Source organism: Malania oleifera, chromosome 6, assembly GCF_029873635.1.
Source record: "Malania oleifera isolate guangnan ecotype guangnan chromosome 6, ASM2987363v1, whole genome shotgun sequence".
Taxonomy (NCBI): Eukaryota; Viridiplantae; Streptophyta; class Magnoliopsida; order Santalales; family Ximeniaceae; genus Malania; species Malania oleifera.
The window spans coordinates 26047864-26336221 of NC_080422.1; the positions used below are offsets into that span (position 1 = coordinate 26047864).

General features: G+C 35.8%; 6 protein-coding genes and 1 long non-coding RNA gene across 13 annotated transcripts; 5 read left to right on the plus strand and 2 right to left on the minus strand.

The window, feature by feature from the left end:
• Window positions 1–9060: 9060 nt before the first annotated feature.
• LOC131158516 (uncharacterized) lies at window positions 9061–9651 on the plus strand. Its single transcript, XM_058113385.1, has one exon. It carries the CDS (start codon window positions 9061–9063, stop codon window positions 9649–9651), a length of 591 nt encoding a protein of 196 aa, XP_057969368.1.
• Window positions 9652–62857: 53206 nt separating this feature from the next.
• LOC131157630 (signal recognition particle subunit SRP54 2) lies at window positions 62858–100327 on the plus strand. Its single transcript, XM_058111931.1, has 9 exons — window positions 62858–63235; window positions 66792–66891; window positions 84507–84666; window positions 93431–93575; window positions 93657–93805; window positions 96930–97030; window positions 97153–97310; window positions 99415–99529; window positions 99704–100327. The coding sequence occupies exons 1-9, from the start codon at window positions 63005–63007 to the stop codon at window positions 100030–100032; spliced, it is 1488 nt and encodes a 495-aa protein (XP_057967914.1). The 5' UTR covers window positions 62858–63004; the 3' UTR covers window positions 100033–100327.
• Window positions 100328–103376: 3049 nt separating this feature from the next.
• On the minus strand, window positions 103377–171867 carry LOC131157631 (PX domain-containing protein EREX). Its single transcript, XM_058111932.1, is given in 11 exon segments — window positions 103377–103643; window positions 103645–103872; window positions 127644–127862; window positions 128506–128748; window positions 128848–129012; window positions 130516–131306; window positions 131479–131587; window positions 143936–144022; window positions 144203–144301; window positions 149081–149191; window positions 171380–171867. Coding segments are annotated over 11 exon segments (2301 nt in total). The 5' UTR covers window positions 171593–171867; the 3' UTR covers window positions 103377–103607.
• LOC131157632 (uncharacterized) lies at window positions 103469–126987 on the plus strand. Its single transcript, XR_009137303.1, has 3 exons — window positions 103469–103895; window positions 123387–123843; window positions 126787–126987. It is a non-coding gene; the product is annotated as an uncharacterized LOC131157632 (long non-coding RNA).
• Window positions 171868–219305: 47438 nt separating the features above from the next.
• LOC131158517 (uncharacterized) lies at window positions 219306–219880 on the minus strand. The gene is made up of 2 exons (XM_058113386.1): window positions 219845–219880; window positions 219306–219788 (listed from the first exon to the last, which is right to left on the minus strand). The coding sequence occupies exons 1-2, from the start codon at window positions 219878–219880 to the stop codon at window positions 219306–219308; spliced, it is 519 nt and encodes a 172-aa protein (XP_057969369.1).
• Window positions 219881–274951: 55071 nt separating this feature from the next.
• Window positions 274952–283090, plus strand: LOC131158293 (zinc finger BED domain-containing protein DAYSLEEPER-like). Of its 7 annotated transcripts, none has more exons than XM_058113060.1 (2): window positions 274952–275129; window positions 280738–283090. In XM_058113060.1, exon 2 carries the CDS (start codon window positions 280760–280762, stop codon window positions 282770–282772), a length of 2013 nt encoding a protein of 670 aa, XP_057969043.1. In that variant the 5' UTR covers window positions 274952–275129; window positions 280738–280759; the 3' UTR covers window positions 282773–283090. The 7 variants fall into 7 exon arrangements, with proteins under 7 accessions (XP_057969043.1, XP_057969041.1, XP_057969040.1 ...); XM_058113058.1 differs by having other exon boundaries at window positions 274960–275134; XM_058113057.1 differs by having other exon boundaries at window positions 274961–275178; window positions 280734–283090.
• Window positions 283091–284211: 1121 nt separating this feature from the next.
• Window positions 284212–287534, plus strand: LOC131158418 (putative pentatricopeptide repeat-containing protein At3g15930). Its single transcript, XM_058113272.1, has one exon. The coding sequence runs from the start codon at window positions 284534–284536 to the stop codon at window positions 286781–286783; it is 2250 nt and encodes a 749-aa protein (XP_057969255.1). The 5' UTR covers window positions 284212–284533; the 3' UTR covers window positions 286784–287534.
• The last annotated feature ends 824 nt before the right edge of the window (window positions 287535–288358 follow it).

The following is a 288358-nucleotide window of genomic DNA, read 5'->3' on the forward strand; positions in this document are numbered from 1 at the left end:
TATCCAGTCTCATCCTCTTTTTCTTCTATTAAGGCTGCACCCCAATAATAGTCACTAGTGTCAGTCTGTAAGATTCTCTTGCCTTTGTTAGGAATCTGAAGTGGTGGCAATTTCATAGCCATTTCTTTGAATGATTTTTCCACCTCTGTATGCTTGGATTCCCAAGGGGGCATATCTTTCTTTTTCAAAAGTGGTGTTATGTAGATTGCCATCTTTGGGACAAAGTCTACCATATAATTGACTATACTACGGATTTTTTGTAATTACTTCATCATCATCTAGTTGTTTGGAAAGGTATTGAGTTGTGTAGCAATATATGGCTACAACTCATACTTTCCTTAGCTAATCGTGATCCCAAGAAAATTGATAGCTTCAACACCAATTATCATCTTTCTTTCTTTTTTTTCTAGCAGTATGATTCCATGGTGTGCAACAATTTCCATGAATTTATTTAAGAGCTTTGCGTGGGATGTTGTATCCTTTGAAAATAGTAGGTATCATCAATGTAAATCAAGGCATGATGGAGAATGGGCTAGAAGATCTTAATTATCGCCCTTTGGAAGATGGACGAGGACACTTTTAAGTCTAAATGGCAAGACAGTCCATTGGTAATGGAAATTGGGTATGCAAAAGGTTGTCTTAGTCCTATCATCTGGATGGATGTCAAATTGCCAGAAATCGGCTTTCAAGTCAAATTTTGAGAAGATCCCGATTTGGTAATGGGAATTTGTCATTAGTAAGAAAATGGTTGAGGTGCTAGTAATTGATGTCAAGTCTGAGTTTTTCTCGAGATTATTCAACCCTATTGTTGACATAGAAAGCTTCATAAGCCCATTATGACTTGGACATTGGCTCAATAAGCTCTTCTTCTTGTAGTTGGGTCATTCATTTCCTTGTGACTTGCCTTGGTTAGGTTGATATCTTCATTCTTCTTGAAGGAAAGGCTGACAAAGAACTCCGAATTCTTCCATAATGGTTTTAGATATTTCTTTAAAAATTCATTGTGGCTGTTTGCACAGTTTACCTGAATTAATCAAGCCTCAATCTCCTCCAAAGACTAAGTGATTTGAAAGAGACTAGGGCTCTTGGTCCATTGTAATAGATATGATCTGAACTTTAAACCTTATTTTGTCCATTGGACCTTGTTTAAGTGTTGAATGATGTCGAATCCAATGAGGAGATCCTTGTTTGGAAGGTTTGATTAAAGGAATGTAACCTTGATTAAGAATTCTAGATGAAGCTTAATATAGATTGGTACACTCTTTAATATGACATGAAAATGTTCTCTATTTGCCACTTTGAAACCTCCATTACATGGCTTCCATTTATGTTTCGGAAGAATGCTTGGCTTTAGGAAGCTACATGTCGCTCCTGTGTCAAAGAATGCAATAACTTTGATTGACCTCGAGTACTTGTTAGTTAATACTCAAACTGAAGCAGAGGATGAAACATAATCTGTTAATTTAGGTGTAATCCCAAGAGGGGGGTGAATTGGGTATTTAAAAATATTTTGGTATTTCAATCCTCAATTGAAAACCCAACCAAACATCCACAAATTTGGATATACACCGATTTCAGTATTATACAACTAAATTGATTTAATTAGTGAATATCTCAATTAATTCAGTATTACCCAATTATTCTCACGTATTTTAGATATTCATATATATATATATATATATATATATATATATCAATATTTAAAACATGCACAGTAAATATAATATGAATATAGGTGTGGAAATATAAAAGAGATAGAGAGAGAGCACAAACACCGAATTTTAATGAGGTTCGGCCAAACCCGGCCTATGTCCTCGCCTTGGAAAAAACCCCCAAGGATTTTACTAATCTGCTCCTTAAACTTGGGCAAAGTTTTCCGTTACAAACCCGCTGCTTACAAGAGGTACAACTTCTTCCTACTCTGCTGCTTATAAGAGGCACAGCTTCCTCCCACTCCGCTGCTTACAAAAGGCATAACTTCCTCCTTCCTGGTTCACAATTCGGACCGTCAATACAATAGATTGATAAAATTCCTGAAAACTCAGATACTTTTATACAAGCTAATGAGTACAATAAAATTCCTAAAACACATTTATAGGACATAACTTGAAGCACAATAAATGTATGTAATGATTTCAATAATAATCAAATATATGATCCTTGTATATAAAAATTTGTATGATGAGTTTTCTCAAATATCAACACCTAATGCAATATATCTCCAAAAATTGATTTTTCAAATAATATGTGTTGGAGATATAGGGTTTTCTCAAATAACGTTAGGCACGAATAAAAAAAATTAAATCTTTGAATAAAAATAATATCAAGAATGTTTCAAGGATTTAAAGTCCTAGAATGAATTTCTCCCACAAGATTTTTCAAACAAAAATATGAAACTTAGGGTCCTTGCTCTCTTAATAAAATATTAAATGAAAATATGAGAGAAGAAAAACTTTTACAATGAAGATTAAATGCCCAAATATAAAACCTTGTATTCCAAATCTCAAAATCAAACGTGCTAGCAAGATGTGTGCGTGAATCCCCTTTGTGAAGCTGAGAGAATGCCCAAAAGATGTATGAATGTGATAGAGTGTTGGCAAGGAAGCAAAAGTTCTCAAAAGTATGCTAAAAGTGATCTCTTCTTGTCTTGTTATGTTCTCCTAGGGTTTTGGGAGTGTTTAAACATGTATTCTCAGCATTGGATCATTTAAAATAAACTATTTACGTCAGTGTCCGCGTTGAACCGCCGTTTTGTGCTAGGAACTCATCGACGAGAGCACACGTTCGTCGACGAATGCTTAACACTCGTTCATCGACAGGACCATGAATTCGTCAGCGAGAGACCTGTCTAAAATTTTGAGCTCTCGGTATTTCCTCGTCAACAAGAACAAAGTGTTCATCATCGAGTGGCCATATGAATTCGTCGACGAGGCCATGGGGTTCGTCGACGAGGCCTTTAAAATTTGCGTCTAAAATTCATTCAACCTAGAACTAATGTAAATGAATCTTTCATGAAATGGATGAATCCTAAAGTCAGTTTAAGGTATATTTGAGCTTCCAATTATATCTTATGAAATATGTAAATACAAGTGAGACTAAACACACATTACAACTGAAAATTCGAGGTGTCTTCATCCTTTTGCTCTTTTAATTTAATGGAGTATGCTAGGTCGTATGTGCTTCAAATTCCTCATGGCTTTCATAGCATTCGTATCATCCGTGCGTGCTAAATGATGATCCTACTAAAAGACTCAATGCACAAATAAGATAATTATGTTTTGTCATTATCAAAACGAGATTGGACTCAAAAAGTCAACATAATCTCCTTTTTTGAACTATGCTGATAATGATTCTTGGATAAAATAGAGGTTGTGAACTTCTTCTTCTGTGGATGCGATCGAGTAGCACTCATTGTTTATAGGTTGTACATGAGTACATTCTAGACATGGATCAACCTGGTAGATCTTAAACTCTTCATTGATCTTCTTCATCCGAAGAGTCTAAAGGATCAACCTGTTCACATTGCTGGAAAACAAGTATGGAATCTTCATTGTTTTTCGTCATCAATAAAGAATACAGATTCAATGTCATTGTTTGAGTCCCAATTAGAGACTTTATGCAACATCTAAATCAATTTAATTCTTTTTCGTCTTTGAGGGTACCTCTTTGCATAAAGTACCTTTTGATTGCGTATATAACATTGATGGTCCTTTAACTCTCTCTTATGCCTTTCTCAAATATTTCTAGCATTTCTCCTTGTGCTTCAGTCTTCTGGGTTTTCTAGGAAGATAAACATCCTCACGTTCTTCCATAGGATAGGAGCACTGCTTGTTTCCTTTGCATTTTCTGAGGAGATCATTCCTTTTGCATTCTTTTGTTATCTTCATGCTTGCTTTCTGGACTCTCTTATACATGTCATACTTTCTGCAGAGTGTATACAGATTTGTAAGTCTTTTTCCACTCATTTGAAGTTCTCGGAGACTTCCTCTCTTAGTGGATCTGTTAAGATAAGCTTGCTTGAGGTTGATATCATCTGATCCTCAGAAAGTGTAATATCTTTTTAAAATAAGATTATAAAGCTTCTCTAGATATTTCATTTTAAGTGAGCAACATTTAATCTTTATATATTCTTCTCTATCTTAGGTAACATAGTCCTCCCAAGCACCATAGGACTCTTTTATGGTTGTGGATATGAAAACATCAAGATTCGACACTTTCGATATATGCAACTGCATGTAATCTCTAAGGTTTATCCACCAGATTCTCAATCTTCCTAGAAATTTAGAAACAACCTTTCCAATGACCTCTTTGAGGGTAATCCCTTCTTTCATCTATTTTGTTGTGCACCAGGCATGGAACTCAAAGATCTTATTCCTCCACTGATTTGGAGGAATTCCTTCCAATGCAATGGTTGGTCCATTTCCATTTAAGCTACTCGAACCTTGCGTGGGAATAAAAGATGAGGTATTTTCTATGAGATTAATGTTGTCATCAATCCCTTCGTCATTTGTGGGACTATCGTATTCCGACCTGTGGGGGGATGGCTGGGTCATTATCGTAGATCTTGGAGGTTTAATGTTTTCCTCAGATGAATCATCATCTATTATGATGGCAAGTGTTAATCTTGGTGCTTCATCTAGATGTACAGGATCAGCCATCTCAGCAAGAAGTTTGGAGATAGGGTTTTCTTTTTCCAAAACCCCAATTTGTGGCTCTCGATCTAGATCACTTGATTCTCCAAATTTTTCTTATCATTATTGTTTTAAGCAATGGAGGCTGCCGTTGATTCAACCCTCTAGGTTTGAGTTGGCTTTTGAGTGTGCTGCCTCTTTTGGAGATGGAGAAAAGAGTCACTGCCTCTGAAGGATGCCTGCATTGATGTAGGATGATACATTAGTTGAGGAGAGCTGAAAGCCAAAGTGGATGGAGGAACTAAAGGATCAATCCTCGCCTGTCTATGTTGCTGCTACTAGCTTTTCTTGAGATAATATATTTGAGCCTTGAGGAGCTGCATTTATGCTTCTTTCTTTTTTAAAGTATGAGAGAATGCTGATGTGTGCTCGATCATTTGCATCAATTCCTCATGCAATCTTTGGATTTGATTCTAACATTTATCGATGAGGATGTTGTTTTCAACCTATCAAAGCCATGACAGCTTAAAGACTCCTTTGGAGCCTCCATCACTCCTTTAGTGATGGATCTCTTTGCTCACATTAGATGTTATTGTTCCAAACCCAGTATGCTTTATGGTTGCCATATCTTATGTGGATCCTCCACATCAAAACAATGATGAACAAAACCAAACTAAAAGTTTCATTCCAAGCATCCCTTTTCTTTTGAAGTCATTATAGAATAAGACCTAAGGTGCCCTTGACCCGTTTGAAGGTCATGGAAGGCTGTTTTTGGTCGGATAGAGCTAGCTTCTCTAGTGATTGACAGGGAACAAGAATACTTTGATTGATTCTGTGTTTTATTTTACAAGTTAGGAAAGAGATCTGTTCATTCATAGGTTGTGAGAGGAGGTTTTGAACGTGTCAATTAAGAAGTCGTGTCTTCTATAACCATGACGACTCCATCCCCATTAACTCTTCTCCCAGATCTTCATCCTCGTTGAGCTTAGATTGTCTTGATTATATGCATAAAGTAGATTATGTATCAGAAGATGGACTTGTCCCTCAAACCAAAAATCCTCAAATAACAAAATCATACTATATCTACGACAAAACCAAATATCCTTTAAATCTTTTGAAGAAAATCATTAGTAAAAGAGTTGTGCCGAGAGGCATTAAAGAAGTCATCGAGGCTTCTCCCTTCGATTCTCACCAACTCTTGGCAACTGAAGCAGAATAGTTCGTTGCCCTAAAGTTCTCCCTATAACTTTCTCGAAAGTATCTCAACTAAGGATTTACCCATATCCATGTTGGTGTAGTCAAACTGTACCTTACCTTTTATAGGAGGAAAGGCCTTCCAGTTTGCTCTAAAATTGCTCTCCTTGATTCAAAGTTTTGTAAATACGAGCATGCTTGCATTGCCACTATGCATACGACGTTCAATGTAGGGACGGTCAGTTTCATGATCTTCCCCAACTTTTGCTTACACTTATTTGATCCCAATATGAGAATTGCTATCAAAGTCTAAATCCAGATTGTTGGAGCGCCCTAGAAGTCTAATTCCGTAACAACTACTCTCCGCCATCAAATGGTTTATAGATTTCAGAACCACTCCTTTGATCTGGCAACCCCTTGGGAAAATCATGATGCTCTCCTTGTTAATTATGATACTACTCTTGTCCCGAGCCACATCCATATCCCGAGGCAACTACCTAGAGAAGAGCTATTAAAACTCCTCCCGGACTCTTGGGTGACCAAGTAAAAGCAATTGCATTAGACCCGTAAGCTAGTTATCCTCCATGACCCAGTTTATAAAGCCATAAAGAATGGTGACGTTCTCATCTCCTTCGCAAAGGACTAGGAATCCTCAGCAAGTTCATCCTCTCAGCATGTCTTTCCCACCAAGATGATCCAACCATCGACACTTCTGAAGATCGGAAGATCATGATCAAACCGCTAGCCACTTCCATTGACTTGAATGATCCACCATCTCTGGGATCTCAGGTCCCAATCCCATATTTCAAAGGAGATGGTTTTTCAGTTTACCAACCCATGACCAGATTCAGCCATAAGTGGTTTGACATTAACTGTACCTGTGATGAATACCTTAATAATCCAGTGTACGAGTTGTCTGATGAAGAAGAAGTTAGAGGTAAGAAAAAGAAGAAGAACTCCCAAAACAAACTTAAAAAGAGATATGAAGATGGAGATCCAAAAGTTAGTTTGTTGGGAGAACCATCAAGGAAATTTGACTACTATTTCAAATATGAAGGAAAAAAGACAAAAGATGATGATCTTCCCTAAATTAACATGCTAAGACCTTCAAACTAAACTTTTATGGTAATTTTCCACCATTATAGTACGAAGATGTGAGATCTCGAACAAAGCATTCCTGGAAGATCAGAGATCCAATTGCCGTCAACCTAAACGGATATACTAAACAGATGTCTCCAGTGAAGGCAACTCTCAATTGGCAGTTAGAGAATGTCTTGACTCGGAATAGAATGCTACAACAAATTGTGGATAACCAGAGCGATTTGGCCAACAAGGTTGAAAACAAGTCAAGCGTCCCTGCATTCAACTTTGTTTATATAGTGGCAATGCAAGCATGCTTGCATTTTCAGCCTTAAAATGAAAATGCAATGATAAAAATGAGATGTTCAATTTGTATTTAGGAGCATAAATTTTAAACTTTTGATTTAAGTTTGCATGAATTAAATAAAACTTATTAAAATTTACACAAATTCAAGTTTAATAACTAATATCTAAACTCCCAAAAGTAAACTAAAAATGATTTGTGACATGTATAAAATTTTAAGATGTTATTCAATAATTTCACAAAAGAAAAATAATTTAGGAAAATATATACTTACATCTCTGAATTATACCATGTACTACAAAATGTCCAATTGTTCTTTTAAATTTGCAGTTCCATTAAATTTTTTCACTATTTTACCTATAATAAGGACAAAATATCTAAAGCATACGTCAATTAATTAAGCTTAAATTCCAACAAGTTTTCTTTCATGTTTTCCTCTATTCTTTCCACTATATCACATATAAATGACTTGCAAAAAAAAAAGAGCAATGAAGAAGATAGTTAAGATACATAAAGAACTTTTTAAGAATAGAAGGCAATAGAAATATTCTCTTGATTTTCCATCTACAATTAAAAAATTTATACTGAAGTACCACAACAACAATGAGAACTAGAACACCTTAAGAGAATCAATAACCCTAGCAAGTGATTTTTCTGGTTGTGTGGGTTGTTCCAAGCATGTGGGGTAAGTACTCCCATAAAACAACTTAGGTAGATAGAGAGAATAAGAAATCTGTTACTAAACATTACATCTCCAGGAGGCAAAAAAATGCCCCAGTCGTTTTTTTTCTCAATCCATCTTTTGCTGCTCTTTAAGGCTTGCAAACTGAATTCCTACGGTGTCCAGACTAATCTTGCGCAACAAATCAGATTTTGACAGATTAGGGGTCCCTAGATTGCTTCTTTTTCTTTTTTTTCTCGTCTCCTTTGCATTTATTCAATTAGGAAACTTGTTTCTTGAATTTTAGAAAACGAACAAGAATGTGCTGTTCTTTAACCGAAAAAAAAAAAACAAAGGGTAAATACAGATATTTATTATGTCAAAACATCAACATTTGCATCCACGGTGAAGGCAGAATTTGGGGAAAAGGTGGCGAAGCTAGAGATTTCTGAAAATGTTCACGATAAATGAATGAGTTAGGGCTTCAATGAGGGAAATATGGTGCATACCTTTCAATGGTCGGGGTAGAGAGAAGAAAACCTGAGCAGATTGATTTTTCCCTTGGTGTTCCCTTTCAATGGCCAGAGATGGAGAATTGCTCATGGCATGAGAAGCAAACCTCAAAGGAGCGTCATTTCGTCTTCCATGGATATAGAGCAGTTCTTCTTCGACAAAGATGGGCAGAGCAAGTAGAGCTTTGGTGCGTGTGTTCTTTCTTTGGAGCAAATACAATAGCTTTAGGTTTGTGAATTTGGGCGGGAAAATTAAAGCAAGAATTGAGGGTTCAAGATGACGTCATTTTGACATTCTAATTTCCATAACAAATTTGGCGAGATTTTTATGGCCCTAAGCAAAAACTATACTAAAATACTATCCATATTAGTGATTTAAAATAACCACTTGTAAGAAATCACTAGCATAGGACCAATTTCTTATATATATTTTTGAACGACGTCGGTTTAAGCCCTAAACACATTTCAACAAAAAGTTGAAATATCAGAACGTACAAAATCTACAAAATCAGCTATCAACGAACATAACTACCTTCTCCAGTTTTCTTCTATACGCCTCTCTTCCACTCTTTATTTTTAATTTGAGGTTTCTTGCTTCAACTCGATCTTCCCAACATTCTTCTTCTTCTCCAATCTTCTTCTTCTTCTTCAATTCTTGATTATTTACACTACAGAGCCATGGAGAGGAAAAGCTTCGCCCTGGAGCTCCGGTTCAACCCCATGCTGGACTTGCGTGTCTTCAACGCCCGGGAAATCATCATCCCCGATTTCGGCTTCTTGTCCGCCGCCGCCCGTCCGGCCACCGTCACGCCCCACATAACCCTCCTCTCCGGCAACTACCAGGGGCCCACCCTCGCCGCCGTCGTCCGCCACTTCACCGACCGCCCCAAAACTTACATCTCCCTCTCCTTCTCCGCTGTCCACGTCTTCTCTAACGAACTACTCGACCACCAGAACTTCGTCGCCGCCCTCGCCGCCGCCCCCTCCCCCCACCTCCTCAACTTCCACTCCGACCTCTGCAAAGCCCTTCGGCAGGCCGGCCTCCCCGTCGCCCACGAGTTCCTGCCGGGCATGTGGCTGCCGCACTGCCCGCTGGAGGAGCAGTTGCCGGATTTAATGGTGCCGGACGTGCTAGACAGGGCGCGCCGGCTACTCCGTTTGCCGATCTCCGGCCTATCTCTGAAGATGACGATGGTGGAGCTCTTGCCTCACCGATATGACCTCCACGAATTTGGTTTCTGGGAAGCCGCCGATCCTCCACATGCTTAGGTAATTTATCAACTGAAAGCCCCGCACCAATGCATCCATCTGATTCCAGTTTTTCTGTTCTTCAAAAAAATTTAAAAATTATTTTATAAGAAATTTTCTGTCATGATTAGTTGTATTAAGTTAATCTTTTACTCAAAAAATTTTACATTATTCGTGAAAATCTTTTCGTAACATTAATTTCTTACGACCAGAATTTTCCACTTAATTCAATTTCTTTTTTGAAATTCAAGAACCCTTTAAAGCTTAAAAAAATAGGATATATAATAAAGTGATGAATAATTTTTAATTTTATCTATTTTAAACAAAGTAGAAGGAAAAGAATGGAAATTATTACATAATCTATTTATAATCGATAGAAGGGATAAAAATAGGATATATAATAAAGTGATGAATAATTTTTAATTTTATCTATTTTATAATATTTTTATTTTATTTTATTCATATTTTCAATAAAATTTCACTCTTGATAGATAGAAAATTGATTTTCATTATTTTCTTTCTTTTCTAGTTTCTCTTTCATAAAATTCTTAATTCAAGCGGTACATAGTGTATATACCTTTAGTTATGAAAACATTTACATTTATATTCACCTTTTCGGATTTGGTGTCTACCCATAATGTTCAAAGTGGCGCGACGGTGGCTGGAGTTTTCGAGTTATAAAAAAAAATCATTATTGCTTAAATTTTGCAAATTAAAAATAAAAAAATAAAAAATATTTTCAGGAGGGCCACAACTGAAAATTCCCTACGGTGCACCGTTTGATATGTAGGAATGAAATGGTATCGAATTTTTAACTTAACCTTTCATATTTTTTATTTTTTATTTTTCCTACTCTGCATTCACATTGACTCTTTTGTGTTCGTTTGGTTGATTAATTATTTAATTAATGCACGTATATATCTTTGCAGGAAACATTGATTAGCAGTAGGAGCAGGAGATGCATGGAGCAGGAATTTTCGTCAATTGCCGAACTGAATTGTGCATCAATCGATCATTCTTTTCTATTAATTTGTAACGCACTGAATTAATGAAACTCTGATAATAGAGAGAAGTTCCTATATAATTGCACGCACAGCATATATTAAAATGCATGCATGCTGTACGTGGTGATCTTCTCATCTGGTCATCATCTACTTTCTACACTCTGTAAATAATATATGGTTATATGTTTTTGTTGTTGCTCTCAAAAATCAATTAGTTTTTTATTGAACGGTCTGACTAATAGGACCCGGGGTATACTCTAGGAATTACTTCGATGTCTAAGTTAGGGAATGGTAGGCTCAAGTTGTAATAGTAAGTGAAAAGTGAGTGAAGATGAGATTCTTAACTCCTCCTGAGATCCCCTTTTTATAGTGGCAAAACTATATAAGATAAATTGTATAAATCAAGATAAATTGCAATAATCAAGCCTCATAACAAGCACCACCATATATCTCATAGTGACTAAAACATTCCACATGTAGTATCATTTACTTTTACAAATAGAGAGTGATTATTTTGTAAAATAGTGTGAATTAGATCAATAGAAAAATTTTCTCCTTCCTTCTATGTTTTTATCATGGTATCATAGCAACTCCTTCTTCGGGATCTCTAAACGCTTTAGCAAACACCATGGCTGCACCACCCAAACCAAACTCCATCCCAACTAATCACTGATCTCATTTCACCATATTTCCAAACTGTTGTCAACAATCTTGGAGCAACCTTGGTTCTAGAAGTACTCCTCACCAGCGAGACAATTATCGCGGCCTCATGGCGACCTTCCATGCATATGGCTCTCAACGCCAAAAATAAACTTGTTTTTCTCGATGACACTAACAAAACCTACATATCCTTCCTCTACTACACTGTGGGAGAGGTGCTGCAACATGGTCCTTTCACAGTTGCTAAATTACGTCTACAAATCTCTTAGGCAAAGCTTAATCTATTGTCAGAATCCCTCTGAATTATGGAAAGAATTAGATCACCAATTCTCTCAAAGCAATCACCCACGATTATATCCCTTCAAGCACAATCTCATTAATCTCCATCAAGATTCCGTGACTGTTATAGCCTACTACAACACCATCAAGGGGCTTTGGGATGAATTGCAGACTCTATATGAACCTAAATCTTGCACATGCAGTGCTCGAGAAAATGCCTCAGTAAGAGAAAACACAAAAAAATTATTCCAATTTCTTATAGAGCTCAACAATTCTATCAACAACATCAGGAGCCAAATTCTTGCTATGGATCCCCTACCCTCCATCGCCAAAGCCTATGCTACTGTTCATCAAGAGGAGACCTAGCGCCATATTCATCTCCCACTCCTACCCACACCTAACAATACTGCTATGACTGTTACTTGTTCTTCCCATCAGACCCCCAATAGAGCAAGAAACGGAAAAAAAAAAAAAGTGTAAAATGCAGCAAAGAAGGTCACTTGATTGAGAGCTGCTATGAAATAATTGGGTACCCAGCCTACTCAAACACCTCTGAGCCTAAATAGAAGACCACCGCTATACCACTGTCCCCCTGTCTTAGCCAACGCGGTCTCTTGGGTGTCTTCTCCTTCCACTGCAAATTAATTTGATCCCTGGCCTCTCTGCTGAGCAACATCACCAATTGATGGGACTTATTTAGCCAAGTCATGCTGATGATTTTTCTAGTATCTCTAGCATTTTATCTTTCACTGCTTCAATGCCTAATCTACCTTGGGTTATTGTCACGGATGCTTCAACGCATGTGGCCTCTGTGAAATTTTTGCCACATGCTACTCATATCACAACTTACTCACATTTCTTACACATAGGGGTCACAACTCAATTCACTCACATAGGCAATCTTCAATTATCAACCTCCTTCAATTCCAACTCACTAATGTATTGTTTGTCCCTGGTTTTAAATACAATTTTATTTCTGTCAGCCAGCTTACTAAAGCCTCATCTTGTCTTGCTTTTTTTACTCCCTCTCTTTGTATTTTTTAGGACCAACACATGAGGAAGCTGATTGGAATGGGTAAGGAACGTGGAGGTCTCTATCACCTTCGAGCCCCGAGCCTCATTGCTCTTCTCATTGATTCTATTGTTAACCCGTTGTGGCATTTTTCATTTAGGTCATTTATCCCTTCCTTGTACTCCAAAATATTTTTTCTCATTTGAATATAGATGCTCATTGTGATACTTGTATGCATGTTAAAAATACTCACTTACCTTTTTCATACATGCATGCATCCATACATATATACATACATGCATAAGTATGCATATCTGATGTCATGCATGCATGCATTCATGCACATAATCCCGTGCATATATATATATATACATCTTCACCCACTCACATATGCATGCACAGACACCGCCATCCATTAACACAGACACACACACACCTAAAACACACTCACATACACACACCATGCACACATTGCATGCACACTGAACAAAGCATTGGGCTAGAAAGAATAACAAAGAAAAAATAAGGAGAGAGAAAGAGAGAGAGAGAGAGAGAGAGAGAGAGAGAGAGAGAGGAACACCCCCGCTCGGCCTGCCCCTCATGAGCTTTTATAAAGAAGAGAGGATAAATAAGAAAATAGAGGATAAAGAAATAAAGAAAAAAGATAAAATAAATAGAAAAGAGAAAAAATGAAATAAAAAAAAAATTGGCTGTGTGGTAAGGGTGAGGGTGATGGAAGAGTGATGAGAGTGGGAATGGAGTGTCGCCAGGGCACGGGAGGCAATAGGGGGGAGAGAGAGAGAGAGAGAGAAAAGAGAAAAAATAAAAGGGGGGTGGAGGAGGGCCCCTCTGACATTAATGCTAGTGAGAAATTATATAAGGGACCTCCCCCTCCACGTGTTCGTACGTCTGTTTCCTAAATTATATAATTATTGAACGTGGGTCCTCCTATGATATTAACGAATGTATGATCAATTTGTCACATGTCTAACATTTAAAATATAGGCACTCGAACACGTGGAGGAGGAGGTCCCCTGTATAATTTTCCAATGCCAAGAGCTGTCGGCCACACGTGTGGGGGAAGTAAGATGAAGAATACGAGAAAACAAAGCCAAAATCGTATGCATGAATAGCAATTGTTTGATGCATGTGCATATATATTCTAGTTGATGCATGGTAGATAGAATGGTGAGATTCTCAAGAACAAAAGGAAAAGAGAGGAAAATATTATATGCCCTATATATAGATGATGAAAAGGATGAAAAAAAAAATAGAGTATGTAATAAATTAATGAACAAATTTCTATTTTAAATGTCATAATATTTTTTAATATTTTCTATCCAAAATTTAAACAAGTTTAAATTCTCATTACAAAAAATTAGGGTATTAGTGAAGGATCAAATCTGTCACGAATACTTATAAATTCGTCATTAATACTATTAGTGACGAATTTATAAGTATTAGTCAAGGTTTTAAATTAGTTGATATATCTGTCGTTACTACTAATTATTAGTGACGAATTTTAAATTCGTCACTAATAATATAGTATTAGTGACGGATTATAGCCGTCATTAAAACCCTAATACCGTCACTATAAATTTTATATTGGCTCTACTCAAATTCGTCACTAATAGTAAGGTAACAATGACAAATTACAAATTCGTTACTAATAGTACAGTATTAGTGAATGTATAAAATTCGTCACTAATAGTAGGGTATTAGTGACAAATTTGTAATTCGTCACTAATAGTGCAGTATTAGTGAAAGATTTAAATTCATCACTAATACCCTACTATTAGTGACGAATTTTAATCATTCACTAATAATTAAAAAAAATTAATATTTTTTTTTTTATCATCAATGCCTGTAAAAATCTATAATTACATTTTCACATAAATAACCTGAAACCATAATTACTACAAAATTCATAAATTATTCAAAATTTCGAATTCAAATACAAATTCAATTAAAATAAAGAAATAACATTTGTTCAGATGAGAAAAAAATATTTCAAAAAATTCAAAATTCAAATACAAATACATTATACCAATTCAAGTTAAAATACAGAAATTCCATTGTTCAAATAACAATAAAAATTATAAAGAAATAATCAAAAGTTGCATTCGACGACTATAGTGCATGCATGGCATCGTACTAATATTATGATAGCCGCGAACCCTGCAAATTAAGAATCATAAAAAAAAAAAAAAATTAGTATACAAATGGAGAGCATAATGGAGAGTTGGCGCTCAGTATAATCAAGAAGAAAAATATAGAGATTGCATCGTACAATAATTTTCAACCCTAAACGAATAACTGGAATGAATGTGAATGATGTACGTATGAATATATATAGTTGCGTGCATCAAACCACACAAGCAAACACTTTAACTCGTTCTCAAAACAGAATATCTCTAGTGGTGGAAATATGATAATGTTTATCCATAGTTAAAAGCAAATGATATCTCATGTATGTTAATAGATGCAAATTTAGGGCTTAATGGAATAACTTTTCGTTTAATTTTCACTCATCCTTTCAAAAATATTTTAACATTCATTTTATCATATTATCTTTGTACAAGGTTTTTTTTTTTTTTTTTTTTTTTTAAAAATTTTAACGAAATTTCGGCAGCATGTCGTCTGTAAATTGGACATTTCCCCATAAAACATGTACCTGAAACATGGTTATTTTCACAAAATAAAATATTTCAAGTATGCAACAACCTAAATCCACTACCAGCATGCAATTCACAATATACTGCATCAGTCACGCAGTTGGCGTTCAACACAAGCATGTATTCCAGTAGTTCAATATACAATTCATATAACATAATACCATCCATCAAGAAAATATTACCAAGAAAAATTTAAAACATAATTCAACTAACCTTGAACCTCATCAACAAAGTTGTATCCTCTTCTAGGCATAAATCACCCTAACCTCTAATTCCACAAATTGCTTCTTCCAAGCCTCAACCCTCGCCTTCGCGAGAACTCAGAATCGTTTAACTTATTCTTCACATAAGCAACAGCCTCCTTCTCACCTTCACGAGAACTCCTCGAAGGCCCCAATAACATCTCGCATCCCTCCTTCCTTCTCTTTTCCCTATAGCTCGTTACTCTGTTGTCCTCTCACAAATGAATGATCGTCTCTTTAGCGTCTTTGTATTTTTTTCTCCAAGTCTTCCAATTGATCTTCAAGCAAGGGTTTACTGAGTGTCGGCTCTCCATTCTGCTCTCCATTCATGAGTGAACTTCACCAGAAGAACATATACAATCGGAGAGCAAAATGGAGAGCTGGCACTCAGTAAACCCTTGCTTGAAAATCAATTGGAATGCTTGGATAAAAAGTACAAAGACACTAAAGAGATGATCATTTGTTTGCGAGAGGATAATAGAGTAATGAGCTATAGGGAAAAAAGGAGGAATGAGGGATGCGAGAGGTTATTGCGGCCTTTAAGGAGTTCTCATGAAGGTGATAAGGCTTGCGAGAGCTGAGGCGAGGGTTGAGGCTCAAAAGAAGCTGTTTGTGTAATTAGAGGCTAGGGTGATTTTTTTGAGTGGCAACTGGCGAGTGGGTGATTTGTTTAAACCCCTTTTTGGTGAAGGGACTAGGCAGCCGAACGAAAGGCCCAATCAACTAATTTAATTTATGTCTGAAAGATATAAGTGGTAGAAAACAACCAAAAAGAAGATATAAGTAAGCTTTGAAACACTATGATCTCTTTAAATATATATACACACATATACATACATCCATAGATACATACATACATATATACATATAAATATACACACACATAAATATATATATACATATACATAGATTAAGATTGAATGATTTCCCATCAATAACATGTGATGGGTGATGACTAACGACCTTACTAGCTTAAGTGTGGGTTATGAGCGAAACTTTCAAAGTTAGGATTAGAACTCAACCATTACAAGAATATTTTAGTATAAATCCACGAAGCCGATCAACATCATAGTAACTTATAAATGGGACCCTTACTACCATTGTTCCACCTTCAACCAAGTTGACATGGCTTTAACAGCTAAAGAATGCACTCCTTTACTATCTTTCTGATTAAAGATGCCTCAAAAAGTATCCAAAGCTAGTGTCGTTTGTTTTTCCGGGAATATGTAGATTAGGATTTGGAGATTGAGAATGGTGAGATTGTCCTACCCATGGGATTGTAGCCTTTTGCAACTCCTTCATCATGTGGCTGGTCTGAGGAAGCATATGAATCTAATTGGGGAGTTGGAGATTTTGAATAGTGAGTTTGTCCAATTTGTAGTTATTGTAAAGGAGGTAAGTAATATTTTTTTTTTAAGGTTGGATTTTGAGGAAAATTGCTTTAGGCCTACGAAGAAAAGGTTTGGAATGGAATTTTCTTTTTGAGAAGCTAAGTGGTGGTTAGAGAGCACTATTGTAGCTGCAAAGGTATAGGAGTGTATCTTTGAGTAGGAGAGATGAAGCTCCTGGACCTAATGGGTTTGCGATGGACTTTATCCTAAGTTGGTAAAGTGTCAAGGATGTTATACGAACGTTTTGTCCCTTCTGCCAGAGTTTCATGCTAATGATGATGTAGCCAAGAGTCCTACTTTTATAAGTGCCTAAGAAGGATGGATATATAAAGTAATTTCAGACCTACTGGTTTTGTGACTACTGTTGACAAGATTTTGACTAAGGTTTTCTAGTTTTGTCCAGAAGGTTGCTTCTCAAGCATTCTTGATGCAGCTTGAGTTGTGCATGAAGTTGTTACTTAGATTGTGAGAAGGCTTGTGATAGATTGAGTTGGGGTTTCTTAAATTTAGTTATGGACATAAAAAGCTTTGGTTATAGATTGAGGAAATGGATTATGGTTTGTTTTTCTTCTGTTCAATGATAGTGGTGGAATCCTGGTTTACATCTTTCATTTTCTTCATGGTAGTATGTTATTTCATTTTTTGTTCATTTTGGTGGTAAATGTCTTAATTAGAGTGTTAATTAGGTGTGAGGCTTGTGGTCTTGTGGAAGGTTTGTTGCTTGGTAAGAATGAAGTCTGTTTCTCATGTACACTTTGCTAATGATTTTTAGAAGATTTTAAGATTGCCTTTTGTAGTTTGTCGGAGATTTTTGAGCATGTCTTTGGTCCTTAGGATTTAATTTGCTAACTTGAGTTTGACTAGAAAAGTTTTCAATATATAGGAGGTTTCGAGTTGTGATTCTTTACTAGGTTTTAATGTTCATAAGTGGCTAAGTTACAGTGTTCATAAGATTTATTTGGGAGGAGATTAAGAAAGCGTTTGGAATTTAATAAATTTTTGATAGCATGTCGTCTGTAAATAGAACATTTTCCAAACCTGCAAATCATAAAAGTCCTTCCTAGGTTTAGCTAAGCCAACAACAGTAGTACACAACCTAAGGTCTGTCTACGCATATATGATATTGCAGAAAAGATAAATCAAGTCATAACAGCTCAATACAGTTCCAGTACCTCCAAACAAATAAGAATAGTTTCAAAAAGGAAAACCAAAATAAACTCCAAGAAATTGTCTCTAAGGTTTATAGACCTAGCTATACTAGATGGAGCTGAGCTCCTCTAACTATTCGATGATTATGCTATGATGAAATTTAATATTCAATTAGTTTTTACTCATCCTTTCAAAAATATTTTATCATTTATTTTAACATAATCATCTTTGTAAAAGGTTTTAATTTGGGTGAAAAATCTACCAAAATTTTGGCAGCATGTCGTCTGTAAATTGGACGTTTTTCCATAAAACTTGTACCTGATAAGTTCAAATAAGCAATTTATGATTCAGTTTAAGGCACACGAGAACCTATTTCCACTACCAGCATGCAATTCACATCCACTACATCTGCCATGCAGGAGGCATTCTAGACTACGCATGCAATCAAGTAGCACAATTAAATAAGTAGCAGAACTACCAGTGTCAAGTCAATCTAGTATATTCACAACCCGACACAATTCAACATATATATGAATAGAATCAAGTAAGCAAGTATTCCCTTTCAAGTATGCAACATTCTATAAAGGATTTTCACTTATCCTTTCAAAAACAGTTTTAGCAAAATCATTTCTGATTTCATTTTTGAGAAAGTTTTAACAAAATTTCGGTAGCATGCTGACTGTAATTTGAACAATTTTCCAAAAAAAAATTGACCTGAAAAGGGGTTCATATATATATATAGAAGAGCATGCAAGAATCCTAGATTCACTACCAGCATGCAATACACAAATCTACATCAGCCATGCAGATGACATTTATACTACCAGTATCAAGTCAATCTAGGATATTCACAACCTGACACAATTCAGCATATATATGAATAGAATCAAACAAACAAGTATTCCCTTTCAAGCATGCAACATTTTATAAAGGATTTTCACTCATCATTTCAAAAACAGTTTTAGTAAAATCATTTCTGATTTCATTTTTGAGAAAGTTTGAACAAAATTCAACATATATATGAATAGAATCAAACAAGCACATACGTGCACATTTTTAGAATGTATATTACCTGATGGCAAGGCATGTGTACAACACCTTGAGATTCAACCTAAAATACCAAATCCCAACTCCCAAGACTAATGCATTACAAGATGAGGCTTATGCGTTTATATAGAAGGCATGCCTTTTGTGTGTCTTTAATTGAGACATATGCTTTTTGGGTGTGTGACTCTCAAGTTAGATTTGGCTAAAAAATTTAACTCCATGATTATATAAAAGGAATGTCCATGAGTTGAATTGTATAACTTTTGTTCCTCAACTTTTTCAAAATAATTGAAAGCTATATCTTAGATCTTGAAAATAATTTGAGCTTTGTAATGCTATAGCTATCTCATCATGATGTATGCAAAGAATTCAAGTTAGCAATTTTTTAGTTGCAACAAGTAGTTTGGAAATTATATTTGATTTTTTTATATATTTGTGTTTTTTAAAATTTTATTTATTTGTAAAAATATGTAATTTACTTACATATTTTTATCTAAAACAAAATTCTCAAAAGACTTATGTCCCAATGCCTTAAGGCTTATACCTTGCCTCTTAAGACATCTCGCCTTCGGCCTTCACTTTTTAAAACTTTGGTTAAAATAAAAAAATAAAAGCAAAACATGCTTCTGGATGGATTAGAGCAATCCCTCTCCAAGTGATACCCCACACTCAATCACTCCTTCAATAGGTTAGAGCAATCCCTCTCCAAGTGATACCCCATGCTTGGTTGCAATGATCCAATAGCCCTGAACCATCAAGAACTATAAGAAACAAGAAACAATCTCTGTGTACAATAGCACGCTCACATAGAGTAGGTTAGTACAACAATCAACACAAAATATACTTCAATGTAAATTCAATATAAAGAAATTGAAGCTCAATGAAATTCTATCACCGGATTAATCTTCCTTTGATCGAAAGATTCAAACTTTAAAGCACAATTTCGTGTGAGATGATAAGCAAGAACTCAGTTGAGTAAGCAGCAAGATGTGTGTAAGAAAGCCTCTAAGAGTTGAAAGCACTTGAGAGTATAGATTGCTAAAAATATTTCTTGGTGATTAAAATCTTTGTCTTGGGGGCTATATATAGAGTTTAAAAAGTTAATTCCTTGTTCCCTAAGTTTACTTGGAGTGTTGCTCAAGTTTGCAAAAATTTTGGAGCCCAAGAAACCAATTTTTGAAACTTTCCTATTAGCAATTTTTAAAAATCTCTCGAGTGGCAGTCGCCTGTCATGCATGGTCAAGCTCCTGTCTCAGTTAAATTTGAAAGTTAGAACACTGGCAGTCACCTCAGTTGACAAGGCAGGTGCCTGTCTGGTTATCATGAGGTGCATGTCACCTTTTGGTCTGCCAATCTTAAAAACATAAAAAGAGTCAGTCGCCTGTGGGTTTTTGGTCAAGCGCCTGAGGCTTTCAAAACACTTGTTTTTTAAGATTTTGACTTTGAAAACTCTTTCTTTTGAGACCCTCATAATTTATAACTTTGAAAATTATATTTCAAGATCTTTTAAAAATAGTTTCTAGGATTTTAATTTTTTCTTAAAAGAGCTTCAATCCTTTTTATATTGAGTTTTACTTGAAGTACTCACATAAAACTTCCTTAAGACTCTAAATCTTTCAACTCTTGGAGTCTTCATGTATGTCCTTACTTTGAGTCCTTTCTTGAGTTGTCAACATACTTTGAGCTTCCATGATATTTGACAAACTTTAAGCTTTCATGGTATTTGTCAATCTTAGAGCTTTGTCATCCTTCGAGCCGAGCTTTGCTTGAACTACTTGTTTGTATGTTTTCATTGTACTCTTGTGATTACTTGATCTTGAGCTTTACTTAAACTTAAACTTGAGCTTTAAATACCTTTTACCTGAAGATTAGTACTCACAACTCAAACATGTTAAATAACATTTTATTTGTTATCATCAAAACAGGATTAATAAGCCATGTTAGGCCAACATATGCTTTTATAGCCTTGTGTATATCAGAGATATGTTATGAGCACGATACCGGGGCCATAGGTGGAGAGAGGTGCAACCACACGTCTTAGTTAGAGGGTGGATATGGAAAGGCAATTGGTGACCTAGGTAAAATACTCCCTGATGCAGTAATTCCGGGGCTCCATCCGATGCAGTAATCCTAGATGACTGTACCCGGGTAGCATCTCCGGGCAAGGGTAGGCACCATCATACTACTATAGAGATTGACTTAGCTATAGTTGGTCGAATATATGCTAGGTCCCGCCTTTGGGCTGCACAACCCGTCATGGGAGATGTATGTTATGTATGTTTAGTGGCACTCTAGGCCCACCTAGAGGATCGGGGCGCTACATCTTTAGTGAAGTTGAATGGCTAAAATAATTGCACTAGGTTTCAATCTAAAGAAAACTCATATTTCAAAAGAAACCTGCGCACGAGCAATTAAATCTGAAAGCCATTTCGTGCCTCTCACGTATTAAAGTTCATAAGAAAAGAGGCAAAAACTGGCTTTTGACCCCAAAAAATATTGTTTTTGACTTTTTGGTCCTCTAAGCCCAAGCTTCCAAAGCCAAGTTCAAGTCATTGAAAATCTTAATAACACTTGGCTAAGAATTTGAAGAATTGAACAGGCATAAGACAGTAATTGTGCACTGCTCAGGGGGAGCACTTATCTTTCATGACTATATAAATTAAAATGCTTTCATTTTTTTATGTGCATATATCATTTATACCTAAATGTTCATGTGAATACTGCAATGAATTTATAACTATCCTCTGTGGTTTATTGATAATGCTATCTTTAATGGATAATTTATATTTTTGTATCATTTGTTGATTGAATTACTGTTATGCATGCTTGTATGGAACGCCAACGCATGACTGATGCAGTATATTGTATATTGTGTGCTGATAGTGGATATAGGTTCTCATGTGCCTTGAACTAAATTACAAATTACTTGTTTGAACCTACCAGGTATAGGTTTTATGGGAAAATGTTCGATTTACAGACGGCATGCTACCGAAATTTTAATAGAAATTTTCCCAAAATAAAATCTTGTACATAAATGATTATGATAAAATTAATGTTAAAATCTTTTTGAAAGGATGAATGAAAATTAAAAATTTTGAATTTCATCATTACATAATCATCATCGAATATTTAGAGAATCTAAGCACCATCCCTAAAGAAAGAACATAAATGACTTACATGCATCATTTCGCTTTTTGAAATATTAAGGCTCTTCTGAAAAACCTTGAACATTATATCTAGTACTTAAAGCTTAATGATCTAATATGGACTGTTCTTGGTTTATGAACATTAAATCATGCCTTAATGCATACTTTCCAATGCATGTGTGAGTTGTAGGAATGGTTATACTGGTTGCATAATAGAGTAAATTAATCTTTATCCAGTATATTCATTTTAATAGAATTAAAGTAATTGCTTATACTACTAAGCATAGTGAAGTTAGTCTTTAACTAGTATAAGCAGTTTATTTCATCTAAGATAAGATTCAAAACGATGGGGGGAGCATACAAAATTAAAAGTCTTATCATATCATGTTCACCCACACTTTTAGCTTAGATTTGTTTTGAGATCACTGTGGCACGTGCTTAATTGTATTTTTTATTGAATATTTTTAAATGAAAATATATTACTTTGCCACAAATTGTTTGTTTTAACCATATGATCTTACTTTTGATTGTTAATTTTTTGGATTCTTATGGCTGTGTTTTCTGGTCATAAGTTGTTTTGTGCTTAAATATTCACCAGAAAAATTCTGCTTGCATGTGCTTTAAGTTAAAGTTTCCTTTTCAGCAAGCACCCCCCAACACTTCTTGAAAATATCATAAAGGGGATATATATATATATATATTTACACATATATATTTATTTACATATATCTTATTATTTGGCAAGAAATGATTTTATATGTGACATATTTTTTTCTTGCTTATATGCCTAAATGCTATATCTTTAAAATAGTTTTTATGCCCAAGATACTATATGATAAAAGGGGGATATTTTTTTTTCTGCACTAAAATGATAGAAAGAGGGGAATGTTTTTCAAAAAAGGGAGTTCTCTTTTGCTAAGTTTGTTTTAAATGACCAATTTTTTATACTTATCCATTTTTGTTGTTGCCAAAAGGGGGAGAACTTTTATGAGTAAAATGTTTGACCAAAAGGGGTAATTTTTTTATGGACACAAGGTAATTATCTGAGTCGTATGCATGTCTGTATTTGTGCCTTATTGCTAAAACTGAATGACATAGGGTAATTATCTGAGTCGCATGCATATCTGTATCTGTGCCTTATTGCTAAAACTAAATGCAAATTTTTTGAGCTGTCTTATTTCGTTAATATGCGTGTGTCATATTGTTTAAATTTTATTTATACATATTCTTAAGGGGAGTCTTTTCAGGCTTATTCTATTTTACTCTGATGCATTTGTCATCATCAAAAAGGGGGAGATTGTTAAATTTTTGAGTCTGGTCCCTGGTTTTGATTACGACAAACAATAAGTTACTTATGTGTGTATTCAGTGCTTGAAGCAAACTTAATACTTTAGCGCACACATAAGGAAGAGATGGAAGTCAGGAGGAACATAAAGACCATATCATCTGACGTATTCTAAGCAAGTCACAAGAGTAAAGAAGATTGAAGACATTTAAATATCATTTGTATTGCATTTTTTTTTTTTTATATTTGGTCTGTAATAATACATAGGATTCATGATGTGAATGATAAGCTCAGATGACCATAGATTGATTGTAGGAAATCGAACAAAGGGCATAAACTAACCCTAGGACACAATACCCTTAATCTAAAATACTATAACTTATTCACAAGGGTTTCAAAAAGAATTTAGGGTCAAAATTGGGGCAAGAATGACTTCGCTCGACCGATGCCAAGTTTTTGGGCTTAATTAAAAGGCTCGGTCGACTGACCATCGCAAGGTCATTTAACCTTGGTCGACCGAACTGAGAAAGTTGACCAAAGTCAAAGCTTCGGTCGACCGAACCCTTGGCAGTATAAATGTCTCGGTCGACCGAACTAACCAAAAGTCAACATGTTGACTTCACTCAGTCGACAGTTTTGAAATGAACGTGCCTTCCACGGTCGACTGAACTGACACGTGTTTGAACCCCAACAACTTGGTCAATCGAACCATTAGTTCAAAACTGTCTTGGTCAATCGAACCATTAGTTCAAAACTGCCTTGGTCAATCGAACCTTAGAAAATGGTCAACTGAACTTGCCTTGGTTGATCGAACTTCAAACGTGTTCACAATCGCCCTAAGACGGTCAACTAAATACTTTGTTGAAAATTACCATAGTCGACCGAACATAGTAATATGGTCAATTGAATCCTGAATATGGTCGACCGAACCTCTCGGGTTGGTCAATTTTTTACCATAGGTAAACGAGGTTAATTTTAATTAAACATCATTAATCTTTCTCTAAAATGACCTCCGTATCCCCAACAGTCATATTTTCACCGAAGTCTATATATCCCCTTTCATAACTCAAAATTAGCAAGATGATTAGTTAGAAAATCCTCTAAAATTTCTATATCGTATTTTCATCTTCCTAAGCTAGTTTTTCATCCTCTCTTTGTTATTTATTCAAAAAATCATTTTCAAGAGAGTATTCTTTGTCTTGGGCATTTTATTTTTTACAAATTACATTGCTTATTCTCTTATATCACATTTTTTTTTAAATCATTATCTTGAGAGTAAATCCTAAGTTTTCTCCATACATTTTCATTGATAAACATCTTTGGAGAAAAAAAAATATTTCTTGCTTGTGAATCTTGCACATCCATTGCAAGATTCAAAGGCTCACTTTCTTGTGCTTGGAAAAATATTTTTGAGCCATAAACCCTAGATTCTCCAACACTTTATTTAGAAAAAATATTTTTGGAGGGATTTCTTATTTGGGTTAAAATCTTTGAGCACTTATCATAAACATCTTTATACAAAGGTTATTTTATGAGAAAATCACCATACTCACATTGAACTTATTTTCATATCATATGTGAGTGCATATTGAGCTTATTGGTGTGCACATCAGCTTGTTTTAGAAGCAATTTATTTGTACACAAATATTTTATTGGTTGTATTCCCGACTTGTGGTCAGAAGAGGGAGACTTGCCCTGTGAAAAGTCTTGGACTAGTTCAGACCCGGTTAGGAGAAATAGGTACACCATCCTATTAAGGTGTTGTATTAGGTGCCACTCCACCCATTAAGCGAGCAATAATGGAATCCTCTTACTTGTGAGCTTGAGGCAGGGACGTAGGCAGTATTGGTCGAACGCTGATAACATATTTGGTGTGACTTTTATTTTTTCACAATTTATTTTCTGCACCTGCATGTTATTATTTATTGCTCTGATAGTTTTTACTAATATGCATTGAATGATTGATAATACTGAGATTGGTTTATTAGGTTAAATATTTGCTTAGTAGTTCATCTGTGTTATTAGGGAATGCTTAGACAACCCTAGGTTGTGTTATCCTGCTATTGGTTAGTTGACTCGAGAAAGAATTTTTTAAATACCCAATTCACCCCCCTCTTGGGAATACACCAATTCCAACACTAAGGACACTAGATTCGAAATTATTAGTTATTTGGATGCTGAATACGCAGGATGTAAAATTGATATAAAAAATACAAGTGGTACATGTCGCTTTCTAGGACGATCCCTAGTATCTTGGTTTTCCAAGAAACAAAACTTCGTAGCCTAATCAACCACTAAAACTGAATATGTAGTAGTAGGGAGTTGTTGTGCACAAACCTTGTATATGAAACAACAATTAAAAGACTTTAACTTAGAATACTCAGCTATTTCAATTAAGTGTGATAATACAAGTCAATAAACATCTCTAAAAATCCAATATCACACTCAAGAACTAAACACATTGACATAAGATGTCATTCTCTTAGAGATCACATACAAAAAGAAGATACGCTACTTAAGTTCATAAATACAAACGACCAATGGGCTGACATATTCACAAAACTCCTTCCAGAAGAAAGATTTATATCAATTAGAAGAGAACTTGGTCTATTACACAATAGGGAAGTGGTTTAGAAAGAATACAAGAGGAGAAAAGAAGAAAAATTAAAATTCTTGGGAATTCAGATGACTGAGTCAGTTTTCCCAATCAACAGACATGACTCTGTGTGCTGAATTTCATTTTTTTTTTTTTTTGTCAGTCAAACGACTGACTTATGAGATCCAATCAATTGGATCATCGGGGTTTATAATTTTTTTAGCATGAAACCCTAAATTTTGTCTTTCTAGTCAACTGGACTCTGCTCCTCCACTCACCCGAAACCTCCTTTTTCCATTCCCCTTATCTCTAAAACTGAAATTCTTCCATCAAACAAGTAAAGATCATCTTCCCACATTCTCTCCTTCGAATTTCTAGGGTTTCTACCAAGATTCATTCATCAATATGCCACGAACCAAACAAGCTGCAAATCGAGGTTCTGCCTCCAGCCAACAAGAAGATGATAACCTTGATCAATAGCTTGTTACTCCTTAAGCTAAACAAAGATATCAGCTTCATCTTCGAGCAACGGATCCTTTACTTGGCAAGATTATTGACACAGCTTTTTTTTAGGACGATTTTCCAATGGAAAAACCTTGTGGTCTTTCAAGCAAAGCGTCTATACCCTAATCTTGTTAAGATTTTCTATGCCAACATGACTCAAAATCAAACGGCACTCACCACTGAAGTACGAGGCCATAGAATTTTGTTAATCCCTCAAACCTTGGCCCCCATTCTTCATATTGATTGAGGTGAGTTTGAGTGTCCTCCATTTTCACGCACTTGGATCATGGATCAAGGATTCACTCCAAAATAATTTTTACCTTTAATTATGGTAGAAGCACCGAAAGAATTTAGGACTCCTCCTAAGTATATTCAGCTGACCCTTCAAGCAAAATCCTTCAGAAAATCATTACATATAACATCACACCTCAAGTTGGATCACATGATTATTTGTCATATGTAGATTGTTTCATCATGTGGTGTCTTTTGAAAGGAAAGAAGCTTGACTTGTCCAACCTGGTTTTGTAATGGATGTGGACAAGGTTGGAAGCACGAAGGGTTACTCTTCCATATGGAGGCATTCTTAATGCTTTGTTTTCTCGTCTAAGTATCATCAATCCAATTGAGTTGTTCATCAAAAGAACTCGATTTGATCTTTTCAACTCTACAACTCTAAAACAGATGGGCTATGCAAAGTATGAACAAGGTTGGTTTCTGAGAGGAAGAAGACCACCTAGACCAACTCTTGAACAAGCTCCACCTCTTGACCAGCAGCCCGTGTAACAACTTGAACCGTAATATGTGGATTAAGTATTCAAAAAATGGTAAAGTGGTAATTTGGACAAGTTTTGTCGACGAACTCTGGCTTCGTCAATGAAGTCCCTATTGTTTACGATGACGAAATTCAGTGTCTCACCGATGAGGAGATCCCGAGGAATTTTGGAAAATATGGAACCTCGGGCTCGTCGATGAGGCCACCACTTCATCGACGAAGGTAATGGCAGACTCATTGACGAGGACGCCAATTCATCGACGAGGGCGGCCGAGTCAAAAGGCTATAAATATCCAAATGGGTTGCTTTGGATCTAAGTAATCTCAAATATCCTCTCCCTCTCTCTCTATAGAACTTGTAGATCTCTCTCTCTCTAGATTTCTTTGTCGTTCATCGTCTAATTCATAAATCCAACGTTACTGCGAGGATCAGGGAAGGATTCTCTAGGTTTCTAGTGAATCAGAATCTCGTTTCGAGTAGTTCGGGTTTCAAACTAAACTCGAGGTAAGACTCGGTTTCCCTTTCTTATTCGAAATATGTGTAGTAGTGTGAGTTGTAAGCATGTATTGTGCTGTGGTTTGTAGGTTTTGGAGTCTCGGTTCGTATTTTTGGGGCCCGTAGAGTTCGTAGTTGGAATTCGGGTTAAGGTAAGGGGATTCAGTTTATATTAGTTACTTTTCGAAATCGGGATCGGTAAGCTTGTAGGCTACGATCGTATGTATGTTTTGGTATCTTATTTGGAGAAATCTATCGAGTAAAAATACGGGATTTTTGGGTTACAATTTTTGAGAAATTTGGGGATTTCGGGTATCATCTCTACTTTATTTAGAAAACCGTTTGTTTTGTTTAAACTGTATTATTAAGATGATTGTTATCCATATTTGTATAAAACTGTATACTTGAATTAGAAAATGATATGATTTGTCGTAAACCAAATAAGTGTGGAATGTATGGTTGTATGTAATTGTTCCAAGTATTTTGTAAAACAGCTATGTAGCGGCTGATTACCGTACGCTAATGAGTATAAAAACATGAGTTTCAAAATGATTCCAGGTTTTGTGAAATCGGCTAGTAGCAGCTAATTACCATATGCCAAAACAGTTATGTGGCGGTTAATTACCGTATGCTACGCCATGTACCAGTGTCAAAATCGTGGGCAAGAGTGTCCAAATCTATATCCGAGGGTGTGAAATATCACCTGTGTGTTTCGGCTGGTCACTGAGGGGTGTGAGCTATACTGTATTGGCAACGTAATCACTGTGAAGCTTCGGGTTTCATAGAGTAGTTGCGTATTAGTGTGAGCTACACCGTATTGGCAACGTAATCGCTATAAAGCTTTGGGTTTCATAGAGTAGTTGCGCATTAAATTGACGATATTGACCGTATGTTTGGGTATCGTATGTACTGGAATGGATTTGTGAAAATACTAGAACTGTATGGAAATGTTTTTGAACTGTATGGAACTATATGGAAATGTTTTTGAATTGTATCATATTGTATGGTGCTATGTTTTACATAAAATAACACTGGTATGTCACACACTGATATAACCTGCTTTCTTCCTTACTGAGAGGTGTCTCACCTCGAATGTACGTACAAATGTTTTCAGGTCCTTCAGGTAGCTGTAATTAGCATGCTATCATCCGGAAGCGAGGGTGTCGTTTAGCTACTTTTGGTGCCTGATTAGGTACAAGTTTTGTAACTGAGTTATCGTGATGGTTTTTGTAGACACCCAGTTGTAATTATGGGAAGGTATATCCTAACTTTGTATAGACTCTAGTATGGCATTGTACATGTATAGAAAAACTGTATTTCGTTATGTATTTGATGAGTATGAATGTGTATATTTATGTTTTACGGGCATCCGTGTACCCCATGGGGTCGGACCCTCATTTAGTATAGTATCATGTATGTTTTAATTGATATAGAGACAGGTTAGGTTATTATAATCACACCTGAGACTCATCTGTGGGTTCGGGGCGTGACAGCCTGCCCGAACCACAGTTTGATGCTCCTACATGGTTCATACCATTCCATCATTAGTTCACCACTTTCAGTAGTGAGGTACACTTAGGTTTTCAATTTCTTAAGGAAAGTCATTCCTCCCTTCAATCTGGTATTTCCACCATTGATTAGAGACTTAGCCATTTAGAGCAATATTAGGCTAGTTCCTCACGTTATCCTAGTGATGATGCTTCTGAAGAGGAATATGAGGAAGAGAAAGATGAAAGAGATGATGAAGTCAGAGCATCATTAGTTGTTTTGTGGTGTCTCTCTTTCTATATGTATTCAATTTATCTATGTTTCAGATTGTGTTTTAGTTTGTTTTTTATATGTATCTCAAGTTTTACTATGTACACCTATGCTTTTCTATAAATATCATCTTGTGTATATGACTTTGTGTCTACCTTAGACTTTGATTGCTATTTATTTTCTCTTTTTGATTAATGTCAAAAGGGGGAAAAAATATTAAGCAAAAGTAAGCATAAAGTTGCAATGTAACATTGAGATGATTGAAAGGGATATATGTTAAAATATGATGAAATATTAATATATGAAATATGATGCATATAAGCTTTTGCAATATGAACTTACATAAAACTGAAGAAGTTGATATTATTGAATGATTATTGTACTTTCTAAACAATGTTAAAAATATGCTTATTGTAAGGGGGAGCCTTTCAAGGTTCACTCATATTTTGCTCCTTATTTGTCATCATCAAAAAAGAGGATATTGTTGGCCTAACATGACTTACTAATCTTGTTTTGATGATAACAAATCAAAGGTTATTTAATATGTTTTCTTGTGAGTAAAAATACTTCAGGAAACTAGTGTTTCAAGCTCCAGTTCAAGTGTAAGAACTCGAACCATAGTATGTGGATTAAATATTCAAAAGAAGGGTAAAGTGGAAATTTGGGCAAGCTTCGTCGACGAAGTCCCTTTTGTTCTCGGTGATGAAATTCAGTGTCTCGTAGACGAGGAGATCCCGAGGGATTTTGGAAAATCTAGAATCTCAGGCTCGTCGACGAAGGTAATGGTAGACTCGTCGACGAGAACGGCAATTCATCGATGAATCCACCTAAGTCAAAGGGCTATAAATATCCAAATGAGTCGCTTCCAAGATAAGTTAGCTTAAAAATCTCTCCCTCTCTCTCTAGAACTCGAAGCTCTCTCTCTCTCTCTCTCTCTCTTTTGATTTCTTTGCCGTTCGTCACCTGATTCTTAAATTGGACATTACTGCGAGGATCAAGGAAGGATTCTCTACGTTTCTAGCAGATCGGAACCTCGTTTTGAGTAGTTTCGGGTTTCAGAAAAAATTCAAGGCAAGGCTCAGTTTTCCTTTCTAATTCAAAATATGTGTAGTAGTATGAGTTGTAAGCATGTATTGTACTGTGGTTTGTAGGTTTTGGAGCCTCGGTTCGTAGTTTTGGGGCCCGTAGAGTTCATAGTTGGAATTCGGGTTAAGGTAAGGGGATTCGATTTATATTAGTTACTTTTTGAAATCGAGATCGGTAAGCTTGTAAGCTACGATCGTATGTATGTTTTGGTATCTTATTTGGGGAAATCTATTGGGTAAAAATATGTGATTTTCATGTTACAATTTTTGAGAAATTTGGGGATTTCGGGTATCATCTCTACTTTGTTCGGAAAATCGTTTGTTTTGTTTAAATTGTATTATTGAGATGACTATTATCCATATTTGTATAAACTGTATCCTTGAATTGGAAAATGATATGATTTGCCATAAACCAAATAAGTGTAGAATGTAAGGTTGTATGTAATTGTTTCAGGTATTTTGTAAAACAGCTATGTGGCGGCTAATTACCGTACACTGATGAGCATAGGAATGTGAGTTCCAAAATGATTTCAGGTTTTGTAAAATTGGCTAGGGGCGGCTAATTACCGTACGCCGAAATAGCTATGTGGCGACTAATTACCGTACGTTGTGCCATGTATCGATGTCAAAACCGTGGGCGAGAGTGTCCAACTCTATATCCGAGGGTGTGAAATATCACTTGTATCCCAGCTAGTCACCGAGGGGTGTGAGCTACACTATAATGACAATGTAATCGCTGTGAAGCTTTGGGTTTCATGGAGTAGTTGCATATTAGTGTGAGTTACATTGTATTGGCAACGTAATCGCTGTGAAGCTTCGAGTTTCATAGAATAGTTGTGTATTAGTGCGACGACACTGACCATATGTTTGGGTATCGTATGTACTAGAATGGGTTTGTGAAAATACTGGAACTGTATGGAAATGTTTTTAAACTATATCATATTGTATGGTGTTATGTTTTACGTAAAATAACATTAGTATGCCACACACTGATATAACCTGCTTTCTTCCTTACTGAGAGGTGTCTCACCCCAAATGTACGTACAAATATTTTCAGGTCCTTCAGGTAGCCGTAATTAGCATCCGAGCATTTGGAAGCGGGGATGTCATTAGCTGCTGTTAGTGCCTGTTTAGGTACGAGTTTTTGTAACCAGGTGGTCGTGATGGTTTTTGTAGACACCTGGGGTATGTTTTGTAATTATGGGTTTGTATATCCTAGTGTTGTATAGACTTTGGTATGGTATGTTATATGGATATATGAAACATTTTCTGCTGCGTATTGGATGAGTATGGATGTATGTGTATGTGTATAGGGCATCTGTATACCCCATGGGGTTGGACCCTCTTATTGTATTGTATCATATATGTTTTAATTGATATAGAGACAGGTTAGGTTAGTATTCTCACACCCGGGACCCATCTACTGGTTCGGGGCGTGACAGCTTGGTATCAGAGCTAACCAGGTTACTAGGTCTTGTAGATTTGGTTAGGTGCATTAATGTGTACATACCAGAGTATAGGATGTAGGAAATGGGTAGTGTAGGTCGAGGATTGTGTTGTTTCTAGACGAGGACTCATTGGAGGTGTTCTATGTCCTTCCTGGAATGACGATTTCAGAAAGATCACGGTAAACCATTAATGGATTCGTGTCAGTGTGACGGTACAGGCCTAGACCCATGGGATTGGTAGTTAACATGATTAGGTGTTTGATTGTGTTAACTGTGTACGATATAGGAATTCTAATCGATTCCTATTGTTTTCATAATGGAGCCCAAGGATAATAACTTAGAGAGTGGCTCTGAGAAGACGACAAACGATGAGTCTCCTTCTGTGTCTTGTGGTTTGGCAAGACAGGTTATCCGAGAGATCGGACGGAGTGTTAGGAGACGTGAATGCTCTCCTACTCATCGAAAGGTTCACATGCATGCACCCTTTGACATTTATGGGAGGACCTGAACCGATTGTGGTGGAGGACTAGGTTGAGAAGACCGAGAGGATTTTGGAAGTCCTCCACTGCACTGATAGGCAGAAGGTCTTGTACACTACCTTCTAGCTGAATGGGGAGGCAGGGCGTTGGTGGACTGCGGTGAGTCTGCTTGAGAGGCAGAGGGCTGGTCCATCTAGTATAACGTGGGGCTGCTTCAAGGAGGTATTTTTCGAGAGATACTTCCTGGTCTCCACTCGAGATGCGAAGGCCGATGAGTTCTCGGGCCTGACGTAGGGAACTCTGACGGTGCAGGCCGCCAGATTTATTGAGTTATCTCGGTTTGCACCGTACTTGGTTCCTAACGAGTACAAGAAGGCTCAAAGGTTTGAGAGGGGTCTGAGGAAGACATCTGCTGTCTTGTGGGGATGTTGCAGATCCTTGAGTTCTCTATTTTGGTGGATAAAGCCACCATAGTTGAGACCGACCTTCGGGGACATGAGGTGGTGCAGGATCGGGGGAAGAGGCCGGTATCTTCTAGTTCTCAAAGTGGTCCTCGACAGGGACAGTGGAAGAAGAAGAAGAAGAACTACAGTTCAGGTTATCGGCAGAATACCAAGCGACAGAGTCATCATAGGGATCCATCCTCCGCACCATGCGCCAAGTGCCGTAAAAGGCACGATGGCGAATGTCAGCTATTCTAGGAAAATTGCTACAACTGTAGCAAGCCGAGCCATATGTCACGGTGCTATTTGGCACCAAGGAGAGATATGTCTGCACAGAAACACAACTGTGGGAGTAATCTGATGCCTCGGGGAAACTACCAGGCAACGACAACTCCGGCGAGGGTATATTCACTAACTCCAGTGGATGCGGAACACACTGGGAACGTGGTGATAGGTACCATGTTACTGTTTTTGAATAAAGTTGTTGTTTTATTTGATTCAGGAGCAACCCATTCGTTTACATCTGCTAATTTTGTGAAGTTATGTGAGGTTGAAACCCAAGCTATGGATGACAGATTGTCTGTGGCTACGCTGACTGGGAGTGTAACAATCTGTAGTAAGATGTTAGGAAATTGCCTAGTTGTAATTCAGGGGAGACTGCTACCGGCGAATCTTATAGTATATGACATGTCTGGTTTTGATGTCATACTGGGGATAGATTGGCTATTCTCCAATTTTGCAGTGATTGATTGTTGTAGGAAGGTAGTAATGTTCAGACCTCTTGGGGAGCGGGAGTTTGAGTTCATAGGATCGTGTGTGCGTTCGATGCCACAGATTCTATCAGCATTACAAGCGAGGAGGCTACTCTTGGACAAATGTCAGGGATACCTAGCTTGTGTGAAGGAACCACCGCGTGATGAGTTGAGGCTTGAGGATATTCGAGTGGTCAATGAGTTTCTGGATGTGTTTCTTGAAGATTTACCCAATTTACCTTCGGTTCATGAGGTAGAGTTTGCGATAGAGTTGCTGCTGGGCAAGGCATCGATCTTTAAAGCTCCGTACCGGATGGCTCCAACAGAACTTCGAGAGTTAAAGGAGCAGTTACAGGAACTACTGGACCAGGGTTTTATTCGACCAAGTGTTTCGCCCTAGGGGGCTCCAGTTTTGTTTGTGAAGAAGAAAGACGGGTCGATGCGTATGTGCATTGATTACCGTGAGATCAACAAAGTGACAGCGAAGAACCGTTACCAGTTACCACGTATAGATGATCTCTTTGACCAGTTGCAGGGAATGCAGGTTTTTTTGAAGATCGACCTACGGTCAGGGTATCATCAGGTGAGGGTTAGATCTGAGGATGTAGCGAAAACTACTTTTCGAACCAGATACGGCCACTATGAGTTCTTGGTTATGCCGTTCGGGTTTACCAATGCTCCGGCGGTGTTCATAGATCTGATGAACAGGGTTTTCCATGAGTACCTAAACCAATTCGTAGTGGTGTTTATCGATGACATTTTGGTATACTCAAGGAGTCCGGAAGAGCATGAAAACCACCTGAGGTTGGTACTACAGATTCTGCGAGAGAGGAAGCTGTATGCTAAGCTGAAAAAGTGTGAGTTCTAGTTGTATCAGGTCGCATTCTTAGGTCATGTGGTGTCTAAGGGCGGTATCTCAGTTGATCCTAGCAAGATTGAAGTTGTGGTCGACTGGATGAGATTGAAGAGTGTGCAGGAGGTTCGAAATTTTCTAGGACTGGCGGGTTACTACCGTCAATTCGTGAAGGGTTTCACGGTGTTGAAGTTTGACTGGACTAATGATTGTGAGCAGTGCTTTCTTGAGTTGAAGCACCTGCTGGTTACTGTTCTAGTATTGACCATTCCTTTAGGGGATGGCGATTTTGTGATATATAACAACGTGTCCCTGAAGGGTTTGGGATGTGTGCTTATGCAACAGGGTAAGGTAGTAACTTATGCTTCTTGGCAGCTTAAGGAGTATGAGAAGAATTACCCTACGCATAATCTAGAATTAGCTGTTATTGTTTATGCATTGAAGATCTGGCGACACTACCTGTACGGTGTTCAGTGTGAGATTTTTACTAACCACAAAAGCCTCAGGTACTTTTTCACATAGAAGGAGCTGAATATAAGGCAAAGGCGGTGGTTAGAGTTGATCAAGGATTACGATTGCATGATCAGTTATCACCCAGGGAAAGCTAATATGGTAGCTGACGCATTGAGTCGGAAGTCAGAGCATGCAGTAGTATCTGCAATTGTAGCTCAGCATCATGTCAGACGAGATCTGGAAAGCCTTGACGTGGAGTTGGTGTTTGGTGATCATCAGGCTTTCATTGCTAGCTTGGTGATCCAGCTGACCTTGTTTGAGCATATTAAAGCCACACAGGCTAATGATGCGGAGTTAGTTCATATTGTGGACATAGTGCAGTAGGGATTGGTTGGGGATTTTAACATCTCTGACAGAGTTGTGTTGAGGTTTGGGACTAGGTTGTGTGTTCCAAAGGACGATGAGATAAGAAGGACGATTCTGGAGGAACCGCTTCGTTCTTTGTATATGGTACATCTGGGTAGTACGAAGATGTATCGGGATTTGCATGAGTCCTTTTGGTGGAGCAGTATGAAGAGAGATATTGGCCAATTCATGGAGCAGTGTCTGACGTGTCAGCAAGTGAAAGCTAAACATCAGAGACCGGCAGGGCCGTTGCAACCTTTGCCTATTCTGGTGTGGAAATGGGAGCACATTTCCATGGACTTTGTTACCGAATTATCGTCAGCCCTTCACAGGCAGAATTCTATTTGGGTAATCGTGGACAGGTTGACAAAATCTGCTCACTTTGTACCACGAAGGTTAGCTACCCTTTGAGTAGGCTAACGGACCTGTATGTGCATGAAATAGTGAGAATGCACGAAGTACCGATGTCCATTGTTTCATATCAAGATCTGAGGTTTACTTCTCGATTCTGGAAGAGCTTGCACGAAGCATTGGAGATGAAGCTTACTTTCAATACGACGTTCCACCCCTAGACTGATGGACAATCGGAGAGGACGATACAGATCTTGGAGGATATGTTTCGGGCTTGTGTATTAGACTTCGGTGGTAGTTGGATCTAGTTTCTGCCACTAATGGAGTTTGCCTATAACAACAGCTTCTATGCTAGTATTAGGATGGCACTGTTCGAGGCTTTGTATGGTTGGAGGTGTCGATCTCCTATATATTGGGATGAGGTCGGTGAACGTCAGGTTTTAGGATCTGAACTTGTGCAGCAAGTGTCTGAGAAGGTGGGTTTGATCCGAGAGAGGATTAGATCGGCTCAAAGTCGGCAGAAGAGTTATGTAGATGTTCGTCGCCGTGAGTTGAAATTCAAGGTGGGGGGTAAGGTATTCCTTAGAATCACTCCAATGAAGGGAGTGATGAGATTCGGGAAGAAGGGCGAGTTGAGCCCGACGTATATCAAACCGTTTGATATTCTTGAACGAGTGGGTCCAGTAGTTTACCGGATTGCACTTCCCTTTGCGCTCTCGAGGATCCAAGATGTATTTCGCGTATCCATATTGAGGAAGTACGTGTCGGATCCGCCGCATGTTATCAATTACGAGTCTTTGGGACTTGGGGATACTTTGGCATACAACGAAGTACCTATTCAGATTTTGGACTAGAAGGTTCAAAAGTTGCGTACCAAGGAAATACCATTAGTAAAGGTATTGTGGTGGAATCATGCGATTAAGGAAGTTTCTTGGGAATTGGAGGCAGAAATACGCCGGAAGTATCCATAATTGTTCTGAGTAGTAGTCTTGATAGCAGAGTCGGTATGGGTATGTATGTATGTAGTACTCTATTATCATAGTAGTATTGTGTGGTTAGTCTCTAGGAGAGTCTTGTAGTATTGTGAGCTCCCGAGACCGTGTATGTATGTAACCACGGTATTCCTCCGCCATAAGTGAGGGAATGTATGTATGTATGTATGTATGTATCATAATGGGGTTGCAGGTAAATGGCCGCCGGTTCTTCTTGAAGTATGTATGTATTGTAACGTGCCTGCATATAAATGGCCGCCAGTTCTTCTTAGAGTATGTATGTATTGTAACGGGGCTACATATAAATAGCCACCGATTCTTCTTAAAGTATGTATGTATTGTAATGGGGCTGCGTATAAATGGCCATCGGATCTTCTTATAGTATTTATGTATTGTAACGAGGCTGCATATAAATGGCCGCTAGTTCTTCTTAGCGTATGTATGTATTGTGACCGGCCTGCGTATAAATGGTCGCCAATTTATCTTAGAGTGTGTATGTATTTGGTAGTATGAATGTGTTCGTAATGAGAGATTGCAAATTTCGAGGACGAAATTTTTGTAAGGAGGGGAGGTTGTAAGAACCTGAATCGTAATATGTGGATTAAATATTGGAAAGAAGGGTAATGTGGAAATTTAGGCAAGCTTCGTCGACGAAGTCCCTTTTGTTCTTGGTGACGAAATTCAGTGTCTCATCGACGAGAAGATCCTGAGGAATTTTGGAAAATTTGGGACCTCGAGCTCGATGACAAAGCCATCGTCTCGTTGACGAAGGTAATCGCGGACTCATCGACGAGAACGCCAATTCGTCGATGAATCCACCCGAGTCAAAGGGCTATAAATATACAAATGAGTTGCTTCCAAGATAAGTTAGCTTAAAAATCTCTCCCTCTTTCTCTAGAACTCGAAGCTCTCTCTCTCTCTCTCTTGATTTCTTCATCGTTCGTCGCCTAATTCATAAATTGGATGTTACTGCAAGGATCAGGGAAGGATTCTCTACGTTTCTAGCGGATCAAAATCTCGCTTTGAGGAGTTTCGGGTTTCAGGCCAAAATCAAGGTAAGGCTCGGTTTTCCTTTCTGATTCGAAATATGTGTAGTAGTATGAGTTGTAAGCATGTATTGTACTGTGGTTTGTAGGTTTTGGAGCCTCGGTTCGTAGTTTTGGGGACCGTAGAGTTCGTAGTTGGAATTCGGGTTAAGGTGAGGGGATTCAGTTTATATTAGTTACTTTTTGAAATCAGGATCGGTAAGCTTGTAGGCTACGATTATATGTATGTTTTGGTATCTTATTTGGGGAAATCTATTGGGTAAAAATATGGGATTTTCGGGTTACAATTTTTGAGAAATTTGGGGATTTCGGATATCATCTCTACTTTGTTTGGAAAATCGTTTGTTTTGTTTAAATTGTATTATTGAGATGATTGTTATCCATATTTGTATAAACTGTCTACTTGAATTGGAAAACAATATGATTTACCATAAACCAAATAAGTGTGAAATGTATGGTTATATGTAATTGTTCCAAGTATTTTGTAAAACAGTTATGTGTCGGCTAATTACCGTACGCTGATGAGTATAGGAACGTGAGTTCCAAAATGATTTCAGGTTTTGTCAAATTGGCTAGCAGTGGCTAATTACCATACGCCGAAACAACTATGTGCGGCTAATTATCGTACAATGTGCCATGTACCGGTGTCAAAACTGTGGGCGAGAGTGTCCGACTCTATATTCGAGGGTGTGAAATATCACTTGTATCTCGGCTGGTCACCAAGGGGTGTGAGCTACACTGTAATGGCAATCTAATCGTTGTGAAGCTTTGGGTTTCATGGAGTAGTTGCGTATTAGTGTGAGTTACATCGTATTGGCAACGTAATCATTGTGAAGTTTCGAGTTTCATAGAGTAGTTGCGTATTAGTATGACGACATTGACCGTATGTTTGGGTATCGTATGTACTAGAATGGGTTTGTGAAAATACAGGAACTGTATGGAAATGTTTTTGAACTGTATCGTATTATATAGTATTATGTTTTACGTAAAATAACACTGACATGCCACATACTGATATAACCTGCTTTCTTCCTTACTGAGAGGTGTCTCACCCCGAATGTACGTACAAATGTTTTCAGGTCCTTTAGGTGGCCGTAATTAGCATCCTAGCATTTGGAAGCGGGGGTGTCGTTAGATGCTATTAGTGCCTGTTTAGGTACGAGTTTTTGCAACTGGGTGGTCGTGATGGTTTTTGTAGACACCCGAGGTATCTTTTGTAATTATGGGTTTGTATATCCTAGTATTGTATAGACTCTGGTATGGTATGTTATATGGATAAATGAAACATTTTCCGCTGTGTATTGGATGAGTATGGATGTATATGTGTATGTGTATAGGGCATCTGTATACCCCACGGGGTCGAACGCTCTTATTGTATTGTATCACGTATGTTTTAATTGATATAGAGACTGATTAGGTTACTATTCTCACACTCGGGACCCATCTACGGGTTCGGGGCATGACATCGAGCATAAGCAAAGCTTATTACAAGACTTCATGTGAAAGGAATATGAAAGCTCAAAGAATATGAGAGCATGAATACCAAATAGGAATTGATGAAAGCTTAGAGATTTGAAGCTCAAAGACAAAAATGACTCAACAAATAACAAACATTATGACTCCAAAGCTTAGAATGCGTTTAAAGTCTTAAGAGAGTCTCTACGTAAGCACTTCATTCAAATGATGATTTAATTAGGTTTGAAGCTCATTAGGAAATTTATTGACTTAGAGACCATGTTTTGAAAAACCCCAAAAAATTCTTTTCAAAAGTCATAAAATATTTTGATTTTGGGATTGTGGAAACCAAAAAGGGAGTACGTTGGTCGATCAACATAAATTGCAGAAATCATAAGGGAGTATGTTGATTGGTTAACACACAAGACTTATTAATTGAAAGTTTATTTAAAATTTGAGTTTTTGGAAGAGTGTTTGAAATTTACATTGTGTTTCATATTGTGAAATCAAGTTCACTAATACAGGGATTTTATCAGCTACATACTTAAACTCTACTTTGAGTTACTTAAGTGTTGAATCTTTGAAGCATTGTTGAATTCATCCTATATTGTGAATTATTTTGGTTGGATTGAATTAAATTACTGAAAGGGATATTCAAATAAATTTCCGCTGAACTTGTGATTGAAAATCAACTTTGTATGTGCATTTGCTGAAACCAAAAAGAGTTAAGAAAGAGTAAATTAAAAAGGGTTTAAAGAAATTTTTTAATCTCAATTCACCCCCCCCCCTCTTAGGAATACACCTTCCTTTTCAGTTCAAACCTGCAACATTGAATGAAAAAAGTAAATAGTTTTCCTATTTATGATATGAAATTGCCCAAAGAGAGAAGTAAATAACTAATTCTTATAATTTTCATCATTTCATGCATTGTATATAGTAGTTGATATCTTCAAGATGAAATCAGATGTGTCATAAAAAAATACTTTATAGGTATGAAAAATATATATACTTTATAGGTATGAAAAATATATAGATGAATAGCTTAAACTCAAATTATGTTTAGTTTGTGGAATAATTATTTTCTAAAATAAGATGGAATATAATGTAAATCTAATTATTTATATAACCTTTGTGCATTATGTTAACTTTTTGAGTCCTATACCGTTTTGATAATGACAAATCACAACATCTCATTTGTGCATTAAGTGAATGAATAGGTTTAAGTTTCAGAAAGCACAAATGACTGATGCAAAATGGAAGCCATGAAGCACTTAAATGTGCACATATCTTGGCACATTCCATGGAAATCTAAAGAGCAAAGCTTGAAGACTTGTATTTTTCAGTTGTAATGTACTTAGGTTTCAATTGTGCATGCATATATCATTTAATTTGATGTAAAGCTCTTATATGACCTTAGATTGATTTTAGGAACTCATGTTTTCAAAGAGACCTTTTTATTAAAAGTGATAAACAAATAAAAAAGGTTTGAAATGAGTTTGAACTTCAAAACGGCTGAAAATCTCAAATATTTTATAAAGGGGTTCAGTCGACTAGATCATCAGGCCCGATCGACCGAACCTGAAAATGACTGAAACTCAATTTTATTAAGGGGTTCAGTCAACCGGACCATCAGCCCAATCGACTGAGGTTAAGAAATGGTTGAAACTTAGTTTTCTTAAGGGGTTCAGTCAATCGAATCATCAACCTGGTCAACCGAAGTTCATGCGCATATGATCCGGCAGAGCGGATCATCAGCCCAGTCGATCGAATCACACTAATTTGGAAAATCACCTTAGGTTGGTCGACCAAACCTCAATTTAGTTGATCGGATCTCTTGGGTTCAGGTATTTCTAGGCTTCAAACGGTCAAAAATTTTGAAATATAATAATATTTTAATACCTAATAGTCATATAACAATCATATATTGCTTTTGGCTATAAATACCAAGCTAAATCACTTGGAGAAGGTTAGTAATCCATCTTGAGAGCATATTTGAATATTCTTTGATTCTTGAGCTTATTTGAAACTCATTTTGAACATCATTTTCAAATTTCTCCTACTCTTGTTTTGAAAATACTTTTGGAGAAAATATTTTGAGGTATTCTTGAAAAGCTTTGAACATATTTTACACTCACATTTATTACATCAAAGCTATCTTACTTTTGATATTTCAAAAGTTTATTTTGAAAAAATCATTTCCATACTCTATTAAGTTTCATATTTCAAATCATTTGAGAGTGTATTAGAAAAGAATTTTCATTGAACTAATTAGCTCTTAAAGGAGCATTCATTGTACACAAAAACTTATTTCCATTCATTTCTTTGTGGTTTGGGTTTTGAACTGTGCCAAGTGATGGTATATCACTTGGAGAGGTATATCCACCTATAAGGAGGGATTTGCGGTTTGAACCGTACCAAATGAGGGTATATCACTTGGGGAGGCTTCTCCGCCTATAAGGAGGGATTGTCATGGCAGCTCCACCTTGATTTAAAGAAGCAAGATAGTAGAAATCCTCAGGTGATTTTCTTGAGGCAAGAACGTAGGCGAGTATAGCTGAATCTTGAAATGACAGTGCCATTCTCTTTATCCCTACACTCTTTAAATATTCGCACATGTATGTTTACATTTATATTGTTGTGATTATTGTACATGCTTTAAAATTACATCTGATATTGATTGGAAATCAGCTAAATAGTAGCCAAAATTTTTAAATACTCAATTCACCCCCCCTCCCCCTCTTAGGATAACACCAATCCTTACACATTACCTAAAATGTTACATGAAAACCTAATAAATGACCACTTGACATAAAAATTTTTTTGATTGGCTACACATTAAGGAATGACATCGCCCAAGTAACGCTTAAAAGCTTGGCCACACCCATAATTCAAGCATATTTGATACCTCAAACTCAACAAGCCAAATATTGCCTAGGGAAAATTTGTATCCAAGCATTGCAATTATTGAAACCAATTAAGATTTTCTTATACAATTGCATTGATATCTAAGAGAGCATATAGATAAGGTTAAGGTTTTTTACCCATTTATACAATTGAAATTTTTGAAATCTCAAGCGAGGTTCTTCAGATTTTTGAAACCTTCGAAAATTGTTTTTTTTTTTTTTTGTCAAATCTTAAAGAAGGTTAATGTCTTTTACCCATTTATTCAGTTGCAACATCCATTGCAAAATTCAATTCTTTCATCTTTTAAAAGATATGTGTACAATATATAAGAGGACTATTGACCAATTAGTGTACATAATCTTGTCATCTCTAGGATTGGTCTTACGTAAGAAGGTTTGAAAACCACCACACTTCTAAAGTGGTAAGTGTTGTGTATTTATATTAAGTTAAAGATTGTATTGAATAATTACATATCAATTCCTTATTAATTATGGAATAGACAAAAGGAAAGTATATACACAATATCCTCCTAGAATTAAGGCAAAGAATCCTTAATATCTTCAAAACCCCCTGCAAGCTAAGCATTGGATTGGAGCGAACGTGAAGCTTAGATCGGAAGAAGTCATAGATAGGTCTGGAAACACTTTTGGTGAAGATGTCGGCAACTTGCAAATGAGAATGCACATACTGGGTGTGAAGCTCACCAGCGAGAATAAGTTCACGAGGAAAGTGGTAGTGTAGCTCAACATGCTTGAACCGCTTGTGGGAAACGGGATGGGAACTAAAGAAGATTGCACTCTTGTTGTTACAAAGTAAAGTAGGTTGCTGTGGAAGAGGAACTTTGAGATCACGAAGGAGAAACGTAAGCCAAAGAATTTCGGTAGTAGTGAGAGCCAAGACAAAATACTCAGATTCACAACTGGAGCTATAAACAGTAGGTTATTTCTTGGCACTCCAAGACACCAAATTTTTTCCAAGATAAATACAATAATCAGAGGTAGAGTGATGAGTATCAGGGCATCCTGCCCAGTTTGCATCGAAATAAGCAACTAAAGCACCAGGAGCAGTAGATGGATGAAAAGTGAGGCCAAAATGCAGTGTGCCCCTTAATATAGCGAAAAATACGTTTGACGACGAGGAAATGATCTTCAGTCTGAGAATGTAGAAATTGACTAACATAGTTGACAAAATGAGAAATATCATGACGTGTGATAGTTAGGTACTGAAGAGCACCAACTAAATATCTATAAAGCATGGAATCCAAAAACAGAGGACCATTAGTTGACAAGTGCTGGGAAGCAACCATTGAGATGTGGACTGGTCTCCTATCAAGTAACTAAGCTCGCACAAGAAGGTTTTGTGCATATTTCAGCTGACTGATAAGAAGACCATCGATGGTGGATGTAGCTTCAAGGCAAAGGAAGTAACTGAGAGAACCCAAGTATTTAGTAGCAAACTCAGAATTGAGTTTGCAAGTAAAATTGTCAATAAAAGAGGAGTTATTGCCTGTAATAATGATGTCATCAACATAGAGAAGCAAATAAATCATGTCAAACTACTTATGAAAAACAAAGACTGATGTGTCTACACGACTACAATAAAAACAAAGTTGAGTAAGAAAAGAGTTGAGACACTGAAACCATGCATGAGGGGCTTGCTTTAAGCTATATAGTGCTTTCTTCAATCGACAAACAGGATTGGGGAAGCGAGGGTCAATATACCTAGGAGGCTGTTCCATATAAACATGTTCAGTGAGATGGTTGTTGAGAAACACGTTTTTGACATCAAGTTAGCGAAGAGGCCATTTGTTTGTCATAGAAAGAGAGGAGAACAACATGGACAATTGTAGCCTTGATGACAAGACTAAAGGTGTTAGTGTAGTCAAGACCAAGTACCTGCATGCAGCCCTTGGTAACAACACGTGTTTTAATTAAGACGTTCAATAGATCCATCGGGTAAGTATTTGGTTCGAAATACACATTTGTAACCCACAATGTTGGTGTTGACAAGTCGAGGAACCAAAATCCAAGTACGATTATTTTGTAGGGCTTAAACTTCTTCATCCATGGCGAAAAGCCAAGTAGGATTCTTAGCAGTGGATTTGAAGCCTTTTGGCTTAGTGGATGCAAGAAGAGCAGAAAGAAGTCCAAAGGATTTCACAAGGCCGATACGTGCTAGGTGACACGTCTTAAAAATGTTGGCTTTGGCTTGCATAAGCATAGGATGTGAGCCCAATGAGGCAGTTGCAATAGGAGTGCAGGTAATGATAAGCAACTCAATGTAGGCTCAGAAGGAGCTGGTCGAAGATCCGAGTGCGGAAAAGATGGACCTGTTTGAGAATTATTTGCCTACAAAGATTCATCCACTAAATTAGAACAAAAAATACTCGTGGTGGATCCGAATTGAGGAATATATTGAGAAGATGGTGCAGAAGAAGGTAGGGGCATGACTGTATGGGGAAGATTGGGTTCCATAAATTTGGAGATGTGGAGGGAGGATAAAAGTTGAGCCTGGGAAGTGTGTTGGAAGAGAAATTGGTTCTCATAAAATTGGGCATGTCGGGTGATATAAAGTCTAGAGGTGGTGGGGTCAAGACAAAGAAACCCTTTGTAAGACGAACTGTAACCTATAAAAATGCAACGAATGCTAAGAGGGGAAAATTTGTTGGTCATGTAATCACATAAACAAAGATAAACACAACAACCAAAGGGATGAAAGTTTGCATAATTATGAGAGGAACCATACAGAAGCTTAAAAGGGAACTTATCTCTAAGAAGTGGTTTGAGCAAACAATTGATGATGTAACCCAGCAGTGTTGAGCTTTAGAGGCATGACCATGGCAATCATACCATTTTTTGCATCGATCCGTATAATGACCTTCCATGTGGTATATTTGACAACTTGGGGAACGTCGTTTAGAGGAGAAGCGCTCTTGTCCTCGTCCATAGCCACCAGTGCGGCCTTGCTGAGTGCAGGAGAAATTTAACCTTGGGTTCAACTTCATAAGGTGGCAATAGGCAGCAGTGAACACCACAGTGGGTGGGGCAGCAGGTTCCAATTATTTTTGAAAGAACTCAAAGCTCTTGGCTTTGGGCACCAAGTCGAAAAAACATGGTAACGAAATAAGAGCCATTTGTGTCGTGGAAAAACTCAAGAATACCGAGCCAAGACCTCAGAGGAACCAGTGTACCTTGTCTATGTCATCAACGAGTCATCCGATTGCATGAAGTTGAGCATAAGAATCTTTGAAGGCTCGATCCTACTCCGAAACAGACTTGGTGCCAAGTTTTATCAGTTGCAAATTATCCTTGAGACGGATTTCGCGGGCCTTGAAGCAATGGACGAAGGTGTTCTCTAAGGTAACCTAGACCCCGCGTGAAGTGGAGAGACCCATGACTTCAACCATGGCCTCCTCAGTGAGGGAGGACAAGAGATGGCTAAGGAGACTTTTGTATGTATTTTTCCATGCCACATGTTTGATGTTTGGCATCTGAGAATCTGCAGGGTCATAACGGGGTGGGGACCCAAGAGTTTCATCCACATGATCAATCAGTCCTTAGCTCTTTAAGAGAAGAAGCAATTGGCTTTTCCATAGGAGATAGTTGGAAGAGAAGAGTTTGATTATAACCATGTGGATGAGGGTGTTGAAAAGAAGAATAGTGGAGGAGGTTTCGGTAGTCATGGGTGGCGAGTGCAAGGCTCTGGGAAATAGCTACAGTAGTGGCAACTCAGAGGAGAAGAGATTAGGGTTGCTAGGAGGGGGAGATGGGTGGGGTTGCGACAACGACGCCTAATAAGAAATTTGGTTGGATCGTTTAGGCTTTGATACCATGAGAAGGTTTGAAAACCACTACACTTCTAAAGTGGTGAGTGTTGTGCATTTATATCAAGTTAAAGATTACATTGAATAATTACATATAAATTCCCTATTAATTAGGGGATAGATAAAAGGAAAGTATATACACAATATCCTCCTAGAATTAAGGCAGAAAATCCTCAATATCTTCAATACTATGCATAGCAACTATGCATGCATGACAATGAGTTCTTTTTTACTTTTACTTCTTATGTTTTGTAAAATATTAAATATTGTTTGAATGTTTTGGTGCCAAAAGTTGTTTTATGATTCACTTAAGGTATTGGTTATATGTCATCAATCACATTAAATGCATGGTTATCAAATTAATCTAGGACTAATTTTAACAAATTTTTTTTTCTAAAATAAATATTATTGTAATACAATATTTGAAAATAAAATTACCTATTGCGAGGTGGAAAAACTCATATAAAAATCAAGGCTTCTTACAAGTTGTCAAAAAAAGGTTGATGCAGTAGTCGTAAAGAAGACTAAGCAAGCAAAATCTACACAGAGTTTAAACTCATCTTTATCGACAATGGCGGAACTCTAATGAGGGTGGTCTAAGAAGGAAAGTTTTTGGGAGGGGGAAAGCTTGACATACAAACCAAATCTCACAAACCATCTTGCAAGATTTTAGGCACATTATTTTTTTAGAATAAAATTTTAAATAATATTATTTTAAAATATTTTTGTTAAAATAATATTAATTTTGCAAAAAAAACTCAATTTCAAGCACTCCCTCCTTCTATGCATACATCATCATAGTCTCATATGTATGATAAATCTTATGGCCAAAACTCAAAACATGCATAATGCGAAGACATCAAGTTTGAATCGTGGGAAGGTTAGTAAAAAATATGGTATGGGAGATGGGTTACTACACGTTACATATATGGCAATTGATTAATTGGAATGGAGATGAAATGTTACCAAATTCAACATTTTATTTTATTTTATTTTATTTTTATCCATTTAGATGCTCTTTCCATTCCATTATCGCCACATTTCATTATTCTTGCTCCTTATTTGGTTTGCGGAATGAAATTGGAGCAGCAAAGGAATCGAGCGAGATATAGATTCAAGGTAGCATTGAAATTACTATTGAAATACAATTATTACATTTGGTTAGTAAAATAGGATGACTGTAGGAATTTAGTTTCAATTTTTTTCCCAATATTTGGCATTTTTCAATGGCTTCAACAAGCAAGTTAGGAATGATTCTAATAGGGCATTAAGTGAAAAAGATTAATAGTTTCCTATTTTTTTTTCTTTTTAAAAAATTTGATTTAGAGGGTTAGAATTGACTACTCGGTAATGTAATAAAATCCATTTTCTTCAAGAATTTCAATATGAAAGAAACATACAATATTTCTGCTATTGTACAAAAATGTCTTGAGAAAGAAAAAAAAATTAATTCTTGATATTTCCATGATTGCATGCACAACAAAGATCTTGAGTTTTTTTACGCGCTTCTTGCATATTTTACACTATGTATACAGACGCACACACTCATGAAAAAAAAATATATATTGTCTCACTTCATTGCTAAAAATCTATCATTGAAAATCTTTTTAGGTGAATTTGCAAGTTCATCATAAAGAATTACTTTTCAAGGATGAAAATATCTACATTCTAAGTATGCAATTGAACAATCTGAACTTTACTTAGGTTCACAACATATTTACCCTTTGAAATAAGAGGAAATATAATGTGAATGTAATTGCTTATGTGATTTTTGTGTACTTCCATAAAATGTTATATGAATGATTGATAATCGATCACTTGGTTTTAAGAAGGTTTTGATTGGCTACACATAAAGAAATGAACCTGTTTAACTATCATCTAAAAGTTTGAAGTGTCCAATTCAACTAGTCAAATGTTTCCTAGAGAAAAATTGTATCCATGCATTACAATTACTGGAACCAAGTATGATTTGGCTGCAAAAATTAAGTTGTTGTCTGTTAAGGACTATAAATTGCAACTAATAGAATAAAGTAGAGATTGCATTGAACTTTATAGAAGGTTGGAAAATTAAGAATCAAAACTTGAAACATGGGGTTTAAATTTGTAATTATGGAAAAATATTTAGGATTTTGCTATCCAAGGAAAGTGTATGTCTTTAATTAGTAAAGAAAGAGAATATTACCATAAATAAGAAAAATAGTCCCTTTTCATTGCTAAAAAATGCCATTAGGGGTGCAAAATGGGTCAAAATCCGAGTCACCCATCTGTTTAGATTGGGTTTGGGTTTGGGAGGAGGTGACCCATTCATAACGTGTCAACCTAAACTTGACTTTTTTAATAAACAATTTAGACGGGTTTGGGTCAGGTACTCGTCGGGTGACCTGTTTGCATTTTATTTTATTTTTTGTTTTTTGTTTTTGGGCCCTTTGACCTTTGGGCCGCTTACTTTTAGGTTGTTTTTTTTAAGTGTTATTTTTTTATGAAAAAAAAAGTAAGTTAATTTTGATGAAATATTAAAGAAAAAATTAAAATAATTAATTTTTTATTTTTGAATAAGTGTCTAGTAGTACTCGTTTATTAAACAGGTGTGCTTAGGTTTATAAATTAGTCACTCGTTAATAAATGGGTCAACCCAAACCCGAACTTGTTTAACCTCCACCAATTTGTGACCCGCCTAAACTTGACCCGTCAACCCGTTTTGCCACCCCTAAGTGTCATCGAAGATCTTTCAAGACGAAAGTATGAGTTCATCAATAAAAAATAAAAAATTAGAGATGAAATATCTACATTCTAAGTAAATGAACAACTTAAACTTAGGTTACTTAAGTTCATAACATATTTACTCTTTGAAATAAGGTGGAATATAATGTGAATGTAATTGTTTGCGTAATCTTTGAGAACCTTCCTAAAATGTTACATGAAAGCATGGACCACTTAGCATCAAGAAGGTGTTGATTGGCTACACATAAAGATGAGTAGCATCTAACTAATACTTAAAAGTTCAACCATAATTCAAACAGATTGCCCTTTTTAAAAAAGTGTGGAATTGCTCCAATATATAAATAAGGGCCTAGATTAGCCCTTTTAAATTTCCTTTTAAAAGGGATTCTTTGGGTTTTATCAAATAAACTCCATATATTTTTTTTTACTTCTAATCATTTTTCATTTTATATTTAAATAATTGTGTTTGATTTTCCACTTTCTTGAATTTCAAAATGTCTTTTTTTCCTACCTAAAAAAATTCCAAAAGATATAAAAACTTGAAAATGGCCAACTTGGGCTACACTCTAAGATGATATTTCTCTTCCAAAACATGAATCACTCTCTCTCTCTCTCTCTCTCTCTCTCTCTCTCTCTCTCTCTAAGGAATTATGGTTTTCTCATATTCCACACAACACTCTCAATTCCCCCAAAAAAGAAAAAAGAGAAAGCATATTAAAAATTTGGTATCCACATAAAATTAAAAGGAAAGAAGAAGTAAAAAGAATCTATAAGGAAAATTCACACAAAAAAAAAAAAAATGCAAAACCCATTACCAATCCACCTAAGGCGATTCCTATTCCTTGATATGGAATGTTTTCCCCATTGAGAACCACAAGAAGTCCTTTATGGTAGCCTATGACTGCCACGTGGCAATTATGGCAGTTGCTACATCTCTCTCTCCCCTCCAAGTAGGCAGTCCTTGCTAAAGGATAGGACCGTCCATAGAAGCAAAAAAATAAATACAAAACATGGAAAGGTATATTTGAAATAACTGGTACAACTAGAAAAGCATACAAACCCTCATAGGTTAGTACCCTAGGACAGAATGTGGATAGGAGTAAAGTAGCACACACATGAATGACATAAGGGAATGAGAGCTGAAGTTTATGGCTAAGGGGTGGATTTGGGAATATAAGAAACCATGTGGTGCACTGTAGGTGCAAGATTAAGCACATGACACATTGATTTAAGAGAGTAAACATGACACTCCACAGGTGAGGGAAAGAGCTTTGGTACACACTAATTTTGGTGCCAAGCATATGCCCCTTAACATGCTTAAACCATATGACAAAACATAATGTTGCACCTTACAAAATCCCTAATAGCTTGTAAAATACCTCCTATGACCCCATATAGAAGGGGGTTAGAAGAAGAATCCCCCCATAAGTCATCCTTCTTTCCCTTGTGACCTCATTAGTTCTAATTTCGAAAATTCTACTATTATTGCCTCTCAAGTACTAGAATCCTCTTATGAAGAATCTTTCGTTCTCCTTAGTCCTTACTAATTAAGACTAATTCATTCACATCTTTATGGTCTCAGAGGATTACAAAAAGAATTCCATTACCATCTCTAGTGGGTATTCTAATTTTTACATATGGAAACACCTAGAGATTAAGGCGTAAATTAGGTATGCGCCCACAACTCCCTGTCAATTTTAATGGTTCATTATGGTATGACTTTGTTTAAGGTGTTCTATGACTACGATTGTGAGTATGAACAATGGAAGTAGCATGAACGTACACACACACACACACACACACACACACACACACACGCTTGTGATTAAATATAGGTGGCAAATTGAACTACATGTGATGCCATGAATGGTTATCTATTTTGTTCGTTAAATGTGAAACAGTTGATTCAATTCAAGCATGCAGTGTTTTTTTGGACAAATCCTAATTGTAGTAGGAACAAAAGTTTTCTTGTAATAATGATTTGTATCGAGTTATGCATATGAAAAATCTTGTGTATATTATGGCATAATAGGAAATAGTTTCGAATTTGGAGGTTACAACATGCCAAAGTTGATATGGATTGTGATTTTCATAATTGGACTTGATAGAGCATATAATAGGTGTATGATTTGAAATCCTCTAACCAAAACCAATTTGATTTTCAACTGTTATGTAATTAATAATTCAATTTTTCTCCTAAAAGCTTTAGTTTAAATTTCCACAAGGAGGAAGATAGAGTATGCACAATTAAGCCCCAAGGTTTGGATTTTAGGATCCAAATTTCAGCCCACTCGACTCATTTTCAATATCCATTTGAATTTGGGTTGACTTGAGCATGAATTAGATTATAGTCAACTTGACCTGAATGTGAAGACTCATTTAAAAGTGGGCTATCCTAATTAGTGAAGTAGACCTGAGACCCATCTACATATAGGCTGAGCATATTAAGAAGTGAATCTAACCCATTTTTTGAACAATTTAAATTTTGGTTAATCCATTTTATGGATTGGTTTGACTCATCCTCAATTGTATATAACTTGTTTATTTGGTTAGGACAGACAATAAAAGAAAAAAAGGAAAGTCTAAGATATGTTCACCCAAAGTGCCTTAAACGGAAGTCAAAATGACATTGACAAGGCTTAAAAGCCACATGCATAGGATACCTTAAAGCATTAGAAGCTAGAGGAACATAAAGATCTAAGCCTAGACCAAACTCCCAAAACTTGGACTTGGCCTGCAGACCCTAAGATCACACAGCATACCTATAGATTTGGATAACATATCCAATCTTAGAAAACCTAAACTAAATAGAGCCTAAACAATATCATCTTCTAATGATGAAGAGAGATGGAATAGACTTGGAGAGAGAGAGAGAGAGAGGACTCTTCAAATATTAAGAAAGTTTGAGCAATGGTGTAATAATCAGGAAAAAAATTAATTAATTAAAATTATTAATAAATTAATTAGTTAAACATTATTAAATTAATGTATTAAATAAACAAAATAAAAAGAAATAGTATAAAAAAATTAATTAAGAGTAATTAGTAATTAATTAATTATTATTAAATTGAATTAATTTAGTTAAATAAAATGGTGATTATATATATATATATATATATATATATATATAATATAATATAATATAATATTGTTAACATATATAACAAAGTAAAAGAAGGAGAAAAAGAAATGAAAGCATCTTCAGGAAGTTGAAAGCTTCCTAAAACAGACGTCTCTCCTTCTCTCTCTGTCTCTCCGCCGTCTCCATCTCCGCCTTTCTCTCTCTCCCCCATTTCATTGGTCTAACAAGCGCCAATCAGGAAATGGAAGGTGTTGTTGGATTTCTAACTCCGTCACCGACATTTCTACTGGAGCGGATTTGTCGTGGAAGCAGTGTAGGCACCATTCTTGGGGTAAGATAATTTTTTCCTAATTTCTCAATTTCTTGTTAAATCTGTCGTTAAATCGACAATCAGGCACCATCACAAGGTCTTAGTTGTGATCGTCGTTATTTTGACATGAGTAAATTTCCAATTGGAGTTTTCTAGGCCCCACTCTAAAACAAGAGTGAGATTTGGGAAATTTGGAAAATTGGTTATATTTGAGGGTATAACTGTTTGTTTGGTATTTAAGGGCCTATGAAATATTAAAATAGTATTTTATTTAGGATTAATTTAATGAAATTAGGATTTTTGATTTAGGGTCCGGGTGAGCGCTGCAGGTATTTTTCGGGATCCCTGTTGGCGTAGTTCAAAAAATCAGGTAAGGAGAAATTATATATTAAAGCAAATTTTATGAAATTAAAGCTAATAAATTATGTTATAATATATGTATGTTTTGGTGTGAATTGTTAAAATGTCAACCATGTAAAACTATGATGATGTTTTGGTGTGAATTATTAAAATGTCAACCATGTAAAACTATGATTTCTGAGCTTAGGATCACTTATTTAGTTATGTATTTGTGGAAATGAACTGGAAAAAAAAAGTGGAAGGAATTTTCTGGATAATTATGTAAGAAATGGAAATTGTATTTTCAATAATTAAATGCTAAATGTGGGTTGTCTTATTTTACAAGAATATGTATGAATTTTGACTGTTAAATTGTGTGGCATGAGATTCTGTGCAAATATATGTTAAATGTATGAGATGCAGGTTAAGTAAGTAAAGTATTGAGAATAAAATATGAAATGGACTATGTTACTTGTGTATGTTAAATGCAACCATGTAAACGTAAGATAGCTGAAAGATAGTCATGTTAGTAGATTCTAGCACACTTCTGTGTAGACTAATTGATTATGACAGTTGAAAGGAGTTGTAGACTAATTGATGATGGCTAAAGACCAGCTGTAGTACGAAGGAAATGAAATGAAAATGTTATGCAATGACAATGAAATGACAATAGAATGAAAATGACAAATGTAAACGATGTAATGTAGAAGATCACATAAAGTGAAATGCAATGCATTGTTTAAGCTATGAACATAAACAAAAAAGTATGATTGATTAATGACAAAGAGAATAATGTATTATGATATCAGAAGTACCTATGTACGTAGAACACACTATGATTAGGCGAGGCGTACTCTTCGCTTGAGGGCTTGCTGAGAAAGGCGAGTGTGCTAGTAGCTTCAGATGTGGCAGTAGCTGCATAACTTACTAGGGCAGAGGGAACCTACTTGTATGGACGGGTAGATTTCCCTATCCTTGAGGTCTTCGCTAGTAAACCTTTGTTTGAACTGTGTGAGTACGAGATCAATCTAACATTAGAGGGCATACTGAGTAAGGTGAGTGCCCTGATATGCTTCAGTAGTGACCTTCGGGTTGCCAAATGTATCAGAACAGAGGGGTGTTGTAACGCCCCGAACCCTTAAACCCGAGTCCGGCGCGTTATACTTGATTATATCCTGATAAACCATAATCCATAATATACGCAGCGGAAAACATAACCATAGTCTCCATATAACGTAATACCAGAGTTTACTAATTCTAACTACCAACCATAATAAATTAATCATTCATCAGTATTCAAATATATACATGTCTCCAGAACATTATTCACTAATACCAGTAAGTTTCACAACTATCCTTTCATAACTGACTTAAAACATAAAGACATAAAACATAAAATATACATATCAGAATTAGCATAAAAATATACCATTTTTCTTATATCTTCAAATAAAATGTTATAAAATCTTGAGCTCTCAAAGCTTGATCTCGAGGAACTCCTGAAAAAGATAATTTCATATTCGGGTGAGACACATCTCAGTAAGGGAAGAAACAATATATTAAACTCAGCGTGTGGCCATCATGAGATTATAAATATCATTTTATAATATTTGCAAATCATTAACATAATACTGAAAGTCATTTTCTGATCCTAAACAAACACATGCAAATGTTTAACCCACAAGATTACCCGAGGATAGGGGTGATTACCCGCCTAGACAAGTAGCACCCTTCTACTCTAATACATTTAGCAACCCGAAGGTCACAATTTAAGCATACCAGGGCACTCACCTTACTCAGTAAGCCCTCAAATGTTAGATTGATCTCGTACTCACGCATTCAACAATAATTTATCGGCAAAGGCCCTAAGGATAGGGAAATCTACCCGCCCATACAAGTAGGTTCCTTCTGCCCTAGTACGTTATGCGGCTACTGCCACATCTGTAGCTACCAGTGCACTCGCCTTACTCAACAAGCCCTCAGGTAAAAGGTACGCCTCGCCCAATCGTAACATGTTCTACGTACATACATACTTCTAATACATCATTCTTTTCTATCATTATACATTCATGCACATTCATTCTGTTTATAACTTAATTTTACATTTCGTTTCACTTTAAGTGACTCTTTCCCATTTACATCATTTACCTTTGTCATTTCATTTCATTGTCATTTCATCGTCATTTCATTGCATAACATTTCATTTCATTACTTCGTACTACAACTGGTCTTTAATCATCATCATTTAGTCTACGTAAAAACATGCTAGATCTGCTAACACAACTCCTTTTAGCTGTCATCAGTTAGTTTACACAGAAGTGTACTAGATCTGCTAACATGGCTGTCTTTCAACTATCTTACATTTACATGATTGCATTTAACATACACAGGCAACATTGTCCATATCGTATTTTATTTTCATTGCTTTACTTACTTAGCTTGCATCTCATACATTTAACATACAGTTGTACAGAATCTCATGCCACACAATTTAGCAATAAAATTCATACACTGTCTGTAAAATAAGCCAACCAACATTTAATGTTTATATACTGAAAATACCTTTCATTTCTTACTTAATTATCCTGAAAATATTTCCCACTTTCATCAGTTCATTTTCGCATATACATATCTAATAAACAACCCTAAACTCGAAAAAAAATATAATTTAAATAGTTGGCATTTTACCCATACTGAAGCATATACACGTACATATAACACAATTTATTTTTTCATTAAATTCATAAAAATTCCGATTTAATATATATTTTCCCCTTACATGATTTCTTGAACTACGCCAACAGAGATCCTGAAAAATACCTGTGGCGCTCACCCGGACCCTGAATCAAAAATTCCTAACTCCAATAAAATATTCCTGAATAAAATATTATTTAAATATTTTCTAGGGCCATAATTCTTGAATAAATAAATATACCCTTAAATTTAGCCAAATTGCCAAATTTTCCAAATCCCACTCTTACTTTGGAGTAGGGTCTAGAAAACCCCAATTAAAAATTTATTCACGTCAAAATAACAGCAACGACGACTAGGACCCCGTGGTGGTGCCTGATTGTCGATTCAACAGAAGATTTAACCAAAAATTAAGAAATTAGGGAAAATATACCTTTTCCCAGGAGTGGTGCCTACGCCGCTCCCACGACAAATTCGCTCCAGTAGAAATGTCGGTGGCGGAGTTAGGAACCCAATGACACTTTCCGTTTCCCGATTGGTTGAGTATTCATCGAGAAATGAGGGGAGAGAGAGAGAGAGGTGGAGACGGAGGAGTGGATGGACGAGCAGGAGACAGAGAAGAAGATTGAACCAGGCGCAGACTCTGAGAAGATCCTGAGAGGTAAGATTGAATTGGATTTCAAATTGAATTCCAATTCATTTAATTCTATCTTTACATTATTTTATATTATATTTATATATATACTTATTACTTTAATCATATATATATATACCCATCACATAATTTATTTAATTAATTTAATTAAATAAAGTTTAATTAATTTATTAATTCAATTAAATAATATTTAATTAATTAATAATTAATTTAATTTAATTTAAATTTACTATTATTTTTTTTTTCATACTATTTCTTTTACTTGTTTATTTAATACATTAATTTAATAATATTTAACTGATTAACTAATCAATAATTACTTTTTTTTTTAATCTTTAATTTTTTTTTTTTTCGGGTTATTACAAGTGTTACTTGTATGCGCGGGTAATCACCCCTATACTTGGGTAATCTCGTGGGTTAAACCTTTGCATGTGATTGGTAGATTCAGAAAATGATTTCAATATTATATTAATGATTTGCAAATGATATTAAAATGATATTTATATACCTCATATTAGTCACACACTATTTTAATATATTATTTCTTCCCTTACTGAAATGTGTCTCACCCGAATATGAATTCATCTTTTTCAGAACCTCTTCAAAATCGAGCTTAGAGAGCTCAAGGTTTTGTAGCATTTTTGGGAAGTAGAAAGAGAAAAGGGTATATTTTTATGTTGATTTTTAGATGTATAAATTTATGTTTTTTTGTTCTATGTGTTTGAGTTTTTTGATATAGGAATGGTTGTGAATACTGGATGTTTTTGGAGATATTTATATATGTTGAATATAGGTGGATGATTAATTTATTATGGTTAGTAGATAGAGATAGTAAACTCTGGTATTATATTTGTGGAGTTTATATTTATGTTTTCCGCTGCGTATTGATTTGTGGATTATCAGGTAAATGGATAGATTAGTAGCACTCCGGGCCCACGTAGGGGGTCGGGGCATTACAATGGTCAATAATGGTGGTGCTACCTATGATTACTTGTTTTTTACACGGATCGTATAAATATTAGTTTACTTTTTTATTCTTTGGGTATGATAATGCTATTGTCAACAAAAGGAGTATAATTCTATGGTTAGATTAATGTTTCCTAGCTCTTCTAATAGTGTTCATAAATAAATAAAAATTCAATAACTATTATTGTGTTTAGCCTATTTGCCCTCCTTGCTAAAATGCATTGCCTATGGAAGTGTAATTAATGAATTGTATTGATTTATAGCTTGCAGTTTGAATTTTATTTACTTCCATGTTTGGTCATTGCTTATGCTTTCTTTCTATTTGATGGTTGTTAATTTGTCCATGTTGTCAAAATGTGATTTACTTTCTACATAGTAGTTTAATTTGCTTACTACAACTAGCATCATACGCCCCTTGGGAATTCCAATTTTACAAGCATAGAATAAAGGAGAACGAGGGCGCCTAAACCTATAGCATATGGGATGCCTAAGATGAATAAGGTGTTGTAAAATTTCTTATCTAAGATGTAATAATACTTTCATGTGGTTAGAACCAACTTAGAGAAGGTGAAAGTGTAACGCCCCGAACCCTTAAACCTTGGTCCTGTGCGTTATACCTGATAAAATCCTGATAGACCATAAATCAATATATACGTAGCGGAAAACATAAACATAATCTCCATAAATATAATACCAGAGTTTACTATTTCTACCTATAATCCATATTAACCATTCATCCACCTATATTCACAAATCTACATACCTCCAAAAACTCAATCCACAAAACCAATATTTACAATCATTTTTTTCTCAGCAGACTTAAAACATAAAAACACAGACTTAAACTTTATACAACCCAACAGTATTATCAAAATGTACCTTTTCTTTTTATAATCCTAAAAAATGTCATAAACCCTCGAGCTCTTTAAGCCCAACTTCAAGGATGTCCTAAAAAAAAATATTCATATTCGGGTGAGACACATCTCAGTAAGGGAAGAAACAATATATTAAAACAGCGTGTGACTAACATGAGGTTTATAAATATTATTTTAATAACATTTACAAAACGTTATCATAAATACTGAAATCATTCTCTGAGCCTAACCAAACACATGCAAAAGATTTAACCCACGAGATTACCCAAGGATAGGGGTGATTGCCCGTCCATACAAGTAACACCCCTCTGCTCTGATACATTTGGCAACCCGAAGGTCACTACTGAAGCGTATCAGGGCACTCACCATATTTAGTGAGCCCTCTAATGTTAGATTGATCTCGTACTCACACAGTTCAAACAAAGGTTTACCAGCGAAGACCTCAAGGATAGGGAAATCTACCCGCCCATACAAGTAGGTTCCCTCTGCCCTAATACGTTATGTAGCTACTGCCACATTTGAAGTTGCTAGCGCACTCGCCTTTCTCAGCAAGTCCTTAGGCGAAGAGTACGCCCCGCCCAATCGTAATATGTTCTACGAGCATAGATACTTCTAATGTCATAATACATTATTCTTTCTGTCATTATTTAACCATTCACATTTGTTCATGTTCATAGCTTAAACATTGCATTGCATTTAACTTTAAATGACTCTTTCCTATTTATATCATTCACATGTCATATTTCATTCCATTGTCATTTCATTGCATTGTCATTTCATTCCATTTTCATTTCATTCATTCATACTACAATCGCTCTTTAGTTGTCATCAGTTAGTCCATATAGAAATGAGGTAGAATCTACTAATACAACTCCTTTTATCTGTCATCAGTTAGTCCACATAAAAATGCGCTAGAATCTACTAACACGACTTTCAACTGTCATACATTTACATGGTCGCATTAACATACACAAGCAACATAGTTCATTTCATATTTTATTTTCAATGCATTACTTGTTAACTTGCATCTCACACATATAGTGTAACAACCCGAAAAATAATGATATTTAAATAATATAAAGAAAGGGAAATGGAAGCCAAAAACAGAAAGAGGCAATCGACCGCGTTCGTCGATGACGTTGCATTTTGGAAAGGAAAATCCCGAGAAATTTTTCAACTCCTCATCGACGAATACAGGGGACTTGTCGACGAGGGTATAATAGGAGCTCGTCGACGAGGACAGGATTCGTCAATGAGAAAATACTGAGGGAGGTTTTGGGGCAACCTGAAATTCGTCGACGAGGGAGGAAGTTCATCGATGAACCCAGGGCTATTAATTGCCAAAACCAAGATTTTTAGCAGAATTTTGGCGTAAGAAACCTCCATTTTCTCTCTTTACGCCCCTCTCCCCTTCCTTCTTCGATTTTGGGCCCATTTTACGCCGGATCGACGATCTAAAGCCACCACGACGCTCATGGTGAAATTCTCTGCAAATCTGCTAGAGCTGATCATTAGTGGAGTTGGTTTGGATTTCTTCCCAATCTCAGGGTAAGACATTTTATTCAGTATTTGTCTTTTCCTCAATTATAAGAAATATAATACATAAAGAAATACTGATGTTTTGTTTTGGAGGATTTGATTTTCAGGGTGTTGAGTGGAGAACTCTGTGAGTATAGGGTTAGAATTTAGTAGGGGCTTTTCAAAATTAAGGTAAGGGAAATATACTATGCTAGAAATTGTTATAATGTTAATAGAGATTTTACACATATGTATATACTAGCTTATTACCTGGTTCTACAGAATATGAGTTTTAAATGCTTGTGTGGCTTGAGTGGATATTTATGTGACGAAGAACTTATATAGTTTTTACAGTGTATCATACTATACTAAATACACAGTTATAGATAGTATATACAGTTTATATAGTTTTTCCAGTATATGGAACTACACAAAATATATAGATATAGTTATTTATTCACAGAGATTATACAGAAAGATATGCATGTATATATAGCTTTTATACAAATCGATTCATAAAACAGATATATATATATATATATATATATATATATACATACATATACATGTATACAGTTTTACTCAGAACAATATATATTACAGCTTTATACAGAACAGTATTTATAGTGTTCATAATATGTCATGTTTCCTATTACCATAACATATAGAGTATACAAATAGAGTATATAGACAGAGAATAAAAACGGATATACAAAGATGGCATCAAGATGCTACAGATACAGTATATAGAGATTATAGTATTTACAGCACAGAAAGATAGTGTTATGGTAATTTTGGAAACATGAAGGAAAGAGTAAAAGAGTATATATATATATATATAGTGTCAGATCCCTGAGGAAAGATTACAGACAGATACAGATAAAAATACAGAGCACGGTACCGTTAATAGATACAGATAGAGTGCAACCACATATCTCAAATAGTGTGTGGGTACCGTCGATCGTGCTCGGAGACTATGCAGCTCCCCAGTTTGCTGGGTGGAGGGGGCCGATTTGATGAGATAGTAGCCAGTCCCGAGCCTAGGAGTAGATGCAGTTTGGCCGGGTTGAGGTAGTGTAGAGTATATTGACTTATCTGGAGGGTCGACCAGATTAAGTCCCGCCTACGGGCCGCACAACCCTGTCATGAGGGGTCAAATCATGACATACAGAGTTCTAGGGATAAAACACAGTTATGTATATGTATACAACTTTATAGTATATGATAAGTATAGTATGATATTAGTAGTATGAAAAGTAGAAAACACATATGATCCAGTTATATTTTAAATTGTAAAAAGGAAGATATGCTTTACAAATTTATTATTGTATTACAGTTCAATTGTTATTTAAAAAGTATTCTTAACTTATTTGCCACACATTAGTAATAGCATATTTCCACTTACTGAGCGTCGACTCACCCCACGACTTTAACATTTTTCAGGTGAGCCAGCTGGGCAAGTAGATCAGGCTCGCATATATATATATATATATATATATATATATATATATATATATATATATGGTTATGTGATTTGTGTTCCGTTGTTTAGGTATGGATATAGATATATAGATAAAAAAAAAAATATAATATTGAGAAGTTTTGAGGGTGTTACATATAACGTACATTTGTACAGAGCTTACATTTACTCATGCTACACAATTTACCAATAAAATTCATACATATTCCTTGTAAAATAAGTCAACCCATATTTAGCATTTAAATACTGAAAATATAATTTCCATTTCTTACATAATTTTTCAGAAAATACCTTTCACTTTCATCAGTCCATTTTCACATATATAAAGCTAAATAAGCGGACCTAGGCTCAGAAAACATAATTTACATGGTTGACATTTTTAAACTCATCCCAAAAACATATACATAAGTATAACATAAATCATTATCTTTATATCACAAAACCTGATTTAATATATAATTTCTCCTTACCTGACTTTTGAACTACGCCGACAGGATTCTCGAATCGATACCCGCAGCATTCACTTGGACCCTGAATCAAAACCCTAGTTTAATTAAATAAATCTCAACCGACCCAAATCTTAAGAAAAATACTTATTTAATACTCTCTAGGCTCCAGATAACAATATTCGTTAAGAAAATTCTCAAAAGAACTCACTCACCCTGATTTTGGGATGTTTTTCAAACCTCTCAAACGAACAATCAGCTCCAGTAGCCTTGCAGGGAGCAATCCTACGAACCTCGTGGTGGTTCCGGATCGTCAAACCGGGTCAAATCCAGCCCGAAATCAAAGAGAGAAGGTTGAGGATCCATTTTTTTAGAGAGAGAGAGAAAGAGAGTAAAATTCTGGAGGTTCTTGCTGAAAATGAAAGAAATTCTATTTATAGGCAAGGCTTTGTCGACGAGCCAATGAAGAGACTTCGTCAACAAGAAAATACATTCGTCGACAAAATTTAGAGTTTGAAATTACTCTCTCGGGATTCCTTCGTCGACGGGGGATTGGAGTTCATCCACGATCTCTAGAAGGTCACTCATTGACGAAGACAAAACATTCGTCGATGAGGCCTGCTGTTCCTTTCCCTAAAATCTTTCCTTTTTCCTTATTATCTGTTAATTCATTTTATTTATTATACTTCCTAATTATTTTAATAGTTTTAATTTCCGGATCATTACAGAAAGTATTTATAGCTACAATGTATTCTAGTAGAGACATTAAGTTGTAGCGATGTAACAAGTACAATGGAATTTATAACTCTTGGTATATGATTAATACTTAGACAAACTTAAAGAGATAACTCAAGGTCTAATCTTTTTTTTTTTTTTTTCTTGAGAATGTTGAGTATGATGCTTAGCGCAAACTACAAGTTCTTAAGCACACTATAATAGAAAGGGAATAAGTGAAACAATTATTAACTTTAATGTTGGATATTCAAGACATGTTAGAGAAGGAAAAAGTGTTTTATTTCCTTGAAGGTTTGAAATTGTGGGCAAAGGTTTAACAAGGAGTTCGAGAGTTGCCTATTGCACATGTTGCTAGGAATTCTTGATGACTATGCTGGAAAGAATTCCTTCATGCCTAAGGAGAGTACTCGTTAAGTGAAAACAACAACCTTTAGAGTAAACTTAAAAGTGGGGAGCCAATACCAAAACATTAACTTCAAAGTATGCATCCTCATCTCAGTCTTACTCGAAATTCAATAAGAAAATGAAAAATTTCATGCTCCTTATAATGAGCCCCTCCCCTCACAATGTTGTTGATTGCCCTCACAAGCTAATGCTCAATGTCTTACTAGCTTTGATTGAAGAAGGGTATAGAAACAAGATGAGGATAAGGAGAAAACTAATTGAAGAGACACACAAAACTCTTCTTTTAAGTATATTTTTAAATAAATAATTATTAATTTTCAGTTTTTAATTTTTAATTTTTATTTTTAATTTTTTTTAATTTTAATTTTCATAATTTTTGATAATGATCGCAAACAATCTCTTATTTTATAGGGAGTTATAAAAAAAATCATTTTCAATATTGACCCGACCCATCTCGAACATACCCACCCATTCAGCGTCCTGCCGGGTTCGAATGGCGTGTCGGGTGCCATTAGGCCACTCTCGCCGCCTGAAAGCTCCCACTCATCTTAGAATCGCAATCTCTCTTCTCGATACGGGGTTTTGCAGAGAAGAATAGCGGTCAGCGGTGATCCTCCTTCCATTGATCGACCAGATAGGCTGCGAAGATGGTGTTGGCACAGCTCGGGGGGAGCATCTCGCGTGCTCTCCAGCAGATGAGCAATGCGACCATCATCGACGAAAAGGTCCTCAACGAATGCCTCAACGAGATCACCCGCGCCCTCCTCCAAGCCGATGTGCAGTTCAAGCTCGTCCGCGATATGCAGACCAATATCAAGAAGATCGTCAATCTCGATGATCTCGCCGCTGGCCACAACAAGCGCAAGATCATTCAACAGGTATGCTTGATTCCGTTGCTAATTGCTCGTCTATGACCCCTTTGGTTGGTGAGAACATGTAGGAAAACGAAAACAATTTTTCTCCTAGCAACCAGACGGAGCGTTAAATTTTTAATTCCTTGAAACATTGTTTGAATAACGCTGACACGATTATTTGGCTCAATTAGTAGATAATTCGCGTCTTTCAGGAATTAAATTTCTTCGCCCCCCACCCTCCCCCGGGTGGGGGGTGGGATTTGAATCCTGGATCTCCGACACCTCGCCTCAATCCTTTGCCCCCTGAAGCAGACCCAAGGGCGAAAAATTCGTAAATTTCTGATGGAAACAAAATTTCTTCCTCAAAGCTAACAGGAAATAAAATCATAAAATTCCGCCCCTGGCTTAAGTCTAAAATACTCATTAAAAATGGCAAATCCTTATATTTTCTTTCTTGGTAAATTTAATGGGATTTAGGTCTCCATCAAACGGAGACTAACAAAACAAGAGTGAAGGCGACAGAAGCTTATTAACAGTGCCCTAAGCAACACCTCTTCGCTGGAACTTTTGCATTTTGACGTTTGTTAGTGATTATTTTTAAGATTTTCAGGTATCTAATATATTTTGATGCTTGAAAGCCTCAAGAAAATTCGACATGTTTTGACACAAATATAATTTGCGATAGTTCAAAAAATTATTATCATCTTAACATCTACTATGATTACTGGTTCTGGAATTCAAATTGGATTTTTGCAATTAAATTAAACTGTTAAAGTTCAAAAATCATTTATAAAATGTAAGGAGAAAAAATCAATAAGTAAAAGGCTTAGCATCCAATATCACAGGGAAAATATAAAGATCAATCCCTGTGAAATGAGAAATGTTTGATAGTGGAGGCCCATTTATCCATTTTTTGAAAAAAACAAAAATGAAATAGTGTAGGTTCTAAGTAACTCATTTATAATTGGTAAGACTACAAGAGTAGTTGTAGTAGAAGATGCCATGTGGGAGGACCCTGGCCTATGTAAATAGAAGTATGCTAGTATGCAAAATCTAAAATAGCAAACGAGCTAATTGTAGAAGGACAAATCACCCAACTTACATACTCAGAAATATCTTCCTTCAATTTAAACGTGGAAAGCTTATGGTGCTTAAGCTCATTGGTTTCTCTTCATCCAGAGTCCAGATGTTCCCTACAATGCTTCGGGTATTGATTTCCAAGGTCATCCTGTTGCCCCTGTTTGCACACCCTGTTCTCCAAATGAGAAGTTTTATGGAATCATCCGCAAAAAATGGTCCACACTTTCTCTAGATATTAGGCAATTTAGTAAGAGATTATCCATTTCTTCATCTCTGGTTTTGTATATGTGGCACCTATTCCCCACAATGTAGCCTCTCTTATATTGTCAGGAGTAAGAAATAAAGACTCTCCACAGTACTTTCCATGCAAAAATGTCACTACAAAGGATCTTTGGGATACTAGATAGCCTCTCAAAGTAAGGAAGGAAGGAAGAAATGTCCTCCTATTTGATAAGCACATTCATGTCTTCCAGTGTGAAGTCCCCCTGAGGATTTCCCTGCAAAATGACATATCCTTTGCTCTCCTAAATGATGATCACATGTAGCATCTCAAAAAACATGTTTGCCTCCTCCATACCCCAGTCTTGAAGTACTCTTTTAATTCTAGGCATCCATTTAGCTATGTTCTCTTAATTCCATCTAGCGTCCTTTTTCCTTGTAATTTTGAAGATTTGGGGGATTTTCTCCTTAAAGATCTCTCGCCGCACCAAACATCATGACAAAACATCACATCTTTTTCTGATCACCCCTCATTATACCTTTCATCCATTTCCTAATGTCCACTTCGTATGATAACCGGAACAACTTGTTGACAACCCATTGTTATCTTCCCCAAACTTTGTAACCACCCAAATCTTTACAGGGACTCCTCAACCCAGCTAATGGTCAAAATGCAGGCGTCATTGAATTTTTTAGATTTCTGATCTGCAGTGATTCCTATCTCATTGGTTTCTTTACAAACTATCCTGCAATCAGCAAATGGTAATTTATTTATCTCCTCTCTCTCCATAGGAAATCTTCAAATCTCTCACCATCTTCTCCAACCTCTTAGCAGCAGAGGCCAGTATGGTGAAAATTGACATGAAGTGAGATATCAAGATTTAAAAGGGTTCCAATCGGCGTGATATCGCAGAAATACAGTTTCACTTCCAACTTGTCAACCACAAAACATAAGCTCTCCAACTCCCCTCGGCACTAGCCTAACAGCAAGGTCTCAAGGGTAAGCCCAAGTACTTAACTGGTAAAAATACCCCTTACAATTTAGATTCTTAGCCAATTCTACCACTTCTTGCTTATCATTTACTGGAATCAACTTGTTCCTTTCAATTTTGATTCTTAGGCCTGAGATCATCTTGAAAGCATTAGCATACTCATCTACTACAATGGTTGGTTATCCTTAGCCCCTCCAAAAATGATATTTCCTTTGGCAAACAAGAAGTGAGAAATAAGAAGTGAATTCCTCCCTGATTCTCTTATTGAAACATTTCAGAAAAGCTCACTTCAGTTTCCCTTTCCAGTGCTTGACTCAAAATCACCATCACTAATACGGAAAGCAAGGTCTGCATGGGTCTTGCTGCCTTAAAGACTCCACCTCTCCCTCCTCCGGATGTCTTTCTATGCAAACAAGTAAATCAGGGCAAGAGCTGATCCACGAAGATACTTCTTTACCTTTGAATGTTTCATTGAATGCCCTCCCATGAAATATTCATCTTCCCAGCAATCATTTCCGATATTGTCCATCACCCCTGGAATACTCGCAGAGAATCTTCTCTCTTCCTTGATCACGAGGAGCAGGATGTAGTACCCTACCCTGCTGGCCAACTTTAGTGCAGCCGCTTTTCTGTTCCTGCTGCTAAGTTGCTCATCCACTTTTGATGCTTCTTCTAAAGGCTTCCAGACTTGATCTAATTCACTTCCATAAAAAGTCAGCATTTAGACCTTCCCTCCAGGCTGGGGCTTTTCAATCAGTCTCAAGCTTTGATGATCCTGTAGCCTTCATTGATGAGATCAGAAATTTTCTTTTCAAGCTGGAAGAAATTCTTGCGTGATGGCCTGTCCTTTGTGAACATTTAGTTTCGTCTGAGTTTAATAATGCACACTGGGCTGCAGCTCCCTCAATTATTATTATTTTCCCTTTTGGGGGAGGGGGGTGGCAGCAACCATTCTGGCCGAATATCCGATCATTATTGAACATATGGTTGTTTCTTCAGGGTGATACATGTCTAAAATAGTTTGTTTTAATTTTTAATCTAAATATATTTGTTTATTTACTTTCTGGTTCCATTCATTTTCTCAATTGATTTGGACCTTTATACTGAAAATTTGTTTTGGCAGTACATGGGTTCATTTTGTTAGAGGCTCTTTGTTCCACTGCTAGAAGAATGCACTTTTCTTTAATTCCTTTTAAGACATTCTTGATATTCCTAGACCATTGATCTATCCATTGTTTTACATTGCGGTCTGTTTGGCTTCTTTTTTAAGAGGTTTACTTTGCTTCTAGGCCATATTTAATGAACTCTGTAAAATGTTGGATCCTGGGAAGCCTTCTTTCACTCCAAAGAAAGCAAAAACAAGTGTAATCATGTTCGTTGGTTTACAAGGTAAGCTGGTTTTTTTCACGTGATTATTCTCTTTTTAAATCTAGTTATATCTTCTTGTATTGCTATGTCATATCTAAGTGGCATGTTTTGCGTTAGTAGACATGATGTCTTTGCTATTGATTGCATGCATTGACTAAATCGGAGCTTTGCATATGTTGAATGAAGTCATCAATCTATAATAGTATCTATTTTCCCTATTTTTTAAAGCTTCTGTTTCTTTTGCAAAAATTGACCTTCAAGAACATATTTACCATGTGTGCAAACAAATTGTGGTTTGGAAATAAGTTCACTTGGCAATGCAAAGGAATGTCTGGCACTGTTCAATTTCATTTCCAATGCTAGATAACATTAGTACACAGGGGGCTTTTGTAGGCTTGCAATGCTTGGAGGGTAAGAAACCAATTTTAGAAGCCTAAAACTCGAATACTACTTTGCTAGTATCTTAAAAATATTGCCCAAACAAAATACCATAAATAAAAAAGAAAATATAATTAATTTATGAGCTTGTTTCGTCAATTGGTCAGTGGGAAAGATTCCTAGTGAAACAAAGAATGAGTTTTGCTTTAGCCATAGAGAGTTTTTTTCTTGATTTTTGCTTGACCAATTGAGATGTCTTTTCTCATGATTGTAAATTCTCTTTATCTAATGAAATTATTTTTTTATTTTATTTTATTTTTTTTTTTTGCATTACATGTTAAATTGTGGAGAATGAATGATTTCTGGTTCTTTATCCAAAGTACATAAAAGTAACTTCGGTAGCATTTTAGAAAAACTTTCTATCATGAAAATACCTTCGCCTAATGCACTTGATGTACAAAATCTTTTCATGCACAACTAATCCCAAGCCTATGTAAAGGAGGAGGGTTTGTGTTAGGTTGTTGACAGCCAGCATAAAACTCGTCAGATATAAGATCTTCATGATATGAATCCTTTTTGATAATTCATTGGGGCAGCCCTACAAGTGATGCGTTGATCTTCCACCACTTGGGTGTAGTGAAAAATGGGTGGGTGGGCTAGGTTGTTGCCCTGAAGGGATGTGCTGTGTTGGTGCGTAGGTACTATGTCAAATATGTGAGGGTTCATGCATCATTTTAGATGCTGGCGGGTAAAGAAGTTAGTTCAAGGGGCTAGGATTAGATTAACAAGTTGGAACAGGGATTTTGGGTAAAAGTATGGAGATAGTTGACACAATGATTAGAAGAAAAATTAATGTAATTTTCGTTCAAGAAACTAAGTGGCTAGGGGAGAAAGCTAGAGAAATTGAAAAATCACGATTTAAACTTTGGTACATTGGAAAAGAAAAATAGAAAAATGGGGTAGGAAACATCGTAAACAAAAAAAAAGATAGTGTTCTAGATGTAAAAGAGTAGGGGATAGAACGATAGAAATTAGGACAAGTGATAATAAAAGTCATTAGTGCTTTTGCACCGCAAATAGGTTTGATAGACAGCCTTGAAAGACAATTTGGGGAAGATTTGGATAGTATTATGCAAGAGGTATTAGGGAGGAAAATATGGATAGTATTATACAAGAGGTATTTGGGATTGAGAAAATATTCATAGGAGCTTATTTATATTGACACATTGGTAGGGCAATGAGCATTATGAGAGGATACATGGAGGACATTGATACGGAGATAAAAATGGTTCCAATGATATGATCTTAGAGTTCACCATTGTGATCTTTTTACGATGAATACATGCTTTAGAAAGAGAGCACTTAATAAACTTTGAGTGGACAAAATAAAAGTCAAATAGATTTTTTCTTAACTAGAAGGGTAGTTTGTTTATCATACAAGGATTGCATAGTTATCCTAGGTGAAAGTTTAATTACACAACATAGAGTTTTAGTATGAAATATATGTGTTAAAAAATGGTAGAGAAAAGGCAAATTAAATCAGTGCAAGAGAACTAGGTGGTTGAACCTATATGGAGAAAATAGAATAAAATTTAGAGATAAAATGATTGAAGATGGTGACTGGATAATAGGGGATGATTTATGTGCAAACACTCTTTGGACTTTGCAGTAGGATAGCAAGTGAAATTAAAAAATTGAGAAAGAGATTTTAGGTGAATCTAAAGGAAGATTCTTGGCTATTAAAGAAATTTGGTGGTGTGATCAAGATGTCCAAAAAGCCGTAAAGATGAAGTGAATTTGGTCTAGAACATGGCAAAAATATAAAGAGGCAAGAAAAATGTAGAAAGGTCATTAGTGAAGCTAAAACAGAGTGTATAATAATTTATATTCTGGATTAGACACAAAAGAAGGGGAAAAAGACATATTTAAACTTGCTGGAGCTAGAGAAAGAAAGAGCAAGCAGTTAGGGAATGTAAAATATAAATAAATGAGGATGATAGTGTCTTGGTTAAAGAAGAAGATATTAAAGAAAGATGGCAAAGTAACTTTAATAAGCTAATTAATGAAAACCAAGTAAAGGCTTAAACCTTGAATTGACAAATGAGGAAACGACTAAAAAAATGTGAGATTTATTCGCAAAATTAGGGCTGATGATGTTAAGTTTGCATTAGAAAAGATGAAAAATGGAAAAGATATAGGATCATATGACATTCCAATTGAAGTTTGGAACTGCCCAGTGATAAGAGTGTGTTTGGTTTGATGGCTAGGTGTCACGGTCCGGCCCTTTTCACACCGTTTTGAAGGGCCGTGCGGCGCTAGCTAAAGCACTCTTGCTTAACTAGCCAACCTATCGTTTACCAACATTCATCCACAAAGCACTTTCATTAACATTCATTCAGATAGCAGCGGAAATAGTGATCAATTCATGAAAGTCGTGGTAACCAAGCAATAAACATTGAAGCAAACGTAATTCATTAACAAATCCTCCGTTGACATGTTGTACTTAGCGAGGGAGGCAAGTAGGCTAAGCACGTTGACAATTACTTTTACGATGACTGATGAACACTCACCCTCCCCTAAAGAGGTTTTTATGTAATTATTATCCTGGCACTAGGGAACATCAAAGTGACGGAGGAGTCATACTGCCTTATTTGGCTTACAAAGACTCTACTAGCAAAAAATAACCCTACAGTAGTATTTACATGATGGAAACCCATCCTAAACACACGAGATAAGCGGTCACAGGCAAGTATAATGCCCTGAACAAGCTTAGCTCGTGACATTCTCCCACACTTATGCGGTCGACGTCCTCGTAGACTTTTGGCGATAGGTACACTTCAACTTTGTCCACGAATGGCTTCAAATCTTCCGCAAAAATCCAGCTGATTTCTTTGTCATCAAGGCACTTCCACTTCACTAGGAACTTCTGCTGCTTCTTCCTTGGAGATATGAACTTTCTATCTGTAAGGATCTCTTCAACTTCATGTCTGTCAAGTTGCACTGTCTTCAACTCTGCGCTGTTTGACTAACTTCTGCTCAGGTTGTTGGTGTTCGCGTTGAATGGCTTTAGGCAGCTGACATGAAACTGCGGTCTTCTCTCCTGATCTGCCCACTTCTTCATTTGCTTAGAAGCTTTCTCCAGATAGGCTTGGGCAAAGTCTGCATTCTGTCTCCCTTCACTGGTGAAGATGTACACCCTAGGACTCTTTCGTCTGTATGGCTCACCCACTGTGTGAGGTAATAGCGGCAGCTGGCCTGTAACAAGCTCAAAAGGGCTTTTGTTGGTTGTTGAGCGCCTTTGGGCATTGCCACAGAACGGAGCCACATCAAGTAGTTGCACGCCATTCTTCTGGTTGTCGTTGACAAAATGGCACAAGTACTCATCTAGCAGCTCTCTGAATCTCTTCATCTGTACGTCTGTCTGTCGATGATAACTCGAAGAGATGTCAAGGTGTGACCTGAATATCCTGAAAAACTCTGTTAAGAAGTTGTCAGTGAACGTTAAATCTTGGTCACAAATAATAACTTGGGGAACACCCCAATATCTCACAATAGTCACAAGGAACAATTGTGTCGTCCCCTCTGCCGAACAGTACTTTGGTGCGGTCATGAAAGTACTATACTTCTTCCACTCCCCCTTGTCTTGTTGGCAAGTGAGACAAGTTTTGGTATAATCAACCACATCATCCCGCATGTGCGGCCAATAATACCTCCCCAGTAGTCCTGTCATTGGAGTCATTCTCTGTGAATACCCCTCAATGAACTTCCTGCAGCATTTAGTAAGGCCAAGAAAGGAACGCAACTCCTTCACTGTCGTGGGGATCTTCCATTCTTGAATCATCCTTAACTTCTCCATACCCCTCCGGATACGACCTTGTTCAACGACTTGATCAAGGAATTTGTTGCTTCGCTGAGCGAAAGAGAAATTCTCCTTCTTCACATTCAAACTATTTCCCCTTAGCCTGTTGAACACCTTTCGTAGATGCCCTTCATGTTTCCTCTGAAACAACATAGATACTCCCGTTTTGGAAGGGCGAACACATCCTGCTTCCAATTCATCAAGCTGTTTCCCCAACTCTACTATCTCTCGAGGCGCAATCCGACATGGCCCTTTAGCAGGTGGTTTCACTCCTGATAACAACTCGATCTCTTGCTCCACAGTCTGTCGTGAAGGCAAATTTTGAGACAGCTTATCCGGCAACACCTCCTTATCCTCATCCAACACCGCTTGGATGGTCGTAGGCTCCAGCTCTTGGCCTACTTCTTTGTCTACCACCACCGTGGCTAGACGTGTCTGCTCACCCTTACTCAATGCTTCATTGAGTTGTATGGCTGAAAGGGACTTCCGGTTGTCTCCTTTTGTTGCAACGACTTGCACCATGCACGAGTGATCTCCCATCAGACACAGGGAACCAGTCGAAGGCATCAGCACTGCCTTTGTCCCCATTAGGAACTCCATTCCTAGAATGACAGGATAGTCATCCAATGGCACCGCTGTGAAATTCGCATGACCTTCCCACTGTCCAAGCTTTATAGCCACTTGCTTGGCTACTCTCAGAGTAGGCTGGGCTACAGAGTTAACTGCTTTCATGCGTCCTGTATCCTTCTCTAAGGATAAGTTGAGTCTCCCTGCTTCCAACTGCGAAACAAAATTATGAGTAGCCCCCATATCCACCATATCGCGAGTACTCTTCCCATTTATCCTCAAGTCCACAAACATTAACCCTTTTGCTCGTGTAACTTTCAGTGTTTTTGCCTGCTTTTCCAATGCGTTCACTAGCCGCACTGAACCCACCCTTGGGGCATCATCCTCTTCCCCATCGTCTTCCACTGCCTGTTCTGCAATGGAAGCTTGTAAAGCATTAAGTGATGCTTTGTGAGGGCACTCAAAAACTCTATGAGGATCTCGACATAAGAAACACTCAATTTTACCCTTTCCCTTGGGTGTGTTGAACCCTTGAGGCGACGAAGCTTCCTATGAGGTTGATGATTTAGAGTCGGCTCCCCCACTCTTGGGTTTGCCATTCTTGAAAGACTTTCCACTGTTTCCCTCTCCGCCAAACCGTTTGGACGAAGCGGTATCATCACCAGCGTAGTCAGTCAAGCGTTTTGCAGCCGCTTGTGCAGTTGACAAGTCTTGAACTCTTTGCCTATGAAGTTCAGTTCCTGCCCATGGTTTCATCCCCTCAAGAAAATAGAACAACTTGTCCTTCTCCGACATATCCCGAATATCCAACATTAAAGCAGAAAATTGTTTCACATGTTCGCTGATTGACCCCGTATGCTTGAGATCTCTCAGTTTTCTCCTTGCATTATATTCAACGTTCTCAGGAAAGAATTGGGCCTTGAGCTCTCTCTTCAAGTCTGCCTAACTATCAATTACACAGTTTCCATTTTCAATTTCCTTGTACTTGGTACAACACCACAGTTTGGCATCACCAACCAAGTACATGGTTGCAGTATCGACCTTTGCCTGTTCTGAGGCCATTCTCACAACGCGAAAATATTGCTCCACATCAAACAAGAAGTTCTCTAACTCCTTGGCATCTTGGGCACCCCCATACGTCCTGGTTTCTGGCACCTTGGTCTTGCTAACTCCCGGAGTGTTGGAGTTCCCCATAGCAAGAACCATCACATTCATCTTTGCATCCAGATCTGCCATCCGGGCCTGCAAAGCTTCCACTGTGTGGCGAAAGTCCTCTGACAAATCGCCTAGCAAACCTGTTTGATGTTTTTGTGATCCCATCACCTCATCAACAAGTTCTCTCATTTGGGCCACCTCCGCGGCCATAGTGTTGGTTGTTGTCTCAACCTGTGCTTCCAGCACGTTGATCCTCTCAGTAGTGTTTGGTGCCATGGTCACTTACCAAAGCTTCCCAAATCCAACAACTAAGGCAATCGAATTCACGTAGCAACTCAACCTTGGGCTCTCACCAAGTGTCACCGACTTGGCTCTGATACCAAATGTCACGGTCCGCCTCTTTTCACACTGTTGTGAAGGGCCGTGCGACGCTAGCTAAAGCACTCTTGCTTAACTAGCCATCGTTTACCAACATTCATCCACAAAGCACTTTCATTAACATTCATTTAGATAGCAGCGGAAATAGTAATCAATTCATGAAAGTCGTGGCAACCAAGCAGTAAACATTGAAGCAAACGTAATTCATTAACAAATCCTCCGTTGACATGTTGTACTTAGCAAGGGAGGCAAGTAGGCTAAGCACGTTGACAATTACTAGTGAGTTTTACAATGACTGATGAATACTCACCCTCCCCTAAAGAGGTTTTTATGTAATTATCATCCTGACACTAGGAAACATCAAAGTGACCGAGGAGTCATACTGCCTTATTTGGCTTACAAAGACTCTACTAGTAGAAAATAACCCTACAGTAGTATTTACATGATGGAAACCCATCCTAAACACACGAGATAAGCGGTCACAGGCAAGCATAATGCCCTAAACAAGCTTAGCTCGTGACACTAGGCAAGGTAGGGTACTCTAAGAACTCTTAGTCTATGTTTTGTAACATACCTGCAGGATTGGACTGGCCAAGAAGAGGATTTCTAGCCCTTTTATATGGGATTGGGCTCGCTGGTCTCCCACATTGACCAGCCTAGGCTAAGCAACAAAATTATTATGATGCCCCATACTCTCTCTTTGTCTATGCTGAAACTGTGTCTGCTGAACGTGGCAATCATCATTGTGAGGCTCTGCAATTCAGACACATCCTTTGTACTGTGATGATGGAGGATGTCATGGCGCATAGGCACAGTGGTGGTGCCACAGCCTAGGTGTCGGTTGCCATATTTGAGGACTGATCACCTTCACATATACACTTATCAGCTATCACTCTTCAAGATCTCCTTAGCATGCCATCTCCTTAGCCTGCCATGCTCACTTTCTCATATTGTTCTCACGTCTAATCTTTTGTTCCAATCATTATATTTTCTTTCCTAAAATTTTGGCTGAATGGGTCATTGGATGCTTGATGTATTTTGGAACAACTTCTTTGCAATTGATTTTTCCCCCAAACTGAAATATATTTTGGATGAATCAGCAGTATTGTGGGTTCTAGCGAAAAAAAAGGGAGTGTGCAGTAGGTTATTTATGTCCTTAAGGAAATGCATGATAGAGTAATGAATCGTGTTAGAACTATGCGTAGAGAGTCTAGGAAATTTGATATTGGTTTGCGAGAAATGAGGAATTAGCATATCACACCCACACCCACAACAACAGGTGGCTTGGTTCACCATTTAATGGAACATACCAAAAGATATAAAATTAGGGAAAGTCACCTCTCTAAAGATACTGAAAACTCATCACTTTGGAGACACAGAATTGATAAATTTCACCACTTACAAAGGAGATATAACTGAAGAGAAATAAGGCAAAGGGCAAAGTCTTAAATTTTCAATAAAAAAATACTCTCTAAATCTGCTAATACATGTCTTTAGATTCAAATATATCACACAGAACACTTCAAAATTAGCTACTCAATTTCCATTGTGTGCTCCTCCATAGAGAGATATCTTTGCTTGAAGTTGCAAAATCCTAGAAAACTTTTTTACCTATACTATTTTGGCAAGAATCTCCTTTTCAGCTCCCTTTTCATTTTCTCCCATGGCTTGGTCTTGCTTCTTCCTTCAAGAGACCTTTGCTTCTTGAGATCTTCCCGTTGTAAGGAAACTTATTTTTTGAGTTTTACATCAACTAGCTTTACTATGCATTTGTCTGAGTACTACTTTAAATTGAAGACCCTCCCAACTATTTTTAAAAAAAATTTAAACCGATGCATAACGTCCGTTATAGACCTTGCATGATGGTATTGGAGGCTACCTAGAATGTTATGGGGCGGTGTCTCAATGGTACTCCAATTCACAATTGTAACAGTTTTTTGATTGGCAAAGGGAAATATTATTAATTGAAGGATGAAGACATCAAAGGGATGCCACCCAAGTATAACAGAAACAACAAAAGACTTCACAACCCTCGCTGTAAGGTGTTAAGGAAATCAAGGATTACAAAAACGTCTCTTACAACCTGCTCACTTTGCCAACTAGAAATCATAGTTATCCAACGGTCATACTGTAATGGCCGTTATGAATTGTTATGGGTTGTTCCAATGCTAGAATGGCTGTGAATGACTAAAACAAGTTTTGAGTCTTTTTTCTGTATTTTCCCCTCTTATTCCTTTATTGAAGCTTAGAAGCCAATTTTAAGTTGGGTTATTTAGTTGGTGATTCTTTTTATTTTTTTATTTTTATTTTTATAAAAAAACTCATTTTTGGGTTTATTTTCCTTGACATTTAGTATATATTTTTTAAATCACTATCATTCAAATAAACCCAACTTTTTATCATGAAATTACGTATTTTTGAATTCTAAGTTCTTTCAATTCTATTTTTTTTTTTTTTCTGTTTTCTTAGACCTAGTTTGGAGACTATGATATGTTCTATTTTATGCAATTTTGTTCTTGTTTAATATATTAACATCCTATATTTTGGTTTTTGGATAACAAAACTTCCATTAAAGACTAAAAGGGTACAAAATATGGCATTCTATATTTTTTATTTCTTTATATTTATGCTTTCTTCTCTCCCCCCCCCCCCCCCCCAAGCATATATTTATGATTTCTTAGTTTGAATTTCACTTCTAATCAATAAAGTAGTGGAAAGTAGCAAATGCATGCTTCTTCTCCCCAACATCCAACACTTGTAATGTAAGTTATATTTAAAGTGATTAAAATTTACTAAATATCATTTGAAGCATTAGGAAGATTCTAGGATCAAAAAATGTAAACCTATATGTTTTTAAGAAGTTTGCTAATGCAAAAAATGAATTCACGGACATGGTGTCCGTTACCCATTATGTAGCGTTTGTGAGGCCTTGGTTGCCATTGCTTGAACCGTTACTATGCTTGGGAATTGTTAAATTTTGATAGGAAGGATGACAATTCTCCAGAAACAATAGCCGTTGTTGTCATTCATCACACATTAGGCCATTTCTCTGGCTATTTCCTTGGACCTTTCTCTTTGCTTTTTGGTGCTTGCAAGCTTCCACCTGTTCAAAGGTGCGCTCTGTGACTGGTTCACAAGCTTTTCTTTGTTTTTTTGGTGCTCGCAAGCTCGCTCCTGTTCGTAGCTGCCCTCTGCATTGGGCTCTAATTTGCAATCTTTTTTCTTTTTCCCTGGTGTTTGCAAGCTCCTCTAGTTCAAATTGGCCTCTGGTTGTTTGCCGGAAGGCTTTTTCTGTCGTAGACCTTTCACTCTTTTGAAGGTTAGGCTCTTTTTGTTTATTGACTGCCTTGATGAGATGCCGAGGGATGGGAAGCGTATTGTGGTGGTCAAGGGGAAGTCCTTTGATCTGGTCATTGAAGGGGGAAGTTCCGATTTCCTTAGAATCATGGAATACTGCAGGGGAAGAAGGATCTCCATCTTCCTAGAGATGGAAGAGTTAAGATGGTTCCTTGCTTCTTGAATCTTGGGAGGAATTTTGGCTTTGAAAAAAGCCATACCCTAGGCAACTTCTTGGTTTTGTGGAACAAGGAACAAGGAACAAGGATAGAACCCTTACTTTGCAGCTGAACTCGAACAAATGTGGCAACTACCTTGCCCTTATGGAGACCAACAGTGGTGGTTGGAGAACCATTGTATTTCTTGAGTGGCATGAATCCAAGGGATGGATGAGGAATTGAGGATCTCCTTGGCAGCTGAATTGGGCCGCCATATTTTTCCTCCCACCAAGAAAGGTTTAACATCTTCAGTCATTCAGAAGGTGGAGAAGAAGCCTACTGCCTCCCTAGTGGATATGAAATAGATCAGCTCCCTTGTGCCTTTGCCCTCATTGTGGTAAGCCTTTGAATCTATTGCTGAGTTGTGGCTTGACACCCAACTCACAAGTGGTGGGGAAGTCAATTAATTTCTTGCGATCCTTCGCGAGTGTTGTGGGGGAGAAGAGGTGTGCTGCAGATGACTTTTTCAATTTCCCTAAGCAGGATAAAGGCAGACCCAAAGGTTTTGTCTCATTTGAGGATGTCAGGGTGGGCCTTAATGTGGGCCTTGGGGCTACAAAATATGGGGATTTTTTTTGGCCTTGCAACGTCACTTGACTACTCGAATTCCCAATCTAGGTCTTTTTCTCCCTTTAAGATGCATGACGGTCCTTTTGAAGCTGCTAAAAAGTTAGTCCACTTTTGGAAGGTTGTCCCCCCTTAGGATTTCCCCTCACAGGCGGCTGCAACTCAAGACGAGGCTGTTCTGGAACAGGAACCCATAAATCTCAAACTGATGCTGAAAGACGAGCCCTTGTTCCAGCCCCTAGTACTAGCTGTGTCAATTCCAACTTTGAAGATTTGATTGGTAGTCCCAATTTTGATACTTTGAATGGCTTGGACTCAAACAACACTTACTTCAAGAATCAGGTATTTGTTTGGGTTCTTCGGAAGTTGAAATTGGGAAGCAAAACCGTAGGTGTGTCCTTTGAAGGGTTTGAGGACAGAGCCTTACAATTGTTTGAGGATATTGAAAGAAAGAGAAGAGAGGAGATGGAAGTAATCATAGAAAACCATTGAGCAGTAACAAAAAGTTGGATACGAATAGGGAATTAAAGTGCTTGGAATGCACAATGAACTATGGAAAAATAGGAGGATGCTCAGTAATGGTAGAGGCTGGCAATAATTGGAGCCCTTTGTTAAATCATGTTAGGGAAAATCATTTCCTGAAATGTGAGGGGTCTTAATGACAAATCCAAGAGGAGTCTAATTAAGTCCATTAAGGATTGGAGGGGCAATGTCGTGTGCTTGCAAGAAACTAAGGTGGAGACAGTGGAGCAGCTCCTAATCAAAGACTTTGGGGGCCATGTCGCTTGTGATTGGATATCCCTTAGAGCAGTAGGCAACTTAGGGGGTATTCTTGTCTCGTGGAGGCCTAGTGTTGTCAAATTATTGGACCACTTCATTAATTCCTTCTCAGCCTCTTGTTTGTTCAAAAGCATAAATAATAACTTCTAGGGGATTTTCACAGAGGTTTACGACCTAGGTGAAGGACCCCACGGTCTCTTTTTTGGATAAGCTCTTTCAAGATTGGGAGTAGATGGGATGCTGCTTGGATCATTAGAGGTGATTTCAACTTGATTGTTTATCCTACACGAAAGAAGTGGGTGCAATCTTTAAAGCAGTAGCAGAAGAGAATTCCTTGACTTTTATCAACAATGCCCTTATTGATCTCCCTCTCATTGGTGGCAACTTCACTTTGTCCAACTCTAGGGAGTCGCATTCCTTTTCAAGGATTGATAGGTTCCTAGTTTTGGTAGAATTGGATCGTTTCTTTCTCACGTGATTCGGAGTCTATTTCGTAGGCCCATCTCAGATCACTTCCTCGTCCCTTGACATTAGGGAATTAAATGGGGGTGAACCCCCTTTCACTTTGAGAATATGTGGTTAAAGCATGATGGCTTTGGGAAGGTAGTGAAAACTTGCTAGTCCTCTTTTCAGGTCATGGGAAAGACTAGTTTTGTGCTTATTAAAAATTGAAAGGAGTAAAAGAAAAGCGGGAACAACAACACCTTTGGGAATGTCCAAATGAAGAAGATTGTTGTCCTTAATGGCATCAAAGAACTTGATGAACAGGAGATAATTCGTCTTGATGGTGAATAGAGAGCCAAAAGAGCTATGCTTGAGAAGGAATTGAATGAGGTTATTAATGTTGAAGAAATATCTTGGAGGCAGAAATCCAGAGCTTTATGGCTTAAGGAGGGGGACCATAATACAAAACTCTTTCATCAAACAACAAACACTCACCGTTAAGGTAACACCTTATCCAACTTGAAATTGGGGAAATCACCTTAACTGGGGAAGAGGATTTTAGGAAAGGTATTTGTGATTTTTATAAAGACCTTCACTTTGGACTTGAGACTTGGAGACCTATAGTGGATGACATCGATTCTAGATCTTTTAGTTCATTCAAGTAGAAGTCCTCCAAGCTATTAAAAATTGCAATAGGGATAATGCGCCTAGACCTGATTGTTTCTCCTTGGTTTGTTTTTTTTTTGGTTTTTTTTTTAATTTTTATTTTTAAAAGGGCTAATTGGAGCTTTCTCAGGCACGACATTGTAACATGCTTGAGCAGTTTCATAGATTAGGAAAATTCGTCAGTTGCATCAATACCATCTTTGTCACTCTTGTTTTGAAGAAAGTTGGGGCTATTAACGTCAAGGATTTCCACCCTATTAGCTTGGTGGGAAACATTTATTAAACCATTGCCAAAGTCCAAGCCAAGAGATTCAAGAAAGCAATATTGGAAGTCATTGGTCAGTTTCAGCATGCTTTTGTGGCTGGAAGACAGATTATGGATGCTGTCCTTATTGCTAATGAGGTGGTGGATGCCTATCTGAAGGAAGGAAAAAGGGTAATAGTGTGCAAATTGGATATGGAGAAAGCATTTGATCATATCAATTGGAACTTCCTTCTTCATCTCATTCTCCTCGGGAAAACGGGCTTTGGGGAGCTTTGGTGCAAATGGATTGCTCAATGCATCAAAACTCCAAGCTTCTTAGTGCTCATAAATGATTGCCCTTATGATTTTTTTTGCTCCTCAAGAGGCTCGTGAGAAGGAGATCCCTTGTCCCCTTTAATGATTATTTTGGTTATGGAGGTGCTTAGCCTCATGTTGATGAAAGCTACTAAAGGAGGGCCTTTAGAAGTTTTTCAACTCCTTTTCGTAGATGATAATATCATTTTTTGTGAAGATGATCCCCTTATACATCCTCAACCTCTGATGAATTTTGTTAGGGTTTGAGGTAGTATTAGGCTTGAAAGTGAACCTTGGTAAGAGTGCGTTTATTCCAATTGGATAGAACACGAGGGGGACCTTCCTTGCTGGTATTTTGGGTTGCATTCTCATTAATTACCTCGATCTCCCCCTCGAAGCCAAATTCAAAGACAAAGGAGTTTGGGTCCCTATTATTGAGAAGTTTGAAAGGAGATTGGCAGGATGTAAAAGAAATTTCTTATCAAAAGGAGACGGACTCACCTTCATTAGGAGCACTTTGATGATACTTCTAGCGTATTTCATGTCCCCCCTTCCCTTACTGACTTCAGTTGCTAGGAGATTGGAGGGGATTTAGAGAAGATTTCTTTGGTGAAGCTTAGGGAAGGAGTTTAAATATCATCTTGTTAGATGGGGGGTGGTTAAACAACCCATTTGTTTGAGAGGTTTGGGGCTGAAACTCCTCACTTTCAATAAAGCCTTCCTTGAGGAGTGGTTATGGAGGTCCATGAAGGAGAGGGACTGCTTTTGGTGGGATATAATTTTTTCGAAAAATGGGCTTGACCATGATGGGTGGACAACACGCAATAGTAGGGGACCCAATGGAGTGGGAGTTTGGAAATAAATAAGGAAAGGATGGGTGATTTTTTCCAATTTGTAACATTTCAAATGGGAAATGGGGCCAATGTGTACTTTTGGCATGACATGTGGTGTGAGAATTGTAATCTTAGAGCTGTCTTTCCTTCCATCCACAACTTGGCTCGTACAAAAATGCCCTTATCAGCCATCATCTCCAAATCATTGATTATGGAAATTTTTGGAATATTCCTTTTATTACGATTGTGGCAGATTGGGATTTTTATGCACACTCTGAATTTTACGGATTTCTTTATAATTTCCATTACCAAAACATGCCCAACGAACCAAATGGGCTTTGGACAAAAATGGTGTTTTCACTGTTTAATCTTTTTACAAGAAGCTCGCCTCGATGGGAATAAATTGCAACAACTCCCCTTACATATGGAGGACCACAGCCCTTTCCATGGTTGCTTTTGACAATCTGCAGAAAAGAGGGCTTACAATCACAAATAGGTCTTTCTAAGCCCTAGACAACCACATTTTTCTCCACTGCCCCTAGACAAGGAACTTGTGGAATTTGGTTCTATCTTTGACTGGACAGGAATGGGTTACAGCAAATTTAGTTGGAGAGGAGATGAAGGCTTGGAAAGGCATCAGAGCCACTTAGGAGAAGTGGAAGGCTTTGAACCTCATCCCTCTTGCCATCTTTTGGTGTGCTTGGAAAAAACAAAATAAGAGAGCCTTCAGAGATACAAATACTCTGCTTCATATTTGCGAAGAGTAGTGGATTGCTGTTGTTTCCAACTGGCTTAGTGGGCAAATTGTTAATGATCATAATGTAATCCTTGATGTTTGTGACACTCTGCAGACTGGTTGATGTTTTGTACCATGGGTTGGCATCAATATAAATTTCTCTTCACTGATAAAAAGAAAAAGAAAAAGAAAAGAACTCAAAACTGTTACTTAAAACTATTGTCTCAAAAGTCAACAGTTTGAAGCCAAGCTATGAAATAACTAGGTTGCATTCTTCCTTCAAGTTCTGGAAATTTTCGATTCTTTCCCTTGTGGTGATGAGAAGAAGAGTCATCACTTCACTTGAGACATGATCTAGAACATGATTGAAAGGATTAACGTCATTATCATCATTGATGGAACCATTTTCCAAACTATTTTCATCACCAACACGATCCTCATAATGTTCAACATGTTGTTGGAGTATCTGGCTTTTCCTTCTCATTTTATCCATTTCAAAATCATGAATATCTCTACTATGTTGCTCTTGCACATATTGACCATGAGTAGCCATGAGAACTGCATTCTGATACCAATTGACACCAAGTTGCTAGAAATGAGGAACTAGCATCACACCCACACACGCACAATTGGTTGCTTTGCTTACATCTCAATGAAATCCACCAAAGACATACAAAACCAAGAAGACTCACCACTTTAGAGATACGAAGCTTAAGGTATGAAGTTCACCACTCACAAAGGAGATACAAACCTGAAGAGAAACAACACAGAGGCCGAAGTCTCCTGTTTTCATTAAAAACACTCGAAATCTGCTAATAAATGCCTTCAGGTTCAACGATGTCACTTTTCGACATTAGTTGCTCAAATTCCACTACATACTCCTCCATATAGGTAGATCTCTTTGCCTAAGTTATGAAATAATTTTCTTGCCTGCAATGTTCAGCTCCCTTTTTATTTTTCTCTCATGACTTTATCTTGCTTCTTTATTTATTTATTTATTTATTTTTTAATGAAAAAAATGATTTATTAAGAAGAAGAAGAAGAAGAGGTGCTTTCTTTTATAGCAACAACAAGGAGCATGAGTAATCCTCCTTACGAAATACAAAACAAAATCAAGATAAATAAAAAAAGAACGCAGCCAACCGATCATACTGTAAATCAGAAACGACAACTCTTTGAAACACCTAGCTGCAAAAACCCACAAAGACGCCAAATACTGAATTCTATCCCAAAGCATTACTGGAGACATTTGTTTCCATCCTTATATCTTCTTCACCGCAAAAATACGAGCATTCTGCTCTAACCAAATCCACCACAAAGCTGCAAAAATTGTCCTCCTCCACAATACCAAAGCATCTTTATTCCTTCCAAAACCTAAAAAAATTGATAAGCTGACAAATATTTCACCGATTCTGGATACACCCATGACCCAACTCTCTCCAAATAAACCAAAATGGTTGTTCCATACCCTCCAAGAAAAGGAGGCAATGCAAAAAAAGGTGAGAAGCAGATTCTGGATTAGATCTTGTTTCTTCCTTGATGAGATCTTTGCTTCTTGAGTCTTTCTCACCTTAAAGAAGCATATTTTTTTGAGTTTTAAAGTAACTGGCTTCACTTTGCATTTGTTCAAGCACTACTAGAAATCGAAGACCCTCTCAACAATTTGAAACCAATCAACGAAATCGTTAGATTGCACTCTTCCTTCAAATTCTGGATATCAATTTTCACATCAAAATCTCTAGAAAACTTTCAATCACAATAAGTGTACATCAAGGATTTGCTTTGATCCTTTATCTTTTTGCATTCATGATAGATGAACAAACTTAGAGTATCCAAAATGAGGTTCCGTGATGTATGTTGTTTGTGAATGATATTGTCTTGATTGATGAAATTAGGGGTGGAATGGAACCTAAGTTAGAATTGTGGAGAGAAGCTTTAGAATCTAGAGATTTTAGGATAAGTAGAAATAAGACAAAAGTATATGAAATGCAATTTCATTCATGGTAGGAGGAATATTGGAGAAAAGATTAAATTGATGGTCACTAAATTAATAGCCCTAGTATATTTTGATAGCTTGTATCCATTATGTAAGTTGAAAGAGAAATTGAAGAAGCTGTATACATAGAGTTACAGCAGGTTGAGTAAAATGAATTAAGTGTTTCGGGCATGTTGCAGTTGTGTTTTATGGGACAACTAGAATACCAGCTATGGTATATTGATTAGAATGTTAGGCAACTAAGAAACAGCGTATTCGAAGAATAGAAGTTGTTGAAATGAGAATGTTAAAGTGGATGAGTGATATAATGGTAAAAGATCAATTAAGGAATGAATTAAGAAATGAACATATCTGCGATAATTTAGGCATAGCATGAGAAAAGGCAAGGGAGGGACCGCTTAGATGGTTTGGTCTTCTACAATGTGAGCCAGATAGTGCAGTAGTGAGGAGTGAGCTAGTTACCTTCAGTGGCAACAGAAGTGGTAAAGGGTAAACCTAAACTAATTTGGAGTGAGATAGTGAAAAAGGATTTAACAGCCGTCAAATTGTCATAGGAAATTGTCCATGTGTAATGTAGCCGACCCCACCTAGTGGGGCTTAAGGCATCTTGGTTGTGATCTTCTGAAAGGCACACAGAGCCTAAGTCATGGATTTTCCTAAAGATTTGTTTATTAATAAGTTTTGGCATTTTGATTTGGCAAAGATAGTAGGGTTCTTTGACAAAGTGCTATATTGGTGGCAGTTTGAATATTTGTTGTACAGAAATGCTAGAATTTTCTAGGATGTTACTTCCATATTCAGCTATTATTTGGAAGATGATGTTTTATGCTTTATTTGGTCTTCCATATCAAGAGATTTAAAGAAATTGGAAGGTTGGCTTTGTTAGTTTTTATTAGAAAGATGATGTTTTATGCTTCATTTGGTATTCCATGTCAAGAGATTTAAAGGTTTGCACTGATATTCAATGAAATTGGAAGGCTTGGCTTTGTTAGTTTTTATTTGTTTTTATTCGTGTTTCTTGGTTTATTTCCTTAATAAATTTCACTTTCTATAAAAAAGAGTCCAAGTTTGCTGCATTTTTGCCTTTTTAATGTTTCTTTATTTTTTTAATGCACTTTGTGATTTTGATTTGTTCAATGCTTATCCATTTATCAAACATGACAGGGTCTGGCAAAACCACAACGTGTACAAAATATGCATACTATCATCAGAAGAAGGGTTGGAAACCTGCACTGGTGTGTGCAGATACATTCAGAGCTGGTGCTTTTGACCAGCTAAAGCAAAATGCCACTAAAGCTAAGATTCCTTTCTATGGAAGGTACTCCTTTTTTTTCCTTACCTGTTCTTTTGGCTGCATTATTTATTTTCATTCTGCTGGTTATTATGTCTTCCTATACACTACTTGTTCTCCTTATAAAATCTCTTCCTTCTCAATAAAAAATGTCTTCCTGTGCTATACACTATTTGAATCTTCATAAGTCATGTTGATTGAGAATGGTGTAAGTTTTGATCCCGCAAGTTGTTAATTGTGGTTTGGAAATAGGTGTAACATAGACCGGAGGAGGTTGTGTAGTCACATGGAGCTGTGTTTTGAGTTTGAGGTCTTCTTTTGATCTTTTATCATTTTTTTAAAAAGGAGGTAATAGTAGGGAGAGTTCCATGATAAGCAGTCATATATTTGACCAAGTGACTAAGTGAGGAACCTTTGTGCAGGATATAAAGGAAAACCGAGTAAATGCATCTAAAACTTTAAATTCTGGGATATTCCTAAATCATGCCTTTGACAGTTCTCTTGAAGATGTTTTCCTAGCAGCTTTATTCAAGAGTAGGGGTGTCAATGTTTACACATTCCCATCCTAAATAAAATGCGGGTGTGTGAACATTTTTATTTAAATGTGTGATAAATGGGTCACTCATTTTAACTCAGTAACTAAATGGGTTGAAATGGGCTCAAGCCACCACCCATTTTCAAATCAAGGGATGCTTCCAATGATCAGGGATGGGTTAACTCTTAGTTCCATTTTAGCTCATGTTTGACTCCTTGTTTTATGGGGACTTTAAACTGCTGAAATTTTGGTTTTTTCCCTCTCTTTCATTAGAAGTTCAGAATTTGTGGTAATTGCACTGGATTTTTGCAATTGTTACTTGACTGAATTTTTTGTCCACAGTATGGGTAGCTGGGTTCCTTTCTATTTATTTATTTATTTTTGCTTTGGGAGACCCTGCCTTTTGCAAGTTGCAATCGATTCCAATATCTTAACTGCAAGAATTGTTCTTGCTTAGTTTTATACTAGTAACATGCACTTTGGTGTCTTTTTATTATCAATATGATTTTGTTTTGGAAGACGAGTGTTTTACATGGACCTGCCTGCCAGTAGAAAAATGTGAAACATCTTCAGTTTAAAGTTAGAGGGGTAAATGGGTCAAACCCATATTTAAATGAGTAGGGTCATAAATGAGTCAAATCATTTCATATAAATAGGTCATAAATGGGTAACAGGTCATTGATGACACAAGCCATTTTTGACCCATACCTGTGCATTCAATCTCTATTCAAGACGCAACCATCTTCCCAGTGGCGTCCATTCTTCCCAAAACACATGCGTGACTGAGACAACATTATTTCTCCAATCAAGCAACCATTTACTGCTCTATGGTCTATGCGCTTAGTTTCACTATTGTGGACAATATAATGGGCTAAAGTGGTTGTTTCTGTATTTTCATAATATAAGCTAATTTTTTCATAATATATGTAAAAGTATGAATTATTAAATCGTTTTATGGACAAAAATACCTTTATCTTTTAAAAATATGTCGATATATTCTAAAGATAATGAAATTCTGCCAAATATATATTGTATATAAAATTATGGATAGCATAAATCATTTTGTGGACACAAATATCTCATCTTGTAAAAGTAGGAGAAACTACTTCTAAAATTAATGAAGTTCAACCAAATTTTTATATATTTATTTGTTTATTTCTGATTAAGAGAAACTTTTGTTATCTAGGCATGAGATGCCAACCTGAGGTGCAGAAACTCAGTCCATGTTGAAGAGTGTTACAAACATAAAGAATTACGTTATGATCATTCACAATTTGCCCATTTCGCTGGGTTGAAACACCAGTAATCCACAACTCTTTGCAAATCTGAAGCGAAGTAATTGAATCTTCCCACCCCCCACGGTTTTTTCAATAACAAAAGAAGAGATTCGATCAATAAGAGGAGAATTTCCAAAAAGGAGAAAAAGACTTCTCCAGCCAAAATTCTGGAGAATCCAGAAAAAATAAACTAATAAAACAAAAAATGAAAAAAAAAAACCCTAAAATTCAGAGTCTGAACCTCCAAAAAATTAACTCCCTTAAAGCAACCAAACCCAACAGATCATAAAAGATCCAGCTAATGAACGTTCTCCCAAGCCAGCTGCCAATTCAATTTCCTCCCTGGAAAAATCCATTATGCTCCAACTATAATCCGCACAACACTGTAAAAACACCATATTTCCAAAGTGCAACCCTCTCCTTCTACCAAACCCCTCTATTGAAATAATTCTCCCGTCAAAATTCTGGAGAAACCCAGAAAAAATAAACTAATAAAACAAAAAACTAAAAAAAAAAAAAAAAAGTTCAGAGAATGAGATTCCTCCATTCTCGCTGAATCTCCAAAATGAACTTCGCTAAAGCAACCGAACCCAACACACCATAAAGAAGCCTTGTAATGAACCTTCTCCGAAGCCAGCTGCCAATTCAGTTTCCTCCCTGAAAAAATCCATTATGCTCCAACTATAATCCCCAAAACACTGCAAAAATACTGCATTTCCAAAGTGAAACCCTCTGCTTCTTTCTACCAAACCCCTCAAATGAAATAGAATACTATTATTCCAATGTCGGGCAGACCAAAGATTCTGCCATCACACAAATAAATTATTCCAGATTCTCCAAGCACGACAAAGTGTAAAAATAGATGAGATACTGTTTCAGAATTCAAATAGCATAGCAGGCAAGAATCCAGAGATAAGGCCTTGAAAGGTCTCCTGATCCACAGTTATTATTAGTGTTGATTGTATTTAGCACTATCAACCATATGAAAGCCTTAACTTTTGGGGAAGCTTTTGCCTTCCAAATAAATAAATAAAGGGAAACACAGGAATTGTAACGGGTCAAAAATTCAAAAAAAGATTTACATGAACACACTCCCGAATGATCTCAAACCCATGAAGAAAGATGACAGTTGTTCAATAACAACAACGATGAAAGTTCCAACAGTTCTCTATTGTTAAGGGATCTTCTGAAATGAAAAATGAAACCAGAGGGCTACCCGAGTCAACCAAAAAGGAAGAAATAATACTATCTTGCCCTGAGCTCAAGATGTGGCTAAAATATCATTCCCCAACCACGGATCTTTCCAAAATTGAATCTGAGAGCCGATCCCCGCAACAAATTTAATGTGAGGCGTAAACAAGGGATAAATTTGAGAAATTGATGTCCGTGGGCTCTCCGATAAACATCACAAACTAATATTGGTACCCCACCCATTCTCACCGACCCCATACTTGCTTCTAATCACCCTATGCCAAGGGGAGTGATCTTCTAGGGGATAATCACTTACCTAAAAGGGCAATGTTTTTAGACACCAAATTTTTTAGACCCAACCTTCGCTCCAATTTAGACCTACCATCCCACCTTGCTAAATAATCCCTAAAACCCCCAACTCCGGACCACAAGAAATTTCTCATGATTTTCTCAATCTTCTTGGCAATTCTGACTAGATCCTAAAAACAACAAATAATATAGTGGGATACTAGTAAGCACGTCTAGATGACGGTGATTCTTCCCCCAAAGGAAAAAAGAGCCTCCTTCCAAATGTCAAGCCTCTCAGCCACTCTCTCCACTATCAGATTCCAAAGTTCCGCACATCTAGGATTGCCCCCCAACAGGACCCTTAGATAAGTCACAGGCCACTCCAATATACCACACCCGACAACAGATGACCGCTCCCTAACTCGATCAGCAGGCACTTTAATAGGACAATGTCCACCACAAATACTCCTAATGATCCATTGATCAATCATCTCCAGTTTCGTTTCCTGAATAAGGATAATGCCCATGGAGTACTTAGATAACACTTCCTTTATGGACTCCTTTTCCTAACTCCCCCTAAACCACTCATATTCAAGCTGATAATCTTCATAATATAACATGCTTACCACCCTTATAATTAATCTTTTACTCCTTTCTTTCCATGCACACAAAAAGATGGTGGGAGGAATGAGATTGAAAGCCCAATGCTTCTCCTTGGTGGCTCTAATGCCTTTCCAACCCCAAATCTCCGCATTTAAGGAATTTGCAGTATCCCACTGATATCAATCAAGGACAGAGCCATGTTCTGTAGATTTCTTGTCCAGGGGAAGTGGAGAAGGATGTGGTTGACTGGTTCTGCATCAGCCATACAAAGAAAACATCTATTGGTTACTGTTAGCTCCCTTTTCTGCAGATTGTTTATTGTTAGAATTATTCCATGTGTAGACTCCTAAACAAAATAGGTGACCTTTGAACAGTCTGCTGTCTTCCAAATATGATTCCATGGGGAGTGCTGCAATTTATTCCCATAATAGAGAGCTTCTTGTAGAAAGATCTGCTCGTGAATACACCATTTTGTCCAAAGCCCATTTTGGATCATTGGGAATGTGGTACTAGAAATTATTGAGATTGTTGTAAAAGTCAAAGAGTGCATGCACTTCCCAATCTGCCACTTTCCTAGTAAAAGGAATATTCCATAAAATCCCCTGATCTGAGATTTGGAGATGATGGTTGATGAGGCATCCTTGTCAGTGTTGTCACAAGCCAAATTGTAGATGGAAGGAAGGATAGCTCTAAAGTTCCTGTTGTCATGATTCATGCCAACCATGATGCCAAAAATTAATGTTGGCTTCATTTCTCACTTGAAATCTCACATAGACAAAATTTTTATACCATTCAAATAAACAATAATAAATATTGATAATAAAATAATATATTTAGAAGTGCCGTTTAGATTACAAAAGTTTAATCTACTTTGTATTAGAAAAAATTCACTAATAACCTTAACAAAAAGGAGCATAGACATTAGTTGACAAGTAACAATTTAAAATATTTAAATGCATATTTAATTATTGATATTTAAAAATATTGTGCATAAAAATGTTAAATTCTACATATAGAATATAGATCCCTTTCTATATATACATTGTTGACATATGATTAAGTGAAAGATGTATTGTCACAAACATGCCAAAAAAAATCATTTAGAAAATAATGCTTTCGATATTCATCATGCATAATATATTAAATATAATATTATGTAATTTTATTTAGTATGCCCTTCTTGTGTCATTTCTTGTATTTTATGATTTATTTTGTCCTTGTATCACTATTGTGTATCATGGCAGTACCCTGTGTACATGTCCATGCTCATGCCCATGCATATATTTTATTGAAAACTAAGGTGTAGTCCCAAGAGGGGGGGTGAATTGGATTTAAAAATTTTCTATTAATTCTTTTCAAGAACCCTTAGCTTCCTTTTATTGTTTTAATGAATTCTTTACTTCTTGTTGATTTATTAAAATAATAAATACTTAAAAACAAAATTCAATCCACAACCAACAAAATAGTTAACCAATCAATCAACCAATCAATTTTCCAATCATCCACAATATTCAAACTAAGATAGAAGATTCAACTTGTGCTTGTTTGCAGCCCTGTAGTTAATGAATTTGCTTTCTTAAAATGAGGTGCAATATAAAATCCAATACTCTTTCCAAAATCTTAGACATTAAATAAACTTTCAGTTTAAAGAGTCTTTGAGTGTTTCACCAATCAACGTACTCCCTTATGGTTTCCGCAAATAATGGATCAACCAACGTACTCCCTTTCGGTTTCCGCAATTCCAAAAACAAATTAAGCTTAAGTTTACTTAATGTCAAATCCATGTAGTGTTTATGATTAAGGAATTTAAAACATCCACGCAGTTCGTATATGTTGTAAGTAAAGAGAGTAAGGGAAAGAGAGAGTGAGACCACGGTTTTTACGAGATTGAGCTTATACCCAGCCTACATCCTCACCTTTGGCAAACCACCAATGGATTCACTAAAACCAGTTCCTTTGTCGGGTGGAATAACACCGTTTACACACTCCTTCAGTAGGCTAAAGCCATCCTCTCCAAACGATATACTCTCGTTCGGTCACTCCTTCAATTAGGTTAGAGTAGCACCTCTCTAAGCGATTATCCCTCGCTTAGCGAACGATCTAACAATCCTGAAATCGTCACAATCTATGAGAGATACAATAAATAGATGTGTACAAAGAGTGCTCTCACAAAGAGCTGATTAGTACAATTGAAAACTAATATACTTCAATTCAAAATATCAATATGAAACGCAATTGAAGTTCACAAGAGATTTCACCAAGTTTTCCTTCTAGATGAGAATCAACAATTCAGAAACACAGAGAAGGATTGATCAGTTGCTTCCAAAAAAAATCTCAGCAATTCAGATGTGCAAAGATGAGAGTATGAGAGCTTTTAAGAGTATGAGAGTTTCAACTTTGAGAATTGATTTTCAATTGCTTGGTGTAATTTAATTTGCAAAACCATGTATTTATAGAGTGAGTTTTCTTGTCTCCCAAGTTACTTGGAGTGTCTCCCAAGTTTTTATAACATTTGGATTTAAAAAACTAATTTTTAGAATTTTTCCGTTAAAGTTCAAAATTTAAATTTTCGTAGGGTCAATTGGCTGACTAGGTGACTGGGTGGGTGTTTATACAGGGTCAGTTGGCTGGACAGGCGATTGAGACCTTTCTGTCTCCAAAAGATTAATTCTGTTAACTGGTCAGTCGGCTGACTGAACGCATGTCATTTTGGTCAGTTGGCTGACCAGACAATTTGCTGAGGTGCTGACAGCTTCGACCCCGCTTCAGTATTTTGATCATAACTTTTTCTATGTAACTCTAATTTTGACGTTCTTGGTGTCAAAATAAAGGTAAGAGAAAATCCTACAACTTCCATGTTGAACACTTTTTGAAATAATGAGTTTATGATAGAGAAAAATGCTCATCAATGTGGATGTAGAAAAATTAACAGAATTTGGAAAAATCCTGTTTTAGTGCTTTTAATTTCAAAAACAATTTTAATCTTTTTGAAATAACTTATGACCTTATAAAAACATTTTCCAAGTATTTTAAAAGGTATCTAGGTCCAAGTAATTTTCCTAAGAGCTTCTTGTATCCATATTGAAATCGAATGAAGTACTTACAAAAAGACTTCCTAGATTTTTTGACATTCTTAAACACTTAAGTTTTCATGCTTTGTCTTGGCCCTTTCTTCAAGCTTTAATATCAAGTTCATCCTCTCATAGTTGTCAAGCTTTAATATATCATCCATGCCTTTAAGTATTCTTTAAGCTTCATATGATAATGTTCCTTTGGAATATAAGCTTCAATTGATCCTTGTGAATACTTGACCTTGCTTTCACATATGTGAGATCTGAAATATCATGACTCAACCAAATATGTTAAGTTCCACTTGTTTGTTAGCATCAAAATAGGATGTTAAGCCTTGTAAGGCCAACATTTATAATCATAAAGAAAATATAAATTTTTTGTGAATGAATTTGAATATTCATACACTAATTTATAAATGTAATTATAATAATCAAAATCAATTTATTTAAAATAAATTTAAATTGCATTATAAAATATTTAAATGCAATTCATGATTATCCACTTGCAATGCACATGATGTATTTACCATTATAAGTTAGAACACAATCTGTGGTGGAATCTTAGTGAAGCAGTCTCATCCTTCGCTCTCTTCTCTATTTGATGGTTAATTTTTTATTTTTTATATATAAAACTCAGTACCATTTGAAGATTTCTGAGCAAAACAATCAAAATTATGGGAAAAAAAAAAAACACCAGACTAACTTGATAGGAACTAATGAAAGATTAGGCTAACAGTGAAATTTATAATTTCATTACAATAGAACTGTTGAAGGACTGCAGTTTTCGGAAGCCATTTCACAAGTCAGTTTTCACCACGCAAGGTTGAATAATGTGGAACATGTAGATGATGTGAATTTTTCATGGGTGACTATTAGGTTGCTTTAAGGTGGTTTATAACTTCAAGGTAATCTTGAACTGGTCATTCATTCTCAAATGGTCTTTTAGCCATGCAAATATTAATGTGAACTCAATTAACTTGGTTCATTTTTTAATATGTTAATATCTTGGTTTTCTTTAGACCTGAAGTGCTAAGGTGATCATCAAGCCAAGAAAATGGAAAATCATCTTCAAAATAATATTGAGTTTGGCTTTTTTTACCACAAGAAGGATCGCTTATTTGGGAAAAAAAAAATCTCTTGTAGAATCACCAATGAGTCTTGAGAGACAAATTGAAAAATTAGAGGTGAACTACTCATCATGGGAGAGAGAGCACTTATTTGGAGAGTCAAATTCATGTTGATTTTGATTAACCATTTACGGCTTGTCATTTTCTTGCTCATGGCACAACGGGAAGAATGATGAAGATAAGAGGGTTTATCAAGAAGTGTAGAGTGATGCACCAATGTTACCTAGAACATGATGTTTTGGTTTGTAGAATAGGAAAAGGATCATGGCTGGGCATGTGCTCCGAAATTTCATACCCTATGGCGTTCTTCCATATTCTATGAAGATCGTTTAATGGCGTTTGAATATATTTAAAGGGGGGATGTTGAGGTGTTTATGAATTTAAAAGAGATTTTCACTGGTGAAGCAGATGAACAATGACTCTAGGGAAAATTGCTATCTGATAACATTATATTTTTTTCCCCTTAATAATGATATAATATTTGGTTGAAAATTCAATATATTATGGAAAAAAAAATGTACCATCTTTCAGAAGGTTTGTACGAATTTGCAATTTGTTTAGACTGTGGATGTGCTCAGAAACAAACATTTCTGTTTGTACTGCTTTGTATGTTTAAATCTTTCATTAATGTTCTGCACACCAAAGCTAGGTGTGCTTTTTGCTCTTTAGAGAAAAGAAAGTTCATTTTTCCATGTACGGCTACACAGAGTCAGATCCTGTGAAAATTGCTGTTGAAGGTGTGGAAAGGTTTAAGAAGGAAAGCTGTGATCTTATAATTGTTGACACCAGTGGTCGCCACAAACAAGAAGCTGCACTCTTTGAAGAAATGCGTCACGTTTCAGAAGCAACGGTATAGTGCTGGCATTCCATCCTCCATCTATGCTGTCATTGGTGTTTTTGGGTGCTAATCCCTTTTTATTGTATATTCCAGAAACCAGATCTTGTTATATTTGTTATGGACAGCAGTATTGGTCAGGCTGCATTTGACCAAGCTCAAGCCTTCAAGCAAAGTGTTTCGGTTGGAGCTGTTATTGTTACCAAAATGGATGGTCATGCAAAGGGAGGTGGTGCCCTTAGTGCATAAGTGTTCATGCTATGCTTATGGTCTTCATTTCAATGCTTCCTATCGGATCCATGAATATTGCTTTTGATTTTATACTGTTATCTGCTGAAATTTAGAATTGCTTCTCTATGTTTTGATATCTGGAATTGATTATGTTGTATTTTATGTATAGTTTCGCTTTGATCCTGTAAATCGTATTATTTTATAGATTATTCATGCATTTCTTCTGGTGCTGGAGCAAACTATAGATGCATTCATGCATAATTTTGAGTTTTTGTTGATTAAAAAATGGCATGAGTCAGATTGAGTTAGTCCTTGGTAAGTGTGAGGCCTTATTAATTTTACATGTTTGTCAAAGAATAATAGCATTATCTTTGTAGATATTTGTACTGCAAGAGAGATTTGAGGTTGATACCTTTTATTTATCTATAGATGCGTATGAGAGTGAATAGTTTGCAATGCAGAACATTGCATTCTTTTACATTCATATATGCACAGGCTAGCCCCCTATTAAATATTTTCCAGTTCTGTAACTTGCCCATATATATTACTATTACCAGCTGTAGTACTTAGTGATTCATGGCCATTTCTTCATGCAGATAATGCTTTACACAGTATAATAATTTTCTGCTCCTCCCAACATTTTATATTTTCTTCCATGGAGCCTTAGAAAACATTAAATTTTATTTTATTTCTATATCACATAGTCAAATCAAGATTTGAATCGTGAATTGAAATCCTAATTTCATGAATTGAGAGTTGAGAATAGAGAATCGAGAATTGAATCGAATTGTAAGATTTGGTACATAATTTGAAAAATCAATTTCAAATGACTCACATATATGTACGAGTAGTAAAATAGTAAAATGCATTGAAATTTCAAGTAATGTGAATCATCCATTTCAATAATTAGAATGGCGCTTGCATATGAAGCAAATTTTGTAGGTCTAAATCCTACCGTGATCTATTTAACTCATGCATATATTGATATAAGAGGAAAACTAGCCACATAAACAAGACATACCATTATCTAACCATTCCACTTCTATCAAGTATGACGTTAAGCTATGAAACCATAACATGTGTTATGTGACTCAAAACTAAAGCACTAAATCTAAGAGTTCAAGATACACCAAGAAGTGAGATAAGGACCTGTGAAAATTTCTTTTTGAAAAATTGAAATTCATTTTTATGGTGTAAGTTTACATGGTTAACAATAAAAAATTCATGCGTATGCTTTCTTTATAAAAAAATAAGAAGAGGAATCAATAAAAATTGAATGAAATGGTTTTTAATGGAATGAATCAATAAACAACAATAAAAATTTGAATTTTAGGGTGTTTAATAAAAAACATAAACAAAATTTATACTAAAATTTAATAACTAATGAAAAAAAAAAATTTTAAATCCTGAGTGGAGACCAAAAGCAACCCATGTAGTTGACTTAGGTTTTCTTCTCAAGACTGGTTTCCTTCTTTAATTCTGGTTTTCTTTTAATCTTATCTAACGGCAGAAAAGAAAGGTGCAAAATAAGAGGGACACGTACTTATTTTATGTAAATAGCAAATAATAGGCCACCATGAGAAAGAAAAAAGTTTAAAAATCTTTAAGTTGGGTTTTAGAGGAGTTTGCATCCGAATCTAACAATTTGTGCAATTAGATTCAATTCACCAGGTGAATTGTGTGGTTCACCTCAACTCACTGCCTAGCGATTCTCCCATGCGATTTGGACTGATTTATACCATTCTCATATGAACCGTATGATTCGAATCGAGAATCATATGATTCTAACGACTATACTATATCGTAAAAAAAACAAATTAGGGCCGTATGATTTGAATTGAGAATCATATGATTCTAATGACTATACTATATCATTAAAGAGACAAATTTTCCTAATTTGTTTCTGTTTGGGGAATATAACCAAGCAGGTTGACAGTATTCTATTTTTGGTTTTTGTTTCTGATTTTAGTGTTTTTTCTTGGTTTTCATTTTTTTTAAGTTTTTGACAAAGATACCAAGTAACCCCTTAGTTCTCTAACTTCTTCATTCAGAAAAAAGTTATATTTGAGCATGAACTTCCATTCCCCTTCCCCCCCCCCCCCCCCCTTCATTTCTACAGAGAACTCTTTCCAAATTTTCCAAAATGGTGAAAAATTTCCTGTTGCTGAATGTGTCCTTGTCCAGTTCTTGGTTTTTTTTTTGGGGGGGGGGGATGCCAGAATTCTGTATCCTGGTCTTTTATCCTGTACTGAATTTTTTGACATATGGCTTTTGTATAGCCCAAGGGGGAGCCTTGGCACAATGGTAGAGTTGTCGGTGTTGTGACCTGGGAGTAGCCAACTATAGACCATTGTGGTATGCCCCTTTCCCATACCTTACAAACGTGGGAACTTTGTGCACCGGGCTGCCCTTTTTTACTTTAGTACAGCCCAAACATGTTTTCGTGCCTAGTGCCCTTTAACGCAGATGTGTGGAAGTGAAGAATATACCCTTATCATGAAACATAACATCTCCAATGATGACCACAGCTACTTATTAACACTTAAAACATGATTTAACGATATATTGTGACTATTAATGATGTTACCTGTATGTTGATGGAGTTGCCTTAAAATCCCCCCATCCCCCCGTCTTTATTTATTTTATTTTTTGTGCATGGCTAAGAGAGAACTGATGGGGTTGTCTGAGGGTCATGTAGAATTCCATATTTTGAAGTACGGTGGCATTGTAAACTTCTTAGTACATTGTTTAGCATATTGCATGAAAAAAGTTCTGGTTGTTTCTTGTTATGATGAGACCTAAAGATGACCTACAATGTATTTTGGAAAAATGATTCAAAAATAAGGTGATGAAAAAAAAAATTCTTTATGTAAGGTTGTTTTGTTTTTACAAAAAAAATAAGAAGAAAAATGAAGATGTTTTAAAATGTAAATTCCTTTCTATTGGTGTCCTGAAAATCTTTTGAGAAATGTTTTTTAATTTTTTTTTAAAAGAAAGAAATTTCAAAGAAATTATGCATTAAGGAATTTTGTAGCTTCCAAAAATTAGCTGAGTCTAGTGATTTATTAGGAGCTAAAAACAATAACTGCTCTTTAATAAGGTTTTACTAATTTTTTTTTTTTTTTTTGGCGTATGCAGTGTTGCAGCAACAAAGAGTCCTGTCATATTTATTGGAACTGGAGAGCATATGGACGAGTTTGAAGTTTTTGATGTTAAACCATTTGTTAGCCGTCTCCTGGGTGTGCATTTTCTTTTAGCCTTCACTCTTACTATGTTTGATGTTCTAAACCCTAGTTGACACTTGACATTGGATGGTATGTTACATGCATTGGATTTTTTTTTCTTCTTTTCTTTTCAACAGGCATGGGTGACTGGTCTGGTTTCATGGACAAAATTCATGAAGTTGTTCCCATGGATCAACAGCCTGAGCTTCTTCAAAAGCTTACCGAAGGGAACTTTACCCTAAGAATCATGTATGAGCAATTTCAGAACATACTTAGAATGGGTCCAATTGGCCAGGTTTGCTAATTAAGTCTTTACCTTTGTGAAAAAATTATGAATAGCGTGCTTTTATTATCTTATATTTGTCAACCTATATTTTCTCAGTGATGTTGGCATTTAGGCACAATAATCGCAACCTCTTGTTTGTGTCACTGTCAATGGAACAGATGTCTATATAAATTTCTATTAGCTTGATTTCTTCACTTGCACGACAATATTCTTGGAAAAGTTCTGTGAAAATTTCCACTCATCATGATCTTAATATTGTTATATTTATGCTCCATACGATTGTTAGATTATCACTTTACCTAAAAGTTTAATCTGTTAGGTTGTGGGCCAACAATGTATATCAAGCTTTAACACTCCCCCGCACGTGCAGCTCGACAGCATGTGGAGAGATACACACATGATAGATAACACCCATTATAGGGAATATAATAATTTTTTAAACCACTATACAATAAATTTGGGCAACAAGACTAGAACCCAGGACCTCTTGGTATCTTGCTCTGGTATCATGTTAGATTAGTACCTTACCTAAAAGCTAAGTTATTAGGTTGTAGGCCAACATTGTATATCTAGCTTTAACAACTAGAAATGTTTTAATTCATTTTTTTTTTAATATTGCTTTTTCCAACAATATTGTGTACTGTTATGGCATTATAAACTAGCCACTGCGTTGGCAATTTTTTTAGGTTGTTATAAGGCTTGAGAGTCTTCGCATTATTTAAGACTGTTGAAAAAAGTAATTTTGGTTTGAAATTGGCTTCACAGCTGACTAGTTAGATTGATATGATGTAAAAGCTCTCTAACACTCTGATCTGCCTGTCAAAAAACTTCTTGTGAAATTGAAAATGGCATGAAAGTCAATAATGGAGTTACTGAGGCATAGAGACAATGAATTCAGGTGGGCACATGCAATTATGATATAGGATGTTTAGGGTTAGCATAAAGGCAGTTATGTCTGTTGATTATTCATGAGCAGTAGATTGGTTCTTATTTTTCGGATTATGTCTGCCTCATAAAGGGGATATGATGGGAATTGATAAATTTTTGTATGCAAGCCCAAGGGATGGCATTAATGATGAGGTAGACCAACTTGCAGTGTATCTTGGTATTCATCAAGTATTATTTAGATTAGGCATTTGGTTGATTCAATTGGTGCAGCTGGCCGAGCTGGTTGGCTCAAGTTATGCCAGGCAGTAAGTTTACACAGCTGCAAACATTAAAATTGAGAGGGCACAAAACCAGCTCTTGCCTGCTGGAGTTTTGAGCAGAGTAAGATTGATAGTGCTGCACATTATAAGCAATTTAAACTCTGATTACTTTATAAAAGCTCCTTACAAAAGGACATGTCATAAGTAGCCATAGTAATCCTCTATTTGTTGTATGGACTGTATATATGGGGTGTAAAATTCCTAGCCTTTTTGCTTCCCTCAATTTACGAGGTCAATATATGGCTTAAAAAAGTTTTATTGCTTTTATCTTCTTGGTTTTAAGTACTTGAGCTCTTGTTCCTGCTGTATTGGCCGAATATATGGTATACTTCTGAAAAACATTCTCCCTCCTTTATACTTAATGTCTAGATAACATGTCCGCACAAAGGCCAGTCCTTGATTTATTAGGAAGGTGCTGTAGTGGTGGTCACATACCCTGGTTTGGTGCTGTCTGGGGGTCCAAAGTGCTCGTCCACATTGGAGTTCTGGGTCAGCACAAAAAAGGGAAAAAGAAAAAAGAAAATCTAGATAGCATGTCCAGTTGTTTGTCTTCTAATTATTGTTTGATACTTCAATTGCAATAATCTCAAGCAAACCATGATCTAATACTGGAGCTCATGCACTTGCTGTAGGGGTTTGAATAGATGGGGGATCTCAACTTTGGTTATGAGCTGGCTGGAGTCAAAAAAGAAATATTATTTCTTCTCTTATTCTTTGTGCCTTGGAATTTCTAAATGGCCTGTTTTTGAGTTGCTTTTTATCTATTTTTTGATAGATATACACTCTTTTTGGATATTCCTCTCTCTCTCTCTCTCTCTCTCTCTCTCTCTCTCATGCGAGTGTACGTACATGTGGAGGGGCTCAATTTTTTTCATTTACTAATTTACTTTGTTGTTCCTATGTAGGTATTTTCAATGCTTCCAGGATTCAGTGCAGAGTTGATGCCTAAAGGTCGTGAGAAGGAAAGTCAGGAAAAGATCAAGCGATACATGACCATGATGGATTCAATGACAAATGAAGGCATGTCACTGGGGAACTACTTCCAACTTAACTAAAATACAATGTTTCATTACTCAATAGTTGAATGTTATTTCCTGTACTTCCTGCATACTTAGCCACACTACTGGGGAATTACTTGCAGCTTAACCAAAATGCGATGTTCCATTACTCAATAGCTTTGCTAATATGTTGCAGAGTTGGATAGTTCCAAACCAAAGCTCATGAATGAATCACGTATGATGCAAATAGCATGGGGATCGGGCCATCATATTAGAGATGTAATGGAGATGATGGAAGAGTACAAGCGCCTTGCAAAGATTTGGAGCAAGATGAAGGGGTTGAAGATTCCGAAGAAGGGCGAAATGAGTGCTCTATCATGCAATATGAATGCTCAGCATATGAGTAAAGTTCTGCCTCCACAGATGCTGAAGCAGATCGGTGGCATGGGTGGTTTACAAAACTTAATGAAACAGATGGGCTCTGCCAAAGACATGATGGGAATGTTTGGAGGTGGCGACAAGTAGTTTCTGGATGGCTGCTGCTGCGAAGTTCAAATTCTTGACCAAATCATGTAACCCTGTCATGGCAGGATGATAATTCATCCAAGCTTCTGGAGTTGGGCTAATTTAACCAGCTGCTCTGCTGGGGTTGGTTCTTAAGAGGGGCATGCATTCCCGATCTTGTAACATTATAGGCTGGTTGTAGTTTTTTTATATGAAAAAAATTGTACGTATTCAATTGAGAGAATTATGCGTGGAACAAATTGTGGATTTTGATGTTAGAGTTTTAGATATGGAGTGAAAGATCATTTATTTTTCATGAGTTGCAGGAGCAGGCATATTGTGTGGAATGGGTAAAATAATTGACTGGGAGTATGATGCTTATAGTGCCCTATTTGGTAACATAAGACTCAGCCTTGCATAGACTTGAACTTTATATGCCCCAACAGGAAAAACTGATTTAGGTGCAGAAATAAGAGTGGAATGCCTCTCTCCCTCTCTGGGGTTTAGGGTTTTGTTTGTGCTCCCCATTTTATTTTGTAGTCATTAGTATACTGTCAAGATGTCCGCGACACTGCAGCGTTGTGCCCTTGGAGAACTCAAGTTTCAGACCTAAATAGTCCCCCTTATGTCTAATAACTTACTAAGATAAATGTTTGAATTCAAAATAATTCGGAAATATTTCTTCTTTTGAGTATATTTTAACGAATGAAGCCTAAATAACTCATGCACAACATTTAATTTACGAGAGCAAATTATGGGAACCCAAGCTGCATCCTAGAAAACAAAATTGCTCCTAATCTCTTGGATATGAGATACCATTTATAACATATAAAAAAGTAACCTGCAGCCATGTAGATTTTTAAGAACTAATATACAATATGAAGGGAAGCAAATATAAATAAATATAATATTTTTCCTAGTAAGAATAATAACACTTGTCAACTTTAGAGATAACCCAACTTCGGAAGGGTTTAAATACAAAATAACAATATGCAAGCAGAGTAACATCAGAAGGGCTTTTATTTTAGACGACGCAGCAAAGGATTAAACATAAATATCACATTTCTTTATACCTTATGCTAGCATCATTGGTTGTTTAACAAATGAAAATAAAATTTAAAAAGCAATATTGTTTCATCTCATTTCATAAAAAAATTAAAAATTCAAAACTATACTAGGTGCCGATTTGTCAAGGGTCACAGATGGTATAAGCCAGTGGTAGCAATTATCATCCATACTCCTTTACCCATCCAGACTCGTATAAATAAAAGTATTAGGATACACCCATATAATATGGGTCATAAATGGGTTACCCATTTAAATCTAGTTATTAAATGTGTTGGATGGATGTACCTGTTTAACCTATCCATTCATTTAAATTTTCAACCTTATTAATTATAATAATTACTCTATTTAATTTATTACATTTAAGAATATACTATGAGTAACTAATATTATAATTTGAATTTCTATGTGTGCAAATAATTTAGTGTTATTCGGTTAGAATATTTATATAATTATATACATAATTTTACTTGATTTTCAAACTAATTAATATGCATGTGTATTCGTAATTGCATAATTTGTTTGGTTTAGATGTGCTCGTAATTATGTAGGTATGTGATTATAGTACTATTTGTACTTATCATTTGTAATCAAATTATATAATTACTTCATCAATATTTTAATTCAAAAATGTATATATAATTATGTAATTATATCATACATAATTTGATTTAATTTTATTTTTAAAACCAATATATATGCATGCATGTAGTACTTTGCATATTAGATGTATTCATAATTTTATATGAATGCAATTATATTAATTGTTGATACACCTATCATTTAAAATTAAACTACATAATTAATTAATACAGCTATTCAAAAAATTTATGTACACAATTTTGTAATTATGAACAATTCGTATAAATATATCACCAATTACACAATTATAAATGTATGCAATAAGCATGCACGTAATTACATGGTTCAGTTTAGATATGTCTATAATTATGTAGTTATGCAATTATAGTATTAATTATACCTATCATTTGAAAGTAAATAACTTAATTACTTTATTAATACTATAATTTGAAAAAATTTTGTACCTAATTTTGTGACATTGGGCAATTCAATTCAAACTGTACGTAATTACACAATTATACATGTAAATAATTGGTTTGGTTTGATTATTTAAACCACCTAATATGCATGCATGTACATAATTAAATAATTTGTTTGATTTAGATTTATTTGTAGCAATGTAAATCATTATAATTATAGTATCAATTACACATATCATTTGAAATTAAACTACATACATTATTACATAGTTAATAGTACTATCTGAAAATCTATATACATAATTTTGTAATTATGGACATAAATATGTACATAATTAACTACACAATTATATATGTACATAATTGGTTTGGTTCATATTTCTAAACTAATTGATAAACATGCATGCACATAATCATGTAATTGGCTCCATTTAGATATGTTCATAATTATGTAAATATATAATTTTAGTATTGATTACATATATCATTTGAAATTAAACACAACTGTATAGTCAATATTATAATTTGAAAATATATAGATATAATTTTATAATTGTAAACATTTCTTCGCCAATATATACATAATGATGCAATTATATATATACCTAATATGTAATTGGTTTAGTTTAGATATTTCCATAATTATATATATAGTTATAGTACTGGTAACATATAATTTGACATTAATATTCATAATTGTGTTAATTCTATAGTTCGAATATCTATTTTCATAATTTTATATATATTGATAATTTGATTCAAATATGCAAGTAATTATGTAATTATACTTACTTTTACTTGTGTATGTAATTATGACATTATAAATGTACACAATTAAATATGCATGCACATGTACGTAATTTGTTAATTAAGATATGCCCATAATTATATAAATATGTACATAATCACATTATTGACTACAAGTACCTTTGAAATTACACTATATAATTAATTACGCATGCATGTAATTGGTTTAGTTTAAATATTTCTGTCATATACATGCATGCATGTAATTTAGTACATATTTTTTAATCGAGTAAAATGACAGAAAGACAAAACAATGATAGTATTTTAACATAGTTATAAGTTTTATCCGATATTCAATAATAAATTCCGTATGCTTATGAATCAAATATTTTATATAAATGGATTATAAATAGGTAAACGAATCGTAAATATGCCAACCTAATTTGACCATATCCCATATTAATCCATACCCACCCATTTAACAAATTTAGTGTGAGCTAAACATATTAAAATAGAAAAGGAAAACATTTGCCCAAGGAAAAAGAAAAAGCAAAGGAAAAGTCGATTTGAATCGACTATTAGGCATTTGGCTCCGTTAGTAGTTTTCCCCATCCTCATATCAATTATCCATAACAGTGGAGCATATTATACAACGATGCTGTACAAGCAGTGATCTATATACAGAACCCGAAAACCAAGATGCCAACAGCTGCACATCCTGGGATCATGGAAGTTTCCTCGCCATAATCTTAGAAACAGATACAATTTTGCACCACTATCACGTCAGTGTTCCAAGAACTTGCTCAGAACAGTTTTTTTTTAAAGGGATTTCATCTTCCTCGTCATCTTTCTCGGACATTGCAGGTGTATGCAACGCACAACGTATAACAGAGTTGATCTGTTTTCTCAAGGTGGCATTGTCAATAAAAATATCAGTGAGCATTTTTCTCAGCTGATCATCTGTTGTCCTTGCATCATCGCCGGCTATAGCTTGACTTCTGTCTGCTGCTGTAATGGAACTTTCAACATCTTGTGCGAGGAGCTGGGCCTGCTCAAATGTATGAACCTCAGGTAAAACAACTCAGTTGGGAAACACTTTGCGTAAAAAAAAGAAGCATAAATCAATTAAATCAAATCCTACACCATTCACTCTCTAAATTACAGAATCCAAGTTCATGACTTGGAATGGTTTGGTTTGCTCATGAAAAAAGGAGGCCCACAAACTATTTAGGGTGGATGAAGCAATGTTTGCTTTGACCTGTATGGAAAGGGTGTATATAGGAGAGCAACCGGCGGAAATTATTGTCCTGAAAATTGTGGGGTCATATTTTCTTGAGGACAATAGTCTGTTTGTGTGTAATGCTTCATCAGTAACATGCTCAAAATTTCTCATACTTTCTGGACCCAGAAGCATACTCATGATTTCCTGGTGTATATTTAAGCATTGGAGTGCTCATTTAGTACGTTCTTGACATATTTGGACCCTCCCTCAACTGTTCACATATTCTAGAACTTTGGAGAGACTGCAGATGATAGCAAAAAGAATTAAAGCACAATAGTTAAAATGAAGAACTGCTTTTGCAATCTTATGTGATCACAAAATACTGATCAAGTAGAAGAAAATTTTATGAGGATGGATATAAAGTTGGTCATAATAAATCAATAATGGCCAATTAACCAAAAAAAATATGGTGAAAATAAACGAAACTAAAAACAAATATATTCAAGCAAATAAGCAAACAATAGAATAGAAGAATAAGTAGTGATTGCATGTGCGCGAGGTTAAAGGGGGCAGCAACCTAAAATGAGATGACAGAAAACCAACCAACCAAATAAGATTAATTCAACCATAAGAAATGGATGCTAATATATGCACAATAAAAACAAACAAATTGATTAAGGCAAAAAGTTTTTCCAACCAAATCTTATAAAAAGGAAAAGAAAAGAATAGAATAGAAAAGGAAAACAAAGAAAAGAAAAAAAAGAGGGGAGGATAAGACATGTTGCTTCAGAAAACAAAACATAACAAAAATAAAAAAGACAAAACTAGTAAAATAGTAATGCTTTCCAATCCTGCTGACCATGAGCCCAAGAAACAACCCTAAAATTGAAGTATTGAAAACCATAAGAAGCCTAAAAACCACCCTAAATTTAGAGGCCGATTCTTGAAAATCCATAAACACCAAGGCATCTCCAAAGAATCTTCTCTTCTATCCTCTAAACTCCTTTAGAAAACCAAAACAATACAAATCTTTTCCAAAGTTGTTAGACAAACCCACTACTCTGGGGAAAAAGCCAAAAAAAATTATTTCACTCTAGGAAATTGTGCAATGCAAAAAATGGTGGGCGGTATTCTCATTACAAACACATAGCACTCATGCGTGTGCACACACACATATCTAGAGGGAAGACAGGAAAATCTAAAATATATGGACCATGAAAGAAAAGATCCAAGAGAATGTAATTTGATTATGGAAATGACCTTGTTTCAATATGTGACATCATGCGCACAAGCATATCTAGAGGCAAAACAGGACAACAAAAGATAGGACCAAGCGGAAAAGAAAAGATAAAAGAGAATGTAAATAATTGAGGAAATGGCTTTACATCAATTTGCCTGGCATTAAAAAATATATATATCATGCACCTGGTCTGTGAAATTTTTTGTTGGGCACTGACCTAAAAGCGCTTTTGCTATTATAGCATCATTTTTTGTTATTCTTCAGTTTTGTTGAAGGTGTTTTGCTCGTTTCGTAACTTACTTTTCAGTTCTAAATTCGATTTGCTCACATTCCAACAAGTTTTGTAAATGAAAGAATACAAAGGAAGACAGAGGCATGAAAGGGAATTTGGAGAACCCAAAGTCAATTTATTGTTATTGTTATTGTTCTTTGTTCTTGTTATTGTTAAGATTTGATTAAAATGAATAACCTAACCTAAAGATAGATCTTTCCTATAATACAAATTATATACATTATAATGACAATAATACACTTACTATCTCTCACTAATTAACATACTAACACACTCAATAATAATAATAATACTAAAATACATATAACCACTAACACTCCCCCCTCAAGCTAGAGCATAAATGTCATATGCTCCTAGCTTGTTACAAATGAATTTAACATGAACACCCCCTAGTGCTTTGGAAAACAAATCAGCAAGTTGCATGTTTGATTTCACGTAAATGATTGTAATGAGCTTCTGCACAAGTTTCTCCCAAACGAAGTGGTAATCAACTTCAATGTGCTTCATCCGCTCATGGAAGACTAGGTTGGACGCAATATGAAGAGCAACTTGATTATCAACTTCATAGGCTGAGAATGCGAAAAACCCAATTCTTCCAACATGTTCTCCAACTAGATAGGTTCACAAGTAGTGTGAACCATAGCTTTATAGTCTGATTCAGCACTTAACCTTGCCACCACAATTTGTTTCTTACTCTTCCAAGAAACCAAATTACCACCAACCAAGATACAGTACCCAGTCGTGGATCTCCGATCAAAAGGTGATCCAGCCCAATCTACATCTATATATCCATGGATATAAGCGATACCCTGATCATGATATAAAAGACCTCTCTCAAGTGCACCTTTGAGATATCTAAAGATGTAAATTATTGTGTCCCAATGACTTGTCCGTAGATAATCTAGAAATTGACTCACAACACTTGTTGCAAAAGATATATGGCTGAGTAACTTTGAGATAATTCAACTTTCTAACAAGTCTCCGGTATTGTCTAGGATTAGATAGCAAATCATCCATATCTGGCATTAACTTGTTAAGATCCATGGGTGTATCAACCAGTTTAGATCCCAACAAGCCAGTTTCATCCAACAGATCAACAACATACTTCCTTTGTGACACTAACAGTTCCAATATGAGATCAAGATACTTCTAGACCCAAGAAGTATTTCAATGGTACCAAATCTTTGGTTTGAAACTTAGTCCGTAGAAAAAGTTTGAGACTCTGATGTAATAACAGTATCATCCACATAACAACAAGAAGGATCTTACTTGATGAGGTACGATGATAAAACACGGAATGATCCACAACACACCATCGAAGACCAAACTCGAGTACTATAGTACTGAAACAACCAAACCATGCTCTGGGATACTATTTTAAACCATATAAAGCCTTCTTGAGCTGACACACTAATCCTGACTCCTCCTAAGCAACAAACCCAGTTGGTTGCTCCTTATAAACCTCCTCTTCAAGGTCAACATGCAAGAAGCCATTTTTCACATCTAGTTGATGTAGGGGCTCGTGACAAGTAGTAGCCAAGGAGATTAAACGTATTGATGTAAGTTTAGCAACCCCTAGAAAAAGTATAAGAATAATCTAGACCATACACTTGAAGGCATCCCTTAGGAACAAAACAAACCTTTAGACAAACCATAGAACTAGGGTTGACTTTCACAGTGTAAACTTAGCGACAACCAACCACAAACTTGTTAGGAGGAAGAGGTACCAAGTTCCAAGTACCATTGTCATGTAAAGCATCCATCACTTCAACCATAACATCCCTCCACCTAGATAGGCTAAGGCTTTTGAAACAGATTTAGGAAGGGTAGTGGATGATAGAGCAATAACAAAAAAATAATGGGAGGATGATAAGGAGTCATAAGAAACATAGTTGGAATGGGGTGTTGAGTACATGTGCGTTTACCTTTCCGAACAGCAATAGGAGGATCAACATCATGTGTCACGGGCTAAATATTTCACATCTTTGTGAAGCACTGTGTGGCCCTAGCTAAAGCACTTTTGTTTAACTAGCCAGCCTAGCTTTTACCACGATTCACCAACAAAACACTTTCATTGTCATTCAAGCAAGTATAAGTGGAAGTAGTAAGCAACTTATGAAAGCAATGACACGTAAGTAGTAAACACTGAGGCAACATAACTCATTAATCAACACCTCCGTTAACAATGTGTGTCTAGTGAGGGAGGCAAGTAGACTTAAACATGTTTACAATAGCTAGTGAGTTTTACAAGTTAACGAACACTCACCCTCCACTAAGTAGTTTTCTATGCTATTGTCACTCTGGCACTAGGAAACATCAATATGACCGAGGAGTCATGCTCCTATTTTTAGTCTAAGGAAAAACTATCTCTGAAAAATAACCTTACACTAGTATTTGCATAATGGAAACCCATTCCAAACACACGAAACAAGCGGTCACAAGCAAGCATAATGCCCTAAACAAGCTTGGCTCGTGATGCTATCCCACTTATATGATCGACATCCTTGTAGACTTTGACACTAGGTACTCTTTAACTTTATCCACAAATAATTGTATCTCTTTTGTAGAAATCCAACTGATTTCTTCATCGCCAAGGCTTTGCCATTTCACTAAGAACTCCTATTGCTTCTTCTTTGAGGATGTGAACTCTTTGTCTGCAAGGATGTCTTCAACTTCTCGTCGGTCAAGTTGCACTGTCTTCACTTATGCTATAGTTGATTGACTTCTTGGATCTTTAGTGTCGGCGTTGAACGACATGAGGCAACTAATGTGAAATATGGGATGCACTTTCAGCCAAGCGGGACGATCAATTCTGTAAGAGGCCCTCCTGAATTTGGCCAAGATGGAGACTAGTCTTTCATAATTATGAAGTAGTCTCCTATCTCATCCTCGTAGTGACCTGATTTGTTCGAGATTGAGCTTAACAAGCACCAATTCACCTACATTGAAGTGTTGCGGTCTTCTCCCCTGATCTGCCCATTTCTTCATCCGCTTTGAAGCTTTCTCCAAGTAGGCTCGGGCGATCTCCGCATTCTATCTCCATTCTTTGGTGAAGATGTATGCTTTGGGACTCTTTCCTCTGTACGGATCGTCCACTGTGTGAGGTAACAGTGGCTACTAGCCTGTAATGTGCTCAAAAGGACTCTTGTTGGTTGTTGAGATTTTTTGGGCATTGAAACAGAACTACTGAACCACATCAAGTAGTTGCACCTAATTCTTCTGGTTGGCGTTGACGAAATGGTGGAAGTACTCTTATAGTAGCCCATTCAATCTCTTCGTCTGTCCATCTGTATATGGATGATAACTTGAAGAGATGTCAAGATATGAATCGAGGATTCTAAAAAGTTCTATTCAGAAATTGCCAGTGAATCATGAGTCATGGTCACTGACAATATCTTGGGGAGCTTCACAATATTCTTGAAGAATATTGGGAGCATGGAGTTCGAGCCCAGATTTGACGTTGTAAGGAACTTTACTAAGATTTTCTATGGCATATTGTCCAAATATAGGGCGATACTGCACTTGGGAGGTAGGGGTTTGAGCCCTAGATTGTATGGAGTTTTACAAAGTTAAATTTGTATAGGACACTGCCCAAATATAGGGCTTCAATTACATGCTTCCAAATGCAAGGTTATTGGAGATCAAGCTATTACTCAGCAGTAACCATGCTTCAATGGTCGTATTTAAGGGTTGCTCCTCAACTCTTTGTAGGCAACTTTATGTTGAAATGCCTTGTGTGCTTGCATTATTCAAAGTTTGTTTTGACAATCTCCAGAACACTAAGGGTTTGTTTGGATCAAGGATTTTATTTGGGTAAAGGAAAGGAAAATCAGAAGAAAATTCATTCTCTCTCTATATCAAATACTATTTAAAATGAAAAATTGTTTCAATATCGTTAAATTGAGAAAAATCAAATTTTAATTACATATAAAATTAATTTTTTGTTCATTGATTTGGTATATTTTTTATTTTCTTTTCCACTTTCTTTGATAACCAAATATATAAAAGTAGAATCCTTCGCATTTCCCTTTCCTTAATATTTTTCAAGTTCCAAACGCGGCCTAAAAGTGTATTTTAACTTGTCATATTATTTGTTTTAATAATTCAAGTTTGCATGAAAATAATTTTTAAAATTCCCTATAGACGCCCTATAGACACTTTGTGTTGAACCTATAGACACACTATATTGTATCCATAGATCCTTTGTGTTGAATCTATTTACTCTTTATAGACGATGTTAATGAATATATTGCATACTATCGAATTATCAACAGACACTATGAATGGTTATTTAGTCACTTTTAGTATTATTTTAATGTGATAAGAGTTAATTAGTGTGAGTAAGGGTATTATGGTCATTGGGATTGTGCTTGACATATATTATAAACAAAGGGAGAGACCAATCATTGAAGTTAGGTCTTCCGTTTTACCCAATTATAATCAATATGGTATCAGAGCAATATTTTGAGACCTACACCCTAATTGTTACAACCACCATCAAAACAGAAGCCTAACGCCCGAAATCCGTTGCATGTCTACCATTGTAGAAGATTTTCCAGCAACACTATAGCCCTCAAAAACAGCCAGCCACTGCTGAAGTCAGACCAGTTGCTAGAAATTTCCTGGGTGACACTGCCAGTTCAGGAACACAAAATCTACAATAGATTTTGCAAAAACAGCACCACTCAACCAAAAACACAGACGATCTACCCCCCACTGAAATCCCACCTCTAGACAGTGCCCCCCCCCCCTCCTGCATCCTCACATGCCGACCCTATGCGCCAGGGTGTGAAGACATTTTCAGGCATATTTTTGGCATGGATTCATCCATCAGCACTCGAATCACTCTATAAACATATGATGAAGTTTTTTGTCCAGATATCACCTTTTTAAATTGCTAATGCGCAGCACCAGAGGAATGGCTGGTTGATGCTTCCCAAAGCTGTTTGTCAATGGTTATTGAGTTTATTGGGTCTGCCAAACAGAAGAATTTGCTGTGTTTTTTATTCAATGCTCTAATTCCTTCAATAGACCAATATATCAAGCTGTTGGGTATGTGTTTTGCTCAAAGATCCAATTTTCTACCATGCACTCATGATAATCCGTTAGTCATTGTTCATTGTTAGTAAAGGCCATTGGTGACTCTCTTGGAGCAGTGGCAGTGTTCATAAGCTGTTTTTGTGAGGATGTGGCAGTGTCATATAAGTTTGTTGGTGATTTGCCCATGGTAGTTTCGGTGGTTCACCTTGTTTGTGGCGCTCCAATTGTTTCAGTGCTGTGTGTTGATTCCTTGGGGCTGTGTCTTAGTTTCTTGGTGCTGTGGCAGCCTTGTACTGATTTATTCGTGACTCGTTCATGGTGGGTCACCTTGTTTGTGGTTGATCCAATTGTGCTAGAAATTAATCTTGTTATCATTGGTCTATGTTTGTGAGTGTTGAGATGGAGTTTGCAAATCCCAAAAGTAAGGTTCCCTCAATAGTCACTTGTTTGAGTGAACCATGTACTGTGACTATAACAAAGGAGGCGTATTCAGGGTTTCTATAGTATCAATAGTCTCAACAAGCATCTTATTACATTGCATCTTTTGCCTAGAAAAGTGATACAACAGTCTGTATGCTCCTTCCATCTCTTTTTCTTCTGTTTTGTACATTCCTAAAACCCCTTTCAATCTCATGTCAGTTAGTAAGCTTACAAAGTCACTAAATTGTTCTGTCACTTTATTTCCTGATTATATGGTTATTTAGGATTTGAAAATGAAGAAGACAATTGGCACAAAACATAAGGCTTGTGGGCTATTTTGAGCCGCTTTCTCCCCTCATTGCCTGCATAGTTGCAGCTACACCAGTTCAAATCCATTGTCACTTTGGTCATCCGTCCTTGGACAAGTTGAAACAGCTACTTCCTACATTGAATTCTACATCTAATCTTGAGTGTGTGTCTAGTCAATTCGAAAAACAACATCGTATTCCCTTTGCTTTCCGGGTCGACAAACAAGAGGTTAGTCCTTCCATGCTAGTCCATTCCAATGTTTGGGGTCATAGTCGTGTTGCATTGAAGTTAGGGTTCAGTACTTTGTTACATTTATTGATGACATGGTTGTATTTAATAAAAGGTCTTTTTGAATTGTTCAATATCTTTTGTGCTTTCTATTCTCAAATAAAAACTCAATTTGATATGCCAATCAAAATACTTTGTAGTGGTAATGCTAAGGAGTACTTCAGTACCCAATTCACTACCTATATGACTAATTTTGGTAGGATCCATCAGTACTTTTGTGCCCACACTCCACAACAAAATGGAGCTGAAAAGGGGAAAATAGACAAATCACTTGTATCCGATTGTACCAAATAAATGTCACTAAAGTGTTTTGGAGTGATGTTGTGCTTTCAGCTTGCTCCCTCATCAATAAAATGTCATCCTCTATCCCTAGTGGTAAAATCCCACATTTAGTTATCTTGCCTAAGGTTCCTTTTTTCTCCCTTTCTCGTATATTTGGTTGTCCTTTGTCCATCAGTTATTACTCTAATTCCTTGAGTTTTGTTGACCTTGATGAGTCCTTTCCTCCGCCTTGCCTTCTAGATCCCGACCTATTATCTGTGCCCAATCCTCCTACATCTTCATCCATTTTGAGTCCTTCTCGTCCCTTGGATCATTCCAATTTGTAAGTATTCACATGGCAAGTCAAGGAAGGAGAGCCTCCTCTAGTTTCTACTATTGCGCCTCTACTTACCTCATCAGATGATCTTATTTCCCATGATGTTGATCCTCCTATAGCTGTTGGGAAGGTAAATGCACTTGCACCCAACATCCAATCTCTAATTTTGTCTTTTATAATTTTTTGTCACCCTCGTATTATTGTTTCATTAATACTCTGTCTTCTGTTGCTATTCCAAAATTTATTTCTAAAGCCCTATCCCATTCTGGGTGGAGGATTGCAATGGTTGAAGAGATGTGTGTGCTGTATGATAATGATACTTGGGATTTGGTGCCTCTTCCTCCTGATAAGTTTGTGGTTGGTTGTCGTTCAGGGTACAACACGAAAGGAAATCTTGATGGTTCTATAGCTCGTTTGAAGGCTCACCTTGTTCCTAAGGGATATACTCAGCTATACAGTTTGGATTACTCAGACACATTCTCTCTAGTTGCTAAACTTGCCTTAGTACGTTTTTTCATCTCTTTAGCTACTACTTGTCATTGGCCTCTACATCAGTTTGATGTGAAGAATGCTTTTCCAGATGGTGATCTTCATGTGGAGGTCTATATGAAGCAATCATCTCGGTTTATTGCTCATGGGGAGTCAGGCTCAGTGCATCAACTTAAGAAATCATTATATAGATTAAAACAATTTCTCAGAGAATGGTTTGGCTGATCTAGTGTTGCAATACTTGATTTTGGCCTCCAATAGTATGCAATATATCACTCTTTATTTTATCAACATAATCCATCTGACAAGATTTTGCTTATTCTATATGTGGATAACATTTTGATTAGTAGTGACAATGATTGAAGCATTCATGACCTAAAGCTTTTCCTACAGAGTAAGTTTCAAACCAAGGACGTGGGACCATTGAAGTACTTCTTGAGTGTACAAGTATTGAGATCTTGTACCAGAGCCATCTTGTCACAAAGGAAGTATGTTCTTGATCTTTTAGATAAGACGAGGATATTGGGATCCAAACCTGTTGATACACCCATGCATCCTGATAGTAAGTTAATGTCAGACATGGTGTTTTTACCTAATCGAGGACAGTACCAGAGACTAGTTGGAAAGTTGAATTATCTCATAGTAACTCCACCGAATATATCCTTCGCAACAAGTGTTGTGAGTCATTTTCTCGATTTCCATAGAACAAGTCACTAGAATGCCATAATTTGCATTTTGAGATATCTCAAAGGTGCACCAAGGGGATGTCTTTTATATCAAGATCGGTGTCACACTTATTTTCAGGACTATACATATACAGATTGGGCTAGTTGGCTTCTGACCAAAGATCCACAACTAGGTACTATATCATTGTTGGTGGTAATTTTCTATCTAGGGAAAGTAAGAAAAAAACTATGGTGGCCAGGTCAAGTGCTGAGTAAGAGTGTAGGGTTATGGTGCACAATACATGTGAACTTGTTTGGTTGAATAACTTGTTGATAGAACTAAGTTTTCCACATTCTTAGCCTATGGAGTTGATGTGTGATAATCAAGTTGCCATTCATATTGCCTCCACCCCGGTCTTTCATGAGCGTACAAAGCACATTGAAGTTGATTGCCACTTTTTTCAGGAGAAACTTGTTCAAAAGCTTATTACAATCAGTCATGTGAAATCTGAGTTTCAGCTTGTTAATTTGTTCACTAAAGCCTTGGGAGGTGCTCCTGTAAAATTCATTTGTAACAAGATATATATGCTCCAAATTGAGGGGGAATATTAATGGTTATTTAGTCATTTAGTATTATTATTATTATTATGTGTTAGAGTTGTGTTAGTAAGTTTAAGTTAGTAGGGTATTATGGTCATTGATATTGTACTTGAGATATGTTATAAATAGAGGGAGAGACCTATCATTGAGGTAGTCTTCCATTTTACCCAATTATATTCAACGGACACGTCATACTCTATAGATCCAAAATACCCACAATTGATGGAATAAGTGAATCTGTTGCATATTAAACATAAATGTGTCATACTCTTTATAGATGCAAAATACTTTCTCTATACAAAGAAAATCAGTTTGTTGCATACTCCCCAATAGACGCATCATGCTTTCTACAGATGCAAGATAATCTCTGATCTATAGACATAGTTATGAATCTGTGGAATTGCTTATAGACGCCTATTTTGCATTTGTAGTCCAGAATTTTATAAAATGTTATAGTACTCGTTGAAATTTGAATTGTTTTAGTTCCTACTCCATTCTTTATACAAATTTGGGTGGGTTTGGATCATTTGAACGCATTATACTTGATTTTGATGAAGAATATATATGGTTATTATTTCCTACCCAAAATGAGAATATCTTGAAGCTTTTGTTAATTGCTTCTTTGACATTATTTTGTCCAAATTATACTTGCTGCTTTGTTCTTTAAAATATACATACATGCATACATACTTATGTGTGTGTATACTGTGGAAAAATCGTGTATAATTAGTTAGCTATTTTAGGATATTCTTTTAATAACAGATTGTATCCTTAGAATTAGGCCTATACAGCCAAGTTTCTTATTCTGTTAGGGTGTCCATAAATCATGGGATTTGATTTATTAATTTACTTTTTAGGAATGCTAGGATTGTTGTATATATTCACATGTAATGTTCAGATCAATACATAACTCTTTTCAATTTTCGACATGGTATCAGAGCCAAATTAGGCTCCTTAGGGTTTCAATTTTTTTTCAGCCTTCATTGCTGGTTTCTTCCCGTCTTTGTAGACCTCTGTTCTACTCTATTTTTTGAGCTCATGCACCTCTGTTTCTGCCAAACAAGGCTTGTTTCATCAAAGCCTTAAAAACTTCTGTTTGCCTTCATTGCCAATTTTTCTCTTCTGTGGGTTTCACTTTTGCCCAGTCGTCATCATCATTTCTGCTTCCGGCCGACATCATCATTGATTAGCTGATTGTTCAAGCCTTCAAGATGTCAAAAATTGCGGAGACTACTACTACATCCTAATTAGAAGAGGTAATCCAACCCCAACAAGCAGGAAGTTGCAGACTATTCATGCCTCCTACAGGTTAGATGGAAAGAACTACCTTAAGTGGTCTTAACTCATTCGCACAGTGTTGAAAGGAAAGGGAAAGATTAGCCATCTCACGGGTACAGATACTAAACCAGGGGATCCTAAGTTTGAAGCATGAAATGAAGAAGACTCTTTGATCATGGCGTGGTTGTGGAATTCCATGATTCCAGAAATGAGTGACACATGCATGTTTTTGGCTGCTGTAAAGGACATCTAGGATGCGATTCAGCAAACCTATTACAAAGCTAATGATGCAGCACAAGTGTACGAGGTCAAGGTAAAAACTATGGTTGCAAAACAAGGGAATAAAACAGTCACTGAATATGCAAATCAACTGAAATCCTTGTGGCAGGAATTGGATCACTACCAGGTGATAAAAACAAAATATCCCGATGATGCAGCGGTTCTAAAGGCCTTTATTGAACAAGATAGGGTGTATGATTTTCTGGTTGGACTTAATCTAGAATTTGATCAAGTGAGGATACAGATTCTTGGGAAGACGGAGGTTCCAAGCTTTAACGAAGTAGTGGCTATAATCCAAAGTGAAGAAAGTAGAAGAGGGTTGATGCTTAAACCACAAATCACTGATAGTTCGGCCATGGTGGCTAGTGGTAACAATAAATCAGCCGCAAACATGGAGAGAGGAGCAACACTTGAAGGAGAAAAAGGTGGCCAGCCGAAAACCCAAAATCGTGATGGATTATAGTGCACTTACTGCAAGAAGTCTCGTCACACCCGTGAAAAATGCTAGAAACTTCATAGAAAGCCTCCAAGCCGAGAATGGGGCCAAAAAGGAGGACAACCACGGAACAATGGACAAGTCCACATTGCTGCAGGACCACAAGGTGAATCGACATCGCAGGAGCTAAGTAGTTTCAACCAAGAAGAGATTGAAAGGCTGAGATCACTTATCAACAGTCTTGGAAAACCTGAAGGATCTCCAAGTACTTGTTCTTTGGCATATTCAGGTGAGCTTCCATCTTCTATTGGATTAAATGTCTCAGATAAAACCTTTACCAACTCCTGGGTCATGGACTCAGGAGCAACCGATCATATGACTTATTTATCCAATATTTTTTCAACCTATACTCCATGCCCAAGCAGTAGGAAAATAGCCACAGTAGATGGATCCTTGACCACTGTAGCTAGTTTTGGGGATGTGAAAATAAGACCATCAGTAACTTTGAAAAATGTCCTTCATGTTCCTAAATTGTCCACAAATCTGGTCTCTATACATAAACTCGCTCAAGATTTATGTTGTAATGTGATTTTTGATAGTAGTAATTGTATATTTCCGGACAAGGTTTCAAGGAAGATGATCGGACATGCTAGGGAAAGGAATAGCCTCTACTATCTTGAAACACCAACTCAGTTGCACATGACCAAGGATAGATTATCTTCTTCCTTTATGTCAGAGTTTTTCTTATCCAATAAAGAAAAAATTTTACTTCATCATTGCTGACTTGGACATCCATTGTTTAGGGTTATTAAAGTTATGTTTCCTTCCTTGTTTAAGGATTTAGATGTTGAAAACTTTTAGTGTGAGGTATGTGAACTTGCTAAACACAAGCGTATACCTTTTCCAATTAGTTACAAAAGATGCTCAATTCCTTTATATTTTATTCACAGTGATATTTGGGGTCCATCTACTGTTTCTAATGTTTCTGGGCCAAGATAGTTTGTTTCTTTCATTGATGAGTGCACTTGTGTTACTTGGATTTTCCTGCTAAAAGATAAGTCTGATGTTAGTATTGTGTTCCCAAATTTCTATTCCATGATCAAAAACCAATTTGGGGTCAATATCAAAAGGTTTAGGTTAGATAATGCCAGGGACTATTTCAATCAAATTCTTACCCCATATTTTCACATAGAAGGAATAGTACATGAGTCATCTTGTGTCAATGCCCCACAGCAAAATGGGGTAGCAGAGAGGAAAAATGGCCATCTCCTTGAAAAAACCAAAGCTTTGTTGTTTCAAAAAAATGTGTCTAAGGTTTTTTGGGGGGAAGCAGTTCTGTTAGCCACTCATTTGATAAATCGTTTGCCTTCAAGAGTCTTGGGTTTCAAGAGTCCTATGGACATACTTTCCACATTCTACCCAAACCTAACCACTACAAACAACCTTGTTCCTAGGATTTTTGGGTGTGTGTCATTTGTCCATGTTCATAGTCACAACAGGGGGAAATTAGATCCGAGGGCTCTAAAATATGTCTTTGTTGGCTATTCTTCGACTCAAAAAGGATATAAGTGTTACCACCCTCCGTCCAAGAAATTCTATGTCTCGGTGGATGTTATGTTCAATGAACAAGAGTCTTATTTCACTAATCCTTATCTTCAGGGGGAGAATTCAACTAGGGAAGATAAGGAAGATTTTTTGCTTGATTTGCCATCAATTCCTATGTCTAAAACCTCGAACCCTATACCTGTACCTCCTTGTTCATCTTGTTCCAATCATGTACCTGAGAGTTCTTCTAAACCTATGCCGAAAACACCAAATGAACCCAAAGAAAAGACCGATTTCTACTCCTAGAAATACTATATTTGACAAGGTGTTCACAAGAAGGAAGATGGCTGTTCTTGAACCAATGCAGGTCCAAGAGTCCAACTCAGATCGTTTGAATGAGGTAACAATTGTCAACCATCCATTGCAAGATGAAACTGAATCTCACGTTCATAATGATGACCAGGACCTTCCAATTGCCATTAGGAAAGGAACTCAAAAATGCACAAAGCAACCATTGTACCCTCTTGCACATTTTTTGTCGTTTAAGAATTTTTCACCATCCCATAGAGCCTTTCTTGTAAGCCTAAATACCATCACCATTCCTACCACATTATTTGAGGCTTTGTCCAATGGAAAATGGAGACAAGCTATGAATGTGGAGATGCAGGTGTTGGAAAAGAACAAGACTTGGGAGTTGGTGAAGTTACCGGCAGGAAAGAAACCGGTGGGCTGTAAGTGGGTATATACGATCAAGTATAGGGCAGATGGGTCAATTGAGAGATACAAGGTGCGGTTGGTAGCCAAGGGGTATACTCAAACCTATGGGATTGATTATTTAGAGACCTTTGCTCCTATTGCAAAGATGAACACGGTTAGAGTATTATTATCACTAGCAGCTAATTATGGTTGGGAGTTGCAACAATTTGATGTCAAGCATGCCTTCTTACATGGGGAACTAGAGGAAGAGATTTATATGCAGGTTCCCCTGGGATATGGGAAGAATTTGGCTGCTCACACTAAGTGTGAATTGAAAAAGGCATTGTATGGCCTTAAGCAATCACCACGAGCATGGTTTGGGAGATTTGCAAGAGTTATGTTGGCTATGGGATACAAATAAAGTCAAGGGGATCACACATTGTTCATTAAACACTTTCCTTCAGGGGGAGTTACAGTCCTTCTAGTGTATGTTGATGACATAATAGTGACAGGAGATGATGCTAAGGAGAAACAGGTCTTAAGTCAATATTAGGCTAAAGAGTTTGAGATTAAAGCGTTAGGGAGATTGAAGTATTTTCTCGGGATTGAGGTTGCTCACTCTAGGCAGGGAATTTTTATCTCTCAACAGAAGTATGTCACAAATCTTCTCAAGGAAACTGACAAGACAGCATGCAAACCAGCAAGTACTCCCACGGATTCTAATCTTAAACTTGGAAAAGCTGAGGAGGATGTCGCAATAGACAAAGAAATATATCAAAGCCTAGTAGGAAGACTCATTTATTTGTCTCACACACGACTAGATATAGCATACGCAGTAAGTGTGATTAGTCAGTTTATGCATAGCCCGAAGGAAGTTCATTTACAAGCAGCCCATAGAGTACTACAGTATCTCAAGGGAACACCAGAAAAAGGTATCATGTTCAGAAGAAATGGAGGATTGGTACTTGAGGCATACACTGATGCTGATTATGCTGGATCAATTGTTGATAGAAAATCAACCTCAAGATATTGCACCTTTCTCGGTGGCAATCTTGTGACAAGAAGAAGTAAAAAACAAAGTGTGGTAGCTCAGTCGAGTGCAGAGGCTGAATTCTGGGCAATGGCTCAAGGTGTGTGTGAATTACTTTGGCTGAAGATCATCCTTGAAGATTTGAAGATTAAGTGGGATGGCCCTATGAGAAAAGTTGGAGAGTGGATTGATTTGTACACTTTACGTGTCTACACATGGTCAAGTTGCTGATATCCTTACCAAAGGGTTGAGTAGCTCTGTTTTCCAAACTATTGTTTCCAAGCTGGGAATGAAGAATACCTATTCACCAGCTTGAGGGGGAGTGTGGGAAAACCGTGTATAATTAGTTAGCTATTTTAGGATATTCTTTTAATAACAGATTGTATCCTTAGAATTAGGCCTATACAGCTAAGTTTCCTATTTTGTTAGGGTGTCCCATAAATCATGGGATTTGATTTATTAATTTACTTTTTAGGAATGCTAGGATTGTTGTATATATTCATATGCAATGTTCAGATCAATACATAACTCTTTTCAATTTTCGACATATATATATATATATCTTGAAAAGCTTGGAAGAAATTCAAATAAAAGGCTCTTGAAATTATGCACTCATACTGTCCACGAGCAGCATGCGCTGTCCCTTTGAATTTCCAAAGCTCCATATTTTTGGATTTAAATTAGCTTGATGCATTAGTTGTGGTAGTTGGCAGCCCCAACATCCTTTAATGCTTGAGTTTCTCTATAAATACAGGTTGTGTTCATGTGCTAGAACTAAGAGAAAAGATGTAAGGAAAGAGAGAAGAAGAAGCCACACGACTTTTAGCTTAATTATGTTCATAGCCATGCTGAAAAAAAAAATTTGTTCATATCTGTAAGCTGTCCTATGTTTTGTCAAGACCTGAAAAGAGTTTTTCTTTCAGAAGAAAAGAAAGATAACTTGAGAGCTTTTCATTGTCAATCCATGCTGAATTTGTGACGGGATAAACCAGGAGCTCATTCTGATTTCTTTTTCAAAAGGAGAGTTGTGTTGAATTTATTCTTAAAGAATCTGAAAGCTTCTGCACAATCCCATGCTCTGATTTCTTATTTTGTTTAGAATTTTATTGTGCTGTAACTCTAGTACTATTTTCTGTATTCATATAGACTGAAAGCTTTGCTTTCTCATATTTCACCAAGTCCTTGAGGATTTATTTTGGTGAAAAAGAAAAGGCTTTGAGAGTAGTGTTGTATTTTTATTTATCTATAGCTCTCAAGTGTGAACGATCTCTGTATCCAATTGGGTTTCCACCCATTGTTTGGACAGGTAGTCTAAGTGCTTTCTAGCCCGAGTGGGTCTTAGACCCAAAGTTGGGACAGGTTGTTCAAAGATCTTTCTAGCAAAAGTATTGGTAAATTTTTATTCACCCCCCTCCCCAAAAAATTTGGTGCCCATCCATAGAAAGCACTAATTCTTTTGCTGCAGGACAATCAGCTTTTAGAGTTCCTTTGTTTGATGGCATTAACTACACATACTACAAGGCATGTATAAAGATACAACAACAACAACAACAAAACCAAACCTTAAGTCCCACTAGGTGGGGTTGACTATATGAATCATTTTTTGTCAATTTGTGCGATCATGGACCATTTCTTTTGACATATTCAGAGCTATTAAATCCTTACTCACTATCTTCTTCCAAGTTATTTTAGATCTACCCCGACCCCTTCTACTACCCCCCATAGTAACTAACTCATTATTCCTCACTGGCGCATTATGTGGCCTACGTTGCAAGTTTTCATACCATCTTAGTCATCCCTCCCTTATCTTCTATAGGAGCTACACCTAACTTACCACGAATATGTTCATTCCTTAGTTTAGTTTATCTTTCATAGTTATACCAATCATCCATCTAAGTATATTCTCATCTCAACAAACTTTTTGGATATTCTGTTTCTTCGTCGCCCAACATTCTGATCCATATAGCATAGCTGGTCTTATGGCCGTCCTATAAAACATCCCTTTTAATTTTAAGGGTATTCTACAATCACAAAACAAACTTGAAGCACTTCTCCATTTTACCCAACCTGATTTAACTCTATGCATTACATCAACTTCAACTTCTCCTTCAGCTTGCAAAATAGATCCAAGTTATCGAAATCTACAAGTGCTATTTATTTCTTCATCATCAAGTTTTAACTTTATCACTAATATCCTTCCTACCATTACTGAAATTACATTTCATATATTCTGCCTTATTTCTACTTATCCTAAAGCCTCTAGATTCCTCCCTTATCTTGTCTTCTATAGGAGCTATGCCTAACTTACCGCGAAGATGTTCATTCCTTAAGTTATCTTTCAGTGTTATATCACTCATCCATCTAAGCATTCTCATCTCGACAACTCTTACTTTTTGAATATTCTTTTTCTTCGTCACCCAACATTCTGATCCATATAGCATAGTTGGTCATATAGCCATCCTATAAAACTTCCCTTTTAATTTTAAGGGTATTCTACGATCACAAAGCAGACTTGAAGCACTTGTCCATTTTACCCAACTTGATTTAAATCTATGCATTACATCATCTTCAACTTCTCCTTCAGCTTGCATAATAGATCTAGAGTATCGAAATCTACAAGTGCTATTTATTTCTTCATCATCAAGTTTAACTTTGTCACTAATATTCCTCCTACCATTACTGAAATTATATTTTATATATTCTGTCTTATTTCTACTTATCCTAAAGCCTCTAGATTCCAAAGCTTCTCTCCATAATTTTAACTCAGCCTCTACTCCGTCCCAATTTTCATCAATTAATACAATGTTTGCAAACAACATACACTATGGAACCTCATTTTGAATACTCTTAGTCAGTTGGTCCATCACTAAAGTAAAAAGATAAGGGCTCAAAGTAGATCCTTGATTTACACCTATGGTGATCGGAAATTCTTTAGTTTCTCCATCTATAGTCCTTACACTAGTCATTACTCCATCGTACTTTGTACATATCCGTAATGACCTCAGTATACCTGCTACATATACCCTTTTTTTCTAAAATCCACCATAAAACTTCCCTAGGTATCCTATCATATGCTTTCTCTAGGTCAATAAATACCATATACAAGTCGCACTTCTTTTTCCTAAACTTTTCCATTAATCTTCTTAAAAGATGGGAACAGGGAAATCTCCTTGTTGTTCAACTGCTCATTTGGGCGGATTGGTGGCTATAGCTTCTGTGGTAGATCTCCAAAACATAAAAACAAATTGATTTTCTAAGACCTTCGTTTCTAACCTTAATCTTTGTTCAATTACCCTTTCCCACAGTTTCATCATATGACTCATAAGTTTAATTCCACGATAGTTGTAACAATTTTGAATATCTCATTTATTTTTGTATATAGGTATTAAAGTGTTTTTCCTCCATTCATTTGGCATTTTCTTAGTTTTTATAATTGTATTAAATAATTTAGTTAACCTTATAATTCTGTTATCACCTAAGCATTTCCAAACTTCAATTGGGATGTTATCCAGTCTTATAGTTTTCCCATTTTTCATCTTTTTAAGTGCAAACTTAACCTAATTGTGTGAATAAATCTCATATTTTTACTCTTTTCCTCATTTGTCAAACCTCTTCTATTTGGTTTTCATTAAACAACTTACTAATGTAACTTCGCCATCTGTATGTATATATGTATAAAGATATACATACATATATATATATATATATATATTATATATATATATATATATATATATATATATATATATTACATTCAGTCTATTGATGTTAATAAATGAAAAATTATCATGAATGGAATTGTTGATGGTGTTTTAGTTGTCAAATTTGACTTGGAACGAAAATGATGACAAGAAAATTCAATTAAATGACAAGGCAATGAATGTTCTATATTGCACATTAGATCCTAATGAATACAAGTTGTGGTTCTGCAAAAGAAACTTGGAATAGACCTGAAACTGTACATAAAAGAACAAATCAAGTTAGAAAATATAAAATTAACTTATTGGTGCATGGATTTGAAAATGTTTCTTATGAACGATGATGAATTAGTAACTGGCATTACTAATATCACTAATCCTACGAAAGATTTGGGTAAGACTTTTCCTAATGGTGATCTTGTTGAAAATATTTTCAGGTCTTTACCAAAGAAGTGGGTAGCCAAAATTGCAGCTGTGGCAAAAGCAAAGAACCTCAATACTCTATGTATGAGTGGATCGGATCTCATTACACAAGAGATGACCATAAAGATTATAGAGCAGCCTACTCAAGTGAATATTGCTCTCAAGGCCAAGGAACTCTTAATCAGATGAAAGCTCAACAGATGATGATGAAGAAGAAGAAGAATTGTTAGAAAATGTAGCAATTTTTTTTTATGAAAAAGGGATTTGTATGAAGAAAAATGTATAATAAAGATGAATCAAAAAAGAAAGATGATATTACTTGTTCTGAATCAAGGACATGCTCATGCAGACCGTCCTTTCCTCAAAATAAATAAATAAATAAATAAAAAGATGGCAGCTACACAGAGTGGTTCAAACATGGACCAGAACCTGGCAGCGAGTCTAATGGCAAATCTGAAGGAAGAACCTAAGGTAATGTGATCTTCATCTTCATTTTTCATGGATCATATACAAAGTGCACTTAATTTTGCTTGTGTTAAGTATTTATCCTGGCAGCAAGTCCGATGGTTAGCAGAAGACTAATCTGTGTCTAATTGTATGGATGATATACAAGATGCACTTAAAGATGCTTGTGTTAAGTATTTGGAAAATAAACAAAAATTAATTGCTTTAGAAAAATGAAATCTTGAGCTTAAACAATTTATTCAAAAAGAGCTAAAAGTGTTTGAATTTGAAATAAGAAAGAAGTTTTTCTAAAGAAAATTGGTAATCTTGAAAATAAGAAAACTGATTTGCACAATCAAGTGAATGATTAATCCAAAACTCTTAGAAAGGTTTAAAAATGGTCGAGAAAATCTAGACATTCGTTTGGAAAACCGAAGATGTGTTTCTAAGATAAGTAGTTTAGGTTTTAATATAATTTTAAAGTAGAAAAAGGTATAAGAATTTCTTTAGAAAAACCCCCAAATATTCATCTCCTTTAACAAGATGTTATTTCTCAATAAAGGCAACATTGAAAGAAATTTCTTTGCAAAACAAAAGGTAAATACTTTTTAAAACAAAGCAAAGGTGAGATAAATATGGATTCCTAAAGAGAGATTGCTAGTTCATCCTAGCATTACCAAGATTAAAAAAAAAATTATTGAAGGGAAACTAAGCAAATAGTAACTTGAAGTGCATGTTCGGGGCATACTCCAAAGGGTATGGTTATGGTAATGGGTGAGACGTAATTGTTAAGACACTGAACACCGTGATTGAGGATGATATTTAAACTTCCAACATGATTAAACCAGCCTCATGATAATCTTGATTGAGGTGTTCTAATTGTTGAGAAAGACATTGATGTTCCATAATAAGTTCATTGGCATGGTTCATTGTTTTTTAAACAAATGGATTGCATTTTTAAAATGTATTCTAAAATCAGAGAAAATTTTGCAAAAGGAGAAGCTTACATTTCAAATTGTCTTTAATAAATGTAATAATGTTTAGAATTTCTTCTGCGGTCACTGTTCTAATGCTTTACAGGAAGCCCTAGTTTGAGCTTCATCAATGTCAAAAATTTCTATCACATTCATTTGAAACCCGAGCTCTGAACCTCAGACTTCATAATTGTCTGAGAGTTTGTCATGATTAAAATGGTTTTTTTTATTAATGGCTTACATACAACTTACTTTATTTTATTTTTCATTTCTCTTCCTCCTTTACTTATATAATAAAAAGGGGAGAGAGATAGTTGGTATTGGAGAGATGATATATTCATGATGTCCTGCTGTTATGTTAATGATTTAATACTAAATTTATTCTGAATCTGTTTCTGAATCTATTGCTAAATCTGTTCTAAATTGTTCTGAAATTGTTCTAGATTATTCTGAATCTGTTCTATATTGTTCCTAATATGTTCTGAATATATAAATGAATCTGTTGGCTCATCTGTTGGCTATCTAGTGGTCATACATGTCTCTTTTTATATATTTCAAAATCTCTAATTTTTGTTGATGGAACAAATTTAGGGGGAACTTTCTAGATAGCTTTCATTCCCTCCCATAGCTTTTCTGACGTTGACAAAAAAAGGGGAGAGACTGGTCTTTCTATCTTCTTCCATTTTTATTGATGGCATAAATTTAGGGGAGCCTACACTTGATTTCTTCTTCCTCCATCAAACCTTGATTTTAAGTATTTTGTCTACATCAAAAAAGGGAGTGCATTGAAATACCCTGTGTGTTGTATTACTTAAAGCCTCTTTTGATGATTTTCAAAACACTAGAGTTGTATTTCTAACTTGTGATATTATTTGCTTTAGTAAATCAAGTTTGCATGAAAAGTGTTTTTAAGATTCCCTATATACGCCCTATAAACACATCTAGGCGTGAGAATTCGGTCGGTTCGGTGAATTCAGTTGATTAACTAACTGAACCAAAAAATTTCAGTTAAAAAATCTCATTAACCGAACTAACTGAAATTTCATATTTAACCGAACTCAAAACTGACCGAACTGAATTTTGGTTAAATCGATTAACTGAATTAACTGAACCCAAAAACCAAACCAAAAACCGAAAACCTAAATTTAACAAAAGTGAAAATTGAACCGAACCGAATAAATTTTTAACCGAACCAAACTGAACGAATTTACTCGGTTAATTCGATTAATTCAGTTTTAACCAAATTATACTCACCCCTAAACACATCTATAGACACTCAGTGTTGAACCTATAGACGCACTGTATTGTACCCATAGACTATCTGTGTTGAATCTGTTTCCTTTACAGACGATTATACGATGTTAATAAATTTGTTACATAATATCAATAGACGTGTCATACTCTCTATAGAACTCAAATACTCAATAGATGCAGTAGGTGAATCTATTGCATATTATCTATAGATGTGTCATACTCTCTTATAGACGCAACAGGTGAATATGTTAAATACTCTCCAGTAGATGAGTAATACTCTCTATAGACGCAAGATACTCTCTATAGATGTAGTAATGAATCTGTAGAACTCCCTATAGAAACCTGTTTTGCATCTAGTCTAGAATTTCATAAAAGTTTAAAGTACTCATTGAATTCTGAATTATTTTTATTCCGATTTTATTCTTTATTTAAAATGTGTTTATCAAATCTTGGTTTGGAATTTTTTTGGATCATTTTAATGAACTATACTTGATTTTAATGGAAAATATATATGATTATTATTTCCTACCCAAAATGAGAATATTTTGAAGCTTTAATTAATTTCTTCTCTAATATGATTTGAATTTGAGATTATCCTTGTTGTTCTATTCTTTTATATATACATGTATAAAGAAAAGGCTCGAGAGTCGTGTGGCATTGTTCTTTGTCATCTGTAGGACTGTAACTCTCGAGTGTGAAGGATGTCTTGATCTGACTGGGTTTCTGCCTGTTGCTTTGGCAGGTAGTCTGAATGCTTTCTAGTGCAGTTAGTGGCTTTCTAGCTCGCACGGATCTCATACCCAAAGTTTGTACAGGTTTTCCAAAAGGCTTTCTAGCACAAGGGTTGTAATATTGTTTCATAGTAAATTCTCAAGCTGTTGCTTGAGGACTGGATGTAAGTCACTGTTGACCAAACCACTATAAATATCTTGTGTTCCTGTTTGCATGGTTTGATTGTTTGTTTGGGAGTTCTCTTATTTAGGTTCCATACTCTATCCCCTTAAATTGAGATCAATTGTTAACTTGGCAAATTTTTATTCACGCAATTTAACCCCCCCCCCCCCCCCCCCCCCCCCCAAAATACTCTTTCTTGGATGCCTATTGACTGGACCAACATTTTAAAACAAATCTAGTTAGCAGAAAAATAAATTTTATTTTTCTTTCATAATTGTACCAACTGCCAAGTTTTCCAACATCTCTTATTTCTTGTGATAAATTACTTCCTAAAATTCCACCTTTATCATTCAAGATTTTCTATTTTGTTATACATTTGTTCTAAATTTAACATTACGTAAGTGTTGCAGCTATTTGAATGTCAGCTAAGCAATCCAACGAACAGAATCTGTAAGAGATAAGAGAAATCCCACAGGCTTCTCCGACTTTTGGGATTCTTGGAGCCTTTTTTTTTTTTATACCAAACAATTTATGACTACTTACCATTCTACTTAGTATGTATTCCAAATTATTGACTATCAAGAATAAAGACAGCAAAACAAAAGTGTCGATTCGCACAAATTATTCTAAGAATCACTTGTTTCAAAATGAGACGTATAAGTAAAATTTTGGTTAAAGAAAGACAATTTACTTGAATGAATATACCTCAGCAAGAAGGAGACCTATCCGATTATCAGATGTTGTCAATAGATCAACTGCATCAAAAGGTGATGAAGCATCCATAATTAATTTATCCTCCTCTTCAACAAGAAAATTAACACTGCATTCTTTTAGTCGATTTTGAAGAATTTCACATTCATGGAGCAATTTCGCATTAGCAGCATCTACAATTTCCCTTCTTTTCTTTTCCTTTTGAAGAACCCTCTGGCAAGACACATAGAACAGCAGAACATGAAAGTTGCAGTTAATTTAGAATTTAGCTAGTTCAAGATAAACCAAAATCCTGAGGAAACATGGAAAAGATACTACAAATCCAATATGATTCATTCTTATGAGATGAAAAATCTTAGGAAATTTTCTAGATATTAGAATAAATAATTACAAGGGAAAAAATTGAAAACTGCCCAGGAGAAAAACAATTTGAGAATCATACATAACATGTTCCAGGTAATTATGTGAAAAGAGGGGGAAAAAACTAATATGTTACTTTCTAACATGAAAGGAAAAACATAGAATCTTTTCTAGGCACAAGTGTGTACATTTATATGTATACATACACACAAACATAAATATGTGCACATACAAATGCACACAGAGGCACACGCTTAATATGTACACACACATACAAATATGCATGCACGTGCAGACACATTTGATTTGAGAACTACAGGTCTAGAAGAACATGAAGACAAAAACAAGGAAATGAATGACACGGAGTACGGTTGTAGCTTTAACAATCCCAAACTTCAACTTCCACAATTTATTAGTAATTTTCAAAAGATTAGCAACACTAGAATATGGAACAAAAATGAGAAGAAATGACATGTTTAGTGAAATAATTAAATACCTCCACTTCTATTTTTTCTTTCATCACTCTGCCCAGCTCCTGCTTCAATTCTGAGTGAGAACTGCGAAGAGATTTAACTTCTTTGACAAGAACCTTTACATCTGCCTTTGATTTTATCTCTAATTCTTCATGCTGTTTCTGTAAATTCAGAAGTTGTTCTCTTGCAACATCCAGCTCATGCAGTAACATCTCATTCTTCTGAATGACAGATACTTTAACTGACTCTGTATGCAACCTTTCTTCCTGCAATGATCAAACAGACCATCCATTGGAGCCTCTAGGTAACTGATTGAAAAAGAGATCTACTGCAATGATAATGTGACTACCAGGAAAAAATTAAACCTGTTCAGATTTCAACTTCATTTCCATATCCAGACACTTCCTCCGAAGCTCCTCCATATCCCATTGCATTTGAGTAAATCTTTCCCTTTCAATCAGAATAGCTTGCTGCAAGTTGTCTTTACAATTATGTTTGGTAGTTTCAAGTTCCACTTCCAAATCCTTGACCTACAATAGAAAATCAACATGTTTTAGTCATATCTGCAGAATAAGAGCGATATTTTGATTGAAATTATTTCGGGTGTGTTAAGGCAATAATTTTTTTTTTAATTCCCTTCTAAAAATATCAAGATTAACAGCAATGTTATAACTACGTTGGGCTACCTCTCTGCACCAAATTCAAAAACAAAGGAGTGTGGGATCCCATCATTGAGAAATTTGAAAAAAAGCTGGCTGGATGGAAGAGGAATTTCTTATCAAAAAGTGGCAGACTCTCTCATCAAAAGCACCTTGACAAATCTCCCTGTCTACTTCATTTCTCTCCTCCCCCTACCAACTTTAGTTGCCAAGACACTTGAAGGAATTCAAAGGAAGTTTCTTCGGGGAAGCTTCAGGGCGGAATTCAAATTTCACTTTGTCGAATGGGACATGGTGAAACAATCTTTTCATTTAGGAGGCTTGGGTTTGAAGTCCCTCCACACTGTCAATAAAGCGCTGTTAGAGATTGCAATGAGGATCTCATGTCATTTTTTTCCTTGCAATGAGGATCTCATGTCCTCTCATAGGTTGTAACTCTCCCTTCTTTGCATTAATATTTTCTTTTGCTATAAAAAAATAATCATAACTTCACTTTGTCATCTTTGCGATTGCAAGCTAGCTTCATTAACCATCAATATTGTCAGCTTTTCACGCACCTACAAATCAAGGACTTCTAGGGAATGGGACCCACCATGAACTGGAATAATCATGGGATACATGACCAGATCCCCAATGTTTCAGTGTGACAGAATTTGGCCTGATTTCCACCAAAACAAAATTTCATGTTTTTTTTAAAGACAAAAAGAGCATATATTAAGAGAGCAAGAGAGTACAAAGAAAGAGAATGAGATTGAGATATTCTCATAAAAAAAACTAAAACAGAGGGAAAAAAAACAACCTAAAACAGAAGTGACCACCCTCCAAAAACACCAAACAAAAGCCACCTAAGAAGGCTAACCATTTCTTAGCAAGTTGTGTCTGCTGCATCATCTGCAATGTGTCCTTTCTCTGCTCCTTTCCAAATTAGCCTCATGTCAGTATGCCAATAGACTAATGGAACATTCTCTAATCTCACTCGTTGATCTAAACATTAGATGGCCTTCTCCTTTTGGAGGATGATGTCACCCCCAACATTATAAATCCCCCTCTTATTACCTCTTCTGGAAAAATTTTTGGCGACATTTTTGCCCAAGACTCTCTCTGACCTAGACCTTCAAAAAATTATGCTCTCGCAGAAATCCCCTGTTATTGTCCTTGCCTAAGAATGGAATCTCATCCTTCCTCTCTCAACACCGCCTCATCAAGAACCCAGATATACAAAATGATACCCATTTTAACTCAAAATCCAATGAAACAGTCAAATAATGACTACATGCAGTAAAGGTTGAGCTTAGAAGAAGCGAGAACAATTTAAAATCTAGTCCTTCAGACATAATAATGGTGTATGAAAGCATAGAACCCATTGCAACATACCTTAGTTGTAAGGTATTGTCTCACAGCAAGTTCTTGATTCAATCTTGCTATAAGATCCTCCATATCTGTTTTTGCTGTAGCCAGTCTACGTTGCAAGGTAATAAGAACCCTGTTCATTTTACGGCGTTCATCTGACGGAAGAACAACTATAGGGTCACCCGAGCTGGCAAGGCTATCCATTGTTCTTGGGGCCTCAGAACCTTCAGGAAAGTCGATGGATCCATCACCAAAAGAATTTACCATCCCCAGGTTTGAAATTTCACTAGCTCTAACAGAACTTATGTCACTCACAACACTCTCTGCTGATAGTCTTCGAACATGATCAGCCACCTTGCTATTCTTTACTTCAGAAAAAGGTTCCATTTCATCCCCAAGTTGAACCACAGCTTTAGAAGTACTTTCACTAACTTTATTGTTTCCAATAACATTGTTCTCTTTTCTGATCTGCAGTTTATGCCTAGATAACCTTCCTATTTTTTCCGTAACAGAGTCTCCTATTAGCAAACCATTATCATTGTTATACATGCCAAACTTAAGATTTGTGTCTATTGCAGCACTTAAGTTTTGATCTGCTGTCAAATTGTCCATTCCCAGTTCTGAAAAGTTATCCCTTGCATGCCTTGGCGTTCCAACATCAGATTTTTCATATGTAGAATCATAACCATAATCTGAAGCAATAGAAGAACTACCAGCAACCACAGAAACATCAGACTTGGGTTGGAATTGAAAGGATGGAACCACACCACTAGCAGAAGAAGTCACATCTGAATTGCGGTGAATATCATCAAATGCTGAAAGTAAAAAACATCAAGAAGTTAGTACCATAGCTTGTATTTCTCAAAGATTATCCATAGCCTATAGTTACGGCATCACCAATGGCTACTTTTTATCTTCAGATTTGTGAAAGTCTAGAAAGAAAATACAAAATTTCATTTTGCATAACTGCATCAAGGAGACACCTACAAGACCTTGCAGCAGCTTCTAGCTCAAGAAAGATTGCCACTGGAGCACTTCTCGATAAATCAATGTCAGACAGCAGTTTTTCCATCCAGTCTTCCAAAGAACTCCTCCTCTGCAATAAAACTAATAATTTAAGGATATTATTTTTTGGATAGAAAAAAGAATAATTATTGAGAAAATGAACACAAAAAGGGAGGTTAAGGAATTCCAAGGGAAAAAAAATTACATCAAAATTGCTCTAATAACTTTGTACGTCATCCAAATATATATCCCCAAACTACCAAAATACCCAAAGTGAGGCTAGAAAATAATTCTATCACAAAGCAAAAGACCTCCTGCGTCTTTAGTAAATATCATTATAACTTTTAATAGATCAAACAGCACATTATCGTAGACTCAACTAGAGCATTATGCAAACAAATTTTAGAAGCGATAACAATGCTTGAACAGAAACCAGGAGTTGGAAAAGTCTGTTCCTAACAGAATTTGAAAAGAAACACGCCAATAAAACCGAGTCATTCCAGGCTCCGAAGCAGGGATACCTCTAAAAGGAAGGAGTGATTGTCAACATCCGTTAAACATCAGATGCCTGCATCACTCCAAAAACACACCTGCAATTCAAAATGCTCCCTAGCATGTCCACAATTTTTTAAAAAATTTCTAACGTCAAACATACATTTAGTAGAAAGGAAACAAAGGCTACACTTCAAAGTTAGTGGACACATCAAGACTGTCTTTCCCAAAATAGAAACAGAGTATAGTCATGAGGATAAAAAATACACAAAGATTTTCTTAATTTAATCTTTTTACACATAAAACAAAGAACTGTACCACAAGAGGAATGAAGAAAGAAACAAAAAAATGGAGGATAACCCATCCTCCAGTACAGAGAACAACAAAACAAGAAGAGAAACAAGAAAGCGAAAACACTTGGTGAAGAACAGCTCTCCAATCCCTTGCAGATCAGTTAAAGAAACTCTTCAAAAAAGCCATCAGTAAAACATCAAAGAGACACCAGGAACAACACCCTACGCCATAATAGATCAATGGGAGCAACAGAGGCCCACATTACACTCCAATCAAATGCACCAAATAACAGAAATAATAGCACTTCTCCACAAAGCTTTTCCTTCCATTGCTTTTACCAAAGCCCTCGAAAGAATGACAGTGCATACCCTCCAAATAAGGACAACCCCATCGCTCATCTAAAACGCCAAACATTTTATTCCAAAATTCCCACGAAAAGGAGCAATGGAAGAACAAATGGGAATAATCTCACGTTTCAATGACCAAAAAATACACACATCAGAAAATAAACTTTGATTGACCTTCAACTTTATAATGTATTATAGAAGCATGATTTGTTTAATTAAAAAAGCAGAACTTATAGTATGCACTCTGGAACATGCATATAACTATTTGCTTATTTAATTATTAATTATTGTGTCCATGTCATTTTTTCAGAATTTGCAAGTGTCAGCATGTCATATAAACATCTGTTCCACAATCTCAACACTAATAATTTGCTTTAAAGGAGAAGATCAAATAAAGTAGATGCTGACTAACGCATGTGTGTTTTTTTGTTGCAATGGGGAGATGTGCACACATTTGTTTGTACATTGTCCCTATTTGTGACGTATTTGGAAGAATTGTTTTGGCATTATTGGGGAGCATTGAGTTAGCCAATCTTCTTGGAGTGGTCTTTCTTTCAGTTAGGGATTTTAATGAGGAGAGCAGAGCCCTTTTTTGGAGTCGTGCAGTTTTAATGATTATTTGACAGATCTAATTATGTCGTAATACAAGACTCTTCAAGGGTTTTGACACTATTGCTTTAATTTCAAGTAGGGTGGTCTTTCTCAAGTCACTCTGGCGTTGTGCAAATGGCTTTAAACAGGGATTTCTCAGATTGATTTGCAGAGGGATTGGTGAGCTTCATTAGCCTTCTAATGTTAGATTTTCCTCATTGTTACTTTTTGTTCTTGGTAGCCAGGAGGATGCCTCATCCTCCTCTCTATTACTTTTTTTCTTTCTTCCCTTACTAAATTTCTTTATCCAAAAAAGAACAAATCAGCTGTCTCATAAGCATGTCCTAGCAACATAGCAGCCAATAAACTGGCCCAGAATATTTGCTATTGAACACCAGTAGCTAATTGCAACTATAATTTGCAGGGGAAAAAACGAACCTGATGATATAATGAAGAGTCTTACAACAAATGCTTATCCTATTTGGTGATGTTTTAAGAGCATCATGTAAATATGAAGACCTAATCATAACGATAGGTCTCTCCCTTCTAATTATAATATATATGCCAAGTACATAACAATGATTACACTGAACTAAACTGTTCTAGGAGTTGAGGCACTAGTTTTAGCTCTGTAATTTTGTGATTTCTTTTCCATTGCAAGAGGCTAATGCACTGTATAGTTTTCCAATATTGGTAATATATGAAGCTTGTCTTCTACCCCAAAGAAAAAATTGGCCACAATATCCTTATTGACTCACATTAACTCATGCTTACTAACATAGAAATAACACAGCAATAATACTAAATAACTGAAGTAATCCATAACACTTCCCCTCAAGTTGGAGCACAGATATCATGTGATCCTAGCTTGTTACAAATAGATTTAACACAAGCACATCCGAGTGCTTTAGTGAATAAATCAACAAGCAGGAATTCAGACTTCACGAGTGGCTCTAATTTGCTTCTGCACAATCCGAACAAAGTGACAATCAACTACAATATGTTTCATCCATTCATTGAAGACTGAGTTGGAGGCAATATGAATCGGAGCTTGATTATCACACTCCCAACTCCATAGGCCAAGAATGGGGAAAACCAAGTTTTTCCAACATGTTCTTTAGCCAAACCAACTCACATATAGCGTGATCCAATGTGGTAAGATAGGAAACAGGTACTTGGATAAATCATTTTGACCAAATTTGGAGGCCAATTTCAAAGGATAGGGTCAACAGATTGTTGGGTACTAAATTTGCTTAGTTAATAGTAGTTTATTATCTGTGTGTAGTTTTCTTGTAGTAGGATGAAGTATTTTGGAGGCTTGTTTGTAATATTTTTGTATTTTTTAGGTGTTAGTAATTTCATGTACCTTTGGGGGAGTATGTGTAATTTCTTATATTATAGGCTTTCTTATAAATAGTGTGTGTAAGCCACGAAAGAGGTGGCTTATGATGAGTTTGAATTCAAAGTTAAAGTGTGATTTTCCCCTTGTATCTCCTTCTTTGTCTTCCTTCCTCTTTTTTCTATTTCCCCTCTCCTCTACTCTATCTCCCAAACTATTTGTTGGCTGTAATTACAGGATGCTTTCCTACATCATTTGGCATCAAAGCCCATCCACAATACACCATTTCGCCCATTTTCAATCCCCCACTTCTAATATTTCTATTTCTGGTCTACTGTCACTAATTTCTGTTCTGCAACTCTCTCTCTCTCTCTCTCTTCCTTCTTCTTCTAACACTTTTTTCCCTGTTCATTCCAGCCCATTATTTTCTCTTCCTTAATTCTCTTTCCCTCTCTCATTTTTATTTTACTTCTGCAGTCATCAAAATTCTGCAGAAACCTTCATCCTCCTTTCTTCTCTTTCTTTCTCTTGATTGTATCTCTATCTTGATTCTCTCTATATTTCAGTTTCTAACTTTCTATAACTGGCCTTAAATTTTCCAGAGCAATTCTCTCACAAAGCCATATGAAACACACAAAGACCATTATGCTCGCACTATTCATCTGCAACTTTCCCAGAAAATACAGCCGTGCTACTCAATTTTCAAACACCTCTTTTCGGGTAAGGAGTTGGTTGTGTGTCATTGTGTCTACACCATCAAATACATTCCTAAGAGCTCTATCAAACAGCTTACGGCTATAGTTGCCAAGGGTTACACCAAACATATGGTATTGATAATTTTGAGACCTTCACTCCTGTTGCTCAACTAAATTCTATTAACGTATTGATCTCATTAGCAGTTAATTTTGATTGGCCCTTACACTAGTTGAGTGCAAAGAATGCCTTCTTCTATGGGGATCTTGAGAACATGTACATGAAGCAACCTCCTGGTATGTTGAGGCTGCTTGCACTCATGGTTACCGCATGCCCTAGCACATGCAGGATGATGCCGAGGGATGCACACTCACACTTACCACATGGCCCAACACATGCACACCATTACCTGCTGTATGACCAAGCACATGTGAGGGAAGGCAACTATTGGTAGTTTATGTTGATGATATCATCATCACTTGCAGTGACCAATGCAGGATTGAAGATGTCAAGCAGTGGCATCAAGCGAAATTTAAAATCAAGGACTTGGGTACTCTGCAATACTTTCTTCGTATTAAGATTGTATAATGTAGGTAAGGGTTTGAATCCATATTAGTGAAAATATATCTTCGACTTGCTAAGTGAAACCAATTTCTTGGGAGCTACAATACTCCTACAAATCCCAACATGAGGTTATATATGGATGTAGGGCCGAACTTTTAAGACAAACATTGATATAGGCTATTGGCTGGCAAATTGATCTGCTTTACTGTCACTAGATCTAACATATCTTTTGCCATAGGGGCGGTGAGTCAGTTTATGGAGAACCTCAAACAACCACATTGACATGCTATTTTTAGGATTTTGCAGAATCTCGAAAGCTCTCAAAGTAGATGTTAGATACATAAATGTAACAGAAGCTATGAGATCATAGGACACTCTTAATACAGATTGGAACGCTCTGTTGATGATCAAAGATCTACTACTAGATACTATACATTTGTAGGAAGTAATCATGTTACCCAACGTAGAAAAAACAAACTACTATAGCAAGATCTAGTATTGAACAAAATACCTAGCTATGGCTCATACTATGAGTGAGCTTACGTGGCTAAAGACTCTAATCTCAACGATAGAATTTTCGGTAACAAAGCCGATAGATATGTTTTGTGATAATCAAGCAGCCATTTATATTGCTATCAATCTAGTCTTTCATGAGGAGACAAAGCTCATTGAAGTTGGCTGCCATTTAGTAAGGGATGTTGTGTTGAAGAAGACCGTGAGGACTTCATGAAATCAGCAGATCAGTTAGGGGATGTTTGCACTAAACCTTTATTTAAGCCCACATTGAGTAATGATCGTAAAGGTTGGGATTAGGTGACAGTCATACACCTCCAGCTTGAGAGGTGGGGGGTGTTAAAAGAGAATATGTTATTTTAGATTTTGAGTAATTAGGTTGTGTAGTGGGGATACTTTTGTCCATTAGTCTTTTATTATTAATATATAAGAGAGCATACCTAAAGTTGTATGTATGCTTGAAGGGAACTACCACCTTTTTACTTTTCTTTTCTTCTTCTTTTTTCTCATCTTCTCCCCTTCTCTCTTTCTAGCTTCTCTCCTCCATCCCTAACCTTACAACACTAACAAAATGCAGGGAAAAAAGTAACAAAAACTAAATAAGAAAACCCTTATTTAAATCCCTGGCATCATAATTAATGAAACACTGCAGGTCCGCTAATTTCCACTAGCCTTCACCTTTGTTGTGCCATGACAAACTTCGTTTCCTTTGACAAATACCCATAACTATCCAATGGTAGTTGGGCCCATTTCTAAATCCTTCCCATTAATCTCCTCTAGAAGATTAGGGCAAATTCCTATTCGTACATTGCTGCTCTTTACCCAGCCCATCTTCCTTAAAAATAGGAATTCCCTCCAAACATTGCATTAGAGATGGTGGCACATGCAACAAGTCCCCAAGAAAATTAGAAGATTCAGGCACATACCGATATTGTTCCCAAAAGTCGTCCAAGAATCTGCCAAATCACTAAGTCAACAGGCCCTTCTAATATTCATGGCCTTCACACACTATTTATAAAAAAGCCTAAACACATAAATTTACACACACATCCCTAAAACTGCATGAATTACAAACAAACCCATACTTTACACAAATACTACAAAACAAGCCCCAAAAATACACATAATATTATACTAATTAACTAAATATATAATAAACTACTAATTAAACCCAACAAACCCTTGACTGAATTCTTCTTAATTATTCTCCAACATGGCTCTTCCCAAGATCTTGCTTTTTTCCCTACATCAACTCTCCCCCAAATAGAAAAAATGCGGCCTCGACTTTTGAAATGTTGGAGAATCAAAAGGGAGAAGCAAACTTGGAATCTTCGAAAGAAAGTGCTTGAATGAGACGAGAAACCACATTCTATTGGCAGCATCATAGACTTGAGTTGAGAATTAGCATTAATGAACATATCGGGGATGACAAACTCAACGATAGGAACGTTTGAAAGACTTTGGATATCTTCAAACATATGCATTTCCTTGCTTGTAGCGATTTCAAGTTGAGTAAATGTGACTGATTCTTTGTCTTGGTTATTTGGTAGAGCGGACTTCAAAACGATTTTCTTCCCATTATAGTGGAATACATATGTATTCTCAAGCCCTTGAATCACACCCAAATCATCTAACCAAGAAGTACATGACCAATCTTCATAGATAGGATATCACACCAAACATTGGCCAAATATTCACCCATTTGGATGAGAACCAAACATCTTTCATCAATATGTACAATAGAGTTATCAACCCAAGACATCTCATAAGGCTCTGGGTGAGGTTCTGGATGAAGCTGCATTTGAGTGGCTTCATTAATGGAAACCACATTCATTGGATATCTTCCACCAATAATGATTTTGCAAACTTTTTCTCCGCATTTGAGAAAGGTGTTGAAGAGCTTGAAATTGTGCCCAAAGTTTTGCAAACGACATTCCTTTTTTCTATAATTTGTCACCATGTCGCTGAATTTATGCATACATATGCTGCAGCTATATATCACCAACAGCCCTTTAACACAATTTCTCACAAGCCTTACTCCCAATTTCCTAAAAACTATCTTCAATTCACCTAGATATTGGTTGTCCTGCTGACTTGAAACAAATTCACAAAGAAAACTCACAAATCAGCAACAAAACCTGATTTTTAATACTGGAATGACAATTTCTAGGGTTTCATGCAAAAAATTATCGTGCATGCTTGCAATGTAGTGTCCACAATCAAAATATCTTGCTGCATATCAAAATCTAACGGAGAAAACACCAATTTCTCACAATTCCAGCAGCAGGAGGAAATCTTGCAGAATCCTCACTCGTGCTCACCAGCACGTGGGGCACGTAAGTCACCGGTGGTGACTTTCCGGCAATGATTTTCTGGTGAGTGGTAGATCGAAGAGTGGTGAGTCGAATGGTGGTGGTGGTGTGTCAAAAAAAAACTTCAGCAATGGTGAATTTTGAAGGGGGTGGCCACTGGAGAATTTCAGGTGGCACATGGGGCTTCACAGCTGGTTGGTTGGTGATGAAATTTTGAGGGGAAGGGTTTTGGAGGGTTCTGTTTTTGGTGGTATGGGTGGCGTTGCAGAATCTAGGCTGGAAATCAGGGTTTCGAAAAATGGGACACATCTGGAATTTCTGAAGAAGTTCAGAAACTGCAGAACTGCTTTTCAGTTTTCTCTCTGTTTTTTTTTAAACAGAAATTTTAGAATAGAGAATAATCAGAGAGAGAGATTTATGGAAGAGAAATAGAGTGAGGAAAAGACAAGGAGGAAGAATGTAGAAGAAGAAGAAGGAGAAGAAGAAGAGACAGACAGAACAGAGAAGGGAGAGTTAATGCAGAGCAGAGAGTGAGAGAACAGAACAGAGACAAAAGACAACCAGAGAAAAAAAAAGGGAAGAAAGAAGAAGCAAACAGCAGAGAGGGACGGAGAAGTTAGAACTGAGAAGAGAAGGAGAATAGGCAGCAGCAGAAAGAGATAGAAGTTGCAGAACAGTGGGAAGAAGAGAAGAGGGGGAAGAAGAAGATTGAAAGGAAAATATAGGGGAGTTGAAATGGAAGAAAGAGCTCATGGTTGGGCTCTGATACCAAATGATGCAGGGACAGCGTCAGGGGCTGCCACGGGAGAGATTAGAAGAAATAGAAGAGAGGAAGGAAAGGGATGGGAGGAGAGAGCAGATACCAAGGGGGAACTCATGTTCAATTAACAATTCAAATTTATCAACAACTGCCTACATCATGGCTTTCACACACTATTATAAAAAAAGCCTGAACACATAAAATTACACTCATACTCCTAAAACTACATGAATTACAAACAAACCCATACTTTACACAAATATTACAAACAAGACCCCAAAATACACATAATATTATACTAATTAAACTAAATACATAATAAACTACTAATTAAACCCAACAATCCCTTAACCCAATTTTCCTTAATAAATCTACAACACGGCTCTTCCCAAGATTTTGCTTCTTGTCCTACACCAAGTCATCAACAAATGTAACAAAGTACCGAAATCCCAACTTCGACGTGACATGACTAAGACCCCAGATATCGGAATGGACTAGCATAAAAGGACTAACCACCCATTTTTTGTTGACCTGGGAAGCAAAGGGAACTCGATGATGTTTTCCCAATTGACAAGACTCACATTCAAGATTAGACATAGAACTCAATGTAGAAACTAGTTGTTTCAACTTGTCCAAGGACGGATGACCAAGGCATCAATGGATTTGAACTGGAGAAGCAGTGGCTATGCAAGCAATGGGAGGAGAAAGCGACTCAAAGTAGTAAAGTCCACGAGCCTCACATCCTATGCCAGTTGTCTTCCTTGTCTTCAAATCCTAAATAACCACAGAATTAGGAAAAAAAAAGTGACCAAACAATTTAGTGACTTTGTAAGCTTACTAACTAAAATGAGATTCGAAGGGGATTTAGGAATGTATAAAACAAAAGAAAGAGAGATTGAAGGAGTATGATTTACTGTTCCTATCCACTTAACCGCAATAGTGGACCCATCAGTAAGGGTAACTTGAGGTAGAGTTTTAGGATACTAGAAGGTAGAAAAGAAGTTGGTTGCACCTATTATATGGTCAATGGCAGCAGAATTGATAAACCAAGGACTAGTGGGAAAGATACCAGATGACATATAAACTGTAGGATTACCTTTCTGGGCAAAAGATGCAATGATATAATATGTTTGTTGTGACAATTGATACTGTAGAAACCTTGAATACTCCTACGATTCATAGTATGCAGTTCTCTCAAACAAGTGACTTGCTAGGGAACCATACTTTTGGGATTTGCAAACTCCATCCCAACGCTCACAAACTTAGGCCAATGATAACAAGATTAATTTCTGGAACAGGGAACAACCAGGAACTAGTTGACCCACCATGAACAAGACGCAAATAAATCAGTACAAGGCTCCCACACCACCAAGAAACTTAGACACAGCTCGAGGTAACCAGCACACAGCACTGGAACAATTGGAGCAACCACAAACAAGGTGAACTGCCGAAACTACCACGGACAAATCACCAACAAACTCATATAACTGTCAGAGTCTCACATAAACAGCTTATGAACACTGCCACTGCTCCAAGAGACTCACCAATGGCCTTTACTAACACTGAACAACAACTAATGGGTTACCGCGAGTGCAGGGTCGAAAAAGATTGGATCTTTGAGCAAAACACAAGCCCAAGAGCTTGATATTATGATTTATGGAAGAAATTAGAACATTGAATAGAAAAACACAGCTAATTCCAATGTTTCAGACCCAATAAACTCAATAACCATTGGCAAACAGCTTCGGAAAGCATCAAACCTTTCCTCAGGGTGCCGCATATGAGAAATTAAAAAAGATGAGATCTTTGGACGAAAAAAATCATGAAGACCTTCATTAATATGTTCATAGAGGGATTTCGAGCACTGCTGGATGAATTCAGGCCAAAAACATGCCTGAAAGTGGCTTCATGTGCCAGAGCATGGGGTCAGCCCTGGGAAGCCTTCGACCAGTGTGTGAGTGCGCGTGGGGCACTGTTTGGAGATGGGATTTCAGTGGGAATGCACATCAGCAGTGTCTGGATGACCTATGGTGTTGTTTTTGCAAAATCTATAGTAGATTTTGTGTTCCTGAACAGGCAATTTCACCCAGGAAATTTCCAGCGAGACTTCCGGCAGCTGCTGGCTGTTTTCTAACGCTATAGTGTTACTAGAAATTCTTCTATGATGGTAGACATGCAGCAGATTTAGGGTTTTATGCTTTGGATTTAGGGATTTAGGATTTAGGACTTAGGGTTGTAACAATTAGGGTTTAGGTCTCAGAGTCATGCTCTGATACCATGTTGAATAATTGGGTAAAATGGAAGACCTAACCTCAATTATAGGTCTCTCACTCTATTTATAATATATGTCAAGTACAATACCAATGACCATAATAGCTTTACTAACTCACACTTACTAACATAACTCTTAACACACAATAAAAATGCTAAATGACTAAATAACCATTAACAGTATAAAAATATGTAAAAGACAAAAAAAAAAAACATATTAGGGCAGAAACACCATAAGCATTTGTGCATCCCTTTGATGAATGAAGACCCTCTCCCTCCATTCGACAAGTTTCAACAGAGAATCCTCTCCTCTGGCCTTTCATCTGCCTCCGTCAAGCTCCTCCAACAGGATGACTGGCTATCGTGTGACTGATCTCTCACTCTTTCCCCCTTTCTCGCAACCTCCTTTAGATCTTCAACATCACTACAAATAGTTAACCTCAACCAAACCTCAAATCATCTCCAGATCTCCGCCCTTCTCTTCTCAAGCAACCTCTTTCCCACATCCCTCTCTCTACGCGAGCAATTTCTCTCACTTCAGCAAGACACAATGACTAAGAGATGATCTCTCTTCTTTTCCATTTGGGAGCTATGAGAGAGAGAGAGAGAACCAAGTGAGTCAACATTCTAAAAGGTGACTTGGGAGTAAAATATTTGAGCTCTTATGGGCATGTGGTAATGGCCTCGTAATTCACAGGCAACCCCACAAGAAGACAGCTATTTTAGGGTAAAGTTTAAAGATCATATTTTCTTTTAAATATCTAAAAAATTCATACCTAAAAAAATTTTTTTCTAATTAAATTCATCACATTTTTAGTATATATTTATATATTTTTGAATAAAAGAATTCAATTACCAAAAGGCTTACACCTTTTCTCATGCCTTCGCTTTTTAAAACATTGATTCCAATGTCAGGTCTTTAACCAGCAGCAATCAGTTTAAAGTTTCATGCATATGGCATTGAAAAGAGAAGCAGTCAGTAAGTTTAAATATCTACATGGGACAAAACTACAGGTTTGGGATCAAAGTGTTATCTTCAACAGTTCTAATTTCTTATACTGAGAGATAGTCAAGGATGGATCCAAGTGGAAGGCTATAAATTTTGTTTAAAAAATAATAGTTTGTATACTTCTATTTTAAAATATCCTTCGTAAAAACTAATACCTGACTCCTCTTCCCCCTCCACCCAAAAAACCAAACAAAAAAAAAAAGATATATACACTTCGTCCCAAGTGGATGATTCCCAGATGTGTCATTTTTTAGGAGGTTGTTGGTGTGTGGAATAAACCATTCATAATTTCCACACATGGAAGATTAAGTGGACAAGGCTTTAAGGAACATTGTTCACTTTGCATATATACACTTCTTTAGGAGTCACTGGGATGAGAAAAACAGTTAAACTTCCAGCATTAAAATCTCTCCATCCTGAGCTCAACTGGCACCAAAAGGCAAAGAAGATGGTGATCATCACATCTAATAAAAGAAATGTTTGTCAAAATCGTAATCCCAGCAGAGATGATAGAAATGGGTCAAAAACCATTCAATCCCCTTTTATATTATCATTGAACATATTAAGCTACAAATTACAATATGCATTATACAATGCCTAAAAATGAATTACAAACTCAACAATGAAGTGCATACTGAAACAATAAATGGAATTGGAGGATAAATTTACATGCATACACAAATACCAGAATTACTTCACATATTCATGAAGGGGAGCTCAGGCGCAACGGTATGGTTGTCGCCGTGTGACCTGGAGGCCACGGTTTGAGGCGTGGAAATAGCCTCCTGCCAAAAATGCAAGTTAAGGCTGCGTACTATAGACCCATTATGGTCCACCCCTTCCCTGGAACCCGCATACGCGGAGGCTTTGTCCACCAGGCTGCCTTTTTTTTTTTTAATTCATGAACCAATAAGGTCAGTTCCTCACTTAGTTTATGGGGAGGCTTCTGGGCATAAAAGAACCCAAGGCAGATCAGTTCCACAGCCAACCACAGGCTCTCACCATTTTTTATGAAGAACATTAAAAACTCTACCATATGCCTTCCAAGCACCAAACTAAACCAAACAATGTGAACCAGGTGAGTTTAATACTTTGATTAGCCCAGAACAAATTGCAACCCTACCATTAGCTGCTGTTACAACAAATTTTAAAGAGTAGAACAACTGACATGCAACTTAATTCTAAACCCCATAGAATAAGCATCATAAAGATTTATATAGATAACAATATAATAGGGGGAAAAAAATAACCAACCTCTTCCAACAATGTTGATGTTTTAACTCTTAAAAGCTTCTTTGATGGTGCTGAGGGCAGATTTTTCTGGGGAAATGCCTCTTTGAGCTGAGAAAATTATTTAAAAATTGTCTGTTAAAGTAGTGAAATCTGAAAACATTTGCATCATTATAGTTAGGGAGCATGTGAAAATTTTCTTTCAAAAAGGGGAGAGGGCTAATCAATCCAATAGGTAAGAAAAATAATAAATCCTCTTTCGATGGAAACGCAGAAGTAATTCAAACTTACTTCAGAAAATAGCTTCAAGAAATCATTAAATCTTCGTAATATGGTCCGAGTGGTGGTGATCCCCTCTGGTGACTGTATACCAATTTGTACCCTGTAAAACTGTCCCTCATGAATGTTAAACATAGAAACATTTAAAGCTGGTATAGAGTTGCAATAGAATTATGCATAAACTGGTGGAAGACAAAATACTAGATTGTGTCACAAAAGTCTATCACAGTATCACCATTGTCATGAAAATTATAGATCTCAAAGAATTTTCAACGTTTTTTAGGATTCAAGACACAAGAATCTGCCTTCGAAGTTTTCTTTAGAGTGCCTATGGAAGTGTATTTTTCAGATTTATCCTCTCTTTACCCCATACATCAAATTTATTGTGGTTAATGGGAATTGCATTCAGTTTTTGGAAGACACTTGGGTGGGTGATTCTGCGGTTTGCACTTCCTTTCTTCATTCATATAGTCTTTCCTCATTGCATAATGGAAATAGCTCTTCCTTTTTTATTTCAAATGGGGATAAGATCTCTTAAGAATGTCATTTTCATGGGCCTTAAATGATAGAGAAATGTTGGAGCTCACTTCTTTTTTATGTTGGAAGGAAGCCATCCTTACATGAGGAGGGGCCATCAGCCGTGGGTTTGCGACTCTTTGGGAGAGTTCTCTTGCAAGTCTTTTTTTGAGCTTTTGATCCAAGGAACTCTGTCCTTTCCACTTCATTGTACTATTTGGAAAGCCATAGTCCCCTCTAAAATTTATGCTTTTATTTGGTTAGTTTTACTTAATAGAGTTAACACTAACAATTTGTTGCGGTGTAGGAGGCCATTTAAGGTTTTTATTTTCAAAATCTGCTTCTCAACTGTTCCTTCATTTTTCTTTTCCTTGGAGGGTCTCAAACAAATTACTTTAAGTATTTGGAGAGAGTTGGCTTTGTTCAGAGTTGGTTAAGAATTTTTTATCCATCTCATAATCTCATTTAAAGGTTTTGGAGGGAGTAGCGATAGTCCACTTTGTGGAGGCAAGGGCTTTTTGCAGTCTTGTGGGGTATTTGGTTGGATAGGAACCTCATATTTTAACAGGGAAGGGGGGTGTCTTGCTTTTTCTGGGATAGGATACACTATTGGCGTCATTGTGAGCCTTTGCAAGTGGTTGTTTTAAAGGGCTGTCTTTTTCTGATCTTCAGCTTGACTAGATGGCTGTACCATTTGATGTTTTCTCAATTTCATCTTTTTTGTTTTCATCTCTTTTAAGGAGAATTTTCTTATGCTCTTTTTCTTTATTTTCTCCCCTCTTCCTTCATAAAATTTCTTCTTCTTCTATAAAAAAAAATGACACAAAAATCTTATTTGAGGAGGGGGGAGGGTGGATGGGGAAGGGGGGAGAGGGGCAGAGACTCATTGTGCTCATAATTCTGATTTTTAACCCACAGTTATCAAGGCCGGTGGACTTTTCTCCTGCAACATCAAATCAGATAATGCACAAATATTCACACACCAAAAAAAGGAAACAGATGATAATAATAATAATAATAATAATAATAATAATAATAATAATAATAATAATAATAATAATTGTTATAGTGTACGTTAAGGGGGTGCAGCCCAAGTACAACCCAAAACAAAAGAAAGATTTACAAACAAATAGTGCTAAGAAAATCAACGGCAATCTAGGCATTAACAAAATGCTGCCACTTAATCCAAAAAAAAAAATGTTTTGAGCCATCAATCATAACAATAGTAAGACATGTTCCTATTCTCCAAAAGATCAAGCCTCGGAAGAAACTAAAAAAAATGTTCAACCAAGCTTAAAAGGACGATATGACATCAGAAGATTGAAAAAAAAAAAAAAAAAAATGCCAAAACAATAATTGCATGGACGATATGGCATATAAGTATAGACAAGCCTCTTGGTGATATCAAAACCTAAATGAGAAATTAACCCAGTAACCAGTAAAGTTAGCAGATACTCAAAACAATGGTCTATCTATCCTAATAAAAAACAAGGATGTTTCACACAAAACTATAAACTGCACAGGAAACAATAACATGATGTGAATTTCAGAGAAAAAAAAATGCAACAAAGGGTTCTCCTACTTCTCTTTCATCCTAGGTGGGTTTTGGATAAGCCAACCTCTTCAAAAGATGGATAGCATGTAGTTGGAAATGAAAAATATTAACAGCTGGATTTGACTTTTTTACAGAATTATCAACAACCTCTCTCTTTTCTCTTCTAGAGACTCCTTTCGAAAAGATTTCCTGTGGATAAATATTTGTTTTTTGGCCTTATACAGAATTATAAATTATAAAAAGTCCTCCATATAAAATGTTCTTTTTTGCCATTTTAACAGATTTTTTTGGGTCTAATTCATATTGGATTGAGAGAGAGAGAGAGAGAGAGCGAAAGGGAGGGAGATAGAGGAAGGGAGAAATGGTTTCAGTTAATTTTGTCTTAGGATTCTGCACAATATCACTCTATTAGGTCAGACAACATCTTAATATGGAAAAAAATTTGGATCTCTTTCATGGAAAAACAAGGTTCAATGTTTATTTATCAGATGCCTGAGTTATACTATCATAACGGCTTTCTGTTGCCGTCACTGTTGTCATTGTTGTTGCAGTGGCAACAGCAGTTATCACTTGCTATAGATTATGATGAGACTAACTCGAATGGCTCTAAACCGCTGGTTTTTTTTTTTTTCTTTCATATAGAAAAGGAAAAAATATGTGATAAGAAGTGATCTCTTTCATGAAAAAACAAGGCTCAATATTCAATTATCAGATGCATAAGTTTCACTATCCTATTGGCCATATGTTGCCATTGCTGTTGTTACTGATGTTGCAGTGGCGACCAGAGTGTTTGGCTTATTCTTTTTCTTTTGGGCTATCACCATACGATCTTCAAAAGGATTTGAGGGCAGCTTTTAGTAATGTCACTGTAATTTCCCTTTGCCTTTCTAGGAGGACATCTGGTTGTCCTCTCATTGTACCTTGTTTGTTCTCTGTTAACATATTTTTCCTTCTCCCAAAAAAAGAAGAAGAAGAAGCCTGCCAATCCTGCTGGAAGTCCTAAAACATAATAAAATGTTCACCCAAAAAAAGGGGCTGCAAAAGCCCAAATAGAATCCGTATATCACATCCTATCCCAAAGGAAAGATAAATTCGGCCTCTTTCCAGCGAAAATACATGTATTCTGTTCAAACCAAGTCCCCTCACAAAAACAAGAACACCACATGCCTCCACATTCTGCCAGCCTCCTTACTCCTGCCAAAACCTCTGAAGGAGGTAACCAGAAAATCTTCCGCTGACTCTTGAAAAACTCCATTCCTTCCAAGTAACCCAAACAATATATTCCACACACCCCTAGTAACCAAAAGTGTAAGAAAATACGAGAATCTGTCACTAAACTGTCAAAGAAAACTACTAACAACTGGGGATTTAATGCCTCCAAAGGCTTCCTACTCCACAGCAGATTCTTGGTTTAAATGCTATTAAGAACAACAAACCAAATGAATGCCTTAATCTTAATGGGAATTTTGGCCTGCCAAATACTCCATGCAGGGGAAACGACAAATTGAACCAATCAAATATTCAAAGGATTTACATGGAAAAAAAAAAAAATCTCTCAATGAATCCAAATTTCAAACCCGAACATCCCTCTTATTGGAAGGATAACAAACCTTCAAACAAGAAAGCAATGAAGAGAGGTCCACCACCTCCCTATAATTTAAATTTCTGCAAAGATGGAAATCTCAAGATAAAGTATTACCACCAAAGGTCATAAAGGAAGAAATGACAACATTACGAACCATAGGCGAAAAAGACAAGTACTACATAATGCAGTATAACCAACCAGATATCCTCCCAAAAGCTAATAAGAGTACCATCACCCATTTTATATTTTGTGAAAGTAGAGCATAAAGCGTAAATCTGCAAATGTAACCTTTAAGGACTCTCAGAAGAGCATCTAAGAGCCATATTTGCACCCCAACCATCAATTATTTCTAATAAGCTTGAACCAAAGGTAGTTCACCAGCAAGAGAGATGACCACAACCATTGACCCGTTACCAAGACCAACTTATTGAGACCCACACCCCAAACCCCAGCTTAGACCTACACACAACATCCCAACTGTCTCCTGTGCACGAGTATACCCCATGTATGCATGAATACATGCACAAGGGTGTGTAGTAAAAATTAGAACCACGAATTTGAACCAGGAAATGACTCAAAGACAGAAACAGCCTCTAAAGTAGACCAAGTTAAATCAAACTTTTCATTGACATGCCCCCCCAGCTTAGACCTACACACAACATCCCAACTGTCTCCTGTGCACGAGTATACCCCATGTATGCATGAATACATGCACAAGGGTGTGTAGTAAAAATTAGAACCACAAATTAGAACCAGGAAATGACTCAAAGACAGAAACAGCCTCTAAAGTAGACAAGTTAAATCAAACTTTTCATTGACATGTAATTAGTCAAGCACACTCAGATTTGGATACACTGCCCAAAATTCTAGGATTTATAGTGCACAATATAGCATGACAAGTTTCTTTTATTGCAATTAGAATCAACAAATACTAAGTGAAGTCCAAAAGGCTTGCATAAATTCTTTTTGACTGAATAAATAATAAATATGTCTCCAAAACAAAAACAAAATAGAACCTCTAACAATGTTCAATAATTAACATGGTTGCTCAAAAAGAATAATCAAAATTACTTTATGTGGGCCCATTTTAATCTTGATTTTAAAGAACAATTAAATGGCTATAAAAGAAGACTGATGACCAAAACTAACACTATTTTACATGAAGTCATGTACAATATAGATAAGCTCTGTTGCAATCGAAAAAAAGAAAGTTTTTCCAATTTAAGAAGTATACCACTACAGAATCTGAACCACTTGATTTTGGTAAGATAATCCAAGAAGGAATTACAACACAATAACTCCATCCTGTATGAGGATCATGTGGCCAAACAGAGTCCTGTCCATCCTGCAATAAGAAAGAAAAGAAAATTTTACAAAAGAAGAGACAGTATAGCCCTGCGGTAAAGCTATTAAAGTAGTGTACCATTGTGCAGTTTGATGCGTACAACCCAAATCATAAGATTAATATACATATAATTGAGCTATCCAATCATGTCGATAAACAAACCATCCTTTACTGATTAATAGTTATTTAGCATTATTGCTAGGGTTACTGCTGTTTTAGTAAGCGTGAGTTGGTAACAGTATGATGGTCATTGTAATGTACATGGCACACATTATAAATAGATAGGGAGACCAATTTGCTGTGCTTAGTTTTTCGAATTCACTAAACATTCTAAATGCAGTATCAAAGCCAATGATTTGAGTTGGGCTCAAGTGTTCATGCATGTGATCCTTGGACATAGACCCTGGGGAAGAGGAGTGGTGCATTCTATGGATGCTAGTCTCATAGATGAGTAGACTTCCGTAGTTTCCTGCCTTTCCCATGGTTGAGTAAGTGCTCCTAGTTAGTTGCATGGCGCTGAACAAGAATTAGTTCCATTCATTGTAAAGTGGTTGAAACTCACAAAGTCATGAGTGAGAAATTGTTGAAATTTCCACTTGCAAGTTTCTCCCACATCAAAAATTTGAGTGAAGGATGAGTGGCTCATATACATGGTTGGGCCCAAGACCTAACAGCTTGAGCTTTTGAGTCAAGTTGGTGCTCATTCATGCATATCAAGCCCAGTCAAGAATACTCCCTCGATGCTAAACAGGTGGTATTGTTGACATTCCCACTTGTAAGTTTGTTCCACATCAAAAATTGAGTGAAATATGGTGACTATATACGTGGATTGGCCCAGGCCTAATGGCTTAATATTTCAAGCCCACATGTGAGGACACCAATGCTAAGTGATACCTAGCAAGCTCCAAAGACCAAAACCTTAAGTGCGGCAGCCACGCCGAACCAAGCCCTAAATCTCATAATCTTATGCCTGTCTGCCACTGTAGGAGGGTTATTCATACCACCATAGGCCTAAAACAGCTCTACTAGTCTTCAAAAAGAACATCAATAGCAGGAACATAAAAATATCTCAAGATGTTGAAAAACCAGCATTACAGTTGCCCATAGACATTGCTGATCTGTAGCCTCCTGAAACCCCATTACCGGAAGCCCATCCATGCACCCTCACATACTGGAATTTGAGGCTTCATTCAGCCTCGCTTTTTATCTGATTTGTTCCCACATCTCTTGAATCCCTTAAAAACCATGACATCAAGTTGTGGATCATGGATTTTGATCCAAAATCCAACTTTTCTGATTCTTCAATTGCAGCATTAATGCTGTTAGACTCTGTTTGTCACTAGCAATTGGGGCTATGGCACTGCTGTATTAGTGAGTGCGATTTGTTCCAGTTGTTTGTAGATTTGTTTTCTTTGTAGGTGTTGGGATGGACATGAACCTCAAGAGTATATTTCCCTCACAAGTCACCACGGATTCCACCTTACTTGTTCCCAACACACAAAATTTGTCTTAAAGGAGGAATACTCAAGGTTTTTGTAGTATCAGGAATCCAACAAGCATCTCATCACATTGCATCTCTCACTCAGAAAGCTAATCCCTACAATATGCATGTCATTGAGTAATAACATATCTCCCAAGGTTAATAAATTAGGGACTCTATGTAGGATCGCTAGGATGGTTTGCAGTATGTGTGTGTGCGTGCGCGCGTGCGCACACGTGTGTATAAAGAAGCTATATTGTATAGAAAATAAGGGAACGCACAACATACGTGGACAAGAAAATCCACCAAACACAAAACCACCAAATAAAAAGGGGAAAAAAAAAAAGAAAACAAAAAACACAACATTACACAATAAAACTAGACAATATTAACCAAGTATACCTGTTTGCAAACCCTTTCCATCAAAATTTACTGAGCTCTTCAAATTCGCTAATTCCCTTTGGCCCTTCATCTTTCGAATTTTGCCACCACCCATGGGCACTTCATTTCCTCCAATATCAATCATCTTTAAATCCATTTTATCTACTCCTTAGGAATCTCCTCCACAGGAATATGCAATATTCCATCCCTAAATTGTAAATTGTTAACCAACCATCATTTATCAAAAAAAGAAACTCCCTCCAATCCTTTCAACGGTGGTGGATGAACTCAAGATAAAATCCCCTATTTTGTCACAAGAATTAGAAAGGTACCCACATTGTACTCAAATCTCATCCAACAACAACCATCATACTGCATTCAAATTCAAACTCACTAATATCATCACTTTTTGAATCTGACAAAAACAAAAAAAAAAAACAAAAACCCTCCCATTTCTTTACCTCTTTATCTTTGCTTGCCCTATTGCCACACCCAACCTCCTCCTTTGCATGAGGTCTTCAACAATACTAAGCTCTCTTTCAGAATCTCTCTTAGGAATTGACAGTGACAAGAGCCGGCACCGGTGACACAAGGAGGAGGTGGCTGGCGATTGCAGAGGAGGAGATTGCAGAAGAGGCCGCAAAGGATGGCTGTGCACAAAGCCAATCAGGGGAGAGTCAAAGAGGAGAGAAGGGGGAGAAGAGGAAGTTCTTTTAAATTACGAGATTGCCATTAAATTTGTTGAAATTTACAATGATGCCACCGCCTCTCTACAGTGCCACTTATAAGTGGCAAAAAAGCAATCCTTGATTGATTTTGAAAAATCACTTAAAAACTTCCTAAATAAGTGGTTGTACAGTACCACTTTTTTTAATAAGTACTTATAACAATTAACAATGCAAGCCAAACACCACTTATTTCAAGTAGTACTTATTTTATTGTTTAAGCACTATAAGTACTTCTTTTAAGTGCTCGCAAACAGGGGCTTAATAGCTTTGCCACCGACTCACCAGAATTTTCTCTCTTATCTTCAAATACCTTCCTCATCTTAGTACCCATAGAAGCCGCCTTCCGACAAGCATAACCCATGTTTCCCATAAATCTATCAGAATTAAGACAAAAAACATCACATTTCCCCACCTGAGGCAGCTTCTAAGTTTTTACTCTTCCACACCATCTTCTAATCCCTCTTCAACTCTTGTTGCATTTTTAATACCACGATCTTGTTTCGAAGCTAAACTGCTAATATTCAGCTCTTGCTCCAAAGCTGGTTCAGTTTGACTCGTAACTTGGAGAGCTGGAGATTGCGAAAGGAATCCATTATCAAAGGGTATAGAGTCCTCCTCCCTAATACTCATCTTCAGAGTTCTAGAAGAAAGTTTGGGCCTGCCCATTTTTGGGGTCCAGCAAGGAAATACCTGGATCATAATTTCCCAAAACACGAGCCTGACTACAACCATTGCCCTTCTGCATGGAGCCCAAAAGATGAATCCTCCCTTTGGAAGCCGAAATCAGACTTTCCTAGACACTGGTCCCATTCAAATAAGGGCCCCAATTTAGTCAAAAAGGTTGTACCTCCTTCTCAGTTATTTGGGCCAGGCCCAAAATGAAAAAAACACCACCCCACTCACTCCTCTTCACGACCTCCCCACCGAATGCAACCCTAGCTGCCTTTGAGAGAATTGCAGCTCCTGCAGAAAGCCTGGAACCCTAGCTCCTTTCCCATTATGGTCGAACAATTCCCATTGGTTTGCAAGAGAATCTATCTTTGAATGTTCAGGATCCTTCAGTTGCAACTCATTTCCACACTGACAGCACCACTCGTCTCTCCGACAACATACCATGATTTCTAGAATAAGCTTGACTACTGTGACCCTCGCCTTCGACTTTCATGCCTTCCAGCTCCACCTTGACTTCACGATCTATGATGAGTGCATAAAAGTGCACTCTGAACATTACCTTTTCTTGTTTATTTGCTAATTGATAAGGATAATTTGAATATGTTAGTGGTAAGTTTCTGACTTGATCTTCATTTTATAAAGTTTTTAATTCTAATTAATTTTCAATGATTTTTATCATAGGAATGAAGTTAAGAAGATTTGGAAGTCAACCCTTAGCATAAATGAAGAAGATCAGCCACCTAGATTGGAGGAAAGAATATTGGATATGATATAATCCCGTTTTGGAAGAGTCTCCGCGCACCGTTCAGTATGTTCATCATAACTATCTCATCCGATGTCAGTTTTAGGTGATTCAAGTTGGGTTGAAAACCTAACATAATGGGCTACAATTTATCCTGAAATAGCCTTTTGCTAACTCGGACTTTTACTAGGTCAAAAGTAGGCCACAATCGATGTCCGAAATTCGCTAGGAGACAGCCTAAACGTATTTCAGTATTTTAATCATAACTCTCTCATCTAATATCGGATTGGTGTGATTCAAGTGGCGTTGGAAAGCTTACAAAAAGATCTACAATTCATTGTGAGATAGTATTTCGCTAATCCGGACGTTTACTGGGTCAAAAGTGGGCCGCAATCCAAGCCCGAAAACCAGAGGATATTTTTTTAGCGTTTTTCTTTTTATATTATTCTGTTTTTAGGGTTTTGAGGAGGCAACTATATAAACAAAAAACTCTTATTTTGAGGTGGTGGCTGAGTTTTGTGAAGGTTCTCTTTAGAGTATATTTTTCTTTCATCTTATTATGAGGAACTAATTCCCTAACCTTGGTTAGGGATGAACTTGATCAAATAAAGGTATTTCAATTTGTTTTTAACCCATATTGTTGTTCTTCAATGTTTTTATATTTTCTGTTTATTGTTCATCAATTATTATTTGTTTTATTTCGCACTTGAATATTCATATATCTAAATCTCTTCATGGATTCAGTCATGCTTTTTCCATAGAATTGTAAGGATCCATGAATATGTTGAAGACAAACTATTAATTTTGTTACATTACTCCTCTGCTGCGATATCGTCTTCGGATATATTGTCGTCGTTAGATTTTGTTAACAAAGTTAATAGCTTTTGAGTTTTGACGAGATGAATAATATTTAGAAAATTTACTTTTGAATTTATCAAAGATTTATAATTCTATATCTTCCGATTGGGGATTTGGGGTGTGAAATCTCCAATTGAGAAAATCAATGGATTAAAAATAGATTGATTATCTAATTTGTGAGAGGGATTCTTGATGCCTTGGTTCTTGCAAACTTGATTTTTCATCCATAAAAATAATTTTAGTTCTAAAAAGAAGTCAGTTGTCTTTTTCTTTAAAAATCATTACTATTCTTTTCTTTTTTACTTGCCCATTTGTGTTCCTTTTTCCATCTCCCTATGGAATCGACACCCCAAAGTTGTGCTACAACTATCGCATTATTCTTTGGGCGTAATCAAATTTTGGCGCCATTGCCAAGGAGACGTACAAGAAGGAGCATTGTAAGGAATATATTTTACTGAATTGATTCATCAAGGGCAGTAATCTCGTTCCTCTCGCTATTATTTTATTTAGTTTTAGTTTTATTTTTTGTTTAGTAAAGTAATTTATTTTTATTTAAGTGTATGCATAGGTATAGGGACGAATTAGGTAGATTCGCAAAGAGACCCAACATTGATTCTAATATGGACATTCTCTTTTCGAACCTATTTAATACGCCTCCTGATTCAAATACAACATCCATTGCATCACAATCTTTATTCACAATGAGTCATATGAGGACCAACCCATTAAACCTTTTCAGGAGTATCTCCATCCTACATGCACCGCCACACCCTCATGTATCATGCTTACACCTAATGTGCCGCATTTTGATTTTAAACTGGGGATGATTCCACTTCTCCCCACTTTTCATGGATTTGAAAATGAAAACCCGTAAGTGCACATTAGGGAATTTGAAGAGGTAGTTGCAACTTTTCATAATCAACCTGGTACAATGGACGTAGTCAAACTTAAAATTTTTTCCATTTTCTTTTTAAAAAAAAAGCAAAAGTTGACTGTATTCATTGAGACCACGTTCGATTGGGTCATGGGCTGAGATGACCCAAGCATTTTTTCATAAGTATTTTCCACATCACAAAACAAATGCTTTGAAGAGACAAATCTCAACCTTTGTTTAGAAAGAGAGTGAAACTTTATACCAAGTTTGGGAGAGATTTAAAGAATTGTTAAATTTGTGTCCCCGCCATGGTTATGAGAGTTGGCGCATTGTGAGTTACTTCTATGAAGGACTTGTACCTAGGGAGCGCCAATTCATTGAGATGATGTGTAATGGTGAATTTTTGCAAAAGGACCCTGATAAGGCCATTGAATATTTGAAGAACATAGCAAAAAAAACACACACATGGACAGGACCTAGTGCTACTGAGAGCACAAATAGGTCACGACCTACAGGAAACCCAATTGGTGGTGGAATTTACCATCTCAGGGAAGAGGATAACCTAAAGGCTAAGGTTGAGATGCTCACTAGGGAGCTAGAGATGTTAACGACTAAGGACTTAAAGCCAACACATGTGGCTACCATGCAGAGTCTTTTAGACCATGTTTTGTGTGTGGCAGGGTAGATCACCTCGCCCAAGAGTGTCCCATATTTGCTGAGATGAGAGGGATGTATGAGGAACAATGTAATGCCTTAGGTGTGTACAAGAAGCCTTTTACACCTTTCTCTGATACCTATAATCCGGGGTGGCGCAATCACCCCAATTTTAGCTGGAAGTCTGAAAACCAACCACTTGCACAACCCCCTAGATCATATCCTGCACCATATCATGCACCTTCATCTTCTAGGAGTCCTTTAGAAGACACTTTGCATGCTTTTATTGAGGCACGGGGTAAGACTAACCAAAAGTTTGAATCTTTGATCACGCAGGTTGTTGAAGAAAACAAGGAGATAAAGAGCCAAGTGTCCAAATTGATGAGCTCCTTGAGTGCGAATGAACAAGGTAAGTTTCCTTCTCAAGCTCAGCCCGCACCCCATGGCCAACACATGGCTCAAGAGAATTTGAAGGATGTGAATGTCATTGTGACATGAAGTGGTCAGTCATTACACATCCCAACAACGAACAAATCAAAGGATGTGGAAAAGAATCAAGATAGTAGTGATGCCGAGCTACCCAAGGAACCTAAGGTGACAAAGAGTCCGGTTAAGGTACCATTCCCTCAAGCTTTAAAATCAAGCAAATGAACTCTGGATCCTAACAATGAAATCCTAGAGAATCTAAGGCAGGTAAAAATCAATCTTCCTCTTTTGCATGTGATTAAACAAGTTCCTACTTATGCAAAAGTTCTTAAGCATTTGTGTACAGTTAAGAGGAAGCACCATGTGAAGAAGACAGCGTTCTTGACGAAAAAAGTTAGTGCTCTAATTGAGCAACGGATTCGTCCCAAGTACAAAGATCCTAGTTGCCCAACCATTGCATGCAGCATTGGAAACCAAAAGTTTGGGCAAGCTTTGCTAGATTTAGGAGCTACCATGAATCTAATGTCGTATTCTATTTATTTGCATTTGGGGTTGGGTGAAATCAAACCAACCACTATGGTATTGCAATTGGCTGAACTTTCAGTCAAAGTACCCCAGGGTGTGGTAGAGGATGTTCTAATTCAAATTGACAAATTTTATTATCCTGTTGATTTCCTAATCCTTAACACTAGCTCTGCTATTGATACTACTTCTAAAATTCCTTTGATTTAAGGTAGGTCTTTCCTTGCCACTGCTAATGCTCTTATTAATGGCAGGAATGGGCTTATGAAGCTGTCTTTTGGAAACTTGACTCTCAAGGTGAATATCTTCCATATTGAAAAACAACCAGAAGATAATGACAAGGGCCACCAAACATGCATGATTGACTCACTCATGGATAGGGGAGTTTCTACAGCCCATGATTTTGATCCCCTTGAGTATTTTCTTGTTAATTCTGAGTTTGATTCTATTAGGAATCCATCTGATGTAGTTGATATTTGTGCTATTTTTTATAGAACTCAAGATTATGGCACTCGCGCATGGCAACTAAAGTTTGAGGAGCTGCCTAAGGAAGGTGAAAAACAAATTCCCTCAAGTGTGGAAGCACCCAAGGTTGAATTGAAGCCTCTGCCTAAGCGTTTAAAGCAAGCTTTCCTTGGTCCAGGTGATACTTTTCCTGTTATTATCTCATCTGAATTGTCTGAGTCTCAAAGTGAGAACTTAATTCGAACCTAAGTAAGCATAAGTTAGCCTTAGGTTGGAGCACTGCTGATATAAAAGTAGTTAGTCCCTTGGTATGTTCTCATAATATTAATTTGGAGGAAGGAACCAACCCTCGCAGAGACCGCCAACGTAGGCTTAATCCCATTATGAAAGAAGTGGTAAAGATTGTTTTTGCAAATGGGGCGGTAGAAATAGAGGATCCTAAGGATGGTCAGATCTTTAAAGTAAATGGTCAGCGCCTCAAAGTATTAATTAATAGGCAAGTTCAGGACGTGGAAGAAATTCCACTTGAGGATCCGGTCTATCAACCTTGACCACACCACGCAGGTACGTTTTTCTTTATTTGTTTTGTTTTGTTTTGTTTTGTTAACTTTGCAGGAGTGTACCACATTTTTTTTATCCATACTCAATAATTCAGGTGATATCTTTCCCCTTTTGCTTTTATGGTAACATTTCTTTTTGTTCATAAACATTGAGGACAATGTTCGGTTTAGGTTAGAGGGTGTAGATTCATGCATATCTGTCTACATGAATTTGGCCTGGGTATTTGAGCATGACTATAGAGTATTCAATTGAGTCAATTTTGCTATCTAAATTATTTATTTAGACACTTCAAATTTTTTTTAAATGCACGTAAGCTATTGTGGCTTGATGGATGTCGAATGCATACAATCAGAGAACAATCAAACTTAAGTTGAGACTTAAAACACCTGTGAGCAGTTGAGCCATTCTCATTCTTTAGAGAGGATTTATCATATTCGGTGTTATTATTTTTTTTCTATGACATTATTTTGTTGCATGGTCTCATTATTATTTTTCTTATTTGGCTATCTTTTGGCAAATGCCATTACATGGTTTGTGATATGTTTGCTTGATTATACTTAGGAAGTGATAAAGGTCAATGCAGGATAAAGTTTGAGCCTTTCAAGCCTACCATGATTCTATCCATTAGAAGCTACTTTGAGCCAAAATATAAGCCTTTTTCTTTGTTAACCTATATATTTTTGTACCCACTCCATATAGGAGTTAAGCCTGAAAGTAATATTTTCCTCTCTTAATATTTGAGTATCTGCTAGTGGGGATAAATTGTTGGTTTGAAAAAAAAAAAAAAAAAAAGGAGAGAAAAAGGGATGAGAAATTTATTGAGATGGTATGTATTTTGTGCCTGCAAGGTTCATAAATAAAAGAAGAGAAAAATAATGAGAAATTTATTGAGATGGTTTGTACTATTGCTTGCAAGTTTCATCAATGAAAAAAAAAAAAAACCAAGAGCAAGAAGAAAAAAAAAAAAAGGGAAGAAGAATGTGTTGAATTGAAAATAAATCAGTAGAAAGAAGAGAGTAAATTGTTGGGAAGTGGTGCATATTATACAATCTTTGGAAGACCCCTAGTATTTACTTCAATCTATTTTTGAATTCTTTTATCCTTTGTTCTTTTCAGCTTAACCCTAGCCCCATTACAACCCTTTCAATTGACCTTTTGATCCTAAGAGGGTTTGGTGGAATGATTGGTTGAGTTCCCAATACATGATATTCTTTCCGTGAGATCAATTTTGTCTTATGCTTTTATTCACTAGCATTTACTCTTTCCATACATTTGAGTGGGCAACCCTTCTAAAATCTTTGAGTGCAATGAGTATTATATACCCTTGTGAAGTTTGAAGTCAAAACTTTTGTTCAGGTTGCTCTCGACATTGTATGTATTTGGGTTTGATTATAAGATGGTTATTGGCTTAACACACACACACACACACACACACACAAATTTTGAGTGTTTTGATAAACAAACTTTAATAGCATTGTTGATCTTTTGAGAATGACTTATTTTGAGTGTTTGAATATTCTTGCTTAATTTTGCTTCAATTGCTAGGGTGTAACAATAAGCTGGTTGGGGGGTGTGATGAGTGCATAAAAGTGTACTCTGAACATTACTTTTTCTTGTCTATTTGCTAATTTATAAGGACAATTTGAATATATTAGTGGTAAGTTTCTGACTTGATCTTTATTTTATAAATTTTTAATTCTAATTAATTTTCAATGATTTTTATCATAGGAATGAAGTTAAGAAGATTTGGAAGTCAACCCTTAGCATAAATGAAGAAGATCAGCCACCTAGATTGGAAAAATAGAATATTGGATATGATATAATCCCGTTTTGGAAGAGTCTCCGCACACCGTTCAGTACTTTCATCATAACTATCTCATCCAATGTCGGTTTTAGGCAATTCAAGTTGGGTTGAAAACCTTACATAATGGGCTACAATTTATCCTGAAATAGCCTTTTGCTAACTCGGACTTTTACTAGGTCAAAAGTAGGCCGCAATCCATGTCCGAAATTCGCTAGGAGACAGCCTAAACGTATTTCAGTATTTTAATCATAACTCTCTCATCTAATATCGGATTGGTGTGATTCAAGTGGCGTTGGAAAGCTTACAAAAAGATCTACAATTCATTGTGAGATAGTATTTCGCTAATCCAGACATCAATTGAGTCAAAAGTGGGCCGCAATCCCAGCCCGAAAACCAGAGGATATTTTTTTAGCGTTTTTCTTTTTATATTATTCTGTTTTTAGGGTTTTGAGGAGGCAACTATATAAACAAAAAACTCTTATTTTGAGGTGGTGGCTGAGTTTTGTGAAGGTTCTCTTTAGAGTATATTTTTCTTTCATCTTATTATGAGGAACTAATTCCCTAACCTTGGTTAGGGATGAACTTGATCAAATAAAGGTATTTCAATTTGTTTTTAACCCATATTGTTGTTCTTCAATGTTTTTATATTTTCTATTTATTGTTCATCAATTATTATTTGTTTTATTTCGCGCTTGAATATTCATATATTTGAATCTCTTCATGAATTCAGTCATGCTTTTTCCATAGAATTGTAAGGATCCATGAATATGTTGAAGACAAACTATAAATTTTGTTACATTACTCCTCTGTTGCGATATTGTCTCCGGATATATTGTCATAGTTAGATATTGTTAACAAAGTTAATAGCTTTTGAGTTTTGACGAGATGAATAATATTTAGAAAATTTACTTTTGAATTTATCAAAGATTTATAATTCTATATCTTCCAATTGGGAATTTGGGATGTGAAATCTCCAGTTGAGAAAACCAATGGATTAAAAATAGATTGATTATCTGATTTGTGAGAGGGATTCCTAATGCCTTGGTTCTTGCAAACTTGATTTTTTATCCATAAAAATAATCTTAGTTTTAAATCTTTCTAAAAAGAAGTCAGTTGTCTTTTTCTTTAAAAATCATTACTATTCTTTTTATTTTTATTTGCCCATTTGTGTTCCTTTTTCCATCTCCTTGTGGAATCGACACCCCAAAGCTATGCTACAACTACCACATTATTCTTTGGGCGTAATCAATCTGTGATGTGAATAACCATATAGACCTACATCTCCAAAATCCTTCCGAAACTCCTAAGCTAACTCACAAAATCGCTTGCAAAATTTCGCCACTCATCACCTTTTTTGCTGCCAGGAATACTGGAAATTTCTTGCCTTTCCACCCCATCCCTAACCCCACAAATTTTCCCATCTTCGTCCTCGACATTCAATATTGCATGATACCCTAACAAACACTGCAGAATCCCTTATCCACCAACCAGAGACCAACAACCCATCAGCAAACCAGAAAGCTGCCTTTTTAGAGAACCTAACCCACCTATTTGCTATTTCTAACAACATATTCTCAACCACAAGCAAAAGAGAGATTTCCCCAAATTTGTCCAAACGCAGATCAAGGGATTTTCAGTCAATCTGGATCAACCAATTCAACATAGCCTACAGCAAGAGGCTCCATAGCACTGTAAACACAAGAGGGAGAGAGGATCGTTGAGAGAGAGAGAGGGGCATTTCACTTCACAAGCCTTGTCTTTTCTTTTCTCAAAATGGTTTGCAGGATTGGATTGTAGAATCAGACCAAGGATTCTAAGATTCTACAATGTGCATAAAAAAATATGAAAGATGCATTCACAATGTTGTTTTTTTATAAATTTCTATGATATAAACCTATAAAATTGGCTGGTAAGTGTTGAAGCCACACAAAATCACAAGTATCTATGGTAGAGCCCTCACATTATAGAGGGGAAAAAAATGAAGTTTTCAAACTGGTGCATTCTTAACTCAATCAAACCGGCTTATAATAAAAACAAAATAATTACTTACAAACAAGACCATATTTTTAAGGCAAATCAATCAACAAACAACCATACTCTACATGAACATCCATGTCTATAAAAAAAAAAAAAATTTTAAATCTGCAAACAAAATCCAAACTATTACGCTAGCTTTTATCATAAATGTCAGCATCCAAGTCGCCACTTATCTTAACAGTACCATTATGACCACCATCAAATGACTTCACCGAGGCTACCATTAAAATCATGCTATCATGATCATTATCTATCTATATACCTTAATTAATACTAATTATTTGAACGTCAGCTTGGTTTGGACCAGCCAGTTTGGTTGGGCTGGTGGATCTCCTGGATTTGGGCCAGGGTGAGGATCAAATCATTTTTTCTCTTCTTCTTTTTTTTTTTTGGTGTCCTTTCCTCCTATCCAGTCTTTGTACTTGTTCCAAAATGTTGAAGCAAACATTGTGCTATACTTTCTTATGATATTTTTGTAAATGGCCTGCCGCAAAGCACGGTACTTTTTCTAGTTATTGTTAAATGCATTAATCAATTATTTATCTATCTTCATCCTCAATATTTTTTAACCAATTAATAATCACCAATGAGCCAAAAAATAAATATTTGGCGCATAATTTCGTTAATACAAAATAAACAATATCACCCTCTAAGTTGTCAATTTCATGTATACGTTATATAGAACAAAAACCAAGCTACATAAAAGCATTTAAGTAAAGATTTTAAAAATGTAAATTTGTATAATCCTACCACAATCCTGCTACAATCCCATCGATCACCTTAAATTCCTATCAATTTTTATGTAGAATTAGGATCAATTAGGTAAAGTAGGATTGTAGAAGCATACAATCCAGATTGCAATTTAAACAACCTTGAACTCTCCCACTAGTCATTGGGCCATGGACTGTGCCGCCATTAACCATATTGACCATATGACATGTATAACCAACCTTTTTTGTGCCATCCTGAAAACCTACCTCAAGTTACCCTTGCTAATGGATCTATTATTATAGTTAAGGGAATGGGAACAATAAATCCTACTCCCCCTCTCTCTTTATTCTATTTTGTATATTCCTAAATTCGCTATTAATTTCACGTCTGTCAGTAAGACTACGAAAAATCATTCCATTCTTTTGTAACCTTCTTTCCTGATTTTGTGGTTATTCAGGATTTGAAGACGAATAAGATGATTCACAGAGGCCATGGACTGGTGGGCTTCACTACTTTCAATCTCTATCTCCTTTACTGCCTGCAATACCGCTGATATGCCTCTTCAAAGCCATTGTCAACTTGGTCATCCTAGTTAAAATGATTGGTTCCTATTTTGGGTTCTCTATCTAGTCTTGAATGTCTCTTATTAATTGGGAAAGTATCATCGTGTTTTGTTTGCTTCTAAAATCAATAAACAAACAGTATAAGCCTTTCATGTTAGCTCATTCCAATGTTTGAGGTCCTAGTCATGCTGTGTCAAATTGCTTTGTCCATGACAACTCAAAGATGAACTAGCTACATTTAATGAAAAAATTTCAAAGTTGTTGAATATCTTTTGTGCCTTCTATTGTAAAATAACAGTTCATAGTCATAATGTTAATGAGTAATTCAGTATCAAATTCACTAGCCATATGACTAACTCTCATATGATTAGTCATCTTATTCCCACACTCCACAACAAAACAAAGTTGCAGAGGATGAACAAGCATATCCACAAAGTCATTTATACGTCATTGTTTCATGATTACCCATCAAAGTTGCGTAACTAAGTATTTAAATGCATTGATTAAGTGTTACCATTTTAATTAAATACTTAATTATGTCCAGTATTTTAATCATTGAGCTCATTTGATAACATTAAGATAATTATCCTATTTTTGCCGCAAATTTATGAACATTCGTGTTCTATTATTGCAGGTAATTTTTCAAGAATTAAAGTTGAAACTAAAATGCACATGAAAGCTTTCGGCATTTTCGGGAATTAAAAGTGAAGGCACCAAGCAAACTAAAGGCCATGCAAGAATATTGAAAAGGAAGAGGAGCACCACGTGAGGCCGTGAGCTGCTTTGAAATTTCTTTTAATGGGCTGTTGTGTGTATAAAATTTAATGTGGGCCGTGAGCATTAAAGAAGGAACATGAGCCATGCAATTCATGAAGAAGCCATGCATGTGAAAAGAAAAAGTGGTCTCGGGCCAGGCATTGCACATGAAGGAAGAAAAAAAGAGGCCGAGCTGTGCATGCTTGTGGGAAGCCATGAGCAGGAGCTGGGCAGTGTATTGGAATTCTGAAGGAGGGCTGTGCTTGAGGGAGCTGTGATGTGCATGCATGCAACAGCCATGCAACTCGTGAGCCAAAGCTGCCATGCAAAATGAAAAGGAGACTGAAGCTGCCACGCAAAATGAAGAGGAGACCGGGCCACGCATGCAAATTGAAAAGAGGGCTGTGTGTGTGGGCCGTGAGCATTAAATGCAAGCTGGGCCGTGTGGAGTTGAGGGCTGATTTGGGGGAGCCCGTACGGCTTGGCAGCTGGCAGCAATTGTGGGCTATGCGCTGGAGAGGGGAGTAAAGGCTAGGAGGCTAGGGTTTGTAGGGGAAATGAGTGTGTTTTTTTTCTGGGGAGTTGCGCCGCACAGGGAACAGTGAGCAGCATGCGCAGGAGCTCTCTCCACTCCTCACGGCTCTCTCTCTTATCTCATCTCCCTCTCTCTCTCTCTCTCCTTTCTCCTTTGCCATTCTAGTCTTTTGCTTTAATGTTATTTGAATGCTTGTTTGGGTTTATTTATCTTTAGCCATTGTTAAAGTTTAGCTATTTTTTTATTTGAGTTATATTTATTGTTGAGTTTAGCTTGCTTTTAATTAAAGTTACTGTTGGAATTAAATTTTTGTTTAAGTTAATTAGTGTGTAGTGTGTTGAGTTTATTTTATTGTTGAAGAACCTTTCTATTAGACTAATTTTTGTTTTAGTTCTCCCTCTCTCTCTCTCTCTCTTGTTCTCTTGTTCCTTTAATTAATTAGTTTGTTTAAACTTCAATGTCTTTTTAGTATTTAATGAAACTTAATATTGTTGGATTAATTTTCATTTAAGCTCATTTTAATGTGGATTTAATTTGTTTAAGTATTTGGTTGAGTTTAAGACTTTGTTTAAGTAAGTTTACTTTTGCTTAAGACCTTGTTTGAGTGTAGTTTATTTTTGTTTAAAGACTTTATTCACGTTGAGTTTATTTTTTTTTAAGACCTTGTTTAGGTGTAGTCTATTTTTTTTTAGGCCTTTGTTTAAGTTTATCTAATTGTTGAATGCTTATGAGATTAATGAAGTCTTCTATCTTAGTTCGTCATTTGAATGTTTAAAGAGTTGGTTAATTTGCTTGTTTAATCTCACACTGTTTATTTGATTGATTGAATGGATTGTACTAAGTTGGCATAGTTGGTTGATCTGTTTAATTTCATCGTATTTATTTTATTGTTTATGCATGTTATGTTCTTATTTTAGGTTTCACTTTGTTTTAATTTTGCCACAAACTTTCAAAAATCCCAAGAAATCAAATTTGAACTATGTTAAGTAAATTGTTTTCTTATTTTCTTCTTTCTGTTTTACGTGAGTTTGAAACCAATCTGAATTCCCTAAGGAAACGATCTGGCCTTTTGGGCCAATTATTACACGACAGAACTCCTATACTTGGGCCTTTGTGCTGCTCATTTTTAGAGTGAGTCATTTCAAATGAATATCCCCAATGTATTTTGGAGTGATGACGTGCTCATTGCGTTTTCTCTCATAAATAGAAACCAATCCATTGTCTTTGGTGGTAAAATATCCTATTCTATTATGTTCCCGAAGGCTCCCTTGTTCTCCCTACCTCCTCATATACTTGGGTGTGCGTCCTTTGTCCATCAATCAAGTTCAAGGGTGAGTAATTTAGATCCTATGCTATCAAATGTATTTTTTTGGGCTACTCTCATACTCAAAAGGGATATCGATGTTATAACCCCAATTAACATTGCTTCTTTGCCTTTACTCAAGTTAGCTTCTTTGAATTTAGAGTTATGTACCATACTATTCAAATTCCTTTAATGAATCCTTTTCCTCTGCTTAGTATTTCAAACTCTAGTCTATTGTCTCATCCAAGCCCTCCTCCTACATTGCTATTTCCGTCTAATCCTTCTAGTCACCTATAGGTACACATGACATTAACTTATGGGAAAGGAGCCCTTGTCACATCCTAATGCTAAACCTTTGGTGCCATGTCTAAAGAACCCACTTCCCACTTCCCACTTCCCATGATATTGACATTCCCTTTGTTGTCTAAAAAGGTAAACGCACCTCTACCCAACATCCAATCTCTAATTTTGCCTGTTATGATTACTTTTCACCCTCATATTACTAATTTGTTACCAATTTATCCCTCACAAGTATGTTGCTCAAGCCTTCTCCTAGGGTGGAGGGCCACAATGGATGAAACCTTGGACAATGATAATTGGGAAGGGGTGCCTCTTCCCATTGACAAGACTGATTGTGATTGGATGTCATTGGCTGTATACCATAAAGGTTAATCCTGATGGCTCAATAATGACTGGCCCGGTCTTGTTTCAAAGGATATACTCATGTGTATGGGTTGAGTGATTTTGGCACATTCTCCCCAATTTCCAAACTTACATTGCTCCAGCTTTTTACCTCTTTAGCTGCCATTTGAAGTTGATTGTCACTTTGTTCAAGAGAAACTTGTGCAGAAGCTCATTGCAACTATTGTGAAGTCTTGACTTCCAACTCGCTGATTTATTCACTAAGGCACTAGGGGTGCTCGTGTTAAATCCATTTGTAACAAGCTAGCAGCATATGACATCTATGATCCATCTTTGGGGGGAGAGTTTCTAGTTTCTTCAGTTATTTAGCATTATTGTTGTGTTACACTGTTACTGCTGTGTTGAAATAGGTAAGGGTATGATGGTCATTGTAGTGTACATGGCACACATTATAATTAGAGAGGGAGACCTATTCATTGTACTTAGGTTTCCAATTTACTAAACATGCTCAACACCATCAATTTGTAATAATAATAATAATAATAATAATAATAACAACAACAACAACTGTGCAGCTTGTTGTGTACAACCAAATCATAAGTAACTAAAGAAAAGATATATTTTGAGCTTCCTAATCATGTTGCTAAACACATTTCACAACAAACTGGAAACTCTATACTTGCAGGATGTATCTGGGCTTACCCATCAAATAATAATAATAATAATAATAATAATAATAATAATAATAATTTTGCAGTTTGATGCATGCAAGCCAAATCATAATGTTCTAACAAAAGATATGTTTTGAGTTTTCCTGTCTAATTGACAAATACATTTCACAGAAAACTGGAAACAATATAATTGCAGGCCATATATCAGCTTACTCATCAATTTATAATAATAATAAAAATAATTATTACATATTTACATCGTATATAGTATATTCACATATACATTGTGTACTACCATATATATTTAAATGCATTGAGATTCACTCCTGAATTAAGCAGAAATGATTGAATTTAGATGGACCAATCAGTTAATTTCTTTGAATTCTGAAAGTGTTGAATGCTTGATATACATTGTTGGCCCACAACCAAACAGCTTAAGCATGGTATCAGAGCTGGTTGTTTACTGTGTAGTATTTTAAAAAATTATTGTATTCTCTATAATGGGTGTTATCTATCATGTGTTTATCTCTCCACGTGCTGTCGCGCTGCAAATGCGGGGGAGTGTTAAAAGCTTGATATACATTGTTGGCCCAAAACTAGATAAAGTGGTAATCTAACAAAAAGCATTTACATAAGAAAAGAAACCCATATACTTCCATCAATCCTTCACTCTTAGTTCAATTGGGTAATAGTTTCTTGATAAGAAAAGGGCGTGCATTTATTGTCTTTTGAAGAAGAGGCCACAGATCACCACCAATTAACTATTCTCATTTTTTTCAAAAAATAATTTCTCAAGAAAGAATGAGATAAATATCTTTGGAAGGTCCAAAAATTTCCATCAAATTTCATACTTATTTTAGTTTATATGATTTTTGGAAAAAGATATCTTCATATTGTGTCTCTATGTTTCAAAGAATTAAGTCAGCATATTTCTGCTACCAATTAGTCTAATTTTTAATTTATCAATTTTTTCATATTTCTTGAAGAAAATTATACACATTTATGATTTGTTTCAGAGTGAAAAGCAGTAGCTTAACTTTTCACCAACCAATTACATCTGTTTCAATATTTTTTTTACTTGTTAAAAAATGCACCCATTTTTTCAGGTTTGAGGTGGCCTGCATATTTCCACTAATGAATCACCTTTGTTCTATTGTTACAACTTTTTCTTTTGAAAAAAGGCTTTCCTATAATTTTTCTTTCAGTAATATGCAGGGCCAAAGATCAAAAAGAATACCAATGCATTTTTCCTGTCGCAAACTAGATTTTCAAAATTTATCTGTTTATATATATATATATATGTTAGATTACCACTTTATATAAAAGCTTAGATTATTAGGTTGTGTGCCAAATATATGTTAGATTACCACCTTACATAAAAGGTTAAGCTATTAGGTTGTGGGCCAACAATGTAAATCAAATTTTAACACTCCCCTACACATGCAGTGCAACAGAAAGTGGGGAGATAAACATGCGGTAGATAACACCCATTACAAGAAATATAATATTTTTTCTAAACACCACACAATAGCAACAACACTAGCACCCAGGGTCTGCTGGTAACTAGCTCTAATACCATGTTAGATTACCACTTTTCCTAAAAGCTTAAGCTATTAGATTGTGGACTAACAATGCATATCAAACTTTAAATATATATATATATTGATAATAAATCACATGAAAATATATATCCATTATTAGTTGTATTTTACAAACTAGAAATACTTTTGGCACATGAAATGATTTAAAATCAAAAGTTCAACTTCCTGAAGCAAAGTGAAAATAGTAAATCTAAAGTGAGTCATACTTGCAAAAAAAAAACAAAGTCTTAATGGTTGATTGGTGTTTTGGAGAAGTACTCTACTTGGTCATTGTTATCAGAAATAAGTTTTTGAATTCATTTTACAATTTTGTTACGCCTTTTCCTGTGATTAATCTTTAAATTAAAAAAAAAATTGAAGATTTCTGAATTTTTTTTTTTTAAAAGAAGATATTTTAATAAGCAGAACAAGAAGTACAAGAAGAAGCATAAGGAGTCCTCCTTAAAAGATACAAAAACAAAAAACAATAAATAAAAAATAATAAAAAACAAACAGCACAGCCAGCCAATCATGAAATCAGAAAAAGAATCCGCTTTGAAAACATCCTGTTGCAAAAGCCCACAAGGCGGCTAGATACTAAATAGCCTCCCAAGACATAGTCAAAGACATCTTCTTCCCCATTAAAATTCCAGCATTCCGTTTCAACCAAATCCTCCCAAAACTACAAAAATTGCACACCTCCACAATGTCAAACCATCTTTACCCCTCCCAAAACCTGGAAATTATATAGCCCAACTCTCTCCAAATAAGCCAAAAATATTATTCCACAACCTCCATGAAAAGGAGCAATGAAAGACAAGGTGATCAACATACTCTAAACTTTCAAAGCAATAAGAACAAACATCTGACAATAAAGCCTTAAAAGGCCTCCTACTTTGCAATAGATTTGTTTCTTTTTTAACAAAACAAATCTATTAACGAGAAGAAATAATTACAATGGAAAGAGGATAAGAAATCCTCCCAGAAAGGATGCAAGAAAGAAAGAAAAACTCTGCAACGGATTGTGTCAACCAAATTCTTAAATTTTGATTTCGACTAAAATTTTGAGGTTACAGAGGTACAAAAAATTCGATAGAAAACTTCCATTTCAATGCCAATATCAATATCAAATTTTTTTTTTTGAAAAAAAATATGGAAATTAGGTTAAATATGGAATTCTTTTATGAAAATTTAGAACTTGTTAATAAAGATAATAATACAAGATTTAGAACTAAAATATTATAAATAAGACACTACAATGACATGTATAAGGTATAATAATATTAAACATATTCAACTAATATAAATTAGTATGAATATATTTATCATACAAATACATATAGTTTAGACATAAATCGACAACTAAAATTTCAAGGTAATGACTAAGATTAATTTTTCATGCAATTTCAAATGTATGAAGGTCATCATTCATATTTTTTGTGTAAAAGTCTTAAGTTTCAATAAAAGAAGAAAAGATTAATTGAGAGAGAAATTTCAATTCGGGTTTTGTATCTCAAGTAAATTTTATTCTATAGTTAAAATTTTGACAAAATTTAGCTAAAATTTTGAGATTTCAATAACTTTCAAATGAATCATGGAAATTTTGAAGGGAATTTTGTAAGGATGGAAATGGCTTGCCAAATCAATTTTGAAGGTGGTGGAAAGCACAATTCGATCGAAACTTCAGCAATTTCATGGAAATTTAAGACCATGGTGTTAACTCTATTAGGAACAACCAACCAAATAAAAGCCTTAATCTTTGGTGGAAACTAGCCTTCCAAATACAAGCATAAAACTATGAAGCGGGAAACAAGTTTGATCAATTAAATGCTCAAAAAAAGATTTCCAAGAGTACTCCACAAAAGAATCAAGAATCCATGAACATGTGCATAGCATGGTCAATGCTAGTTATCAAGTGTACGAACACTCAAAACACCCATGACTATACCATATTGTTAAATGGTCATTCTTTCACTTCATTTGAACCAATTTTAGGTACCAATTTTAGGAATCTAGACCATTCCTATTTAAACAATCATCCACTTCACAAAACGTTAATCAGAACTCCTTGCCCATCTGCAACCAAAAATCACGTTCAAAGCTTCTCAAATCTCAATCCTCTTTTAACACTGATGCAATAATTTCATAAAGAGACAATTAAGTAGGCATGCTAGCAAGTGTACAACATAAGAGAGTAAATTTCCCCTTTTCGAAAGTTATACCCTCTTCCATCAGCTCAATCTTTTTCAATCACTCAACCGCACACCCCTTCAACTTTAAACGAAAGCCCATTGAAGAAGAAAACCTTTTCAAACCCAGACTTGCTAGTCAATTCCCCAACTCAAGAAGGGGGAAGGTGTTCAAACTTAGATAAATACCAAATTTTGAGCTTTTTCAATACTATGAATAACGATTGCATCATCCAAATGCAAATGAGAAACAATCACCATCTTACCACTGACTAGTCATCACTTATTTCACCATCCAACTCAAAACCATCAATCAATCGCAACCTAAATCCATAAAGGCCCTAATCCTAGGTTGTCATATTTTTTCCTTAGGTCTAAAAATTTGCAATAGAATGAATAGAGTTCCAGCAGAGTTAGACCAGGCCATCTTTCAAGTGTGGAATCTCATGAAATATCGACACAATGCAACAGGTAGAAGCATGCACTAGTGTATGCATAGGTGAGCACACACATGCGCATCTATCTTCATATTTGTATAAATATAACTAAAATGTGGCTACACAAGTCGATCGCCATAATTTTCTTATATCTCTATCAAAGCTTTGTAAATTAATGAAACATATTAACTACAAATGCCACATTCTGACCCAAAAGATTGATCTGGTGACTTGTTAATCAGTTCCTAGGCAAAGTCACTGGCCATACTTTAGAAGGTTCGTTGCATAATCCATAGCTCATAAATTCACAAAACAATAATCAATAGCTTAGAGCATTGATTACATAAACTAAAAATCCATAGCTTCTCAATTTTCAAACCCACCTTCATAATTAGCTTTGAAAATGTGTTAAATAATCATAAATCAGCGATAGGCATCATAGTAAAGCACTTCAAAAGAATGAACATGTATCCAAAAACTGTGATCAAATCATAAGCTAAAACTATTCAAAACATCATTGAGCAAACTAATTCAATTAAAACTCCTTGGCTACCGAAAAGACACTACAAAAGAAAGAAAATTATTCTCATTTCTTACCCACTGACGAGGAGGGGGGCTCCAGTCCATGCCGAGAGGCAACGGCGAGGTCCCGTCATGGCGGTGCTTGGGAGGGCGACGATTTGGCAACAGAGAGCGATCGGGGGGCTCGGATGGAAAAGGAGAGAAGGAAGAGGAGCGAGATAGGGAGTCGATGATGTGATCGGAGAGGGAGAAGTCGAAGAGAGAGAGATCGTGAGTGTAGAGGTTCATTGTGGCCGCGGTGCCGTAGGAGCGTCCGGTATCTACAGTGGTTCAGGCGTACGGCGGCGCATGACAAGAACAAAGAGATTGATCAGTATGTCATCTCCCTCTCCCGGATTTTCTGTGGTTGCTCGCTCGCCTGCACTTTAGTGCGCCGACACCTAGATTGAGCTCTCCCTCTCTCGCTCTCAGCCTTTGGTTGGCGGATTCCGGCTTTTGCAAATAATAAATTTTTTAAATCAATTTTGGAAAGAAGTTAATTATGATTTAGTGACATCAAACTCAATTAGACTTTCTTTATAATTTTAAAATTGTATAAACTCACTTGATATTTGACAAAAATAATATGTAAATCTTTTTTTTTATGATGTAGTTAATCTAATAGTTAAAGTTTAAAGGATTAAATTGGACTAGATTTTACTAAACTAGACTAACTATGATTAGTCATACCCCATATTTGGACGATAATACAGAGTAGGCTAGTTATTAAATGTTCCAAATATCTCAAATCAATATTATAAAACTTTTCTATATCTATCCTCATTTTACTAAACTTGGATCGAAAATGAAAATAGTACTCTAAGAAAGCAATAAAATTGAAGTCAAGAATTTAAGATCAAAAAAGGTATGCTTGCTCGCACGGCAAGAGAAGAAGAACAAAATATTGGAATTTTTGTCAAAAAAAGATGATTGGGAGATTGGATTCCTACCAAAGAAGATGATTGGGGGAGGGGGTTTCAATCCTATAAGACCATTAGAAAAGACGATGATCAAGAAATGGTGGTTTCAAGACATTATATAAGTGGAAGGACGTCTTTCGTGTCCATTTATTGGTTTTTTTAAAAAAAAAAAAAAACTAAGCAAGGTTTGCCAATGGGGACAACTGTCCACCCCTATCCTATACAAAATTGCTAAGTGTCCCTTTTTAGCCAATCCTATTCAATGTTGTCTTGCACCAAATATAAGTTTCAAATTCTTAGCCTAACCTAGTTTAGCCTATATTGGGAACCCTTTAAGATTTAACATTTTCATACGCCTCCCCTTATGTTTGGTAAAAAGAAACACACTTCCTCAATATTGACAAAAGATAAGCTAAGAGGTTATAACTATCTCAAAAATCAAATGTCAAGAGAGGTCCATAAAATTTTTAATTTTTTGAAAAAAATCACATCTTTTTATCAAAACTCGTGGGAGATATATTGGATCTTTAAAACCTCATAAAATGTCTACTTTTTTTTTTTTTTTTGGCTATACTTGAGGAGGGATTTGTGCTTTTGCACATTTCATTTTTTAACTAAATTAAATTTACATAAAAATTAAATCATATCAAACAAAATATTCTACATTTTAGTTGATTTTGGATTTAACATTCGAGAAGTCTGAGCTTTTAAATTGATAGGATATTGATGTAATTGGTGTATTCCCAAAAGGGGGTGAATTGGGTATTTCAAAAAATTCTTTTTAAGTTAGGTATGTTCAGTGTTAAACCATAAGCAGTATTACACAACCTAGGGTCTATCTAAACAAATTCCAATTACCCAACAATATAAAATTGAGTAGATAAATAAAATAGATAAAGCAAACTTGATACTTCCCAATCATTCACAATAATAAAGATATAAACATTCAAGTGTTGAAGTTATATAGCATAGGGAAGAGAAAGTGAACACAATATTTGTTATCGAGGTTCGGTCAAATCAGCCTACGTCCCCACCTTAAGTTAACTAGCAAGAGGATTCCATTAATGCTCACTTAACAAGTGGAGCGGCACCGATTACACCCTCTCCTTATAAGGCGAGGAATACCCCAGTTCACATTCACAAGGCTGAGCCCAACCTACAACTACACCTTACAAGACGGTGCTCTTAGTTCTCTTAACCAGGTCTGAGCCAATCTAGTGCACGTTACAGACTAGTGCAATCCTTTTCCAACCACACACCGAGAATACAACAGATATTCAATAAAATTTTTCATACAAATTGATGCTTCTACAATAAGCAAATGATGTACAACATGATGCTCAGTAATGCACTCACATAAGATATGAAATAAAATTCAAGTGACTAAAAATATTTTTGTAATCTTTGAATAAAGATATATATGATGAATACTCCAAAGATTATACCCTAATAAAATATTTTTTCAAAAATATTTTATCAAGAAAATATATGGAGAAAACCAAGATTTACTCTCAAGAAAAAATAGATTGATCAGTATGTCATCTCCCTCTCCCGGATTTTCTGTGGTTGCTCGCCTGCACTTTAGTGCGCAGACACCTCTCTCTCGCTCTCAGCCTTTGGTTGGCAGATTCCAGCTTTTCCAAATAATAAATTTTTTAAATTAATTTTGGAAAGAAGTTAATTATGATTTAGTGACATCGAACTCAATTAGACTTTCTTTATAATTTTAAAATTGTATAAACTCACTTGATATTTGACAAAAATAATATGTAAATCTTTTTTTTTATGATGTAGTTAATCTAATAGTTAAAGTTTAAAGGATTAAATTGGACTAGATTTTACTAAACTAGACTAACTATGATTAGTCATACCCCATATTTGGACGATAATACAGATAGAGCAGGCTAGTTATTAAATGTTCAAAATATCTTAAATCAATACAATAAAACTTTTCTGTATCTATCCTCATCTTAGTGAACTTGGATCGAAAATGAAAATAGTACTAAAAGAAAGCAATAAAATTGAAGTCAAGAATTTAAGATCAAAAAAGGTATGCTTGCTCGCACCGTTAGAGAAGAAGAACAAAAGATTGGAATTTTTGTCAAAGAAGATGATTGGGAGATTGTATTCCCGCCAAAGAAGATGATTGGGGGAGGGGGTTTCTGTCCTATAAGACCATTAGAAGAGAGGATGAGCAGGAAATGGTGGTTTCAAGACATATAATTGAAGAAGATAATATAAGTGGAAGGAGGCCTTTCGTGTCCATTTATTGGTTTTTTTTTTTTTTACACTAAGCAATATTTGCCAATGGGGACAACTGTCCCACCCCTATTTGTACAAAATGGTTAAGTGTCCCTTCTTAGCCAATCCTATTCAATGTTGTCTTGCACCAAATATAAGTTACGAATTCTTAGCCTAACCTAGTTTAGCCTATATTGGGAACCTTTAAGATTTAAAATTTTCATATACCTCCCCTTATGTTTGGTAAAAAGAAACGTACTTCCCCAATGTTGACAAAAGATAAGCTAAGAGGTTATAATTGTGACACCCCGAACTCGCCAAGTGGGGCTCGGGTACCACGTGTTCCAATCACCTATATCTGATACCTTAATTAACATACACATAGCGGAGTATGAATAAATAGCCTCAAATAAATACTAGAGTTCTATATAATAACCCAAAAATGAACACTACAACATTCAGATATCTGTATCTACATCAACATTTAAAACATAACCCAGTACAAATAGATTTGTATATATATATATATATATATATCAATATTTCACAATACCCCAAAAAGAAACTACCAAAAACAGTCTCAGCCTAGGCCTTCAAGCCCGATTTCTAGAATAACCTAAAAAATTGTTAATCCACTAGGGTGAGGCACTTCTCAGTAGAGGTAGAAGTAAATGATAACAGTGTGTGGCAAATGAGTTTTAATATATATACATATATCGAAATAAATTGTTTCTCATATAATGTCAATAACAGTTGAGAAAACGCATCATTAATAACATCACTGACATCTGATATCATACACACATCCAATATACACAAATACATAATTTTTATGCAGACAAAAGTCCCCGATGATAGGGAAGATTACCTGCCCATACAAGTAGCTTCCCTCTGCTCTAGTACCTAAAAGACACCTACCAAAGCACTCACCTTACTCAGTAAGCCCTCATGTAAAGAATTACCTTGCCGCTAGTATACACATCTTTATATATTTCTTTTAAAGGTGAAGGTTTCCGAGGATCAAGATGTTTACCCGCCCATATAAGTAGCATCTCTTTGCCCTGATACCAAGAAACTACCTATCAGAGCATTCGCCTTTCTCAGCAAACCCCTGGCGATACGGTTACCTCGCCACATGCACACACATGCATTCACAATATGCTATACCATTATTATTATATTTTAATTAAATTCACATGCGCACAACACATCCACACAAGAATCATGCAACTTATACTTCGTCTTCCAATGTCCTCAGTACGTGGCCCACACAGAGCAACTGCATACATATCAGTACGTGGCCCACACAGGTACCTACGTACTTCTTATCTACACGAGACCCACAAAGGCACCACTATCCACACAGGGTACATAACATGGCCCACACAGGCGCCACCATCCACATAGGATATATAACATGGCTCACACAAGCGTCATCATCCACATAGGATGTAACGTGGCCCACACAGGCACCACTCCGGCTTCCGCGACACGTGGGCCACACAGGCACCACTTTTCACCAGTCTTCAATCGCCATAACCTAACCGTAGTACATCAGTAGAACAAGCTCCTCGACCTGCCAATGTCCTACCTGTTGACCTTATAGGTTACGCCCGGTTTTGATTATGACAAATACTCATAATATCTAATGAGTATGTGAGATTATGTGCAGGAACCTCAATCATCAAAATCAAGATGCACGTGAAGTAAATAAAGCTTGAAGACCAATTTATATTTATGATTGTAATATATGTTTCTCCTGCGTAATTGGTCTGTAATAGTAAATTAGGGTCTTTGGTTTGTAATAAGCACACACATCACATGCATGGTCTATTATGTAAGCTTAAACAAAAAATAACTAAAAATGACCTTAGGGTTGTCGACCGACACCAGATTTTTTCAATGTCTTCAAAAGGACCCAAAAATGACCCTAGGACAGTCGCCTTTGCACTCATAAATGTTAGACACTTGTATAGGGTGTTTGTGAATCAAAACAGGACCGAAATGTACACTTTGTGCACTTTCGGTCGACCGGCCTATGCAATTCATTCTGCCCCGGTCGACCGAATCCGGTATGGGTCAACATTGACCCCAAATTGCATTGCAACTGTCTGGTTGACCGAATCACCCAGTGCAAATCTTCCTGGTCAACCGAACCTCGATAAAATGAAAAAAATCGCCTCGGACATGCACGTCCGGTTGACCGAGCCCCCAGTTCAAAAATATCCTAATCGATCGAGCCATATGAACTTTGGTTAACTGAAAGTGTTCTGGTCAACCGGGTCTCTCGGGTTGCCCTGAATTTTTTTACCGTAGTTAATTTTTTAAACAGGGTTAAAATAATTAAAAGGTCATTAATCTTTTCTAATAATCCCAAACCTGTCCCCAACGGTTATAATTCTTGGGGTGTCTATATATACCCTATCATTTAGGAAAATTAGCAACAAGATTAGCAAAACAAAGTGAAAAATTTCTCTCAAACCAAAAATCTTCTTATTGTTCATACTCTCTCTAAAATCACTCAAACTTATCTTCTTCAATTCTATATATCATCTATAAGTGTTTTGAGTGTTGATGTTAAAAGGTTTGCTCTCTCATTGTTGTGTTTTTGAATAGATTTTCATTGAGAGTTAAACCTAAGTGTTCTTAGAGGGCTTTTCTCATAAACCTATCCTTAGAAGACTTTCCTAAGTTTCTGAGTATTGCATTTGTATTGCAATATCTTAGGAAGCTTGTATTTGTTTTTGGCTTGCAAAAATATTTTCAAACTTACTCAAATATCTTGTGAGATTTATATTGATATATTTATGAAAATATATTTGTGTTTGAGATGTTAATCTTTGTGGCAATATCTATTCAAGTATACATCATTTGCTAAATACAAAGATTGCATAATTTTTGTAAACCAAGCTTATACACTATATTCGTGATTGAGACATCCTACTAATTAACACACTTGAGACTTACTTTACATCTTGTGTGAACACGTTTGATTGAATATTTTGAGATACACAGATTATTGTTAACACTCTCACGTACTCACTACACTGATAGAAATTACATTTGAGAGTTTACCTATTGGACCACACTAAGCTTACGTATTAAATCATTTGTGGTGTATGTGATTGAACGCATTTGGGTATATATCTGCTTTACTTGAAAGCACTTTTATCTGTACCATTTGATTGTAAAATCTGTGTGTTTTCAGGCTTGGCCTGAGGGGGCGATAATCCAGCCCAGTAAGGATTGTTGTAAAGGTTGAGGTTAGCCCTGTGCTAATTGACCTAGTTTGTATCGATGCCGCTCCACCCGTTTAAGTGAGCAAGCTATAGTGGTAATCCTTGTGCTTGTTAGCCAAGGCGGGAACGTAGGCAATTGGCCGAACCTTGATAACATTTTTGTATGTTGACTTTACTTTACTGCTTTCTGGTGCATGTGTGTTTGATTAAGTTGGTTTATTTACTTTCTTGTATATATTTACATTCTTGAACTAGATTGACCCTAAGGTTGTGAATATACTGGTGTTAGGTGATTGACCTAGTGCTTAAATTTAAAAATACCAATTCACCCCTCCCTCTTGGGTTCACGGTAAAGCTAACAATTGGTATCAGAGTCATGTAGCATAGACTAGTTGTTATTTTGCAAAAATATCACATATAGCTCATAGCTCCGTGACCCCTTTCCCTGAGGGACCATCTTCCACATAACCTCCTATTTTCAGTGGTGTTAATTACACCTTCGAGAAACAAAGGATGCGCATCTACCTTCAGAATACTGATTGGAAGGTGTGGAGGATTGTCTCTAAGGGAAACTACGTCCCTATGAAAACTGAGGGTACAACTAGCGTTCCTAAGACTGAGGATGAATATTATGGTGATGATATGAAAGTTGTTAGTCTTAATGTCACTGCCATGAATATTTTATACTGTAGTCTTGATGTAAATGAATTTAACGGGATTATGGCATGTTCTATGAGATAAGTTAGAGGTCACATAAGAGGGTACTAGAGATGTGAAAGACAGTAGAATAAACATGTTGACTAGTAAGTATGAGGCCTTTAGGATGAATGTAGGTGAGTCCATTCAGAGCATGAGACAGTAGAATAAACATGTTGACTAGTGAGAATGAGGCCTTTAGGATGAATGTAGGTGAGTCCATTCAGAGCATGTACACAAGATTCACACACATCATAAACTCACTACATGCATTAGGAAAGACCTATCCTACATATGAGATGATTAGGAAAATCTTTAGAGGTTTACCTCCTGTTTGGGAAGCCAAGGCTACGGCCATTGCTGAGGGTAGAGACCTTAAGGCCATGACCTTAGATGAATTGATAGGTTCCTTGATTACTTATGAATTGTCCATAAATGAAAGACTTAATGAGCATAATAGGGCCAAGAAAGTGACTGCACTGAAAGCATCTAATAACACATCTAGTGAGTGCAGTAAGTATGACACTAATGATGAAATGGTTATGCTAACAATAAAATTTAACAGATTTTTCAAGAAGAACAAGAAGTCATTTAAAAAATATAGAGACTCTACTAATGAGATGGGAGAGTCCATGTCACGCCCTGAACCCGCAGGTGGGTCCCAAGTGTGAATTTGAGTAACCTAACCTATCTTTGTATCAATTTAAAACATACATGATACAATACAAATAGAGGGCCCGACCTCGTGGGGTGAACGGATGCCCATATACATATATACCAACATCCATACTTATCCATAATACGCAGTGGAATACGGTCTTTTATACATAAACACTATCATACCAGAATCTATACAAGCTAGGATATACATCCCCATAATACAAAACCTACGCCAGGTGTCTACAAAACTATCCCGACAGCCTAGATACCAAAAACTCGTACCTAATAGGTACTCATAGTAGCTACGACACCCTTGCTCCCAGATGCTAGGATGCCACTTACGGCTACTTGAAGGACCTGAAAAACATTGTATGTACATTCGGGGTGAGACACCTCTCAGTAAGGAAGAAAGTAGTTAATATCAGTGTGTGGCATACCAGTGTTATTTTACATACTTCATAACACTATAAAAGATACAATATAGTTCGAAACATTTCCATACAGTTTCATACATATACATACAGTTTCATACAGTTCCAGTATTTTCACAAAAACCATTCCTGAACATACGATACCCAAAACATACAGTCAGTGTCATCACACTAGTTCGCAACTACACTAGGTCACCTCGTCTCACAGCGATTACATTGCTACATACGCAACTACGCTGCGACGACCGAGACCTAATAGTGATTACATTGCTCCATTCACAACTACACAAGGTCACCTAGTCTCATATCGATTACATTGCTACATACGCAACTACAATGCGACGACTCAGGCCCAATAGTGATTACATTGCTATATACACAACCACATAAGGTCACCTAGTCTCATAGCGATTACATTGCTACACACACAACTACGAAGCAATGACTCAGGCCCACAGTGATTACATTGCCACATACGCAACTACACAAGGTCACCCAGTCTCACCACGATTACATTGCCACATGCATAACTACATTGTGACGACCTAGGCCTACAGTGATTACATTGCTACATACGGTGTAGAACACACCCTTCGGTGACCAGCCGAAACATACTGGTGATATTTCACACCCCGGATATAGAGCCGGCCACTCTCACCCACGGTAGTTAACCGATACATGGCTGATTTACAAATCCTTGGAATCATTTTGGAACTCACGTTCCTCTACATTTCAACGTACGGTAATCAGCTGCCACATAGCTGTTTTACAAATACCTAAAACAAATACATATATCCGTACATACCACACTTATTTGGTTTACGGCAAATCATATCATTTAAAATTTCAAGTATACAGTTTATGCAAATATGGATTACGGTCACCTCAATAATACAGTTTCAACGTAATAAACAGTTTTCCAATCAAAGTAGAGATAATACTCGAAATCCCCAATTTTCTCGAAAACTGTAACCCAAAAATCCCGCATTTTTACTCGATAGATTTCCCCAAATAAGTAGTCAAAACATACATACGATCGTAGCCTACAAGCTTACTGATCTCAATTTCGAAAATGAACTGATATAAACAGAATCCGCTTACCTTAACCCGAATTCCAACTATGAACTTTACGGTCCCCAAAACTACGAACCGAGACTCCAAAACCTACAAACCACAGTACAATACATACTTACAATCTGTACTACTACACATATACTGAATCAAAAACGAAAATCGAGCCTTACCTCGATTTTAGCCCGAAACTCGAAATCCTCCGAAACGAGATTCCGATCCTCTAGAAACGTAGAGAATCCTTCATTGATCCTTGTAGTAACGTTGGGTTTATGAATCGGGGAATGATCGACAAAGAAATCTAGAGAGAGAGAGAGAGTGTAAGGAGAGTTCTAGAGAGAGAGAGGGAGAGTGCTTGGGGAAACTTAGCCCTAAAGCAACCCAAAAGTACCTTTTATAGGCCTTTGACCCGGGGGAATTCATCAACGAATTGAGGTCCACGTCAATGAATCTTTCACTAGCCTCGTCGACGAATCGGCAGCCTCGTCGACGAGCTTGATATTCCAAATTTTCCTGGGCTGCTCGGCATCTACTCGTCGATGAGCTTCTGAATTTTGTCGACGAGAAGCCTTCAACCTTCGTCGACGAATTTTGACATCGTCGATGAAATCTGTACAATTTCCATTTTCACCCCTCTTTACGTAATAAATCCATACACCACGGTTAGGGTTCTTACATTCCAGCAAAAGAAAAGAAAAATCAAATGCTCCTACGTGCTATAACTGCAACAAGGTGGGGCACATCAAACCTGACTGCCCACTGCTAAAAAAGGAGGCTAATAAAAAGAAGAAAGCCATGAAAGCTGAGACTTCATGAGACAAACTTAGCAGCAGCGACTCAGAATCAGACCACAGTGACTCGAAGGTCGCTAATCTGTGCTTGATGGCACACGAGGATGAGGTAATGTCTTCTAGTTCATTATCTTCATATTGTTCATCTAATGATTGTGATTCTAATTGTATGCCTACATTTAGAGAGTTGCAATTTGAATATGTTCGTATGTCTAAACTGTTAGGCAAAATAACCAAAGAAAATAATGATTTGAAAAAGAAATGTGAAAATTGGTCAAAATTGTTTAATATGGCAAAAACCTCTCATGCTTCCATTTTAAAAGAAAAAATGTTAAAATTGTTAAGCTTGAGAGAAAATTGGAGGATAGTTCCAAAATCATTTTCAAATTCACCAAGGGCAAACGTAACTTTGAAAAACTACTTGGTGCCCAAAGAAACTCCTTATGTAAAGAGGGTCTTGGTTTTAATGGCGTTGAAAATGTTAGATGACTAGATCTTTACTTAGGATATTTTACACGTGAGTCAAAGTCCCATATTCCTCCTAAAGAAGCTAAGTGTAGATTAAAATGCTTTAAATGTAAACAAATTGGTTACATTCAGTTTGATTGTTCACTTAAGAATAAGCATGCTAGAATTAGGAAAGTATGGGTAGTTAAGGGAGATTCTACCACTAACCCCCATGGACCCAACAAAATTTGAGGACCAGCATCAGTTACTTAGCTTATTCTGCAGGTATGCCTAAGATCGTCCTCCTTAAAGAACCGGTAGTACTTAGATAGTGGATGCTCACGGCACATGACCGGCGACAAGGGAAAATTCACTTTACTTGTTCCCAAGGATGGATGCTATATGACATTTGGCGACAATGCCAAAGGACGCATCATCGGGGTAGGTAAGGTTGGTAAGGATTTCTCTCTTACTATTGATAATGTTTTGTTGGTTGATGGATTGAAGCATAATCTACTTAACATAAATCAATTGTGTGACATAGGATATAAAGTATCTTTTGAAAATGACAAATGCATAGTAGAAAATAAAACAGATCACAAAGTACTTTTTACTGCTGATAGACATGAAAATATTTATACTACCTCTCTTGATAATTTAGCTTCAAAATAAGTAACATGTTTTTCTGCTATAAATGAAGCTAATTGGTTGTGGCATAGGCGTTTAGGACATGCTAGCATGGATTTATTGTCTAAACTTGTTAGAAAAGAATTAGTTAAAGGCTTGCCTAAGATGTCTTTTGTAAAGGATAAAATTTGTGATGCATGTCAAATGGGTACGCAAACAAAATCTAGTTTTAAGAAAAAGAAATTCATATATACTACTAGACCTTTAGAGATGCTTCACCTAAATCTGTTTGGACCTAATTCTGTGCAAAGTCTTGGTGGTAAATCTTATGCCTTTGTAATTGTGGATGACTTTTTTAAATTCACATGGGTGTTGTTCCTTGCACATAAAAATGAATTATGTGAACAGTTCACCAAACTTCGTAGGAGAATCCAGAATGAAAAGGGATATAAAATTACTCACATAAGAAGTGATAAAGGCACGGAATTCAAAAATGAAAGTATAGAAAAATATTGTGACTTAGAGGGCATATCACATAACTTCTCTGCAACTAGGATACCTCAACAAAATGGTATAGTAGAAAGAAAGAATAGATCACTACAAGAAATGGGTAGAACTATGTTGAATGAGCATAACTTACCAAAATATTTTTGGGCTGAGGCCATTAATACTGCATGCTATGTTATGAATAGGGTGTTGATTAGACCTTCAATTAATAAAACCCCTTATGAATTGTGGAACAACCATAAGCCTAATATTTCCTACTTTCATGTGTTTGGTTGTAAATGCTTTGTGCTCAGAGATAATGAATATCTAGGAAAATTTGACTATAAATCTGATGAAGACATTTTCCTAGGATATGCATTAAATAGCAAAGCATATAAGGTTTTCAACAAAAGAACATTGACTGTGATTGAATCTATTCATGTTGTGTTTGATGAAGCTAATCCATTTTCTAAGAAAAATGATGAAGATGATATTGATATTAGAAAATGCTTAGACAAACTATCTATTGAAAATAATGCAAGTGAAAACCCAGAAGAAAATGAAAAATCATCTAAAGATAATGAGCATCAGGAGTTGCCTAGAGATTGGAAATTCATTAGAAGTCATCCTATAGATCAAATCATAGGCGAACCGTCCCGTGGAGTAGCCACAAGATCCTCCTTGAGAAATATAGTAAATCACTCTACTTTCTTATCCCAAGAAGAACCTAAAAATATTAAAGAAGCCATAGAGGATGAGTCTTGGGTGATGTCCATGCAAGAAGAACTTAATTAATTTGAAAGAAGCAAAGTGTGGACTCTAGTTCCTAGGCCTAATAAGCACACCATCATTGGAACTAAATTGGTATATAGAAATAAGAAAGATGAGAATGGAGTAGTAACTAGGAATAAAGTAAGACCAGTTGCCCAAGGGTATAACTAACAGGAAGGGATTGACTTTGATGAAACATATGCTTATGTTGCTAGATTAGAAGCCATTCGTATGCTACTTGCCTTTGCTGCTTTTAAAAATTTTAAATTGTTTCAAATGGATGTTAAAAGCCCTTTTCTAAATGGTTTCATTAATGAAAAGGTATACATAGAACAACCACCCGGTTTTGAAAATCATAAATATCCTGATCATGTTTACCGGTTGTCTAAAGCCTTATATGGATTAAAGCAAGCTTCAAGAGCATGGTATGAGAGGCTTAATGGTTTTCTATTGGAAAATAGGTTTACCCGTGACAAAATTGACACTACACTTTTCATCAAATCCAAAAATGATGATATGCTCCTTGTTCAAATTTATGTGGACGATATCATTTTTGGGGTAACTAATGATGAGTTGTGTCATGAGTTTGCCAAATGCATGCAAAGTGAATTTGAAATGAGCATGATAGGTGAACTTAGTTTCTTCTTAGGGCCACAAATTAAGTAAGTTAATCATGGAACTTTCATATGCCAATCCAAATATATCAGGGACTTGCTAAATAAATTTAATATGGAAGATTGCAAAATTATTGGTACACCTATGAACTCTTCCATTAAGCTTGATAAAGATGAGCAAGGAATTCCTGTTGACATAAAATTGTATCGTGGCATGATTAGGAGTCTCCTATATCTCATTGCTAGTAGGTCTGATATTATGTTTAGTGTGTGTATGTGTGCTAGGTTTCAGGCTGCTCCTAAGGAATCTTACTTAAAAGCTGTCAAACGAATCCTTAGGTATCTAGTTGGGACTATAGAATTAGGCTTGTAGTACCCTAAGCATACTACCTTTGAGATTGTTAGTTACACTGATGCTAACTTTGTCAGTAGTAAGGTTGATAGAAAAAGCACTAGCGGCACTTGTCATTACTTAGGACAATCTCTTGTTTCTTGGTTCTCCAAGAAACAAAACTCAGTTGCCTTATCCATAGCCGAAGCGGAATACATTGCGGCTGTAAGTTGTTGTGCCCAAACTCTTTATATGAAACAACAACTTGTGAATTTTAGATTGCACTATGAAACAATATCAATTAAATATGATAATACCAGTGCAATCAACATCTCTAAAAATCCTATCTCACATTCACGAATTAAACACATTGAGATTAGACATCATTTTCTTTGTGATCATGTGCAAAAAGAAGATGTGGCTCTTAAGTTTGTATGCACAAATGAACAGTGGGCGGATATATTCACTAAACCACTACCCGAGGATAGGTTCACACAAATTAGACATGAGTTAGGCTTAACGCATAGTAGAGAAGCTTCCTAAACTTAAATGTTTCATAACTTGCATAAATTTAGGGGGAGCTCTCAAATGAGAACTTTCTAAATCTTAGCAACTAATATTATTGATGACTTTCCTTCTTGCTTTAGACTTTGTGAAAGTTGATTATTGATAGTGTGCACATGCTTTATATCTATAGCAGGATAATAGTGAATGCATCAAATATTGATTATTACTTGTAATGCATAACTCTCTTGTCCACTTCATGATCATTCTGAAATTTTATTTGCTTGTTGGACCATACTGAACTATTTGAGTAGTTTTGGATAAACTGCTAGTAAATATTTAAACTCAAACAGGTTACACTTATACAAGATTTATTTTGGAAAGTTAGATTTACAAACGACACTCTGCCGAAATTTTTCTAAATCTTTCCAAAATTCTTCATGTATAACTGTAGTACTTACCCATTGCCTAGAGCGTTAATTCATATGGCCCTTTTTGCTGTTGTCAAAAGGGGGAGATGGAAAGGCAAAAATAATGGGTAACATAATTTGGTTAAAAATAAATTGGATGCATATTGAAAGGGGGGGGGGGGGCCCTTTAGGCTTAAACTTATACTTTTGGTTGATCGTATTTGCCATCATCAAAAAGGGAGAGAATGTTGACTTTATAGGTCACGCTCGGTTTTGATTATGACAAACACTCATAATATCTAATGAGTATATGAGATTATGTGCAGGAACCTCAATCATCAAGATCAAGATGCACGTAAAGTAAATGAAGCTTGAAGACCAATTTATATTTATGATTGTAATATATGTTTCTCCTACGTAATTGGTCTGTAATAGTAAATTAGGATCTTTGGTTTGTAATAAGCACACACATCACATGCATGATCTATTACGTAAGCTCAAACAAAAAATAACTAAAAATGACCTTAGAAAGACTTTAGGGTTGTCGACTGACACCAAATTTTTTCGATGTCTTCAAAAGGACCCAGAAATGACCCTATGACACTCACCTTTGCACTCCTAAATGTTAGGCACTTGTATAGGGTGTTTGTGAATCAAAACAAGACCGAAATGCACACTTTGTGCACTTTCAATCTACCGACCTATGCAGTTCATTCTGCCCCGGTCGACCGAATCCGGTCTAGGTTAACATTTTGACCTTAGCCCGGTCGACTGAACCATTATAGTTCAAATACCCCCGGTCGAAAGAAATTTCGTGAGGTCAACATTTTGACCACCTGGTCGACCGAGCCCAAATTGCATTGCAACTGTTTGGTCGACCGAGGGTCCTCGGGAGCAATCTCAACTGTCTAGTCGATCGAATCACCCAGTGCAAATCTGCCTGGTGGACCAAACCTCGATAAAATGGAAAAATCACCTCGAACATGTACGTCCGGTTGACCGAGTCCCTAGTTCAAAAATATCCCGGTCGACCGAGCCATATGAACTTCGGTGGACCGAAAGTGTTCTAGTCGACTGGGTCTTTCGGGTTGCCCTGAATTTTTTTACCGTGGTTAATTTTTTAAATAGGGTTAAAATAATTAAAAGGTCATTAATCTTTTCTAATAATCCCAAACCTGTCCCCCAATGGTTAGAATTCTTGGGGTGTCTATATATACCCCTTCATTTGAGAAATTTAGCAACAAGATTAGCAAAACAAAGTGAAAAATTTCTCTAAAGCCAAAAATCTTCTTATTGCTCATACTCTCTCTAAAACCACTCAAACTTACCTTCTTTAATTCTATACATCCTTTGTAAGTGTTTTGAGTGTTGATGTTAAAAGGTTTGCTCTCTCATTGTTGTGTGTTTGAATTCACAAGAGGAATTAAAAGAAATTTAATAATCCAATTCACCCCCTCTTGAGATAATTCCTTAACTTTCAACATGCTTGACATTTTTCAAAAGTAGCTTGTAGCCAACATTTGTTACCAACCAAAAATATCTAGTGCCAAAAATTTTGGATACAACCTCATTAGTCATCCTCACATAACCATAGTCACCACTAGTGTAGGTTGCAAAGACATCACCGTGAAGAAATATGGAAAGAAATGCCTACATCAATAACCCAAGTATTGTCTTGACATCCTAAGTTTATGTGAGCATCATTGGAGATAATCATGACATCTCCATCAACTGTAGTTGTAATAGGAGTCTCCTTTTCATCTTTCTACTTATTCTTGTCTCCATCTCTATCTCTTGATTTTTCTCTTTTAAATTTCTTGCAATTTTTCATAATGTGTCCAGAATCTCTATAATGGAAACACTTGATTTCCTTCCTTAACCTAGGATTAGACCTCCTTTTTCAGTTTCTTTGGTGATCTGAACTATGAAAGTTCCTATTCTTCCTTCTCTCAAGCCTTTCAATGAGAAGTGCATCTATTTATGAAGTGAAGTTGAGCTCTTTCCTTCTAGTTTCTTCATTAAATAAGCTCTCATTGATTGTATTCATGCTAAGATTTGGTGTTGAATTATTTAATGCCATAACTAGAGTATCCTAATTATTTGGCAAGGTACCCAATAGTAAACAAGATTGCAACTTATTTTCCAAATTAATTTTCATATTAGCCAACTGACTCACAATATCTTGAAAAACATTTATATGCTCTGACATGCTGTTCTCGTTTTATATCTCAACTTAGTCAACCACTTGACTAGGAAAGCTTTGTTTTAAGAAGTTTTTCTTTTATAAAGAGTTTCTAATCTCTTCCACAATGCATGAGCATTTGTTTTGTTAGCCACGTGGCGAAACTCACTATTGTCAATTCTTTGCTGAATGAGACCAACAGTTTTTCTACTTGCTTGCCTCCGTTCTTTATCTATTTTATCCGTTAGTTTGGTCTCATCACCTTCAATTAGATCAAACCGATCTTTATAGAATAAAATGTCCAACATTATTGGTTTCCATATTGAGTAGCTCAATGTCGTCAGTTTAAATATTGCATTGTCACCATTATCTTCCATTTTAATTTGTACAAATTAATTCAACCTTACTCTAATACCATGTTGACGTTCGTTCAACTTGAACACGCACAGCGGAAGCACACAACCAATCACGAAACAATCAATAACCACTAATACAATCACTTAATGATGAAATATACTCAAGAAGCAATCAAACAATAATAAGAAGAATCGAAAACACAACTAGAACGCACAAGATTTACATGGTTCAGTGACCTACGTCCATGGGAGCAGCAACCTCAGTTTCCACTATGATTATTGTCAAAGCTACAATCTTTGAAGCTTACTTGAAGTTTAATCTATTCTACGTTACATAATGATGTTTATATAACCATTTAATGCCTATAAAAGAGTTCTAGTAAACCTAAACTACATCTATAATATCCCTGGAGGATAATCCTCTAGATAAGCCCAATCTACAAGCCCTTGAATTCAAATCACGTAATCTACGCCGATGGAAACTGTCGACGGTTAGCAAAACCATCAACAGTTTTGTGCTGAGCAAAGGTTCTTCTGCATACTGCCTGAAATATCTTGTTATGCAATTGTCCCTCGCTTCATGTAGCTATCTCTGGTATATGTGATTCACTCTGAATATGATCCATATCCTCAACAATCTCCACCTTGGCGAATATTTACCACCTTGGAAATTTGAAAGCATAATTGTTGCTCCACCCAAGCCTATAGATCAGGACCCGCCTCCCATCTAACACTTGGAGACATAAACCAAGTCCAATCCATGCTTGAACTTGACCATGGAAACAAGAACTTCACCTAGCTGAACACTGAGCTCCTTGAACAATCCTTTGAACCACAATGCTACATTGGCAGCCTTAGCCTCTGCCAAGAACTCCAATCCAGTTGTAACCATGTAGCCCGAGACTGTACCTCGTACTTCCAATACTTAGGCCTTCCCACAACGTACCCTATTGCAAGCCTCCTGTCATCCAAGCCCCCTGCATAGTCTCCATCTGCGAACCTCACAACTAAAGGAACCCTATAACAACCTCGACCCACCACGTGGGCCCGGAGTGCTACTTTAGTGACGTCAGTGTATCTGATACCTTATTCATCAAATATAAAACACATATATGCAGCGGAAATAAATTATAAAATCCTCAAATTACATTACTAGAGTTCTAACTATCCTTATACACGAATATATCCATTTTCACATAGTTACATCCCATAAAACTAAACAAAAATAAAATCTCTATCTACACACTACCTACATACAATTTACACCTCTAGCCCGGCTCCTCTAGCCCGCTAGACCCGATCTCTAGGATTTCCTGAAAAAAAAATAGTTTGTAAAGTAGGGGTGAGGCACAGTTTAGTAAGGGAAAGACTAAGTTAATGTCAGTGTGTGGCCATCATGCACTTAGTGTATAGAAAATAACCAGTTCACTAAGCAGATAATCACATTTATGAAAACATTCTTATTTTACATACACACACACACACAATTAGTCAAGGATAGGGAAGATTACCCGCCCATACAAGTAGCTTCCCTTTGCTCTAGTACCATTACTGCTATCAAGGCACTCACCTTTCTCAGTAAGCCCTTGAAGTTATCTTATTAATTAATTGTATTCACATAAATTAACATATATGCATATAAGACACTCCCTGTGACAAACACGCCATTTACATCCCCATGGCACGAGTTGTGCGGCCCGAAGGTTGGATTAAGCCTGGGTGATCAGCCCAAACAAAGTCAAATACAACATCCTCTGCAAACACATCTGCAGGCATCTACAGCAAAGCTACAGGTCCGATGCCCTTACTTCAACCTCACGCAGGCAGTCGGCTGGATCCCCTACACTTCTATCTAGACAGTGTGGGTGCACATGGTCTAACTAGCAATGGTACCGTGCTCACAATACACTGGTCCCTAGGGTTCTTAAAGCAGATCATGCAATTTAGATAATAGAAATCACCATTTAAAATATTAATTCATATATATTTCCTATTACTCCAAACACCTGGCCCCCGACCACAAAATATAACCTGGCATATAACCATCAATTAAAATAAGGCCCTCTGCCATCAAATAATAATCCTGACCCTTGGCCAATCAAATAACACCCGGCCATTAGCCATTAATTCAAACACCTGCATTTCATAAACAATTCCAGTATTTTCACAAGCATTTCCAATATTTCTCAACAATTCTAGTATTTCACAGACAATTCAGTATTTCAAAATCCCAAATCTACATATACAATAATCTACACAAATTAAATCATCCGCCACACGATTTTCCACATTTTAACAAATCCATATAAAAAAACAAGTTTTCCACCATTTATTTTATTTAAAAATACCATACCATATATCCTAGGTTTGTAAAATCCATTTGAACAGTTAGTTTCCAAAATAGCCTTTAAATTTCCAAATGAATAAATAAATAAATAAATTTATATAAACATAAAAATTTAATCGATTCAATTTTCATAAAATTACTGACTTAACTTAATCCCCTTACCTGATTCTTGAAAAACCCCAATAACACGCCGGCTTACGCCCTAGGTGTTCAAAAACCCCTGAACCCTGAAATTCAAATTTTACCATATTATTCGTCATAATTTCTAGAGTAATTTTCCCTAAAATTTCCCTAAGTTTTGAATACCCTAAATAGCCTAATAAAGACCTAAATTATCAAATTTACCCCGATTTAGGATTGGTACCCCGGAGCTCCGATTCAAAAACTCGCTCCGGTTAGATTGTAGAGAATCTCCCCATGAGTTTCCTGACAATTTTCGTTCGTTAATGGGGCATATAGTTTAAGAAAAATTGAGATAAGCTTGAAATTTAACCTTACCCCAAGAGATATGCTTACGCCGCTCCCACGACAGATCCGCCCCAGTAGAAATGTCGGTGGCGGCGAGTAGAGCCCAACGGTATTTTCAAATTTTTGATCAGCTGAATAATGGAGACGATATGGAGGAGAGTGGGAGAGAGAGGCGGAGGAAACCAGAGGCGCAGCGCTGTCCTCTATAAGTAACTGTTCATTACTTACGCCTGAAGGATTCTAAATCCTTCAAGTTGTATCCTATATATATATATATATCATTATAATATTATATTATTATTATTATATTATATTATTTAATTAATAATAATTTAATTAATTAATTTTATTATTATTTTTTAAAATTTTAATTTTATAAGTGGGGGAGAATGTGATACCCCATGGATGAAAGACTTAAAAGGATTAGATGTTACGACCCATATCAACAAGGTGCACCTTTCTTTTCGGGAGCTTTCCCATAAAAACTCCATAGTTAAGCGTGCTTGGCTTGGAGCAATCTTGGGGTGGGTGACCACTTGAGAAGTTTTCTCAGGAAGTGTGTGAGTGAGGACAAAACACACTGAAAAGGACACATGTTGGTTTGTGGGGCCAGTCATTAGTCTGATAAGGCCTGCCCCCTGTTGTCTGGTCCAGGTGGAGGAGGAGAGACGCAGTGCTCCCTAACAGACCCAGGTTAGGGCATTACAAACCCTCTGTTGTTTACCGATGTACCCAGCTATATTGGCATGGGAAACCTTTAACATTATCTGCATATCACCATTCGTCCTTGAGTACTAAGCTATAGACTGATTACTTAGATTCGCCAATGGTGTACTGGTGACAGGTTCAACATCAACTATGCTAAACCTCACCAACACCTGATCCCCAAAATCACCCTGAGATAACCACAATCTCCATATAGTTTTGTCCATATAGCTGCCCTAAGATAACACCAATCTCCCCGCATCTACAAAGTCACCCTGAGATAATCCCAATCTCCTTGTAACCTTGCGAATCTCCAACCCAAGAATACTCTTGGGAGCACTCAACACCTTCATGTCAACTTCCATTCTCAACAGACCCTGACTGATTTACCTCAGTTAGAACCTTTCTAGCAATCGGTATGTCACTCACATAAAACCACAGAATACTTGCCCACTCGCAACCTATCTCCCTCTCCCACTCTGGGAGCACCACCAACCCCCCCTATTTGATTCTTATACAATACCTCCATGTCCTCCACCATGGCACCTATCCACCTACTCTTCTCCTGGTCATGCACTGCCTCCTAAAAGGTAGTAGGATCCTTCTTGGTAATAATGGTTGCATAAGACATTAGATCACACATAGGTGGTGGCATGATAGTGCCTCTGAGCCCATTTTGAGGCATATGGCTTCCTTGATTTTGAGGATAAGTCTTGTACAATCTAAACTTTTTTGATTAGGCCAACAATACCATTTTTGTATTTGTTTTAATGTTATAGTCTGTCAATAAGCTCATGAGCTCTTCTTTAAGTTTTATTCATTTCAACTAGTTCAATATTCTTGTATTAAATTTGATTAAGTGGTTTTCTTATTTTCTAAAAAGTGAATAGCTAATCCTAATATCTTTGAAGTCTATTTTATCTAGGTACCCACCTTTCTTAGGTCCGGATGGTTTAGCAAGCGATGTTTCTTTTATTCTCCAGACTTGTCTTGTTTTCACACCCTTTCTCTTTAATGGACATTCAAACTTAATGTGTCATTTCTTCTTACATAGAAAACATATGGTATGTGTGTAAGCATTTAAAGAGGTGCTAACATAATCTTTGGAGGCTTTTGTAAAGTATCCTATGTAGAGGTTCTTTTTCCTTGTATTCTTAACTCCATTAAATCCTATGCCTTCTTTATTCAAGGACATTCTTTGTGCGCCAATTATTTTATCAAAGTTCTCCTCTCCTCTAGTAAAATTATTGATGATTTTGGTTTGGTCCTTAATTTTACTTTTAAGATCACAGATTTCTGAGTCATGTGTCTTTTTACTCTTTTCTTGTAGCTTTACTTGATCTTGAGACATCTTGCTAATTTTGTTCTCTAGTTCAGAAATATATTAATCTTTCTCATTATCAATGGAAGTTTGGGATCTTAGATCTTCTAATTCTTTTATCACCTTTTCATTCTTACATTCTAATCTCTTAATTTTCAAATCTTTTTCTCTTTCAGCGAGTTTTTGAGATTTCAATTCTTTCATTACACTTTCATTCTTATTTTTCAATGATGTGTATCATTTAGTTATTTTTAACTAGGATCTTATGGACTTTGAATAGTTCACTTTGTAGTTCTTCATAAGATGACATGCTCTCATTATTGGATTCATTAGATGAATCATCACTATAATCATTAAATGATTTGGATGAAGAGATTTGTTCTTCATCATCATCCCATGCCATAAAGCAAACAACCTCTTGGTCACTTGATTCACTATCTGAACTACTTGTATTTATATTATCCTATTTAGTGGCCTTCATTGTCTTTTTCTTTTTCTTCTTAGAATCTTTCTTAAGGTCTGGACAATCCGGTTTTATGTGTCCAACTTTCTTACAATTATAACATGTTGGAATTTCAACCTTTGTTTTCTTTTTATTGATTTCATTTTCTTCATCTTCATCTGATTTTGAGTTACGAATTTTTTTTGTAAAGTTATTCTTCCTTCAAAGGATTTTTTCAAGTTTCTTGGTTATGAAAGCTATTTCATTTACACCCATCTCTTCTTCATTTTCATCACTAGAGCTTTCGTTTGAGGCTTTAAATGCAATGGATTTCTAGGCTTTAGATTTTCAACTTCTTTCGTTTATCGCCATCTCATATGTGAGAAGGGATCCCATTAACTCATCAAGGGAGGTATTTTTCAGGTATCTTCCTTCCGTGATTGCTGTGGCCTTAGGTTCCCATATTGGAGGAAGTCCTTTAATAATTTTTTCCTAAAGCATTTAAGGAATTTATTATGTGAGTAAACCTAGTATACATGCTAGTGATAATTTCATTTGGGTTCATCTTAAAGGCCTTATACACTCGCTAGTGAGCATGTCAATTCTACTATCTCTAATATCTACTGTTCCTTCATAGGTTACTCTAACTTATCCCATATTTTTTTATCTGACTTACATGCCATGACCCTATTGAATTCATTAACGTCTAAAGCACAATATAGCGCATTCATGACACTTGAGTTTACTTGCATTATTTTATAGTCATTATCAGTCAAATCTCGCTCTTCTTTAGGCACTTCTTTACCATTTACTAATTTAGTAGGAATGTAGTCACCATGTATGACAACTTTCCATGCTTTTCAATCCATAGTTTGTAAATAGATTCTCATTCTTTGTTTCCAAAATGTATAGTTTAAACCACAGAAAAGAGGTTGTCTAGTTGAGGATTGGCCTTCAGCAAAAGGGGATATACTTAGGTGTTCCATTTAGATCTTTATATAGCTTCTATTTAAGATTTGCTATAACCCCACTTTAATACCAATTGAAAAAGAAGGTGTATTCCCAAGAGGGGGGGGGGGTGAATTGGGTTTTTAAAAGTTCATTTTAAATCTTTTTACAAATTCCCAACCTTTTGTAAACTTAACAAACAAACAAGAATGATTTTGATTTTTAATGCTTTAATTAAATCAACCACGATCCACACAAACCAAATACTTTCAACAATTGATAATCCAATCAACCAAATACAAAATACTTAACCTACACAAAAGTTGCAGCAGTGCTTCCTTGAATTAGTGTTTGCAAAGCTCAGCGTAGAGTTTGATTATAGCCCTGTGTTTATGGATCTTATGCACTTTCTTTTAACCAAGGTTTCTGCAAACGATTGATCAACGTACTCCCTTTAAGGTTTTCGCAAACGATCAATCAACGTACTTCCTTAAATTAAAAGCTTTTCTTAATCTCAATTGTCTCAGCTACATGCACTTAGATACACAATCATGCAATTTATATAGGCAGAAAATTGAAGAGTAAAGGTTGAGAGTGAGACCAAGTTTTTTATGAGGTTCAACTTATACCTAACCTACGTCCTCACCTTAGGCAAGACCACCTAAGGATTCCTCTATAGCGTTCCTTTATGGGCAGAACAAATCGTTAGAATCTCTCATTCAATAGGCTAGAGTATACCTTTCCAAACGATACCCCACGCTTGGTACAATGATCCAATGACCTTGAATCGTCAAAGAAAACAAGGAAACAAGAGAAGATTCTTGTGTACAAAAGATGCTCGCAGATAGAGCTGGTTAGTAAAAATATAGCTCAACTAATATACTTCAAAGTAAATATCAAAGAGAAACTGAATTGAAGCTCAAGAATGTATCACCAGAATTCTTCTCTTGATATAAATCAGTAACTCAGAAGTTTGAGCTCAAAGAAGAGTGATTAAAGACTCAGTATATCTAAGAACATCTTAGTAAGAATATGTGAGCAAGAGAGCTTTGAGATAAAATGAGCAATGGACTTTGAAAACTAATTTTCAATTTCTTGATACTGATTTGATTTGAGAAACCATGTATTTATAGGCTTCAAAAATGTTTAATTCGTGTTTCCCAAGTTACTTGGAGTGTTTCTCAAGTTTATACAAAGTTTGGGGCATAAGCAACTAAAATTTGAATATTAAAAACTTTTAAAAATAATAGCCGTTAACTAGGGTCAAGCGCCTGAAGCTTCGGGGTCAGTCACCTGATCCTTTTGAACACAGTATAAATTTTATGTTTAAAACAGGGTTAGGTGCCTGAGGATTCAAGGGTCAATCGCTTGGACCTACATTGCCTATTTAAAATTAGTTCAGGAAAATTTTTAGGCGCCTGAGGTCTAAAGCTCAGTTGCCTGAATAGTTATAAATACTGTTCTTTCAGGTTAGTTTCAAAACTCTTAGCCATCTTGCTTTGTTACTTTTAAAAATATTTTTTTCGGTGTTTTCAAAATAAGGTCTCTAAGTCCATATCAACCCTTAATGAGCTTTAAAACATTTCAAAATGATATTCATAATGAAGTACTTACATATGTCATCTTAAGGACTTAAAAACTCTATAAGCTTGAAGTCTTCATATATATATATATATAAACTCTATAAGCTTGAAGTCTTCATATATATATATATATATATATATATATATATATATATATATATATATATATATCTTTGTTTTGAATCCTCTTAGACTCAAGCTTCAATATTCTTTAAGCTTCCACATGTTTTGAACATCCTGATCCTTTTGAGCTTTCTTTTGATCACTTTGTTGATGGAGTATGGCTTTATGGTACTTGTAATCTTGAACTTTCATTTCTTTAATCCTTTTGAACTTTGTCATACAAGATTTCTTGAAATATCATCAATTAAACAACAACTTGTTAAATTAACCTTTATTTGTTATCATCAAAACAAGTTTCGAAAGCCATGTTAGGCCAACAGTGACAATAATAATAATAATAATAATAATAATAATAATAATAATAATAATAATAATAATAATAATAATAATAACAGTAATAATAATAATAATAATAATAATAATAATAGTAATAACCTAATAATAATACAAATAGTACTAACACTAATAGTAAAAATAATACTAGTAATAATAATTATTATTATTATAATAAACAATAACGACGCCTTTGTTATATTTGACTTGGACAAAATGGGGTGTCAACGAAACTGATGGGGAAGATGAAACTAGGGTTGGTCGAGTACTGTTGTAATGCCCCAACCTGGGTCTGCCAGGGAGCACTGCGTCTCTTCTTCTCCACCTGGACCAGACAACAGGGGGCGGGCCTTATCAAACTAATGACTGGCCCCACAAACCAATATGCGTCATTTTTAGTGTGTTTTGTCCTCACTCACACACTTCCTGAGAAAACTTCTCAGGTGGTCACCCATTCCAAGATTGCTCCAAGCCAAGCATGCTTAACTTTGGAGTTCTTATGGGAAAGCTCCCGAAAAGAAAGATGCACCTTGTTGATATGGGTAGTAACATCTAATCTTTTAAGTCTTTCATCCATGAGTATCACATTCTCCCCCACTTATAGAACGCAGCGTCCTCGTTCCGAACCCACATTTCCAAACCTAGGCGAGGTGAATCTCATCACACTTCTGGCTGGGTGTTGGCTTTGATACCATTTGTGACGCACCGAACTTGGGTTTAAGGGTTCGGTGCATCACAACTGTAGTGAAGAGGAAGACATAATAGCAAGTGAGGATGATACCGATATTGAGGATGTATAGGAGGTAAGCAACAATGTTGTCACCATGTATCTGACATGTGTAAATAAATGAAAATATATTTACTATACATTCATCTAATATCCAATCTTCTTATATTTACTTGTGTATTATTTTGTAGACATGGCACCAGGAGGTCTTTGTCGCCTAGTTGAGTCTAGGCTCTCCACTACATCGTCCCTTGAGGATGATCCAGCGTCCTTGAGACCAAAGGAGGACGTCGGTCATCATGTGGCACCGTCTGAGCCCTCTGGACCCTTGCCTGAGGAGGTTGATCCATTAGCTGGGCATCAGACCCAGGGTGAGTTGCCCACTATAATTAGTAGCGTTGGTAAGGTTATGAGTATTTGATTTTGAATAATATATTGATGGTTGTATATGTGCATGATAACTGTATTGTTCTTTAAGTCTTCTTGCAGCTTCAACCTTGGGGACACGGACGATAAGGTCAGGCCGTGGTGCAGCAAAGAAAACAGCCCTAAAAAAACACCTAGAGAGGACTGGGGGGGGGGGCAACGAATCTGGATCGATATTCCTCTAGGCTACACGGCCCCTCTAAACGATTGGTGCACGAGGTGGACACAGGAGCTCGACATTATATGCCGATAATATGCTCCAGTCACCTGCTTCACCTGGCCACAGGTGATAGAGGCTCAACGCTTGGTTCTCTATGAGCGCATCTTGGTAAGTAACTTTAAACCATTTATTTTACTTTTAATATACTACACAATTAACTGTCTAACATTCTTTATGTATTTCATATGCAGGTAAAGTTTGATATAGGCATTTTCACTACTGACCATGTAAAAAAGGCGGTGAACACTCAGCTGTGCACTCGGTTTCGGTGCTTTCGCATTGAAATGTGCAAGCATTTCAGGAAGATGGGAGATTAGGTTGAGGCTCACCCATATGATATGATCTCCCTAGAGGATAGGAGGTGGTGTGTCGGCATTTCCATGACCTAGCCTATGAGGTGAGGTGTTTTTATTGTTATAACTACTTTTTCGTATTGATGTCGCTAATTAATGCCAAGTCATTACATATTTTTCATAGGCTCCTCCTCTCATTAATTAGAAGGTATACTCAGTCTTAGTTTTAATGTTAGCTAGCATCCTTAGTTTCTTGATCTGGCTTCTTAGTAGTGTATATGTCTGTGTGTCTATATTTTCTTGTTAGTGAAGTCTCTCTAATGTGTTATTGGTTGATTCAAACTCATAGGACTTGCACTCATTTTTTTGTTAGTGTTTTTATTTTTATGATCAAAAGAAGAAAAAAATATATTTGACGTAGATTCTTGGGTGTATGTGGTAGGAAAATTTGTGTGGGGAGTTATGAAATTGGGTTGTTATAAATTACACAATGTAATTATGCAGTTATATTTTCATATTTTATTATATGTAATGTGTGTGTAATGAATTAATAGATCCAATTTCTGTAGGAATTCACATAAAAATATTTTTATTTTTAATTTAAACATAGCATTAAATTGAATATCCATGTTTTCATCACAAACCAACCATCGTGTCCAAGTAGGGCATACAAGGTCCAAACCGAGCATGGTCAATCCTAACACATCCGTGACATTGACTTGGACGTGCAACTGACGGTGCCCAAAAATTCCTTGCCAATTGAAAATTATGTGCTTAGAGGCAAACATAGTACACTTAGTTGAATTTAATTACCCAAGTGTCCAATTCGGGCATACGAGGTCCAAAATGAATTTAGTTAGTACCAACACATCCATCACATCGAACTGGATGTGGCAGATCTTATGGTGCCCAAAATATTCTCCTCGAGAGCTTTTTCCCTACTTAAAAGCAAACTTAGAATACAAACAAACATAGTAAACTTAATTCATTTTAAGCACTCAGGTGTCCAAGTCGAGCATACAAGGTCCAAACTGAGCGTGGTCAATCCTGACATGTCCATGACATTGACTTGGATGTGTCAGAACTAATGGTGCCCAAAAATTCCATGCCAATTGTAAATTATGTGCTTACAGGCAATCTTAATACACTTCGTTGAATTTAACTACCTAAGTGTCCAATTCGAGCATATGAGGTCCAAATTGAGTTCAGTTAGTCTCGACACGTCCTTTACATCAAATTGAATGTGACAGATTTGACAGTGTCCAAAAATTCCTTGCCAATTGAAAATTATGCGCTTGGAGGACGACTTAGTACACTTAGTTGAATTTAACTACCCAAGCGTCCAATTTGGGCATAAGAGGTCCAAACTGAGTTCAGTCAGTCCCGATACGTCCATCACATCAAACTGGATGTGCCAAATCTTACGGTACCCAAAAAATCCTCCTCGAGAGCTTTTTCCCCACTTAGAAGCAAAGTTAGAATACAAACAAACTTAGTAAATTTAGTTCATTTTAAGCACTCAAGTGTCCAAGTAGGGCATACAAGATCCAAATCAAGCGTGGTTAGTCCTAACACGTCTGTGACATTGACCTGGACGTGTTGGAATTGACGGTGCCAAAAAATTCCATGCCAATTGAAAATTATGCGCTTAGAGGCGAACTTAGTACACTTTATTGAATTTAACTACCCAAGTGTCCAATTCGGGTATACGAGATCTAAATTGAGTTCGATTAGCTCCAACACGTCCATCACATTGAACTAGACATGTTGGATCTTACGGTGCCCAAAAACTCCTCCCCGAGAGCTTTTTCCCCACTTAGAAGTAAAGTTAGAATACAAACAAACTTAGTAAACTTAATTCATTTTAAGCACTCAGGTGTCCAAGTTGAGCATACGAGATCCAAATCGAGCGTGGTCAATCCTGACACATCTGTGACATTGACCTGGATGTGCAGGAATGGACGGTGTCAAAAAATTTCATGCCAATTGAAAATTATGTACTTAGAGGCGAAGTTAGTACACTTAGTTAAATTTAAATACCCAAGTGTCCAATTTGGGCATACGAGGTCCAAGCTGAATTTGGCCAGTCCTGACACATTCGTTGCATCCAACTGAACATGCTGGATTTGACGATTCCCAAAAATTCTATGCCGATTGAAAATTTTACGCTTAGAGGCCAACTTAGTACACTTAATTGAATTTAACTACCCAAGTGTCCAATTTGGGCATACGAGGTCCAAATTGTGTTCAATCATTCCTGACACGTCCGTCACATCGAATTAGACATGCTGGATGTTACGGTGTCCAAAAAATCCTCCCCGAGAGCTTTTTCCCCACTTAGAAGTAAAGTTATAATACAAACAAACTTAGTAAACTTAGTTCATTTTAAGCACTTAGGTGTCCAAGTCGAGCATATGAGGTCCAAAATGAGCGTGGTCAGTCCCGACACATCCGTGACATTGACTTGGATGTGCCGGAATTGATGGTGTCCGAAAATTCCATGCCAATTGATAATTATGCGCTTAGAGGCGAACTTAGTACACTTAGTTGAATTTAAACACTTAAGTGTCCAATTTGGGCATTTGTGATCCAAACTAAGTTTGGTTAGTCTTGACAAGTTCATCACATCGAACTAGACATGCTGGATCATACGATGCCCAAAAGCTCCTCCCCAAGAGCTTTTTTCCACTTAGAAGTAAAGTTAGAATACAAACAAACTTAGTAAACTTCGTTCATTTTAAGCACTCAGGTGTCCAAGTCGAGCATATAAGGTCCAAATCGAGTGTGGTTAGTCCCGACATGTCCGTTACATTGACCTGGACGTGCTGGATCAGACGGTGGAAAAAAAGTCCTCCCTGGGAGCTTTTTCCCTACTTAGAAGTAAAGTTAGAATACAAACATAGTAACCTTAGTTCACGATTTTGCACCCAAGTGTCCAATTCGGGCATACGAGGTCCAAACTTAATGTGGTCAGTCTTAAAACGTCCATCATATTTACCTGGACATGCCGAAGCTGACAGTGTCTAAAAACTCCTCCCTGAGAGCTTTTTCCTCACTTAGAAGCAAAGTTAGAATATAAAAAAACTTAGTAAACTTAGTTCATTTTAAAGCACTTAGCTTACAATTCAGTCATACGAAGTTCGAACTGAGTGGAGTGAATTTTAACTGATCAAATTTAGTTATTTACAATTGTATCATTTTTTTACACTATGTCCGAATGTCCAATCATTTTGCTATCAAATCATATTTAATTATAGTATATACATATATGTTCAACCATTGTATACTAATTTCTTGTATAATTATTATTTTGTAGGGTTTGTAGTTGTCACACCATTATGACGATAACAAACACTATAGTCGGGTTGGATGCACGCAACTTTAATTTTTACTTTTCCTATATTTTTTGTTATCTGAATATAATTATTTTTTATTTTTAAATTTCAATTTGTATTTGTGTACATATATGTATTTGAATTTTGAATAATTTATGAATGTTTTAGTAATTTTGGTTTAATTTTATGTATGCTAAAATTTAATTACAGGTTTTTATAGGAATTTAAAAAAAATTTATTTATTTCAAAGTATTAGTGATAGTTTGCCAAACCGTCACTAATAATAGCAAGATGAATTTTTAGTGACGGTTTATAAACCGTCACTATAGAATCAGCATTTTCTAGGCTCAAATTCGTCACTAAATGCCAAATATTAGCAATAGTTTTATAACAGCTACTAATAGTATATTATTAGTGACGATTTTAATAACTGTCACTAAAAGCGTAACATTAGTGATGGTTTATTAACTGTCACTAATAGTGTCATATTAGTGACGGTTATAAAAACTGTAACTAATACTTAGGCTTTAGTGACAAATTTGAGTTGAGAATATGTATAATTTATAGTGACAGTCATAGGATATTAGTGACGGAGCAAAACCATCATTAATACTCCACTATTAGTGACAGTTGAAATAATTCGTTACTAATAAGTATTAGTAGTCGCAGATATGGTGACAAAGTTAAAACCGTCACTAATACTATTAGTGATAGTTCTTTGATTATTAGTAATGGTTTAGGCCAAACCGTTGATGGGTTGAAGTCAAGAAGAAACACCTCTGCAACACTGCCTGAAATCGTAGACGATTACCCCAAATTGTCGATGGTTTGCCCTCAAGGCTGCCATCCTGCATCTCTCTCTTTGTCCTTCGCTTCACGCTGTTTTCGCCGGTATATGTGTTCCACTCAAAAAATGAGCCACAGCCCTAACAATCTCCACCTTGGCAAATATTTATCACCTAGGAGAAATTCAAAAGCATAATCCCCGCTACTCCTTTTGAGCTAGTAGATTGAGACCTACCTCTCGTATAACACCTGGAGACGTAAACCAAGTCCAAGCCATGCTTGAACTTGACCGTAGTAATAGGAACTCCACTTATCTGAACACCCGGCTCCTTGAAAGATCCTCTAAACTACAAAGCCACCTTGGCATCCTCAGCCTTTGCCAAGAACTCCGATCCAGTTGTAACTAGGGCACCCTGAGACTGTACCCTTGACTTCCAACAATTAGGCCTTCCCACAACATAGCCCATTGCAAGCCTTTTGTCATCCAAGCCCCCCTATGTAGCCTCCATCCGCGAACCTTAAAACTAATAGAATCCTCTGTTACCCACCGAAGTATCCAACTTGTGATGACCCAAAAAATATATATATATATATATATATATATATATATATATATATATATAAGTAAAACATAGTAATATAATATATGTAGATGTTAACCGGTTATTTACTTCCATGTACTACCCTAGTATAATAATAAAGTAATAAAGATGGTCATTAAGCTAGCATTAATACAAAAGTGTTTCTCTATTAGGACCCATGAATTCCATAGAAAGGCCTTGTCTAAGCGAGTTCTCAGAGACCATTGCTGTTCAGTTTTTCCCTACAGGTTAGTCTAGTCAAAATGAAATTTAATAGGATAAACAAAGTCACAGATTGATTTATGATTTTAAAACAACTTCGGTATTTTTTATGGACTCCAAAGATAGCAATGTAAATATTGAAAAAAACAAGAATAATATGTGGTGCTAGATACTCATGGAATATATTTTAATTAGAATTATATTTAATAAATTTTGAAGACGAAATTTTTATATGGGGAGAATGTAACGACCCCAAAAATAGATATAGCCGATTATTTAATTTCACGCACTACTATGAATAAAATAGTATTTTTATTGAAAGCCTATTACCACTTTTAATTTTTCATGCATCATTTTAAGAAAATTATAAAATAAATAATAATATTTTATATAAATATTAACAATATATATATATATATATATAAATAATATAAGCAGCCCATAACCCACATGAACATCATGCATAACTTACTACTGTCGCATCGGCATTGCATTCATTAATAATAATACATATGATGAAGGGAGTAACTGATTATATAATAAAATATAAGTTACCATCCATACACTTGCATATAATATATATATATATATATATATATATATATATATATATATATATAATATGCATACATGAATGCATGCATGTCTCTTAGCTTAATTTGATAGTTATATATATACTATGAAGCACACCTAATCAATTATAATATATATATATATATATACACACCCACACATAAGCCCTGTGCCCCCATTCATCAATAATATATATGCAGCCACCCCCACAAGTCAATTATTACTCTTATGCTCCCAATTCCAACATAAACCAATCAATCCATGCGTCATTTCCCATCCTTTGGCATTATGTGTGTACTTATAATAATATATAGGATGAATGATGGATGTCATCATCATCAACCACCGGATTTGCCAACCTAGCCTACTAGACCCGCAATCATATTATGCATATAATTCACCCCGATGCCCCTCAATGATTCATATAATGCAAGATGCTGCCACCCAAAATATGTAAATAATGATAAAATAAGGAGCTAACACTTGCAGCCATCATCATACATACATCCAGCCCATACGTTCCAAGGCTATAAATAGGAGAGTCTCTCCTCACTGAAACCTCACAATCTCATTTACGAGAAAAATTTCAGAGAGAGAAAAAAAGAAAAGAAAAAGAGAATGATTAGTGAGTGAAAGAATTAGTGGTAAAGAGAGAATTTTTTGTTGTACTTAAAATTCTCACTCACCCACTCTTTCCAATATCATGTGTATAGAGATAAAATTTTAGCGTGATCGTTTCATAGGATTAAATTAAAGTAAGTAAATTTGATAATGTTAGGTTTTTATTAAATTTTACCCAAGTTTATTTTCACGTGTATTTAATTATATTAGTTTTATTTTATTATACTTGCATTAATTTTTGGGTTAAGAAATATTCTAAACCCTCGGGTCATTTACAACATTATTATATTTTTAGCACAAAAATTGTGTGGCATGAGCTTGTTGAATTACATTGCATGTTTTACAAAACAATTAAGTTATGGTAAAATCTTTATGGTATTGTTCATTTTATTACACAATTTTTATGATGTTGTTTATTTTATTGTATGAATTATATTTACAAATTTTATGATGTTTTTATTGCATAAAAAATATATACAAGGATATTTGTTTTATTAAATTTGTTGGTATCGAAACAAATGGGAAAGTGAGTTGTGTACCACCCCAATCCTCGAGACTTTAGTCCAGGGGCTTACTGGTTTGGCAAATGAGTTTGGGATGGCCACTTTAATGAGTGCTTTGATATGGACAAATTATATAGTAGTATGTTTTAAAAACCATTATGACGGAGAAAGTTCCAAGTTACAAATGCTCAGTATTGTAGCTTAAAGTTTACAGAGATCATAGTGCACTCACACTGTTTACAGAGTGGTTTTATATGACAATGGATTTCTCGTGAGTGCACACCTGGGTCGGACCAGGACTTAATAGGGAAAATCACACTTACAGTTTACATTTTAATTTAGTTTGGTTGGCTAGCCAGTTAAGTCCAATTTTCAGATTGCAAAACCTTGTCATGGGGGGTAAACATGACTTACAGTTAACAGGCCTAAGAGAGATTTTTATACTATATGAAAATACGTATATACACATGTTTATGTGAATAGGGCCATTTGTAGTAGGCTTAAATGATGATTTGAAGGAAAAACTTAAAGTAAAGTGTGTGTATATCTATAAAATTAAGTATTATAGTTATAGTTTTAAAGTTCACAAGTTTAGTTTAATAGTTACAATGTATGATTATAAAATTTTACTACTATAGTTGATGGTAAAAGTTTTATGCAGGTATTTTTAAATTTACTTTTTATTTTAAATATAGTTTTGAAGTTACAGTATTAAATTTTATTTTATAAAATTATAATACCGTGAAAGCTCATTTTAGCCACACACTAATAATAATCTCTTTTACTTACAAAGGGTTGTCTCACCCCAATCATTATTTTATATTATAGATAATTCTAAAGAGTGTACCAGAAATCTGGAGTAACAAGTGCGTGGGTGGAATAGAAAGAGTAGAGTAGAATAAAAATAAGTATAATACCATTTGAATTACGTTTACATATTTAGAAATTTTAAGAAATGATAATTTTTAAATATTTGAGATACATTTGTAATGAAGTTTATTAGTGCTCTAGTAATAATAATAATAATAATAATAATAATAATAATAATAATATTTGAGATTTATTTGCTTCCGCTAAAAAATTATACATAGGAACCCACTTGGGTTCGGGTCTTTACACAACTACACTAGCCTAGGAAACCTTTGACACGACCTGAACATCATTGTTCGTCCTCGAGTACTAAGCGGTAGACTGTTTACTTAGATTTGCCAACAGTGTACTAGTGACCGGTTTAGCATTAACCATTGAAATTTAAGGTGTAGTTTCAAGAGGGGGGGTGAATTGGGTTTACAAAATTCTTTTAAGTGTTTTTACAAATTTACGGCTTTTTGTATACTTAAGCAAACACACAAAAATGTTATGGTTTTAAATACTCAATTAAACCAATCACAATCAATACTTCAATATCAAACACAAAAAAAATACCTTTAACAACAACAATCAATCAACTAACCACACAATACTTAACCAATTTGTGTGAGCTATAACACTTCCTTTTTTTTTTTTAGCGTTTGTAAAATTTCAGTTTATAGCCTTGTATGAATGAATATTTGTGCGCTTCTTTTAATCAAGATTTCCATAAGCGATTAATCAACATACTCCCTTTAAAGTTTCCGCAAAAGATTAACCAAAGTACTTTCTTAAATTAAAAGGTCTTCTCAATCTCAATTTCAGTAACTTGCACTTAGAAACACAATTTATATATGCTGAAATTTAAAGAGTAAAGGTTTAGAGTGAGACCGTGATTTTTTACAAGGTTCAACTTATCCCCAGCCTATGTCCTCACCTTAGGCACGACCACCTAAGAATTCCACTAAACCGTTCCTTTGCGGGCAAAACAAACCATTTACAAACCCTCCTTTAGGGTGGAGCCCCCTCTCCAAGCGATACCCCATACTCAATACAACGATCCAATGACCTGAACCGTCAAAGAAACAAGGAAACAAGAAACAATTTCTTTTGTACAATAGATGTTCTCAGATAGAGCTGGTTAGTACAATTGAAAGCACTAATATACTTCAAAACATATATCAAAAGAAATTGAATTGAAGCTCAAGAATTAATTCACCGTAAATTTTCTCTTGATAAGAATCAACAATATAGAGGTTTTAGCTCAGAGAAGATTAATTAGATACTCAGATAATCTAAGCAATTCTTAGTATGAAAGAGTGAGCAAGAGAGCTTTAAGAGAGCAAGAGCAAATTTGGCTTGAGACCATATTTTCAATGCTTGGTACTGATTTGATTAGAGAAATCATGTATTTATAGGCTCAAAGAGGTTTAATTCGTGTTGCCCAAGTTATTTGGGGTGTTTCCCAAGTTTATATGAAATTTGGGGCACACAAAATATAAATTTGAATTTTAAAACTTTTAAAAAATATAGCCTTTAACAATGTTCAGGTGCTTGAGGTCTCAGGGTTAGTCACCTTGTAATAACTCGAGAAATTTTTTTTAAAAAAAACTAATTAATTAAAATTCTTAATCAATTAATTAGTTAAACATTATTAAATTAATGTATTAAATAAACAAATAAAAAGAAATAGTATGAAAATTTTTTTAATTAAGAGTAATTAGTAATTAATTAATTAAATATTATTAAATAGAATTAATTTAGTTAAATAAAATGGTGGTTATATATATAAGATTAATATAATATAAGTTAAATATATATATATATAATAATAATATAATAAAATAATATTTTAAACTTATCATCTCTTGAAGCTTCTTAAAGCTTCAGGAGAATTTGGACAATTGGCAGCCGTCTCTCAGTCTCTCTTTGCGTCCGTCTCTCAGCCTCTCTCACTTCCAGCGTCCTCCTCCATTCTTCTCTTTTTCTTCTCTCATTTCTCGACAGATATTTGGCTAATCAGGATGTGAAAGGTGCCGTTGGATTCCTAACTCTGCCACTGACATTTCTATTAGAGCGGATTTGTCGTGGGAGCGGTGTAGGCACTATTCCCGCGGTAAGGCAACTTTTCCCTAATTTCTTAATTTATCGTTAAATCTGCCGTTAAATCGACAATCAGACACCACCATGGGGTCCTAATTGTGATCGTCGTCATTTGATATGAGTAAATTTCTAATTGGGGTTTTTTAGGCCCTACTCCAAAGCGAGAGTGAGATTTGAAAAATTTGGTAAATTGGTTATATTTGAGGGTCTAACTGTTTATTTGGTATTTAAGGATTTAGGAAATATTAAAATAATATTTTATTTAGGATTAATTTAATGGAATTAGGATTTTTGATTCAGGGTCTGGGTGAGCGCCGCAAGTATTTTTTAGGGTCCCTGTTGGCGTAGTTCAAGAAACCAGGTAAAGGGAAATTATATATTAAATTAGATTTTATGAAATTAAAGGTAATAAATTATGTTATATTATATGTATGTTTTGGTGTGAATTATAAAATGCCAACTATGTAAAACTATGCTTTCTAAGCCTAGGATTGCTTATGTAGCTATGTATATGTGAAAGTAAATGAATGAAAGTGAAAAGTGATTGAAATTAGGATAGCTTCCCAAGAGGGGGGTGAATTGGGAATTTAAAAACTTTCTTTTTAATTCCTTTTAAGAATACTTAACTTCTTTTATTGTTTATCTAATTCTTTTACTTGTTTGTTTAATTTGTCAAACAATAACTTGGTTTCTTTTATAGAATCAACAACACAAGCACTTAAACAACTAAATCACCAATCAACCTTTCAATTAACCACACTATCCAAACTAACCAAACACAATTTGAAGGCAAACAACCAAACCAAAATTAAGATATACAGTAGTAAGAAATTAGGATGGTTATTTGTTTATGTATGCCTTATAAATATGAATCAAGCCTTATAGTTGAATGATATGCTTGTTAAAATAAATTTGCTTCTTTTATATGATTTACAACCACACATCCACACTCTTCCCAAAATTCAGAATTCAAATAAACTCTTAGTTAATTTTCTTTAGGTGTTTTAACCAAGTAACGTACTCCCGTATGGTTTCCGCAAAGTATGGTTTAACCAACGTACTCCCTTTCGGTTTCCGCAACCCAAATCAAAATTAAACTTTAAGTTTGTTTGATTTCCAAATAAACGTAGTGTATATGATTTCAAATTTAAACCATCCACGCAATATAAATATGCTGAAAATAAAGAGTAAGGGAAAGAGAGAGTGAGACACAGGATTTTACGAGGTTCGGCTTCAATACAGCCTACGTCCTCGCCTTTGGCAAAACTACCAAAGTATTCACTAAACCTGTTCCTTTACCGGGTGGAACAATACCTTTATACACTCCTTCAGAATGCTAGAGCAGCACCTTTCTAAGCGATAATCCCTCGCCTAGCCAACGATCTAGCAAACCTGGAATCGTCACAATCTACAAGAATATAATATAAATTCTGCGTACAAAATATACTCCCAAAATTTAGAGCAGGTTGTACAAATTGAAATGTAAATTATACTTCAAAAAACCAAAGCAAAATAGAATATATGAAGCTCTAAAGTTTTTAGAAGTCACCAATGGTTCGTTTAAAAGAGAAATGGAATTGCAACCCGGAACCGAACCTTGATATTTTCAATCTACCAGAATTGTAGAATTCTTCTCCAGCAAAAGATGTGAGCAAAGAAGAACTTCAGAAGAATTTCAGCACAAGATGAATTTCAAATTTTGTCTGATTTCTCTCTTTTCTTGTGTTTTCAAGTCTTGTGTTTTTTCATTACCCAAAGAGGTATTTATAGGCAACTTAAAAGATCAACTTCCACATCAAATTAGGTAAATTTTGAAAAAACATTTAATTTGTTGACTAAATTTTGAATTTCAAAATTTTGAAAGATCAACATTCACATCAAATTTGGTAAACTTTGAAAAAAACATTAAAATTGTTGACTAAATTTTGAAATTCAAAATTTTGAAAGATATTGTCCATATCAAATTAGGTAAACTTTGAAAAAACATTAAATTGTTGATTAAATTTTGAAATTCAAAATTTTGAAAGATGTTGTCCATATCAAATTAGGTAAACTTTGAAAAAACATTAAATTGTTGATTAAATTTTGAAATTCAAAATTTTGAAAGATGTTGTCCATATCAAATTAGGTAAACTTTGAAAAAACATTAAATTGTTGATTAAATTTTGAAATTCAAAATTTTAACAAGCAGCTTCCCTTTGAGATCTAAAATTTGCTCCACGTGACAGTTATCTGCCATGACATGGCAGTCATCTGTCATAATTAAAATTTAAACCCAGAATACTTTTAATAAATCCTTTAACTTGCCAGTCATTTGTCCATAGATAGACAGTCATCTGTCAGGTGCACTGCTTATCATAAACTCACTTTTTATTTTGAACATTTTCCTTCCGTTAAGGCCTTTGTTACTTTAATTTCAAAAACATGTTTTAAGCTCTTTAAAACAAAGTGTTTCTTAATTTCTTTTGATTTTATAAGAGTTTCACATATCTAAATGACATTTGGTTTTGAAGTACTTACAACAGTTCTTCTAATTATGGTCTTCTTAAATCCTTCAGCCTCCTTCAACCTTTTGAGGTTTACTTTTGACTTTGGGTTTGCTTGCCCTTAAGCTCTTCATTTGTTATTCATTGCCTTCAATATTCTGAGGTGCTTTCACTAGATTAACATTGAGCTTCAACTTATCAACCTTGAGAGTTTTTTTACCTAAAACACATCACTTAACATCATATGTTAAAACATCCTTCATTTTGTTATCATCAAAATAGGATTGAAAACTCCAGTTAAGTCAATAGTGATTTCTGAGGAATTATGTAAGAAACGAAATGTATTTTCAGCATATAAATGTTAAATGTGGATTACCTATTTTACATGAATATGTATGAATTTTAATGTTAAATTGTGTGGCATGAGATTCTGTGCAAATATATGTTAAATGTATGAGATGCAGGTGAAGTAAGTAAAGTATTGAGAATAAAATATGTTATGGACTATGTTGCTTGTGTATGCTAAATGCAACCATGCAAATGTAAGATAGCTGAAAGATAACCATGTTAGCAGATTTTAGCACACTTCTGTGTAGACTAATTGATGACAACTGAAAAGGAGCTGTAGACTAACTGATGATGGCTAAAGACCAGCTGTAGTACGAAAGAAAGAAATGAAAATGTAATGTAATGACAATGAAATGATAAATGAATGAAATGATAAATGTGAACGATGTAATGTTGATGATTACGTAAAGTGAAATGCAATGCAATGTTTAAGCTGTGAACATAAACAAATGTGTATGATTGAATAATGACAGAAAAAATAATGTATTATGATATTAGAAGTTTTATGTATGTAGAACATGTTACGTTTGGGCGGGGCACACTCTTCGCTTGAGGGCTTGCTAAGTAAGGCGAGTGCACTAGTAGCTTCAAATATGGTAGTAGCTGCATAACGTATTAGGGCAGAGGGAACCTACTTGTATGGGTGGGTAGATTTCCCTATCCTTAGGGCCTTTGCCGGTAAGCTATTGTTGAACGGTGTGAGTACGAGATCAATTTAACACTTGAGGGCTTACTGAGTAAGGTGAGTGCCCTGGTATTCTTTAACTGTGACCTTTGGGTTGCCTAAACATCAAAGTAGAGGGGTACTACTTGTATGGGTAGGTAATCATCCCTATCCTTGGATAATCTTGTGGGTTAAATCCTTTGCATGTGTTTGGTTAGAATCAGAGAATTATTTCAGAAATTATATTAACGATTTTCAAATGTTAAATATTATGTTGTTATATAAACTCATGTTAGCCACACACTGTTTTAATATATATATTTCTTCCCTTACTGAGATGTGTCTCACCCGAATATGAATTTATCTTTTTCAGGATTTCCTAAAAATCGAGCTTAGAGAGGTCGAGGTTTTATAACATTTTTGAGAAATAGAAAGAGAAAAGGACATATTTTTATGTTAATTTTTAGATGTATAAATTTATATTTTTTTGTTCTATGTTTTGAGTTTTCTGAGATAGAAATGATTGTGAATATTAGATGTTTTTGGGGATATTTATATATGTTGAATACATGTGGATGATTAATTTATTATGGCTGGTAGATAGGGATAGTAAACTCTGGTATTATATTTGTGGAGATTATATTTATTTTTTCCACTGCGTACATGATATTAGTATGTGGATTATCAAGTAAATGAATGGATTAGTAGCACTCTGGGCCCACGTAGGGGGCTGGGGCGTTACACACCTGAGGTTTCTTAAAACTATGAATTTTCTCCTTTAAAATAGAGCCAGGCGCTTGGGCCTATACTGCCTCTTCAGAAAATTCTTAGGAAATTCTTCAAGTGCCCGAGGTTTAATTTTCAGTCGCCTGAACAATTATAATTTCTATTTTTCAGGTTATTTTTCAAAAACACTTAGCCATCTTGCTTTGTTACTTTAAAAGAACAATTTTCGGGTTTTAAAATAAGGTCTCTAAGTCCAAGACAACCCCTAATGAACTTCAAAGCATTTCAACATGATATTTAGTATGAAGTATTTACATAATTCATCATAAAGACTTAAACACTCTAAGCTTGAAGTTTTCATATAAGTCTTTTCTTTAAATCCTCTTAGACTTGAGTTTGAGTCATCTTTAGGCGTCCATATGCTTTGAACATTTTGGTCCATTTAAGCTTTCTTTGATCAAATTGTTGATGGAGTATGTCTTTATGATACTTGTGATCTTAAACTTGCATTTCTTTTGATCTTTTGAACTTTGTCATTCAAGCTTCCTGAAATATCATCACTTAAATACAATATGTTAAATCAACCTTTATTTGTTATCATCAAAGCGAGATTCGAAAGCCATGTTAGGTCAACAGTCTACCCCTTTTTTGATGATGGAAAATAAGGAGCAAAGATGAGAGAACCTTGATAAGGCTCCCCCTTAAAATAAACATACCTTTCAACAAATATGAAAAATGAAAATTTCAAATATGAGTAAGTTCAAAAAATAACTCACAATCAAGTATATTACATTATTGCTTATGTCAACATATATGCTTATAGTCTTATTCTTCTTATGTTCTCATGTTCATTTTTGCTTTTACTCCCCCATGCCAAGATTTATATGTTTTACATATTTGTATCTTCTCATGTTTGCTTTCTCATGTTTGCTCAATATCTCTCCCAATTTGACATCAATCAAAAAGAAATAAGGAGTACTAATGGCACAAAGAGTCTTAGCATATAAAAAGCATAGTCATATTACACAAAGTCATAAGTAATGGAGTTACAAGCCAAACTTCAAACAAAAGCAAAGCAACATAAAACAAAGCCAATACATAGAAAGTTTTAATACAACACAAAGTGACAAATAAATCAGTTATCATCAACATTACCATCATCCTCTTTAGCTTCCTCCTCTTCACCTTCCTCACTTCCTTCCTTAGATTCTTCATCAGATGAAGCATCACTCTGAGGGGCCGAACTAGTATCCATAGGATCAACACCACGAGATGAGCTAGCCCTATAGTGCTCAATACAAGTTAGACACTAATCAAGTGACGAACAGGTAGTGTGAAGTGAAGATACATTCTCTTGAAGGGATTGGAGTCTTGATTGCATATCTCTACTGAAAGTAAAGAATTCATGATGGAAGGGAATAAACCAAGAGGGAGTGTCAAGCCATTGGTCGATGTTGTTATCGTCTCTTCCGAAAGAAGATCATCGATTTGTTGTAGTCTTGGTGCGAGGCATCTTTGATTTGTGGAGGATGGAAGAAATCAACCAAGAGAAACCCTAGAATCCGTGGGAAAATATGTAGGAGAAGGATTTTGAGGCTTTGATTCGAGAGATTTTGAGTGAGGAATCAAAGGAGACCAAGGGTTGGAGCTTTGGGTGAGTGATGGAGTAGGGTTCAGTAGCCCGAAGTCTGAAAAGTTAGGGTTTTCGCGCTTAAAAATATATAGTACCCGCGAGTTTAGGCGCCTGAAGTTTAAGCTCAGTCGCTTGAAGATTTTCTGAAATTGAATTTTAGCAGGCAGTAGCACCTTAGTCACCTGAGGTCTGATGGCTCAGGCACCTGAGCCTAAAAAATGCATTATGTACGCATCTGAACTTCCAAGCTTAGTCGCTTGAAGTCCTTAATTTTTTTAAATTTCTCTTTATACTTAATATGAAATCTTCCTAAATCACTTCCCTCTTTTGATTTATCATCTCATTAGGTTTCAAATATCTTTCAAGTTGGCTTTTAAGGAAAATGGCTTCCTTGATGTTTGAAGATAAGCTTTGAACACTTCAAGTCTTCTTGATTTTTGGCCAACAATGATATTTTGTTTTAATGTTGTAGTTTGTCAATAAGCTTATGAGCTCTTTATTAAGTTTTTTTTTTTTTTCATTTCAACTAGTTCAATATTCTTGTATTACATTGTATTATTTGGTTTTCTTATTTTCTAAAAAGTGAATAGCTAATCCTACTATTTTCGAAGTCCTTTTTTATCTAGGTACCCATACTTTCTTGGGTCCGGATAGTTTAGCAAGCGATGTTTCCTTTATTCTCCAAACTTGTCTTGTTTTCACACCCTTTCTCTTTAATGGACATTCAAACTTAATGTGTCCTTTCTTCTTACATAGAAAACACGTAGTATGTGTGCAATCATTTGAAGAGGTGCTAGCATGATCTTTGGAGACTTTTGTAAAGTATTCTATGTAGAGGTTCTTTTTCCTTGTATTTTCAATTCCATTAAATCCTATGCCTTCTTTATTCAAGGACATTCTTTGTGCACCAATCATTTTATCAAAGTTCTCCTTTCCTCTAGTAAAATTATTGATGATTTTGGCTTGGTCCTTAATTTTAGTTTTAAGATCACAGATTTTTGAGTCATGTGTATTTTTACTCTTTTCTTGCAACTTTACTTGGTCTTGAGACATCTTACTGATTTTGTTCTCTATTTCAGAAATATATTGATCTTTCTCATTATCAATAGAAGTTTGGGATCTTACATCTTCTAATTCTTTTATCACCTTTTCATTCTTACTTTGTAATCTCTTACTTTTTAAATCTTTTTCTCTTTCAGTGAATTTTTGAGATCCCAACTCTTTCATTACACTTTCATTCTCATTTTTCAATGATGTGTATCATTTAGTCATTTTAACTAGGATCTTATGGACTTTGAATAGTTCACTTTGTAGTTCTTCATAAAGCAAGCAACCTCTTGATCACTTGATTCACTATCTGAACTACTTGTACTAATATTATCCCATGTACTGGCTTTCATTGCCTTTTTCTTTTTCTTTTTGAAATCTTTCTTAAGTATTGGACAATTTGATTTTATGTGTTCAACTTTCTTGCAATTATAGCATGTAGGTGATTCTTTCTTTGTTTCTTTCTTATTAGTTTCTTCTTCATCTGATTTTGAGTTCCAGATTTTTCTTTTAAATTTATTCTTCCTTCTAAGTATTTTTGCAAGTTTCTTGGATATGAAGGCTATTTTATTTGTATCAATCTCTTCTTCATCTTCATCACTAGAACTTTCGTTTGAGGCTTTAAATGCAATGGATTCCTAGGCTTTAGATTTTCCACTTCTTTCGTCTATCGCCATCTCATATGTGAGAAAGGATCCGATTAACTCATCAAGGGAGGTATTCCTTCTGTTATTTCTGTGGCCTTTGGTTCCCATATTGAAGGAAGTCCTCTAAGGATTTTTTTAATCATTTCATATGTTGAATAGTTTTTCGCTAAAGCATTTAAGAAATTTATTATGTGAGTGAACCTAGTATACATGCTAGTGATAGTTTCTTCCGGATTCATCTTAAAGGCCTCATACTCCCTAGTGAGCATGTCGATTCTACCATCTCTAATATCTATAGTTCCTTCATAGGTTACTTCTAACTTGTCCCAAATTTATTTGGTCGAATTACATGCCATGACCCTATTAAATTCATTTACGTCTAAAGCACAATATAATGCATTCATAGCACTTGAGTTTATTTGCATCATTTTATAGTCATTATTGGTCAAATCTCTTTCTTCTTTAGGAACTTCTTTACCATCTACTAATTTAGTAGGAATGTAGTCACCATGTGTGACAACTTTCCATGCTTTCCAATCCATAGTTTGAATGTACATTCTCATTCTTTGTTTCCAAAATGTATAGTTTAAACCACACAAAAATAGGCAATCTAGTTAAGGATTGGCCTTTAGCAAAAGAGAATACACCTAGGTGTGCCATTTAGACCTTTATTTAATTTCTATTTAAGATTTGATATAACCTATCTCTGATACCAATTGAAAGTTAAGGTGTTGTCCCAAAAGGGGGGTGAATTGGGTTTATAAAATTCTTTTAAGTGTTTTCACAAATTTATAGTTTTTTGTGTACTTAAGCAAACACACAAGAATGTTATGATTTTAAATACTCAATTAAACCAACCACAATCAATACTTCAGTATCAATCAAAAACAAAATACCTCTATCAACAACAATCAATCAACCAATCACACAATACTTAACCAATTTGTGAGAGCTGTAACACTTCCTTTTTATAGCTCTGTATGAATGAATATTTGTGCACTTCTTTTAATCAATATTTATGCAAGCGATTAATCAACGTACTCCCTTTAAGGTTTTTGCAAAAGATTAACCAATGTACTTTCTTAAATAAAAGGGTCTTCTCAATCTCAATTTCAACAAGCTGCACTTAGAAACACAATTTATATATGCTGAAATTTAAAGAGTAAAGGTTAAGAGTGAGACTGAGATTTTTTACGAGGTTCGGCTTATCCCCAGCCTACGTCCTCGCCTTAGGCAAGATCAGCTAAGGATTCCACTAAACCGTTCCTTTGCGGGCAGAACTATCCATTTACAAACCCTTCTTTAGGGTGGAGCCCCCTCTCCAAGAGATACCCCACGCTCGGTATAATGATCTAATGTCCTGGACCATCAAAGAAACAAGGAAACAAGAAACAATTTCTTTTGTACAATAGATGCTCTCAGATAGAGTTGGTTAGTACAATTGAAAGCACTAATATACTTCAAAATAAATATCAAAAGAAATTGAATTGAAGCTCAAGAATTAATTTTCTAGAATTCTTCTCTTGATAAGAATCAGCAATTTAAAGGTTTCAGCTCAGAGAAGATTAATCAGATACTCAGATAATCTCAGCAATTCTTAGTATGAAAGAGTGAGCAAGAGAGCTTTAAGAGAGCAAGAACAATTTTGGCTTGAGACAAGATTTTCAATGCTTGGTACTAATTTGATTAGAGAAATCATGTATTTATAGGCTCAGAAAGGTTTAATTCGTGTTGCCCAAGTTATTTGGAGTGTTTCTCAAGTTTATACGAAATTTGGGGCACAAGAAACATAAATTTGAATTTTAAAACTTTTAAAAAATATAGCTATTAACAGTGTTCAGGCACCTGAGGTCTTGGGGTCAATCACTTGAGGTTTCTTAAAACTGTGAATTTTTTGCTTTAAAACAGAGTCAGGCGCTTAGGCCTATACTTGCTCTTCAAAAATTGCTTAGGAAATTCTTTAGGCGTCTGAGGTTTAATTTTTAGTTGCCTGAACAATTATAATTTATGTTTTTCAGGTATTTTTCAAAAACACTTAGCCATCTTGCTTTGTTACTTTAAAAGAACATTTTCCGAGGATCTAAAATAAGGTCTCTAAGTCCAAGACAACCCCTATTGAGTTTCAAAGCATTTCAACATGATATTTAGTATGAAGTACTTACATAATTCATCCTAAAGACTTAAACACTCTAAGATTGAAGTCTTCATATAAGTCTTTGCTTTGAATCCTCTTAGACTTGAGCTTGAGTCATCTTTAGGCTTCCATATGCTTTACACATTTTGGTCCATTTGAGATTTCTTTGATCACATAGTTGATGTAGTATGTCTTTATGATACTTGAGATCTTGAACTTGCATTTCTTTTGATCTTTTGAACTTTGTCATTCAAGCTTTGCTAAAATAACATCACTTAAACACAACATTTTAAACCAACCTTTATTTGTTATCTTCAAAATGAGATTCGAAAGCCATGTTAGGCCAACAATCATACTAAACCTCTCTAACACCTGATCCATAAAACCACTCTGTGATAAACACAATCTCCACGTAGTTTTGTTTACAAAGCCACCTCGAGATAACACCAATCTCTTTGCAGCTATAACCAAAAAGTCACCTCGAGATAATCCCAATCTCCTTGTAACTTTATCTTTGCGAATCTTCAACCTAATAATAATCTTGGTAGCACCCAAAACCTTCATGTCAACTTCCTTTCTCAATAGAGTCCCCGATTGATTTACCTCTGTCATAACCTTTTCAGCAATTGACATGTCACTCACATGAAAGGCTATGCATGTTCTTTTATATATTTATCTTAATTCAACAAATGTGAGTTGAAATATTAAAGAAAAAGAGCACTAATTTTGATAATTTATTATCTTTTCTTTAATATTTAAAAAATATGAATTAAAGTTTAATAGAAAATAACATCTACGAAATAAACGGGCAACTCATTGGGTACTCAATTTGAGCTTGCATAACTCATTAAATATATTATCCCTTATAACTATTTGTTTACGCCTAAAAAATATATATATAAATCAATTCCTTCCCCCCCCCCCCCATATCACAATATTTCATATCACGATGCTCTCTCTCTCTCTCTCTCTCTCTCTCTCACAGCCATATATATATTAGAAACCCTCCCCAGCTAGCTAGCTATATGCCCCCTACATAAGGCATCGTAACAAATCTGTCATTTCATGTCGATGGCTGAAATCCGATAGGAATCATTAGATGATATAATTCATATAAGTCAACATGCTATTAATGGTGGGCCAAAGAGAATTCGTACACTCGAACTTTCCCCATCCATTGAAAGCACCAACATATAAAATACATACATACATCACCACTCAAATATTTTACCCATGCATGCATCTCCATTCCCCACACCACACGTACATTTAATATTTTTGAATTTTGCAACATGGCAGGCCAAGCTAGGCAGGCCAGGCCAGTAAGTGAAGGGTTGTTGGGAAGTGGATCTACGAGTAATAATTGCACAAGAAAAATACACAACCACAATACAAGACCAGATTTACATGGTTCGGTCTACTGTTACCTACATCCATGGGAGCACACATAATCCACTATAACCGAGAGAATTACAAGGAGGAGGAGGAGGCTACTGCTCTCTCTCTCTCTCTCTCTCTCTCTCTCTCTCTCTCTCTCTCTCTCTCTCTCTCTCTCTATCTCTTAACAAAGATTCACTCTGCCTCACACAACACTCTACTCCGCAAACACACCACACAACTTAGCACACTACACACCTCTCTACAACAACACAACTTTCAGCCCACTACATAACATTGCAACCCACATATATTTATACACAGATGGGGGGAGGGGGATTCAAACAGTGGTGGCTGCAGTTCAACATGGTAGGCAGAGTTTGGTGGCCATTGGTTTCCAGCGTCAACGATTGTGGTTGGGTGGTGTGGCTGCCGACTCCAATACGAGCCACACCCTAACAATCTCCACTTTGACGAGTATCAACTCCTAAGTCCATAGCTCCACCTTGATATGAACTCGATCAAGGAAAATATTCATAGCTTGGTTCAAACTTCTGAACCATGCAAAGAGCACTGCCTTCTTCATCGGCAAACCGAACTCGTCTGTTCGTTTTTTACAACGTGCAACTATCATCATCCGAGGTCAAACCACCAACCATTGTGGTTTCCATAAACTGATACAGTCCACGAGACTCCTTCCCAGTAAATATCATTGAGTCACGTCGGGTCACCTCTATAGCTCCACCTGCGATAGAGATTTGACAATCCATAGAATCCAACCGACTAAGGAAGATCAAATTTCTTTGCATCCTTGGAACGAAGTTTATGTCATCAAAAATACAGACCACTCCAACAAGCGTGTTCATCTTCGCAGATCCAATCCCTTTAACATCACATGAAGACCCATCAATGAGTGATACCGTACCGCGAACTTCTTTGAAATAATGGAAAAATTCTTTCTTAAAAAAAACATGAACTGAACTCTCAGAGTCCAAAACCCATCCATCATCGTTTGGACTGCTACAAGCATTCATGTTCTTTCTTATCAATTTCTGGCACTCTCTCTTCATATGGCCATACTTCTTGCAGTATCGACACTGCACATTATTTTGTCAATGCAAGCTGCTTGCCATTACAAGGACCTCATCATTACCATGCCATGTGGCATGCTCCGATACATTGACACCATTTTGTATCTTTTTTTTTTCTTTATATCATTTTCGATCTTCACAGTCCCTTTTGAAGTGCCCCTTTTTATCACACTAATAGCATACGACCTTGGTCGTATCTCTTCCTCTTGATTTTGAATGCCATTGTTTACCTTCGAGCTTTCAATCTTTGCTTCTTCCTTGTCTCTCACGATTAGCCACCAAAGCTTGCTTATGAGAAGTCACAATCGGCTTTCTTAAAGTCTCAGAATCTTGAAGTGATGCCATCACATCATCCAACTTCAAGGTATCCTTCCTCACAAGTAATGCAGTTACCATACCATCAAATGAAGCTGGTAGAGACGACAAAAGTAGAAGCGCCTTATCCTCTTCATCAATTTTTACGTTAAGGCTCAACAATTGGGTCAAAATCTTGTTGTAATCATTTATGTGATCAAAATACTACTTCCCTCGTTCATTTGTAGTTCATAAAGTTTCGTCTTCAGAAATAACTTATTGGTAAGGGACTTTGACATATACCTTTGCTCCAATATCTTCTAGAGCTCCATCGGTGAAGTTTCGTCTAACACCGAATATTTTACTTCATTTTTGCTAGACACAATCGGATTATGCTGACTTCATCTCCAATTCGGTCCAATCATCATCTTTGATATCATTTGACTTCTTCCCAATCAACGACTTGATCAAGCATTGTTGAACCAAAATATCCTTCACAGTGCTCTGCCACAAGCTGAAATTGTTCCGCCTATCAAACTTCTTCACCTTAAATTTTGAAGTGACAAATCTTTCCATTCTGCTCTAAATTAATCTCACAAAATGGACACCTCCAATGGCTCCAGAACGGCCAAAAACCTTCAAAATGGTTCAAGTCGTTCGAAAAACCGACCCAAAATGGCTTCAAAAAATCTGGTCAAACTTTTGGTAAAAACGATCAATTTCGGTCAAACTTAACGAACTATTCCCTCATTTAGCGAAATATTATTGACACCATTAACGATCATTGACACCGTTACTTGACATTGTCTACTAACGTGGCACCGTGGGCCCACCTTCTTACAGGGCCCACCTGCTGACATGGCACTTGGGCCCATATGCTAATGTGTCCTATGGGGCCCACTATGGATCCTAGCTGCTGACGTGGCAACTAACATGACACGGTCCCGACTGACGTGGCTCGCTGACTCAGCATTGACGCGACAGCTAACGTCAGCGTCTTCAACCTCCACACGCTCTTCGAACGTTCTCAGGTGCGTGGGAGCACGTGATCCCACCTTCTGATCCCTTGCCAGCGCATGAGGGCACGTGAGCCCATCTTCCAATCACCTATTGGCACGTGGTGGTGCGTGTGTATGCGTGGCAATGTTTCTTGGCCATCAGTGGCATGTGCGAGTGCGTGCGGCATCGTCTGAGTTTCATTCGAACTCCCATTACCATCGTTGGCTTCGTCTTGATGAGAGGAACGTTTTGGTGGCCTCAAAATAGTGTTTTGAGCTACTGGGTAGAGGCTCTAATTTGGGAATTTTGCTCTGATCTGGCGATTTTGCTCCAACCTCGCTCTGATACCATTTGTTGGGAAGTGGATTTACAAGCAACAATCACACAAGAAAAATACACAACCACAATACAAGATTAGATTTACGTGGTTTAGTCCACTGTGACCTACATCCACTGGAGCACACACAATCCACTATAACCAAGAGAATTACAAGGATGAGGAGGAGATTACTGCCCTTAACTCCACTCTCTCTCTCTCTCTCTCTCTCTCTCTCTCTCTCTCAACAAATATTCACTCTGCCCCACATAACACTCTATTCCTTGCACAACTCAGCACACTGCACACCTCTCTACAACAACAACTTTTAGCCCACTACATAACACTGCAACCCACATATATTTATACATAGATCCCGGGGGGGGGGGGGGAGTCAAATGGAGGAGGCTGCAATTCAACATGGTAGGCAAAGTTTGGTAGCTGTTGATTTTCAGTGTCAATGATTACGACTGCGTGGTGCGGCTGCTGACTCCAATACGAGTCACACCCTAACAAGGGTTTCTAGTTTCGTACCTTTTTGCATTGTGTAGTCCTTTGGCTATTGGATGCTCCTTTACTACGCATGTATGTACATTTAGTAGGACCCTGCCTCCTTAGAGAGCATAATATTATGGGTTCCAAATTTAGAGCCAAAAGCATGCATGCACACGCACCCTGTACCTACCTCTTTCTTAACTAGCTTTGATAATCACATGGGAGCTGGCCAAGTGGCTACCACTTCTTCATCATCATGCATTCCTTTTCGGATATATAAATATGGGGGCTGCTCTTTTGGGACTCATACATGTAACACCTATCCTTTAAGCCTTTGTGCAACTAGACTCGTGCTTTTATCTTTCGTAGTTATTAACTAGGGATAGTGTTTTTTATTTTATGGTCTTGGGTTGTGAGCTTGGAAATGAACTACTAACTAGTTCATTTCATTAGCCTAATCGGACTTCTATATATTTAATTAATAAAAGGAAATTTTTTTTGTATACCGATCACAAGTAAAGGAGCATAATGCAGAAGTTACAATGTTTCAATTATGTTGCAATGTCTTAATGGTATGGAGGAGTAAAATTTGTGGATTATAAATTTTTACTTTTTCAAAGTTGCCAAAGAGAGCGCGGTTGGGTTGGTTGGGTTTTGCCATAATTAGCATTGTGTGTGTGGGTCAGTTCAAATTCGACCCGGCTTGAGCAAAAATTGGGTTCGATTTTGCGCCCAGCCCACCATGTACACTGATTTTGGGTCGGGTTATTCATCCCATGAGGCAAGTCAAAAAGTATTATTAACATATTATTGTGTCGGGCACCCCACTTGTGCCAAACACCAATACTACAACTATTGCTATTGAATATAGAAGAAATTAAAGTAATGCAGAAACTAATAAAAAAGTAGTAAAAAGAACAAGACAAGAAATTTACGAGGTTCGGTATAGAATTACCTACATCCTCGGCCGCCGTTGATCAATCCACTACTTCCTGACGAAGTACAAATTTTAGGTGTGTTTTACAAATGAAGAGTTAAGCTCTTTATATAGCTTCAACCTCAAGTCCAAAAAACACTTCTCTCCAATATGGGACAAATAATATAAAAAATTCAAAACAACCTTTTATACTAATGTGGAACTATTCTACCAATGTGGGACAAAAAAACAACAAATCTCCACCTTGATGATAAATTCAATAAATTTTTCAGTCACCAACATTTTCTGGAGTTCCACATCATCGGTGCCTTCCAAAATTATTTAGACTTACAGGATATTGATCAAGTTCAAACAATGTTTGAACTTGATTGTTGTCACAATCTTGGTCAACATATCTGCGGGATTTTCAGTTGTAGCAATCTTTTGAAGGAGTATCTTACCTCCATCAATAATATCCCGCATAAAATGAAACCGAACGTTGATCTGCTTCATTCGTGCATGGTAGACTTGGTTCTTTGCCAAATGAATAGCACTCTGGCTATCACAGAACACAACAATGTGCTTCTAAACAACTCCCAAAATTTTAGGTAAACCCTGCAACCAAATAGATTCCTTAACAGTCTCTGAAGCTGACATGTACTCTGCTTCTGTTGTAGACAAGGTAATGGTAGACTGTAAGGTAGACCTCCAACTCACTGGACGATTAGAAAATGTAAAAATATATCCAGTAGTTGATCGACATTTATCCAAATCACCTGAAAAATCAAAATCCATATATCCAACAACACGTTGATCAATAGTATTATTTTTCTCAAATATTATACCAACATCAATCGTATTCATAATATATCTCAAAATCCATTTCACAGCTTGCCAATGCCCTTTGCCCGGATCATGCATATACCTGCTCACTATACTAACAGCTTGTGAAATATCAGGTCTAGTACAAACCATTGCATACATCAGACTACCAACAACACTTGGATAAGGAACCTGTGACATATACTTACGTTCCTCATCTGATTTAGGAGATAAAGCTGCACTAAGTTTGAAATGAGGAGCAAGAGGAGTGCTTACTGGTTTTGACTGCTCAGGCATGCCAAAACTCTGTACTACCTTCTTCAAATACTGTTTTTGAGACAAACTAACTCTTCCTCTTATTCTGTCCCTACGTATCTCCATGCCAAGTATCTTCTTTGTTTCACTAAGATCTTTCATCTCAAACTCTTGATTTAACTGACTTTTCAAATTGTTGATTTCTTCCCTATTCTTTGAAGCTATCAACATATCATCAATATACAAGAGTAAATATATAAAAGATCCATTTTGTAGTCTACGAAAATAAACACAATGATCATGTTTATTTCTGATGTACTTCCGACCCATCATAAACTAATGAAATCGTTTGTACCACTGTCTTGGAGACTGTTTTAAACCATACAACGATTTACCAAGTTTACATACCCAATTTTCTTTTCCAGCAACCTAAAATCCATCTAGCTGAGTCATATAGATTTCCTCTTCCAAATCACCATTTAAAAATGTAGTTTTTACATCGAGTTGAACTAGTTCAAGATCAAATTGTGCTTCCAAAGCCAACAAAATTCGAATGGAAGAATGTTTAACAACTGGAGAAAAAACCTCATTATAATCAATGCCTTCCTTTTGTGCGTAGCCCTTAGCTACCAATCTAGTTTTGAAGCGAACATTATTTGCACATGAAAATCCTTCTTTCTTTACATAAACCCATTTGCAACCAATTGCTTTCTTACCATTGGGCAGCTGGGCTAGCTCCCAAGTCTGATTCTGATGAAGAGACTGCATTTCTTTATCCATTGCTCTTTTCCACTTGTCTGATTTAGAGTTCCTCATTGCTTCTTTGAAAGTGTAAGGAACATTATCATCTACAACTGGAAGTGCATCAGTATAATGAGTAGGTTTTCGAATTTCTCGTCTTGGCCTCTGAGAAACAATTGATTCTTGTTGCTGTGAAGATTCTCGAATTGAAATCTCCTCTTCTTGTACACTATTTCCCACCGTAACTGGAGAGTTACCTTGTGTAGTCTCATTTCTCACTGGGTTTCCCAAAATTGTCTCAACCTCCACCTGTTGTTGAGTACCACTGGTCTTCTCTTCAACTCATGACTCCTTGCGTATTGTTTTCTTCATCATCGCAAGTTCATCAAAAGTAAAGTTACATCTCTACTTAAAATCATTTTTTTCGTCTTTAGACACCAAAGACGGTATCCTTTGACTCTTGCACTTATCCCCAAGAATATTGCTTTCTTGGCTCTTGGATCCAACTTAGATTCTTTAACATGATAATAAGCCATAGTACCAAATACATGTAAAGAATCATAATCACTAGCAGGCTTTCCAGACCATACCTCATAGGGTGTTTTTCCCCCTATTGTAAATGATGGTAGACGATTGATGAGATGACACGCATATCTAACAGCCTCAGCCCAAAACCTTTTGTCTAACCCAGCATTAGACAACATACATTGAACTTTCTCCAACAAAGTCTGATTCATGCGCTCTGCCACCCCATTTTGCTGTGGTGTATTTCGAACTGTTAAGTGTCGAGCAATACCTTCATCCTGACATACCTTCATAAACGGGTCACTCGTGTATTCATCACCATTATCTGATCTGAGTTGTTTAATCTTTTTGTCAGTTTGAGTTTCAACTAATTTTTTCCACTTAAGGAAAATATCACACCCTTCATTTTTATGCTTCATAAAATACACCCAAATTCTTCTAGAAAAATCATCAACAAAAATGACAAAATAATGCATACCACCCAACGAAGCCATTTTTGTGGGCCCCCATACATCTGTATGGATGTAGTCTAAAATACCTTTAGTTTGGTGGATTGCTATGAGAAATTTCACTCTAGTTTGTTTTCCCAGAACGCAATGCTCACAAAATTCAAGTTTGCACACCTTTGCACCCTTTAACAAACCTCGCTTAGCTAATTGTTGCAAAGATTTTTCTCCTACATGTGCTAATCGTATATACCATAACCTGGTTGTATCTGAACCTGCATCTTTCTCAGAAACAACAGCTGCTGAGCCAATAACTGTACTACCTTGTAAATAATACAAGTTATTTTTCCTTATTCCTTTCATCACCACCAGCGCACCTGATTTAATCTTTAAGGTTCCATCTTTCAAAGTGATAGTGAACCCTTTAGATTCTAAGGCACCCAATGAAATCAGATTCTTCTTTAGGCTTGGAACATACCTAACATTAGTCAAGGTCTTAATAGTTCCATCTTGACATTTCAACTGTATTGATCCTATTCCAATTGTTTTACAAGTATTATCATTTCCCATAAAAACAACCCCACCATCTAATTCTTCAAAATTAGAAAACCATTCCCTATTGGGACACATGTGATAGGAACAACCATAATCCAAAATCCACTCACCAAAATAATGTGATGAAGATGTTCCAACAAGAGAAAAATCTAACTCACTTCCATCATCATTGGCTATATTGGCATTAGAATGTGCTTTTCCCTTATTCTTCTACTGTAATTTAGGGCAATCTTTCTTCCAATGCCCTCTCTTACGACAATTCATCTTTAGCAGGTCTCCCACGAGATTTACTCCTCCCATGATATTTACTCTTCCTTCCAGGCATATGACTTTGAGAACATCCCCTTATTGTTAGTGCTTCTGTTGTTTCCTTATGGACCCTCTGATTTTTCTTTCTGCATTCAGTACTAATCAATGCAGTACAAACAGCGTCATAAGTAATTTTATCTTTCCTATACAATAAAGTGGTGGTCAAATGTTCATACTTATCAGGGAGATAATTCAGTAACAATATGACTTTATCCTCATCTTTCACCTTTTCATCCAAATTTAACAAATCGGCCAAAATTTTATTGAAAGCATTTATGTGGTCATTAATCAAAATATTTGGTTGATAATGGAAGCGAAACAATTTCTTTTTCAAATAGAGTCGATTTTCCAGACTCTTGGTCATAAATGTATTTTCTAATGTCTTCCACAAGTTCTTTGCAGATGTCTCCCTTATAACACAATATTTTTGATTTTTGGTGAGACACAGATGAATCGTACCACATGCCTGACGATTGATCTTTTCCCAATCTCCGTCACCCATATCTACTGGTTTATCATCAAAAGCAATATCTAGTTTTTGTTGATACAAGATGTCCATCACCTCACATTGCCACATACCAAAATTATTGGTGCCATCAAATTTCTCCACCTCAAACTGAGCATTAGCTATCGTCTTCTATGATGATGTCAAAGCCGGAGGGGTTGGAGTTTGTGTAGACAGTGTTTCTTCTACTGTTGCACTAGTTTTTGCCATCTTGTATATATTCAATAGCAACCAACAAAGCAAAAGGCCTAGGATGAATAGTACGTACCAACTGTGTTTACTCTGTTTTATCCTATGAAATTCCACTTTGACCAGGCCGACCTACAGGGAGCGACTGAACTGCAATGGTCTCTGAGCACTCGCTTAGACAAGGTCTTTCTTAGGCATCAAATGTGGAATCAAGGATCCTAACAGAGGAACACCTCTGTATCAACACTATTCAACCTAACTCTGATACCAATTATTGTGCCGGGCACCCCACTTGTGCTAAACACTAATACTACAACTATTGCTATTGAATATATAAGAAATTAAAGTAATGCAGAAATTAATAATAAAACAGTAAAAAGAACAAGACAAGAAATTTATGAGGTTTGGTATAGAATTACTTACGTCCTCGGGCGCCGATGATCAATCCACTACTTCTTGACAAAGTACAACTTTTAGATGTGTTTTACAAATGAAGAGTTGAACTCTTTATATAGCTTCAACCTCAAGTCCAAAAAACACTTCTCTCCAGTGTAGGACAAATAATATAAAAGTTCAAAACAACCTTTTATACTAATGTGGAACTATTCTACCAAAATGGGACAAAAAAACAACATATATAATATTAATATTCTCTATAATTACTAAAAATTTTAAGTGACATTTAAAATGAGTGGTGTGGATTAATAGATTAGGGGAGTGTAAGCGTATTTTTTTCCTAAATTTAAAATTGATTAAGTAATGGACAGCATTCGAACGAGATGGCTGAAAATAGAAACAACAGAAAAAAGATAAGATTCACAAACCCTCTTGGGAGACATCCATTTGTCTGCCCTGCTCAAACAATACCTCGCAGCTTTTTCCACTACTCCGACCTGATGAATCAAAACACAGATTCATTACCGTTTTCCCAAAATTGCAATTTCGCATCGGAGATTTGAAAGAAAAGGAAAAGGAGGAATTGTTTGAATCAGGTACTTATTGGAATTTGGAGAGAGAGAGAGAGATTGAGATTTGTTTACCTGGGCAGCAAGGATTTGGAGGCCAGCGAACTTGTCATCCCAGCTGAACTCGGTAATGGCCCAGCCAATCCCACCGAAGCAGTGAGCCTTGCCAGTGACATAGCTTGCATCCAGCTAGGGCTTCATTAATTTTATAGGAGTAACACCATAAGTATGCATGCATGCATGCCGACCCCCTACCTGGCTCTGATCAATCACATGGGAGCTGCCCAAGCGGCCACCACTTCTTCATCATCATGCATTCCTTTTCAGATGTATATATATGGGGGATGCTCTTTTGGGACTCGTACATACAGCACCCACCCTTCAAGCCTTTGTGCAACTAGACTCACGCTCCTATCTTCTGTAGTAAGGCTTTTATTTTACAGGTCTTAGGTTGTGAGCTTGGAAATGAACTACTAATTAGTTCATTTTATTAGCCTAATCGGACTTGTAGATCTTTAATTAATAAAACGCTTTCACAAAAAAAGTTACATCGTTTACATGCACATATATATATATATGCATGAGACACCTCAATGGAGGAGATAGATTTGAAAAAAGGTTTGGGATTAGTTGGAGATGGTCCATCTATCTCGAAATATTTTTATTTTTTCCTTCTACTTTACAAGAAGGGTTCGGAACCTTATAATTAACCCGTATTGCATTGGGTTATGCCCTGCCTCATCACTATCTAGTCATGCAAATATATATATATATATGGACCACACTAGTCTTGTCTTTAGGATAAAAGCAATATGTACAGCCAAAAAAAGGTAGGGAAGTTTTTCAAAAGAATATGAAATATATATTATCACATATATTTAGTACTCTTGAAAAAAAAAATATAAATTACTTTGATCAATCATACAGCATACTCAAATTCAAGTTATTTTATTTTTCATTTGCACAAAATAATAAGATAATTTTGTTTATTGATTGTGCGCAACTGCAACAAATTAATAGTGTGAGGTTATAAAAGTTATTTTGTCTATAGGACAGTTATATTAATAAACTAAAATTGATGAAAAATAGATGTCTATAGTTTTATAAATGAGCATGATTGTGATTTTAGTGTGATAATAAAAATTTTTAAGGGTGCCAATACCTAATGTACCTAAAAACAAGAGGAGACAACTAAATTATGTGAGAAAACATTTTACACAAAAACCAATGGCTCTCTTTATTAAATCCTAGCTATGGTTGTAAACAAGGGTGGTAACACGGGTGACCCATGATCCGTCCGTTTAAGTCGGGTTTGGGTTTAATACAAGTTGAAATGTTTAGAATTTTTTAAAATAAGTGAATTATATTTTTTAAACGGGTGACCTGTTTATTAAATTGACGGGTTTGAGTTTACATAATAGTCAATCGTTAATAAACATGTCTACCCGAACCCGAGTCTGTTTAACTTTGACCCGTTTATGACCTGCCCGAACCCATAAACCGTTTTGCCTCCCCTAGTTGTAAAGTACACTACAAAAAATCTAGTTTTTAGTGACGAATTAAATTTCGTCACTAAAAATGGGTAGTAGTTATTATTTTAGCAACCGTCACTAATATGATACTATTAGTGACGGATTTTAAACCGTCACTAATAATTTCGTCACTAAAAGTCGAAAAACATCGCGGAAAAATATTTTTCGAGCAAAAATTATCTCGAAAAAATATTGGCGGTGATTTCTGCGGTATTAGTGACGAATTATATCCATCACTAAAAGAGTCTTATTAGTGATGATTAAATAACCATCACTAATATTATTTTAAAAAAATAAATTTTTTTTCGCAATATTAGTGACGAATTTAAAGATTCTTCACTACTAGCCTCTTATTAGTGACAGATTTGGAAACCGTCACTAATACTTCTTCTATTTAAAAAAATGAAAAAAAATTATTTTACAATATTAGTGATGAATCTTTAAATTCATCACTATTAGTCCCTTATTAGTGACGGATTTGGGAACCGTCACTAATACTTCTTTTAATTAAAAAAAATAGAAAAAAAATATTTCATCATATTAGTGACGAATTTGAAGATTCGTCACTATTGACCCCTTATTAGTGACGGATTTGGGAACCGTCACTAATACTTCTTTTATTAAAAAAAAAATAAAAAAATTTATTTCACAAGATTAGTGACGAATTTAGAGATTCGTCACTATTAGCCCATTATTAGTGACAGATTTGGGAACTATCACAAATATTCTTTTATTTAAAAAAAATGAAAAAAAAATTATTTTACAATATTAATGACGAATTTGAAGATTCGTCACTATTAGCCTCTTATTAGTGACGGATTTGGGAACCGTCACTAATACTCTTTTACTTAAAAAAATAAAAAAATTTATTTTATATTATTAGTGTCGAATCTTTAATTTTGTCACAATTAGTCCCTTTTTAGTGACGGATTTGGAAACTGTCACTAATACTTCTTTTATTTTAAAAAAATAAAAAAAAATTATTTCATAGTATTAGTGACGAATTTGGAGATTTATCACTAATAGTTTGACATTGAAAACCCACACGCGGGTTCCCCGAGTCTCACTCCTTTCCCTCCAATCCTCCTCATTTCCCTCCATCTCTATCTCTCTCTCTCTCTCTCTCTCTCTCTCTCTCTCTCTCTCTCTCTCTCTCTCTCTCTCCATTTCTCTTTGTCGTCGTCGCTGACGCTCTAGATCCGTTTCTGTCGCCTTCGCCGAGGAGATCAACTGCCAAAGGCTGACGGTGTAATTTTGGTACGTGAGGAGGGCAGTGCGGGCGAAAGGGTTGGGGCTTTGATTGGAGTTAGTGGGGGTGCATGCTCCGGGTGGAGGGCCTTCAACTGGGGGCGTTGATCGAGTGCGGGTGTTTTTTTTACGGGCCTTGTTTCCACCGAGGTAAGTCGTACTCTGGTTCTTCTTCACTTTCTTGCCATTTGATCTGAACCTCCCTCTTCCCATGGATGATGATGCTGTTGAAATTACCGGTGATGATTTTCAGGCCACAACTTTATGCCTCTAATGATTGCTTGGAATATTTATTTTTTGGACTCTCTTTATCTTTGTTTTTTTTCTCGTAACAATCAAAATGAAAATTTCATCTTATCATCTATCATCCGTGGTTTTTTGCTTGGTTGTAGAAGAGACTCGATTTTGGGGGTTCATTGTTTTTAGAATGTTATCTGTAGATTATGAGATCCGGGGTTTCTTCATCTCCATGGGCATTTAAACATTTGTCTATTTTGTTGAAGTTCAAATTACAACTTCAGGAGGAGATTTGATCCGAAGATGGATGCTATACCCGTCTTGATCTGATCTTTACCCTTCTTTTCTCTTGTGTGTGTTCTGTTTGTTGTATAACTCATTATCTAGTCTCCATAGAAATGAAACATGGCAGGGTTATAGCCTTTTATTTAACTTCTCCTGTAATCTTTTTTTTTTGTTATTTTTTTTTCCTATTTAGGGCAAAAATTGCTTGAGGATGAGATATTCAACAAAAACTACTCAAAATTATTTGTTATCCTCAAAAAGGTTGATTTTGAAAATATCTTTTCTTTTAAAAATATAAGTTTTGAGTATTTTAAAATCCTATGGATTTATTTATTTTTTTAAAAAAAGGTAGTACAAAGTACAAATTCCTATCCTAAATGAAGAGGTTATGCGTGCTTAAAAAAATTATTTAAAAAAAAAACATTAATTTTGATGTCCGAATGGGATTTGGAGAAGTGCAAAGCCACGTTAAGAAAGATTGTAACATCACCATATTTGAATGTGAGTAGTGGAGGTCAACAATGTCGTTAGGTTAGGCCTTGGTGCATGCGTGTTGAATTCATTGTAAGTGTCAAGTGTGAGCTGGGCACTTTGGTGCCTTTCCCCTTGTAATCATCTACTACTAAAATTTGGTGCCATTTATTTTCTCTTTTGAACTTTTTTTCTAATGCACAAATTGCTTTACATAAAATGTCATGTAGCATACTAGCGAGATCGTGCAATGCAGGTACAAAGTGGCATTGGTGAGTAGGCACCAAACAAGTTTGTGTGGAACATAATTGTATAAGGGATGTGCGGGTTTTTCTAGAGTAATCAATGTTTTTTTTTTTTTTTAATGAAGAAAATGCAAGTATTCTAGAACATACTTATGATTTGAAAGGAGGGAGATTATATAATGGCATATATACATTGGGATGGAATATTATTGATATATTTCTCTAGGTACAAATATTTGTGGGAATATTCTTGGGAATTTTGATCTTGGTCAACCATTAGAGGCTGAAGTGGCAAGATCTTGGGGAAGGTGGTTCGCCACAACAGCTTATAAAAAATAGTTCCCGCTTTATTTATAAGCATTCATAAAACCTAAAAAAATAAAAAAAATAAGTCTTTTTCTACAAGATATAGTTTTCTTTTGTTCAAACTTAAAACCTAAAATTCATGTTCTTAAATGCAATAATGATGTAAATATTTCTTAATTTGTGCTATATGAAAGTAAGTTTCTAAAACTAAGTAATATTCGTATTGTGGGATCTATTCAAAGATTTAAATAAAAAAAATAGTATGTTTTTCTTGGGATATTTATTTGTTAGAACATCTCAAAGTTATCTTTTGGGAAACACTTAGTTTACATGTTAAATTCCTATGACCCATACGCCAAATTAAAAACTAAAAAATGAAAATAGAAACTAAAAATAAAAAATAAAAACTAAAAACTGAAGTAAAAATTAAAAATCGAAACTAGCAACTTGTTTAGTTAAGATTTCAAAATTAAAACAAATTTGAAACTTGATTGAAAAAATGCTCATTTTTCTTCCTTTAAATCAAATAACAATTAGAAAAATGTGATTAACAAATAAAAGTACACTATGCTAGAAGCCTCGGGCTGCCTCAAAGCATGGCCACTCTCCACGATGCGCTGCCAAGCGGCAGAGGGTCCAGGATCCACTAAGGGGAGAATCTTCTTTTCGAGTTCGAGCGGCCCTGAGTGAGCACGAACAGATTTCGGATGTTACGAGAGCACCAATGGTGACTCTTGAGGATGTGCAGTTTCCCCCGACACGTTCTGCTACGCCACCCATTAGAGAGCAGTCCCCGAATGTTACCCTAGGGCTTAAAGAGGACATGCTCGCTCATCCGGTGCTGTTCCATATGATTAGGCCAACCATGCAACATGATTTTGCCGCGGGGCCTTCAACAGACATTCTTGACGAGTTGGTGCAGCATCAAAACCTCAGGCCACGCAGACCACCACCCTCCTCTCTTACCCCTAACTTGCATTGTATTCTGGAGGAAATGGAGCAGGACCGAGACACCGCTAGAGTAGTAGCCGCCTCGCCGTGCTCGGCCAGTTATGATTCTGATTCTGACTCCAATTAGGATAGATTAGATACTTGGGATCGTTAGATACACTTTCTCTTTTTCTTCTGTACTGTGCTCATGCACCCTTTGCTTTTATTTTATTTTATTTTCTTTTACTTGTTTTTTCCTGTATTCTGTTTTACCATACTTTTGAATAGCTATATGCGTGCTTCAATGTTTCTATCTTTATCGTATTGCCTATGAAATTAATGAAAATAGATGGTATTTTTTTTTTCTACATGTATTGTGTGCTTCACTATATCATTACATTTTTATGGCTATTTCTGGATTTTATGTGGATGTTACTTACATAGATAAGGTAGGCAGATAAGTGTTCACTTTTTTTTTTATCCTTCTTGTGCATTCATTTGAGATAGTGCCATAGCTATCTTTTATGACATTATGCTTTATATGTTGCATTAATATGTGATCGAGTCACTTATTATTGTGCAGGGGGTTGTTGGGCTTGTTTTTGGAAGTGAAAACTCTACTTCAGGCAAAGATAGGTAAGCTCCTATTATATGTTCATAATTATTTGTAAGGGATAATTTTTTTCCATTGAACTACTCTAATACATGAAAGGCCAAGAAGTAAATGCCATATGAAGTAAACTGCCAAATTAATTACTATCATTTCCTTTGTTGTAGGTTGTTATATTTAATGGCAATGATTTATTTTAAAATTGATTGCAATAAATCTTTAGAACTACAATGTATAAAATACCAGTGAAAAGATAAGAATTAAATGCCACGTGAAGTAAATCTTCAGAATTTTTTAATTTGTTTTAAATTAAGTTCCGTGATTCTTTTATTTCGAGATCAAAGAATTTAATCTCATATTTCAAATATTTGAAGTAAAACTTCATAATTGAAAGACATGGTGTCTAACGTCACAATGGAGAACCAGAGTTTGAAAGACAAGGTGTCCAACGTTGAAGCCACGCTCACAGCAATTCTGAATAGGCAAGCACAGTTTGAAGAAATGATGTGCCAATCTCGACCAGATGATGCAGGTGGCTCCTCTTATTAGAAGGTATGTAAAACGTAGTTTGAACTGCATGCTTGTAGTTCTGTTACTTGTTTAATTCTATTCATATGCTAAATTGTGAATTGTTGGGAGATACTAGAACTGTATTGCTTGTGCTGTTAGGACTTGATTTATCGTTTTTGCAATTTCATATATGCGTAGATAGGCCTTAGGTTGTGTACTACTCCTGCTGGCTTAGCTAAACCTAGGAAGAAATTTTGTGACTTGCAGGTTTGGGAAATGTTCTATTTACAAATGGCATGCTGGCGAAAATTTGTTAAATTCTAATGCTTTCTTAACCTCCTCCCAAATAAATCTTCCAAACCGTATAGCCTACAAGTAATACAGGAGCCTCCCAACTCCATAACTTAAGATCTAACAACATTAAACTCCCAACTTAAGACCCAATTAGGGAAACGAAGATCAAGAGCATACATAAAATCTAGGCACTACAGACTGCACATATAAATCAATAATATTTTAGGGGAAAAAAACTAATACTTGGCCATCCAACACACACACACTTACTAAAGTGGGGAGTACAAAAATCACAGCCATCGCAGCCACTATAGATTGCCACTACTGACTGCTACCATTACGCAGACCCTTCAGTCTAGTTTCTTTTTCTTTGTTTAGAATGGAGAACAAAATTGGTACTTAATAATTTGTTCTTTGAGCTAAAGCATCAAAATTTGCATAACCCTATTGTGAATTCTTGTATTTTCCTCTATACTGTCTAAGATTCAAAATAACTCAAAACAACTAAGAATTCTTACAATTCAAAGCAATTATATCTTAGTTTGAGCCTACGGGTGCATTGGAAAACAGAATGAAGTATATCTTTTCCTCTGTTCTAATGATAATGATAGTGAGGAACATTGGATTGCCTCTCCTCCTTTCAAGATAAGAAAATGAAATTTTATTTTAAAGGGAGAAGGAATATACAAAGTAGAGAAGCAGAAATCCACATAGGAAAGAAAATACAAAAATATTTAAAAGAATAAATAGCAAGTCACAACAAATTAGCATAAAAAAGTTCATTAGTCACTCTGAACATGAGAAAAAAATGGAAGTCAAGAAAAGCACTTAGCATTTGATGCCAAAAGAGAGGCATAGAAACTACCTTCCCAAAGCAAACACCCTTGATGGGTTTTACCTTGAAGTAATCTTGAATTCCTTGTTAACCAAATGCACCAAGCCATGGCGGTTAGTGCACAACACTACAATTCTAGCATCTTTCCTTCTACCAAAACCTCGAAACCTAATAAGAAACAACCCTTCCATGGTGCCGATTCTGCTGAACTATGCATATCATCAGTAATGATCTGTTTTCTTTTCCATTGATGCCATTTAGTTCTTAGAGCCTCTTATATTTAGCAATGCGAGTTTGGTTAATCCTTGAATCAGAAAACTGAAAGATAATCAAAGCTCTTGATCAATTCAACAATAAAGGTGTTCAATCTTCTCTATGAGTGGCAACCAATTTAAATTGTATCAAATTTTTTTTTTTTAGAAAAAAAAAATTCTGACTTGTTGATGCCATTTTTAAAATATCTATTTAATTAATTTTTAATAGGAAAAAAATATTATTGGGGAAAATTTAGCATCTATACCTCATACTTTTAAGTCTAATACATATAAGCTTGATAAAGAGATTCATGAATGAGTATACTTGGGAAAACTGATCATGTAAGAAATATGCTTAAATATTGTCAGCAGGTAAAGTTTATACATGACAAACTTTTAATTATGCCCACTCTGGCAGGTGTGGAGAAGTCAGACACCTACATTTTTTAAATAAGCAGATTGCCCCCCATTTCACATTTGGTCATTTTTAATAGATCTACCTGCATATACATACATGCACTAAAACTTGTACACATGTATAGATGCAGCGCATGCACACACTCAGGGTGAGCAACCCTTATTCAAAAATAATAAACTTAAATTCTTTTTAAAACTGAAAGCCAATTCTATGGGTTTAGGATGCATATAGTAGGTAAGTAATTCCCTAAAAATGAGGATACACACCTACCTAAAATAACTAATTTGAAATAAAACTAAAATCAAATAAACTAAAATTAGTATATCTTTTAATGAAGCATCTCTCTTTCGTGCCATCAAGTAGTATACATTCTAAAAATGTGCACGTGTGTGCTTGTTTAATTCTATTCGTATGCTGAATTGTGAATTGTTGGGAGATACTAGAACTATATTGCTTGTGCTGTTAGGACTTGATTTATCTTTTTTGCAATTTCATATATGCGTAGATAGACCCTAGGTTGTGTACTACTGCTGTTGGCTTAGCTAAATATAGGAAAAACTTTTGTGACTTGTAGGTTTGGGAAATGTTCTATTTACAGATGACATGCTACCAAAATTTTGTTAAATTCCAATGCTTTCTTAACCTCCTCCCAAATAAATCTTCCAAACACTATAGCCTACAAGTGATACAGGAGCCTCCCAACTCCTTAACTAAAGATCTAACAACATTAAACTCCCAACTTAAGACCTAATTAGGGAAATGAAGATCAAAAGCATGCATATATAAAATCTAGTCTATGTATGTATGTATGTGTGTGTATATAACTTTAAATAGATCATAGTGTTTCAAAGCTTACGTTTTTTTTTTTGTATCACTTACAAGATGCCACTTACAAGATGCAGTCATTACTGGTTGGATTGTTTGAACTGTTTAGTGTAAACACCCAGGTTTGGAACATATTCTCTATGGAAAATATCCTTTTTACATGGGAAATGCTGCTAAAATTTTTCAAAACTTCTATAATATTGGAGAACATAATCCTATGGACTTTCATGCATATCATTGTCTTTATTTTTGAGTCATAAGGTTGTCTTGAGCGCATTGAGCATATGTATGATGCAAAAATCTTCTGAATTGCAAGCTTTTGTAACTTGCAGGTTTGAGAAATGTTCTATTTACAGATGGTATGATACCGAAAATTTGTTAAATTTCTTCCAAAATAATCAAAGTCATATACTATATTTGTGAGAATGATTATAGCGTGCTGAATGTTAAAACATTTTTGAAAGGATGAGTAAAGGTCAAATGAATTTTGAACTTCATTTCTAAATTTACTTTTGCATATGTTAAATGAAAATTCTATCAATAATGGACTCATTTGCATTATTTGATTATTATAGTTGTTTTTTTGTCTTAAAGAAGCCATGTAAACCATTATCAACATCACATTTTATTTTTTCAGAGAACTATTGTCTGATATAGATTGTTTGTGGGATGCATAAACACATTACATTATTTACTGCTGATTATATGAAAATCTTGTGCACTTATAAAATTCATTAATTACTGGTTTGATTATTGTGAAGTGTTTAGTGTAAACACCCAGGTTTCAAACATATCTCTATGGAAAATGTCCTATTTACAGGAGAAATGCTGACAAAATTTCTTAAAACTAATAAAACTTAGCTATTTAAAATAGTATCATTTTTTTTTTTTTTAACTTTGTACGAATGTCCAATTATTTTTCTATTAAATCATTAATACCTATAGTACATATATAGTCAAAAATCATGTACTAATTTTTTTTTTTTTATAATTCTTAATTTGTAAGGTTTGCGGCTGTCACGCCATCAACATGATGCCATGCACTATAGAAGGATGCAACTTTTGATTTTTTTTTTTTGTATTTTTTTGTATTTTATTTTTTTGTTATTTGAACATGTGAGATTTGTGTATAAAACATTCCGAATTTGTATTTGATTTTGAATTAGAATTTTAAATAATTTATGAATATTTTTAATAATTATGGTTTAATGTTTTCTATGCGAAAATGTAATTACAGATTTTCATAGGAATTAATGATTTAAAAAATATTAATTTTAATTTATTAGTGACGGTTTCTATAGATATTAGTGAATGATCAAAACCGTCACTAATACTATACTATTAATGACGAATATTGATCTCCACTAAAGCTTAACTATTAGTGATAAATTTAAAACTGTCACTAATACAACACTATTAGTGAGAAATTATGATCCTTCACTAAAGACTAGTAAGTATTAGAGACAGTTTTGATCCTTCACTAATACTCTACTATTAGTGACAAATTTAAAACCGTCACTAATACTACACTATTAATGACAAATTTTGATCCTTTACTAAAGGCTAATAAGTATTAGTGACAGTTTTGATTCTTCACTAATACTCTACTATTGATGATGGTTTCAGGATTCGTCACTAATAATAGAGTATCAGTGACGTTTTTGATCATTCACTTATACTACATTATTAGTGACAGTTTTGAAATTCGTCACTAATACCCTACTATTAGTGACGAATTTGTGCTGAACCAATATAGAATTTATATTAACGGTATTGGGGTTTTAGTGACGATTATAGTCCGTCACTAATACTACATCATTAGTGACAGTTCAAAATTCATCACTAATAATTAGTAGTAATGGTAGATATAACAACTAATTTAAAATCATCACTATACTCTTATATTCGTCACTAATACTATTAGTGACGAATTTATAAGTATTGGCAATGGTTTTGATCTTTCACTAATAACCTTATTTTTTGTAGTGGTAGTCTAGCTTGGACTCTAGAATAATCAATCCCTTCAATTTATCAAATGTAATGGGCATGGATTTGAAATTAGTGTTGCCTAGGGGCGAGAGGTATTTAATTAGTTACGTTACAATTTTTGTGATGCCCCGATTTTTGTACAATTTTTTTTAAACAAAAATAAATAAATATTTACTTGTCATCAACAACATTCAAAAATCGGTCACGTAAACAACCCTACTACCATTCATACGACCCAACCTACATTGGGTACCGGGTAAAAAGTCATTTTATTTATATAACCTAATAGCGGAAGATAGTATATTCTTAACAACCAGAATATAATACCCAGAGTATCAACATACATATATGTACATACACATCACATACCCAAAAATAACTCAACTTTAGGGGAATTGCACCTCCCTAGTCTAAGAACTCACCCTGTGTGTCAGGATCCCAGCTCCCTCTGGTCCCGGAGCTTTATCACATGGCCTATCCTTATCCCTGAAAGATTTAGATAATTTGGGTGAGACATATCTCAGTAAGAAGGAATAAATTATTTACAGTGTGTGGCCATATGAGTTCAGTTATAATATACTTTACTTTTCAAATTAATATTTCATTTGAGAAAAATACACTGATAAATATATTCTCATAATCATATAGATATATAACATAAGCTTTTATAAGCTTTAAAATCATTTCTCAAATTCAATCATTCCAACACATATTTACTTGTGGAGTTCCTAAGAATAGAGAAGATTACCAGCTCATACAAGTAGTTTCCCTTTGCCCTAACATGTTGTGTAGCTAGGTACAACCATGTCTAATACCTATCAGGGCACTCACCTTACTTAGTAAGCCCTCAGGCGGAGAGTTTCACTTCGCCTCAATTATTTATATTATTAATTCACACGGTTCCATTTCTCAATTTTACCATTCTCTATTTCTTAATTTCCATTATTTCTTTCATTTCTCATTTTAGCCCATTTTATCATTATTTCACTTTCCGTTTCCATTTTACTATCCAACTCATGAGTATCCTTGGTACCTAGTACTAACATCGCGTCTGTAACTCATGGCTACCCTGAGGATCTTTCTTTTCACACCATACTTCCCCCTAATGGTCAAGGTTGTGTGGCTCGAAGGCCGGTTCTAACCGCGGTTGGCCGACCCGATTAGATCAAAATAGCATATCACATATCTCGCGTCTGTAGTACGACTGGCTGGCCTATAGCCTTGATCCGAACTCAGGGGGCACAACAATTCTAAAAACAGCTCAGTCGACTGTTAAGCAACACGCTCTAAGAGTCCGTGTGGTTGCACTACACCACTAGCAACGGTACCGTGCTCAATATCACAACCTATTATTAGGGTTTCCATAACCATCCATTAGGGTTCACTACAATATACCCACAATCATTATGCGGTATTGACATTTTATGAATCATATTTTAATTCCATATTGCAGTATTCATATTTCCCATTTTCACATTTCAGTATTCCCATATCAATATACATCATTATTCTCATATCTGTATATCTCAATTCATCTCAATATAAATGTTCTCATCATTTTTTGTGCACATTCCATCATCTCATAATAGTATATATCGTGTTTCACGTATTTCAACATTTCTCAAAATACCCATTTCAGTAATTTGCAAAATCTCATTTTTCATGCAAATCATTTTTACTCACATAAAAATACCATATTTCATTATTTTCCACTAATCACAACAATAATTCTCATTTCAATATTTTCTCAGAAAGTACTCATCGTTATATTTTACATTTTTCAATATACGTCATATACCATACAATTTTCATCTAATATTCATAATATATTAATTTCACACTCCAAAATATCACAATTTAATATTACTCAAATGCCACACAATTTATCTAATATTTATATCATAATAAGTTCCAGACAAAATACCATATACTCATTTTCTCATATTAATTCAAATAGTAGCTCTAAAAATACTGTTATAATTTATTCCTCTTACTTGACTTACTGAGAGTCTCGTTAGAACACAAATCCTACGCCCTTAGCGCCCGAAACTCAAATTCTGCAATTTGCATTTTTCCCAGATTAATTAACTCAATTTCCCAAAATAATACCCATCTAACCTTCCCTAGGCTCCATATACCCCAAATTAACATTTAAACTAAAATTTAACACCGTGACTTAACTGTCTAAACTCTGCCTGCGGGTCTCGAAATTACACCTGCGGCGCTCACCTGAATCCTAAATTTCAAAAATTCTACTTTAACCTCAGATGCTCAATATTCTTGCATTTCTAAATCAATACTAATTAAATAATAATAAGCCTCTTAATAACCCCCGTATCCCATATTTGGGGTTATGCCTACGACGACCCCACGAGAAATCTGCTCCGCTAGACTTGTAGAGAATTATCCCTAGTTTCTCATGGTGGTGTTCGATCGTCAATTGGGCTTAAAATTTACAAGAAATTGAGGTAAAAGTAGAAATTTGGCTTACCCCAGGAATTATGCCTACGCCGCTCCCACAACTAATCCGCTCCGGTAGAAATAAAGGCGACGAAAAATGGAGTTCGGCCAGCAGTGTCTTCCGATTTCTGATTAGGTGAGTATCTGTCAGGAAACTGAGGAGAGACGGAGAGAGAATGAGGAGAGTTACAGAGAGAGACTGAAGGCGGGGGGTGGTCCTGCGTAAGCTCTTTGAAGTTCAACGGATCCTGAAGCTTCAGGATGGTTAGATTTATATATATATATATATATAGATATAAAATATAAAATGATAATAATAATAATAATAATAATAATAATAATAATAATAATATATTTAATTAATAAAAATAAAAATAAATTTTAATTATTTTTTTATAAATTTAATTAATTAATTAATTAATATTAATATTATTATTATTATTATTATTATTATTATTATTATTATTATTATTATTATTATTGGAATCACTCCACTAATCTTGTATAACCATTTTTGGGGTTATTACATTCTCCCCTCCTTATAAAAATTTCGTCCTTGAAATTTGTTATTTATCTGCTTCCCATCCTTAGAGAAAACACTTCCAATTTTATTAATTACCATCACTTATGATGGAGGAATATCGTGATTACAAAGAAGGTTCTAAGAGATTACAACTATTCAAAATTCTCCCAAAGTCATTCACGTTCCAAAACTAAAAACTTTTTCTATTTTACATTACACTATACAAATAAAAATATACAGTATTATTCCTTTTATTTCGACTGGCTCAATTCTAAACTCTACTGAATAAGTGTGGGTATCTCTAGCGCATTTGATCCTCTAATTCCTAGGAAGCCTCAATGGCATGATAACGCCACAAAACTTTTACCAGTGAAATCTTCTTCGTGCGTAGCTCCTATTCCTTCCAGTCAAGAATTTGCACTGACACTTCCTTATAAGCTAAAGTATCACCTAACTCCAGTGCTTCATAGCTGATCACATAGGAGGGTCTGAGACATATTTCCTCAGCATAGAAACGTGTAATACATCATGGATCCTAGACAGGACCGGTGGTAATGCTAATCGATAGGCAACTGGACCCACTCTTTCAAGAATCTTGAATGGTCCAATATACCTAGGGCTCAGCTTACCCTTCCTCCCAAACCTCATAACTCCCTTCATCAGTGCCACCTTCAGAAATATGTGATCTCCTGTGTCAAACTTCAGTTCTCTCATGCGAGTATTTGCATAACTCTCCTATTGACTCTGTGCTATTATGATCCTGTCCCTGATGAGCCTAACTTTATCTTGAGTCTGCTGTATCAGCTTTGGCTCCAATATCTGTACCCCCCCAATCTTATCCCAGTATAATGGGCATCGGCACCTCCTGCCATATAGCGCCTCATACGGTGCCATTCTAATGCTGGCTTGGCAGCTGTTGTTATACGCAAACTTGACTAGTGGCAAATACTACATCCAATGACCTCCAAAGTCCAGCACACATGCTCGCAGCATATCCTCCAGAATCTGTGTTGTCCTCTCCGTTTGCCCATCTGTTTGAGGATGAAAAGTTGTGCTGAATGACAACTGAGAACCCATGGCCCCTTGCAGACTCTTCCAAAAATGAGATGTGAATCGTGGGAGTCTGTCTGAAACTATGGACATTAGGACACCGTGGAGCCTAACTATCTCCTGGATATATAACTCAGCCAAACTATCTATGGAGTAGCTAACTCTGATCAGCATAAAGTGGGCAGTCTTTGTCAGTTGATCCACCACTACCCAAATAGCGTTATGTCCATGCAACGTCGGTGGTAATCCTGTGACGAAATTCATCGCTATATGCTCCCACTTCCACTCAGGAATATGGAGTGGCTCCAATGATCCCACCGATCTTTGATGCTCAGCCTTCACTTGCTGACTCGTCAAACATTGATCCACATACTGGGCTATCTCCCTTTTCATGTTTCTCCACCAGATGGACTCTCGAAGATCCCTTTACATTTTAGTGCTACCTGGATGTACAGTATACAGGGAATGATATGCTTCCTCCCGAATAACCTGGTACGGAACCTGAAGGCTCCATCATTTGAGATGTTGAACCATGTTTCCTGACCATCCTGTACCTTCCCCATAAGCTTTACTAGTTCTACATCATTCCTCTAAGCTACTTTAATTCTCTCCTGTAGAGTTGACTACAAAACCAAGTTAGTAATAAACGCCTGATGATCACCCTCTACCAACTCCACAACGAGCTTCTCTAGATCCATCTGGATCGGATGCTGAATCTCCACTACAGACATAGATGAATCCACTGATAGTGCAGTCGTAATCTTTTATTAGCTCCAGCCATCTCCGCTGCCTTATATTTAATTTCTTCTACATGAAGAAATATTTTAAACTCTTATGATTAATAAATATCTCACACTTACCCCCATATAAATAGTGCCTCCAAATCTTCAGCGCGTAAACCACCGCTGCTAATTCTAGATCATGGGTAGGGTAGTTCTTTTCATATTCTTTCAACTGTCATGAGACATAGGCTATCACTCTTCCCCGCTGCATCAACACACATCTGAGCCCTTTATGGGACGCATCATTGTAAATTATGAACTCTTCTTCTCCTGAATGAAACGTCAACATAGGTGCAGTGATGAGTTGCTGCTTCAATTCCTAGAAGTTTTGTTCATATTCATCAGACCACTCAAACTTCACTGTCTTCCTAGTCAATCTGGTCAATGGGTCTGACAATTTAGAGAAGCCCTTAACAAACCTACGGTAGTACCCAACTAATCCCAGGAAACTCCTGATCTCGTACACATTCTTTGGTCGTGCCCAGTCTACTACCTCCTCAATCTTACTCAGATCAACAAAAATACCACCCCTGGATATAACGTGTCCAAAGAAGGTAACCTGTTCTAGCCAGAACTCGTACTTCTTGAGCTTCGCATATAGCTTCTTCTCTTGCAACACCTAAAGCACCATGCTCAGATGTTCCTCATGCTCCAGTGGGCTCTTTGAATACAGCAGTATATCATCAATAAATACTACCACAAACTGGTCCAAGTACTGGTGAAAGACCCTGTTCATCAAATCCATAAACACTATAGGAGCATTCGTCGACCCAAACGAAATAACTAGAAATTCATAGTGTTCATACCGTGTTCTAAATGTCATCTTCGGAACATCTTCTGTCCTGACTTTCACCTGATGGTACCCAGAGCGTAAGTCTTTCTTTGAAAAGATCTGCGTCCCCTGTAATTGGTCAAACAAATCATTGATACGCGGGAGCTGGTATTTATTCTTGATAGTTACTTTGTTTATTTCCCTGTAGTCAATGCACAACCTCATCGACCCATCCTTCTTCCTCACAAATAAAACCGGTGCTCCCTAAGGTGACACACTGGGCCGAATAAACCCTTTATCTAACAGTTCCTACAATTGTTCTTTCAATTCTTTCAGCTCTGCCCGTGCCATTCTATACGGCGCCTTTGAAATCAGTGTTGTCCCTAGAACCAAATCAATAAAGAACTCTACCTCACGATCAAGAGGTAGTCTCAGCAAATCCTCAAGGAATACATCAGGAAAATCTCTCACCACTAGGATATCCTCCACCCTCAGCTCCCCTTCTGATACCACCTTCACACAGGCTAAATATCCCTCAGCGCCTTATGATAGCAATTTATGCACCTGAATAGCAGATAAGTAACTGAGGTGGGGTGCGCACACGTGATCTCACAAATCTATACTCCTGTCCCTGTGGAGGTCTGAACACTACCTCTCTTTGATGGCAATCAATGCTGGCATAATGGGCAGCTAGGCAGTCCATTCCCACGATTACCTCAAACCGATGCATGTCTAAAACCACCAGATTAGCTGACAAATACCTCCCCTGAATATCCACTGGACAGTCTCTGAGTACCTTTCCACATATCCCTACAGCCCCAGTCGGCGTAGCAATAGGTAGACTAACATCTAACTATTGACGTTCAAACCCACACAACTTCACATATTACCGGGTGATAAAAGAATAAGTCGCCCCTGAATCAAACAAAATAGTAGCTTTAAATTACAATATTGAAACAGTACCTGTCACCAAATCTTCTGCCGCCTCAACATCTCCCAGTGTTAGTGCATAAACTCGTGCCGGAGTAGTATTCCTCTATTGTCCACCTCGAGGTGCCTGGTAGCCTCCTCTATATGGTCGAGGAGCAGCCACTACGGTTGGCGGTGCCTGATAGTTTCTCGCAATATGCCCAGGCTGGTGGCACTGATAGCAGACAACCTCCCTCGCTCGACACTCTCCTGGGTGCCTCCTCGAACATTTAGGACAAAGAGGGGGCATCTTTCTACCCTGTACTGCTCGATATCCTCCTCCTTTTCATCGTCCCCCTTTGCTATCATATCTCCTCCATGGCCCTCGACTAGACCCTGCCTAAAAATCAAAAGGCGTAGGACTCTTCCTCTAGCTCTGTGCTGCTGCGCCTCTCTGTAAGTTGCTCTCAATCACTACAGCCTTGTCCACTATCTCTTAGAAGGTCTGAGCTCGAAAACTTACCACCTGCTTATACAGGTTTTGCCTTAGGCCCTCCTCAAACTTCCTTGCCTTCCTCTCCTCATCTGGAACCAAATACGAGGCGAATCGGGACAGTTCAACGAATCTCGCTGCTACTGTTGCACCGTCAAAGGTCTCTGTGTCAAATACAGAAACTCTGATGCCTTTGCACTCCTGACTGTAGTGGGAAAGTATCGCTCGAAGAAAATCTCCTTGAAGCGATTCCACATCATCACTATAGGGTCCGACCTTTGCTCCTCCAATAACCTCACTGACCTCTACCAGCGCTTTGCTTCCCCAGTTAACTTAAATGTGGCAAATAACACCCTCTGCTCATCTGCACATAAGAGAACTGCCTGTATGTCCTCTATATCCTGAACCCAGTTCTCTGCTACTAGTGGGTCTGCTCCTCCAGCAAAAGACAGGGGTCGCATACGCGTGAACTACTCAATCGTGTAGCTCTGCTCCCCTAAGCTCCTGGCCATCTCAGTTATCACCTTCTGTGTGCACTACGCAACACTGCATCAGGGTCTCCACCACTTGTACTGGAAGGTCCCACTTCATCACCTCCCACATTCGTCTTATTATTCCCCGGATCCATCCTGCAAAGGGAGCAACTAATCTCAGCATACAATTACTATCACACAACCAATACACTGCTATAACTTATAAATTACTCTTTTATGACCATTTATCTTCACATCCTTAATCCCCATTTAGTATTCAGTCCTGCCACTCAAAAACAAGACCCAGCGATAGTATCCCTAGTTTTCCTAAAATCGTCACCCTGGGAAAAACACAGACACAACCCCGGTACTCCTGTCTCTAGGCCGTAAGATAGAATCCTAAATTCTTACCTCATCCTCTAACAATCACTAACTCACATTTCAACCTACCTATCTCCTATTTCCCTCAAAATCCACTCATATACTCTAGTATTGTATTCCGCTATTTACTAAAGTCTGCAAAATCTAGCAACCTAGGCTCTGATACTAAACTGTGACGCCCTGATTTTCATACAATTTTTTTTATATAAACAATAATAAATAAATATTTACTCGTCACCAACAACATTCAGAAATCGGCCACGTCAACAACCCTACTACCATTCATACGTCCCGACTCGCATTGGGAACCGGGTAAAAAGTCATTTTATTTATATAACCTAACAGCGGAAGATAGTATATACTTAACAACCAGAATACAATACCCAGAGTATCAACATACATATATGTACATACCCATCACATACCCAAAAATAACTCAACTTTTGGGGAATTACACCTCCCTAGTCCAAGAACTCAACTTGTGTGTCAGGGTCCCAGCTCCTTATGGTCTCGGAGCTCTATCAATTGGCCTATCCCCATTCCCTGAAAAATTTAGATAATTTGGGTGAGACACATCTCAATAAGAAGGAATAAATTATTTTCAGTGTGTGGCCATATGAGTTCAGTTATAATGCACTTTACTTTTCAAATCAACATTTCATCCGAGAAAAATACACTAATAAATATATTCTCATAATCATATAGATATACAACACAAGCTTTTATAAGCTTTAAAATCATTTCTCAAATTCAATCATTCCAACATATATTTACTTGTGGAGTTCCTAAGAATAGAGAAGATTACCCGCTCATACAAGTAATTTCCCTTTGCCCTAACATGTTGTGTAGCTACGTACAACCATGTCTAATACCTATCAGGGCACTCACCTTACTTAGTAAGCCCTCAGGCGGAGAGTTTCACTTCGCCTCAATTATTTATATTATTAACTCACACGGTTCCTTTTCTCAAATTTACCATTCTCTATTTCTCAATTTCCATTATTTCTTTTATTTCTCATTTTAACCCGTTTTATCATTCTTTCACTTTTCGTTTCCATTTTACTATCCAGCTCATGAGTATCCTTGGTACCTAGTACCAACATCGCGTCTGTAACTCATGGCTATCCTATGGATCTTTCTTTTCAAGCCATGCATCCCCCTATGGTTAAGGTTGTGCGGCTCGAAGGCCGGATCCTGGGTTAGATCAAAATATCATATCACATATCTCACGTCTGTAGTACGACTGACCGGCCTATAGCCCTGATTCGGACTCAGGGGGCACAACAACTCTACAAACAGCTCAGTCGACTGTCACGCCACACGCTCCAAGAGTCCGTGTGGTTGCACTACACCACTAGCAACGGTACCGTGCTCAATATCACAACCCATTAGGGTTTCCATAGCCATCCATCAGGGTTCACTACCACATACCTGCAATCATTATGCGGTATTGGCATTTTATCAATCATATTTCAATTCCATATTATAGTATTCATATTTCCCATTTTCACATTCCAGTATTCCTATATCAATATACATCATTATTCTCATATCAGTATATCTCAATTCATCTCAATATAAATGTTCTCATCATTTTATGTGCACATTCCATCATCTCATAATAGTATATATCATGTTTCACATATTTCAACATTTCTCAAAATACCCATTTCAGTAATTCGCGAAATCTCATTTTTCATGCAAATCATTTTTACTCATATATAAATACCATATTTTATTATTTTCCATTAATTACAACAATAATTCTCGTTTCAATATTTTCTCAGAAAGTACTCATCGTTATATTTTACATTTTTCAATATACATCATATACCACATAGTTTTCATCTAATATTCATAACATATTAATTTCACACTCCAAAATATCATAATTTAATATTATTCAAATGCCACACAATTTATCTGATATTTATATCATAATAATTTCTAGACAAAATACCATATACTCATTTTCACTTATTAATTCAAATAGTAACTTTAAAAATACTGTTATAATTTATTCCCCTTACCTGACTTATTGAGAGTCTTATTAGAACCCAAATCCTACGCCCTTAGCGTCAGAAAGTCAAATCTTGCAATTTGCATTTTTCCCCGATTAATTAACTCATTTCGCCAAAATAATACCCATCTAACCTTTCCTAGGCTCCATATACCCCAAATTAACATTTAAACTAATATTTAAGACCGTCACTTAATTTTCTAAACTATGCCTGCGAATCCCGAAATTACACCCGCGATGCTCACCCTAGCCCTAAATTTCAAAAATTCTACCTCAACCCCAGATGCTCAATATTCTAGCATTTTGAAATCAATACTAATTATATATTAATAAGCCCCTTAATAACCTCCTTCTCCCAAATTTGGGGTTATGCATACAATGACCCCACGAGAAATCCGCTACTGCTAGACTTGTAGAGAATTATCACTAGATTCTTGTGGTGGTGTCTGATCGTCAATTGGGCTTAAAATTTACAAGAAATTGAGGTAAAAGCAGAAATTTGGTTAACCCTAGGAGTTGCGCCTATTCCGCTCCCACAACCAATCTGCTTCGGTAGAAATGAAGGCGACGAAAAGCGGAGTCTAGTGGTATCTTCCGATTTCTGATCAGGTGAGTATCCGTTAGGAAACTGAGGAGAGAGGGAGAGAGAATGAGGAGAGTTATAGAGAGAGACTGGAGGGGGGGGGCGACTGGTCCTACGCAAGCTCTCTCAAGTTCAATGGATCCTAAAGCTTCAAAGAAGCTTCAGGATGGTTAGATATATATATATATAATAATAATAATAATAATAATAATAATAATAATAATAATAATAATAAATTTTATTAATAAAAACAAAAATAAATTTTTATTATTTTTTTCTTTTTTTATAAATTTAATTAATTATTATTATTATTATTATTATTTATTTATTTTTTTGAATCACCCCACTAATCTTGTATAGCCATTTTTGGGGTTATTACAATTTTATTCAAGTTATTGACGTAGAAAATTAAAGAAGAGAGATTGGTCTAAACTTGTTGAGTTTTTCTATTTTAGGAAAATTGCAATTGCGCATTTAAAAAAAAGCACCAAAAAAATGCGATGGCCATTAGTACTAAAGAATCACCCCTCTTGTTAGCTTTGGTGTATTCCCAAGAGGGGTTGAATTAAGTATTTAAAAATTTGTCCCTAGGTCAACCAATCTAATTGCAGCATTACACAAATCTAGGGTGTTTCTATTTAATTATAAACTCAATCAACACATGTACTACATATAATGAATCAAGCATACAACATACATGTGCTGAAAATAAAAGTGCAAAAAATAAATTTGCGGAAATATAAAAAACACGCACGATATGTTATCGGGGTTCGGCCAACAGTACCTATGACCCCGCCTCTAGCTTGCAAGCTCGAAGATTCCACTAAAACTCACTTAATGAGTGGGCGGCACTGATTACAACCAGGTTAATTAACGGGGCTAACTTCAACCAACACGCCTTACTAGGATGGCGCACCTAGCTTTCCTAACCGGGTCTAAGCCAGTCCGGGACTATTCAACAGGACTAGTCTCCCTCTTTAGGCCCACACCTGGAATACAACAAATGATATAAAATTTACGTACAAAAAAATGCTTCTTACTCAAGCCGATATGTATCGATTCAACACAATATAATCAATGCACCTCAATGATGTAAGAATTATAAGCTCGGTGCTCTATGTGTGCAATCAATACTCAAGGTTATGTTTATAAACAATCAAGCACAAGAGTGTATCAAACAAGCTATTCTTTGAAAACCAGATAAACTAAATCTCAACGTCAGATTAGGGTTTCAAAGATGTTAGCAATAATATTCAAACAACCTCAAAAATATTTTCTTCAATGTAGCAAGCACAAGAGTTATTTGAAAACAAACTTTGAAAATGATTTTTGCACACAAAAATATAGGCTTAGGTAGCTTGCAATAACAATGCAAGAACCACAACCTTCCAAGTCTTCCCACACAAGATTTATCAAGTTAAATTAGTGGAAGAACTTGATGCTTCTACTCTCAATAAAATCAAACAATCAATATAATCTAATGAGAGTATTAGCGAGTATGAATGAAGCATAAGCACCAAAATATACTCACAACACTTGCAAGATCAAGAAGGATGATGTGTATAAGTGTTTTGGAACATATAGGCTAAAGAAGGATTTTTGAATTTGAGAGAGTTTAGCCCCAATCAATTTTGTTAATCCTTACTAATTGTTGCAAATGAACAGGTATTTATAGGCAAGGAAGGTTTTTTGACAGTTGGGGACCCAATGGAAATAATTAAAATTGTTTTAACAGCGATTAAGAAACTTAACCATGTTTACTTAATTTTAACCCCGGTGAAAATTAATTTAACCCAAGAGATTCAGGTGGCTGAACTTTAATTCGGTCCCCCGAACATACTTAACCAGAAAATCATTTTTAAAAGGTTCGGGTGCCCGAAATTATGCTCGGGTGGCTGAACCAAAGTTAGTAGCCAAATGTCTGAGGTTCGGGTGCCCGAAGCTAAGTTTGGTTAACCGAACTGACCAATTCGGTCACCCGAGCCCTTTTTGAACCAGATCATTTGGGCGCCCGGGGGGTTGAATAGTGTTTTGACACATGTTCGGTTGCTTAAGGAAGATACAGTCAAATTGGTTCGGTCACCTGAACAGAAAGACAACAAGTTGACCTGTCCAGGGTTCGGTCGCCCGAGGCATTTAAAATGCCACAGGTTCGGTCGCCCGAGCTCTCTCAAGTTTTTCCAATTAAATCTAACTTTGTCTTATTTAATTTTCTAGATATAATAAGTGATGTTGGGGACTATGCAAAGTGTTGTGCAAGGACCTAGGGGTCGATCTGAGGTCATTTTTCTTGCCAAAAAAATCAGGCGTCGATTGACCTTTGGTCGACCGAAGGGTGATCCCTAAGGTCAAACTACGGAGTTAAATCTAATTTTGCCTTATTTAATTTCCTAGATATAATAAGTGATGTTGGGGACTATGCAAAGTGTTGTTCAAGGACGTAGGAGTCGATCTAATGTCATTTTTCTTGCTGAAAAAATCCGGCGTCGGTCGACCATTCCTAAGGTCAAACTACGGTCTTGAGCTTTAGTTCCTATATGCATGCTACGTATTAATTATTACAGACCGTTCCTATATTACTATTACAAACCCAAATTACACGAAATATAAATTACAATGAGTCTTCAGGGTCTTTAGTATTCAAGTCTTCTCATGTGCCAGCATATGATTTGATAATATAAACCTACACACAAACTTAAAAGACATTAAATACCAAGGTATTAGTCATGATCAAAATGGAATGTGACCAATAGGGTCAACAATCTCCCCCTTTTTGATAATGACAAATACTTGCCTACTTCTCCCCCTTTTGGCAACAGTAAAAAGGGCATAAATAAATCATTTAAGTATATAGGCAAATAAAAGATAATTATTTGAGTTCAAAAAATGATTTACAATAATTAACTCAACTCAAACAGTCCAGTATAATCAATATAATAAGCAGTGATATAACACTCAATCATCCAAGAGATATGAATGGCCATATAATATGAAATGAATGACAGAGATAACCTCATAAAGTATGAAATATAGCAATTAAGCACACAAACTATATAACTGGTCATTTAAAAAGTTCAAAGGACATAACGACCATAATTAGACCATAATTATCCACAAACCATAGCAATTTAAATCATATCATAAGACCCGTGAAAGATTTGAGTTAAAAGCACATGACATATGATACCAAATAGATGGTTTGAGCATAAAAGCAGTCTAACTAGTTCGTATGCATTTCATGTGAAGTTACCGAACCAGTTATGCATTTCAAAAGTGTATATATATATAAGTAATAAGACAAGACATAAAAAATTTTAAGCTTTGAGAATGTTTCTTGCCAAAAAGTATATGTAAATATATATATATATATATATATATGTATAAATATATTTCTCCCTTATGATATTGTCAAGAAATACTAGAGGTGCTTGCTGAAAAAGATTTAATTTAAAACAAGCAAGTACAAATTTTCTAGTTTGTCAATGAAGCACAGACTAAAATATAATCAGAAAACCACAACCATAATGATCATAAAAATTTAACAATCACATACAAGATCATATGACAAATACAAACAACTATGACAATATAAACATGCTTTAGATTATGATTTTCAATAAAAACATTTCATTCAATCACATGCCACAATGAGTTCACAATAGATCTAAGCTAAAAATATTTGTGAGCAAAACAAAATAAATATTTAATTTTAGATGCTTCCCCTATCGTTTGGAATTCATTCTTAGATACAATAAGCTGCTTATACTAGATAGAGAATTATTTCATTGTGCCTAGTAGTATAAGCCATCAATCCAAATCTTTAAAATCAACTATACTGAGTATTTGTCAATTGCATATTATCACTTGATTAGTATAGTTGTCCTTATAGACCATGGATGCATGAGAAGATATATATTAAGGTATGCAATAATGTTCATGACCCAAGAACATTCCATATCAAATCATAAAACTTCAAGCGCAGGATATAATGTTCAGGGATTTCAGAAGAGCCTCAATAATTCAGTAGACAAAGGTGATGCATATAGATCATTTATGCGCTTCCTATAGGGATGGATCTGAGTCTTTCTAGACGATTGATGATTATGTTAGGATGAAGTTTAATTATCTATTTGAGTTTTCACTCATCCTTTCAAAAAATATTTTAAAATTAATTTTATCATAATCACCTTTAACACAAGGTTTTGGTTTGGAAAAATTCCTGTCGAAATTTCGGCAGCATACGGTCTATAAATCAAACATTTTCCCATAAAACCTGTACTTGATAGGTTCAAATAAGCAATTTACAGTTCAGTTCAAGGCACACGTGAACCTATAATCCACTACCAGCATGCAATCCTCGTCAACTGCATCTGCCATGCATGAGGCATTCTATACTAAGCATGCATTCCAGTAGTATAATCAACCCAAGATATACAATATAGCTCAATAATAGTTCGTGCTAGGAAAATACATATACTATCCATCAAAGAGATTATAACCATTCATTGAATCATGGATAGTGCTACAATGCTATACACATATAAGCATAAAGGCATAAATAATATACGGATATGAGTGCATTTTAATTTATATAGATATGAAGAATAAAAGCTCCCCCTGAGTTATGCACTCAACGCATTTAATGCTTTTTCATTTTCTAATTTCTTTAGCCAAGAGTTATAAGATTTTCAGTGGTTTAATCTTGGTGTGAATGCTTTAGGCTTATTGGACCAAAAGTCACAACGAATATTCATTAAGATGATAAGCCTATGTCTACTTCTTTTCTTATGAATCTAATATATGTGAGAGGCACAAGTTCGAATGGTTTCCAATTTAAAAATACATATGCATAGGTCTACTTGAATTTTATATATTCATCTAGATTAAGACCTAGTGCAACCAACTTAGCCATTCAACTCATTTCAAAGGATCTGAAGCTTTAAAGGATATGACTTAACGTTTTGAGAGTTATGCGTGTGAAGTAGATTAAATACTCTTAAGGATTGTAATTTCTGTTAAGTTCGAAGAGTATTCAGTATAACTGGACATGATTCAAGATATTTTCATGGAAGTGGATATGTCCAACCGCTTAGGCAAAGAGCATTTATGAGTATTTGAATTTTCTTGAACAATGCTCATTGGAGAATGGAAAGTATCCTATAAATTTAACTACAATCTAAAGCAAGGATACAAGTAGATAGGTGAAATCTTATCGAGTATGATCATGGTTTGGTAAAGATTTCTTATGAAGGGGATAGGTGAACCAAAATTAAAGGATTTACAATCTAAACTTAAAAGGGACACTCCCTTGGTGGATGCCTCTAATTTTGATTATAAGGAGGATGACCTTTTATTAGCACTCGATAGCCATGGAATTTGTTATCATTGGTGCTTATACCTAGAATGATGACCATGTTTTGATTAATGAGATTAGGGTTAAGGATATATAGTGATGGATCCTTAAAGTTCATCTCTGTGCAATGGATAACAGTTGCTTAACTTAAGATGTTTTATCTGCAAGCATGAGTTAAGCATTCAGAATTATTTATCAAGCAAGAAAGCCTTGTCCATTTGGAAGTGGATTTCATACAAGTATGCTATAGTCGATGTTTTCATTTTTTATCCAATTATTGTGATTAAATGAATTGAGTTCATATTGGATATCTTGCTTAAATTGCATATTCTCTTGAATTTCTAATGATCTTAGTATTCAATATAGTGTATAGTGAATGCATATACTAAGATTTGATATTTTAAGCATATACCACTTCCTAGTATTTTAGTCATCACCACCTCCTAAACCTAAACCTAGGATCTAAAGAAGCATTAAATCATTAAGTAATACTAATTTAGATCCATTTTTCTTTAAAGGTCCTACGGGGTTTGCCTTGCTGCTTGTCCATTTCATTTCCTTATCTAAGCCTCTTGCACTTCTAAATAGATAGTTAAACCACACGTGCCACATAGATTTGCAAAATAAGCAGGTATTGAATATACATAAAAGAGTATGCTTATTTAATTTGTTTTTACTCAATGAGGCATGACAATGGGATTCGTAAGATGAACCTTTTTCAAAAGATTTATTTCTTTAAGCTCCTAAGGGTTTATTTGAACTATACTTCTTAGATTTAAAAATCATTTCAGAATAATTGTCAATTTTTCTTTCTAAGCAAATGAGTTTCAAGACCTTCTTAATCTTTTTATTCTCAAGGATAGCATGATATTCCTTCAATTTTTCTAATTGTTGAGCTATCGTTTTATTTTCATTTTTGAAAGATACTTTTTTCTTGTTCACCCTAACTAGAAACTCATTCATTTTCAATAAAGCATTTTCTAGTTTTTCACACGAAGGCATGCTTTCATTTATCAATTCAATACATGATTCATCAAAAGAATTAACACAATAATTTTCACATGAATCATTGCATGCAACAACAACAATATTTTCACAAGGAATACTAGATGATTCATCATACAATATATTGCAATATTTTTCACAGGAATCATTATGTGCATCAATACAAGATTATCACAATATTCAATAGATGATTCAACACATGTAGCAACACAACATTCAACACATGAATCCTCAAACGAGCTAGAGTGAGAATCATATATATACCTTATGTTCTGTTGATGCACTATCCCTATCACTTACCACTCCCTGATCATTTGAACATGACATCTCTGGAGTGATCGTTTCCTTTTCCTAGGTCTCTCCATATCTCTTTTCCAGCTTAACCCAGATCTCCCTCGCATTTATACATGTCATAATCTCAAGCAAAATATTAAAGTCTAAAGCACAATATAGCATGTCCATGGCATGTGAATTTTCATGCAACAAATTAATATCATTTTCTACTGGCATACAAATTCCTTTGACAATCACTTGCCAGACCCTCCAGTCCATTGATTTTATAAATATGCTCATTCTAATTTTTCAGACGGTGTAATCAACACCACAAAACAATGGAGGACTGGAAGGTGATTGTCCCTCTCCGAATGGGGATACACCAAATTGAGTCATTGTGATCTTTTTGAAAAATTGTTTAAGTCTAGTGCAATGAGGCTTTGATACCAATTGTTAGCTTTGGTGTATTCCCAAGAGGGGGGATGAATTGGGTATTTTATAAACTTGTTCCTAGGTCAAACAATCTAGTAGCAGCATTACACAAACTTAGGGTCTTTTTATTTAATTATAAACCCAATCAACACATGTACTACATATAATGAATCAAGCATACAACATACATATGCTGAAAATAAAAGTGCGGAAAATAAATTTGTGAAAATATAAAGAACATGCACGATATGTTATCGGGGTTTGGCCAATAGTGCCTACGTCCCCGCCTCCAGTTCGCAAGCCCAAGGATTCCACTAAAGCTCACTTAACGGGTGGAGCGGCACCGATAACAACTAGGTCAATTAACGGGGCTGACCTCAACCAACTCGCTTTACCAGGATTGAGCACCTAGCTTTCCTAACTGGGTCTAAGCCAATCCAGGACTATTCAACAGGGCTAGTCTCCCTCTTCAGGCTCATGCTTGGAATATAACAAATGATATAAAATTTACGTACAAACAAATGCTTCTTACTCAAGCTGATATGTATCGATTCAGTACAATATAATCAATGCACCTCAATGATGTGAGAACTATAAGCTCGGTGCTCTATGTGTGCAATCAATACTCAAGGTTATGTCTATAAACAATCAAGCACAAGAGTGTATCAAACAAGCTATTCTTTGAAAACCGGATAAACTAAATCTCATTGTCAGATTAGGGTTTCAAAGATGTTAGCAATAATATTCAAAAAACCACAAAAATATTTTCTTAAATGTAACAAGCACAAGATTTGTTAGAAAACGAGCTTTAAAAATGATTTTTGCACACAAAAATATAGGCTTAGGTAACTTGCAATGACAATGCAAGAACCACAACCTTCCAAGTCTTTCCACACCAGATTTATCAAGTTAAATTAGTGGAAGAACTTGATGCTTCTACTCTCAATAAAATTGAAATGAGGAATAGCTTCCCAAGAGGGGGGGGGGGAGGTGAATTGGATTCTTTTTAAATTTTAATGATTTTTAAGCTATTGATTTTAATTACCCAGAAAACGAAATATATAAACGATAACTAAACTTAAAAATACTAAAATTTAAATTCACAAGTCAATTAATGAAATCAACGTAATTCAATCACTCAACCAAAAATATTAGAGCTTTAGTTGATTTTTCTATAAACTCTTAGCATGCACTTTACTTGATTAAGATTTCTGCAGATTAACCAACGTACTCCCTTTTTAAGTTTCTGCAAATGATTAATCAAAACGTACTTTCTAAATATCAAGTACCTTTGCTTCTTTCTCACTTAAGAAACTGCAACTTGCACATTTAAATCATACCACAATAGCAAGTAAATTATATAAAGTAAAGCAGAGAGAAAGACACAAGATTTTTATGAGGTTCGACTTCAACACAGCCTACATCCTCGCCTTTGGCAAAACATCAAAGGATTCCACTATATCAGTTCCGTTACCTGGTGGAACAATACCAATTTACAACCACTACTTCTGTTAGGCTAGAGCCCGCCTTTCCAAACAATAACCCCTTGTTTGGTCCAACGATTCTAAGAATGATGATAAAGAAATTTGTGTACAAAAGAGAACTCTCACAATAGAGTAGATTAGTACAATGATCAGCTCACTTATACTCCAAAATAATTCAAATATAAGAAACTTGAAGCTCAACGCTTAGTATGAATTACCAAATGATTTTTCAAAGAAAATGAAAGATTCTGATTTTTTAAAGCTTTGCTTCAAAAAATATAAATCAATATCAGATCAGAAAGTTTAAGCACAAGAAAATTTTAGAACCTTTGAGAAATTTGAATATTTGAGAATCACTTGATCTAAAAACCTTTGAAAAATAGCTTGATCTGAAACTTTGAAGATTTCTGGATCTGAAACTTTGAAAATTTCTGGATCTGAAACTTTGAAAATTTCTGGATCTGAAACTTTTGAAGATTTCTGGGTCTGAAACTTTTGAGAATTGCTTAATTTCAAAAACCTTTTAGTATTGCCTCTATGATCATTATTTTAAACCTTTGAAGCTTTTGACTATTTATAAATGTTTTTAGAAGCCATCCATTACTCCTAAAGATTCCTAAAATTTATTTCCAAATATTTTGAAATAAATATGTTTAAAAACATGGTTTAAAAAATCTTCCCTTCTTAAGCCCTTTTTATTTATTTAAAAAAAAAAAAAACTTTTTAGAGTATATATGTTTAAAAAATGGTTTAAAAAATCTTCCCTTCTTAAGCCCTTTTTATTTATTAAAAAAAAAAAAAAAACTTTTTAGGGTATATATGTTAAAAAAAATATTTTTGATTTTCTATTAGCTTCAAACCACTTTATATTTGAGTTTAACCTTTGAAGTACTTACATTAAGAACATCCTAAAATATAGTTCTTTAATCTTAAATCTTGTTCTTCCATCATCTTTGTTGTTTCAATCTTTTATTTGAGCTTTTCACCAGTATAATTTTATTCCTCATGCTTTTTGTAATCCATAAGCTTTTCTTTGTGTTCTTCAAGGATTCTTTGTAATCCATAAACTATACTTGTGTTCTTCAAGAATTCTTTGTAATCCATAGGCTTCTTTATGCACTTGGGCTTTGTCACTTTCCTGAAAAAATTTTACTTGAAACATATTAAACATATCATTTGATTTGTTATCATCAAAATAAGAATTGTAAGCCTTAATAGGCCAATAATATCCCCTTTTTTGTTGATGACAAATCAAGAGCAAAAAATAATAAGCTTTTAATTTTTATGGCCCCCCTATCAATATGCATGATATATTTAAAGGTATAATTTATGCATATAAGTACAAAGAAACATCCATCCATAAAAAAAAACTTCCTCTTAAACATTTCTATTAAAAGTCACAAATTATAATAAAGGTTTACAAACCACCATTATATTTTTGCACTCACAACTTTCTCTTAAACATTTTCTCCCCTTTTGGACATCAATCAAAAAGGAGAAAGAGAGACAAAATCAGAGAAATGCTGCAAGTCAAAGTTCTAGTTTTAGAATACCAAAGATAGCCTAGCTGATAAAACTTGAATACATAAAAAAACACATAAAAGTGATAGGTAAAAGCACATCAGTCAGAAGCTTCCATATTTTCACTTTCATCATCTTCTTGTTCTTGTTCTTTTGATTCATTATTTCCTTCCTCTTGTTCAGTGTCATTTTCTCCTTCTTCTTGTTCTCCAGATTCATCCTCACTAGATGTGGCAGAGCTGATACTCATAGGAGATTTTCCTTTAGAGGAGCTAGCTAACTGTTGCTCAATCTTTTCAACCCGTTTATCAATTTGTGAACAGTGAGTTTCTATGGATGTAACCTTTTCTTGCAAAGTACCAAGACCAGATCTCATACCATCACTAAATGTCATATAATGGTTAAAAAATGGAACAAACCATGATGGAGTATCTGGATCAGGCTGAACTGAAGGTGTGGAAATAAATGATAAAGAAGGTGGTGGTGCAGATGGAACATTCCTATGTCCTTTATGGAACCACCCTTGAGGAGAATTTTTATAGCCCATCCGTTTTAGAACTGTGTCAGAAAAGATATCATAGTACATCTTGCTAGTAAAGTTGAATGATGGAGTTAAAACATTAAAATGAGTGAAAACCATATTCAACATTCCTGCATATGGTAAAACAACATGGGGAGCATCAACTTTCATGATAATCCACTGTATGATCAAACTTGGAAGATCCATCTTCTTCCCTTTCAGAATGCACCACATTACAAAACAGTCTAAAGATGAAATGTGATCGTGAGAATCAGATCGTGGTAAAATGTTGTTTGTAATGAGCTTGTGCAAAATAAGGGCTTTCAAACTAAGCTACTTATAAAGTGGAGGATGACCAAAGTTTACTAGAGTGGCAGTCATAACCAGTAGGAAAAACTCTTGTGGTGTAAAACCTTAAGCCATAATCCATTACTTCTCAATAATATGAATCTCAAAATCCCCTGGCTTAATTCGAAGAATCTTTCCTAAAGATATGGGATTTAGATGGATGTCTTTCACAAGCAAATTTGTTTTGATTCCATTTTCGCATCGCTCCATGTTTGCGTAAAAAATACGTACAACATTAGGATAATAGCCTTTAGCTTGGTAGGTGATAAACTTATCCCTTCCAATGTTCTTGACAAGTTCCAAGATTTTGGGAAAATTAGAATTGAAGAATCTAACGTCGAGTACCTTACCTAATATTGGTTCAGCTAAAGCAATTTGATTTCGGTAAAGGTGCTTGGCGTGTGCAGTGACCAACCATTTCTCCACCTCATCGTTATTTATTCTTGTGGAAGAGGAAGATCCTTTAACACCAACGGATTTTGATCTAGGCATGTTTGGATGAAGAAGAAAATCAAAGAAACTCTAAGTTAAGCTCGGTGTTTGTGTGGAGGAAGGATTTGATACTAGGTTGCAAGATGCTTTAAGCAAGATTTGTGTATGGAAAGTGATGGAGACGAAGGGTTTCAGAGAGAAAAAATGAATGGTCAGGCACCTGGTGGGTTTTAAAATGACTTAAAATAAGGTTTTAAACCCTACCCGCCGCGAGGCAGTCTCCTTCTTCAATGTGGCAGGTGCCTGTCTGTGTGGAATTTTGAAAGACAGTAGCCAGGCAGTTGCCTGGTACCCTGGTGGCAGTCGCCTGTCAACCAGAACAATTTCTAGATTACTTCACGACTGTGAAGCATGCTCAATTCTCTTCTTATAAATATGAATCTTTCTTCCGACAAAGGTTTTGTAAAAATATCTGCTAATTGATCATGTGTATTTACAAATTCTAGTATTATATCTTCATTTTGTACATGATCTCTTAAGAAATGATGTCTTACATCGATGTGTTTTGTTCTTGAGTGAGATACTGTATTTTTTGAAATATTAATAGCACTTGTGTTATCACATTTGATAGGGATAGTTTGATATTGTATTTGAAAATCTTTTAACTGTTGTTTCATATATAATGTTTGAGCACAACAACTTCCTGCAGCAATGTATTTTGCTTCTGCTGTGGATAATGCTACAGAATTTTGTTTCTTTGAAGACCATGAAACTAGAAAATGTCCTAAAAAATGACACATTCCACTTGTGCTTTTTCTATCTATTTTACATCCAGCAAAGTCTGCATCTGAATAACTAATCATTTCAAATCCAGATTCCTTTGGATACCATAAACCTAGTTCAAGTCTACCTAGGAGACACCTAAGAATCTTTTGACTGTTGTTTGATGTGATTCCTTTGGGGCTGACTGAAATCTTGCACACATACATACACTAAACATAATATCTGGCCTACTTGCTGTTAAATAGAGTAGGCTTCCTATCATTCCTCGATAATGCTTAGTATCAACTTGTTTCCCTTTTTCATCTTTGTCAAGACTAGTTGAAGTACTCATAGGAATTCCTATGAGTTTACTTTCTTCCATATCAAACTTTTTTAACATGTCTTTAATGTATTTAGTTTGATTTATAAAGATTCCATTTTTTGCTTATTTGATTTGTAATCTAAGAAAGTAATTTAATTCTCCCATCATACTCATCTCAAACTCTTTTTGCATACATGTGGCAAATTCTTTACATAGATCTTTATTTGTAGCTCCAAATATAATATCATCCACATATATTTGACCTAATAACAAATCTTTGTTTTTAGTTTTAATGAATAAGGTACTATCAACTTTTCCTCTTGTAAATTCATTTTTAAGTAAGAATTTACTTAATCTCTCATACCAAGTTCTTGGAGCTTGTTTCAAACCATAAAGAGCTTTTGTCAATTTGAATACATGGTTTGGATTTTTAGAATTTTCAAACCCTGGTGGTTGTTTGACATATACGTCTTCGTTTATTTATCCATTCAAAAATGCACTCTTCACATCCATTTGATATAACTTAAAATCCTTATGGGCTGCATAGGCTAAAAACATCCTAATGACTTCCATTCTTACCACAGGTGCAAAAGTTTCATCGTAATCAATTCCCTCTTCTTGATTATATCCTTGTACCACTAACCTAACTTTATTTTTCACAACAACTCCGTTTTCATCCTTCTTATTTCTAAACACCCATTTAGTTCCTATAATTGATTTATCTTTGGGTTTTGGTATTAGTTCCCATACTTGACTTCTTTTGAATTGATTTAATTCCTCTTGCATAGCTATAATCCAAGAGTCATCATTTAAAGCATCTTCAATATTTTTTGGTTCATGTTGGGATAAGAAAGCATAATGATTGCAAATATTTTTTAGTGAGGCTCTAGTAGTTATTCCTTTTGAGGTTTCACCAAGAATTTGTTCTTTTGGGTGATTTTTGTCATATTTCCACTCTTTAGGAAGTTTCAGTTTCTCTGAAAGGTTTTCATTTAATGCATCATTGTTCTTTTCTTCTTTTATTTCAAGAACATCTTCCTTTTGTGAAGTGACTTCTTTTTCATCATTTATATCTTTAATGTTATAATGATTTGATTCATCAAAAGTTATATGAATTGATTCCATAATTGTAGAAGTTCTTTTATTATAAATCCTATAAGCTTTACTATTTGTAGAATAACCTAAGAAAATACCTTCATCCGACTTTGCATCAAATTTTCCGAGGTCATCTTTAGTATTTAATATAAAACATTTGCAACCGAATACATGAAAGTAGGATATATTTGGTTTTCTATCTTTCCAAAGTTCATATGGTGTTTTATCTATTTTTGATCTTATTGATACCCTATTTACAATATAACATGTTGTATTTACAGCTTTTGCTCAAAAATATTTAGGTAAACTATTTTCATTGAGCATTGTTCTTGCCATTTCTTGCAAAGTTCTATTTTTCCTTTCAACAACTCCATTTTGCTGTGGAGTTCTAGGTGCTGAAAAATTGTGAGTTATTCCATGTTCATTACAAAATTTATCAACTTCCTTATTTTTAAACTCTCTTCCTTGGTCACTTCTAAAGCTTGTTACATTATAATTTTTTTCATTTTGTAGTTTCTTGCATAAGGTTATTAATTGATTGCAAGCTTCATCTTTGTTTGCTAAAAATATTACCCAAGTAAATCCTGAAAAATCATCTACTATTACAAAAGCATATTGTTTTCTACCTAAACTTAAGGTTCTAGTTGGACCAAATAAGTCTAAGTGTAGGAGTTCTAGGGGTCTTTTGGTGGATATGAATTTTTTCTTTTTAAAACTTGTTTTTACTTGTTTTCCCTTTTGACAAGCATCACATATCTTGTCTTTTACATACTTAATATTGGGTAATCCTTTTACAAGATTTTTCTTAGATAATTTAGATAGTAGGTCCATGTTAGCATGTCCTAATTTCCTATGCCATAACCAACTTGTTTCATTCATGGCTGTTAAACAAGTTATGTTTTGATTTGTTATTTTCTCAAGATTTATACAGTAAACATTATTTATTCTATGAGCTATAAACAAGGTTTCTTTATTTTTGGGATTCTGGATAACACATTTTTCTTTCATGAACATTACTTCGAACCCTTTATCTTGACCGATGCTTAAAAGATTATGTTTTAGTCCTTCTACTAATAACACATTATTCATAGTGAGTGAAGGTTCTTTACCAATTCTACCTATACCGACAATTTTACCTTTGGCATTATCGCCAAAGGTGACGTATCCCCCATCTTTTTGTTTTAAGGTAGTGAACTTGTTCTTGTCACCGGTCATATATCTTGAGCATCCGCTATCCAAGTACCATTTGTCCGTTGTCGTTGTTATCCTAAGGCAAACCTATAATGAGGGACACTATGTGTTAGTTTTTGGAACCTAAATTCTTTTGACTTTCATTGTTTTACTGTTAGTTCCACTATTTGTTTTCCATTCTCCTTGGACTTTAACATATTTTTTCTTTAATGGAAAATTAAACATTATATGACCTTTAGTCTTGCACATATAGCAAGTGGCGTGTTCATGTTTGTTATTTGATGAAGTACTAGCATAAAACCTAGCTTCCTTATTAAAGTATCCCATGTATAACTTTTTATTCTTTCTATTTGTTTTACCATTGTAGCCTATTCCTTCTTTGTTTTCATGAAGCCTTTGCTGTCCAATCATCTTTTCAAAGTTCTCTTTACCTTTAGTAAAGTTATAGATAATCTTTTCCTTATCCTTAACTATATTTTTGTGTTCTATTTCTAAATCTTTCTTATTCAAACCATCTATATGAGTTTTATCTAATTCTTGTTTTATTTCTTCTTCTAGCTTCTTAATATAAGTATTTCTTTCTTCTTCAATAACTTTGAATGATTCTAGTTGCTTTACTAGTTCTTGATTCTGATATTTCAAAGTTATATTTCTTTTAGACACTTTTATAAATCTTTTATGTAGTGAAAATAATTTAGTTTGTAATTCCTTATAAGAAGGAAAACTGTCACATGACTCATCACAAGACACATTTTTAGATTTTGTTGAAGAATAATAAGAATTTACCTCTTCATCATTTGCCATGAAGCATATATTTGTCATCTCTTGTTCACTTGATTTAGTTTCAGTTTCGTGGGAGCTTGAATTGTCACAAGTAGCTTTCATTGCTTCATTCTTTTTCTTCTTGTCCTTCTTGAACAATGGACACTCTGGTTTAATATGTCCTGGCTTTTTGCAGTGATAACAAATTGGTAATTCATTCTTACCTTTATTTTCTTTCCTACTTGTATCTCCTTTTTCAGTTTTCTTTTTGTAGAATTTTCTAGGAAACCTTTTATTTCTTCTATAGAATTTTCCTAGTCTCTTTGTAATGAATGCCAATTCATCTTGATCTAGGTCACTTGTTTCGCTTTCTTCTTCACTTGAGCTATGGCTAGATGCCTTTAGAGCTATGGATTTTTTATGCTTTGGTTCGGGGTTTCTTTCTTTCAGTGCCATTTCATATGTAAGAAGTGAACCTATAAGTTCATCCAAAGACGTAGTCTTAAGGTTTCTACCTTCCGTGATAGCTGTGGCCTTTGGTTTCCAAATAGAGGGTAGACCTCTTAGAATTTTCCTAATCATTTCATATGTAGTATAGGTTTTTCCTAAGGCACTTAAAGAGTTTATTATGTGGGTAAATCTAGTGTACATGCTTGATATTGTTTTTTCAGAATTCATTTTGAAGGCTTCGTATTCACGTGTTAGCATATCTATCCTATTGTCTCTAACATCGACGGTTCCTTCATAAGTTACTTCTAACTTATCCCAAATTTCCTTAACTATTTTATAAGCCATGACTCGATTAAACTCATTAGTATCTAATGCACAATATAACGCATTTATAGCACTTGCATTTATCTGAAGCATTTTATAGTCTAAGTCTGTCATGTCTTTCTTTTATTTTGGAATGTGTTTTCCATCAACTAACTTAGTGGGAATAAGATTTCCATCCATAACAACTTCCCAAGCTTTCCAATCCATGTGTTGGAGATATATTTCCATTCTCTTTTTCCAAAAAGTGTAATTGTGTCCACAAAAGATTGGTGGACGGGTTGAGGATTGTCCTTCACCAAAGGGTGCAACTCCAATGTTTGCGATTAGATCTTTTTATAGTTTCTTGTTAGGAATTTCTATAACTAGGCTTTGATACCAATTGAAATGAGGAATAGCTTCCCAAGAGGGAGGGGGGTGATTACACTTAAAAATACTGAAATTTAAATTCACAAGTCAATTAATGAAATCAACGTAATTCAATCACTCAACCAAAAATATTAGAGCTTTAGTTGATTTTTCTGTAAACTCTTAGTATGCACTTTACTTGATCAAGATTTCTGCAGATTAACCAACGTACTCCCTTTTTGGGTTTCCGCAAATGATTAATCAAAACGTACTTTCTAAATATCAAGTACCTTTGCTTCTTTCTCACTTAAGAAACTGCAACTTGCACATTTAAATCATACCACAATAGCAAGTAAATAATATAAAGTAAAGTAGAGAGAAAGACACAAGATTTTTACGAGGTTCGGCTTCAACACAGCTTACGTCCTCGCCTTTGGCAAAACATCAAAGGATTCCACTATATCAGTTCCGTTACCTGGTGGAACAATACCAATTTACAACCACTCCTTCTGTTAAGCTAGAGCATGCCTCTCCAAACAATAACCCCTTGTTTGGTCAAATGATTCAACAACTCTGAATTGTTTAAGAATGATGATAAAGAAATTTGTGTACAAAAGAGAACTCTCACAATAGAGTAGATTAGAACAATGATCAACTCACTTATACTCCAAAGTAATTTAAATATAAGAAATTTGAAGCTCAACGCTTAATATGAATTACCAAATGATTTTTCAAAGAAAATGAGAGATTTTGATTTTTTAAAGCTTTGCTTCGAAAAATATAAATCAATATCAGATCAGAAAGTTTAAGCACAAGAAAATTTTAGATCCTTTGAGAAATTTGAATATTTGAAAATCACTTGATCTAAAAACCTTGAAGGTTGCTTGATCTTAAACTTTGAAGATTGCTGGATCTGAAACTCTGAAGATTTTTGGATCTGAAACTTTGAAGATTTCTGGATCTGAAACTTTTGAAGATTTCTGAATGTGAAACTTTTGAGAATTGCTTAATTTCAAAAACTTTTCAATATTGCCTCTATGATCATTATTTTAAACTTTTGAAGCTTTTGACTATTTATAGATGTTTTTAGAAGCCATCCATTACTCCCAAAGATTCCTAAAATTTATTTTCAAATATTTTGAAATAAATATGTTTAAAAACATGGTTTAAAAAATCTTCCCTTCTTAAGCAATTTTTATTTATTAAAAAAAAAAAAATACTTTTTAGAGTATATATGTTAAAAAAAATATTTTTGATTTTCTATGAGCTTAAAACCACTTTATATTTGAGTTTAACCTTTGAAGTACTTATATTAAGAACATCTTAAAATATAATTCTTTAATCTTCAATCTTGTTCTTCCATCATCTTTGTTGTTTCAAGCTTTTATTTGAGCTTTTCACCAGTATAATTTTATTCCTCATGCTATTTGTAATTCATAAGATTTTCTTTGTGTTCTTCAAGGATTCTTTGTAATCCATAAACTATACTTGTGTTCTTCAAGAATTCTTTGTAATCCATAGACTTCTTTATGCACTTGGGTTTTGTCACTTTCCTGAAAAAATTTTACTTGAAACATATTAAACATATCATTTGATTTGTTATCATCAAAATAAGAATTGTAAGTCTTAATAGGCTAACAAAAATCAAACAATCAATATAATCTAATGAGAGTATTAGCATGTATGAATGAAGCACAAGCACACAAAAATATACTCATAACACTTGCAAGATCAAGAAGGATGATGTGTATAAGTGTTTTGGAGTATTATAGGCTAAAGAAAGATTTTTGAATTTGAGAGAGTTTGGCCCTAATCAATTTTGCTAATCCTTACTAATTGTCACAAATGAATAGGTATTTATAGGCAAGGAAAAATTTTTGACCATTGGGGACCCAATGGGAATAATTAAATTTGTTTTAAAAGCCATTAAGAAAATTAACCCTGTTTACTAGATTTTAACCTCGGTAAAAATTAATTTAACCCAAGAGATTCGGGTGGCTGAACTTCAGTTCGGTTGCCTGAACAGACTTAGCCAGAAAATCATTTTTAAAAGGTTTGGGTGCCCAAAATTATGCTCGGGTCATTGAACCAACGTTAGTAGCCAAATGTCCGAGGTTTGGTTGCTCGAAGCCAATTTCGGTTAACCGAACTAACCAATTTGGTCGCTCGAGCCCTTTTTGAACATGATCATTTGGGCGCCCAGGGGGTTGAAAAGTGTTCTGACATTGGTTCGAAGGCTTGAGGGAGATATGGTCAAATTGGTTCGTTCACTTGAACAGAAAGTCAACAAGTTGACCTGTCCAGGGTTCGGTCGCCCGAGGAATTTAAAACGCCACAGGTTCGGTCACCCGAGCTCTCTCAAGTTTTTCCAATTAAATCCAATTTTGCCTTATTTAATTCCTCAGATATAATAAGTGATGTTGGGGATTATGCAAAGTGTTGTGCAAGGACCTAGGGGTCGATCTCAAGTCATTTTCCTTATCGAAAAAAATCTGGTGTTGGTTTACCTTCGGTTGACTGAAGGGTGATCCCTGAGGTCAAACTACGGAATTAAATCTAATTTTTCCTTATTTAATTTTTTAGATATAATAAGTGATTTTGGGGACTATGCAAAGTGTTGTGCAAGGACCTAGGGGTCGATCTAAGGTCATTTTGCTTGCCGAAAAAATCTAGTGTTGGTCGACCATCCTTAAGGTCAAACTACGGTCTTGAGTTTTAGTTTGTACATATATGTCATGCATTAATTATTACATACTGTTCCTATATTACTATTACAGATCCAAATTATACAAAATATAAATTACAATGAGTCTTCAGGGTCTTTAGTCTTCAAGTCTTCTCAAGTGTCAGCATATGATCTGATAATATAAACCTACACACAAACTTGACAGACATTAAATACCAATATATTTGTCATGATCAAAACAGGATGTGACCAATAGGGTCAACACCTCTTATGCTTAATTCGATCTATTAGACCAAATTGGGTAAATATATTATGTGATAAACTTACGTAGATTGCTTATCCCCTTAATGTCTAGCTCAACCATGCAACATACGCATTTTACACATCAAGTGCTTAAATAACTCTTTGGAGAGTGGCTACATTATGTCTAGATGTTTTTTTATGTTTAAAAGTTGATCACCACTTCAAACTTCGATTAGGTCGAAGGTTGATAAATAATATCACTCACTTTTGAAAAGAAGAGAGTTGAAAGAATGGAGAGAGTGATCCGTCCTCTCTTGGTGAACTTACCCCCTTTGTTACTTGACTCTTTTCCTTCTAATTGCCTTGGAGATATGGATTCCCTTTACTTGGACGTGGGCAACTACCTCTCTCCACCATGTGAATGTCAATTTTTTTTGTTAAAGTGAACAACTAAGATTTTTCATCATGAGTGTGTGGGTTCCCTCATTGGACAATTAAAGTAATCGATGCACTAGACAGTTAAGGTCAGCTAAAGATATTGGTTAGGCCAAATTGGTTTTGACCTTCAAAGGGGCACCTCGGTTAGTGGGGTCCATGGCTCAGCTTTATTTTGGCCTTCCAAGGGCATCTTGGTTAGTAGCTCGATTTTAACCTTTAAAGGGGTACCTAGGTTGGTGGAGCCCATGACATACCTTGGTTTTGGCCTTCCAAGGACACCTTGGTTAGTGGGACCCTAGCTCAGTTTTGGCCTTCCAATAGCACCTCGTTCAGTGGGGCTAGCTTGGTTTTGGTCTCCCAAGGACACCTCAGTTGGTGGGGTCCTTGAACTAAGTCGGTTTGGGCTCCCAAAGACACCTCGATTGGTGGGGCCTATGGACTAACTCTATTTTGGTCTTCCATGGACACCTTGGTTGATCCTTAGTTGAGACCCCAACGAGAGTAGTCTCGATGCCCTCAATCTCCTAATTCATATAGAACTCCTTTGAATATCTAAATTGTGAACTTGGCAAGAGACAAAAGGGGGGATTAATTCGTTAAATGTGCATTAAAGTTGTGTTTTGGGAGCATAAATTTTATATTTTAGATTGAAATTTGTATATATTTTTGAACATAAAATGTGCTTTATCTAAATTCACACAAATACAAACTCTAAAACATGGGATTAATGCTCTCACAAATTCACAAGGTGATTTCTTTGTATTCTTCAAGTAACATCTTGATCTAGAGTCAGAAATATGGAGATCATGAGTCATATCCTATTCCTTGTACATATCTTATGGAGTTACCAATAATTAGTCCCCTCAACTTCGAGATGTCAATTATATCCATCTAATCCAAATGTAAAGTTTGCAATCCGCGCTTTCAAATATAGCAAAAATACATCTTAGTTTGAAAGTAAATTGATTAAATAGTGCACATATGCACAATTCATTGAAAGACACCTTGGGTTTTAGCTACTAATTTTATTTTTCAAGGTTTAAATTTAATAATGTTAACATTTACATTCAACCAATTAGTATTTGCTTGGTTATATATACAGTTTTTGGTGTTTATATATGTTTAGATATATATATATATATATATATATATATCCTTATTCATATAAATATATGGACATACAGATACATACACATACACACACAGAATGGTCTACCAAACATAAAAAGGAAAAGAAATGACGACAATGTTGCCGTACTTTTATCGTTTCAAAGAAAAAAATATCGCTGTACTTTGGTTCACTATTGAACCTGCTTATCTGCATGCTCCATCTCTTTCCTATATATATAAAATTAATTATACAAGCACGAAAGATACAGAGACAACATATGGGACCATACATAAATACAAGGCAACAACTTTACCCTCCATGCGGGCAAACTCCTACATTTAAATTTAAAAAGGGGCTTCTATCACTCATGGATCACAAGGAGACATGTGAGCTGGGCAATGGGTTGTTTTCAGAATTTTCCAGAGAGTTTAATCTGTTGTTTACTGTTTACATAATTAACTATTGTGCGACAGCATTTGAATTTGAAGTACTGGTTTCAGAATTTAGATTTGAATTTGAGCTTCAGATAAATTTTAATAATATTATATTTTCTCTAAATTCAATATAATAGACATATATATATATATATATATATATATATATATGATGATGATAACTTTTTTCTTCAGTGTGGTCGATCAGCTCAGACGCATTGCGTACCTGCTAGCTGCTCTGCCTGCCCCCACTGCGCACTCAGAAAGTGTGGAATTTAGTGTGTAACGTGCGCTTCTGCTTGCTTGTGACTTGTGAGAGAAGTGAACCCTACAGATGTACATACAGCCCCCACTCTCCTATCATTCTGTAAAGCTGTTAGGTTTGTACACACACACACACATATATAACGTATGGTAGCTAGCTAGAGTGGTCCTTCATTTCTGATCATCAATGAACTAATATACTGTTTGCCAAACCCCACACCCACGCCCTTCCCCTCCTCCTCCCCCTCCTTTATTTATCTCCATTAATTCCTGCAACTTTCTACATTAATCTTCACTACTACACAGACAACCTTAATGTTATAACTCCCTCCCTCCCTCCCTCCCTCCCTCTCTCTCTCTCTCTCTCTCTCTCTCTCTCTCTCTCTCTCTCTCTCGCTCTCTAATTCTCTCTAAATGGGTTCTGTACAGAGATTATTGGAGGAGAAGAAGTGGGTACGTAAGTCCTGTCATGCTTTTCCACAGCTTTCTTGAACTTCTGATACATTCAATTTGATGAGTGTCTTCATGATTTGGGGCAAAGGAATGAATGAATGAATGAAGTTCAAGAAAGTTGTGGGATAACATGGCAAACTCAGGACTTAGATCGTAATTATACCCGTCTCGATCTCCTTTGATCCACCACATTCAAGCTGCAGCCACTTTCTGTGTATGTACAACTGGCTAAACCATTATTGCATTTGCCTCACATGTTCAGTTCTTTTCTGGAATAATTCTTAATTTATACTGTTTAATTCACAGTGGAGCCGTTACTTTATATATTCTTAGAGATCTATATGTAATTTTTTGGTTTTCAAGCCATAACCTGTCTCCTCGCTTTATTCCTAAATTAAGCTTCTCTTTACTTAATTGCCATTTTAAAATAAATAAATAAACTCAGGATCACTTGGATCAATTAGTGATCATTTCAGATTCTCACCTTCAGATGGATCCTGCAACTACTCATCGCATGCTGTCTAAAGTTCTGCTAGAACTAGATCAAGCCCATGGGTATTGCTCAATTAATATATATATATATAGCTAGTGTTCAAGCACTCAGTTAATATCAATAGTATACATTTGTATATGTGTGTGTGTATATTTAGAAAAATAATTCATATCAGGCCTACATTTTGCCTTTTTTGAGTTATTTCCCTGAATTTAAATAATTTGCAAGATTTTTTAGGTAAGAAATTTTATAATTAATTAATTAATTTTCCCATAAAAAATGACATAGGACGCAGGATCCTTGAACAACAATAGAATTACTGTTCTGGATTTGTGGCTTATTTGTTTTTACAGGTCGTCTTGCTGCAGATACATCAATGGTTGGTCTTGATCGATCTGTTATCATGTTAATTATTATCATGTTCTCTCTAAATTTAAGTTTAGATTAATTACTTGTTTATAAGAAATTTCTCAAAATTTATGATCAACTTGTTGAGACTATATCAATCAATTATCTACTTTTAATACATGATTTCTGTATGTATCTTTTCGGCACAACTTTCAATTAGAAAACAAAGTGATTTAGTTGTGCAAATTAAAATTAGTTTTAGGCCTCAGCTTTGACAATTTAGGTATACAAAGTCCTAAAACAAAAATTACAAAAAAATTGGCTAATATAATGCAGCATTCCTCTTTACTATTTTGTAGATCCATAAATAACTTTCCATCTAAACTACTAATTTCATGTTAGCATAGATCAATATTACTTGTGTTGCACTAGGCTATATAACGTGTTAGGATTGAAGGAAACTACTTGTATAGGCAGGTAGATTTCTCTATTTTTGGGAACCTTCGCCGGTAAACTTTTGTATGAACTGTGTGAGTATAAGATTAATCTATTTCTTGAGGTCTTCTGAGAAATGGATGGTTGTAAATACTGGAAGTTGTGGATTATGTTTTTGGAGATATGTGTACATATAAGAGAATACAGGCGATGAATAGTTATTTTAGATTATAGATAGAAATAGTAAACTCTGGTATTATATCTGCGGAGATTATATTTATATTTTCTGTTGCTTACATGATATTAAAATGTTAAATTATCAAGTAAATGAATGGATTAATAGCACTTTGGGCCCACGTAGAGGGTCGGGTTGTTACATTTATGACTTTTTGTCAAACCACTTGCAAGGTTAATGTCTTTTTCTCTTAAAATGATTAGTCAAATAAATTGATTTATTTTGACTAGCCAATTACAATTTAATAGCAAAGTTTTTAATGCATGGAATCACATTTTGTTCTCTAAAGTGACTTCTTTTTAATGGGCAGAGTCGATATATTTCAACCAACAACTCATTTACAATTTTTTTAAAAAATAAATAAAAACATATATTACTATACATTTTTTAAAAAAACTAAGGTTTTTTTATTAATTATTTGTTTCTATTTAAAATTTACCAACATTTTATTTTCAGAAAAAAAAAATTACATTTTTATTCATGCAAAGTCAATAGATACATAAGCAAACAATAAGCCTTCTTTAGACCCCAAAGCCTTAGCAATTGAATTAAATGTAAGGGTTACACTAAATTCAAGTGTGATTTTACAAATCACTTTTTAATTGAACTTAAATTGATTAATTAACCTAAAGTGAATGATTTTTACTGGTAGGTGTGAAATATATAAATGTGTGTAATTTCTTAATTTTAACTTTCTCAACTCTTAGGAGTATAAATATTTGATGAAATGTACATAAACTAAACTTTTTAATTTAATACAAATAATATTTTCTTATCATATATTTAACTCATATCCATAAATAAAATAGTATGATTTAAGTTTATAGAAAAATATATTATTTTAATTTTAACATGTGCGTCAAGTTTTTTATTATTTTTATTTTTTATAAAGGATAAAAAAAAAAACCCCACTAAATTTTCCACTAACCGAATCAAATATGTGTTCTAACACTGATTCCATTAAACGGATTCCAAGAAAATTCATATATGCGAACAAAAGTCCCGATATCTAATTGACTAATTTACTAAATTAATTTACATATGATCTATACTCAGAAGTCATTCAAATCAAACAAACTTTTAAAGTATGCCTTAAAAATTAATGAAATTATTTTTAGCCAATCAAATATTATGAATGAATTTTTTCAAGAGAAGGGGTCCATATTTTTCCACTTATCATTCATTTTAAATTTGGTACTTTGTTCAAAGACTAAATGAAATATATTTATTATAATTAATATAAAAAATTCATTTATAAAAAAAATAAATAAATAAGATCCAGATATTTTCAATATCTGTTTTTATATTAAATTTTAAATATTTTATTATTAAAAAAATATATTTTTTCTTATAATGAATGTAATATAATGAAAAATAAAGTAACCGAGTCAATTTAACTATTTTAACATTTTTTTCTCATACGTGGCGTTTTAACATTGAGCTTTGAGATTCCGCCTCCTATCCGCACGTAACTCTATCTTCAGCTTGCGAAACCCACGGGCTCTGGCGCGGAAGTCAAATGGGCCCCGTTATAATTGGACGGTCCAGATCTAACAGATCCCATGGGCTAAACGTACGGCCAACATAGTCGGTCTTTAGGGTCCATCAACAATTATATAATGGACCTTAAAGTCCCTTCTTATCCCAAAAGGCCCTGAATTAGCCCTAGCCCCTTTTCGGTCCATTAGGGTTTTTCCAAGTTTAAGCCCATTAACTCCTTCCCCTACCTCCAATCGCCCAAAAAAAAAAACCCTAGATTTGCAGTTGCAGAGAACTTCCGATCGCCGGCCGAGCTTCTCTTTCTCCGATTGGCGCTGCATAGTTAGGTTATTTCACATTTTCCTTCAATTTCTTTGCCCGTTCGTTCGACGTGAGTGGATCTGATGCTCTTGGATTTGTTTGTCTTGGGTTGATTTGTTTATGTTTTTCTGTGTAAACATGCTTGTATATATATATATATATATGGCGTACATGTGGATGTAATTGAGGGGTTTGAGATCTTTGGTCTTGGCTGAAGCTGACGACGGAACCCTAGTTTTTATATTCCGTTTTTGATCGAATTTCTGGGATGAAATTAAGGGGCAGGATATGTTGTGTAAGATAAACCTGAATTGAGGAGAGAAGGTACAAGCTTTTTTAGCAGGCCCAGCTTCAATTTTTTTTTTTTTCTTTTTTCCGAGGGTTTTAGACTTTTGGTGCAAGGTACTAGTCTTTTAAGCAGGGTGGCACTGTTGGAAACTTAGGTGGAAACGTTCTTCATTTGTTGGGTTTTAGATATTTGCATAAATAAGGATGTTGGATACAAGTTGTGGGTGTTTTGCCACATGGGCCAATGATGTTTGAGCCCATAAACAATGGTGTTTTGTCATACAGTCACGCAGCATCTTCTATGACAAGTGACTGTATCTTGGACAACTGTAACGCAACAGTTCTTCAAGCATGTTTGTGGGATTGTCACCTTTCTCTCTCTCTCTCTCTCTCTCTCTCTCTCTCAGTTGAGTAGAATGGCAAATCTGCAGTATTGTGACATAAATTTAACTTTAGAATTGCTGTGTGTCGTTGCAATAGTTATTATTTTGATTTCAGTTTTGTATGTTTTTAGCTTTTTTCGGGTGTTTCTGTGTTGGTTGTTTGGAGGGTTATCTTTTTCTTTGATGCATGTTGTGATGGAGTTTCTCCCCTGCTTAGGGGTTGCTCTTTTTGCTTGGGTGTTGTTATTTGGGGCATCTGTGCAAGATATGTTTGGGGCTTTTCTTTTGAGCTCTTCTATTTGTTTAGGGTGTTTTGTTGTATAGGTTTCTAAAAACATGGAATATTGTTAAGCCATACTCATCTTTGATGCCAAATCATATGTTTGAGCTCATTTAGAAAAGGGGAATGCGACTTGAATGAACTTAGCTAGAAAAATGTGTGGCTTTCGGCTCATTAGTTTTTGTGTCTGTGATTAATACTTTAAGTAGCCTTTACTAAATTAACTAAACAGATCTTGGGCCTACCTCATTTAACTTGGTTTGTTTTATTTCCGTATATTTACGTGGTTGACAGTGAGTCACACACCTAGGACTAATTCAGCATCGGTTATCTCTCCTCTTCCCCTCTAATTACCAACTAGGCTATTCAATGGATTAAATTTGATCTAAATACCAGTGCCATGAGCATCTAACTGGTTATTTGAATATGATAGTGAATCATTGTGGTGATAATGCTTTAATCTTCTATGGATCTGAAGATCCGTTAACAAGTCTAGGGATTAGGATTTAACTCTTATTCTTTATGCATTGCAGAAACTATTTCTGGATATTTAGTTCTAATTTTCTTTTAATAGTTTTGTTTAATATATGATGGTGTTTTTTTGCTGTGCTTTTGTCTGTTTTTTATTCTTTTTCAAAATATAGCCCCTTTTATGTTACAATATTGCAAATGAACTGAAAAGAGGCTGTTTTTTTTATTGATTTGATGTATGAAACATGTCTGTACTAATTGTAAGATATGCAGCCCTTAGAGATCTGCATTTTAGATTGGCTTGATCTCGATGCTTAGTTTTATGGTCATATATGCCAACTACTGTTTACCTGCATTTCAGCATTATACTCGCATTCTTTGTTCTCCAGTCACAAACTTTTAAGACATTCTTGCATTCACTGGAGATTTTTTGTTTTGAAGAAAATGCTGGATGCTGGTTTTGGTTCCATAATTATCAGCTGTATATGCTTTGATAATCTTCTCCATCTGATTCTGTTTGCATTTATATTGTTTCAAGCTGTTTTAGGGTGTGGTTTCCAACTTTAGGAGAGTGATGTTTCCAACTTTAAGAGAGTGAACTGTGTGTGCTAGAATCAGCCCTACCTTCTGCATTCTTAAGTGACTAATCTGTCTTGTGAATCACCTGTCGCGAGTGTTTGTGTTGGATTTCCTTAAATTTTATCTTTAGGATGCTATATTGTTGATCAAGTAGACTCCAATAGGAACAGCTTAATCTTTTAATGAATTCTCAACTCTCTATAGGCCTTTAGGGTTAAATGCCTTGGATTATAACAGCATAAGAAACACATACTTTAGGTGCTGCTCTGGTGTGAACTGTAAAATCACCACATGCAGTAGTGGAACCTGAAATGTGACATCACAGAGCATAGATATACTTAGAGCACTTTGAAACACACAATAGAAGAGTAATAAAACAGTTTTTTATGTGCACAAGGAAACTGCTTTGTTGCAAATTGCTACATGAGGTAATCATATAATTGCACTCTCTTTCCCTTTTCGTTATTACTATTATGAGGATTCTCCCTTTCAGTGCGTTATTTTCCTTTCCAAATACCCACTAAAAATTCTATCAATGTTTTGTATTACGTATACTATTTAAGATAGATAGTTGAAGAGCAAAAGATAATTGAAACACATGGCATAAGGAACTCCCTCTGTCTTCTGTTGACTTCTAATAACCAGATTACTTGCATCTTCAATGGCTAAAACTACTTTCCTATAACCATCTTAATTTTTTTGACTTCCATTAAGCCACATCCATACCTTTTATGACTACTCCATAACACAGTTAGAGATAACCATGGAACACATGCAAAGCATGTGCCAGCTTGTCAACATTAGAGTCTTGATCAGTTATAGCCTCTTTTTCCAAAAGCAAAGGAAAAGGCTATATGTTAGATTCTAATCTTGATTTTTTCATTTGTGAAAAGGAATCAAATGAAAGAAATAAGGTGAAATTTTCCTGTTCAGTGACTAAAACAATGTAAGACAACGGAGAGGAGAGAGAAGTGTAAAGACAACAGAAAAAACAGAAGAAGACTATGAGATGAAGTAGAAGTAAGGAGAAAGAAGAAGAGGTGTTGTATGTAGAGAAGGAAGAAAGAACAGAGGGAAACTTTCGAGTTAGATTCAGAATGCCTATCTGTTGGTCCTTAATGTAACTATGCAATATTTATGCACTTAGGAAACCGAAAATAAAAACAAGGAAAGTTTTTTAATTTAACACATAAATCCCAGTTTTCTATGTCTACCCCTAAAATATGTCTGTTGAATAGGCAGCTTAACTGGTGGTGTCGATCCTTTATCATACTCCTTCAACTGAATGAAACTTAATTCAAGAGATTTTGACCACAAATATCGCTTTAACAAGGTGCATTTTTGTGAATATCATCCTTAATAAGCGATATAGCATTGGAAGCAGGCCAACCTCTCCACTGAGCCATATATCACTGTAAATGAAAAACCAACAAACCCATAATCAAGAGTATAGCCTCAGCTGTGTCTTGTGGCTAAGAAACAGGTGGTGCCTGAGGTATTGCTGACCCTGCATTGGCACTAGAAGGCACCCTCCGCATTAAAAACTATATGAATGTTCATATGATCACCCAAATCAAGCTTATATGCATTGAATCCAAGTCTCCTAACAAGGGAGACTGGGCCAATGGCACAGGCATGGACTTCTTAAAGAAACTTTTAAGATAACGTTAGGTCTTTATGCAAACCGTGGCACCATCATCCACACAAAATTCTCTAGCTGACTAGTCCTATAATGCACAGCAACATCAAGTTTATGATCCATGTTGCTTACAATTAGTTTAAGCCTAATCTCTGCATGTGGCTTGTGGATGTGATGAACAAAAGACTCTGGCTTATTAGAAAAATGTGCGTATGACCTTAAAGGGACAAAGTCAATTGCTGCATGAGGTTTGTAGCCAAATACACACTGAGAATGACTCTTATTCATGGACTCATTCGCGCTGTTATTAGAGGAAATGCAAAAGCAGATAGCACCAAGTCCCAATTGCGCTAATTTTCACATGTCTAAAGAGATCACCTAAAACACAATTATCAAGCTCAACTTGACCATCAATTTGGGGATGTCAAGTAAAAGAAAACATCAAATTAGTGCCACACAATTTCTGTAGTGTCTTCTTAGAAAACTAATGAACTTGATCTTGATGTCACTCCTATCAGACCCTACAGAACTAAGTCGTATAGTTTGACAACATTCCTAAAGAATAACTGCGCAGTCTGAGCTACATGTGATTCATTGGAGGTCTTACTACCCAGGATAAAATGTATCATTTTGAGGTGAGGATCTGACAAACTGCAACAAAGAAAGAATCTTGCCCTCAAGTTGTTTTAGGGAGCCCAAGCAAAATCCATGCTCAAGCCTCTTCAAGGCATGTGCAGCAAAGGAACAGGAGTATAGAGACAAATGTGTTGATTCCTACATTTAGCCAGCAGACATGGCATTTGAAACTGTTGTAGCTAAATTTCTCTTGAATGTATCCTCAACTATGTCAATGGTCTTATTTTGACCTAACTAACCAGTCAAACCACAAGCATACAACTCCCAAACTAGGAAATCCATTAAAGTAGGGCAAGGAATGAATAATCTAGTGCCCCTAGATATGAAATCCTCGTGAATGAAGTAGTCAACTAACTCCCTGCGATTACCCACACTCAGCCCCTGGAAAATGAGCCCAAAATAAAAGCGAGTGGAGTACTCATCCTTGAAGCTCTCAAATTCAATGACCTCAAACCTCATGACACTAGGAATGAGAGCAATGCTACTAAGACCCTCAACTATATTATTCTCAATGCCAGTACAAATTTTAAAAACAGAATTCTACCCAATTAACATGCTTGGCACTCTTTTATTTTTTTAATGAACTCAAATATAGCAAACTGATGTGGCCTGAATCGGATGCAAATGCCAGGGGTAAAAGATGGAGAAGGAGAAAGAACAAGAAGAGAGGGGCTGTATGTAGAGAGAGGAGAAAGAACTGGGGGAAATTCTACATCCAAAATTCCAGTCTATTGTCCTACAACATGGATACCCAATATAACTATTAAAACAAATAATTTAACATCAAATCTAAAAAACTAAAATACAAAACAAACAAAGTTTTTGAATAACATGAGTATTGGTTCCTTAAGTGGCTAAGAGTGCCGATAATATAAGTGCTGCATAAGTGACCTAAGCAGCAATGTCCTTTATCACCCAAACATGCTAGAATGTGTTCGGTTCTTCCAATTTTAATTGAAATTGCCTAGGAATTCCGTTGGGCATACCTTGACATGATAGTGTTCCTTTAAGCGTGATACAAAATGTGCACCTCATTAGATGCATGCATTTTACTGTTCATGCTGTGGAGGTAGAGTAGGTCTTCTGATGAGCAATCACAATGGACCTTTGGAGCAGCTTTGCTGGCTAGGGTATAATTCTTCTACAAAATCAAAGTGAGAGAAGAATGACTTGATAAATTGATGTCAATCTGTATGCTCCTGGCTGAACTTCTGAATGCTTTAGTATCAGTAACAGTATGCAGGCAGCTTTTTTATTTTTCATTAATTTTCTTTGAAGAATTTGTTCCTGTCACTGTTGCGCAAATTAACTTCTAATTCGTGGCTCTCTACTGCTTTTTTTTAAAAAAGTCAGGACCTTTCTGTTTTGCACAAAGATGGCTACCCCTACCAATAATGGCGAGCCACCCAGTTCTGAAACACAACCTAATAAGCGGAGGAGAAAGAAATCTATAGTTTGGGAACACTTCACAGTGGAAACTGTTAGTGCAGGATGTACTCGGGCATGCTGCAATCAGTGCAAGAAATCTTTTGCATACATTACAGGATCAAAGCTAGCTGGTACCAGTCACCTCAAACGGCACATAGCTCTGGGAATCTGCCCAGTTAGCCGCCGTAATCAGGAAAGAAATCAACTTTCCCCATATACCCCAGCCTCCCGAACTGGTGGTTCTGGAAGTGCTACTGATGTGCCTAAAAGGCGTTACAGAGGAACCCCTGGATTCACAAGCACTCCATTTGATCAAGACCGCTGCAACCAAGAGATCGCAAAGATGATCATCCAGCACGAATACCCACTTCACATTGTGGAACATCCTGGTTTCATTGAATTTGCCAGGACCCTTCAACCTCAGTTCAATATGATAAGCTACAATGCCATACAGGCTGAATGCGTGGCTATTTACTTGAGGGAGAAGCAGAATCTCATCAATCTCCTCTGTGGGATCCCTGGACAGGTCAGCCTTACTTTGGATCTATGGACTTCAAACCAAAGCCTTGGCTATGTTTTCTTGACAGGACATTTCATTGACAGTGAGTGGAAATTGATTCGCCGTATACTTACTGTAGCTATGGTACCATCTCCTGATTCAAATGTTGCCTTCAACCATGCTGTGATGACTTGCCTAACTGAATGGGGTTTGGAGACCAGGCTATTTACTCTGACTGTTGATAGCTCTTTTGCAAATGAAACAGTTGTTGAGAATCTCAGAGGGTTACTCTCTAACAAGAACTCGCTTCTGCTTAATGGTCAGCTAGTAATTGGAAACTGCTATGCTCGTGTTTTAGGGCGTCTTGCACAAGATGCAGTAGAAGCAATGAGAGTGACTATTAAAAAAATTCGTGAAAGTGTGAAATATGTGAAAACTTCAGATGCCCATGAAGAAAAATTCTTTGAACTGAAACAACAACTTCAAGTCCCTAGCACAAAGAGCTTGTTCATTGATGACCTAACAAAATGGGACACAACATATCATATGCTGATGGCTGCCTGCGAACTAAAGGAAGTATTTTCATGCTTGGATACTTCAGATCCAGATTACAAGGGAACTCCATCGATGGATGAATGGAAACAAGTAGAAGCACTCTGCACATACTTGAAGCTTTTTTTTGATGCCGCTAGTGTCCTAACTGCGGCAACATACCCTACAACCAATACATTCTTCCATGAAGCATGGAAAATTCAATTAGAACTGACGCATGCAGCAATGAGCCAAGATCCCTTTGTCAGTAATTTGACCAAGCCACTGCAAGAGAAATTTGATAAGTATTGGAGTGACTGCAGCCTAGTCTTAGCAGCTGCTGTGGTTATGGATCCTAGGTTCAAAATGAAGCTTGTGGAATTCAGCTTCTCCAAGATCTACGGCGAGAATGCTGAAACATGGATCAAGATTGTTGATGAAGGTATTCATGAGATCTTTCTTGAATATGTTGCACAGACACTTACTCTTCCCTCAAATTTTGTTGAGGGAAATGATGACATTACCAAAACAGAGATAGCTGAAGGAGAAAGCATTATCACCACTGGTGATGGGCTTTCTGATTTTGATGTTTATATTTCAGAAATTTCAAGTGGCCAGCAGATGAAATCTGAATTGGATCAGTATCTGGAAGAGTCTCTTTTGCCTAGAGTACAAGAATTTGATGTTTTGGGATGGTGGAAGCTAAACAAATTGAAATACCCAACTCTATCCAAGATGGCAGGTGATATATTGTCCATCCCAGTGTCCACTGTTGCTCCTGATTGTGTGTTTGATACTGTTAGCAAAAAGATTAGTAGCTACCAGAGTTCACTCAGACCTATGACAGTGGAAGCCTTAATTTGTGCAAAGGATTGGCTTCAGTTTGAGCCGTCGGAGTTTGCCAATGCAATTGTGAAAATGGAATTTTAGGTTTATAGGCTTTAGTTTCACTCTTTTTATCATATAGGTTTTTTGTCCCCAACATTGTTTGTCAAAAGTTAATTCTTTCTGAATTCATATCCATCCCCCATTGGATATTTCCAGACCTAGAATGCCATTTGGTGCATGGATTAGGTGAATTGCTCACTGGACGTGCATTTTCGCCTTCCATCCAAATGAAGTAGTTCGGCCCATATGAATTTTGTTACTTTTCCTGTGTTTGTACCAAATGATATGTATTTTTTTTTTTTGGATGAACAATTTGACTTCCTAGATTAATGTATAGCTTTAAGGTGGAGCATTTTGGAACGGAACAAGCTCTTAAGAGGAAATGGGAATGTGAATATAGCAAGTAGGATGGTGAGATGTTGAAACCATTGGTATGCTGTATACCTAAAATGGTTTGAAGTAATGCAAAAGAAAACTTGCCTACTTATTTTTATTTTTATTTTTTGTTGTTTTGTATCAAATGTTTTCCTGTCATTAAGCAGTCATTGGCTGTCTATAATTGTATTGTTTCTTTGTCAAATTTCATACAATTCTAGATCCAGAGACTCTAGTTCATGCTCCCATTTGTATATTACTTCTTGATATTCTTTCTTGACTTGTCACATACATCTCAACATCTTCCAAAGAAAAAATAGAACAGAGCTGGTGTGCTATAATTTTCCAAATAGGGTGTGATACAACCTTGCAATAATCACATACATGTTTCTCTCATAATGGAATGACAAATTTGTTCCTTCTATTCCCTTTTTTTTTTTTTTTAAACTCGTAGAGAGAAAATAAAAAAAGAAAAAGAAAAAAGAAAACCAAGGGATAAAATCTTCTTTTAATACATGTGTACTAATGAAAGCTTTCCTAAATTAATAAGAGTAGATCAGTCTCTCTAAATCTATTTGTTCTTTACTTCTAGTTAGAGAAATGAGAGAGAGGATATTGGATGATTATTGACACTCTTTTTGTAAAGTTTACAATTCATAAATCATGCATGTGAATGATTTTGATGAATTTCTTAAAATTTATTAATTAAAATATAAAGATAAAATATACTCACCTTTTCCTATATTTGGTAAAAAAAAAAAAAGCATATTTCTTGAACTTTCAAAATTTTTATTGACCTCTCTTAAGAAAATCTTTCCTAAAATTTGGTAAAAAAGGCTGTCAAAGAGATACAAACATCTTCTCAAAAAGATATGTTTATATTTTTTTTTAATAAATTTCAAGAGAAGTTCATAAAATTTTTGAAATCTTATTTCTAAAATTTTTAAAATCACAGTAAGTTTTCTTTACCTGTTTATCAAATTTCAAGAAAGGTAAGCGTTATTTTGTCAAAAAAAAAAAATAATAATAATAATAATGGAAGAATACTATCCTTCAAAAAATATTACCAAACTGACCAATATGGAGAAAATTTTTTTTAATGCAAATCAGTTCAAGACATCTAAAAATGTTTTTTTTTTTTTTATCGACAATATCCCAGTCGCCTACGCCTATCGTGCTCTCAAGGTAAATGACAAAGAGCGCAATTGGCAGGAATCAATCCCGGAACACTGGGGTTACCAGCATTTCTAATGACCGCCCTTGCCTCTCGGCTGTATGCCCGGGGGCAAGGTTGAGCTCCTCTTGTTAGGTTTTAACAGTGAGCAAGAGTAATGACTTTCTTTATTCTTCAAAGCAATTCCCATGCCCACTTTTTAACTCTCATTCACAGTGCCTAGCCAAACACAAGGGAGGAAAATAATCTTTTGTATGGTACATTTATTTCCTCTGAAAATCCATTTGCTGCATTCACCTTCAAGCAAGACCATGATGTCAATGGCAATGACTTCTGTTTCTCCGACCCGTATCTCTCCCCTCATCCACCTTCCCTTCCCAGAAAACGACTCACCAGTGTCTCTCTTTGAAACCTGCAATTCCATGGACCAACTGAAGCAAGTTCATTCCCACGCAATCCGTTCGGGCTACGCATCGAACCCGGTTGTCCAGGGTCGAATTATTAGCTTTTGTTGTACTTATGAGTTGGGCGATATCAGCTACGCGCGCCACTTGTTCGACACAATTCCTGAACCAAATTTGTTTATGTGGAACACAATGATGAAAGGGTATTCGCGAATAGATTGCCCTCGACATGCGGTTCTTTTGTATTTAGATATGTTGCAGAGAAGTGTTCGGCCCGATAATTACACATTCCCGTTCTTGCTTAAGGGTTTTACCAGCGATATCGCATTAAATTGTGGGAAAGAGTTGCATGGACATATAGTTAAGTTTGGGTTTGATTCTAATGTGTTTGTTCAAAATGCTTTGATTCATATGTATTCCTTGTGTGGGGAAACTGAAAATGCTCGTGAGGTTTTTGAGATGAGTTCAGAGAAGGATGTGGTTTCTTGGAATTCAATGATTTCTGGGTATAATAGAAGCAAGCAGTTTGATGAATCGAGGAAGCTGTTTGATGAGATGGAGAAGGAAAGAGTTCTACCAACTTCTGTTACCCTCGTTTCAATATTGTCGGCATGTTCCAAATTGAAAGATGCAGAAACTGGCAAGCGGATTCATCAGTATGTTAAAGACAACAAAATTGAACCCAATTTGATACTGGGAAATGCTTTGATTGATATGTATGCTGCTTGTGGAAAAATGGATGCCGCACTAGGAATATTTGAGAATATGAAGGAGAAGGATGTGATTTCCTGGACAGGCATTGTCACAGGGTTTGCTGGTTTAGGGGAAATTGATCTAGCTCGAAAGTTTTTTGATCAAATGCCAGAAAGAGACTTCATCTCATGGACTGCCATGATTGATGGATGTCTAAAGATGAACCGATTCAGAGAGGCTTTGGCACTTTTTCGCGACATGCAACTTGCAAATATAAAACCTGATGAATTCACAATGGTTAGCATTCTTACAGCTTGTGCACATTTAGGGGCACTTGAATTAGGAGAATGGATAAAAACTTACATTGGCAAGAACAAAATCAAGAATGACCTCTTTGTGGGGAATGCATTGATAGATATGTATTTCAAATGTGGAAATGTAGAAAAAGCACAAAGGGTATTCAAGGAGATGGCTCAGAAGGACAAATTTACATGGACCGCCATGATTGTTGGCCTTGCCATTAATGGACATGGGGAAGAATCTCTTGACATGTTCTCTCAGATGCTGGAAGCTTCAATATCACCGGATGAGATAACTTATACTGGTGTTCTCTGTGCTTGCACTCACAGTGGCATGGTTGATAAAGGAAGAAAGTTATTTTCTAGCATGACCACCCAACATGGGATTACACAGAATGTGGCACATTATGGGTGTATGGTTGATCTACTTGGGCGAGCTGGGCATCTACAAGAGGCTTATAATGTTATACAAAATATGCCCATGAAACCAAATTCAATTGTTTGGGGTGCTCTTCTTGGTGCTTGTAGAGTTCATAAAGATGCACAAATGGCTGAAATGGCTGCTAAAAAGATTCTTGAGCTAGAGCCTAAAAATGGGGCTGTTTACGTTATGTTATGTAATGTATATGCAGCTTGCAACAGATGGGAAGATTTGCGTGAAGTACGAAAAATGATGATGGATAGGGGAATCAAGAAAACCCCAGGTTGCAGTTTGATAGAGATGAATGGATTTGTTCATGAATTTGTAGCTGGGGACCAGTCACATCCTCAATCTAAAGAAATATACTTCAAGTTGGAAGAGATCACAAATGACTTGAAGTTTTCCGGTTATATGCCAGATACTTCAGAGGTGTTCCTAGACATAGGCGAGGAGGAAAAGGAGAATGCATTGTATCAGCATAGCGAGAAGTTGGCTATTGCCTTTGGGCTGATCAATTCAGGACCTGGAGTTACTATTAGAATTGTGAAAAACCTTAGGATGTGCGTAGATTGTCACCATGTTGCAAAGCTGGTATCAAGAGTATATGATAGAGAGGTGGTTGTTAGGGATCGAACTCGATTTCACCATTTCAGGAATGGCTCATGCTCTTGTAAAGATTATTGGTGAGAGACTGGTGTAGGCCCGCCAGACCATAAATGGGTAATTCATTTTCCTTCTTCTGCCCTCTATAAAGCATAAAAATATTGGACTGGAGGGATGCATCAAAAGGGCTTGCATTGCTTTAGGCCTTTCATTCTTTTGTCTTTGGTGCAATCAAGTCCCCGTTGGGTACCAGACACCATACGCTGACATATTTGCCAGATTGATTGAGAAACCTCATCTGAAACTATGGCATTCAGTTGTGTAAAGTGCTTCAGTGCTTGTCAAGCAAGGAAACATTTGGAGTTTGACTGTGAATCTGAGTTGCACTATTTTTTTCTTGATAGTTTCTGGATGTAATGCAAGTATTGGGAAAGGAAAAGAAGCCATCATTGCAGCAGATGCTATGTCCCAGTTTAGGATCCGTGAAATTTTTGGCACCGATGACGGACACCATCTTTGTGGTGGAGAGATGCTCACAGACTATAAATTCTCATCAATAAATGCTAACAAAAGTGCAATGGATTGGATTGGATGCTCAATTTTCATGTAGTGTTCTAGCTGCTGGCCAAATGAATGAACCAAATATATGATGCCCGTGCACTTCAAACAGAAACAGTGAAACTTATGGAAACACATTTTCAGACATGGTTGTTCCAACTTAAACAGGACATGAATATGTACATTGCTGTCTGCTGATGAGTTTCGAGTCTGTACAGTAGTACTACTTGTATCTTGGGCGCTTGGAGCCTTTTCCAAACACACTGACTGAGCTTCACATGTCCTTGTCGATACAATCTTCCCTTTTCCTGAATACCACCTCTCGCTCCATGCGCCAAAATCACATCTTTTCATTTCGGAAGTTCCAAGAGTTCTTTCTCAATAGACTCGCATTATCCATATTAATATAGCAACTGCTTGCTTCAAGGGCATTGAGAATGGTCTTTTTCAAAGGAAAAAGGAAAAAAAAAAAAAAAAAGTTAGTAGTCACAGTTAATGATTCAAAATACTAAAATGTGAAAAATATATATCAATAGAGTAAGTGTGCAAACTGAAAATCGAAAGTGCACTTTGACGAAAAACCATGGCAGCACAAAAAGGTTTCGCTGCAAGACCAAAATCACTGTCCACTTCAACTAGAATCTGGATTGAGTACAGGAAGCCAGCAATGTAGGCATTTGATTTATCAGTTTGATGCAAACCAGGAATAAAAACTGGAATATCAGAGTCAAGCAAGCACCTTAGGACCCAGAGGAGCAATGCCCCTCAGAAATCACAATCTGGCTTCCGTGGGTGAGAGAATGTGCATTATTTTCAACTTTTTAAAGAGCAATTATTTTATAAAATTAGTGTATTCAAACTCTTTCAAGTATTTACAAGACCTTGGTCAGGGACGCATTTAGCCCATGAACATGAAACCCTGCTGCAATGGCTGGGCCTCCACCTTGAAACAACCTGATAGTTATGGTATACCAAGAGGGGGGGTGAATTGGATATTTTATTTTTAGCTAGGGTTTTCCTCCAAACGTTATAGGAAGATTTTCAGGAACAGGTAAGGGATTAGATTATGTTAGTTATTTTTGAAATATGAACTGATTAAAC

Bases quoted from the DNA above. Each gene is read 5' to 3' on its own strand.
- LOC131158516 (XM_058113385.1), top strand. From the start codon at position 9,061: ATGGAGAGGAAAAGCTTCGCCCTGGAGCTCCGGTTCAACCCCATGCTG.
- LOC131157630 (XM_058111931.1), top strand. From the start codon at position 63,005: ATGGTGTTGGCACAGCTCGGGGGGAGCATCTCGCGTGCTCTCCAGCAG. The intron at 63,236-66,791 runs GTATGCTTGATT...CTTTGCTTCTAG, and splicing joins AGCGCAAGATCATTCAACAG to GCCATATTTAATGAACTCTG. The intron at 84,667-93,430 runs CTTTTTTTTCCT...GTACGGCTACAC, and splicing joins CCTTTCTATGGAAGGTACTC to AGAGTCAGATCCTGTGAAAA.
- LOC131158517 (XM_058113386.1), bottom strand. From the start codon at position 219,880: ATGGTGTCAATGTATCGGAGCATGCCACATGGCATG. The intron at 219,789-219,844 runs GTAATGATGAGG...AATAATGTGCAG, and splicing joins GGAGCATGCCACATGGCATG to TGTCGATACTGCAAGAAGTA.
- LOC131158418 (XM_058113272.1), top strand. From the start codon at position 284,534: ATGGTACATTTATTTCCTCTGAAAATCCATTTGCTGCATTCACCTTCA.